The sequence below is a fragment of the Macrosteles quadrilineatus genome, unplaced genomic scaffold (genome assembly GCF_028750875.1).
Source record: "Macrosteles quadrilineatus isolate MER2022 unplaced genomic scaffold, UCM_ALF_1.0 Scaffold_3__2_contigs__length_128488019, whole genome shotgun sequence".
NCBI classification, from domain to species: Eukaryota; Metazoa; Arthropoda; class Insecta; order Hemiptera; family Cicadellidae; genus Macrosteles; species Macrosteles quadrilineatus.
In genome coordinates, this window is record NW_026542596.1 from 76,712,860 (window position 1) to 77,001,217 (window position 288,358).

General features: G+C 36.0%; 6 protein-coding genes and 1 non-coding gene across 13 annotated transcripts; 4 read left to right on the top strand and 3 right to left on the bottom strand.

Moving 5' to 3' along the window:
• The first annotated feature begins 235 nt into the window (after positions 1–235).
• LOC128988760 (epidermal retinol dehydrogenase 2) lies at positions 236–28,391 on the top strand. 4 transcript variants are annotated; one of them, XM_054410371.1, is made up of 8 exons: positions 236–349; positions 20,664–20,818; positions 23,479–23,633; positions 24,222–24,399; positions 25,493–25,622; positions 25,944–26,064; positions 26,867–26,992; positions 27,752–28,391. In XM_054410371.1, the coding sequence occupies exons 2-8, from the start codon at positions 20,675–20,677 to the stop codon at positions 27,819–27,821; spliced, it is 924 nt and encodes a 307-aa protein (XP_054266346.1). In that variant the 5' UTR covers positions 236–349; positions 20,664–20,674; the 3' UTR covers positions 27,822–28,391. The 4 variants fall into 4 exon arrangements, with proteins under 4 accessions (XP_054266346.1, XP_054266348.1, XP_054266345.1 ...); XM_054410373.1 differs by having other exon boundaries at positions 245–349; positions 20,667–20,818; XM_054410370.1 differs by lacking the exon at positions 236–349 and adding an exon at positions 14,363–14,582.
• LOC128991197 (U4 spliceosomal RNA) lies at positions 9,848–9,988 on the top strand. The gene has a single exon (XR_008490619.1). It is a non-coding gene; the product is annotated as a U4 spliceosomal RNA (small nuclear RNA).
• Positions 28,392–32,876: 4,485 nt separating the features above from the next.
• Positions 32,877–59,464, bottom strand: LOC128988417 (serine/threonine-protein kinase Warts). The gene is made up of 9 exons (XM_054409681.1): positions 59,156–59,464; positions 49,106–49,295; positions 48,152–48,324; positions 44,211–44,328; positions 42,475–44,087; positions 41,810–41,907; positions 40,122–40,300; positions 39,180–39,469; positions 32,877–38,686 (listed from the first exon to the last, which is right to left on the bottom strand). Exons 2-9 carry the CDS (start codon positions 49,230–49,232, stop codon positions 38,255–38,257), a joined length of 3,030 nt encoding a protein of 1,009 aa, XP_054265656.1. The 5' UTR covers positions 49,233–49,295; positions 59,156–59,464; the 3' UTR covers positions 32,877–38,254.
• Positions 59,465–64,149: 4,685 nt separating this feature from the next.
• Positions 64,150–85,203, top strand: LOC128990642 (KICSTOR subunit 2-like). The gene is made up of 9 exons (XM_054413126.1): positions 64,150–64,639; positions 70,989–71,126; positions 78,935–79,071; positions 79,958–80,092; positions 80,953–81,091; positions 82,070–82,263; positions 83,001–83,154; positions 83,872–83,970; positions 84,914–85,203. The coding sequence occupies exons 1-9, from the start codon at positions 64,553–64,555 to the stop codon at positions 85,082–85,084; spliced, it is 1,254 nt and encodes a 417-aa protein (XP_054269101.1). The 5' UTR covers positions 64,150–64,552; the 3' UTR covers positions 85,085–85,203.
• A 6,912-nt stretch (positions 85,204–92,115) lies between these two features.
• On the bottom strand, positions 92,116–101,263 carry LOC128990826 (platelet-activating factor acetylhydrolase-like). The gene is made up of 10 exons (XM_054413435.1): positions 101,147–101,263; positions 100,855–100,946; positions 99,456–99,570; positions 97,704–97,884; positions 96,928–97,054; positions 95,707–95,820; positions 95,235–95,326; positions 94,370–94,546; positions 93,280–93,419; positions 92,116–92,340 (listed from the first exon to the last, which is right to left on the bottom strand). Exons 1-10 carry the CDS (start codon positions 101,187–101,189, stop codon positions 92,222–92,224), a joined length of 1,200 nt encoding a protein of 399 aa, XP_054269410.1. The 5' UTR covers positions 101,190–101,263; the 3' UTR covers positions 92,116–92,221.
• A 1,481-nt stretch (positions 101,264–102,744) lies between these two features.
• On the top strand, positions 102,745–123,760 carry LOC128988856 (mitochondrial ornithine transporter 1). 2 transcript variants are annotated; one of them, XM_054410572.1, is made up of 7 exons: positions 102,745–102,981; positions 104,424–104,586; positions 115,429–115,673; positions 116,227–116,373; positions 118,444–118,624; positions 119,283–119,432; positions 121,022–123,760. In XM_054410572.1, exons 2-7 carry the CDS (start codon positions 104,460–104,462, stop codon positions 121,138–121,140), a joined length of 969 nt encoding a protein of 322 aa, XP_054266547.1. In that variant the 5' UTR covers positions 102,745–102,981; positions 104,424–104,459; the 3' UTR covers positions 121,141–123,760. The 2 variants fall into 2 exon arrangements, with proteins under 2 accessions (XP_054266547.1, XP_054266548.1); XM_054410573.1 differs by lacking the exon at positions 104,424–104,586.
• Positions 123,761–124,549: 789 nt separating this feature from the next.
• On the bottom strand, positions 124,550–192,231 carry LOC128988487 (transcriptional regulator ovo-like). Of its 3 annotated transcripts, XM_054409816.1 has the most exons (8): positions 191,879–192,229; positions 131,738–132,927; positions 130,999–131,274; positions 130,112–130,300; positions 129,185–129,491; positions 128,544–128,668; positions 127,719–127,847; positions 124,550–126,595 (listed from the first exon to the last, which is right to left on the bottom strand). In XM_054409816.1, the coding sequence occupies exons 1-8, from the start codon at positions 192,030–192,032 to the stop codon at positions 126,425–126,427; spliced, it is 2,541 nt and encodes an 846-aa protein (XP_054265791.1). In that variant the 5' UTR covers positions 192,033–192,229; the 3' UTR covers positions 124,550–126,424. The 3 variants fall into 3 exon arrangements, with proteins under 3 accessions (XP_054265791.1, XP_054265793.1, XP_054265792.1); XM_054409818.1 differs by lacking the exon at positions 130,112–130,300 and having other exon boundaries at positions 191,879–192,231; XM_054409817.1 differs by lacking the exon at positions 127,719–127,847.
• Positions 192,232–288,358: the final 96,127 nt, after the last annotated feature.

The window sequence follows — 288,358 nt, forward strand, 5'->3', positions numbered from 1 at the left end:
AAATCTCTCTTCAGCCGATCCGTAATAATGTAAATCCATAAGAGCGTACATTATTCCACCCAATACAACTGTTGACTAGCTGATTGTGAATGAGATAGATGAGTGTAGAATGGGGTGATTCAATGTTAAACTAAACGTAGTACCAAAACTCTTGATTGTTCGTACTGGGCCGACCAGATATCTAGAGAGAGCTCCCCCCACTATCAGCAGGGCAACCTCGCTTCACTGTTGTCTTGTGTGTTGGTGTGTTGGTTGTGTTGTCAATCTCTCACTCTCAGTCTCAGTCAGACCCAGACACAGCGAGAGTGAGAGTGAACCGGAGAGAGTAGATGATTACAGTCACTTCCAGGTTAGTAACTTCCATAAGAGGCGCGGGAGTAACAGGAAACGGAAACTTAGTACCAACATCACTTTTGTAAAACGATAATGTGGAAAGGTTTACATATTTAAATCCAACCTGTAAAATAATATGTTAGAATACATGTGAGAGACTTAGCGAGTTTCAGGTACAATTTCTCCCAAAATATGGTTTAAATTACGTTTAAAATAAGTATTAGATTTTATGACTTCAAAATTCAAAACATTATATGATTATTTTGAGAATCACGTGGGACATTTGGAAACTGAGGGTTTCAAGGTTAACTTAAAAATATAATTTCAATTATCAAACGTGCCATCAGGACATCTACGTGTTTATTGTTTTAAGCTAAAGATAAACATTGCAACAAGGTTTATGTATTGTTAAAGGAAGGAATAACTACCAAAATTTTGCTGGTGTTACAATTTCAAACACAGTATTATGAAAACAATTTTATATGTAGTAAGATTTTGTGGTGCGTGATTTTTTTAAGTTTATCCATTTAAAGGTGATTTATCAGCTCGAAAACTCTACACCATGCAACATGCTAACTATTGAAAACATTGCATTATTTTACTCATTCAATAACTAACTGCACTTGACCCTTAAAAGTTAATATAACTGATCAAAATTGCGTTTAAAATAAATATGCAGCATTAATCAAGTTTTAGTCAAACCCCCAACTTTGTTAACATGTGAACTGGAAAACAACTCATTAACTTGTTTAGTATGTAGAGAGTGTACATATTGGACCGTTAATCTTTAAAACACACAAGATAGCGTTATGTTTATTTATATAACATAGTCGCCGGAATACACTTTCCCTAACTTGTTTCAAGCAAAGCTTGTATCCATCACTGAACTAGTTTAATTCGTTGACTATTGTTATGTTAATTTAAAAAATCTTGACAACATTTAATATTTAATTCATCCTTTCATGTTTTGAATTTGGAATATTTTCAACAAGAACAAAAAAAAATTATGTTGACACTTATAATGCTTAGTTTTGTTTAGCGGTTAAATTAAAATACGATCGTAAAAAATGTCATAACTAAGTTTAAAAAGAAACATGAATTTTTGGTCAATTAATTACTATAGAAATTACTTTAGACCGGTCCCACCAATGAACTTTCCCCACAGAAGTCCCACCCAAAACTCCATGAATACTTGGATAGACGATATCTCTCAAAATTCGATATTAAATTGAAGAGACTTGATTGAAAATTAATATGATTTTTTTCATTTACATTACGTGATTATTTTAACGTTTAAATTTTGTATTTAGTTGTATATGCAGGCAAGTATAACACGTCTACTTCAGTATATGATTGTGTTTTAAATAATCCTTTACAATATAATTTGTAGAATTTTTCGATTTAGTTTAGGATAGTGACAGTCAGTAATTTTTAATTCTACGATCTATCAGAATTGTTGCTTCAAGTAATCACAAGCAGTATTTTTTGACATTAGTGTTATTGAATGTTTAACGTTGAACAGAAAAATACGTACACTCGATTAAAATATTTTAACTATGAAAACCAAAATTACAGTAGTATAGTATCTTTAATACTTTCTTATTAAATGGCAGCCATACAAAAAACAAAGAACACAACTTTCCAGATGTTGCAAACCACCGATTTTGTTGTCTACTGTATATACAAAGCACTGAACTTGAAATTTCAAATATCAGAGAAAAAATAGGCAATTTTAAGGACATAATTTTAAAGGCTTTCCTTGAATATTGCTTAATTTCTCAGCTTGTCTCAAGAGGTTCTTCCGTAGTTTTAGCGAATTTCCCATATAGGGAATAAGCTATTACCATAGTACTCATGGTAAGACCTGGACCCGGGACCGATTTATTTTTTTGTTTGTTTTGACGTCCCTAGAGGCTAAAAACACAATCAGTGCAAATTCATGTGTCCGTTAGCACGATAACTCGAGGAAAAATGGTCAGATTTTGATGAAATGTTGTATAAACATTGGTTTAAACCTACATCTATTCGAACGAGTTCGCGAACCAGCGTGATCGGACAACACGAACGGGGGGGTTTATGGGGGGCTTTAAGGGGTAAAAATAGGTTTTTCTAATTTTTGACCCTAACACTATAAATTTGAGCAATTCCTTTCCAAACCATTTTGTAGAGCCTAAAAAACTAATAATTTAGTATGTTGAAGTGTCACTATGCAAATGGCTACGGAGAAAATTAAAAAAAAAAATGAAATTCTTATGTTATTCTAATGGAGAATAAGTAAACTGTTGTAGTTTGCTTGTTTATGAACATATTTTTATCAAATTTAGGAAATTCATTTATTTCATACCAAACTACTATAACGTTTCACAAAAAGCACTTTTTACCCTCCCTGTTGCAGCAAACCGAAGTACTCGTTAAACTAACGCTATTTAAATAAGGTATAAGTTTTATATTTTTAAGGAGACATTTAAATGTTAATCATATCAGGCAAATGGAAATCCGCTTAGTCTGCAGGTTTGCAGCGGCGGGAGTATTTTATCCTTTATCCTTGGCGCTGTTTTGGCCTTCAGTCATGCACCATTGCGACTTGTTTCGTTCATAAAGAGGGATTTACCTACCTCAATAAGGTTAGAGGCTACAATCATAAGAAAGTTGCCTATTTAAAATCCATGTTCATAAATTGTTTCGTTTCATATTTACAATCTGATTATGGCTAAGCATTCAACTGATTGACCATCTGTTATATAAAATTCACATTTAAACCGTTATATAGAAAGTAATTTAGAATCACTGGATCATTGAAAGTGATCCCTAGCAATAAATGAAACGCGAGGGGGCAAAGCCCTAAAGGAAACCGTTTTCGTTACCATTCGTTCCTCCACTGGAGCAAGCTTTAAAATGACACCTCAATCGTAAAAATTGTTTTATACAGTACTGCTGAAAAGAGGGTAGTATATAAACAGATAGAAGATAGATGTTGTAGTAGTTTGCATTTCAGTTTCGAAACATCAACTTATTTAAAAACGGCCGTGAAATTGGAAATTAGTTTTCAAATGTTTGTTAGTTCTTTTTAATGAAAATATAAAATGTAGCCTACGTTAAATACAGAATTTGTTCCGCTTTACACTTCTAAACTATTTTTGTCGTTTTCGTGTACTATGTATATTTGAATACAAATCAATCATTTGTATTACAAATTATAAACAATCTTGTTCTTTGGTTAAAAAAACAGTCTCGCAAAAACTTTGAGGAAAACTCGCGGTGAACTTGTCTGGTAATTCAACCGGTCATCAAGGTCACGTATACAGGAAAGTAACGTGATCTGGACGGAACCGCCCAAATTTGCTGCGCAGAAATGTATATTAGCACGAACGTGGTAAACACTTGGTCTCGAGGGGAAATACTTTTTTTAATTTTGTATTCACTATTCACTGCACGATAAAAACAAGAATTTTGAAATGCTCGAAAATACCAGTTTTGACAATGAAAAACACCCTTATGATTTAGTTTTTGTTCATTGTGTTTGATTCTGCATAAAAATCGAACTAAAAATAATCAAAATAATTTTTCAGAGAAAACTACTCAACGTTTGGTCATTATAACTGCAGCGTAAAAACATCATATTTTCGAGTTTATTGTTAAAATATTAGTTTAACTTCACCATGGATTATTTAATACGCTTATAGGTTTAATTGTATATATATTTTATCACTTTTATGAAATTATGACCCTCTAAGAAGGCTTGTTCGAACTGAAATATGTATGAATATGAATAAATAATAAAATGCACGAATGAATGAATGAATGAAAATGATTTATTTAAACAGGCAACGTTAGGGCCACATGGCCCTCTCTTACACTTAATCTGTGGATAAAAATCTAAACATGTGGTAATTTTGGAATGGAATCGGAAAGAGGGGTGAAAAATATAATTTGAGTAGCTTTCTTACTAAGACGATTTTTTGTTAACCAAATATATAGCAATGTAATATATTTAATAACCTGTATAGCAATGTAATGCTGATCGGTTAATACATTGTTAAAAAAATATAAATTAACTACTAAAAAACTTCAATGCCATAGAGCACATAATATGAATATTAATACTCCATACTTAAATGTTTTTTTTCTGAAATGGTGACCATACGAAAGGAGGTATTTTAAGCCAAGTATGAATGGAGATGAGTGTAGGATGAGTGGCGCGATCTTGTACATTTCATTGAAAAGTATTAAAGTATTAAGTATAGTCTTGTTACTAAGGCCGACACGTTTCTTAGACAGGATTGTTAATTAGTAGCACATACAGCCAATGGTAATTAAGGGACCTACAGTTACAGTATATAGTGGAAACCGAACCACGTTTTTGCCTTGTAATTTACGAAATTATCTAATATCAGGATAATACTGCGGATAGTCGTAGTGGGGGCGTTAATCCACACCAGGGAGTATCGCATCCACAGTGCATGCCTATAAATATCCACAATTCGTGACCTCCGAGTACTTGGATTAGGACAACGCCACGGTGCCAGTTGTATGTGCTCTACGGGCTAGTCGTAGAAATGATATCAGATCTAGATCAAGGAGATCATGAAATAATTCGTCCAATTTCATCTTCGCCGTAGTCCTAGTCCCTTCCGTGGCTACGTTTTGCGCCCGGTACGATTTTTAGATTACACATTGTATCTTATCTTCTTACCTTTGCCTGAAGCACGGCTCAGTTCAGAGCAAGTGTATCAATGTTTGTGACCCTGACTGTTACCTGGGCCCTGCGGACCTTTGGTACCAAAATAAAGAGTCGAGGATGTTTCAAGGTCAACTTGATCATCGTTACGTGACTCTACACTTAGCGCAAACCACGTGTGACCTTTGTTTCAGTAATAGTCTAAGAATAATCAGTAGTGAAACGATCATCCAAATGGCGTTGTTTATTTTTATTTTAGGAAACGAACGTTACGTTATGTTTTCAAAAGGTTTGTCAGTATCAAGAATCTAGTCATAATCCTACGTGATCAGAATGGGTGACTTATCTTAACCTTCAACTGTTCTGAAGCTTGGCGATGCCAACAAATTGAGACAAAAGTCTAAAGACACTAAGGAATGTAACCACCGAAAATAATGTGTAGTGCGTCGTTGTTGTCTGCCTTAGTTGTTATGCAGACCAGCTAATTACCTAAGGAAAGTAGTAAAGTAGAGACCGATCACTCAACATTTTTGTGTTCTTTAGTTTAAACTCAGGCACTCACAGAAAAAAACTGATCGGCTTATATTGTGTCAGTTGCCATTTAAACTTCCAATGATAATCCAACCCAATGTGGAGTGAGTGTCCACTGCTAAAGAAGGTGTGATTCCATATTTTTCTGTTGTGTCGGATCATAGATTTAAGTATATACCTAGATATCTCACGCAATGCTAAGTTTGCCTACCGGGGCATTTTATAGCCCCGTTGCCTACGACCGTTTTGTAAACCAGCCGTTTCAGTTCAGTTCTTAGTATTGAGAAGATTCACATAACAGCATTGTTTACGTACTTAACATTGGTTTTTATTTTATTTTTTTTTTTTTACTTAACAATACGGGTAAGGGCCAATGAGGTTTAAACATTGAAAGAAAAGAAGTAACATCTATATATAAAGCCTCATGAACCCATGAACTTTTGAGAAAACTACAAGTCAGACCCCCATAAACCATATACTTAAAATGTTCGTCATGACGAGAAACCATAAAAAAATATATCCATTATTTCATAAATTGCCCTTTAAGGTCGTAATTCCTTTCTAAAGGGAACTTTTCATATACCTAATGTTAAAAATGCTTCAGCTGTACTTATTTGTTTGTTATTCTTTCAATTTATTACCTTATTAAAATCAGGCGTGATTATTTGTTTCTTTTACTGTATTTTGTTTATTTCAGGTTAACTTAACCAATCAATAGTTTTATTAATACTTATGATGTCAAACGGGGTGAAGCCCGTGGGTAACAGCCATCGATCTCTAATAGAGATCGATGGTAACAGCTAGTTTTTATAATTTGAACTTCAACTAATCAGCTGTTCATGCCAATTTAATTGTTTAGTGGTGCAATTAGTGTAGGTATAGTATAATGTTTCATTGCATCACTGTCAGTGGCAATAATGAGAGGTTATAAACGAAAATATTACCTATCTTAGAAGTTATGAGTAGTGAGTTTTAGTAATTAAAACACCGTCGTAGGTAAAGTAATGTGCGCAACTCTCGTAAATAGTCGTGAGGACACTCGTATAAGTTTTTAAGGCACTCGCCAATGCTCGTACCTTAATTTTTCTACTCGTATCGTTAACACTATCTTTACGCAATCGTTTCATAAACTACAATAACACTTAACACTGACTTTTTTCAATCTATGGTCGGACCAAGAAGCTATTCCGTGAGTTTAAGAGTTTAGACGTACATAATCACCTACAGTGCAGTTCAGTTCAGTAATCAGTACAGTTCACCTTTGTACTGTACCGGCTCACTCCTTGCTTTGCTGTAAACGATCCACGCACGGGCGCTTAGTCTATGTGGACGGGCAAATGCAAGGTTAAAAGAGACCGCCAACCTCTTTTTTTAGAAACAAATATATATATATAAACTGTGCACCTGTGTTCAACCTGTGTTTGACCAATGGACAATGGACAATGGGCAATACATGTTTCCTACTGTTAAAAGCTCTTCCCAGCACGGACTTGTAGTTCATTCGAGGTAATACTCTTACATAATGATTGTGTTCCTGTATATTTCATGTAACTACTATAATTCTCTTGCTTTGTCATCTTCATATCGTTGATTGTTTACAAATTGCCGTCAACTGCAATGCTTATTAGATATTAGCATTGACTAGGCCTATACACCTCTCTCTCTGGTAGAGGTGTATAGTCAATGTGATTAGTACCGGTATTTCTGTACAGGTAAATATTTCATTATGAGTTTTCGTTGAATACCATGAAAACATCATTTTTCTAAATAAGTCTTTTGTTTATTTAACGTGCGTGATTATTTGCTCCTAAATATAAATATTGTTGTCTAATACTTAGGTGTAATGTGTAGGCTATAGTATACTGTAAGCAAAATGAACAGGTCTTCAAAAAATTCCATATATGCGGATACAGGTAGAAAGGAATCTAGATGATAAGGGAAAATTTAATCGATTACTTATTCAAGCTAGTTTTTAAAAACTAAATTAAGTACTCACTTGAGGTGAAAACCCTATGTTTGAGGTGAATTGTAATTTGACTATTTGATTTAAATGAATGTGAACATTTTAAAATATAAAAACATATTACAAAAGTTATATTAACATTCACATTTGCATTGATTTCAGCGTTTAAACCGTAACCCACGTGCTATACGTAAAAAATTGATTATACTCAATCGGAAGTGATCGAAGACGAAGATTAGACCATCGACTTTTGGCCACAATTGTGCTTCCTAGTCGTCCTTGTTGATCTCGACAAGATCGAGCTATTTGCTACGTAGCAGCTTTTCAAACACATCATAAAATCCACAATTTTATTCAAGGAAACCGGTGTACGGATGACATGTAAACTTAGTTTACGTGTTTGGTTTTCATTCAAACTAATTCATAACTTTTTTTATGAAAGCTTGCACACTGCCGCCACTGCCGGACGTTTCGTCTGGTAGCTGTCACCCGTATTCTCAAAGTTCCTCGGTTCTAGAAGTTTCCCGAAAACGGGGTTCAATTTAAACTGTTTTTTTTTAAGTTTTTTTTAAGTAAGCCTATAGCAAAACAACAATATCAAAAAGAAACTATTAGCTATATTAAAAAAAAACTTTGTTCGCATTGAATCACGTAGTTCTATTCTTTTAAAACCCCACAAGATTCATACACTAATTCACAAACCAATACATCACTAATATACGGGCTACTGAAAAGATTACATAAGCTTTACCCAAGTAAGCATAGCACATTTCAAACACAACTTAAACTGTTAATTTAGTTGGATGGACCGAAAGCAAACATGTTTGTTTTATTATTCAAAATGGAACTGTCAATAAACGTCCAAACAAAATGTTAAGGTTATTAGTGTAAGATTCAAGCTAGTACCATCATTTTACTAATATTATAAATGTGAATGTTTGTGTGTTTGTTTGTTTGTTTGAAGTTCAATCACGCATTAACTACTGGACGGATTTGGCTGGAATTTGGCATGATGATAGAGCTCACATTCCCGATTAACATATAGGCATATTCTTATCTCAAAAATCCTTTCAGGCTCCGCCCCAGTGGCTCTGTAGTTCCCCATGTTAACCTTATGAGTATTCATTCATATTTAAAGAGAATTAAACAATTTAGTCAGCTGTTTCAACTAAAAAAGTTGGTTCTATGATATACAAAAGCATAAAAAGTTATAAGATTTACCAACAGGGTGCAGCACTATATTTCTTTGCATTTATGAAACCAGCTAATTTGAACCAAGCAGCAACAAAAAAATTTCATACATAATGAGAACTAACTGTCAAAGTAGGATTGTTTACAGTTATGTTTATGTTTTTAATTTCTTGAATAATTTGTGATATTTTGCGATTTTTTTTATAATTTAGCTTTTTCTATTGTTTAGGTGAAGTGGTCGAAATTATGGCTATGGCAGATGTGTAATACTAATAGAATACTGTAAATTTAAAGAAGTAAATTTTATCCTCCCTCATTGCAAACGCAAAGCTTGAGTATAACTACTGCAATGAGCATTTTATAGTTATAATATCCGTGAAATAATGCTATCAGCTAGCTATATGGATCAAAGCATCAGCAGTCAAAATTCAACAACTGTCTTATGCCTTTGTTTATGTGTCAAATACTGCTTCCATAAGAAATGCGTTAAAACTTTGAGACTCCGTGGGGCGGATTCCTGTGAATTTTTAACGCCATATAGATGTTGGCATTCACCAATATGGTCTTTATCACCATGCAAAATTTTAAAACGATTGCTTGAGCCGTCTATGAGGAGTTTGCGTTTTACGAAATACATAAGAGTCGACGTATAAGAGCTTCGCTCAATTATAGTAACTATTTCCCGATGATATAAAATTGCTTGGTCTGAAATAATAAATACAGTACAGAGTACAATCATAGACGAAGTAATATAATATATATTAAATATTTTATTCATCTATGGTACAGTATTGCATTATCTTATGTAGTACCAGTACGGAATCACATAAACAACTGGAACTGACGATCCTAGCGGTGGTAACTGAAACTAGCGGCAGGAACTGAAGTGGTACAGAATGTCTCCGCTAGAGCGCTACAAGGTTTTCTACTAGTTGTAGTTCAATTTTATGATAAATATTTAACATATTACAGATACTTTATGAGAAATAATATTCACGGGCAGTTTAACTAATATATTTCCAATACTACGGAGTAATTCTAGAAGTAATTGTATTTCGCATCTATCTCAAAAAAAGTGATATATCGTTTGGCTCTCGCGCTGGAAACAGGATCCAAGTTTGGTCGGGTCACTTTAATGGAGCTGGAATGTCAACTTTGCGCAGTGGCAATATCGTAACCAATGAAGTTCAGCTGAGGTGCGATTATTGCTAATTGAAAACTTTTACCAATACCCCGCCATGGGGGCGTGAAATACCGCCCACATCGGCAATTTTTGGCAGCCCTTACGGGGGCTCATAAACAAACCACATAATCAATAATTAACAATAAAAATTGCACAAAAAATATCAGCAGTTTCAGAAATAACACTGCCAAAATCCTCAATCTCAAAACCGAAACTTTTCCTAAGTTTTGACACATCACTACTCCATTCTACACTTCTTGACTTCACATTCAGTTTAAAATACGCAGTTTGGAGTTGTTGTCTCAAAATTAATAATAACAGAGAAGTTAAATATATTACATTATACATTTCATTCAATCAAATTCAGAAAATATGCAAAGCCCGTTAGGATTCCCACGTTTCGCTTATGTTGACATTCCAGATAAAACTTGAGCTCGTTAACATGTCATCAGCTATCAAGGGAAAGGAGAAACAAGGATTATCTGAGAAAGGATCCGCATGGCTTTGTTTTTAATTCATAGAAAAGACAAATGAAAGGACCATCTAGACATGTTTACCAACCTCGAGGCGATATGAATATGATAAAGTGTTTTACTGAAGCCTGGACAAATTCGATGAGGCCTAGATAACAATTATGTAGGCCACAAACAACTAACCTCGCATTGACAGTGAAATACAGTAGCTGTAAGTTGAATATTTTAACAGCTTTATCATCGACAAATATATGAATCAAATTTATTTTTTAATAATTATTTAGTTTATTACTAGCTATGAAAGTTCATAATCTGACAACACACCCCATATCTCCATGGATTTAATTTAATGTTTCCCCTAAATAATTTTTACTGGTCTTTGCTTTGAGACTAAACACTGTATTTCAGCATTGGACTATTAATTGAATAGTCAAAGATTTCATTTAACTTAGTTCTACTCCAAAGTAAGTATGTTTTTAGCATTTGCGTCTCAAGAAATCGATCTGTTGACAGATCATTCAGTTCTGTGGTTTAATTTGATACAGTAGTTTCCATTTCACGATCATATTTAATTACATTGGGTGTACTTCAAGCCACTTCGCAGAGGTTATCGTGTAATGTATAATTTTGAATCATTTTTTATTTGGAAAAATATAATATAGGCCAACTAGAGAGAGAGTGTTGATTATAGGTAAGGTGTATATTTATCACCTGTCAATCCAGTTTTGGTTTAAATAGAACAAACAAATCGATTTAGACTAGAATAAACAGATTTGAGTTCACATCATTAGATTAATTTAATGTAGGATTCCATTACCAAAGTAGTTATTGAAGTACATTTAGAAATGAGGAAATTAATGTGAAATCGTTTGATTTTAAGATAATGGATTTATGCTAATCACACTGTGAGAATACCTTGATGCCATTAAACGAAATCACAATCTCTCATCGTTGCTTTTTCATAAGAATTGCATTTGCGTCACACTGTTCTGTGTGTACGATAGCTATATGTGTAAGATGAAGATTCCAGGTTATTAATAATTAAAATGCATTACATTGCAGAACGTATTTTTCCTACGGTTACCTGACAAAGTGGGCTTCCTTGCACTGATTCAGTGGAGTGCCTCAGGGCCCAGGGGTCGGTTCTTGGCCCGGTACTATTCATCTACAGACCTCAGTTGGTCAAAAAGGGTGGAATATGTATTTTTGCTGACGACATCGCTGTCTCCAACCCAAACCCCAAACCGACTTTAACTATATAGACACGAGCCAGCTAGTTGCTTGATGCAGTGGTTCGGTGAAAATCTCCTCAAAATCAATCCAACAAAATTCAGCTTGTTGAATTCTTAATTAGGAAAACTGAAAAAAACTAAATTTTATTTTTGACGACACTGAAACAGCAAACTGAAACCACTGCTCAAGTAAAATTCCTAGGGTTTTTTGTTGAACGAGAACTTGTGTTTCAAACCTCACATTGATTCTGTCTGTAGAAAGATCAGTTCAGGTTTTTTTCTTCTGTGCCAACTTTCAAACATTTTCAAAGCATTTTCAAACAAAGTCGTACTTCTTACTGCTTACTACGTTGTACTTTATCCCACATGATATGTACGTATGTATGTATGTATGTTACACTATGGGGTGGTGAAAGCACAAGAACTCGTGTCCATTTCCGCGTTAAAGGAGAGAGCTGTCACAATTATTCATGGCCTTCCATACAAACATACTTAGATATGTATTTAAATCATCCGCAATTCTAACTGTTCCTTGTATTTACATTCTGGAAGTCAAATTATTCTCATTTTCACACCACAAACACCCACTCATTAATTTCTGCTTCGCAATAACTTCAATCTGAGAATTCCAGCCCATTCAGTTACATTCTTGGAAAGTTGAAAGACGTCTAACTTATAATGACATTAAACAGTTTAATGCTCTCCCTCTTCAAATCAATTCCACATATCATCAGACCCAGACCCAGGATGCTTCAAAAGGCACTTGAGGTAATTTCTCTAAGGTCAATGCTACTATACGGTGTCCGGTCGCTGACGGACACTCCTCATGAATTTTAATTTTGGTGTATTACAAGTTATAGTTAATAGATAGTTTTAATAAATTCGACTTGGCTAATGCATGTATATTGTTTATCTAGCTAAATAAATGGGTTATTGATTATAACAGGAAAAATAGATTTACTGTATTTAGACATACCTACTTTTGCTACACTCATTTTTTCCGCACTCATTATTGTTTTGCGACATTCCAGCATTCCAACCAAACAACCCAAACAGTGGACTTTTATTAGGCACGTAATACTTGTTACAACACCTATTAATAATTAAAGATACTACGACTACGAACAGCTGGTCAGATCACATCATTAACCGTGTAAACCGTAGATAAAAACATACTCCCTTGAAGTGCCACTTCGCACACTACAGAAATGATCACAATATGTAGGCTATGTTAATTATTATTATCATTATTTGAGATGGGGATGCCACTTATTATCATTATTATTTGAGATGGGGATGCCACTTATTATCATTATTTGAGATGGGGATGCCACTTCTGTGCGTATTTTAATCCATGAGTGAAGGGTGAGTGCGTATAGGTACGTACTACAGTATGGTAATAATAATTCGGTATGTAGCGTAGATACCTACAATCAAAAGCGGGCATAGTTTTATTTTAAGTATGATTGATCGCCAGCTATTTATTTTCTTTATCAGTGCCCCGTTAAGGCTACGAAGGGAAAGTAACCAACCTTTTGGTATAATTACTAAAACAAAAACAACCGAACAACTAAAACTAAATCTTTGTGGTGTGTCATTTTCACGCTCCTGTGACGTCAGCAAGAGATATAGGCCTATGTCACCATGTGTAAATCTGCAATTTATGTAGCATGAATTTGAACAACAAAAATTGTCCGGCCGTCAGTGTCAATGTTTTGTTTTTTTGGTAAATAATAATTTGATAGGTTTTTGAGGGATAGCGCTGGGTTCACAACGATATGGTAGGCATTCGGATAAGAATCGACCTTGTTTTCTACCGGATGACAGACATCGACTTTTTAGTATCGGATCCGGCTATCTCATGGTGGAAGATCGAAGTAAATTATTGCCAATGCCTTGGTGCCTTCTGCTGCTGCTTCTAACTCCTCTCCTATGCCTGTCGTCACAAACGTCATAATGTGGCCTTTACGGGAAGACCATAATTTAATTCACAATATTACAGTGAATGCAAATAAATAAATAAGTACAACATAATATCTGAACCTGGCATAACATTTGCTAATGAAAATGTTTAATCCTATTAACATTAAGTTACAGTATAAGTAGCCTACGGCTGATAACCAGCATGATGAATATAAGAACTTGAATATAAGAATATCACGGAGGAATTTAAAAAATATTCCAGTAAACTTGCGCAATTTTGGCGTAGATTAGCCTAACTTGTCTAATTCAATAACAAATTGAGCTGTCTTGGGAATACACATTTCTCAAAAAGCCCGTTTCTAGGGCTCAGATATTGCAAGGAAAGAAATTTTTGAATTCTCAAACTGAGCAGAGGGCATATTTCATGAGTTGAGTACCGTACTGGGTTGTTGTATTAATAGTCAAAGGTAGGCCCTACTGGCTATTAAAACAAGCTTAAGTTTAATCCTCATAAGTTATAAAACAGCCATTAGGCTGAACTGATCAAAAGGAACAAAGTTGAAATAAATTAAATAACTAAATACTAAATTAAAAATAATAAAAGAAATATTATCCTCTTCGAAGGCTAGTGCTAGTTCTTAGTTTTTGTTGTCTCTCTGTCTGTCTTCTCTTTCTCTCTCTTCTCTCTTTGTGTGTCGAATCTCGAATCGAATCGAGTCGGCTCGGCTGCTCGGCTCTAGCGCTCTAGGAGGCAATCGATTTACGATGTTCGATAGTAGTTCATTTCATACTACGACGATCGATACTTATCCGAATGCCTACCATATCGTTGTGAACCCAGCGCTATCCGTTTTTGAGGTTATCTTGACTTGAACCGCTGATGAACTTGTCGTATCTTGACCCGGTGATAAATTGAGAACGGAAGCAATCTAATTAAACGTTTGATCATCATTCATAATGTTAAAGACAAAGCTTTATGTTAAAGTCAGGTTATATCGTCAGTGGTGAATGACTTCCTGGGTTGATTGATAGGCCTACTCACACTAAACTTACAAGAAATATTTGACATTGACAGGTATTGTATAACACAGTATAATATGGTTAACAACTTTTAGAGTTAGGATAAGCCTATGATTAGCTCGATAAGACTGCAAAACAACGATTCCTGTAATTTGTACTCCCATGTAGCTTGGGCCTAGTTGACAAAATGATAAGCCAAATTAACTTAGGCATAGGATTTGTTAAGGGTAGGTACAGTTTCTTAACTGGGCTATGCTAATATCGATTGAAACTATCGAATTGAAAATATTGATTAACAGTCGATAGTTTTAAATGTATCTATTATAAAATTAAACCATCATAACGTAACCTAACCAACCAAACTTGCTGATGGTGAAAAAATCACATGAAGATCAACTGTATCTTACACCCAGTTTAGTTGGGTTTTATCTTGAATCAAGAAACTTAACCTAACACTAACACACCATAAACCTGCCTAAACTGTCTGTGACAAACTTGGCTTTCACGGAAAATAATAAAAACCATTGTAAACACGTTCAAACTAATAACATCAATAAAGTTTCCTAGTTGTCAAACCTATTAACTTAAAGGCTGTCTTTTAATTAACTAGCCTAAGTTAACTACTAACATTTATAATTTCAAATCCATCATCACCAATCAGCCAACATGAAAATAATCGACAAACTACTTAGAAATACCTCCGAAGTACTGTTAAATATGAAATAATTTAAAATTATAAACTCACTTGTCCACTTAGGTATCCATCCAGGTAGGCCTACTCAGCCTATACATTCACTCTGTTAGGGTAAGTAAAGCTTAAGCTAAGGAATAGGAGAAATGTGTTGCAGGTATGACTGTATGAGGAGCTTTACAAGCTTTGTGGTAGACCTTTGCAAAATGCTTAAACAATAAGAATGCACGGATAAGTGCAGGTCCTTAAAAGCCTGGTGCGTTCTTTCCAAGTAAAGTCAGTAGCCCTCGATGAAAGAAGTTGTCTCGATTTACTGCTACAGTGTACAGTAATAAAACACACGGTACTAGGATTAGCACGTGATATCACGATACTTCTTACACAGGGGGGATAATCAAGACTTCTGTATTCACTTGAATCATCGGTGAAAAACATTTTCCACTCTCTACAAAAGACGTGACTAAATGGAAAAACAACTACTTTTTCTACAAAACCATTGATCCATTTTTTTTTATTTGATGGCAATAGCATTCCTTGAAGATGTTTAGGCTTTGATAAAATATTTATTATTTTGTGAATCATCATTAAGTTAGGAACTTTCACTATCTTAAAAAAAATTTTTGAGAAATTATTTTAAATTGCAGAAAACAATAGACTGTTTCTACCCTTCTAAAATTATCTGAATGGTAGTCAGATTTTTAACTTGTTAGTACAGTACCTATCTAGCTAACTATTGAATCTATACAAATGAAATAATTAGTTTGTATCTACAAAACCACACGCTAATGTTCGTAATTATTAAAGCCACAGTTTTCTGTTCATATATAGCCTACTAACACCAAGCCTACTTGAAAAAAGTCATCAAGATGGCGCCTACTAAATGTGGCTTGGCTGATTGCAAAAGAACTATTGCGAAGAACAGTAAATGTATAAAGTGTTAAGGGTTTTGTCTGTCGTGGTTTCATATTTCGTGTGCCGGTCTATCAATTGAAGAATTAAATATTTTTAAGGAGTTAGGGAATAAGGCTTATTTCAAGTGTGAAAAGTGCCGGTCGTCATCGGAAACGTTGCCGCCGCCGTCGGCACTGTCGTCTGCTCCCAGCTCAGCGAGTTCTGTGACTAAAGATGACGATGAATGTGAGTTACAATATTCGAATGACACATTTCAATCTCTTTTAGATAAAGTGTTCAATTTAACAACCACTCAAAACAAGATGAGTGAGCAAATTATGTTTTTAATTAATGAAAATGACAAGTTGAAGGACGCATTAAAACACCAGTCTGAAATCATCGGTGATATAGTTTTGAACAAGTCTGCGAACAACACGTATGCTGGCAAACTAAAATCTCAGAATTTAAATAAAGGTGAAAGTAGAATTCAAAGTCAAACGTCCCTAAATTGTTGTACTAATATTGATAATGATGTCGATGTCGATACTGTTAAACCTAGCCCTAGTCTGCTTGGGAATAATGAAACTGTAAACGAGCAGACGACACCCAGCTCTGTTGGAAGTAGACATAGAGTTACAGAATCTATGGCGAGCTCGTTACATCGAAACCCAGAAAGCCGACAAGATTCATCAAAGTTTGAAACTGCCGCAGCGGAGTCAAATAGGAGTGAGATGGTAGCTGATTCCGATTCGTTCCAGACTGTCTCCTATCGGAAGCGAAAAAGACGTCGTGACATTCAACAGCAGGAGCAGAAGCAGAATAACGGAGGCCGTGGCGTTGGAAATGTCAGTTACAGACGACAAAATCAAAACAAACCTAAGTTTATTACTGGAAGTTTAAGTTTGGCGGATGGCGATAGAATCAAAACTGCTGAAAGGAAGTCGTTCCTGTTTGTGTCTAGGCTATCACCTGACACTGACTCTAAGGATTTGGAATCATTTCTATCAGGTAAATTTAGTGATGAAACGTTTAAGGTAGAATCGCTCAATTCTAAGTACCCTGAAGAATACTGCTCATTTAAAGTCACCATTCCTTCCAGGATTGATGAAGTAGTGTATAAACCCGACTTCTGGCCGAAGGGGGTGTTTGTGAACAGGTTTGTTGTCAAGAAGTCTTTAAACTTACAGGACAAACGAGTTTTACCTCCAATGTGATTGATTTAAACCAGATAAACAATGATATTGGTGATGTGAATGTGACAAGACCTAGGCCTAAGCACAGGTTTGACACAGACGGAGCCAATCTTTGTGCACAAATAAATGACATGGGGGAACTAAAGGACATTGTAGGCCCCCACGAAGCTAAGTTCACATTAAGCCTACTCTTGATTAATCTACAATCTCTTCGTAACAAACTCCATGAATTTGAGATTATTTTAGCTCAATCAAAGACAGATATAATTTGTGTCAATGAACACTGGCTTCTGGCTGAAGAGATACCCCTCTACGTGCCTGAAGGTTTTGTTCTTGCGAGCTACTACTGCAGGCAATCTCCTTTTGGCGGTTCATCCATCTATGTGAAGAGCGACACAACTTATGAGGTCTTGGACATGGGGGAATACGGCTGTGACGCTTTTTGCGAGGTTTCAGCTATTAGACTACATAAACTAAACATGTTAGTCTTGTGTATTTACCGTACTCCTACTTCTAATTTTAAATGTTTTATTACTAACCTTGAAAAAATCCTAATTTGTCTATTTAATGATTCTCTTAAACACATAGTCTTGGCTGGTGATCTAAATGTTGATATCCTCAAAACCCATGACCCCGAAACTGTTGAATTGATTAATCTCCTTAGATCATTTGATATTTATTGTGTTCATGAAACCCCAACCAGATTTAAAGCTTGCCTTGATGTTGTAGCCTCAAACATTACATCTGACCATGTTGAGGTTAGGTTACTTAACCAAGATATATTGTCGGACCATGCGGGTGTATGGACCACATTTACCCTGGATTCCTTTACTTTTGACGAAAGTAGAGATAGGCCTAGTCTAAAAAAAAGAGAAGTAGAAAAAAAGCGCATCTTATCTCATGAGAAAATTAATGACTATAAGCAAATGCTATTATCTGCAAACTGGATGGGTATCTACACTAATGATGTAAATATATCTGTTAATGTGTTTTTAAATATACTGTCTATGTACCTGAATTTAAGTTGTCCAAAAATGTCTGTAAATAGTAGTTTTAAGGGAAAAAAGGGTTCACTGGTAAAATGGTTTACGCCTGATCTAGAAAATATGCGTAAATTACTCCTTGCACTGTACGACAAATGGAAAAGCACATGTGACCCAGATGACAAATTAATGTTTAGCAAATTTAAGGCACAATATAGGCAAGAAATTATAAATGCAAAAATAGAAGCAAATGGTAGGTTTATAAGTAAATCGACAAATCAATGTAAAGCTGCTTGGCTGGTTGCTAAAAAGGAAGGTAACTTGGTATCAACAAAGAAACAGATTATACCAATTTCACCTGAACAAATGAATAACTTTTTCGTTAATGCTTCCAATGTTCTAGGTAATGACCAATCTGTAACTAATACTGATTATGAAGAGTTTTTAAATAATAACATAAATCTAGATTGTAGTAGGCCTAGTATTAACTTTAAGGTCAATTTGGTTGATGTAAATACTGTTATGTGTGTTGTAAATAAAATGAGTAACTCTAAATCTGAAGATGTTTACGGAATGTCAAACTTTTTAATTAAGAATATAATTCATGTAATTGTAATACCACTAACTTTTATTGTTAACTTAGTTCTTAGCACAGGCATATTCCCTGAATGCTTAAAAGTGACAAAAGTTACACCCATCTTTAAAAAAGGTGATGTAAACAAACCTGAAAACTACAGGCCAATTGCAATCGTTCCTATTATAAGCAAGGTTATAGAACACTGTATTGTAAACCAGCTCAATGATTATTTTGTAAGTAATAGTTTGTTTTATCCTTTTCAGTTTGGCTTTAGGCCTAAACACTCGACAATAGATGCTGTTGAAAAAGTAGTTGAATATGTTTTAAATGGCTTTGAACAAAAACTCACTGTGGGGTCATTGCTTATTGATTTAAGTAAAGCTTTTGACTCTGTATCACACAAAATCTTATGTGACAAGCTAAAGTCTTATGGAGTAGCTGATAAGGAATTGAGGTTAATTCAAACATATCTCCAAAGCAGAAAACAGATGGTTAGCTTTAATAATATGAATTCCGAATACCTAGATGTTACAGTAGGGGTACCACAAGGCTCTGTCCTTGGTCCTTTTTTGTTTTTAGTTTTTGTTAACGATTTTAGCTCTAATGTCTCTACTTTTTCTGTGTTGTATGCTGATGACACCACCCTGGTACAATCTGATATAGATTTGGTGGGTGTTCAGAACAAACTTGACATAGCCTTGATGGAGTCAAAATCATGGTTCTCTGCAAATATGTTGGCTGTGAATGAAGGTAAAACAGAGCGCTTAATTTTTACACTAAGGAACCATTGTGATTTAGATTTAGATAATGACTTGTTCAAGCCTGTAAAACTGCTGGGTATTACTCTGGACAGTAAACTCTGTTGGGACGAACATGTACACAACTTGTGCAAAAAACTTGCTCGTGTTACCTGTCTTTTAAGAAAACTTAAAACTTGTGTTAATTCTGATATTCTTTTTATGGTTTATTTTGGTTTGTTTCATACCCATCTTATTTATGGTATAAGACTATGGGGCAATTCACCATCAGCAAAAAAAGTGTTTGTTTGGCAAAAAAAAGCAATTAGGGTTATCTGTGGCCTAAATGAAAACGATTCATGCAGAACAGTCTTTCCTGAACTTAGCATATTTACTCAACCTAGTCTGTTTATTTACTATAATCTTATATTTGTTAAAAACAACACCCATATCTTTCAAAAAACCTCTACTATTCATTCTCACAACACCAGACAAAAAGAGGACATTGTTAGACCTAGTATTAGACTTGATAAGTATTATAAGAGCCATAGTTACCATCAAATTTTAATTTATAATAAACTGCCAACCAATGTTAAAATGTTACCACCTAAGAAATTTATCCATGTTATTAGCAAGTGGCTTAAAGTTAAGGCATTTTATACCACTGAAGAGTACCTGAGCTGTGACCCTCAAGACATTATCTATTGATTTTATATACTTTGACGACACCTATTGTATACTGCTTATTTAATGGTGAATAAATTCTTGATTCTTGATTCTTGATTCTTGAAGCTGTTAAATTAGTCAAGTCAACACATTGCAGCCTGCAATGCAGTAATAACAATGTTAGTGACCTTGAATTATTCAGTCACTAAGTTAATGATAAGCAGAACATCAAACATATGCGCAATTTTCACTTGTGACTGTTTACATAAAAAAGATAAATGCTTTTAATTGTAATAAGTTAAGCTATTGTTAAAGTTATTTTGTAATATTTTACAGACCATTTCAAACCCTTTAATGATTTAATTTTGACAGATTTTAATCACAATATTTTTTTTCAGAAGGCCAGACAATGATCTCTCAACTAACATCAGTCGCCACACTATTAGTTGACATCACAATTTTGCTGCTCAAAGTTATCATTGGAGTGTTTGAAGCACTCTACCAAACTTTAGTACCGGTTCACGAAAAGTCTGTTGCCAATGAAACTGTTTTGGTAAGTATTTTATGAGGTCTTGCGTTTGAATCACCGATAGGTTTATAGGTTAATGCAGATTTTATTTTGTACAATCCTAGATTTTTAGGAGATTTATTAGTTTTTAATTAAGTCTAGGGCAGCGGCTCTCGACCTAGGGGGTGTGGAAGGATTTCAGGGGGGGGGTGCATGAGCACTTTATTTATATAAAAATATAAATAAAATTAAAGCAAAAATATTAGGTATAAAATTTGTTTGGAATAGTAGCCATATACAAGCTTTAAATTTAATCCTCATCGAATAAACCCTAACCTTGTTAACCCTAACCTTATTGAAAATAGAGTAGAGTATGGATTTTTAATTGCACAGGGACATTAGAATGCCCCATTTACATATGGTATATGAGCTTTTAATATGGGGGAATGGGAGCATGAGAAACATTCTATCCGCAGTACTAGGCCTATCCTGAAAATTAGACCAATTTGTTAATGACTTACTTGACTTATTTCCTGTCACTCCTTGGCAAAGCATAGGGCCTCTACGAAACAGCGCCAACGGACACGATTAGCAGCCAATGCCTTAACTTCTCTCCAGCTCTTACCCGCCTCTCTGATTTCGGCTTCAATTGTTCTTCTCCATGTTTTTCTCGGTCTTCCTCTCCTCCTCTGTCCCTGGGGATTCCAGCTCAAGGCCTGTTTTTCTACGGCGTCTTGATCTTTGCGCAGAGTGTGTCCTATCCATTGCCATTTCCGTTTTTTAATTTGTATATCTATGGGATCCTCTTTGGCGGCTGTCCACAAATCTTTATTAGAGATTACTTCTGGCCAATAGATTCTTAAGATTCTTCTTAAGCACCGGTTCACGAATACCTGTAGCTTGTTTGTGATTGCTAGAGAGACTTTCCACGTTTCACATCCATAAAGTAAAACTGACTTTACGTTGGTGTTAAATATTCTTAACTTTGTTCTGGTTGATACTTCCCTAGCTCTCCAAACTGGGTATAGTTGAACAAATGCAGCATTTGCCTTCTTGATTCGGGCCACTACATCATCATCTGCCCCTCCATTTTTTGTCAACACACTCCCTAAATATGTAAAAGAATCCACTTCCTCTATCTCTTCTCCAGCCATTTTAAACATATTGTTATTTACTGGATTGATCCTCATTGATTTTGTCTTTTGGACATTGACTTTCAACCCTATAGCTTTCTCTTCTTTTTCAAGATCTGCAAGTTTTCCTTCCATATCTTTGAATTTGTGGGCTAAGAAACAGATGTCATCTGCAAATGCAAGTTCTTCAAGCTTCTGCTGTAGACCCCAGGAAATACCCTTTGCTTCTCTCCTACTTATGTTCCTCAACACCTGGTCCAACACAACCAGGAAGAGGGTTGGTGACAAGACACAACCTTGCCTCACCCCTAGCTTTACCTCTATCGGGTTGCTTAAATGTCCATTGTGTATAATTTTACAACTGTAGTTCTTGTACATTTCTTTGATTAGGTTAATTATTTTTCCAGGGATTCCTAATCTTGTCAATCCTCTCCAGATTTGGTCCCTTTTAATAGAGTCGAAGGCTTTCATAAAGTCTATAAAAACCAGATATATACCAACACTGTATTCATTCATTTGTTCGATTATTATTCTCATTGTGTTGATCTGGTTCTTTTTTTAATTTCCCATCTACTACATCCTTGATTCTATTCAATACTATTCTTGAAAACATTTTACCAACGATTGATAGCAAGGATATACCTCTCCAGTTCTCGCACCTTGTTAAGTCCCCTTTCTTAGGTAATTTACAAAGAAGTCCCACTTTCCAGTCTTGGGGCATAATCTCTTCAATCCAGATTCTTTCAAACAGTGGTTTTACAACTTTTGCTGCTATATCTGGTGCTGCCTTTATAACCTCTGGAGCAATGTTGTCACATCCCGGAGCTTTCCAGTTTTTTGTTTCTTTTATCGCTTGTTTGATCTCATCTTCCGTTGGGGGATTTATATTTGTTAATACCAAGTCAAAAATGTGGTTCGGATTCCACCAATCTGTAGGTCCCTTAGTTGCCATTAGCTGTATGGGCTATTAATTAACAGCTGTGTCTAAGGAATATGTCGATCTTAGTCACTAACAAGACTACAAGATCAGGCCACTCATCCTACACTCATCTCCATTCATACTTGGCTTAAAATACCTACTTTGTATGGTCGCCATTTCATTGAAAAGTATTAAAAGTATTCAGGTTTCTAAAGGTGTTCAAAAAAGTTTGAGAATCCCTGCTCTAGAGGACAAATATAAGCAGAGTTCCAAAATTTAGTTAGACACTAAAAAATAGTTCTATAAATTAATGTTAGTCAAATTGAATTCAAAACTTGTTGCATAAATTTACATAAACCTTACTACTTAAAAACTTAGGTCTGTACCTATTAACAAACGTCTAAATGTGTCTCACAAAATTACAGCTAACCACTGGCTGCAAGCAAGTAAAGTAAAACCAATAAAAACAATTGTGACTAGAATAATTTAACTCAAAAGACTATTGGATAGGGATAGAGCATTGTTAATAACATTCGAGGTCTGGAAGATGATAACTAATTTATTCCATCAGTATCAACATTATACAACAGTTTTAAGTTTGCCTATTAGCATGATAGTTAAACATAATAATTTATTTTGAAAACAAAAAACAGATCACTGGAACAGGACATGGCATCGGTAGAGAACTCGCCCTGCAGTTTGCTCAACTGGGAGCTAAAATCGTCTGTGTTGATATCAACAAAGAGGGCAACGAGGAGACAGTCAAGGAGCTGAAAGACAGAGGCTTCTCTAAAGTTCACAGATTTGAGTAAGTTTGATGTTTTTGGAAGAAGAGTGCTGTTTTTGTGTACAGTTTTGTAGTTCGCGTGTACGCCGCAACGAGGCTCCTAGCTGCTTGGCATCATTTGTGAACAGAATGACATTATTTTCAGCTCTGAAACTGACGTGTAAGCTTCACTGTGTTTTTTTTTTTATTTTAAAACTGTTGAATCTTTTGCCAAGTGCAAGATTAGGAGAGTATAATATAATAATACAATTACTTAGCCACAGCTCTGAAGTTTCTGTATATTACGGCCGTTTTGGCATCAAAATACCAACCTCAGATATGTTTATCTACCAGAATTGGCGTTGTCAAACCTTACACATACATGAAACACGATAAAAAAAAATATTTAAAACATATAAAACAAGAGACAGGCCCGTCGCGCACATGATGACCGATACGAGTACGGAAGCTGACTGGCCGTACTAAATAATAATCAATGATGTTATTATTTTCAGCTTACATCCTATAAAAACACCCACTACTACTTTTTACACTAAACTCTGCATGCTATGTGATATTCCTTGGCAAGCAAGTAGTTGTTGGAATATTTACACTTGTATTTTTCTGCAGATGTGATGTCTCGGACAGAGACCAAGTTGTACAGTTGGCCGCCAAGGTACAAAAGGAGGTGGGAGACGTGACTTATCTAGTCAACAATGCAGGCATCATGCCCTGCCACCCCTTCTCGTCTTCCTCCGCCGACGAGATCAAGAAGATCTTCGACATCAATGTGTTTGCACATTTCTGGGTAAATAATGAAATATCAGTTCAGTAAGAAGTACAGTGAAACTCCAACTATCCAAATCAATTGTGACCGTCCGTGCCATGTTCGGATAGTCAAAAATTCAGTTGATTTGATTTTTATAAAATTTTGGGGTATTTTTTATAAAACAGGCCAAGACAAGCCAAGCTTTTATTATTGCAATCCAAGAACCCATTTGTGAAGATTTACTGAACAATTTACACTTTTTCGGACGATGTTGATTTTCATTGACTAGGGCAGACAATATCATGTCTACAATACCCCAGAAGATATTCTATATTTTTTTCATGATAACATTGTCTGCAGATGTTCAGGATTTTGTTGCGATCACCCTTTTGTCGCAAAAGGGTAGTTGTGAGGATTTTGGGCTCCTGAGAGTTTTAAGGTTTTAAAATTCTTTCTGTATGCAATTTGGATACTGTAGTTGAAGTTCAACTGTCTAGGTTTAGCATATAAAAACTAAGCTAAAAAATGCAAATCGTAGTTTGAATTTAAATACTCAACATTGTTTAGGCTATGTATTTTTTTAGTGTTAAAAAAAAATCAATCGGTCTCCTTGTAGATGTTAAATTGTGCTTTGTCATAACATTGTCAGCAACTGGATTGGAGATTAGCTAGTTTTTTAACCTACTAATTAATTTGCGCGAACTAAATGTTGATAGAATATTGTTTGTATCACAAATAATAGGTTCAATTCCTTCTGCGGTTTTTGAAAGAAAACCCATAACACAGTAAACCTCCACTAATCTGATAGGCTACTTTGGTACTTTGACAGCGCCAGATTAAATGCAACGCCAAACTACTGAACACTGTCTAAAAGTAAATAGCCTATCGTTGAATGCAGAACCACTAAATTGAGGATAAAGGCTATTGACAGACTTTTTTTATAAGTAAGCCTGCCCTCGGCCGATAGTAATAAAATTCTCTCAAAAACCCCAAACAAGCCACAAATACTTACTTAGAGTAAAAAAATCTCCTTCAACCAATACTATATTGAAAGTACCGTGCCAGAACTTTTAGATTTTCTTTGGTTTCTTAAAACAAAAACCATTATGTGACAACTTTTTTAAATCTTCAGATGCTGCAGATGTTTCTGCCCAGCATGGTTCGCAACAACCATGGCCACGTGGTGGGCATCTCCTCTATGGCTGGAGTACTGGGTCTGAACAACCTTGTGCCATATTGTTCATCCAAGTTTGCTGTAAGAGGTAAACAGCAGTTGTCTTTATTTACTTGAAAATATTAGTTTCTCATGTTTCTGAATAAAGACAGAGATTGTAGGCTAACTAAAATTCAACAGCCCTTTCATAAATGTTTTAAATAAAGAGGTTAGTGTAAAAAAGTAAAGCTCTCTAGGGACAGTGGACTCTAATTAATCCAGTCCAATATCATAACAAGGTTGTGCTATGAGAGAAAGTGCCGGACTAGCATCGGGCTGTTTGGTAAACAAAAATCAAAATGTGTTTAGAACTTATCACAAAAACATTTAAATTGTATGTTCTTAATCAACTATAGCATGTTTGTCACAGGTCTAATGGAAGCTCTTGCAGAAGAGCTTAGAGAAGACAAGAGACAACTGAACAACATCAAGTTTACTACTATCTTCCCATATATCGTCAACACCGGGCTGTGCAAGAAACCTAGGATTAGGTAACCTACAGTCTCTTAAAAACGGGGCTATATTTGTACTGATTACTAACTGTTAACTGCACTCTTTTCTTTTACTTTACAATACTCGTTATATTCCTCCTCACTTATTTGTATTCTGCAGCACTCAGGATATTTACTTAAAAACACAAAGTACGTCTCGTTTTTGGCGTCATTATATCTCTCTCAAGTGTAGCTGACACAATCCTATACTTCGTACCTAGGGCCAAAAATGAGGTTTTGCAACTCTCGATCGATTTAAGTTCTCGACTTCGTCTCGAACTTAAAAACTATCTCGGGCCGGCAAGACCATTTTGGTCTGTGGTACGAATGCTATTTTTCACCACACTATACTCTATTACCACTATTCACCACTATAATAATGCACACTGATAGTCAACACAACTACAACTTTAAGGTTATGTGAAGAAATAATTTGAGGAATCAGCAAAAATAAAAATAAATAGTTGCTAGACAACGGTGACAATAACACAATTCTATTGAAATACTATGGATTTTGAATAGGCCTAGTATTTAAAATGCATTCATGTTTTAAGTAAGTAAGCGGACAGCTGATTTTGCGGCCCCGGGCTGTAAAAACCTGCTCGGTCCCCAAATTAAGATGACAGCTGGCATGGCCAGCAAAATGTAACTTTCAGCCACCTATTAACGTATGTAATACAGCCTAAAACATCATTGTGTGGTGAAAACAACTATTACCTATTATTTTAAACACGTAAGACATTGTTGGAATAGCTATATTATATTATATTTTAGCAGATTTCTTAGGTTACCTGTTGTGCAGGTTCCCAGGCCTTCTTGGCATTGTTTCGCCCCAAGACGCAGCCAAACACATCATCCAGGCAGTGAGGAGGGACTACAGAGAGATATCTATTCCTTCAGGACTGCTGGCAGTCAATTACATCTTGAGGTACGATCCCGTCTTTGTTTTTGTTTAACACACACTAACACTGTATCATCATGGGGTTTCTAGGTTTATTTTCGGAGGCTTAATCAGGTACAGTACGGTAAGAACTTGGTTACCTTCTTAAATATATCTTGTAGTCATAAAAAGCGGTTTATTTGCTTAGTCATCCGAGACTCATGTTCAATATTGGCCTGAATTGGCTTTAGGAGGTTTATAAAAGGTTTGTGGAAATTGTTTTGGGCTTCACTTATCTTTATTGTTGTCTAGTGATAAACGGAATTCATCATAAACACACTGATTGAGTTGTGGTTGTGTTTAGGTGACTCGTGACCCTCGTGGTTAGGCAACTCTGATCCTCGTGGTTGAGTCGTGGTTAGGATCAAGATAGTTTCCCTACCGTGAGAAAGCGGGACGTTTTATGGGTTCCACAAAACACTTGCACTTGATTTAATAGACCATTGTGTGTGATGTGTATCTATGTGTGTGTGTAATGACGAGTCCTGGATTTCACATGGCAATAATAGAGGTGAGAGAAGCCCACAAACAATTTTTACAAATGGTAACTCCACTAAAAGCATGTCATTTAAAATTTTAAAATGTCTAATTTCCAATAGAGGTCTCTAAAAAACTCACAATTGACCAACAATAAACAGATTTGATAATTTTCATTAATACTCTGAAGAGAATAACACTAATTCATGAGAGCCGTTGTAGCTGGCAAAACCAATTATTACTGTTTGTTATTTATATTTATCGTTTCAGAATGTTCCCGGTCAAAGTAACACTGATGGTGAAGGATTTTCTTGACAGCGGATTAGAATCCCACGACTGATGCTACCAAGTACCAACGTTAGTTTAGGCTTACTGAATTGTTATATAAGACTTCTTTTGTACATTGCAATTTGATTTCTGAAATTTAGTTACTGTCCAGTTTCCCCTTAAGTATTTAATGGAGAATTTTATTCAATGCAACTTAGTTGCGACATTGTGTTAACAGTATGAAGACTTTTATCCTCATTTCATTAAACCTTAAGGGAAACTAGTTTAAAGGTATACAACTGGATTGCTCTTTATTTCAAATAAATCTAAATCTGACAGGGATAAAACTTGAATCTATTACCTTGCAACTGGATTTTGAAATCAAAGCTGCAACGTACATTAGAGACCAGCATAATTATTTTGCATTTATTCTGAGTTAGATTACCTCTCAACATTTCATCACACGTGTTCCTATTTTCATCACAACATTTTCATGACATTTAAATGTGTTAAAGACATTATAACAAGTAAGACCATTAATTTTACTTGTATATTTACGTTTACGTGTAAGTAGGTCTAGGAAACATGATTCATGACATTTCAATTCTTGCCATTTCAAATAAACTGTATTTACTTTGAAGGACTTCACTTTTGCTTTATTAATATTGTAGAATATTGAATATTATGATAAGTGTGTTTGTGATACTGAAAAATGTATATAATAAAAATATGCACTCTATAAACCTGAATCAATTTACCCTTTTGCCTTATTTGTAGATTAGGTTGATTTTAATCACCTCGATAAGAAAATTATTTAACCCAGTTTACCAGCTTTCATTAGAAGGTACGATTATTCAGTATACAAATGTAATACTTTGGCACTTTAAATGAGTCAGCAGGGTATCTATCACCTTTGACTATTGATACAACTAGACAGATTTTAAATCAAAGTAGTCGTATTTTTAATTCTTTATATGGGCCTCTGAGAGATTGTGCTGATCTAAATTACTAATTTATTTCTGTCGTACTGTCGAATACACAACATTTTCTATCAAGTGAAACTAATGACTTATTGTGAGCCATAGCATCAAAATTGTTGTCCGGCTTTGATGAAATTTGGTTTAAATGTGTAAGGCGGGATAAACTTGAATGAGTTCGCAAATCATCGCATGATCGGACCATGGGAATGGGGTTTTACGGGGTAAAAAATGGTTTATCAAAGTGTTTTTGTACGGTTATTGGTAACGGAGAAAATTCAAAAAAATTTTAATTTAAAATTCCCATGTTATTCTTATGGAGAATATTGTAAAATGTTGTAGTTTGCTTGTTTATGGATATATTTTTATCAAACTTGGCAAATTTATTTATTTTATACTAAGCTATTAATATTTTACTAAAAAACACACTTTATTAGTTTCCTTGTAGCAGCAAACCTAGGTACTCAATAAACCAAAGGGTATTTTAATAGATTTGATTGAAAATCAAATCAGACAAATGGAAATTCGCTTGGTCGGCAGGTGTGCTGCGGCGGGGGTATTTTCTGAGTATTGATGAGTTAAAAATAAACCAAAACGTAGGTAAAGTCAAATACTTTCAGTGGAATAGTCGTAGGCAAGAGTCAATAAACATTCTTATTTTAATACCTTCAGTAATATATTGATTGATGCTTTCCAAATATATTGATTGCTATACAGTACAGAACTTGTTTTCGAAATTAAAGATACTAGCAACCATCATGTTACAAGACAGGGTGTTTATATTTATAGCCTCTCACTATACCTTAGCAAATTGTTCCCATCACTGAGTGTGGGAGCGGAAATGCCAAGATTTCAGATAGCAGCGGTTGAACAGAACTGCTCTCATAACAAGGTCGGTTAAAACAAACTGTAATATTCTACGAGTGAAGGTGAATAATCTGATTATCGGTTGATGTGAGGTTGGTTTAGAGGAGATCTACTGTAATTGGAAATTAATAATCATACGGTACTCTAAAAATCAGAATTTTATATTTTTAAATTTGTAGTTAACAAAGATTTATTTTCTTTTCCCTTTCTTCTTCTTCTTCTGCGCATCAGGCCACGGGAAGCCTCTACATTTCAGTACATCCTGTACATTGTGGCAAGTATAGTAAGCATTTTCCATGGCATGTTCGTTAAAAATGTCAACATTACACCGTGATTTTGATTTACCTTCGCTCTTCCTTGTTGCTTTGGCTGTTGGTTTATTTTTCTTCTTTGATTTATCATCACTTGATTTTGCGCCTTTCTTTTTTCCCTTGCTTGGTTTACCCATTTGTAATCTGAATCCTTAATGAATGAAAAAATATGTTAGATTTTCTATAATCCTACTAACTAAATTTACTGATCGTTGCCCATGGGTTTTCAAAGCATATTTAGTATTTTATTTATATAGAAGAGAACTGGGATATTTTTTATGCCTGCGACCATTATGTCAAGGTCTATCGTTGTATTCATTCAATGCTTCCCTTTATAAAACATCATAGCGCCTTATAATGCACATCCTAGTGTGTCAACTTTGTATTGATCCAATTAGTCTACACTATTTTCTAATAGTGATTTGATCACTATTTGAAAAGTAGTTAAAATTTTACTAACATTAAGCCTATATTTTTGTGATGTCGATTATACAAGAGTAAGAATTAAGTAAAAATTAATTCACAAGGTTTTTTATTCACTAGTAGGCCTATTTTTTACAAGAATTGTTAGAGTCCTTTAAAAATTCTTTCAAACTTTGCTTTTTCAAAAACTTCACAACAAATGCACTTTTGAATATATCTAATTTTATAATACTTCGATACTGGTAGTCAAGATTTAGAGGTTCTATTGGATGGAATCAATGACAAACTAATAGTGAATAACTTAGGTGATGTAAGTTTATTTTTTAGTACCAACACCAAGTAAATAATACGACCATTTTTACCTTACCTTAATTCAGTTTAAGTTCATTAAAACTAATAGAAACTATGTGAAAAAGTCATGCAGAGACTTCTTCCCTTATGGACAACAAACTTCTACTGTTTGATCAATAATAAACAGCATCACTCAAACACTGATCTCTGACAATGCATTTACTAACACAATGTTTTGTTTGAATAAAGTGTTTTTCTGATACAAACTTCACCAATGGTGGACTTAAATTTTGATCAGCTAAAATTAAAAGCAAAATAACAAAAAAAATAAAGTTTATCTTTTTAAAGTGTTGATTTGAATAAATCCAGGGAAAAATTAAACTCCATGTAATGATAAGAATGGTATTTATTGTTTAATTTACTTTGTTTATTCATTGTCATTAGATTGTTTGCATGGGATTATTTCAAATTTGATTTTCAAATGTGGGGTGAGGGCACCAGTGAATGACTGTTTAAGCTTGAGTTTCCAATTGTAAAAGACTTGGGGAAAACCCTTGAATACTAGAAAAGACCCAGTATGGATCATAATCATAAAAAATGACGTTTTTGGTCCGAAAATAAACATTATTTAACATTGTTTGAATGGAACGAACTGTCTAAACCATATGTTAATGCTATTAGTATAGGATTTGTGCCAAAAACGTCATTTGTTTATGTTTATGATCCATTCCAGGTTTTTTCTAGTATTCGTGGGAAAACTCTATGCTACAGTGCACAGAATGGTTTACTTTTAACGCACTGTCCGTATTCACCTGTACTTCATAATGATAAAACTAATGTTCTATGTTCAGTGTTGAAAAATCACACACAAACTATTGTACCAGTGAATGGCAGACCACTCGTAGGCGCCCTTTCCAAAATTCGGACGAATGAAAAGGTGCCCTTTTAAAAATACCCTCGAATGTACTACAACGCCATAGTTTACTAATTTTAAAAACACTGGATGTAAGAGCTTACAAGTGGATTAACTCAAATAGTAACGTAGGTTGTTTGATACTTCATTTAAAAGGTCTTTAATAAACAAACATTTTTCAACATTTAAAGTTTGGTTCTATCTCCAACGTTTCAAAACTGTAGTCTACCCCCCCCCCCCCTAACAACCCTTTCTTTTGTTTTAAAATTATTTCCCCAAATTCTATGGAGTAAAAATGGGGGTTTTAACTTGTTGCGAACAATCTAACACGATTGGTTTGCCCGCTATATATTGTGTACTAGTGGACCGCCTCACCCTGTATGGATTTTCATAATTGTATTAGCCCCCTCCTTTTCTCAAATAACCAGTTCAAGGTTCTCACATTAAAGCTAGACACCCTGTTCACAAAATTCTTGTTATAGTGTATTCACATATCTGATGAGATTTTGTGTTTTCTAGCAAACACTTCCTTCAAAAAACATAGCCAATGGAAGTTGTGATCCAACAACCGACCGTTTAAATAATGGTTCATTAGGATTTTGATCTTAAAATGAGTACATAATATTGTACATTAACACGTGGACTATGAATTACATGTAATATATTGCATGCAGATTCCATCAATTATCAAGGAACAGTGACAAATACAACCAACCTTCTTTGTACGAGACGCTGTAGTGCGAAACTTGGAAGATGAACTGTTTCCAACACTAACAAATTTTGTTTGAGTTACAAATGGATAGTTTACTTATTGAACATTCTGTATAGAGGGTGTCTTAAAATGATTATTCAGATTTTACCTTGAATGATTCAAGTTGTATCAATCATATTGTTGGATATTACAAGTCAAATGAAAGGACAAATCATGTATTTGTTTGTCAGTTATTACCTGCATACAGCTGCTTTTTGATGACGCACCACAGAGGACCACAGACAATAATTTTTTGAAGAACCCAGCATGGTTTTAATTAATTAAATTTCATCTTCTCTTGTTGATGTTTTATTTTAGGCAACTAATCTCCTCTGGTGAGGTGACGAGTTATACAATCTCGGTATAGATTTTAAATTAATAAAAAAGTTAGGTATTTTAAATGATAATTTTCATTAGGGTATTACACCACTAAATGGTAAATATCATCACAATAGTGAGGCAGATATAACTTTGTACCCAAATGTGATTTATCAATAAAACATGTTAAGCAATACAGCATTTCAAGAATCCTATTTTATTACACTAGTCAAAAACACATGTTACACTTTGAGATGTGGGTAAATCAAAAACCAGCTTTGTTTAAAACATATTTATGTATTGCCAAATTTAAATAATATACAGTATCACTAGCACGAGCATCATGGCAGGTCAACATATTATACACTACTTACACATGGACTGTACATAGCTTCATATAAAAACACAAAGGCACTAACTCGTTAAATTCGATGTTAATATTTTTGGTACATCACTCCATCGGACCGGTGTTAGTGCGTCGTCACACAAACCCGTTAATAAGCTTTTCACTCCACTAGCACGCGCCGTTTCCGACATCCATTAAATAACGTATTTACATCGGACCGTTATATTAATTTATTTATATATTAATGTTAATAAAAGCTAAAAAATGTTAATTATTTATATACGTGTATAAATATATTTATAGTAAAACGATAATTACAAAAGCTGGAAGATAGCAATATTTACAAGTTGAGAGAGCTTCAGTTGGGGGTGTGCTGGTCAGTCATGGTAACTCTCTACGACGTTTGACTAAGCGGCAATGAATGTGATGTCTGCCTCTCACTCTCACCACACAAGTAGACGCGGGAATCAAGACGGCAGAACTGTACATGTGCAACAAGTTTAGGTTCTAGTTATAATTTCATGTATAAGTTCACCTTTCAGAATGGTTGGTTATGTGAGTTTTTTGTGATTAATCCATAGAATCAGATCAGCTATTTATACTATTGTCATTGTCACCAAGGTTTGTTGATATATTAACTCGTTCACTACCAACCGAACAGTTTCTCCAAAAGCTGAAGAGTGTTGAATGTGAGTGTGTTAATAAATTATTTGTCATTCAACGGTTTTCGTGGACATTTTCCAACACGATGGTAAAAAAACAATACAAAACGTTTGGGGATCTGGAAATGTAGTGTTGTTTTTTTAGTATCGTGATGGAAAATATCCGCAATAAACCTTTGAACAATATTAACTCACCATCCCTAACAATGAACTTCAAACAAAGAAATTATTGGTGCAAGTTTCAAGAATATAATCAATGTTTAATTTTTTGGTTGCCCGAGTTCTTGAATCATTGAAAATCAATATTGTTAATATAGCTCACATAACCAATGTATCAAAAGATGAATGTAAATCAAAGCTTGTGTACATGATCAGTCCATTATGCCGTCTTCAAACCAATGCATCAGAGTGGTCTACTCGCGTTGTATACAATCAATGGTGCAATCTGATCCCACATACAGATCTCTGTTTATAGTAACTATTTCAATTCCTTCCACAAAACAACAGCTGAAAACTTACAATAAAATTTTCATACATTTTGACAATACAATCATTCAAAAACCACTAAACACGCTCATTCATAAATTTTGAGATTTATGTCAATATACAATGATTTTATGTGTAATGCAAATAAATAACAACTCCTTAAACTATGACATTTTCAACAACATTGTTATCAGATTATTTGTTCAGAGTTTACAATTTTAAATGTATTTCAACAATATCTCAAACCAACTTTAAAAAACTGAATGTTTATGTTGAACAATAACTTCTTCACTTAAAATCTGTAGATGAACACATAAAAGGCCTTACATTATTAAACAGTTAGCCTAAGTAAAATATTAATTTGAAAAAACATTGTAAATTACCATGATCCACTCCACTAAACACTATGAATAGTAAATTTATATAAGTAGACACACTAGAACCCCTCATTTGGCCTCCAGTTCTAAATAGGGTAGCGCAAAAAAATAAGATATTCAACTGATCAAAAAACCAAAATGTGGTCAGGTGGTATACTTACTCTGAATAAAAAAAATTAATGAAAAACAAATTTTCACTACACTACTGTGGAATTACCTGTTTTTGTTACCTGTTTATCACGCTTGAAAATTCCTCATTACATTATTTACTATCGAAAAAGAATGTATTGTATGCAAAAGTAATGTTTACTATCTTTTTTTTTATTCTGCCGACACAAACAAACAAAGAATTTGCAACAGCCAATGTAAACATTAACATTAAATTGAAGGCATAACCTGAAAAATGCTATGAGTTTCATAATGTTCCTAGAACTATAATAAAGAAATATCCAATGTCTGTTTTAGTTAAGAACAAAATTAGTCTTTGTAGTGTAGCGAAAAGTGACGTTCAAAACACGAGTGAAAGTGGGTCTGTACATATTCTCATATGGTCTCAAATATGTAATGAACACCTTTTGCTTGAATTTGGGCCAAAAGTAACAAATTAATCGCTGAATATCTACAACCATTTCAGCAAATAGACCGCTTTGCCTTTATACTTTATAAAATGCCACTGGTGTGGACTTAAAAAAATAAGTGTTACTAGCAAGGTGTGAACAAACTAACATGGTCTAAAGCCAAGTGGAATTTCTGCGTCAGTCCATGGCATATTCTAAATATTTTGGTTTCCGTAAGGTCGGCCAGAGAGGTTCTAGTGTATTATAAAACTTGGTTTACAAACGAAAATGCCTTGATCAGTTAGCAATTGAGATAGGGACCAGGTGGATATTTTAACCCAAATATGAGTGAAGGATGAGTGTAGAATGGTATGAAATGATCTGTGTAGCTTTGTTACTGACTAAGATCAGCTGTTTCATTAGCCAGGATCATTTATTTAAAGCCAAATCGATTAAACCACCTTCGCTATGTGTGGTCAGGCAATTACAATTTCTAATCATTCCTTAAAACACTTCACAGGGAATTTTAAATACAAGTAACTTACTAATATTTACTAATATAGTAAATAAGAAGGAGAAGTTATTTTACAGAAATATTTTCCTAAATATTGGGCAATTAACAAATAAAAAAATTTAACTGTCGCAGACATTTTATTTTTCAGCAAAATTCAACAGTTCCCCTTTTTTTGTTTAATGTACACAGATTTAGACTTCAAAAGGCACAAAGTTTTAAAAGGCCCCAATTGAAGAGGGTGAGAGTTTAACTTTACACAGTTTTTGAGTTATTTTTACTTGAATGTGTCGATTGTCAAATGATAATGAAATGATTTATTCAATCATCAATGATACATTTACATATCAGATAGTATAAGCATCAACATTTTAGTAGCAAAATTAAATTTTGGATTATTATTGCATTTTTATAAGATACATAGATATGGAATAACCACATTCCTTAGTCGGGCTTCTCTATTAAACCACTTACTAACTTTTTTAACTGATAAAAAGGCACACTAAGACAACCAATCTAATAATATTCTTTTTGTTAGAACCATTATTTCCCTAACAAAAGAGATATTATCCCCTGTATAATTTGTATAAACCCGATATATAAACCAAAGTTAAAGGCACTTATTGTAAAAGGATCATAAACTTTATAAAAGCAAACTAGCTTAAATCACCAAACAGTTACTCTAAAGTTTAAAATTTGTCAACAAATACTTATGTGTTCAATTAGTGCTGATAGATAAGATCAATTTACTGGACTATATTGTATTGCATAAAAAGAGGTAAGCAACATAGTCAAATTACTTAGCAATGAGCTTATTCGTCCGAAACTACAACAATGTCGACCTTTTGCATCCGTGTTGCCAACCTCTTTACTCATTGTAACAAATTAAGGATAACAGCGTTACATGCAAACCAAATTATACTATTTCACTTGAACCTGTGTCGTAATGTAACAGAATACCTCTTAGCTCAGTTATTAATAGAAAACAAGAAACTTACTGGCTAGTCTCCACTCGTATAACAACTGTGACAATAAATACCTATTATACTGACATTGGTCAGTTCTCTAAACTTACAACAAAACAGTACCATAAGTTACCAACAGTCCAACAATTTTCAACAAAACTACTTTTTTTTAACTGTCTGACTAAAATTAATTTCAACTCAAATAATGCCCCAGTTTGAAAAATCATTGTGAACAAGGAAAATGTGTTTATATATTGCTTTAAGACAAGTGTTGTGATAAAATAATAACATTGGCTATTTGGATACCTTCTGAAGTAGACATTTCATCTATATGGACCAGCTGTGGCATATTGTGTTTCAGGGAAAACATGGTTGAAGGGACCACAGTATAATTCTATTTTCCCCGTAGTTTTTTTTTTGCAAGATAGTTGATGAGACAAAAAATATAGTACAACTTACATAAGTTGTCATCAGTTTGACTTGGTAAAAAAGTTAGTGTATTTGACATATCACTTATTCATAAATGGGTACTATGTCGGTAGCTCTTTCAACTATGTTCATTTTCATTCCAAACTGTCAACAACTGGGGATAGACTTTTGTTTATCAATAAACAAATCTAGTACTTAACAAGATAGTGAATTTAACTAACGTAGGTATAAGTTTGATCAAAGGCAGCTGTAATGAACTTTTAAAGGCATTTGTGATAAATACTTGCATAAAAAGGCCTAAAATTGCTCACACTACTGCATTCATATTTAAAATTAAAACATCGATCTGGTTAAAGCGCAATACAGAATTAAAAATCCACGGTAAAATTTGTCAGTCAAAAAGCCACTGTGTACAAATGAGTAAAAATACAATAACACTATTATTGGCACATAGTTTTGTGACTGTTTACTATTAAGGCACTACATAGAAAGTATCGACGACATTACGCAAACTCACACACTCATGCTTACATAGACACACTAAACAATTAAATATACATAGTCCTAACACACACCCCAACACGTATTATATATTAAGAATAAAACTTGTTAACAAAACCTACGATGATAAAACTATTTATTGTGATTCACATAGATCACATAGAGTAGATAGAACTAGCTATCAGAACATGGATATCACATACCGACTGACTTAACAGGCCGAGCTTGAGGTGAGCCGATCATTTATAGGAATATGAACAGTATTTAAGTATCACGCGGTGAAATCAAACTTTAAAAATATGGTAGCCCAGTGGTAGGCCTAGGTACTGTTGATCAAATATTGAACTGAAGAAATCATTAAAGAATTTAATGTAATGTTTTAAGGCACCATTTTGTTATTGGATCATTAACATATAGGCTTACTGTAAAACAAATTTGGACAGTGAAATATATTTCCACCTAATCATTAACAAATTTTATGATTTTCATAATTATTAGTGAAAGAATAGCCCTGAATTTAACAAATTCATTCTGAACTGGAAAGAAACTATAACTATAAAGCAAACATGAAAATTAATGAATAGGACATTTCATTATAACGCACAATAGAGACTCGGTTTAAACTTTAAATATTGCTGAAAACTCTAAACATAAGGCATCACCTCAACCTTGTTAACAATTACACATTTGTAATGCAGGTCACAACGTTACACGCCCGACTACTTCTCACAGTGAAATAACATTATACATTCATTTGTAAATGTTAACACGAGCCCAGTAGCTCTGTAAGGATTAACACGACTATCGTAAGATATCTAAAATCATACGTAAACTGCACCTTGGGTATCGTTATCGTCCAAACTAATTTTGTTGGGATAAGGAGTTCCGCCTCCGTCATCGAAGAACCTTCTAAACGTGAATTCAAAAAATCCGTGAAACGGTTTACCACTGTCTGAGAACTCGTCGGATTTGGACGAGTCCGATGACGCAGAGTTTCTCAGTTTGTCCGGGTCGACGGGGTCGAAGTTGGAAGTATCCGTAGAGAATTGTATCCTCGGGATATGCGGGGGCGAACACCTCCTAACACCTTTCTCAAAGTCTATGCTCGCAAAAAACGGATGCGATTTGATTTCGTTTGCATTTTTCCCTAATCGTCTTTCAGCACTTGTACACAGTTTGAGTATTAAGTCCGTTCCTTCTGGTGAAACATTAGCAGCTTTTGGTATTTGAAGCGTAGTTTCCCAGTTGATTACCTGAAATTATATTTTACTGTTAAATCTCAACAATTAGCAGGCACATCTTAATCAAAATGATTAACTACACTGTGATAAAAATGCATTTGTAGAATGAAGGGATAGCAGCTGGTTTACCTCACAAGTTCAGGTAGGCCATCACAATATGATGTCTCCTGGGGTACTTTTTCAATGAAGGCAAAGATAGTTCTTAGGAAACACAAATACAAATCCTTCCCTGGAGCCTTTCCTTGGAAAAACTATGATGAATTGAATATTGAATAATCCATCTATATAAAACTATTTCTAATCGCATCACAGTAGGGTAAGTAAAATATGAAATCATCCCTGTGTAACGTTTAAACATGCAATTTAAGCATTTTCTGGCAACACATTTTTTTATTCAGGGTGAGTGATGAAACAGAACGTTCCAATTTGTCAAGAATCATCAGTAGGGTTACATAAAAGCAAGGGTCACTTTACAACGGGAAGATTTGTTCCTCACATTACTTACTTTATACTGCGTTTCTGCGGGCGTGTTGGCCAGGAAGGGAGGTGAACCTACAAGCATCTCGTACAATATGACGCCAACACTCCACCAATCACAGACGTGCGAGTAGCCCTTCCTGAGCAGCACCTCTGGAGCGATGTAGTTAGGCGTGCCGACCAGGGAGTGTGCCAGACACCGCTGATGCTCGCGTCGTCGTCGTCGCTCCAGTGGCTTCAGCTGGTGACACTGACACTCACTGTTAGCGCCTCGCCAGTCCTCACTCGGGTCCATAGAGTCCTGCCGATTGTGCTCTCCTGCCAACCAACACCACAAGTAGTAACTTCACGAAACTTCATTAGCCTTGAAGTTGATAAGTATAAAATGGATTCTTTACACTATTTTATCAAGAATTTTGTAAATCATTGTTTATTATTTATTACATATATTTTTTAAATTTATTGGTATCGTTTGGATGAAAATCATCTGAATTTCTTACATGACACAAACTCCATTTACACGGTCTCCCAAACCTAACAATCTAAGGATATATTAAGGTTTGAGGATTCTAGCTGTATCATTACCTCGAAATCTCAGGCCAAAACTGCTTAACAAACTTCCAGCCAATCTACAATCCTTAACGTCAGAAGCAAAATTCAAAATTAAGTTAAAAGAATGCCTTTTAGAACGTGCATGTTACTCTGTTGCTGAATTTTTCGAAAAGCCCAATTTATAAAAAAAAAGTCTGAAGCTAAGTCCACCTGCTCTGTAATTATTACTTACATATGTGTTATCAGTGTTATAGTACCAGTTTTGTTATTTTATTTGTATTATATTATTGTTTATATTTAGAAGTAATTTAAGTTGACGTATGTAATATAATGTATATTGTCTGACTACAATAAATGATTTGATTGATTGATGAAACATAAAAAAAATGGAACTAGCAAACATTGAATACTCGATTACCGTTTCGTTGGTAGTATTTCGAGTTGTGCGTCCAACGAAACCCAGTGCACAGTCCAAAGTCAGTCAACTTGATGTGGCCGTCGCGGTCAATCAGGATATTGTCGGGTTTGATGTCTCGATGGATAAACCCCATCTTGTGTACACTCTCCACCGCACACGTCAACTCGGCGATGTAAAACCTGCATCAGTCAAAACAACGACTCTTGAGAAGTTTATTTCAAATCTTTTGGGCCAAAAAAACATCTTCTTATATAGTGATTCAAAGCTTGCTGTTACTACAAGCTAGCTGGTTTAGAGCACCTTGCTTCGTCGAGTGATCCTTTTTTTGTAGAACACTACTAAACAAAAATAAAAATCACACTACACTACAATACACACTACTAAAAAAGGATTACTCGACGAAGCAAGGTAACAACCATTAAGCTTAAATTTAAGTGATCCAGAGGTGACTACACCATGTCACTATTCCTCCTTGAACACATGAAACAAGCAATCCTGGTTAAAAAATTTCTGATCTCAAGTAACAAATTAACAACAACCATTAAACCTTATTCTTGACTAGCCATTGCAAGAATAACATAGACATATAGAATTAAATATAGACCGACAGCAGTGCTGCGGTTAGCAAAAGTTTTGGCGTCCAGTTACATAGCGGCTACTACACGACGCTCCCAGCGGTGGACGGCAGAACTTATGCTAACCGCAGCACTGCTGTCGGTATATATTTAATTTTATTTGTCTATGATAATACCCACACTTACAAAGCACAATAGTTTACTATACAGTAATTGTAAATTCAAAACTGTTCTGCCAATGAGTTGAGTAATAGCTATTTACAAGTGTAGTAAGAGCGTTTTTACATCACGCAGGTGAATGTTGTGCAACGAGCGGAAGCGAGTTGCATAATACACCTAAGAGATGTAAACACGCTCTTGCGCAACGTGTAACGTACAAGATTTTACCTGACCCGACAATATACATGGATTTACGTACAATATTTTTCATTATCCATTTCACTCATCGTCTAACAGTAACGTTCTTTTACAAACAAAAGCTAGGTTAGGAAAATACTTTAAAGCATAACAATAACATTCAAGCGCACAGCTGATTTCTAGCGTTGAACGTCGATGCCTCCATAGAGGTATATTTTTTAAGTTAATCACTCAATGTTATTTAAATGGGTTTCATTACATCACCGAGTGAGTTTTTGTTCAAATTTACATCACTCGAGAAGTAAGGAAGTTGTATACATCACGCTTGGGATAGGGAAGTTTAACATGGCGGGTTAGGTAAAACACTATACTACACTGATTACTTCCTTTGGCCCTATACAAGATCAGGATGTCTACTAGTTACAAAGATCTGTGACCTTTCAGGAGTTTTTTTTTGTAAAAAAATTAAAATATGTATTATAAAATTTCATGAAATTCAGAACCACAAATAGATTACTTCAGTTAGAAAAGTGCAATGACGTCAGAGTAGGCCTATGCATTTTTTCTACATTGCTTTTTTTTTATTTTTATTGTTAGTTTTGATTTAAAAATTAAAAATCTAATTTGCTGATTTTAGCTATTTTATTTGTTTGATCCTGTTACTTAGATATCCTTTAAATTTAGTGGCTTTATAGTATAACGTTTGTGGCTTGAAGACACTATTTAAAAAAAATATAAACTGTTTTTAAACATTACCTTGCCAGAGGCTCCTCAAAGATGCCTAACTTGATGAGAAGAGACATGAGGTCGCCCCCAGGAATATAATCCATCACAAAATACAGGTTGTCCTTGTCCTGCAAAAACAGGAGACAAATTGTAGACTACTTGTTAATATCTGCCTATCTGAAGTATGATAACTAATTGATGACTATATATTAAAATCCATGTATGTACATAAATGCAGTTAAAATTTGTAATTTCAGAGCATGTGCCTGTACATGTATCCATTTGAACTTTTTCTATTGAAATAAATCGAATAAAAGGTTTTTGCGGGCATTGCATCCCAATGATGAGCTCATTTAGAGTGGCTAGTAAAAACACAATTTTCCAATAACATCACCAATACTTACCATCACACATGAACTTAGAATCAAGTCAGATTTTCTATTTCATTCCAATAGGCTGTCTGCTACAATTTTTTATGGTTTAACTTTAATAGAGAAAGTCAGTATGAATTTCAAATACACCGTGAAAGCCATTCCTTCCACCCATTTAAAAGTAGTACAAACCCCTTCCTTTTCACAAAAGGTTACAGTCAGAGGTTTTCTCAAAAAAACCTTTTTTTTAAGTACACAGTTTCGCTATATAAATTCTAGCTATAAAAACCATAAAAACAAGAGAATACACATCAAAACGCTTACCTGAAAAGAGTAGTACAGTTTGACGACCCATTCGTTGTCTGCTTCTGCCAGAATATCTCTCTCTGCTTTCACATGTGCAACTTGATTTCTTTTGAGAACGTCAGCTTTCCTAAGTGTCTTCATTGCGTACAGATGGTTTGTATCGATTTTTCTTACCAACGTTACTTCGCCAAACGCTCCTACACCTATCGGCTTTAATTTAATGAACATAGACTTATCCATTTTCGCTCTCTTTAACCTGATGTAGTTGGATTCTTTCTGCGAGAGCATTTTCCTCATCTGACATTGGGCTTCAGGGCTTAGACCAATCTTTGCCATTTCTGTTTCAAGCTGAAGCCTCCTAAAGACCCGCTGTTTGTGTGATTTTATGACGTTTTCAACATGTTGTTCCATAAAAAACTTGAAGGCTTGAGGCGAGTAGTTGCGAACTTTACAGTCCCTCCTTTCCTCTTCTTTTTCTTTACTCATGTGCTTCCTCTCTGGGATGGGTGACTGGTGGTTGATTTTAAATTGTTTCCTCTCACCATTCTGTTGTGACGTTGATGCGACAGGAGGGAGAGGAGGGGTCGTCTGGATTGGACTCTCTGCCCTCGACTCCGCAGGTGAGAATTTCCTCTGCAGTACAGGATGAGGATGAAGTCCAGGAGAAGTGCGGGGAGCGATTGTGCTCTCGACAGTCGCCACTGCTGCAGTACCACTGAAGTTTTCCTCACCGTACGGCGGAGGAGGAGGCATTCCTCGCTGAGCAGCCAAAGCTTGCATAGTGCTTGCGTAACTGGGAGGCTCTGTGGTCGGAACGGTAGTTACTACACTGACCGAGGCCTGCTGAGGTTGCACAATCGCTTTCTGTTGCTTCTGCTGGATAGACGAGGCATAAGAGGGAGGTGGGGGTTGTGTCACAGTGGGAGGGGGCGGAGCAGTGGCAGTCTGTAAGATAGGTTTCTGAACCTGTGTACTCTTGACAGACTGCATGATTATTGGAGGTTGAGTCTTGGCCTGTCTTGCGCTCCAACACTGTAGAGGGGCTGGTACTGTCGGGGTGGGACTAGGAGACCCAGCAGACGCTGGGCCCGAATAGACACCGGACGAGGGACTCTTCCGATCATAGCCTTGAGTCGGACTCTGTCTGTTGGCGATAGATGCAGAGTAGGAGGGTGGAGGTGGAGCCGAAGAGGGTGAGGGAGGTATGATAGGGTAGGGCGGGGGAGGTTCAGAGTTGGTAGAATACAAACTTAGAGCTTGCATTTGTTGTGAGAGTTGTTGTTGGACCTGAGGCCCATTCTGGACGATCATAGGTTGCCGCGATGTTACGGCTACTGGACTAGTGCCTCTAGCCACCGGAACCGGGGCTGGAGACATACGTTTGAGCATAGGCGGGTATGGTGCATGTGGCGGAGGTGGCGGGGGAGGGGTAGAGCCACTACGAGGAGGGGGAGGTGGTGGGGGCTCCGTGTACCCTCCTGGAGAGTACTGTCGACTCAGCTGAGGATGCTCCACGGACTGACGAGGACTATCAGACCTAGAACTGCCCGCACCACTATCCAGAGCTGGACTGCCACGATGAAGATTCAACTCCCGCTCTAGGCTGGGCTTGCGAATCAGCTTTGACAACCCTGGAATTGAGAACGGGTTATTAGGAACAGTTATGTCAAAATAAGGGATTCCTTTTGAACTTTGAATACCTTTAGTTTTTACTTTTTTTAATTGAGAAGATGTTTTCAAGAGTCAAAACTGACCTGAAGAGGCGACCTTGGTGAGGCCGTTGACACCGGAATCATTCTGTTGCTTGATGAGAAAGTCAAGGGCTGCCTCAAAGCCTCCATTGGACAGCTTCAAGGCCCTCAATGATGCTTCCTGCAACACAAAACACAATGTTAGCCCACAACATTACAGGCTCAATTGCTCAGAACCTCAGACAAATTCAACATAGATAATTTTCTCTGGTGCCTAACAAAACATGTTCTAGTAACAACAACAACAACAACAACAACAACAACAGGATAATTTGGAGGACAATATGAACATATGATTAATCAATCAATCAATTTTCAATTACAAAGAAATATTATTAAAATTGCTCAAACATAACTCAATACTGTTTTTAACTTGAGTTTATATAGGTATAAATTACAAAGTATATTTTGTTAAGTGTAATATAAATACCCCCGCCGCAGCAAACCTGCCGACTAAGCGAATTTCCATTTGTCCGAATTGATTTTCAGTTAAATATATTTTAATGACATTAGGTTTAACGAGTACCTAGGTTTGCTGCTACAAGGAAACTAATAAAGTGTGTTTTTGAGTAAAATATTGATAGCTTAGTACAAAATAAATAAATTTGCCAAGTTTGATCGAAATATATCCATAAACAAGCAAACTACAACATTTGACAATATTCTCCATAACAATAACATGGGAATTTTAAATTTAGAATTTTTTCAATTTTCTCTGTTACTAATAATCGAACAAAAATACTTTTATATACTAAATTATTTGTTTTTTTAAGCTCTTTAAAAAGGTCTAAAGAGAAATCGGGAAATTTTGTGTTTTGAGGGTCAAAAGTGAGAAAAACCAATTTTTACCCCATAAAACCCCCCGTAAAGCCCCGTTCCCATGGTCCGATCGTGCTGGTTCGCGAACTCATTCAAGTTTATCCCGCTTTACACCTTTAAACCAAATTTCATCAAAATCGGACAAAAATTACTCAAGTTATCGCGTTCACGGACGTATATATATATATATATATATATATATAAGTCTATATATATATATATATATATACATATATAAAAATTTGAACGAATGGTGTTTTTGGCCTCTGGGGACATCAAAATGAAAAAGTAAATCGGTCCCGGGTCTAGGTCTTACCGTGCCTCCTACGGTAATAGCTACTTCCCTATAGGGAAATTCGCTAAAAATAAAATGTTTGTTTGTGTACCTAACACTAAGGTGTAATAGTATTGCTAAGCCTATAGCCTACTAGAAAAAGACCAGCTGTCATGAACTTATTAGAACAACAATACAACAATTGAATGGTATGAGAAATAGGATTAAAATGTGCATTCAGGAATGAAGCATTGTGATAATTTTTTGTGTTGATAATAATCAGGGCTGTGCGAATAGTTCAAAAAACGAATCAAATCCAAATCTTTTTAGAGATTCGATTCGGATTCGAGAACGAATCTACTGTTTCTAACTGGATTCGGATTCGGAATGGATATTCGAATTTACTGGTAAGAGATCCGGATTCGGATTCGATATTCGAATTTCTTGGAAATAGATCCGAGTTGGGATTCGATATTCAAATTTACTAGTTTCTGATTGAATATAATTTTTTAGACACTAAAAAACTACTTGTGCACTCCGATTTGCTGTTGACTGGTTCATGTTAGGAACCTGACCAACTTGGTGTTAGGCTTTAGGCACATTAGTCTAGGTCGCATTTGAATCCTATCTTGGCTATCAGTAAACTTAACCTCACAGTGTGAGTTGTTACTTGTAATAGTAATGCAGACATAGGCTTGTTTGGAGGATTAACACCGAGGTGTATAATAGGCTGGGCCTATGTTTTAGACTACACAAATTGGTAGTCCATCACTTTTAGTGAGTAACTTAGGCCTAGGTGGTAGGCCTAACTATGCCCAATTTTTTAGTTTCAAAACTTCAAATAGGTAGGCCTAAATTTTATAACTTTTTTATTTGGCCCATTTCAAGAATTTTTTAAGCAATTCACTAAGTTATTTCAGCCCCAGAAAATGTGGTCTAAAAATGTGAAAATTGGTACTGCTGACTTTCCTCGGATTCGGATTCGACTCTGAACAGGTTTAAATATTCGGATTCGATAACAGCTTTAAATTTCAGATTCGGATTCGATCCGGGTTCGATAATGGCTGTAAATTTGAGATTCGGATTCGACCCAGATTCGACTCGGGAGTAATTAAAATATTCAGATTCGATCCGGATTCGATAAAATCTGTACAGCTATGATTCTGATTCGGATTCGAACCAAAATTTCTGGATTCGCACAGCCCTGATAATAATTGTGTTTCATTGTAAAATAAAGTATTTATTTTAATGGAAAAAGTAAGAAAACTCTTCATATTTAACTACAGAATAATTAGTTAATATTATACTTTTCTTCCCGACATAGAAAGGATTGATTTTTAATAAACATTTTTTAATGATAAAAAAAAATAATAGAAACATTTGTCAATCTACTAACTCGTCAAATTGGACTCTAAGTTGCCTGTTTAGCCGGATGTCTTGTTTTAGTCAAGTATAATAACATTTTACTGATTAATTTATTAATTATAATAAAAAGGTCATATAATGAGGTCAACTTATTATGTTTTACGATTTAGCAAATGTATTGCTTAGTAAAAGACAATTAGTAATATTTAAATCCAACCAAAAAAATTTTTTTTTAGTCGACCGTGTGCTTTGCCATAGGCCTAATTGGTAACAACCAATTACGTACCAAGTACGTTAAAGAGTTACGGCCGACAATCGCCTCGGCTACGAATCTCCAGCATTTTTCAGAATTTAAAATTGGCACAATTTTCAATCGCCTGTATGCGCGCTTCCATTCTGGTTCATGATGGACAGATTGGCCGATGAAATAATCGCCCCAAAATAATCGCTCGTGTGCGCCTAGCCTACTGGGACTACAAGGCAGTATAAATATGATGCTGACCCTTATGAACTCTATAAAAACTACATGTACCACAATGACATCAAGCAAAAGAGTGATAAAATCTGATGGTTACAAAAATTAACATTCGCCGTACAATAACTAATGATACCGAATTATGATTTTTCCACACGGTACAATGTGGAATAGATTTATGAGTATAAATGTTTTTATGATTAAAATAAATAATTTATTACCTGATACCAGTGCGAAGAATTGGCACAGAACCGACAGGCTTGTTCCTTATATATGATTTTGGGTTCTAACTATTCACGAACATAAACAGATTTATTTAGAATTACATTTATGCAGTTTGATATTAGTTTATTAAATCTTAAGTTACGTCTTGATTCTCCAGGTCTATTTCTTTGTAAATTATTTATCTCTTATATTTACAGGTTGGTAAATACAACCGGTTTTAGAGAAGTATTTAAAATGTGATATTTAAATTTGTTATGAACCCTAAAATAACACCAGTAAAGGTTTGTAGAGAGTTAAGAAACACCCTGTTTAACAAGAAAAGATTGTGGAAGAAAAGAGAGGAAAGGAAAGAAGAGATTAGAAGAAGGATAGTTGGAGCAGAGAAGTAATAGCAACATAAAAAATGGCTTGACCATGTGAGAAAAAGAGGATAAGGAAATTTAAGGATTTCACTGTTATGGAGGGAAAACATCTAGAAATACCTAGATTAGTTTACAGATACATTGGAACATTAACAGAAGAGGATATCTATGAATTAAATTATTTATGCTGACCCAAATTTCTTACTGTTGCTTGTTTTTTTAAATTTTATACACTAATTAAAATTAAAATGTTTTCTTTGTATTAGGCCTACCGGTACCTCATTTAACAATTACATTTGATAGGTCTAGCAAGTCTTTTTCACATAAAACTAAATTAACACTTTCAGTTTACAGTTAAGCCGATTACGACAACTCTCCTATACATGTAACAACGCTGCGCTTTTACAAACAGGTATGCTGTTACCTCTGAATAGCCCATGGCTACTAGCTGAGCATGAGCCTGGCGTACGAGAGCTCCGATCTCCTTGTCGACTCCGTTGGAGGCTGAGCTGAGGCCCGACGCAGAGCTGACACCGGAGGTGGTGGAGAGAGTGGATATAGTACTGGCCGCACTCGACCCTACGCCGTTGTCGCCACCTACCACATTAAACCTTACTTGTATCAAAAGGGAACACATGATAATAGGTAAAATATAGGAACACATTTAGAATAAAAACAAACCAATAAATACTCGTTTTCTAGTACTTACGTATGATCAAAACAAATTTGTCTACAAACTAGGCCTTCTAACAATTTCCTAAAATTTGAAAAATTATTTTTTAAGTACGGTAAATATAGTAGTCCCGATTGTCCAACTTTCCATGTGATTTGACCCTTTCTGCAAACAACCAGGTTCCATAATAGCAAAAGCTAGTTCAACGTGTTATGAATGTACACGGGAGAATATCCCATTCAGATGCCGATGTCTGTACTCAAAAGGCACAAGACATTAAGCATCTGCACTTGACTGTGCTTTTCAATTGTTTATTCACTCTGCATAGCCTATAATACAGTTAGTCAACTCATCATAACATATGATTTTATACGATGATTTACAGGTCTTGACATTTGTTTTCATTTTAAGGTCTCAAACATGTTTACTGTGGATTATTTTCTTATTTTCCACACTATTTTCGCAACCAACCTTTTCGCTTCTCCCTTTCGACACAGTCAGTTTTGGTAGGATAATCAAGGCTCTAGGATAGTGGACACTAACAAACGTAAAACTAACTTTTTTTCTAGTTATCGTGCTACAAAACAATCAATTCAAAGCATGCACAGTAAGTTAACAAAGAATCAACTCGAATATGTTTCTTTTGACTCAACGACAACTTTACAAAATATAAATTCAACTCTAGTCACATTTATGTAGGCCTACCTTGGTTGGCAAACGGCAGTAGTGAGTTACGTATCTCCGCAAGGGCTTTCTGGTGGTAGCCCGAGGAGCGGGTGGAGGACTTGCCCGAGACAGCGGGGTTCATAGTTGTGTCAGGCTGTTGGCCCATACTAGGCCAGCATCCGCCCTCACCGTCATTCACGACACTCCACAGTCACATTACACTCTCTGCCTGCAACCCAACAAATATTTGATCATAATTGTTGTTTATTCGGCCATTATTACAATATAGTACAATAGGCTATAGCATCAAAGTACAATGCCACATAAAAATATAGCAAATTCACTTAGGCCTAAAAGAAAGAATTGTACAGAAAATAAAACCATTAATTTATCTTTAAAAAGCTTAACATGGCCATAGATTTACTAATTTAGAATATGAGAGGCATTTAACCATTCCTAACCTTCAATCGTTGACTACGCCTATTGAATACTGAAGTAGACATCCCATCTAAATGGACCAGCTGCAGCTGTCGATGATTTTTTACTTAAAAAGAACATATGAGTGAATTTGCAGATTATTTTAGCAAATTCCAATATAGAAATAAGATACCATAGGTCTCAATGGTCAAGAGCTGGACCCGGGACTGATTTACTTTTTCGTCCGTTAGCACATTTGTGTTTGTCTGTTAGCACAATAACTCTTCAAGTAAAATATATACTTTGTCTAATTTGCTTATTTTTACTAAGCTATTAACATTTCAATAAAAACACAATTTGTTAAGTTACCTTCCCTGTAGCCCATCAAACCTAAGTACTGGTAGGTCTAGACCCATTAAAATTAATGTTGTTATTTAAAAATTGATAATAAAACTGAAAATTTTATGGGAATATTTTAGTGGAAATTCAACTTGGTAAATGGACATTACCTTAGTCTGCTGGCTTGTTGCAGTGAGGGTACCTATTTTTAAAGTGTGGCAGCAGACACTAACATTATAAGTTTGTTTTTGTCCAGTGCAATCCAATTTAAATATTTATGGTTTAACCAACAGCTGGTTCTGTTAAAAAAAAAAAAAAATAATAAAGAAATAAAAAAAAAACATTACAGTAGAGTGTCAATTATCCTGAACAATTGGGGCTTTAGATAATCGGACATCAACGTAAAATGGCTGTATTACTTTGTTAAGTGTAAGTAGAATCCCTCAATCTTGGCATTAAGTGTATAATTAGAGCTACGAACAACATTAACGATCATTGTAGAAGCTTCAATTTATACTGTATTGCTACCATCATCTTCAGCACAGGCAGTGATATCGCTGAGATCTTCGGCATATCAGACCATATCAACGTAATCGTCTTTAGTTACTGTACATTAAGCAATAAAGCATAGCACACTCAGAATTGTATATAGCCTAAGCTAAGCTTGAACCCCTTGGCACCGCTTTTCAGCTGATCTAATATTTTAAGTTTGTCAGATATATTAAATAGAACACGTATATCCTTTTTGCAGACATTGCTATAGCCTACTGTAAATCAAAAAGCAAACCAAAAACGTCATTTTAGAAAATATGCCTTCTTTAAACAATTCCTGATACAAAGTGAGGTTATGTGTAGGGCCTACATGAAAGCATGATCACTGTCGCTGAATTTTTCCAGGAGTGTTGCTGCCGTATGTGCTCCTACCGGCTGATGTTGGCATGGCAGTACATTTGAATTTATCTTCTTTAGCGGCGATCCAACGTTTTGGATGACCAGTATTTGTATAATCGGCGCACACCGTAATTGAATGAGCCACTAACAAGTGTGCCACAGGGTCGGCTACTGTAGAAATTCTCTCCTCCCTAAATTTTTGATAGTACCTAGTTAAATGGATCAGATGTTTAAATGATTAAACTGGTTGCGTTTTAGTGTTCGCCTAACAATCAAAAAGGTCACCGGTTTGATCCAGAGAAATGTCAGCAGCTGCTTTTTGATGGCTTGAAACTGGACCGTAGCTCATCTGTTCCTGATCAGTACTGCTTTTAATAAATGATACTGGTTAATGAAAGAAACAGCTGATATTTTTTAGTCAGTATCAAAACTACTACTAGATAATGATCTCACACCATTCTACACTCATCATTCATTAATGTTAGGGTTTTAGCTAACCTAGGTGGCGTCCCCATCTCAATGATTGGTAATTGATAATAATTTAGAGAAGTATTCTTTCAGCAAACTGTCGTTGAAATTATTACGTTATAACTTGGGTCTAAGTATCTTTAACTTGTTTACAAAAATATTAGGCCTAATGCTTTGAATTAAGTTAGGCTAGGCCTAGACCCATTTTTTACAATCATAGGGCAGAATTTAGTTGTTTCCTATAGTGGGCTAAAGGATAATTGCGTTTTAAAGAAATTTTTAATTTTCAACTAGGCTACATAGGCTAACTTAAGCCTATCTCAAACGCTTCCCTGTAATCGGGTTTTGTCATTTAATAATAATTATATAATCTACAGTGTGAATATAAGTTTAGCCTATATAAGTTAATAGGCCTAGATGCTAGGTCTAACTCATCTTAGAAAATATTCTATAAGTTAAGCAAACTATAGCTTAAGTAGGCCTAAGCCTATTTGTGTAAGTTGTAGAAAGTACAAGTGGTGTACATGTTGAAAGGCTACTGTAAACATAGTTCTTTTTCTTTAACTTAACTTAGCCTATGTAGCCTAACTTAAGCTAGTCCTATATTCAAATGTCTATTTTGTCTATCTAAGTTAGTTTGAATTAGGCTATATGCCTTGTTTTAGTTAGAAAATATAAATAAAATTAGAAGCTTTAACATTAAAAGCTCAGAAGTTTATTTACCATTCCACTCAAGACTGAAACATAAACATGACCGATGTTGTTTACCTCCAACTAACATATGATACATTTTACATATGATAATATGTGAATATAACATTATAACACATCTTTCCCCTTTAAAAAACAGCAAACAAATTTGAAAGAATTAACTAAAAACAATAACAACCAACCAAACTTCTCCTTTCTTTTGAGACCATTATATTGTATTCTGAAATCTTGATGGTAGTTTGATTTCTCTACGAGGTCTTAGTTGTACTGGCTCGTCTTGCCTTGGAACTGACTGGGAATTGTTTTGTTGAGTGAGTGATGGTTTCAGATGGCGGCGATTTCTTCTTAATGTAGCCCCGTTGTCACCTTTTACCCAGTAACTTCTTGGAGTTGGTCCTTGATTAACAATCTTTCCCTGCTCCCACCTTCCTTCATTTCTGAAGACAACTCTTTCGTTATTTCTTACAACCCTTAAGTCTTTGGCTGACCGATCATAATATTTTTTCTGCAGGTGTTGTCTTGTATTTAACCTGTCTTGTACTCCATCATTCAGCGTTGGTTTCAGCAGTTCCTCGGTAACAGGGATCGTTGTCTTACACCTGCGTTGTGGGATAGCACCCTCCTTAAGCTGAATATGATGAGTGCTTGGAAACTGTCCCAATCCTTCAAAAGCTGGCTTGTAGCCGGTTAAAACATCGTCCTTATACTTAAAATTCAAACATATCGATGACACTCTCTTAATGAGTCCTAAATTGACACAATCTTTCAGTCCTAAAATCGGCAGTTCATGTTCGACATTCACTACAGCAAAATTCACATCTGCAGTTACACCTGTAATTGTTTTACATTGTAATATCACAAGACCTAGAGGTTTGATTTTGAATTTTTCATCTCCCCAGGCTGAGAGTACATAAGAACTACGTTTTACGTGTGTAATGTTCATTTTCCGTACATAACTAGCAGGTAAAACACTGATCTCTGCACCTGTATCTAGTTTAAATTTAACTTGTGTACCACCAACAGTCAAGTTTTCCGTCCACGATTTTTCACTTTGACCTTTCACTCCACTAATGTTTAAGCTTACCGAGCCTAAACTAACATCGCTCACACAAGAGTCTTCATCGTGTTGTTCCTCGTTTGTAACACCATGAGATTTTATAGTTTTACTCCAACAAACCTTTGCAAAATTATTTTTACCATCACATTTCGAGCATGTTTTGCCATATGCAGGACATTTACCCCGTACATGTTTGTAGCCGCAAAAGCTACATAGATCATTCTGTTTTTCTTTTGCAGCACTCCGCGAAAGTTCTTGATATGGCACATTATTAACAACACATACACTGTATGGATCCGACTTAGTCCCCGTAAGCTTGGTTTCATTGTGCTCTACAATAGTCCTACATTGATCCTTGCTACTCTCTACAATCATACGGAAATCAATAGCTTTTTTCAAGTCAAGTTTTGTATCTCTTAATAGACGCTCTTGAGTACTTTTATCTCTTATACCTAAGACAATTCTATCTCTAATCATATTGTCAGGTTCAAGAAACTCGCATGATTTAGCTGCTATTTTTAACTGCATAACAAACTTACTGAAGTCTTGACCTTCTTCCTGCTTCATTCTATAGAATTTAAACCGCTCAAATATGACATTTTTCAGAGGACAACAGTAAGATTCAAACTTATCAAGTACGCAATCAAAACTATCTTTGTCATTATCTTCAAATTTAAAAGTATTATATACATCTAGGCCATCATCGCCTAACAGATTAAGCAGCTGCGCAATCTTAACTTCATCTTTAAGTTTCTTACCATGACCAGTTGCTATTAAGTACAGTTCAAACTTCTGACGAAATCTTTTCCAATTTTCACTCACATTTCCTTCAAAACTCATAGGTTCAGGCAACCTAAACAATCCAGATACTTCCATTATTTCTTCTAGGTTTCAAAATACACCTGACACCATGTTTTAGTTAGAAAATATAAATAAAATTAGAAGCTTTAACATTAAAAGCTCAGAAGTTTATTTACCATTCCACTCAAGACTGAAACATAAACATGACCGATGTTGTTTACCTCCAACTAACATATGATACATTTTACATATGATAATATGTGAATATAACATTATAACACATGCCTAACTTTATGTCGCCATTTCATTGAAAAGTATTAAAAGTAAAAAGAATTAATTAATGAGAACAAACTAACTTGGCCTATTACCGGTAGCCTATGCCAAAATAATCCTAGTTGAAGTATAAAAAGGATTTTAACTTTTCGAATATTGCCAAATACTGTAATTGCAAAACTTTGATAGCCAATTCCATTTTAACTTATTATCAATTAGGCTAGGTATCAAAAAATTAGGTCTCAAAAAACTCAAAAACTCAAAAAATTACTAATCATGCTCTAAGACTTGTGTTGTTAGCCTAAAGACAAAACTAGGCTGTCACATCAGTTTTTTTTTTTTTTTTTTTTTTTTTTTTGTATCTACGCCAGTGGCATTTTTCTAATGAAGTCAAACACTTTTAAGGGAAAGCGGTCCAAACCCATCAAAGTTTAGTGGATGTGCCGGGGATTGAACCCGTCCCTCCCGCACCGAAGTCTGAGACGCTAACCACTAGGCTAGCAACACAACCAAAGTTTAGTACAGTACAGTTTAGTAAGTTTAGTACAGTTTATATTTAACTGTATTTTGTGTTGTTATTATTATGTTTATAATTTGAATTACTATACTATAAGAATACTATTAACTTAGAAGTTATGCACAAAATATACAAACGGACAAAATAAAATCATGCACCTATAGACCTAAGTTACCAAGTCCAGTTACCACACCTTATGTGATTAGCTAAAAACTGATCAGTAAAACACACTTGAATAAGTTGTGGTATTACCACTTTTTAAAGGTTTTGGGGGAAGCCGGGGTGATAAGAGAAAAAATGGGTAATAAGAGAACTACTAATTTGTATCTCTAAATAAACTAGAGTAGAGGAGTAAAATTGTAAACAAAATCATGCAGTAAGTGGTCTGTATGGTGAATCTGAACAATTAATTTGAAAGCTCTCTACAATTTTAGTTAAATTAAAAGTTATTAAAAATTGAATATTACACTGTTGAAATTTGGGTGGAAATTTACCCAATATGAAGATTTCTTGAATGATAAATAGGCTAGAGCACCCAAATTTCATTTTGTTTCACCTTAGGCCATGAACAGAAAAGAAACAGTGTAACAAAAAAATGTAGGTAGCTGCTTAACTTGTGTTATTTCATTAATTTAGGGTGCACTTTAGTTTACGTCCTACACTCATTCCAATGCATATATCTATATAAGTTAGCCTATATAATTAAAAATATTGAAATATATAGATTATTTAAATTCCACTTTGTAGTCCCTGAACTGCGTAGTATAGACTAAACTTTACATGTACCTTGTCTTGCAGTTCAAATATAGTGTTTGAAGTCCACTACATATGTTTCGCCTACTACATATGGGTCACTACATATGGCATTCTCAAGTGGTTACAGAAACATTATATCCAATTTGGACTCGTCAACATGTTACTTCAAATACGAAAATATTTACATTATGACAACAAAAATAAATAAACGAATAAAAACATTTAAAAATGTAGACCAGTGCAGTTGGTCGGGTAATGTGTTGTAGGCCTACAGTTTAAATGTTTTTATTCGTTTATTTTTGTTGTCATAATGTAAATATTTTCGTATTTGAAGTAACATGTTGACGAGTCCAAATTGGATCGAATGTTTCTGTAACCACTTGAGAACGCCATATATGGCGAAACATATGTAGTGGACTTCAAACACTATATTTGAACTGCAAGACGAGGTATGTAAAGTTTAGTATATATAGATTATTCGATATAGGCTATCAATTTTGGTTGGTTAGGTTAAAACCTAACCTATCTAACCAAATGAAATAATTGATATATCGAATAATCTATAGGCTACATCGATATTTTTCATTCGAATGAGTGTAGGACATAAACTTATGTGCAGCCTTAATTTATATTGAAACAAAAACGGTACTTTGTATGGCACTCGAAGTTCAACTTAATGGAAACTTTTGCTCATCAATATAATAGTATATTGTAATGCTACTTGGCTACATATCCACCCAACTAACTACTTAACACTGTGCATAAATCTTAATTAGTTAAAAAATATTAATAATATTTTTTTTCTTTTGTGTTAACTTTTGATATAAAGCGTAAAGGATGAAAATTTAGAATATAGGTAACCAAAATTAAATTTTGTAGGTAGGCCTACTACTGAATGTCTTTCAATGCATACCGGTATGGTAAGTTACTTTTGTCACTTTTAATTACCGGTATGAAAAATCAACTAAGTAGAGCAAATACTTAGGCCTACCGGTACTTGTAAAATGAAATAAAAAAACATCGGTATAAAATGAGTTCATCGACCTATTCTCTTATCACCCCACCGTTACAAAAACTGTAGGTAGGCTTAATAGTTTAATTATTGTTAAGCAAATGCAAATGGCTAAATACTTCTTTCATAGGCCTAGGCCTATCTTATTTATAATACCTGAATCAGAAAAAACATGGGAATAAATTTTTGAAACAACTCTTTACAGATGAAAAATTATATATTTGAGAGGCTTGCCGAACTCAAACTACTAAATCAGAGCCTTTTTTTACCTCATATGTTGATGACTGATCATAAACATTGGAGAACAAATTACAAAAATCTGTATTTTATAGGCTAGTCTAACATTCAAACTACTGAAAACTATTTTTAAGCCTGTTTTTATTACACTTTTAGTTTTTTTTTGTATAACTTTTTTTTGCTTAGCCTACTACCCCATCCACTTAATACCCTGGCTTCCCCTAAAATGTATTTTCAATGATTCATCACCATAACGCAATTCTATTACCAAAACATCTGGTAAACAAACATTTTACTAGGACGTAACATAAATAGTCGAAACAACAACTCACAAACCTCACTGTGTAAAGCCATCTAACTTTCTATTGCGTTATGTCTTTGATTGGTTGACTACATTTCCCAGCTCGGCCAGCTCCATTGTAGGCCTACATTAAAAAAGCAAATAGTTGTTGCCAACCTCCTCCTGTCGCATTTGGTACGATTTGCAGCCAGCTTTATTGAAATGTGGTAACTTAAACTGTATGAAGTGATTTTTTGAGTGTCTTGTCCGAGAGACCAGGTTACCTATGCTTAGCCTAAGTTAACCCTTGATCCGTCACGACTCGCTATGAGACAAGCTACGACCGCGACGGCGCTCAAAGGATTAACTTTAAGGCTAAGCCAACGATCACATAAGACCAATAGATGGAGCATGTTGGCCGCGACGTGAAGCCAGTATTTTTCACTAATATGGGAGAGTGGGGCACATTTGAACATGGGGCACATTTGAACGGTTTAAATTTGCCGTCATTTTTATACTCGCAGGCCATTGGACCAGATGTCAAATGTAACCCTCCAGTAGGGCAACTGGTTGCATTCATCTCCCTCCATTTCTGATCAGTTCTTAGTTTGTTGTTGGGAAAATAAGTTTTAGAGCGCCATAAGAAAATTTTTTAAGCGGTAGGGATTTGTAAATTTTCCATAGAAAAACTACATTACAGATAAGTTTGATCCATTTACCTTATGGCTTATACATTATTTAGATACAATTAGGCCCTATGCTCTTCACATTGATAAATTACAATCCAAGAAAACATAATTTAACTTTTTGCAAAATGGTATCTAATTGTAGCAGACAGCTGACGTGCGTATTTGTAAACAGCTAGGTTACCCTCGGACCGATGACTGATGTGTTTTATTACGTTTATCATTGTTTTAGTGTTAAAAATCAAAAGTAGTGATATACATTATAAGAAGATTTAAGTGGTTTTGAAGTGCTGGTTGATGATCCTGAAGAAGTAGGTAGTGATATTGATGTAAATTATCAGCCAGATTCCTAGCTATGGTTAGGCTATGCATTCTTAGCTAAACGCTATGTACTGAAATCTGTTTTTTGCCCATAACTTACTTATTTATTTGCAAATCTAAGTTACTTCCTTATATTATTATATATTTGTAATCCTCATAAGATTTAGAACAAAGTGGCTATTTTCAAATATTTATAGGCCTAGGCTATAATTTATACAATTTCATTGAGCGCAAACTTATTTTTTTTTTTTAATTTTCCAAAATATTTTTTTGAAACAAATGTTCCTTATGTTTTATCCCTATAGGCCTAATATTGAAGCCCATGATTTTCCAAACAAAATGGTATCTTATCTTATCTTATCTGACAGGGGCAGGTCGAGACCTTAAAGCACTTCATCCGAACAAAATGGTATATAACTTAGAACAGTAGAATTAACATTTTTTTTAAGCTTCTCAGATCCGTTTTAATAAAACCTTGCAAATGCGCCAAAAATAGGCGGACATTAAGGCCTAAACTATGGACACTCGGAGGGTTAAAGAACAGTTTTCAGTTGTCAAATAGGCTAACTAGTTTAAACGAATGAAAATTCGGGACAGATAGTTTTACAATTGGATGAAAGCGTGGAACGGGTGGTTTACTACAGACAGATGAGATAGTTGACTCAGCTGATTCTGATTCACATGTGAATCATTTGATAGAATGGATAGTTCATCCGGATGAATATTAAAGTAGCCTAACCATCGGGTGAATCGCTTGGCACACAACAACCGGATGAATCGTTTGTTTCTATCGGATAGTTCCCATCACTAGCCTATATCAGCTGTCGGCTGTTGTTTTAAAGATAATTTAACTTAAATAATTAAGTTATGATGAGGTAGCGGGGATGGAATCAATTATAATCAAATGGCCTAAACTTAGGTTTTGTGAACGGAGTACCATATAGTAATAGACGTGTTTAATATGAACTAGGCCTACATCTTCCAACTAGCCTATAACTAGACTACTCCAAAGCCTAGGCTAGTGTCCAATAATCAGCAATTTAACAAAAGCCTGATAAAGTTATTTAGCCATCACAATTACTAAGTCTCTATACTTATTTAGTCACAAATGATACTCATCCTATATAATTAATTAAGTCAAGAGGCCATAGTGTGATATTAAGAATAAGTCCTATAAAAATGTAAGACATCTTGTAATGGGTGCAGATTGAAAGGTGAGCTGATATGGCTAGAATGTCAATGTACTAACTCTAGAAAATGTTATTTGTTACCGTACTATAAATTGAACCAAGAAGTTTGTTGAAGTAAAAGGTATTCACTTACAAATATTTTTGTCTCCAAGATGTCATGCAGTTAAACCAAATCCTAATCCAAAATAGCTATAATTATTTATCATTACTATCGAAGAAAATGCCTTGAAGAATGGTGTCTGCCGAAACTGAACTGAAAATAGCAACACCTTTAAGGCACAATTTCACAGCACTCACTTTGCTTAACAAATAAATTAAGACACTGGCATATAAAAAGATTGTTACTAAACGAATATTTTCGAGTGAAACACACAAATAACTATGAAAACAAAGAAAACCTAAACAGCTCTAGGTTGGCAAGCCAACGGCCGCCATGTTGAAGTGCCACATTCCGATGCAGTGATGATTGCACTACGTGAGTCACTTTCACAACTCCAATAAAGGTTAATTATTTTCATTTTTATTATAAAATCCCAGTGAAACACTATTAAAAATTGTAAAACTCATGAATATTACAAAATTGCCTAATGAAAAGCGTTAAACAATAAAAATATGGCAATTCCTTTCCAGTTCACTTTAATTTGACGCTCTCTTTACTACTAATACTTCGTTCATGACGAAGATCATACCTATACCTATCTTAATTATTTTTACAATCAAGATTATAGATAAACATTATAATGATTTAAAAATGCCAAAAGTGTCGCTTATAATTAATTATACAAAAAGTTAAAATGTCTTCATAATTAATAAGTGGTATGGCTTCTCTCATCTTCCTTATCCTTTGCCATTATTTTGCAAGTGCATAACTACAGTGTACATAATAATCAGTTATACTAGACTTTATGTATAAAGTAAAGATTGTTTAAAAATCTTAAATACTAAAGAAATACTCCAAAGAGAAACTAGGTTCTCAGTTTATCAGTTTTGGCATAGATAAAACGGTTTTGGTCAGGATTAAATGCCAAGACCCACACCTCCGCAACCATAACCATATCTCATATCATGAACAGCATCTTTGTGGTTTTAGGAGTACGCACGAATAGAAGTGAGTGAAAATTTTAAAACGTACGTTTTCATGTCACTGGCCTTTTACTTCGTAGATACTGGATTTGTAGTTTATTATTATGTGTTTTAATATTTTTTGGGACGGGGGCAACACGTTACACACATTTATTTGGTTTTAAATAGGTTCTAGGTATTTTTTTCGTATTTTTAAAGTCTCGAAATTCACGACCATGACGTGTCCCTAGGGTACATTTTCCAACTTTCACGCTATTTTTAGAATAATTATTCATGCCGAAATATATAAAGCCATATTTTTATGTCATCAATGGTTATTAAACTTACAAAAAAGGAGCATATTATAATTTTATTGTCATTGCAGACTGACTACCATGACAAAATAAGTCTGTCCCTCGATTTGGCGTCACGACCATTTGGGAAAAATTTTCAACTTTGGAGCACGACAGTGGCAAGCCTGGCGTCGATGGAGTCAGTTGGTTTTAGAGACTAGTTCGGGGTGTACGTCAGGATTGTAGTGCCGGTCGTTTTGAGTTGAAAGGAGCAATTACAAGATTAATAAAGGAAAGATTGTGTTTTTTGTAATTTTGGTGTGTCCATGACCGTACGTAGTCATTCGATGAAGTAGACATGGTGTTAATTTTTGTTTATAAGATATTTCAATTGCTAGATTAACCTAGAAGTCCACTTTGTATCCTCGAACATGAGGTGCAGAGCTACCGCCAGAACAGAGCCAAATAACACGTAATTTCACGACCAAAGTTTCACGACCATTGCGGTTTTTTTCACGACCAATCCAGCCTTATGGATTATAGTGTGTTTGGTCGTGACAATAACTTTAATATAATTTGTAAATTGAACAGTTTAGTTCAATTGAAACACATAGTTTTATTATAACTAACAGTATAATTGAAGGATTGTTTAGAAATATTTAGATAATTCCAGACAATTCACGACCGTACCGCTTGTCCCTGACCATCACGTTTATGATTTCTATCATAAAAATTTCAAAAATTAAAATATCGTCATATTTCAATGTTTTATACACAAAAGAAGCACACCTCTATACAAACATAATGGTTTTTCGGGTCTCAGGTAAGTTTTTTCGGAGTTATACAAACTTAAAAAGATTTTATTGGCTTTTTTCTATTTTTTGAGTTTTTTTTATTTTTTTCTAGAAAGACCAAATATACCAAAAGCTCAGTGACCTTTTTATTGTATAATGGTCATAAAAGTAAATTAGTTTATAGCAAAACATAGTTATAAAAATAATATTGACTATTTTTAATATTCATTTAAACGTCCGTTATGGTCGTGACAGGATTTTGTGTTTTTCTACTAAAGATGCTCTTAAAAAAGAAAACTACCAAAGATATTGCGTTACCATGGACATTTTATGAAACTTCAAATGTTAATGAAATAAAAAAAATAATAAAAGTTTTGAAAAAAGGGGAAAAATATTTGCAAAGTGCTTTTCCTGAAAACGTACGTTTTTAAATTTTCACTCAAGTACCATTTACCACGTATAATAGTCCTCGCCACAATCTTCGGATCGGGGAGTCGTAAGATTTCTTCCCTCTTGGAGGGGTCTTGAAGAAGTTGCTCAGTCTTATTATGGTGCTTACCATCGATGTATAATGCGTAGCATAGCCACCTCCGGTAGCCGTGACAGTAGAGTGTTAGTAGGAAAGGCCCTTTTCTAGAAAGAAGATTAAATCAATTCTTGGATAAAAGTAAGATTATCAACAAAAATCAGTTTGGATTCCGTTCAGGTTACTCCACCCTAAATAGCCTCCGTTCAACCTGATTACAGAGGTTTCCAACTCTTTCGACGCAAAGAATCACGTCTCCGGTTTGTTCCTTGACCTTACAAAAGCTTTTGATGTCGTTCTCCACAACCTACTTTTAAATAAGCTGGAGAGATTGGGGATCCGTGGAAGAGCTATGGATTGGGATGTCTTCCTATGTTAAAAGGGACGGAGGCAAGTTTTAAAAGTACTATAATAGTAGGATATCTGATGAGCGTATAAGTACAGGTGTGCCACAGTGGTCCGTTCATGGGCCCGTCCTGTTCATCAATGATCTGCCTCCTGTAGTGTCAAAGTCAAAGTTACATCTGTTTGCTGAATTCCCTCATTGTCTCCAGTACAAATCATGCACAGCTAGAAATCCAAACTTTTATTGAGAGTAATTTTGTTTTCCAATGGCTATCCGAGAACTCTCTACATGTTAATCCTCAGAAAACGTCACTTTTAGACTTTTCTTACACATCTGAATCTTTCTAACTAAACCAATCTTTCTCCATGTGTATCCGTCTGTTTAATTCTCTTCCTAATACAATCAAGGGCGAACATAATTTAAACAAGTTTAAGTATGGTCTGAGGAAATTTTTAGTTGATAGGGAATTTTAAAGTGTTATTTATTCGTTTTTCTTTTAATGTAAATATAGTTAATGGGTCTGATTTTTTTACTTGTTTAGTTTTAGCATAGACAAAGATTTGGTGACTTTTGCCCTGTTGTAAATTTATGTACTGTATTATGACAATAAAACATCCTGATTCCGATTCTGATTCTGAAGATAATATAGATGAAACACACTCCCTTGTGTTGGTTCAGGTGGCCGTGGTTGGTTAGTCTATGATAATAATGTGTTAATTGAAACATCATCGAATTTGTTTACCTTCAAAAATGTTTAAAAATTTTCTATTTATTGTTCCAATATTTTTAAAACCTTACAGCGCACAGTGAATTTCAATTGTAGTCTGTCTCAGGAAAAGGGGATAGCCCTGCCCTTGCGGCTGCAGGGATCCATCTATAAAATATATAGAATTATTGCATGCGCATCAGATTCGTTTATTGATCTTTGAATGCATACATTGCAATTGATATTGATATGCAATAAAATACAATGGAAAAGCAATCCGAATATGGAATACATCAAAAGCCGAGGTCAGAATAATACTCTGCAGATTGCTGTAAAAAAGTTAACTAGCCTATGCAAAGGAAGACATAAAAAATATAAAAAGTAACAACAATAAAAAGGTAACATAAACTAATTTGAATCCTCACTGTAGTACATTAAGCACAGAATTGTGTGTTAAGAGTTCATTTTTTAAAAGAGTGTCCTCTCGTAGATGATGAGGTCTTGCAAGCTGCAAGGGCAGTTAGCTCCTCAAGCCTTTAGATTGGATAGTGAGCAAGCAAATTCCATATTCCCTTCCTCAATGTTGTGGGTGACCCTTCTCCATCTTATCTTTGGCATTATGGGGGAGCTAATTAACGTGTGCTTCAGCATACGAAGGATTTTTAAAGAGAGTAAAGGTTTTTTGTGGGCGGACATGGAAATCGCCATTCATTGCGCCTCGCGTGAGTGGTTGTGTGTTTTGTTTTCTGTGGTTTCAAAACGATATTGTTGAGCTCATTGGTGGTGTCTATCCACAATATTTTGGGCTCATGGTCTGTTAGGAAACTACAGTAGGTATATTGAACTTGAGCCGTGTATGTAGGTGACGGTGATAGATCTAAAGGTCTATGCATACTGAACAGGGATTTTGCGAAGGCAGTATATGTGACAATGGGCGTGTTGTTTTTTTTTAAATTTATTATCGTAATTTAGCAGCCTTAAAACTATTTTGATTTGGCATGTCAACGCTTTTGTAAATTAATTATCACTTCCATCTGGAATAAAAACAAAACAGCAAAGCACAAATTGTAAAATATGCCAAAAAATGATAAATGTATTACTTGTTAGCCCTAATCAGCGCACTCAGACATAAATGATAACATGCTTATTTTACGATAGGATTAGTTAATAACAAACAATAAACAAACCTAATCAGTTATTATGTTTATTATATATTGTAAAGTTTTACAACTGATTAGTAACATAATCTATGATACATCAAATTATTGTCCATGGACTAAAAAGAATTGCACAATATTTCTAGTTTTTTTTAACACTAATTGACTAATTACTCGATTTCTTGTTCCTTTCTTCTCCTTCTTTTCTTATCTTATGTTTATTGTTTATTGCCATTGTTTATTTATCTTATCATAATTTCAATGGATATTTTTGGTTATTTAAACGCGACGCTGTTTGTATATGATTGATACCTATATTTGTATGAATTTTAGGAATTATAACGCAAAGACATATTCAGTTAAACAATAGGCCTAATATTTTCATTCTAGGCAAAGCTAAGCAACAAAACAAACTCTGTAAAAATGTGTACAATTTGCCAGCCTTGGACTTTGACTTTGTAGCTATGGTACCGAAATGTTTACACACTTCAAAATGGGTTTTGTGTACAGTTAGTAGTTAAAATCAATATGAAAAGTGCCCTTATGAATACGCCGACAATTTATTTAAAATTTATCATCTTCATTTGGCTGTAAAAATCATCTAAACTTAAGATCACTAAGTTAGGCTTTTACTAGGCCTACCATAATGGAGCTGGAGTATCGAGAGGATGCGTTACAACAGATTTTTACTCATATATCTCAACTCAGCCTTGACAAAGGCCTGGAGCAAGTTGTGAGTACAGATCTTCAGATCGTCTAAGGCCTGTTCTAACTAAGCTATGAACCCATAACTTAGGCCTAATTGGTGTGAACCTGTCAATAACTCGGCAATAAGTAGTGCATGCGCCACAAAAAATCTATTGCTGGCTGTTTTGCGGAAAAATACGGCCACGAAACATATTACCGATGATGTCAACAGATAGAGGACACTATAACGGACACAACATTATCAACATCATGTACCTGGGGGCTGCACTTTACTTGACGTCCTACACTCATTCGAATGAAAATATCGATCGATATATCGATTAATCGATTGCTTCATTCGATATATCGTTTGGTTAGTTAAGTAAGGTTAACCTAACCTAACTAACCAACCAAACGATATATCAAATGAAACAATCAAATGAAAATATCGAATCGAAAAAACAATCGAATGAGTGTAGGACGTCAAGTAAAGTGCAGCCTACCTGGGGAGTAAGTTAGGGTTAGGGGGGGTAAAATCAAAAACAAGTAGTGCGCGCGCCCGCTAAAATCTGTTGCTGGCCGTTTTGCGTAAAAATACGGCTTGCGGACGTTTTTTTCTGTAAAACAGCCAGCAATAGCCTATATTTTTAAAGGCGCGCGCATTACTTAAGTTATTGCTGATTTTACTCCCCCTTACTTACTCCCCATCTGTTGGCATCATCGGTAATATGGCTCGCGGACGTATTTTTTCGCAAAAGGGCCAGCAATAGATTTTAGCGGGCGCGCGCACGCTCACTACTTATTGCTGTTTTTACCCCCCCTTAACTTACTCCCCAGGTACCTACATGATATTGATACTGTCGTGTCCGTCAAAATGTCCTCTATCTGTTGGCATCATCGGTAATATGGCTCGCGGACATATTTTTCCGCAAAACAGCCAGCAATAGATTTTTAAATGTGCACACACTACTTATTGCTAGGTTTACCACCCTTACTTACTCCCCAGGTACATGATGTTGAAACTGTTGTGTCCGTTAAGGTGTCCTCTATCTGTTGGCATCATCAATAATATGTTTCGTGGCCGTATTTTTCTGCAAAATGGCCAGCAATAGATTTTTTATGGCGCGTGCACTACTTATTGCCGAGTTATTGCCAGGTTCACACAAGTCATAACTTAGTCTTCTATTTCAAATACTTAGTTAGGCCTAGGCTAATAAGTTTAGACTCACGTTTTATTTATATATTCAAACAGTAAATGTAAGATAGAGCTGTTTATAAAATTTCTGGCAATATGTTTTAACTATATAAATCTTATCTAACTGAACACGTTTGCTGCAGGCTACTAATTGTAGTACCTGAGCACCAGCGCTCGACACATCTTGAACTTACTATAAATGTAGCACTATACACTCCCCTCTCCAACATTGGCTCAGTGTGAACTGAGCATGTGACGGCGACGTGTCGACTTTGTACGCGCCATTTTTTTGTACGTGCAATTAGTAAAGAATCTTACAGTGTCAGTGCTTTGAGATGTGGGTGTTTGGCTTAGATTTAGTGACATGGAAAGGATAACGTTAATGAAAATGTTGAAAACGTTGTTTCGGTGGATTATGTTGAGCAGGTGTCCAGTTCAGAGAGCTTGGATGATGATGACACAGATGGTGTTTAGCCCTCTATGTAGTCACCTGTACCTGGTACAAATGGCGGGCCTATGATAACTTTTAAATTATCCCTTTCACAGCTGATCCTGGTTATAAAAGAACCTCACTGCTGGCGACAAGGGTGGTACCATGCGTTTATCAATAACGACGATAAACATGGACAACCTTATGCGGCTATAAGTCAGGAAATGTTTGTAAAAAACACTAAAAAACAATCGGTACCAGGTTATGAAGTATGATACAATATTTACAGGAAATGTTGATTACCGGTACTGTTATATACATCGTGAGTATCTCGATGAGTTACACTCCCGTAATCTTTGAGTTGAATCTACTCCAGGTGTTATTAGCACTCCTGTATCCCCCCCCCCCAACCCACGCCAAACAAGGCCCATTGATGGTGACATCAACCCAGAAATATCTCCATAGACTATCAAGAAATAAGAAAAGAAGGGCAAATCGCAAATGATAGTGGAGTCACCAATCTTTGCCGCATTTGTTCGAAAGATATCAAGCGAAAACAACCAGTTTACATATGCAGCGTATGCCTAGACGAACTTGGACTTGGTTAATTTTTAGTGCTCTGACAAACACAAGAAAGTCGGAAATTAGTTTATATGAAGAAAAAGTATAGTTTATTTTAAGTCTTTAGTTGCCTTTTATCTCAAAAAACTGAGCGGCAACAGTACATGGACCGACACCAGTCTCGCTACCTACTACAATTGTAATAGGTACAGGAAATGATGTCATCAAATCCTTCCTTTATGGATAGTTAGTCATCTCCCATCAACCTTTTGGACATAATTTTTTAGTCAAATAGGCCACAATTTTTTTTAGGGTTTAATGCTTATTAATAGCACAGCAAACGTGTTAAGGTACCTAGTTACGTTCTATTCATAAACTTTTTATACGATAGGCCTAAGTTAGTCTGCAGAAGCATAGTGTTGTGGATTGGTTTATTTGCATGTTGTAAGAAAGACTTAGTAAACCAAAAGTATGACTTTTATTAATTCAAAATTACAACCATGTTTTAGTTAAGAACAAATACAATATTTACAAACAAATCAAATAATAAATATTATCAGGTGATAATGTTCACATCACCACATTCTCCTCCACTATTTTTCAAGGTAGGTATAGCATATGTAATTCTTTAGATATGACGGAGGGTTCTGAAGATAGACAGCCGTCTATGAAGTTGGGGTCTGAGATACCGTTTGTTGAGTTTCATTTTGAACTTCATTGTGGTCAATGTCTGAATTTATATTTTCAACAATCTCTCTCTCAGTAGTATTGTCTTCAGGAGGTAGATCACCAGGAGTAGGCCAGCGGGTGCAAGATGTCTCAGGGATACTTTTGATTCTGACCCATCTCTTCTTCTGACGAGAGCGTACTGTGGATTTGATTCCAAAAGTTGAACTGGCTCCACAAGGTCATCATATTTATTAGATCTTACAAACTTTCTAAGCTGGACAGGACCAGGAGCAGATAGCCAAGATGGTAAGGAGTCTCCATTGATAGTTCTTCTGCTATGTATAAAGAATCTTTCGTGTGGTGTGCAGTTTGTCGCAGTGCATAAAAGAGATCTGACTGAGTGAAGAGCCTCCTGTAATTCTTCTTCCCATGCAGCAACTGGCAGGTTGTGGTTTTTCAAATCTAGTAGGATGGTTCGCCACACTGTTCCATTGAAGCGTTCAATCTGAGAGTTCCCTCTAGGGTTATAAGGTGTCGTATGACTCTCCTTTGTACATTCAGATAGAGGTTCATCTTTTATGTCGCGAGAGCTGACGGACTTTCTTCACAAGTATGGAGTAGCTACGAGTCATACGACACCTTATAACCCTAGAGGGAACTCTCAAATCGAACGCTTCAATGGAACAATATGGCGAACCATCCTACTAGCTTTGAAAAACCACAACCTGCCAGTTGCTGCATGGGAAGAAGTATTACAGGAGGCTCTTCACTCAGTCAGATCTCTTTTGATCCTTTCCACATACGGTCAAATCATCCAGATAGGCATACACTCCATTCAGTTTTTCTTTTCTAATGATTTGGTCCATGGTCTTTTGAAAACATGTTGGTTACACCAAATGGGATTCTTCTGAATTGAAAAAGACGACCAGCAGCCTCAAAAGCAGTGTACTTCTTCTCTTCGTCAGAAATTGGTACCTATTTGATAGTATGCTTGCTTTAGATCAATGGCACTAAAAACCTTGTTCGTCGCTACAGTGGATACTAGATCATCTATGTTTGGTAAGGGATAGGCGTCTAAAAGAGTAAATTTGTTTATCGTTTGCGAATAGTCCACACACAGTCGCTTCTTCCCTTTGTCGTTTGTAACAACCAACACTTGTGCACGCCAAGGTGACAAACTAGGTTTAATGATCTCCTCAGTCTGTAGTTTTTCCATTTCTTGTTTTATAAATTGCATATCTTCATCTGAGTAACGTCGTGATTTTGTGGCTATTGGCTTACAATCTGGAGTTAAATTGCAGAATAGTTTGGGTGGTTCAACTTTGGCACAGGAGCACACCAACAGAGGAGGTGAACATTATCACAGGACCAAATGTTGGATTGGGAAATGGTAAAATTAAGATTATAAAAAAGAAACCATGTTACCATGAATATTTATTATTAGATTTGTTTGTAAATATTGTATTTGTTCTTGACTAAAACATGGTTGTAATTTTGAATGAATAAAAGCCATACTTTTGGTTTACTAAGTCTTTCTTACAACAATTTTATTCATTCAAAATTACAACCATGTTTTAGTTAATAACAAATACAATATTTACAAACAAATCAAATAATAAATATTATCAGGTGATAATGTTCACATCACCACATCTGTATATATAAAAGGCAAAGCCCTCACTGACTGACTGACTGACTGACTGACTGACTCACTCACTCACCACTAATTCTCCCACTTCCCATTTACCTAGGAGGCTGAAATTTGGTACACTGATTCTTTAGGCATTAAATTGAAAAACTAAGTAGTTTTTATTCTGATCGGACTCTCGGGCTCCGCCTCAGTGGCTCTGGAGTTTCCCATGTTAACCTTATGAGTACTCATATTTAAATGGAATTAATGAATCTTAACAGCTGTTTCAATTAAACAAGTTGGTTCTGTTCTATGATGTGCAATAGCATTAAAGTTACAAGGATAACCAACAGGGTGCAGCACTATAATTCTTTTTAGCGAATTTCCAATATAGGGAATAAGCTATTACCGTAGTACTCATGGTAAGACCTGGACGCGGGACCGATTTTTTTTTTCGTTTTGAGGTTCCTAGAGGCCAAAAACACCATCCGTTCAAATTCATATATATATATATATATATATATATATATTTATATATTTATATATTTATATATTTATATATATATATATATGTGTCCGTCAGCACGATAACTCGAGCAAAAATGATCCGATTTTGATGAAATTTGGTACAAACGTGTAAACGTACGTTTATTCGAACGAGTTCGCGATCCAGCATGATCGGACCATGGGAACGGGGGTTTACGGGGGGTTTTATGGGGTAAAAATAAGTTTTTCCCATTTTTGACCCAAAAAACATCAAATTTAGCAATTTCTTTCCAAACCATTTTGTAGAGCTTAAAAAAACAAATAATTTAGTATATTGAAGCGTTATTATGCGCCTAATGGTTACGGAGAAAATACCAAAAAATTGTACATTTTAAATTCCCATGTTATTCTTAAGGAGAATAAGTAAACTGTTGTAGTTTGCTTGTTTGTGAACATATTTTGATCAAATTTGGAAAATGTTTCTATTTCTTACTAACTATACACCTTTTACAAAAAAAAAAAAACAGTTTTACCCTGCCTGATGCAGCAAACCTAAGTACTTGTTAAACTAATTCTATTTAAATCAAGAATAAATGTTATATTTTTAAGTAGACATTTCAGTGTAAATCCAATCAGTCAAATGGAAATTCGCTTAGTCTGCAGGTTTGCTGCGGCAGGGGTATTTATTTATGACAACAGGTTATTTCCAACCAAAAGGTGAGTGAGCGTAGCGAACGAACTTCAACCTGGAGGCGAGTTAGCGTAGCGAACGAGCTAACCTGAAGGCAAGTGAGCGCAGCGAACGAGCTCCAACCTAAAAGTGAGTGAGAGTAGCGAACGAACTTCAACCAGGACGTGATTGAACCATGCGAACGAGCTTATCTTGAAAATTAAGAAGTTAAACGGGGCAAAGCCCGCGGGTACAGCTAGTCTATATATAAAGCCAAAAGTACCCATGAACTTTTGAGAAAACTACAAGTCACACCCCTATAAACCATATACTTAAAATGTTCGTCATGACGAGAAACCTTGTGCAAAATTATCCATTATTTCATAAATAGCCCTTTAAGGTCGTATTTCCGTTCTAAAGGGAACTTTTCATATACCTAATGTTAAAAATTCACCAGCTGTACTTATTTGTTTGTTATTCTTTCAATTTATTACCTTATTAAAGTCAGGTGTGATTATTATTGTTTCTTTTACTGTTTTTTGTTTATTTCAGGTTAACTTAACCAATTAATAGTTTTATTAATACTTATGATGTCAAACGGGGTGAAGCCCGTGGGTAACAACTAGTTGCAATAAAATTTTATCAAGGCTTCTCACAAATACAAATAAGGTTACTTCGCCGCTATTTTAATTTACTTAAAACTACCATTCCATTGTTTCCACAGCTTGTTGATGATTCTAATTATCAATTTCAGGAGAAACTACGAGACTCTACACAACCTGGATCTTTTAAACTGCTTCTTAACCAAATACCAACCATGATTGCAGCAGAACGTTCTTACGTCAACCTAGGCTTTGTTACCACAAAAAATAAGATATTTTCAAGGAAAGATGTAAGTAGATAATTTGAAAGATTTATCTAAATTATTAGGCCTAGGACATCATAAATCATTAGGCCCATCTACCTATCATTAGTAAAATAGGAAGGTTAAGACCAAATGTGCAGGTACACACATGTTAAAGCGTATAATCTTAATCATCTATAAAAAATTAACTTGGATTTCAGTGTTGTCTTTAAACCGTATCCTATCTGTACATTTAATACACTGTGTTTGTTTGTTTTATAATCAGACATAATGTGTGTTATGTTGTACTGATACTAATATTTTCCACACTACTCCGTGCTAATAGACTTTCCATTCATGGGCTTAGTACGGAAAATCAAAATAGCTGTTTGCTGCCTGCTTAACCAAATGGTATTTCATTACCTAGTGTGTACTACTACTATGTGGTAATGAATCCTTCCGGACATCAGCTGATTATAATTAGGCCTTTTTAGGTATAGGCTTTAACACCTCAGGTATTTCTTAATCATTATATCAACCATTATATCAAGGTAACAAATCAAATAAATTTGTTTTTGCTCAGACATTTATATAATAATGTTGCAACTTAATTTGTAAGATAAAAAATACACCTTAATAATAATAATCCTTAAGTCAGTTGGAATATGTATTGGATTTTATTTTGGTAATTCTTACTAGGTTTAGTTTAGGGTTAATGGTAAAAAATATAGTACGACACTTCTCCAAAATGTGTTAACCACACTCATCCGGTGAACACCTATTTCCCGGAATAGTAACGTTTCAATGTACTATTTCAGTGAGATGTAATAATTAGTAGGCTGTGGCCATTTTCTCATATCAGGCTGATTTTGTGCTCCTGAATGAATGGAAATTAAACCATGGTTTAACGTAACGTAACGTCATCAGGTGGTTTTTGACGTAAGTTCTATGTTCACCCGCTTACTACGAATGGTCTTTACAGATATTTTGTTACTAAGCTCTTAAAACACAACACAAGTCAAATTAATTTTACAATTACAATTACAGTAAACCTGCGATAGTTCAATACTCCTTGTAGTTTAACACGGTCTGAGCTATTTTGTCAAGTGATATTTAATGGTTACTATTGTGATGTAAGCTGACGTGAACATTAATTTGTCATTTATTGTTGACTTGAGACGAATGAACAGTGAAATTGTTAAGCTTTTTAGTATTTAATAAATTTGGGTAATTTCTGTATAGGCCTAAAACTTGTTTATAACTTTCCTGTATATTAAACTCCATTTGCTCCCTATAGTTCAAAATTTTGATAGTTTGACATCCCTTAAGTCCATAAAGTGTCGAACTATCGTGGTTCTACCGTAATAATAAATTACTAATTAAATAGTAGTAACACACTTCAGCATGCTTTGGTGATATCTTCAGACCGGATAAAGGTACTGATGTGAGATAAAGATGAAGAGTTCCAAAATATATTTTTATATTATTACGTAATTTGTAATTTATTGTGAAAAAGTATGTTTTGTCACTATGGCCTAAAAATACTCCTTCCAACACAGATTGTTTATGATCAGCTTTTAATGACAAATAGATGCAATACGTATAGGTACTGCGCAATATTTATCACTGTGCCAACACAATAGTCAATTTATATTTCATTACATGAACTTTTTACATTTGAATTTGTCTAAATGTCGATTAAGAGGCGGCAGGAGTCAGGTTTAAAATCGTCAATCTGCGACTCCTGCATTTGTACGGTCCGCAACCCGCACGGCTAGTTTCTGACCTTGAGCCTATTGATCGTAACTTCCATGTATAGAGCAGTGTTGAAAAATGGACAGTTCGTACATTTCTAAATGGTGCAATACTGTGGCCGACGCGACGGGTCGAATGAATCTGTCTTTTTACACAAACAAACATTCGGCCTGCAATGCTACGCTAATTTTTAACGTACAAATTTAATTTATACGTTTTAAAATTTTATTTTTTTAGTTTTAAAATGTATGTAGTGCGTGCGAGAAGCCGGTAATTATTACTATATTATTTTGGTAAAACTGAATTAAATTTGAAATTTTACGTTTATGCAAATATGCAATTTATTTCATAGCTTTATTTATTTATTACTTTATTTATTTCATAAATGAGATACCATAATTAATTGTTGTTTTTCAATATATGTTTTATTACATTACGTTAAAAGTTCTTCTATGGAATTGAGTTTTCATTTACACTCAATTTATATAACTGAGTTTAAATAATTTGATGGAAATGGGTATGGTCAATTCAATACTCATGTTTTCCTTTAGAAAACTATTTATTTCGGCTTTACAATGTAGTTGATTTTAATGAGTCTTTTCCAAAAAAAATCAAAACAAACATGTATTAAAAATAATTATATGTACAAAAATGAATGATCATTTTACAAGCTATGATGACATTTAACCATCGCTTTTGTTTGTCTTCTTAGATGCTTTTTGCTTTTCCTGGGCATTAACAATATACGACGGATTTCGGATTTCCATTGATCTGCAATGGCGGGGATCAATTAATTCAGGTAGAATGCAATTGAGATAAAATCTCTCTAACTTAGGGACCATGTTATTTTGCCAGAACTCATCATCTCGTTCGATTTTTTCCATTTTTATTCCTTTAGTTGTCCACAGCACAAACTGGCAATAACGTCGTTTTGTAATGCTCAACTGGCCTTGCATTTGGTAGTAAAAGTCATGCCCCTTATTTATTTCACCAATCGTTCCATCCTTTTCCTTTTTCCAAAATGTACATTTTCTGGAGATGACTGCTTCATCCGGTGTCAGGTTTTTGCATGAAGATGGGCATTTGATCTCAATCAAGCCATCATCGTCGATTAACCCATCAGGAGATGCCCCTAAAAAAGGTTTTTCATCGTCGATAAACAAGCCGCATGGTTGTATCGTTTTCTGTAATAAAGAAGCAGCTTCTTCTCTGGCCACCGGTTCATTTTGGCGGCCGTAGGCCATTGACTCACAGTCAAAAGTAGAGTATAATAATTGCTTTACCAACGAACCACAACCGGTCGTTGGTTTCATTTTACATACACGCCCAAAATTAGAGGCGGTCAATAGGTTACGGCGTATTTCAAGCCACTCTCCACTGTCACTCTGTTCGACAGTGGCTCGCTCGATTCGAATTCTTTCCTCTTCTGATCGTTGAAGTTTTTTTAGAAATTCTTCGGTTTCCATTTTCATTGTTTCCTCGTCGATGTCCGGGTTTTGGGCTGCTACGCCATAATCCGCATCGTTGTTAGAGCTCACCTGAAACAATGTCTTTCTTGATTTTTTCTGTCCCTGTCCTTTCTCAACCTTTCTTTTTCTTTTCAAACCTGTACTTTTGGTATAATATCCAGGGCTAGCTTTGTACATGTGCTTGTGGAGTACGTAGTGGGTGTTTCCTGTATTATGTTGAAGAACTGCCGCTGAACACCGTCCTTGGTACGATCCTCTCATGGCGAAGTTCACCAGTTTTCCTCCAATGTACTTAGCCACGATCGAATTGTAGTGCTCAACTGCATTAGAGGTTACATCCGTGATTAAACTCCGTGAATGGCGGCTCAGGTCACGAATAACATCACAGATTAAATTATACAATCCAGCGGACACTAACTGTGGAACAAAATTTCCTTCACTATTTACATCTTGCGCTTCCTTTGTACAAAAGTATCCCCTTTCTCTACAATGCTCATGCTGTCCAAATACATGACTGGGTACATTCAAAATATCCAGCCTCAGCTGTTTAATCTTTTCTACGTTTGGCAAATCTTGTTTCTTCCTGTATTCCTGGGCTTTTTGGACAGCCATTCTACAACGGAAAACGTTTTCACCCAATTTTTTTCTCATAAGGATACTGTTTTTGTTTTTGTTCGATGTAACTGCAATTTGCCTTAGCTTGTTGGAGAAGTTTCGCAGCAAATGGTTCTTACATTCTATTTTTTCAACAGTAATACTTTTATATGGTCTGCTCTCTCTAATCCTTTTGTATACGCTACTGTCGCCGTCTGCGATAAGACGAGCGTATCTCACTCCATACATCTCTTCACTACGTTGAAAGCCGTCTGCGATGATGGCAGGTTCCATGCTAGAAGAGCTCTGGGTTGACTCCCAGTTTTTGTAGCAGGTATGCTCTGTTGGCTCCTTTCCTAAAGATGCAGCTCGGGAGCATGGAGTGCAATATTTATTCTTCACTCCCATGTACAGCACCTTTTTTGTATTGTGGCCGACAATAGCCGCCTGTAAATAAAAACCTTAGTAGTACACATTACATACACGCGTTAGTTGCCAATTTTTTATAATAGAGAATTATTTTCTTTTGAGAACAGATATATACCCTCGTAGCAATAAACCTGTCACACCCAATTTGATGTGATGGAGTGAATAAGGTGATTATTCGCTAGCCCATGTAGCACAGATGGTTGGGCCAACGTTGGTAAATTGTGGATGGTAGAAATGCCATCTCTTTGAACTGTTTTCCAACCAACCATTCTCCAACAATGGCCCAACCATCCAAAAATACTGATGGCCAGGGACGTAACTAGGCTATTCAGTACCCGGGGCAAACACCTATTTTGGCGCCCCCCCTTCAATTGGACTGAACCCAATTCCTTACAAATCTTCTTAAAAAATGTGTGGTGTGTCCATCGGTTCAATACATTAATACAACAGTATTTAGATCTTAAAATGCTTAACCCCAAGTTCAAGGTATTAAGGCCTAGATACTGTATAGGTGGAAAATAATTGAATGCAATATGGTTCGTATTTTCAATGACAAATATTTTATTTGAAAACGAAATGATTCACGAAAATAATATTGCTAGTAACTAATAATATTACTAGTATTGCTAGTGTTGTGTTTGTAGTATGTGTGTGTGTGTGTGCGTGGTGACTGGTGTGAGGGATGGTGTGCGGAGGGGTAGGTGGGTTTCGGGAGGGGTGTGGAAGTGTTTTGACGCCGCGCCGGCGCCGTCCTAGTGACTCATCGACGACAGACAGATAACGCAGTATGCTTATCCTCATTCTCGCACCGTACAAGTTCATACGTACCGTTATGATTCGTAAACAGTAAAATAACAGTTATATAGCATTTATCATTCACCCCCCCCCCCTAGTTACGTCCCTGCTGATGGCTAACTAACCATAACAAAACTGATATCCAACCAACCGTTAAATTTAACACAAAATAATAAAACATTTTGTATGAAAAGCTTACGGTAATTATTAGTTGAGTAAATTGATTAAATATTTCGTAAAAAAAATTATAAAAAAACTAGCACAACATTTGTTTGCCCAGACGGCCTCAAACCTACTTACCACTCCTGACAGTGACGAGTAATTAGATCTGTAGGACCTTTTGCACCAGCTGCCATCAGCAACGACAGTGAGAAGCGGCGTGCCATCTTCGTCAACCTCTCCATTTTCTACTGCGTGTCTTGCTTCTTCCTGTGCTGCTTCTTTCATTTCACACTCAGCTGTAGCTACCAACTCCGAGATTACCTAAAAGGTAGTTATATAATTAAATATTAACTATTGTACATATATAAAAAAAAAAAATAATAACTACAACTTAGTAACGGTCTCCAATATACGACGTTATTGTAGCAAATGGCAAATCTTGAATAATAATAATAATTTTACATCAAATAAAGTTAATAATAGTGATAAACAAACAGCCGTAAAATGAATTATATGATTAATGGATAAAGGATTGGTTAAACTTTTTAACTTACGTTATATCCAAAGCAAATAAGTGGACATACAGTAAATGTTTCCCTAAAATAATTTATATTTACCTTGTCCTCTATTTTCTTAAAGGTTTTGTTGCTCATCGGGGGAATGTCCATTGTGGAAAAAACTTCCTCTAATTGAGCATGGCCTCCACCTGTTGCCATAGTTCCACTAACAGCACTTGTATTTACATCCATCAAATCATTTTTCTTTGTTTCTGACCAAATAACCTTTGTTATGTTGCACATGGAACATTTAAATACAAAACCACTCTTCAGTCCAACTCTCTTTTCCCGCAAAAATGTCAAATCTTTGAAACTACAACCTGTGGGACTATGATTATCTAATTCTTTCACTTGATCGAAAATATCTTTAATTGTCACTATTCTACGACCACACAGCATTGAGACGTGAGAAGTTTCTGTTGCGTCTTTCTCCCCATCGTGACTTGGTTCTTTCCTGAAAATACAAGAGATATGATGGTACAATGCTAATGCGTCAAACGTCAAACTGACAAAAAATATATATTTTTTTAAGTTTGGACAGTAAATACCTACTACAAATTATTGTAGGCCTCATTTAAAAGTCCCTCTTAAGTCACAGTGAAGTTAATTGAATTGCACATAATTATTTTTTGAATTACAGTACTAATATCACAATAAGTCTCCTATATAGTATCCAGGCCTATTCTAAAGTCAAGACTAAATATTATGCATACTTACTTCTTATCATCAAAGTATTTTTTTAAATAGGAAGGCAGCTTCCGCTTTTTCGTCCTCGACGGGAACTTCTTCAGATGACCCATCACGGTTTGATAGAAACAACTCAATAATACTGACACTGCCAAAATTGTTGATCTTCCGATGTAGACTTTGCTAAGTGTGGGTTTATACTAAAATTTGTATTTTGCGCGCCTTTTCTTTCACATCGACGCTAGTGCTATCTGTGTGGAGAACGCTGAACTGTTACGCCGCCCCGCGCTGCGCGTGAGGGGGTTGCAGTTGTAGAGTTATTTTAAAACAACGAAAAACATTGAAACCAATTCACTTTTCAAGAAAACTAAAAAGTAGTTTTAAGACTGAATATATAAGGTTACTTGTAAGCCAAATTTCACAATTTTACGATAACGTTTACCTACTGTAACATTGAACTAGTTCTGTCAAATCCTTATGGAAAATAATATTTTTTATTTCAACAAAAACAAATTAAAAAATTTTTTTTTTAAATGTTTTTGCATGCTACACGTAGGTTAAGTTATGCTTTTTAATACTACTTTTTGATCCATGCCAAATACGCAATCGTTTAATTGCAGTTAAGTGAAAAGTAAATTAAACCCATGTTAAATAGCAGGCCCTGCCAGTAGTGTGGTGGTTGACTCCTGCCGCCTCTTAAGGGGTATTTTTGTAATAAAAAACTGTATAACAATATGATGAACACGAATGTTAATAAAAATAATAATAGACCTACAGTAGGTTTTTGAATCAGGCATATTTTCTTCGGCTAAACCAGTAGAAGACTTCTACAGGGTGTCCCGGAACTCTCTACCAATATTTTAGGGCATTGCTCCTGGGTAAGAAACATACCTAAATATCATATTTATATTGTCCGGAAGTCCTTAGTTACTCACACAACCGCCATTTTGTTTTTTCAGTTATTAATTTTTTTCTAAAGAATGGTTAAACAGACGAAATGGAAACTTTGCACAAAAATTTATGACAACTATAAAAAGCTACCAAAAAATTATGACGTTTTTTCAAATTTATAAAACAAAATGGCGGCCATTTAAAATTTTGTTTCTTAAATAACTCGAAAACCGTTGATTTTCCAAAACTTTACAAGGATAACTTTTTTAAGGTAATTTCAATACAAATCCATTGACACCTTATTGATTAAGATTGGACAAGTATTAACTCAGATATGGCAATTTTAGTGATACGTGACCACTTTCAGCATGAGCTGCAACTACCTTCCAGAGGTCACGTATCACAAAAATTACCAAAAACTACCTAAAATTGCCATACTCAAAATAGTAATATTTTGTACTGATTAGCCTAATTGTAAATTTGGATAAAGTATCTAAGACATTTAATTTTTTTTTAGAACTCGATTCGCTCTATGCTAGAAAGTTTGAGAGGAGAACTAGTAAAAATCGAGGAGTCAAGTTCAGAAGAGCGCACTAGTGTCGTCACCTCCCAGATCATCCTGTATATAACTGCTCGTATACAGCTGATAGATGTGTAAGTTGTATACAAGTGAAAAATTGCTTTAGGTGAACATAAATAATTATCACTGGGTTAGCTTAATAAAGCATTTTGTTTGTTTCATTATCGTTGATGGTGAGTTTAGTATGAGACTACTGCAGACATTTTCCATCACGGTGATTAATAAAATCAATATTTTTTCCTTTTATTCGTAATGGAAGATGTCCAATAATCTCTTAGATAACCTAATAATGGGCTTAATTGAAAACAACACTTTGATTTAACATCTTCATTGAAACACGTGTATTGAGAGGCTTCCGCTCAATAATTGAAATTTTACACTATTTCCTTATACACCTACTTTTTACAGAAAATTCAAAGATTTCTTGATTTGGTTCAAATTTTATAATGCAATTCTTGCCTGATTTTCGCAAGTGTTGCCAATTTCGTACAAAGAATTCGTAACTGGTAAAAATGGCAACATAATTTGCATACAATTTGTCAAAGGTTCTCTGTAATTTATCAACTGATCAACAGTTCTTGATTACATTTATTTGTTGATAAATCAGAGTTTCACTAAACTTATTACTATATTCCGATTACCTTCATTATTATTGTGATACACAAGTTAATTATAAATTTAAAGAGGTTTTTGATTAAAGCAATTTTGAAATAAGCACTTTCCACTGTGTAAATATGAATGTTTTTACCAGACAATATGCTACCAGCAGAAATCCAATCTTCTGGATTCAGATTGGTTAAATATTAATTGTACGAATTATTGGTTTACTTACCTTCTAATTCTGATTCAATTCTTCAAGACAGTAATTAACATGGGTAAATAACCCACAGGATAAAATATTGTTGGTTGTTGTTTTATAGTTGTTGTATTGTTTTGTTACTGTTATTCTCCCGTACACAGGTATGAGAAGATGTATGCTATGAGCGTGAGCAGTAGGCTGATGAAGTATGAAGACTTGTTGTTGTTGGTGGAGAAGGTTGTGGATACGTTTGCTCTCTCACACGACGCTCTTACACCTATGAAAACTGCAGTCAGGTGACAGTTTGGAATCAGTATTATTATATACATATTTACTTTTTGTATCAGTTTTAAACACAGCCTGACGATGGAAACATAGTTTCTGAAAGCGCTTGTGGATTAAAATAATTTATTATATATTGGCCTTTTTGAAGTTTAAAATTTAGTTATACATATCATTATTCTTTGCCAATATCTGCAATATAAGTTATGTCAATTACTGTTTAACGTTATTTAGTTTCGGTCATCGGTCATACTGATGATGACGGAGGGTGAGGACAATTGGACCTGTGTGTCACATTACATCCAGGGTATTCTCCGCGCCAAGAAGCTCGACCTTGACCGGGATGCGGTGTAGGTCATGAAGTATCCAAATGCCATAAACGGTGAGAGCCCTGAGGGCTTAGGTAACATGTTGGCCTGACTTGAAGTAATGTGACAAACAATTCCAGGACTGTGTCCAACAGAGTAGAGGGGGTTTTTTAGTGAGTAGTCTGTGATAGATTCAGGAGTCTCACACTACAGGCTGGCTACCTGTGTGCGTAAAAGCATTTTCCCTCCTCTCCCTTAAAAAAAAAAAAAACTTTATTTAGTTTAGTTGTTATTGGAGGTTTTTCTATAGGACTATAAGTTATAGTCAAGACTGATTTGAGTACCGCAATGTATTTGACCTGAATTATTAGTTTATTCTTAACAAACAGAATTGTAATTAACTTAGGTTTGTGAAGTACGAAGAGTGTTTACACACCCAATGAGGATTGTGATTATGGATTGTTTTAATTTCAAATTGACTAATTTATACAATAATAGAAGACTACAACAACTGTACCTATATTAAGTTTTGGTGTTAATCTCAAGTTTTTCTTCGCTTGTTTCAGTCTTGAATGTGAAATATTAATGTTATTACTGAAAGCCCAAATTGACATCCAGAATTGGAGGTTTCTGTCAACCCTCCTTAACCTGCATGGAGCAAACTCAAGGATTGTCGCTTGGGAGAAAATTCTACAAAGTAAAGAGGTAACATTATTAAATATATTTTTTATCTGTAATTAACTGCATTAACTCCTTAAAGCAACAGGAATTTCTATCAGTTTGTGTACAACTTTTTTTTTAAATCAGAAGGCCAGGCTTACAACGGGATTGCATCCCAGCTGGAACAGCTTATTGTGCACCCTCATTCACAGGCCCTCATTCTCCGTCTGTTGTGTACAAGTTCCCTTAAACAAAAATCCTTGACCTTCAGTTACCTTGCGATACAAAGAATCATCAGGTGTGTAGTTTATCTGATGTAGAGGAAATTCCTTGAATTCCAGAGACCATGATTAAATTGAGATATCGTATACATCAAGGGCGTCCCCATGGGGGTTTGAAGAAACAAGCTCTGCAAGGGCCTTTTAGTACTTAGATTGTTGATATTTTTTTAATAAATTAGGAGCACGATAATGCTCTATAGATCTATAACACAATTGTTACAACTAAAACTCTGTTTAAATTAATGGGCACCAGAATTTTATTCTATAACACCATCATTGCCTAACCCAAACCCTAGTGAAGTTTTTGCCTACCGTTTGTACTGCCTACCAAAGTTACAAACGTTGACATTTTTATGACATATTCACGCTTACGATTTTTTTGGTTAGACCTTCATTCCACTGTTTAAATTTGTGATTCATGGGGTGTTTGTGATAGTGATTTAAGAATTCTGATTGGGAGCAGGTTAAAGTATAAGTAAAAGTAAACAATTTTGTTCAAAACCAAGTCAAATGAAGAACTTAGTGACTTTTTAACAGCAGATTTTTAAAATCAAGGCTTGATGACTGAATATTGATGATTCAAGAAGTATAGTTTAGTTTTGCATGGCTCATGCACAGTCCAAAGACAAGTGCATTAATCTTACATGCAACATTTTTTGCCCATTCTAGTCTATTTAGTTTGTTGGTTGCGATTGTGTATTGCCCATCACGGTAGAGTCATCAGTGATGTGTTTGTTGACAGTCGTGGAAGCTCGGGTTTGGACCGTCGTTTCTCAAGGTCAACCCTCTCCCACCTCTTGTTCAGTGGCTGGTCAAGCTCAAAGTGGCGACGGTTAACAAGTTCTCCCTCTACTTCCACCACACCCTGATGCAGCAAACCTCACCAGCTGACTTCAAGACTGTCTGTCGGAACCACAACATCGACACTTACCAGAGGCATGTCACTGTCAACTATTTTATTTACGCTTGCCAAAACCAAAGCCTAGGAACAAACGAAGACCACTCACGGGAGTTGCACTTAGAATAGTTCAAGGTTTGAAGGGCAGGGTCAGGATAGCCGTGCTCTGATTGTCATCTGCAACGGTGGTAGCCCTGGCTGGCAGATGATTACAAGGCCATAGTTAACGGAAATCAGTTGGTGGCCAAAAGTAAAATGTACTTGGAAAATTTAGCTAACGTTTGTTTACGTGAGTAGCCTGTAGCTATTCCCTGGTATGTGGCAAATCCATACCACATAATTACTTTTCAAAATTAGTCCGAACAAAATCAAAGTTACTGTGTAAAGTGAAATTACCAGCTGTGCTAATCATCAACGGACATGTAAACGTTCAGACCTTCTTACTCTCCCCAGTTCCTGCCAGCTCTTCATTGTGTTATCTTAATTTTAGGGTACATTGTTCCTAAAATTCAATTCAATTCCAAAGTTTGGCCTAAGATTTACATTTCTTAGGAATAAAAGTGTAGGGAACTACTGCCCAAGAAAGTGCCAAATTTAAATATACTCCCATATTATTGCTTATCTCTTTTTATTTGTGGTACAAAGGGTGAAGAAGCTTTGTTCTGCAGATTGGCAACCAAAAACTTGGTGAGAGCTCCAGATAAAAACGCACAAGTTATTTCGAGAGCATGCTTAGGGTATTATGAAGATGTAGTTTATTTGTTACATTTTGCAGGCTACAGAACATCCAACGCCGGTATGATGCAATTACTGCGATGTTGCTGTTTGACACAACCGGTGCTACGGACTACGGCCCGGCGTATCAACTCCCCTCCACTATGGAGTCTGGCCCTGTCGACCCTTACGTCATTATGGTCTACTGTCCAAAGGTGGGTGAAACAACATAACTTGATTAGAATATAAGGTGTCAAGGCGTCAATTTTAGTTCAAAAAGGTCAAGACATATAGCTTTCATTCAATGTTTCAACTATTAATGTACATTTCTCAATATTATGATTATCTATTTGACAGTTCATCTATGTTTATCAATGTTTTCATGCCTTGCGCAGGAAAACAGTTGTTCCTTGTTACATAATTTTAACCTATTTGATTGCCTTGTTGCGGCTTAGTCAATTTTTTCATTTAATTAAAAAATTTCACTAGAATTTTATTTGTTTATTGTAAAAAAACATGTATGAATCAATCTTCAGTAACATTCTTTGCAAGATATCTTATTTGATTTTATAAGTCTTAAAAATCCAAATAGAGACAACAAAATAGTCTGGGCTATCAAGGTCAAGTGGTTGTACTACTGTACTCGCTTTAAATGTTAGAGATCACTGGTTCCAAACAAGTTCTGGACCCAGATGCCATTCGTCGTTGTGTTATCAATTAATAATGCTATCCAAAAAAGGGTCAACTTTGTATAGTAATAATACCACGGTTTGAACCATTTCATCAAGAAATTTTAAAACAAACCAGTGGCGTAGAGAAACACAAATATAAAAAAATATATTTTATTAAAAAGACCACTTAGCCTAATTTTATTTTTACTCAAGTGAAGAATTTTGTTAAATTATATGGTTTAAAGAATATACATTTTTCAGAAACTAGTAGAGCAGTTACCAACCATCAGTAAGGCTATCAGTGAGCGATCTTCGGAGCTGGCGTCTCTAGACCGTGTTGTCTGTTGCTACAGCACTAAGGTAAACAACTGAATTTTAATTTGTTTCAAAACTTTCAAGACTTATTTCTTGAATTCTCTATTTCAAATTTTTAGGGTGAGGCAATGAGAGCACCCCGATTTTCTTTCGTTGTCACATTATAAGTAAAGCAACAATGAATCAACTGTTGTAACAGTTATAAGCAACATGTTGAACAGCTGTGATAACATCAACCAAACTATGCAAATTTAGTAAACATTGTTCCTGAGGCTTGTAACACTGAGATTTTGATGTATGGACTTATTTGTAAAATAGTGATTCTTGTTTAAACACCCAGAGATTGTTTGGACTACATCCCATACTTGGTCAATATCGCGCTGTTCTAGATTGTAAAACAATAGAACTTAAGCCAACAGTATGTATCATGCTACACCCAGGTTAATATGACTGCCTTCATTGATGCTCCCACTAAGAGTTATTTACGAAACAATTTTTGTTTGAGAAAGCAAAAAGGAATAGTGCTTAAAAATAAAGAATGTTTCTAACGTACAGAGAAAAACCTCATACTTAACGCCTAGCAGTTCACTCTTGGTGGGAAGACCAATAATGGCAATCATTTTTACGTTTCTATAGCACAACACTAACTGACCCCTTGAGCAATGGTTTATATAGTGAGGGATGGCCAGTTACCTACCTACTGGGCTTGCCTGCTTTCTGCCACTTTCTTGCCTAGTGAACATTCACTGAACGATCAGAGGTTGGAAAAAAGCCCAACCTCTTGTCTTCAGATGTACCTAATTAAAATACAGCAAAAAAGCCATGTCAAAAGGGTTTCCAATCAGAAAATGAAAATGGGAATATTTATGAAGGAACACAAACATTACACATTACAGTATTTTTTTTTTTTACATTTTGGTTCAAACTCTTTTAGCATCTCCAACTTAAATAACTTAATAAAACAATTTGTGTACTTTCTGCATTTCAGGACCTTTGCTCATATTTCATGACCAGTCTGGACCCTCGAGTCACTATGGTGTTCGTGTTTGACTCCAAAAAAGATGAGAAGGAAACGTCACTTTGTAAATACATTATGGAGCTCACTGTCCAGCTTCGAACCAGCAACCAGATATTCTCCAAATTAAAACTGAACAATTAATAAGTGTATAACTAATTGTAAATGGTTAATAATTTTATTGTAATACAGAATAGACTATATTTTTGATCATCCATGTATATGTATAAAATGGTTTTTAAATAAAATATAAGTTTTGCTCATAAAAATAGTTTTATTTTGTACGTACATTTACAACTTATGTTGATAAAAGTTTAAGAAAAGTATAAAATCTCTTATAAAAAGTAACACACTTTAGCTCAGGCTAATTGACTGCTTGTATGCTAGAAGTTATGGTATTTTAAGGTCACTTATGTGTAACAACTAAGACTCTGAAGGTTATTTTTAACACAACTACTATTAGTAACAAAAATAAAATAAACCTACACCTTGAGCAAAACCATAACCAGAACCATAATTACCTAAATGATTAACAATTAACAAAAAATCCAAAATTTACAATTCGGATACACAACAAACATAAACAAAAAATAACATATAACAACATGCCACAATCAGGTTTTGAACCTTCAACAGTAAAATATGACTAACTCAACAATTATGTTTAAGTATTATAGTAAGGGTAACATTAACATTTATTTGTTAAATGAAATATTTTATAAACCATTAACAGTAAATAAAAATATAACAAACGAGACTAACTCAACAATCAGTTAAACCGTTACATTAAAGGTAACATTAACATTGGTCAATTGAAAGGATTTTCATTACAAAAATAGTAACAGTTGAATCACAGAATAAGTAACAGGAAGTGATTCTACGATTAATTACAAACAATTATACTAAACAGTAAGTAAGAAAAAGTGGAATGGTACATTGAGTTAAATGGAATTACGCTTTTGGTAAAAATAGCTTTAGGTCAGGGTTTTAAAAGATTTTTTAAATAAATGGTTAGGTTTAACAACATGTTTACGGTACCTTGCTGAACAAAATCTATTTACTTATTTAATACGCAAGCAGGTTTTTTGTGACAATTACTCCTCCGAAACTACTTAACCGATTGACATGTTTTTGGTGTCATTGGAAAGAGCGTAACATGAAGTTGTGCAGGAAACTTTCTTTTTAGGGAACTAATTAGAGAGTGAGGCCCTGGAGCCCTTTAAAGTTTCGTATTTCTCCATAAGATTAACATGGGAACTAAAATTGTTATGAAAGTCCAGCTGTTGTCAGAAATTAAAAGTGAGAAGAACATATATTAATTGTAAACAGTCAATAAGTTTGCTAATTTAACAGTTTGCTACAAACATTTACTGACTTGGTTGAAATGAAATATTTACTATTTGAATTTGGGTTGGCATAAATATTACATTGGGAAAAAGCGAGAGATCCTAGATAATTTGATATACTAAAAAGAAAACGGAATTAACACTGTGCTGCATTTCTTAGTAGGCCTAATCATTGAAAGAGCCGATTTGCAAACTATGGAAACAAATTAAAACTATGTAAACTACTATGTAAACTATGAAAACTATGTAGAAACCCCTAAAAAAACAAGATCAGCTTTTGAAAAATAATAAGATATTTACAAGAAATGTTGATTATATCGATCTGTTATGTACATCTTGAGTATTTCCATAATCTTTGAGTCGAATCTTTTAAAGTCATCAGAAAAAAAGACTGTTATTCGTTTTAAAATAACTCCTGTATTTCTTAGCAATTGCTCGAATTCGAGCAACAGGTACACTAGTAGATGAAAATACACAAGAATTGCACACAATAGGATTATTAATTATCCCCAATACCAAAGAGGGAGATAGTAGCTCCGAGAATTCTGGGTTTAAATGTTCGTTTGTGCAATTCTAATCCATGAGCTAAATTTGATGTGAAGTATTATTAAGAACAAAAAGTAATTACAAGTTTAAGCTGAGTAAAACCATAGACTAAACAACACGAAAATAAGAATTCTCATCCCATTTTCAAAACTATAGTTATTTGTGCAACTAGTGAGCAAAGTGAGCAATTGACTCACTCGAGAGAAATACTTACTCACGAGCCGTAGGCGAGTGAGGAATGGTTTCTCGAGTGAGGCAATTACACTTTGCACTTGAGTTGCACATTATATTTTTCCTACAGATACCATAAAACAAATAAATTGGTAAAGATACGTAACATATTTTTACACAAAAATGAACTTTTAATATGACATTTAATGATACAACAGTGCAACAGCTGACCAGCTGATTTACAGCCAGTGCTGCCGACCTATTTCGCGGGCATACGACCTTGTCTGCATGTTACGCGCTCACTATTTCGTGCCTTCACGTTGCAAATCTGGAGTGAGACAAAGTAATTAGTGTGTTAAAGTAACACTGGTGAGCGAATTGGCCACTTTGCTTTCTCAAATCAGTGAGAGAACATGTACATTGTTAAGTAACTGTAGGAAAAAACACATTTTTCATGTCTAGTTCATGTTGGTGACACTGAGCGCTAGTTTCAATGACATTTTGTTTCTATTTTAAGTTCAATTTTATGATTTGTTTTTGGTTATTTAACCAGGCGAAGAACTAATTTTTACGAGTAACTCTTTTGCTTTCACTAAACGAGGTTCTTAATAACGGCAACTACAATAACAAGAAACCAATTATAAAAACACACCTCTAAAGACATTGTCTTAAGCTGATTCATAAGGATGACAAATCTAATAAGGGAGTACTGTATTTTAAATCTATAATATTAAAACGAAACAGTGTTTTTTTAGTTCACGATTCTGAATCAACCACTCGACGGATTTTCATGATTTTTGTGTTGAAAGAAAGACAATTTTGAGAACTAGGTAATGTCGAAGCCATAATTTTAGTTTAGGGTCCCAGTTTTTTAGAAATTAAGTTTTAATTTTTTAAAAGTCTAGAAGCCGACGCTAAGATTCTAAACTAGCTTTTGGCATAAAATCATTTGCTTAACATAACAGCCGTAAACATTCATCTTTTGTGTCACAAATTCTGCAATTGGATAAAAATGTAAAGACATAGTTAGGGTTGACTAATTTATACTATGTGTAATGCTAATCATTGATACGTTCAATTCTTCTGTAAAAGGATGACAGATTAATTAAATATACATAGTAAAATACTAGGATGTTCAAATTATTTTTTAAAGCAATCTTTGTAATCTTCGATTTGTTTTAGAGCAATACTAGCTGTGTACCCGTTCTACGCACGGGGATCTTATAATATTCAGTTGAAACCTTCTTATATAAAGAACAGCAGTTGGTTTGCATATTTTAAGATATGCTGGCCAAACTATTATACATAGCTTCATTTTATGTTGTTTTTTGTTGTTCCGGATCGGTATGACAATCAATAAAAGGTTAAATTACCTCTGTGTCTGCCGGTCGATCCTATAACGGTAGGCTTACTTTTATTTTTACTATCTGATCTCGTTTGCATGGCTCAATCACGTCCTGGTTGAAGTTCGTTCGCTACGCTCACTCACCTGTATGTTGGAGCTCGTTCGCTGCGCTCACTTTCCTTCAGGTTAGCTCGTTCGCTACGCTCACTTGCCTTCAGGTTAGCTCGTTCGCTACGCTCACTCGCCTCCAGGTTGCAAATTAGCTGTTGTCATAAATGTAAAAGAAATAATAGTGCTAGTGCTGCACCCTGTTGGTAATCCTTGTAACTTTAATGCTATTGAACATCACAGAACAGAACCAACTTGTTTAATTGAAACAGCTGTTAAGATTCAATAATTTCATTTCTCATAAGGTTAACATGGGCTTCCAGAAATTCCACGTCAAAAATCGACAAAAACTTGATTTTCAAGGGTTTACTGTTAAATATCTAACTGTCTCATATTCGATGAAATACGTCTAAAACCATCTCATATATGTATAGTATTTGGAAAATAAGTTTCAGGCGGGACAGTGCTATAGTTATTGAGGAGTAGTTGTAATAAAGTGCGTATTTTAGCGTTACCAAGAGAATGACAGATAGACAGACAGACAGACAGACAGACAGACAGACAGAAATTGAGATAAGGTTTGATTCGGTTTCTCTGACCTATGAAATGTAAAAATAACCAAAAAGTTCATTATTCTAAGCAATGTACAGACAAAACTCTAATTTTATTTATATAGATAATTTGTTTTAACTAACAGCTGGTTAAATATAAACTATGGAACTATGAGGTTATTTTATTTTTGTCATTGATTATAGGAAATAAGTAAGATTAGTAGAGATAATTAGACCACAGTTTTAACAAAAAATAATTAAACCACAGTACAAATCGAGGCTCTGTACACGAGCCTTAATAAAAAACAATAAATGCAAATTATTTTACTACTCCACTTTTCAAGGAAAGATTAGAAAAATAACAAAGTTTACATGTTTTTATTCTTCATGGTAGCTTTTTGTTTACAATTAATGTTTGTCTGCTTTAACTTTGTTTGGATTAGGCCTGGAAATATTGATATCATAAAAAGAAGATCAAGAATAATCAGGAATCACGATTTTAAATTACCACCACAACCTCAGCCGGGTTTTATACAAAGATAAACAGATAAATGACATAGATTGAACACAACATCAACATTGACCTAGGATACTGCAATAATTAGACAAACCATCCTTTTATGAAATCGTGTTCAGTTGTGGTTACGTTTGGGGGCGCCTATATCAGCGCCCCCAAACGTGAAAATATCACTTTTATTTAAACTATGAATATATTGTAGTTTAAATTAACTTATATGGGAAATTACGATGTACATTTATTCAATGAGGGTGGGTAATTATCAATGATAGAACTGATAACGGTATGGATAATAAACATTGACAATTACGTCATTAGCTTTACTAGCGTAGCGTGTTTACTTTTTATATTCCTGCTACATGTGACCAGTTCTTTTTTTCAAATGAATGTTATTTGAACCAAACAGCTGTTTCAAAACAAACTGTTATTGTTTTTACTTTTCTTTGTTTACGCTTATTTATTTAGCAATTAATGTAGTGAAATTGATATAAAGGTTAGGTGTGACGATTATCTTTGATGTTAGGACACCAAAGTTAAATTATGTGTACTGTGAATTTTATTGGATACTATCGTTTTATTCAGACCTACTGGAAATTGTGTATAGTAGTTGTATTGTGGTGATAATAATTATGGAAGAGGGAGGTATGCTATGGAAGGTGGTATCGTTGACTAGGTCTATAGGGCCTACACTTTTCAATTGACTATTACCCTCTCTACTGTAGGCTACTTATAATCAGTGTGCGTCTGTGCGAATCGGCTGCAAATCTCACTTCAACGCTTTTCACATCGTAAAAATTGCAGAATTGCTGTTTTATTGTAAAATTATCGGATTTAAAATGCATATCGTATAGGCCTATGATGGAATAAAAACATATTTGGTCACACAACATTTGTTTACAAGATGATTTTTCCAATTAAAACTGCAAGAAACTTTGTCTTTATATGTGTAAACTAGCTGATCTGAATTGTACACGGTTTTAACTGACTACTGAATTCCCGTACGTAGGACGGGCTAACACCTCGTCTATGTTACAACAAATCTTAAAAAAACATCATAGGTAGTACTAGGAATCCTATAAAATGGTAAACCTACTTGGAATGTTATTTCCACTTTACAACTACATTCGCCATTTTGATATGTTGTTAACATGTTCGCTGCGGCCCCATCAATGGCAGGCACAGCCCAGGTGCGGCGCAGCGTCAAGGGAACCCGTTGTTTGGCTTTCAAATTTTCTGTCTGACAAATAGCAAATTACGTGTGGTGATGTTCTGCGCTACAACGAAAGTCAACGTAGTTTGATGAAACACTCACAGATAGCAGCACTGTCTGAAACTAGCCGGTCTCATTGTATTGCCAACTATAGGGAGAAACACAGGACAACAAGTTGATTTCCACTAAGCTGACCAGAAGGAGATTTTACGGGGAAATTTATTACCAACCTACACCAAAATAAAGCTAAATGAAATGCAGACTAAAAATACCCGTTCTTCCCAGTGTGCTGCTGCGCAGAATTTGAATGTAATGTAGGCGATGTCGCCACTCACGGGTGAGCGTTCAGGGTGGCAGAAAGGAACTGGAGCACTCATCGGTGAATGGCCCGCAGTGAACGTGTTAACTCGAGATAATTCTAAACTTGGTGTCATATTTACGTTTTGACATTAGCATTAAAAACAAAATTCTTCTGATTGTATAAACATTGTGACGCATAGCGGCACGCTATATTTCTTATAGTGTCAGCGCTTCGTGTGGCAGGGCTGCATGGCGAACTCGTCAGACCACCGCGAGCAAGCGAACGGCTTCTCCCACCGACCTTTCCCAACCGTCTTCCCACTTCGACCCTGGCCCTTTCTACAACTGTCTGGAAAGGAAACTGATCGCCCACTGTCCAGAAAACTCTAACTCACCTAAATGGATAAGTTGTTAGAATAATTACCATAGTAGTTACATAGATTAATATGTCAGGCTAGTTAGCAAACAAGGGGGAGACCTACAAGGGTCGTCCCGACATTGGAAATGTAGGTATTAGGAAATTTACTGGTCGAGCTCTTCAGGCTCGGACCATTTTCAACATTATTAGGGCAACACGTTTTCCCCAGAAGTTTCCTTAGTTCTTCTCAGTAAATTGTTAGTTATTTGTTATTTAAGTAGTTCAATCACCAGCCAACCTTTTCATTAACAGTCATTTACTGGGTCACAAGTTTTGGAAGGATAGTTTTAATAAATTAGTTGTATTAGCATAAATCAAAGCTGGCTATGCAAGCTTCCGGTCTGGGTAAAAGATCTCCGTCCTCTGGTCCCCAACACGTCTTTCATGAATTAATTTGGTAGCAGAATCGGCACGCATACTTTAGTTTTACAGTACCATAACGTTCATCACTAACATTACACCATCGTCACTCAGTAGTAGCACACCTCAAAAGGCTACAACATGAAATTTAACATGGTGTAAATCATCGTCCCATTTTAAATGTATTACAGTGAAACCTATAACTAATTGAGGTTCACTTACCTCACACAAAAATGTTCCATATTTTAAAAGGTAGAATTTTTACATGTAAAAATTATTTTAAAAATAAGATAGATAACAAAATTGTGAGTCAGTATTCATGGTAAATAATTAAGGCAATCTTCCTTATTATATAATTGCAATAGTAATTATGTTATTCCTGAGATTGAAGATTTCTTCGGCGCAAAACTCAAGACAGCAAAGACATCCCCTTCCTTGGCCTGACGGGGTCTGGAAGTCTTCCTTCTATGATCAACTCTTGATGCTTTTTCAACTCTTGATCAATTTGCTCAGCCCCACTTGGAATCCCTAATATTACAAATAAATTATATTAGTCATATAAAATTAATCAAATGTAACTAACTTAAATTATGGTCTTTTGTTATTTGACTTAAATAGTAAAATTCCAAAAATTCTACCAATTTTTAAATGAGGTTGCCTTTTAATTTACAACATAACTGGACATTATCCTTTGGATATCAAGTTTTCCTATGGAAGTTTAAATTGATATTTTTTTTATACAGTAAAGTATTACAAACTCGGCAAACTATGGACTGGAAGGGTACCTGCCTAGTTTGAGAAAGTTATCGGAAAAAGGGCTGAACATGTAAATTGGAAAATAATATGGTACATTTTCCTTCTGTTTATTTTATAGATATGATAAATTTACACTATAATAATATAATATAATATAATAATAAACAATATAACTTTGAAATACTGTATATAAATTTAACTTGTTAAAAAATATATTATTGAATCTTTATAAAGTCATAGTTTTGGTCAGTGCTCGATTTGTAAAAAATGAAGTGCCAGAACTGTAACCTATTTATATGATTAGTACCTATTAATGTACTTATTAATGCCAATATTATATCTTTCCAAAAGAGAGATATCGATACTCCGTTCCGCCGCGTTCCCCCTCATATCGAGCAATAGTTTTGGTGATAACAGACAGACTGACTGCCTAGTGCTCCAGTTGTCAAGTATGCAAGACTAAGTCCACAAGTAGCACTTCGTAAGAATGGCAAAGGCTGTCTGTTGGCCTACTTCGTTCTTTGTCCCCTACTCTACCAACTTCCGTAGTTCACATAACATACACATTCTTTACCATTTTCAAGAAGTTTCCATTACGTACACATTCTTTTGTTTGTTGAGAAATCTGAACTGTCGAGTTGTACTTTACTGAAGGGCTATTCCAAAAACCTAAAACTACCTACAATAAAGTAAACTAAGCACGTTTCTTACCAGTCATTGGTTGAAGGTATTTTATGATCAGATAGTTATTGATGGTAGTTCCAAGATATGGATCAATCTTGGGCTTAAACAGGTCCAACCAGTAGCCGAAAACAAACGGAGCGTCTGTCTGTGTCTCGTGGTTGGAGGTTCTGAAATTCAAAGAAAAAATAATTCTCTGGTGATAAAGCGAGTGATTATTGTCTTGAGTGTTCATTGACACCTCCCAGACTTGAGGAATTTATTTCACGGTTTAGGATAACTGAGAATGGGACTTCGACACATAAACAATTTTACATGTTGTAAGTATTGTAATAGACTTAATTAATCAAATAAAAAATCTGTGTTCAGTTACTAAATTAAGTGTATATTCTAACAAAGAGAATCTTAGTAAATTAAAGCCATTTTCTTATCAATTAATAGTAATACCAAAACTGTAGCTCAGTGGTAAACGTTTTAAGCTGAAAAGGCAGACAATGCGGGTGAAGTCTACAGACTTAGACAATAGTACAATATTGTTATAATCCTTCAATATTTTAAGTGTATATTTTTTCTGTGTCATTGGCAATCTTATTTTTTAAGGAAGACGAGTTTATTTATATTAATAAATTATTTTCTCTCACTTCAGCATTGTCTTGTCCTTGTGATTATAATGGCATTTCAATTTGAATTTATCAAGGTCACCATTGTGGCAGGCTCATGAGGTTATTGAAAAAATATTATATAATTGCACACATATTACATGATTAACAACAGTTAAGCCCCCTCTAGGTCCTAATTTACTATCAACCGGAACCACAATCCCCTTGTTGTCAGATTTTAATCAATATGTTGAACTGAAGTGCGCAGATGTAAATTTATGATTTCTGTTGAATTTGCCAACTTTTTAACGAGGAAAAACTGATATGACTCATTGTAAGCTTTGAGCTTTTTGATGTCACATTAACCTTCTCACCAACAAAAACTAAGGCAAAAACTAGGGTTCTAGACTTTATCGCACTCTGTGAGTGGCTCATTGAATTATGTTCATTTTAAACAAAAAATAAGCCACAGCTGAGAAAGGTCACTTCAGTATGTGTTAGTAAATAGTAGAGTGATCTACCTGATAATGTAGAGTTGACGCCGAGCCTCTGCAGGTCTGTTGATGATCTGATCCGTCATGACGGAGATGTTGCTGGCAATGTGGAATGTAGGAGTGTTGATCAACAGCAGCGGTTGAGGCACCACAACGTCTTCTTCCTTGAGAGGGAACATCCAGCCGTCCAGGATCACCCCTTGCCTGTCATAAATATGGACCACAAGAACCATTATAGGGAAACAAGATCATTTTCTAAGAAATTAAAGCGGAAACAAGCCAAGTTTTTTTCACAATCGCAGAAGGCATCTGCATAGATGTGCAATTTAAAAACTTAACCCAATCGTGGGCGACGTTCATGGTTTGTGGCAATCGTGAGAGATGATGATGGGATTCCTACGACTGTAGAAGATATTCTAGATTTGATCATGACTGCAAAAATGTTTATGACTTCCCCTGAATGCAAAATATGTTCTTGATTTTGCCATAACTCCGGAAGATGTTCATTATTTGACCGTGATTGTGGGAGAAACTGATTGTGATATTGAAATTAATATTATTTAAAACTCTTCCCAGATGAACCCAATTTTGGCTCGAGACTCGTAACCTAAGATTTGTTACCTGATCGACGTAAGTAAAAGTTTCTGGTCTGCAGACCCCTACGAGTTAATGCCATATGCAGACTCAAGGAACAATCAGGCCATGAAGCCAAATCATGTCTTCATGGGACGCAAAATTATTTTCAAAACAAAATCTTTAAAAAATCTAATAGATCATTTAGTGTTAATAGTTTATTTATGAGTTAAATAAGTCTAATATTTGGTTATTGACTTTCACCACAAGCTGATCCACATTCTGTTGCTTAGCTGTCAAAGCTTAAATCGAAACTTACTTAAACCGTGTATCTGAAGCAAGTGTCAGAAGTGCAGTGGAGCCCCCAAATGAGTGTCCCATGACTGTAACACTGTCAAGGTCTAACTGATCCTGGAAAACATTTGAATTTATTTCAACATTTGTGTTTAAAATCCTTGAGACATCCTCATCATAGAATGAGCGAAAACCTTTGGTTTTAACATAGTGTAAATAACAACTTGACGCGGCTTTCACCGGAAGACCGAGAATTCAGTGATGACACCGGCCGCTTAAGCCTACAAATGAAGATTACTACAAATCAACTAGACTTTTATATCCAATTTGAATACCTATGTTCAACCTATGTACCTATGTGTATGTTGTTGCTATGTTCAAACAATAATATTTTAATCTCAAACAACTATTTTCAATTTATCAAGCCATGAAGATAATTTCTTAAACCATTGTATGAGTCAATAAAGGACAGTATAATTCACCGATTCTCAATTTACCTTAAAACCTTGAAGATCCAGAGATGTTTTCAAAATATTTTTGTTTGTATTTCCACTGTTAATATCCTCCAAGAAGTCCAAAGACTTGACACATTCATCTCTTCTACACCTGACCTAGAAACATAACAGCGGGATATGTCATAAGTGTTCAGATAAAAAATACATATTAAAATTAATGTTGGTAAAATTAATTTGTTTGTGAAAATTTGTTAATGATAGGCTACTTGTAATACAAGTATTATAAATGGTACACAAAATGAGCACTAGGCTACTTAGCCTATCTGTCCACTGCATTATGGCAACTGACTAGGGTTGCCATGTTGATTTTTAAAAAGAGTAAATTTTAGCTGGAGGTCCCCACTATAGTGGATAAAATTTAACGGTCTAGCAATATATCTACATAGCACAAATATTATAACAGAAACGTGTATGGGTCTTAAACATAGATACAATTATGTCACTGGCCCGAAAGTAAACACGATTTTATTAATATTTCAATGCAACCGTAAAAAAAAACCAGATGTTACGGCTATTAGTATAGACATTCTGGCCAGTGACGCAATTAATTCTATTAATCCATAGCGTTTCTGTTCAATATTCGTGCTACATTGTCAAATATTGTTCAAATATGATAAGCGAAAGCAAAAAATGTTGCATCTTGCTCGTCACATGTCACTATAAAATAACGATTAACAAATAACGTAAACAAAACGCTCTTTGTCTACTAGACTCGGTTCAGCTTTCTAGTGAACACGGATACCTTCGGACTGGCCGGCAGACGCGAATTAAAGCACTGGGAGCAATGAAACAGACGACAAACTAAGGATGTTTGCTGGCCAAAGTGAAACCAAGGAATAAAAAAACCTTAGTTGAGAGTACAAGAGTTCTTGCATTTTTCAGTCATTGCATAACAATGTTTGCGAACGCAAACATTTATTTTATTCCAAAAGTGCCGTTAGATAATGCATTTTAATAGAGAGTAAAAAAGAGATTTCTCATTTTTTGCAGAAATTCCTCGGAGCTAAATTTTGAATGTCAAAATCCGGTCATCTCTGGGGAAATGGCAATTCTACAACTGACCATCAAATGAATAAACACTTCCTGTAGTAACCTATATTTGACAGCCATTCTCCCAGACTCTACGTGAATCAAACAAAAATTAACCAAGCTCCACCCACAATATTACATAACATTCTTACTTATACTCTATTCCAAACGTACTTGTTTGCGTCTCAACTCATAATGCTGCGGACCAATCTCCAGTTTTGCGTGGGGGATCCAAGTCCTCTCGTCTTTATCCCTGTGAGCAGCTGATTTGTAGAAATATGTGGCACAAGCGGATGTATCCCTGAGAACAAAACATCATGGTTAGAGTATTTTTTTCCTCCTAAATTATTTGGTACCAGTAGTTTTTTGATATTATTAATAATTTGAAAGCTTCTTTCAGTAAAACTATTACTTAAGGATTCTACTAGCCTACTATTATGATGATTGTGTAAACAAGTATTTTACCAGAATTTTCTAAAAACTGGATATAAAAAATAACTCACATATGTAAATAATACCAGTCATTTTGTAGATTTGGGGATACGTTGTAAAAACCACAAAATACATTAAATTACAAAAACTTTTATTTTTTACATGGGAAAGCATTTAGAAATTTTTGCAATGAGAAAGCCATGTAAACAACATACAACCCTCAAGTTCTTAAAACAGTAAAAATGACAGACCTGAAGAGTAAACGTGTTTACAATAGGTAGTTAAAAATCCAGAGCAAAAAAGACAGTAATTGATTTATGATTTGCTTTAATAAAAAAACAATCAATAATAAAATCCCTTAACCGAACAATAAAAATCAGTCTGAAAGTTGTTTTAACTTTAAAGTCAGCAAATAAATACCTTAGTCAAGTGTTCCACAGCTTTTCTTTTGCTGAAAAAGTATTTTTCTGTCTTACACAAAATGTCAATATTTATTTATATGCTTTGCACATACAAACCTGTGTTCAAGAGAGGCGACGACGTATCCCTGTGAGGCCAACTCCAACAGCATTGCTGAGCAGAAGTACCTAGCGGCTCCGAACCCATGAGAGAATATAATCACTGGCAACTTCTCCTTTCTCTCACTGTGTGAGGCAGGCAGCAACGGAGCCTCCCATTGAGCCGGGACATACATTTCACCTGGCAAAATACTCTGATTACTTTCCACGCCTACAAGTAATATGCTTCTATATAGTTGCTAAAACTTCTTCTAAAATGAAAATCAATTTAAAATTAGTACACTGTTGCAAAAGAGGAGTCTTGGATAGGCATTTGTAAGACACTCAACAATTACAACATAGAAACCAAACAAAATTTGTAGAACAAAGTTAGTCAGACAAGGTTACTTAAAGGCATTATACTAGAAGACAGAAAATGGCAATTGTGCATGGAAATTAGGCCAAAAATTTTAGTAATGCTGATAAATATATGACTCTCGATAATTATATTCCAGTCTAAAACAAATAAATCTTTCTAGTCTGTGTCCACTCTGATTCCACAGTCTTTGCAGTGATCCGTGTTGATTACTGAGTCTAAGTACATTTTTGTGCTTCGATTACTAGTCAATTGAATAATCTTTCTGGCTTGATTAGCATTGCTATGATGTAAATCAGGAATTTCTATTCAAATTTAAAGTGTAAGTTATACCATAGACAAAAAGAATGAAATATAGACTGTCAGCCGTGCTGCGGTTGCCATGGTTACCGTAGGTTCCGGCGCACACCGCTGTAGTTTACGTAGCGCGTACGCCGTAACTACCATGGTGCTCCAAGCGGTGTGCGCCAGAACCTATGGTAACCGCAGCACAGCTGACGGTCTATATTTAATTCTTTTTGCCTATGGTTATACTTAACCATATTCAGGCCTACAAGATCAAATGCTAGAGTTGATGTACTAAATAAATTATTAAATGGTTAAATTTACCCTATCTGCAAAGTTATCTTAATTCCTTGAATAGGTTTGTTCATTTTATCCTTGAGATTTTATGTAATTCGAGACTGGTAGCGTATTCAAGGAGTCACTTGGTAGATAAGGTATAGGATATTTTTAAACCAGTTAAAATTTGATCAATAAGAGGCTTAAACTGAAAAAAAAACCTAATTAACTAGCCTATAATTTGAGTTCAACAAGGACTTTTTATGCCAAAACTGATTAATTTGAAAGTCCAATAGTTAAAAAGTGCATATGACGACTTCACAAGTTATCTTTCCTTATAGAATTGGTTCCTTTTTTCCTTTATTGTTTTACACAATATCGTGGGCCTATTTTTGGTGATCTGACACCCTCCTGATAAATAAGAGGTTAATTTATCTTGATTTCTTCTCATTTTCCTTATACCTCCTATAAGGAAATTAGGAAGACTCAAAATAAAAAAATCTGGACGTGTTAACCGAGCAGTACGTACTTGTCGTCACAGTTGTAGTCGAATTATTTTTTTGTTTGGTCTGAATCTTCATGTGCACAGGTTAAATGTTTAGCTAACTTAGTATGAGGGAGTATTGATATTCTTGACGACAAGGATGTGAAGAAGGCAACATAGTTGCCGAAACAAATGTCATTCACCCTTAGAGGAGGTATAAGAATCATATTAATGTTAAGTGATTCAAGACGCAAAAATGAAACTCTCCTGGTACCCTACCCAAAGGTATTGGATTGTCAACAGTTAACTGTACACATATTGTAAAAAATAATATTATGTAAATAGTCCTTACCTCCGTACCACCACATGACCAGTCGTAGTATAAACACCCAGAGACTTACAACACAAGCCAGCCCTTGGGTGTACATGTCGTGAGGAACCCACCGAAACCATCCTTCTGTTCCTGTCTGGATTTGATCAATCCTCGTTAAAAGTTACATACACATTTTATCTGATAGAGATATTTGAATAGTTACTATAATGGTTTTTTGAATTAATTGCAGGACTAATTATATTAAATGTGATATTAAACAACTGGTTTTCTCTCAGCGAGTAATTCAAGTTAATGCAGTTAATTGTTATTTTATAATGTGTTTATGAAATTTTTTTTAACAGTACAAAGAATACTAATTTAATACAGTAATCATAATAGAATACAGTTACAGTTTTACTAATTTTGGTGCACATTGAAAGTAAGATACACAAGCAGTCCCACTCTTTTTTTAGTATTAATACCGCACCTCTTAAGAGTTGTAATATCTAGGACTACCTATTTCAATTTTATTTATAAGGTGAAAAGTAAAAAAATTTGATTCAAAATTTATTAATCCAGTCAAATTCGTTGAGTCTTAAAAGTTAAGGTTGTCTATTGAAGGAATTGGCTAAGCGTTTTCTAAACTATAGGTACAAATGATCAGTAGACCTAATTCTGTTTTTGCAAACTGACAGACAGAAAATGTTGTTGAATTGTTTTACCGTTTGAACCCATCCCTCTCTTACCGAATTTCGAGTCACAAACCACTGGGCTAGAAACACACCCAACAACTAATTGAATTTAATTAACTTACGTTTACTTGCAGCCATTACATACACGATTTGGTCAAAAAACTGTTACAGTTGTGGTCAACAAGCATAGGTACTAATAGGGCAAAGCCTATAAGAAGGGAGCTGACAGAAATGTTTACTGGATTCTTCTTGAGCGAGTAGCTTCTTAGTTTTTGTATTGAAAGAAATGTAATGGAGTCCCGTAAATGCAAACAACCTGTTGGGGTAACGTTTAGGCCTACTGTCTTTTGAATTGAAAACAAAGTTAGGTTTTTGGACAAAGCTGACCAAGGAACTGAGAATTGTAGTCTATGCACATTTTGATGACCAAGAAATTCCATAAATTTTGTATGGGACTGGGAAATTTGGAATATTTTAAAAGAGCCTAGGCCCATGGCCGAGGGTATTCTTTTATTAAAGGTATTAAGTTACTTAGTCCCCCTTGTCTTGCAAACATCAAAATGTACCACATAAGCTACCCATTCCCCTTCCTTTACCAAAAAATTAAGTTACCGTACACCCAATCCACCTTCATCCTATTTGTTACGGTACCAGAAATGGCTTGTTAAGTTGACAGCTAGCCTAGATGCCATTCATAAGCTAGTTAGTTATACAAAAACATAGGCTATGCCTATTGGATATCTTACAGAGGCTTTAGAAGTCGGATAGTAGAGTCGGATGAAAACTCCATACTGGGAATATTCTGTCATCAAATCTGCACATGATGTAGCATAAGGCCCTAAAAATAACAAGAATTGTATAAGAACGCTTTAAGGTCAGGATAAATGGAAACTTAAACATGTTTAAAAGCTTAAAGAAAATATTCAACTTGGATGTCTAAATATAGGCCTTAAGACACTGATTACCCTAGGCCCTACTTCTTAATTATGGCCAAGTGACATGACTTAGGATAATTAAATAATTACAAAATCTGCTCACCACTTGCTTCAGGAAGAAATTTCTTCTTTGTTAAAATACCCATTATCACATAGAATTAGAAAAATTACAAAATTAAGTTAATGATTAGTTAGTTGTCATCGCATATTTTTCTTAAAGAATTTAGGTTACAGCATAACCTAACCAAGTATGTAAATAATCAACTCAACATAATTAATTGAATATTGTCATATTGTAGAGATGGCATGACATTTTTAGTTGCGAGTTGCGATGACAGGTGACAGTCGTCAGTGTAAACACTGGAGACAGGTGGTATTTTCTTTCTGCTTTGCAACTTGCAACAGAGCAGAGACATTGAGTATACGCAGAGATACCAATTAAATCAATGTGTTCCAAATTTCCCTTCGTGAGCCACCACCCACCCACAGTTAGAACGTCAGAATCATGGCACAGAACCACTGAGCTAAAATTATAACTGGATGTAGCACTGCCATGGCAGAAGTCTGTCAAAAGCGAGTCGCTGATTTTGTTAGGTTGGTATAGCAGTAAGTTTTCTTACCATAGCAATAACATGGCTTCTTATAACTAGGTTGGTATAGCAGTGAGTATTTTTGTCATACTTGAATACTTTTAATACTTTAATAATTTTCTTTGAAATGGCGACCATACAAAGTAGGTATTTTAAGCCAAGTATAATAATAGTTATAGCAATAATATGGCTTCTTATGACACCAGACTCACGCAAACATGGCGGCTGGCGACACGCATCTTTGACATTCAGTGCTACCTCCAGTTAGAATTATAGCTCAGTGCACAGAACTCAACAATAAACAATGCTATAAACAATCAAAGAACACGACAACAGCTACAAATAATACATACATATCTGTATTTTTATAAATAATATTGATGTATGAAAACGCAAATGCGTCCGCAATCAAGTGCCAATTTTGGCATACAAAATAAAATAAAGTCAATTCAGCCATGGCCACCGTTACAAAATTATATTTTCAATTTAAATATTGTTTTGGTTTTCAATTATATATGTTTTATTTTCAATCTTTTAAAGCATTTATGCATAAATTTAAATGAATAATACGCGAATTAATGAGCTGGTGTCACCTGTCTGCCATCGTGCCATGTTATCTTATGGGACGTCTGGCGCTAAACAACGCACCACTTGCAACGTTGCCAATTCTAACAGGCCGCGGCCGTAACTAATCACGATTAACAGGGTATGTTTAATCATTGACCATTGGATACTGAAGGTTTAATCTATGGTAGTAATAAGTAAAAACACAGAATTTACTATTTAGACCATCATTGTCTGTGCTAAAAATGGAAAGTTGAATAAGGAATTTTGGATCCAAATAATTAATTTTGGTTAAACTACTTCTAGCTAGTTAAATATCCAAAAAAAGAAAGTAATGTTTTAGATATAAACGGCCTCAGCCTGAAGGCTATTCCATAAAACAATCATACTCCTGCTCAAAGCTAAAGAGAGAAAAAAAAAACAGTCTATTGCGCAAGCTCCACGTTAAAGCTCTTGGCCCGGCTCAAAGTGGTGTGGTCAGTTTTGGTTAGAATAGAGTTTTTAAAACAACGGGCTGTCTGCTAGGCGAGACATTATTGAATGAATGAATACTGAAGGAAGGGAAGACCGTGTTATTGTTTTAAACTTGGTCCATAGTCCGTGGGAATAGTGATGTTTATTTATTACGTCTTCTGTGGTGATATTATGTAGTAGTTGTTTGTAAGAAGCTACCATTATCAGTTTTTTGTAGAAATAAATTCGTGTTTTTTGTTCATCATGTAACTGAAAGCTTTAGAATCATCAATAAATAATTTCGCCTAGGCCTTGTGGACAGGACATTAAGGTACGCATGATGTAATTTAAGTCTGGATTTCCATTCTCACATTTTTATGCTCTTTTTCAGATATAGAATTGATAATGTAAAATATTCAAAATCACTCGGGGGTACAGTTTCTTAACTGTGCTACGCTAATATTGATTGAAACTATCGAATTGAAAATATTGAGTAATAATCGATATTATAAAATATATCTATTATAAAACTAAACTATCATAAGCTAACCTAACCAACCAAACTTGCTGATTGTGAGAAAATCGCTTGAAGGTTTACTAATCGAATTGATAGTTTCAATCAATATTAGCGTAGCCCAGTTAACAAACTCTACCCATAACTCGTTTCCTCATTCTGTAGGTCTAAGATACCAAATATGAAAATATTTAAGTTTTAAGTTACGGTATGCATTTTGACTTACAAGTGTAGTGTTCATTTGAAAATCAGCAAGATAGGCTAGTAATAAAATCCTCAACTTCGATATGTAGGTAGACCTAAGATTAGAGGTAAAATATAATTTTAAAACAAAGAAAAAATTGCTGTAAATTTAGGGTGACTTGCTTCATGTAGGCCTAAGTAAAATGTAATTGTTAACTTATAGGCTATGTTCTGTTGGGTACGGTAGTTATTTCGGCTGCACTTTACTTGACGTCCTACACTCGTTCGAATGAAAATATCGATCGATATATCGATTAATCGATTGCTTCATTCGATATATCGTTTGGTTAGTTAGGTAAGGTTAACCTACCCTAACTAACCAAACGATATATCGAATGAAACAATCGAATGAAAATATCATATCGAAAAAAACAATCGAATGAGTGTAGGACGTCAAGTAAAGTGCAGCCGTTATTTCTACAAATTCTAGATTTATTTTCTCATTGCCAATAAGTTGGTCTGGGAATTATTATCCATGAGTTTGTTATTGCTTGAATAGTACCTAGCCATCTTTAGTTTTGCCGTTGGAATTAAATAAATAAATAAATGAGAGTTAAACTTGGAATACAAACAATACAAACACAACTTTACTTAAAAGGATTACCCTAGGTCCTGGTTTTATGGGACAATCACAGGCTTTCCATATAAATATTATGGGTTTCTAACTTAAAAGAACTTCAAACTTTAACTAGTGGCGCTGTGTAGCGGTGACATGAGCAGTAGGACTCTTTTAAGTCAGCCGCCAAGCCTGCAGCGGCCATACGAGTAACGCTCGTAAGTCGGCGCCAATGGGTTAAGAGCAATCGTCCAACACTAGGCTATGAAAACTTGCAACAAAATTGAAGTTATGAAAATGTATCTAAATAAAAATAAAATAAGATAGGCTAGTACCTACATAAAATAGCTCAAGCTTTTAAAGAAATCCTTCTAAAGCATAGATATAGGCCAACATTGCCTAAGGCAAAAACATTTTTTCTATTTTATGTTTGTATACCTATTCATTCTACTCCTTTCAGAATATATCGAGAGTAAATTTCTTACCAAACATCACAATGTCATCAATTCATAAAGAAGAATCTACTGTCACAAGTAGTCCAAAAGGTTTAAAAGAACCCGCAGTCACCCATAGTGCAAAAACCATAATTGATGGAGCCATCGACTTTACTTCTGGAACGTTAGGTAAGCTCACGATTTTCCAGTAAAGCTGTGCATATGCTTCCTTGTGATTACATCTCATAGCTAAAATAAACAGCTCCTTTATAAGCTAAATCTCAACCACCATACCACATAGAAGTAAGATAAACAGAGAAAACATGCTTATGGGACAACCGAGCGCTTTTAGTTCTGGTAAGGTGGGGCGGAAATGTAGTAGTAGCTAGGAAGAGCCCGAACGGCCATGGCCACATAGCATATTTATACAACAGTTGTAGTGCATTGGGTCTTCCTACCGCGAGAGCGCTGTAGTACTGTAGGTGAGGGGAAAGGAGAGCAGAAGGGGACAATGAATAGAAATGTCTCTAGACACCAGAGCAACTGGTGCTAGACACCACTTATATGTACCATTGAATGTATCCTCTGTAACTTACTTCTCTGTGGCCATATTCAAGAAGGTCTTAAGTTTGTATAATATAGCCTCAAAATAGAAATATACTTATAAATCATAACTTACTTAGGCTAAATAAAACCTGTAGCAAATACTCATAAAGATCAAGATAATGATCTGAAAATAAACAGTGTTTATATGTATAGGCCTATTAAATTCTTAGAAACCTAGATATAGAATGCTATCAGAAATAATTTAACGCAAACTATTCCTTGCCTTTTGGTCCAGTAATGCTAAAGATGTTTTACATATTATATGCAGGTAGGCCTATATAGAAACAACAGTAAATTGTAGATTGCTTTATGAGACAATAGTTTCAGTATTTTGGACGAACAACATGAATATCTTTATGTCAAAAATATGTTGATTTTGATAAATATAGCTTTTTTGTTTTCCGTTTACTTTTTGTAAGAATTATAATTTTATGGATGACGTGCTGAACTAAAAATAATATCTGATTACTCGATGTATCTTAATAATCTATAAAGTGAGGTCAGTTTATAAGTTTTCATATAAATTGACACTTAACTGGCAGATGGGCATCCATCATATAGATAACACATCTTTAATTCATAAGCCATAAACTACAGCAATTCATGAATATTATCAGCAAAGATATCAGTATTAATGTTTACCATTTGTCTTAAATCACAAATTTTGATTTAATGAAATCAAAAACTAGATTCTAAGTTAGTGTGACTGACTCAGTGACTCCTGATACAAATTTGTAGTTATAAAAGTATTAGGTCCTCTGAATTGTTTAAAATGTTAATAAATTGATCTGTGTGTTATTTTTATCAAAAAATATTGTATAGGCCTATGTGGGGGAAAAGCATTTGATGTTTTCATGTAATTCCATATGATGTGTCTTTTCTAACATACTGTATGTTTAACAAAATACCATATGTTATGTTTAATAAGTTAACTTTGTTTTTGTTTACAATCATTGTTATTTAGGATTCAATTCAGAATACACCTATTTTATTTTACACATCTTTTATTTAATATGTAACAGTTTGGCGACGAGGAAAAACCGTTTTTAATTTTTTTTTACATTCTATTTATTACAATTTATTTTTTAATATGAGTGACCTAAGTTACACTGAAAGTTTGACTGATTTAAAGAAGATTAGAGTAGTAGTGAAGGGTCAGTTGTCTAAGGCTGAAAGATGGCTAGCAAACCTACAAAACATGTCAAAAGAAGTAATCAAAACCAGGATAACAACAATTGAAGATTATTGGGAAAGATTTAATTCTGTACAACAATTAATAGAAGAGAAAACTGAAGAAGCTGAAATTGAGAAAGAAATAGATTACAGAGTAGAAATGGAGGACAAATATTACAAGGTAATGGATGAGTTACAAAAACGTATGGGACAGCTTGCAGAACTACAAGTGAACACTCAAAATATTGTGCCTAGTACATCAAATTTGTCTACTCCACAACGTCGATCCACTACTTCCTCAATGATTTTCACACCATATCAGGAAAATGAATCATTCAAGAACTTCATTCGTCGATTTGAGATATTTCTATATCTACATAGCCAAGAATTGGAACCAAAGGATCAAGTGTACACAATGCTACATGCCTTAACCCCACATTTACATCAGAAGCTGTATGATTTGTGCGCTCCCGAAAGTCCTTTGGATAAAACATATGCTGAATTAGTAAGTCTTTTGGCTGATTATGTCGACCCTAAACCTAGTACTTGGGCCTTACAACACAAATTTATGACAAGAACACAAGAATCTGAAGAAACCGTAAAAATATATTCCGTTGAGCTTCAAAAGTTATCTTCAGACTGTGACTTCAACTGTAATAATTGTGGGAAATCAATTGCAAACACATTACTACGCATGCAGTTTATAAGAGGTATTAGCAATTCAGACATAAGAACAAAATTATTACAAGAAAGATCTGCTTCATCGTTTCAAGATGTAGTGAAACTTGCCTCCATCATGGAATTGGCAAAAAACGAAAGCTATATAGTAGAAGAAAACATTCATTCAAATGAGAAAATCAACAAGATAGCAGGTACAGGAACAAAACCACCCCATTTTTCTCCTACTTTGAACAAAAAGTTAAAGTCTCCATTTGAACGCCTCAAAGGTAAATGCTATCGTTGTGGATCACCTAGACACAGGGCACATCAGTGTAAATTTATCGGAGAAATATGTAAGAAATGCAACAAACAAGGGCATATTGCTAGCGTATGTTTAGGCACAAAACAAACAGAAATTCATTGTACCGAAACTGACAATACTATAGACTATTATAAGGAAGAGAAACAAGAGGTTTTTAAGATACACAACCAGAGTGCCGGTAATGACAAGTTTATGGTCGAGATACTTATTGAAGGTAAACCTGTGCGGATGGAGTTAGATACTGGAGCAGCAATAAGTATTCTACCATACTCTACCTTCAAAAGTCTCAACATGAATAAAAAGATTTTCCACACAAACATAGAACTAAGGACATACTCAAGCGAAATAATCAAACCCCGGGGTGTCGTCTTTGTAGAATGCACTTACAATGATCAAGTGTTTGTTGGGAAACTCTACATAGTGAACCAAAATTTCGATGCAATTTTCGGAAGAGAATGGATTAGAGAGGACAAACTGGATTGGGCAGAACTTAAAACAGTTAGTAACAATACTACATCTACTGCACTCGAAGATCTTTTGGATGAATTCAAGGAATTATTTGAACCAGGAGTAGGACTCATACCTCACAAAAAAGCACACTTACAGCTTGTTGAAGGGGCAAGACCTATTTTTGTGAAGGCTCGTCCAGTCCCATATGCACTAACTGAAAAAGTAGAACTCGAGTTGAATCGTCTGGAAGAAGCTGGAATCATTTCCAAAACAGACAAGTCCGATTGGGGTACTCCAATTGTACCTGTAGTAAAGCCTAATGGTAACATACGAATATGCGCTGATTACAAGGTTACAGTAAATAAAAAAATCAAAGAAGAACATCATCCAATACCTCGGATCGAAGACATTTTTGCTCAAATGAATGGAGGACAGTTGTTCTGTACTTTGGATTTAAGTAACGCTTATCTCCACTTGGAAATGGATGCTGAGAGTGCAGAAATTCAAACTTTGAGCACTCATAAAGGACAATACATAGTTAACAGACTGATGTTTGGTGTAAAAGTTGCTCCAGGAGTTTGGCAAAAGGTGATGGACGGAATCCTTCAAGACCTTCAAGGTGTTCAGTGCTTCTTCGACGATATAATAATTCAAGGAACGTCATCAAAAGAACTACTAGAAAGACTAAAGCAAGTGTTTGAGCGTTTAAGGAGTCAAAATTTGAAGTTGAACCGTGACAAGTGCAAATTTTTTCAAAAGAAAATTGAATACTTAGGACATGTTATTGACGCCACTGGAATCCACAAAAGTAAGGATAAAATCACAGCAATTACAAATGCACGAAGGCCTCAAAACATACAGGAACTCCGATCTTTCCTAGGGCTTGTTAATTACTACAACCGTTTTGTAAAGAATTTGTCCACTGTTTTAAATCCTTTACATAGGCTTCTAAAAAAAGGGCAGTCATTCATATGGGACAGTAAGTGTGAAGAAAGTTTCCAAAACATCAAGAAAAGAATAACAAGTGACACAGTTCTTTGTCACTTTAACCCAGACCTGCCATTGATCCTTGCAACTGACGCTTCACCAGTGGGACTTGGAGCAGTGATATCACATCGTTTCCCAGATGGAAGTGAAAAGCCTATAGCTTTTGCTTCAAGATCATTGACCAATGCTGAAAAACATTACAGCCAAATCGATAAAGAAGCCACAGGTATATACTGGGGGTTGAAGAAATTTTTTTCTTATTGCTACGGACGTCATTTCACACTCATCACGGACCATAAACCATTAGTGTCAATCTTCAATCCCAACAAGAGCCTACCGTCAATGTCAGCTACGCGACTATTCAGCTACTCCCATTTTTTTATCAGGATTTAACTACACAATTGAATTCAAGAGAACTGGTGACCATGGGAATGCAGATTTCCTCTCAAGATTTCCTGTGGAAGATTCAAAATTTACAAGTATTGACCAGTTTGGACATTTTCAAACAAACCAATTGAACACCATAACTATCAATCCCAAAGAACTAGCCGAAGAAACTAAGAAGGACGCATATCTAAAACAAATTCTTGAGGCTCTTGAGGAGGGTCAATCATTAGAGCCATTGGGATTTCACGATAATGAAGTTACATTACATGAAGGATGCCTCTTCAAAGGGTGGAAAGTAATCATCCCAAATTCCCTCAAGAAAAGAATTCTCAATGAACTACACTACGGGCACATTGGTATAGTAAAAACCAAAGCTTTGGCAAGAAGTTACTGCTTTTGGAGAGGAATGGATAAAGACATTGAAAACATGATTGCTGTTTGCAAGCCTTGTCGTGAGAAACAAAATTCTCCAACGAAAGAGATCAACCATCCTTGGGAACCAGCAACTCAGCCATGGGAGAGAATACATATAGATTTCATGGGCCCAACAAATGGACAACAATTTTTCATTGTTGTTGATGCCTTCTCCAAATGGGTAGAGGTAATACCCACAAAAACAGCAACTACCGATTGGACTATTAAGGAGTTGAAGAAACTTTTTAGTACTTTTGGTCTTCCAAGCCTCCTAATTTCAGACAATGGACGAAGTTTCACTTCTCTTACTTTTCAAGAGTTTCTTAAGTCATGTGGAACTCAACACAAAACGACTGCTCCATTCCACCCATCATCTAATGGACAAGCTGAACGCTTTGTACAAACAGTGAAGAAGATGTTGAAGTCGATATTAGATGAACCAAGAACACTTGACAGTAAAATTCACAAGGCGTTAATTCAACTCCGTCAAGTACCAAACTCAACAGGAAACTCGGCATACTGTCTCATGTTCAACAGACAAGTAAGAACATACCTCAGTGTTATGATACCTTCTAGAATCGAGGACTCAAAAGACAAACCTAAAGGTATAACACGCATATTTAAGGTGGGAGACCGTGTTCAAGTGAGAAACTACTACAAGGGTCAGACAAAATGGAGTTTCGGAAAAGTTACATCAAGAGATGGAAATCTACATTACAACGTTGAACTGGAGAATGGAGTAACATGCAGACGACATGTAGATCAAATGCTGCGATCAAGACTTTAAAGGGGGAAAATTGATGTGTCTTTTCTAACATACTGTATGTTTAACAAAATACCATATGTTATGTTTAATAAGTTAACTTTGTTTTTGTTTACAATCATTGTTATTTAGGATTCAATTCAGAATACACCTATTTTATTTTACACATCTTTTATTTAATATGTAACACCATAAAACTTAAAATTCTCAATCACATAAATACCGGGTGTTTCAAAAATCAGTTTACCACGTAAGTAAAGTGTATTTGTGTAAAGCAAGTAATAAATTAATTTTATTGAAACTGAATTTTATTTTTAATGATCCCCCAAATAGAAAAGTCTAACGGAGTAAGATCGCAGGACCTATTGAATTCGCAAGAGAATTTGAAGCCTTAAACAACAATTAATGAAAATCTGTGCAAAAAGATTATTACAAGTGTAAAAAAAAAAACACTGAAAAATGCATTGAATCTAGGGGAAAGTATTTTGAACAATTATTTTAAGTTTACAGCCTATGTGTAGTGTAAATTAAGTTTCAATAACATTATAATAATACAATTGATTTATTTGTTTCAAACAAATACACTTACTCGTTAAACTGATTTTTGAAACACCCGGTATTACTTTTCTGAAGAAATCAGTTTTGCTTGCAGATTCACACAATTTCTACATGTCAGCGCAGAAGAATACTGCCATTCAGTGTTAGTTAGCATCATAGTGTCAAAGTAGGATGGGCGTCTGTTGTGTTATGTCTGTGACATTAATTATCATATTCTCTCTTAGATGTTTTTATCTTTACTGGTTATAACTGACTTAAAAATTCTCAGGGGTGGAGCGCTTTTAACTTAGTTAAAGTGAAATGTTTGCAAAGTTTTGTATCTTAAGAGGTTTTTTTTTCTTAAAACTTTGACTGTTATTAAAATTTGAAAATCTTTTAGGCAGACCTAAAATTTGTTTGATATGAATTTAGATATGTGGACCATCTTTGTGCTTAATTTTGACTGTATCGGCTTAGTATTTCAGTCGTGACAGTTGCCCAGACAGACAGACGCCACCTCATTTTATAATAGGTCTATATAGATAGATTGGTTTTGTAAAAATAATATGTTTAGACCTTGATGATATATTAGTAGTGCGCAATTATTAGCAAAAAAAGGTCTAACCCCAAAATCCAGAGTGAAAGCTAACTTTTGAATCAAAACTGAACAAGTTATATTCCTCGTTTGGTATGGTAAAACGTTACACCATTTTGAGCTTCGGGTTTGAGGGGAGTGGAGTTTAAGTTGGTATAGTAAAAATTGGTGTGGTAGTTTTTTTTGTTTTTATTGAATTCCTGTATTGGGAATAAGCTATTTATGCAAAACCGTTCTTCCACATACTAATTATCTAAGATGAAAGAAAAAAATCGTCTAATATGAAGAACACCAATTTCAAACAAGTGACACATAATGTTACAGTTTATTTTTACAAGAAAAAGATACAACTGAAACCTTCCCATCCGAAAAGATTGTTAGGTGTAGTGATTGGAAGCAATTTGGGTAGCACAGGTTCATTCCACAATGCACTGTATAGTGTATAGCTTCCTCAAACAAGATTGGAGCCATCTCATGGGAAGGGGGACAGTCTTCTGACCGCTGGGACTAACGATTAGGCTTTTCATTTCGGCTTTTCCCTTCATTTGGGAACTTGTTAGGGTGGGATGGATATGAAAACATCCTCTCTGAGCTACACAATCTGGGAGAAGCAGGGGACTGGATTCTTGTTTTAGACCTCAAGCCAGACGATGATTCTCTCTTGCTGGTCAACATAGCTTTGCTGCAGCCTTTATCAGCCTGTCTCTTGAGATATTGGCACTTGAAAAGCTGTACCCTCAAATGTTGAATTTTAGCAGCATTCATTAGCATACAGCATCCTCCAAACTTTCAGAACCTTCAGCATACTTCTTCATTGGATAACTTAGTCGATGATCTCCGATCTGGTAGTGCATGTCTTCTGTAGTGGACTTGATGGTCAAAATGCCCTTGCCACGAGCTGAAACAATGACAAAAACATTAATTGTCTTTATACATCTATGGTTCATGGCTTTCGGAAGCGGTGGACAATGCCTTCATTGAAGCAATTGTCAATCAACGTACTGAAGACGACTGCTACCGCGTAATGTTGCCTGGTTACCTGTCTTCGCCCGAGACTGGCCCCAGCAACTGGTTGACGTCTCTGCTTCACACGGACAACACCTTCATTGAGGCAGTTGTCTATCGACTTACTGAAGAAGACTGCTGGCCACGTAATGTTGCCTGGTTACCTGTCTTCGCCCGAGACTGGCCCCAGCAACTGGTTGACGTCTCTGCTACACACGGACAACACCTTCATTGAGGCAGTTGTCAATTGACGTACTGAAGACTACTGCTGCTGCGTAATGTTGCCTGGTTACCTTACATCTTACATCTTACATCTTACATCCGGTGTCTTCTCCGCAATCAGCCGATCGGGGAATCGTCAATTTTCATCTTAAGCAGGGTCTTCTTTCTTCACGAGGCGAGCCGTGAGAAAGTTTGACCAGACACAGTCTGAGATTTTGTTGTAGGGCCTATCAGTAAGGTATTGTTTAAGTTTTATGTTGAAGGTATGAGTTGGTGGTAGATTTTTTTAGGTCTTGAGGCAAGAGATTGAAGAAAAAGGAGCCTGAATAGGTTGGGGCTTTGTTGAATTTTTAAAGTCCATGCTGTGGTAAGTCAATGTTGTGTTTGTTGCGAGTGTTGTAGGAGTGTTTCTCTTGTCGTAGGACTGGGGATTGTTGTCTGGCCAGGATTATGGTTTCATAGATATAGAGAATAGACAGTGAGGATTTTATGCTGGGTAAAAAATGGTTTACAGTGCTCTGAGCGTTGAAGGCGCAATATTGATCTCAGTGTCTTCTTTTGTCGAACCATAAAGCGGTCAAAGTTCTTCTCTTTGGTGGATCCCCAGGCGACAATTCCAAACCGCAGATGGGAAGTAAATAGTGAGTGGTAAGTCAGTATTGCAGTACTTTCATCTGTTATTGCTCTAATTCTCCCAATTACGTGGTAAGCCGTAGCTAATTTATTGCAGAGATGGTCGGTGTGATCTTGCCAATTCAAATTTTGGTCTATAATAACTCCCAAGAATTTGGTTGATGCAACAACGGGAATCTTCAATCCTTGCCAGTCCTCTTGTCCTCTATTACTGTTGTTAAGCTTAAAACTACCTGTCTTCGCCTGAGACTGGCCCCAGCAATGGTTGACGTCTCTGCTACACACGAACACCACCTTAATTGAGGCAGTTGTCAATCAACGTACTGAAGACGACTGCTACCGCGTAATGTTGCCTGGTTACCTGTCATCGCCCAAGACTGCGATGGCCCCAGCAACTGGTTGACGTCTCTGCTACACATGGACAACACCTTCATTGAGGCAGTTGTCAATCGACGATTAATACTGAAGACGACTGCTGCCGCGTAATGTTGCCTGGTTACCTGTCTTCGCCCGAGACTGGCCCCAGCAACTGGTTGACGTCTCTGCCACACACGGACAACACCTTCATTGAGGCAGTTGTCAATCGACGATTATTACTGATGACGACTGCTGCTGCTTCCTAATGTTGTCTGGTCAAACTAATTAATACAGTTGAACCTCTATAAGACAAATTTCAAGGGGTACGGCAAAAATTCGTACTATATAGAGGTATTCTTAATAAAGAGGGTCGTTTTATCGAGGTTTAATGCTACTGTTTTTCTTCTTATAGAGGTTTCTCCTCGCTCCAAGGTTTTTCCAAACAATGACTGAGGAAGGAGGAGGGATGGGTGGGGGTTTCATGTTGAGACAAGCTTCTGTTTGTTTTGAAAACTACGTACTATGGAGGTTAAAATTATGATAAATTCGTATTATAGAGGTCACGTTCGTCTTGTAGAGGTTTTGTGCTAAGAATATTCGTTGTATAGAGGTTAATCAGTCCTAGCCCATGTCACAAACAAATTCGTCTTATGGAGGTTTTTAACTTAATTACTACGTTGTATAGAGGTGTTTTTAGCATTGACCTATATGAAAGTGTCAAGGGGATTAAAAAAAATTTGTCTTATCGAGGAATTTGTTTTATCAAGGTTCGTACAAACGAGGTTTAACTGTATTATGTACCGTAAAATACAAACGAGTACTTATCTTTTGTTGTAAAGGTCCACCAGTTAACAATCCTCTAAAACAGCGACTAAGTTTTGGATGAAGTAGGAGCTACCGTGGTTGAAGGCCTTCTAAAGTAGAGATCCTACAAAAGCTCGGGTCTTCTAAAAGTCCGTCGTCTTACTCCAAGAGTAACCTACAAATTACAAATATGGGTTGCAATTTGCAATGATTCAAAAGGAAACTTGTCTTAGTTTTCCACTGAAAACTTATCATAAATATACATCAGCATCGACAGTAATTCTTTACTAGCAATAATATTTTTTGTGGAGAGATACATTATCCAATTTTAAAAATTTTACAAATAACAATTCTAGAACTTTAGAGCAATAATGCAATTTTCAACACATACAAATATTTACATGGACAATTAATACAATTATTACATTAACTCTATAACCGCATCAATAATACTGCTTTACAGTTACAAAATTTAACTTACCAATGAGCTAGGCTTGGTGTTTTTGGGCATCCACTTCAAATCCTTTTTCAGGACCATTGATTTCTACTTTCTTTGACCAGTGTAAGATTTTTGTGTAGACCCTCAGTTTTATCATATTCTGATGATTGTAGACATGCTTGTACTTTGAAGTTGATACTCTGTATACAACAAATTGTTCTTTTTTAGGTAGGCCTACTCTGCAAAAATATGCAATTCATAAATGTGATGAATCAGTTTCCATGGATACATAATTTAAATTTTCGTGGTCGTGGCATTATTTTTTTAGATAAAATCCATTCGTGATTTAGCGATATTTGAGCCCAGAACCTCTGGGTCCGAAGTCCCACTCTCTACCACCAGATCAGCTTGCTTCCCTAAGCTTTACCAGTTAGATATAACCATTATTTATAAGTTTTCAAAAACAGATAATTTACTTTTTTGTTGACTGATTGCTTGGGATAGTAATTTGTATATTATCATCCTAAGCACATTTTGCCAGATTTGTTTATAAGCCGTTACAATATAATTGATTGCCTTATTGAATCATTCCAATATTCTTCACTTCTATTGTGCTGTATGCAACCATGTGTCTGTTTATGTCATAACAGATATGTTACCTCCTGTTATACTTGTAGGAGCTGTGGCGCTAGTGTACGTAGGTCAGCCGTTAGACACAGTCAAGGTCAAGATGCAGACGTTCCCTCGTATGTACAACGGTATGTGGGACTGTATGAAGCAGACAGTCAAGTACGAGGGGTTGCTGCGAGGGTTGTACGCAGGAACTGTACCTGCCCTGGTGGCCAACTGTGCGGAAAACTCTGTACTGTTTGCCGCTTACGGCGCATGTCAGAAGGTCGTGGCGTATGCTACCAACACCCCGGTAAGTTATTGTTTGTCCAGGCAGAAAGGTTACGGAATACAATCCATGCATAAAATCTAGGTTTGACTGTTTGTCCTTTGTGCATTTTCACAATGTTTCATCCTATCACTATGAAACGTAGAGAACTCAATTTATATCTTCGGAAGTTTTCATCTTAGGCCCTTTTCATGCACAGTAGCGGGTTTGAGGTGCTGCTGAAAAGATGCTGTGAAATTCACTCGCAATTCACAATCTGTCGCCAGCTAGTTTTTTATATAAACTGTGGTGGGGGAAGTGCTGCAAAAATTAATCAGTTGTTCGCTACCACATTGATATAATCAATCCTTGTGTGATAGTTTACGCTTACCATGTATTTAAAAGGAATAAACGTAAAAGCTGACTTTGATTACCAGCTATTGAAAAGTAGTGATTCCACAATCGAGTGAGCCACAACACGGTGCATACAAAGATCCATTTCAAGCGATGTACTTATAGAACCACAGTGGCGAACAAAATCGCTTAGAGCTCTACACTTTAAATAAGACAACAACTACAACGCATGTTCATTTTTCAGAGAGTAGAGGACCTAGGTGCGCTAGGAAATGGAACAGCTGGATGTCTAGGAGCTTTCTTCTCCTCTTTCACCCTCTGTCCTACCGAGCTCATCAAAGTGCAACTACAAGCTGCAAGAGAGTTTGCCTTGGCTAATAATAATCAGGAGGTGATTGTTACCTTATGAAACCAGTCTTGCCTACACACAAATGAGGAAAGAAATCATAATTTTTAAAGTTAATTTTTTATTTAATATTATTTTATGTTGTTTTTTTTCAAAGTTAGATATTTTTGGGCAATTGCAGTAGCATAGAATGTTTAGTCATGCAATTCCAATTTAACTACTTAAATGTTTGTAAACCTCTTTGTTTACTTGTAAAATTGTCTCAATTTATCAGCAAACCTAATGAAATAGGTTCTGTGAAATTATTATTACACTGGTTAATTTAGCTACACTTGTAAATTTACCATTACAGTAATTACGTTTTTCTTCATTATTCATTAAAAAAGGCTTTCCAATCAATCATAGTTCACCTACACATTCGAAAATAGGTAGGGAAAGTGTTGTACATAATGTATGTAATGTTGTATTTCTGAAATAAGTATATTGGCTTGAAAGTATTTTAATGTTCCCTTTTCAGCATGTGTTGTAAAAAAAATTTATAATGATTAAAGTGTTGAAAAAATCATATACAGTCCAACCTCAGTATAACGAATCTGAAGGGACCGAACTAAATATTCGTTATATCAAGGATTTCGTTAAAACGATGTTCGTTATATAGAGGTTATGTTTGCAGGAATTTCGCTAAGTCGAGGTTCAGAACCAGTGTCGGTCAATATAGGTCGGGATTAGACATCATTAAAACACAATTAAAGTAGCATAGGCTACAATACTTTACAGTACAGTGTTTACATTGTACAGTAGAACCTAAATTATCCGGCATAAAAAAGGGGAGGGATCTTGAATATTGCGCAATCATGAAAATGGCATTGACCTTGGCACAGGTAAAAAAAAACTGTAAGTTTAAAATCACAACTTGTTCTAACCCTCCTAAAACCTAGCCAAACACTTTATTGCGTAGTAATAAACCATGTAAAGAACAAACAAAACAGTAGTAGAAAGTTTTGTAAGCTACTGCTCGTGATAGGCCGGTAGGCTACTTACAGTACAGTACTGATTTATCACAACAGAGGAATGTCAATAATAATCATTAACTATAGCATTGATGTTGCTAGTTGAAACAAATCGTATTGAAAACAATAAATTATTAGATAAGTCATTATAAAAGTGTATAATCAGAGCCAACTTAAAGATACCGGTAATAAAAACACTCGAAAAAGGAATGTTAAAATAACGATGTTGCTATTCTTTCTCTTTGGTTTTGTTTTTATATTCTTTCTTAGGTTTCTCTTTATCCAAAAATTGTACAATTCACCATAGTTACTTATCGCCCAATCACAGCTTACTAAACATTACGTCGTCATCAGTCCTCAGTGAATGAAATCAGTTCTCAGTTGCAACATAGCGCGCACAGCGACAGCAGACAGAGATGTGTAGAACGGAGCAGAAGAATTTAGCGCAAGCGATTACGTCACCTTTCTATTTCATTTGATAAAGAAACAGATTTTTCAAAAACAATAATGGGGTGGGGGATTTGATATATCGAGGGAAAGACGTAGACAATTCGTTATGCAGAGGTTAAATTCGCAATGTAGAGGTTCTGACAATGATAAATTCGCTATATTGAGGTGTCTTATTTTAGCCGAAATCATGAAAATTTCGTTAAATCAAGGTCGTTGTTATGGTTTGTTCGTTATGTAGAGGTAAAATATACATTGTGTCTTATGGAGAGTTCTAGGGGATTTAAAAAAATTTGTTATATCAAGGAATTCGTTGTATCGAGGTTCGTTATATTAAGGTTAGACTGTAGTTCTGTTGTTTGCTTCCATTGTTTTTGCTTTGATAGGCCTACTATATTTTATGTGTACACGATTGTGTATTCTGAGATAGGCTACTGTACAAATTATACCCATTTTATTCTTAATAGCCGTAAACAAACTTTGAGATCAGTTTACGCCTTTCAAAATTAATCCATCCAAAATATAAGACAATTTTGCTGACTACTTGAACATTAAAAAAATCAATCAATAAAAATGGAGAAAACGTTGTAACAAATGACAAAACCATATTTTACAGAGTACAACATTTTATTTTTTTAAGTCAATCATTTGTCGGCAGGTGAGAATCGGAGCGTTGAAGCTGACCAAAGAGATCATCAGGACGGAGGGGGTGGTGGGGATGTTCCGAGGCCTCGGCTCCACCATTGCCAGGGAGATGCCCGGCTACTTTGTCTTCTTTGGTGGTTACGAAGCCACCAGGACGCTACTGACTCCTCCCGGCAAGACTAAGGAGGACTGTGGTGAGTTGAAACTTGTCACTGTCGGAGACTGGTTCGAAACTAGGCTATGAATGAAAAAATAAGATTGGGATGGGACAAACAGTTTTACCAGGACATTTTGAACCTCCTCGAGAATCCTGTTTTGGTTTAGGAGAACATCTTGTAACCATCTGGTGGATAGTGGGTCTTGAGTAGACTTTATCATTCAATTCTGTTGAAGGAAATTGTCTGCATAAATGTTTCGCATCTAAGATACACATAGTGTTATTTTTCTGTAGTTATCTTATGATTTGGATGGTTATGATTTGGAAAGGCTCTAGGCCAAGAATTGGAATTATAGATTAATAAGGGTAGCAGCTAGCTTACCTTGAAGTGAGGTAGGCCCCAGAACATACAGAAGAGGCACTGTGCACACAATATTTCGTCCCCTGAGGGACTTTGTCAAGTGACTTGTGAATATACTTTTATCCCACCCGAAGATCAGGGATATACATTTTTTTAAGAATATTTCCTGAAACTTTGGGGCTCATACATCCCTAATTAGCAACTTCCATGCTTATATAGAGCTTGTAACAAGGGTAAAAAGGGCTACAATATTTGTAACACTATTTTAAACTCATGTTGTATCATATTGATTAGTGTATCAAAATGTTTCCACTATTGTCGGCTATGTTGGCAGGCCTGTTGCCTACAATGGCCGCCGGAGCAGTAGGAGGTGTGGCGCTGTGGAGTGTTATATTCCCTGCGGACCTGGTCAAGTCTAGGATACAAGTCAACTCTCTCAATGGTTCCTTCCTTACTGTCACACTCGACATTGTCAAGAAAGAAGGTAATTACTGAATACTCAAGGATTTTGTGAGGATAGCAGACTTATCTGAATGGATAAGAGTCCACTCTGCAACAAGAAACATTATACTTTACATTATAAACAACAGTTAAGAGATTTCACTGTCGGTGACAGAATTTTGAATTAAGGAAGGTTTGATTTGGGAAAACCTACTAGCCTAATTAGTGTCAGAATCTAACTTCTTGTATCTTGTATGGTGTAAAGGAGAACACACCCCAGCTGTCTATCTGTGTGCGCAGACGTTCAGATGCTGTCAGCACATACTGAATCGTCTTTCCAGTGGCCAGACGATTCTAGCGCTGGGATACCTTGTTGTCATGCAGCCCAATCTAAAATTATATTATAAGATGAGAGATATTATAAATTATAACAAAGTATTGTCATTAGATAGTGCTTATGCATAAAAATTTCCATTTAGCCTATGTCATTTCAAGAAACTAGTTTATTTTTCCAGCCACATGTTCAGTATGATCTACATACAATCAGATGTGGTTGGAAATACTGGACATTCACAATTGAAAACAAACAAATGGCATGGTACCTTTTTAAGTTATAGCTTATGACTATTAATACAACTAGTCATTCCATCCCCATGTTAAAGTTGTACCCAGTATTTTAATCAAAATCATCGTAGTTGATGTGAGCCAGTGACAGATTTTGCTGATCTAAATTACTAATTTCTCTTGAATACAAGCATTTTTTTTTTTTTACCAAGTCAAACTAACAAAATTACTTATTGTGGAGCTATAGCAACTGTTATGGCTCATCAACTAAGTCAGCAATAAAAAATAAGGTAGAAAATGGAATCATTGACTATATGGAATCTTAGAGTGCCTCACAGAACTATGTTCTTTTTTAACACGTTCACTGCTGACCGCTAGATGCCGGGACGGCGCCAGGAGCTGAACTAACGCTCGCCGCTGCGTAAACATTGCTGCCGATACACTGAATTACAATAAAAACAACAGTAGTTATACTGGATGGCAATGTTCTGAAATAAAACTGGCTTTGGACATAGTACTAAGTGGTTCTGATAGATAGCAACACTACCCAGGTTGCAGTCGATAAAGTAGTGTCAATATCTAGCAGGAAAGAGGTGGAACAAAGCCCTGTTCTAAACGACCCTAGTGGTGATTTTGGGAAACTATATTTTTTATTGTCAGACAAGTACGTCCCCACGAGCAGCAAAGAAATATAGGACGCTCGTGACGAGCTCGCTGATCCATGGAAACGTAAAATAACAATGAACGGTGACGTTCCGGAACATTCCTAGCTCCTGGCGCCGTGGCCCGGCTGACGTTCCGGAACATCCGTAGCAGCGAACGTGTTAACAAAAAATTGGCAACAGCTGGTTCATATAGATGGGATATCTGCTCCAGTATCCAATGGTAATATCAATGGTTATAGGTATTAGCTCTTACGACTCCTCCATTTCAGCAGCATTTCCGCTATTATCCCATATCAGTAAAATCTATTTTTAGATAGTACCCAGTAATCTAGCATTAGTGAGTGTCTAATCTAAATATCTGACTAAACAAATATTTACCATTAATACAAACCTCATGTTTCAGGTGTATTGGCGTTATACAGTGGTCTTAGGCCAACCTTAATCCGTACCGTTCCAGCCACCGCAGTCCTATTTGTCGTTTATGAGTATTCCAAGAAATTTTTCACTAGTTTATGCTACTGAAGAGCTATTTCCGACAGATCTTTACTCTCTGCATAGAACTACAAAGTGCATTTATTTTGTTTCTGGCTCCAAGTCAGTAAGTTAATATTTATTTGTTAATACCAGACATTGTGATACCTGATGCCTTTAAAATATGACTATCAACAAGTTATGGCACTGTTACCACAAAATATAATGTTTAAGTATTGTTAGAAAGTACTTATATATTATTTGAATTTATGATTTTTGGAAAATACATTTTATCCTAGACTTGCAACTAAAGGATCTATTAACTAGGTTTTTTTTTAATTTTTCCAATGACTTCATTTAGCTTTATATGCTGAAACTTTGGAATACCTTACTAGTTAAAAAACTTAGTTAGTTAGTTCCATAGTCATATTCAGTATACTGCCCTTTCTTTTTAGTCACATCAAAGCTACCAGTTGTTTGATCTATGTTATCCTTTTGACTACCATCACATCTGGTCCAATGGTATATTAGCTGTCCTTCCAGAATGAAGTTTTCATAAATTTCTCAGATGTTTGTTGTGAACTAAGATCCAAAGTTAACAGTATGTTAAAGGTGTACAACTGAGGAAAGAAGGTATTTGATAGAACTAAAAAATGAGATTTGAGCAGATTAGCTTAGTCACAGAGAAGTAAGATACCTAGATGAAACATGCTTATGGAACAACTGTGCGCTTTTAGCTCGGGAATGGTAGTGCGGAAATATACTAGTACCGAGCCAGGAAGAGCAGTTGCACCGCACTGGCTCTTCCTACAGCGTGAGGGCTATAGTACGTGAAGGTGAGGGGGAGAGAAGAGCGGAAGGGGACGACCAATAGAATTTTAACTAGAGACACAAGCGACTTTTGTTGGACACGACTTAAGTATTGAATGTTTCCTTTGTATCTTACTTCTCTTTGGCTTAGTTAAAATGGAGATTTAGTTATTACTGTACTCTAAAACCTATTTCGCTTCTTAAGCTTTTGAGTTTTTTAGGTCAATCAGTATTTAACACTCAATAGATGGAACCTATTAGAGGCTAGTTTAAATCGTTCTTTCAGTAGTTACTATTCTGATACATCTCTGAAAGCAAGGAAAAGATATTACACGTATGTGGAAAAGACTGTAAAAAAGACTCATTTGGACTATAAACCAGGAACAAATTGTGACTGGTAAAAGAGATTGGGGTATGACCATCAGGGAAGTGCCGAATTTACTACTTGCGGCCCTTGGCCAAATTGACTCGAGTGGCCCCCACCGCTTAGGTGGAACTTTCCCGCCATCACAGGCAAAATCATGAACTTCTCTTATGATCACAGGACATCATAACCAGTGACCGTGTCAAATACATACTTGGACTTGGTAAATCTGGCACTGATTATATATATAAGTCAAGAAGAAGATGTCTTTTTTAGTCTTGCTCCACCTTAATCGTTTCTGTAACTTTTTCTCATTAGTATGGGTGATCTTTTTATTAGGTCAATAAGATACAATAACGTTGACGGCCTTAGTAATTGTCTTCCATTTTATCTAGCAGGGTATAAATGGTCCAAATGTTAATGTTGCCTGCTCAAATTTTGAATTTCCATATCGGTACTTCAGAATTTTAGAATCAACCAACCGTACGATTGGTGTTCTATCATAGACTAACACAAGTAGACTTGTCATTCCATTGTACAGTATGAAGATTGTTTCTTATTGTATTTTATGTTTGAATTTATGATTTGTGCTTTACTTTATGGTTATTGGTTATAAAGTAACTGGCTGGGTAGCTGAGTGGTTACAGTGCGCTGAGTTGATTGTTTGTGCGTAAAAATCAAAAGGTTGCTGGTTCGATCCTGAGATATGTCAGTTGCTTTTTTAAGGTTTTCTGGACCCAGCTGTTCCTGAACATTGGGCTTAAAATAAATGATCCTGGCTAATGAAACAGCTGGTCTTAGTCAGTAACAAAGCTACACGGATCATCCCACTTCATTCTACGCACCCTTCACTCGTATTTGGGTTAAAATACACACCAAGGTGGTGTCCCCATCTCAATTCAAGTTATCTTCAGCTGATCCATGAGGATGACAAGTCTACTTTTAATCAATGGATCTAAGGACATAACCTAGTTGAATTATTGCAATTGGTGGCCATGTTTTTTAATTCTTCAATGTCTCATCCTCTAAGGGAAATCTGTTACTATGTTCTGTAATTGACAATGCTCCGAGTGAGATTACCATAATGTCACATATCCTTTAGTTAAATGTGAGGACAACTTGTTACACAAATCATACAATGGCACAATTAATTTTCTGCCAAAGATGTTTAGTTAGGTGTAAACTGCATTAATGTTAGGTTATATATTTTTAGTGTTATATTATAGAGGAAAATATCAAAATCAAATACTCAAGAGTAAAGTTAAAATATTTGTTTTGTATTCTATAGACTTCAAATTTAAACAATATTGTTGATTGTTGTGAATTTAACAAATATTCATGATAATTTGCATACGGTACAAGTGATGAAATTGTTAAATATAAGTGTTTAACACGTTATTAAAAGTCCTACAATACACATAAGGCAACATGTGTTGGTAAGTCTCTAAGGCATACTTTTGATTATTTTATTAAAGTTTATGTTTTCTTAATAAACACTTGGATTTTTCCTCCATTCCTTTTTTCACACCTTTGAGCTTTATCAGTTGAAAAAAACATTTAATCACATCTTGTTTTTGTAGATGTTTCAGTGCATTTCACGTGTGAACATTTAACACTGTTAGTAGAAGTGAAATTTGTATGAAGATAAAACATAGCATGTGTACTACCTAACAAGATGGTCCTTTGTGTGATCGCACCAAAACAGTTTTAAAAAGAAATATTTTCATCTTCAAAATCTAGTGTTTGAGAATTTCAAACCTTAACAGCTCAGTAATTTAATTTCACAAAATGCCACCACATTTATACTCTTAAGAGGGTTCCACCCGCCGGCTGTTTATGCGTAAACATGGTCTACAAAAAAGAACCTCCTGGCAATATTAAAGTGTTAATCGAGTTGAAATAAACTGTAACAAATTCACAAAGATCCATGCACTGGATAAACTAAAACTTTGTGTTCTTGAAGTGTTTACTAAATAATTTTGAAAATGCGTAAATTAGTATTTTTCACATGCAATTTTAACTTCTAAATAATAGTTACAAATTATTTTTGCTCCACCCACTGCAAGCTCTGATATGTTAAGAGCACAACAAGCACACAATCATTGGAAACAAATTAGTTTTAGAATTTTGAGAGCTTGTACCGTAGAGGCTTGTTCAGGAACATTAGCATGTTTAGCCGCCATCTTGAATTGACCAGGTAGAACGCCAAGGAGAAATTATTTCGAACAAAATCAAAATACTTTGCTTCTTAAACTAACGGGTATGGAAAAGAACAGACCATTTGCTTTATTACCTCTTTATTTTACTAAAATCATAAAATAATATTAATAAAACAATAATCATAAAATACATTTTTACTCGTACAGTCAATCAGTCAGTCACTCTTCTTTACACACTATAAATTATCATAACATATAACGAAAGCGTTGCAATACTGTATGGAAGCAGCTCCACCTCTACGAATGTAGCTAAACCTTCACTAATCTTTACTGCCTTGAACATTAACACCAAAAACATAACCTCTTTTACAATCTATCATAAGCCAATTGTTAGGTAAACATTTCTATTCCTTATCTTTGTGAATGCACCAAGTTTTAAAGTTTACATATTTAAAATTTTACTGAATGATTCTTCTCTCAGATCCTTAACAGAAGAGTATTAATTGTCATAAATAAATAACGCAAAGCACAAACAAACTAGTGCGCCTTTTCTGACACACAATATACAGTATGTGACCACCCCTTGAACGATTACTTGTAAATATAAAAATCTACAAAATATTATCCTATAATTAATACACTTTGGAGACTGAGGAATTAAGATTAAATAAGATTAGATATTATACATGTTTAGTCGATTCTGATTCCTGAAGGGAACTACAAATATTTACATACCCCTTGTTTTCATCACTAAACCCGAACAATCGAACTCGTAATGTTGAAGCCAGATTTTCTCTATGGATTTCAACTAATGTATAATACCATCACACAAGATCACAGCTACACATATTGACAGTAAAACTATACATTGCTTTGTAGGAAAAGTCCTAGCAGTTAAACTGACTACCAGTAATAAAGTTACAAAAATATTTTAAAAGTCTATAATATTTAATTCTTGTCTTATATCTTGGAAAACATTACATTTACAGGAAAACCTGCATTTTCTTTTAACAATTGTTAGGGTAATTTAAGTCTCATTGTATTTGATTTTGTACATGCAACGATAACGTAAAGTCCTATATAAAATAACTCATACGATTTAAAAAGTATCATAACTAATTAAAATAGGTACAATTTAATATTTTTGGCATTATTCTTCTACTTCATGTACCTTGGGATTGACAAGTGTTGATATGTATCTTGATTACTGGTGAATTGGCATTTACTATTCGACTACAGAAATCTACGAGGGAAATGGTAGACGGAGACAAGGCAGGATCGACGAAGGTTTAACACTAAACAACAGTTTATCACAAACGAAGAGCACAGAAGTAAAGTTCTAACAGCAACAGCGTGTAACACTAATAACAACAGACGTTATGTCCTACAACAAGTATTTACAAATCAATAATCTATCTGAGGATATATTTTCCTTCCAACTCACTGAGTATGAAGGGAAAAGACATTCTAACTGACATGAAATATATGAGTTTTTCTGAAACATTCCCCAAACCAACACTTATGTTTCCTATTAGTGTATTTGAAGATTTAAGCTTAATCAAACTATAGTTACTATGCGTTTGTTAAATATACTTATAATCAGTTTTATGTACATTTAATTATCGGACTTTTAAACTTTGAATACTAAATTACGCTATTGAAAAGTGCTCCCAAAGTGATGTGTCAGAAAAAGTACATATTTTACAGTCAGTTGCATTACAATATTGCAAAGTAGGGTTTCATACCTTTCTACTGCACCCAACGAAATAAATACTTTAAAAATCTAAATGAATTTTCTAATTTGCGAATTACAAATGAAAACTATACAATTTTTAATTAATTGGAAACCCTACGATGCAATAAAGCAAGTGTAGACCTCTTAGCAGTACCACCCTTTACTTTCAACCCAATATAAAATAACATTGCACATGAGTTCAGTGTAGAAACAGTCCTGATTATTTGTACATTTGGATAGAGCTTGCAAAACTGGCTACAGTTTTGTCTATGTTCTTACTTGTAATAACATATTTGCAAAATTAGAATTAGTGAATTTGAAATGCCTCTTGTCGTAGAACTTGAGGAGCGCTGGGCTGTACGGATGGTTGTCCTTGAGATGGAGATAGTGTACCTCCGGCTCATTGGTCGTGTGTCCACACTCCTCGCAAACGTACATCTGCAAACAGACGGGTTGGTTAGTTGTGAAATGCCTTGAAATAACTAACAAATCAGATCATTGCTGCAGAGTTTTTGGGAGAAGAAATCAAATCGAACAAGATGAGGAGAACGGGTTATCAGATGACGGAAGGATAACAATACCATTTGAGTAAATATGGCAGGACAACTTCTGCGTCTCAGTCATTGAAGAGCGAGAGGCCCACACCCATGCTATATGCAAATTTTTTAAATGGCTTGAAACTATAAGCGGTCTGGATCCTGAATACCTTGGTCTGGAATCTTTCTCATAAAATTACACTTGCGTAGACACCAGCAAAAGAGAAGTAAGACTAAACATTTGGGAAGGATGATGGAAGTAGAGACAAAGAAATTCAAAAGGCAATATTGTCTTGAGTGAGGATAGACTGCTCTTTGTATTTTAATAAAGAAACTTTGGCAGATCTCCGGTCATACTTATAAAACTTGGTTACTTTCATAGTTAAGAAAGGAGGAATTGAAAGCATTTATTATCAAACAGATAATACATTTCAGGATCACAGCCATAGAATCTATTCAGGGTCAGAACAAAATATTACCCATTATACAAGTTAGTAGTAGACAGAATTGCAATCTAACGTTTTTCTCATCAAGAATGGCTGTGTCCTTACTGTAACTTATCTTTTCACTAATATAGTCAATCATAAAGGGAATTCACAATTCAAACTGGAAATACATCAATCTCTAAGGATAACAGGAATGTTCACCTGTTATACACACATAGCTATTAATCATGGCTAAAAGAAAATCAATTGAAAGTATACAGATGGTTGTGGTAGTGAAACTAAAATAAGAAACAAATAGCATTCTCATAAAACTGCCCAGAAATAGGTTCTTAACATAGGTACTCAAGCATAACATAAATAAATAATAGATTTCTTCAGTACTTTTTAAGAACATTGAAATTGATTGAAATTTTTTTTAGCAAATCAAAGATTTAATTTGCTTGACTGTATAAGTCTCTTACAGCATTCCGTTTGGTAGAAACAAAAATGTAAATCCAGTTTAGAATTGGAAACGGTTATGATTGGTCTATTATTTATTTATATTAGTGAAGAGAATAAGTGTATCTGTTAATAATAAACCTTTTGCTGGAAGTGTCGTTTGTCGTAGAACTTTAGCAGCGCTGGACTGTATGGGTGATTCTGCTTCAGATGAATGTAGTGAACATCGGGCTCGTTGGTGGAGTGACCACACTCTTCGCACACGTACATCTATCATATCAAAACATGAATCTGTTGCCTCTATGCTTTAGGATTTGAGTACGTAAATTCTATGGTTAAGGTCTATCAAAATCAACCGTTCTTATATTGATGATAAGGCTACAATAACTATTTTAAGTTGAGAATGTAACATTAGGCACAAGAGCCTAGGTTTTAAGGATTTTTGTTAGGATAGCATGATTACTTGATTGGAGTATCACACCCTTACACAACAAACATGAAAACAAAACATTAAAATCACGTTTTTATTGCAGTATATTACATCAGGTCCTTAGTATTACAAATTCTCACAAAAATTTACTGGTACAATTTTTAATTCATTCCAGTTGTAGAATACCTTGAAATTCCCTGCATATTTCAGGAAAATTTAACTGTTACTCCTTGTAAATTTATGTTTACGATTGACCCAACTAAGTAGCTTAGTGGAAGCTGAACATTTTCACTGGTTTGCCTTTATGATTAATATTGTAACCATACAAATTGGTAGAACTATGGGGATGAGCAGTTTAGGTTTGAAAACATCAGGCATGTAAGATTATGCTTTATATGTGATACATAAACAATCTCTTGTGTTATCTTGTTTGAAACATATTTGAGTTTCTAAACATCTTTTTTTATCAAATACTAATTCTTTGCTACTATGTTTTCTGCTAAGTCCATGTCTGTAGAGTTATGGTAAATATCTACCTTTGTTCTCCGCTCCTTGTAGGCGTATTGGTGTTGGACTCCGTGTACTTTGAGACAGTGAGACTCCAGCGAGCATCTCTGAGTAAAGGACTTTTCACACAGATTGCATTTGTAAGGCCGCACTCCTGTGGAAAACATTTAGTTTGAAATTATCATGTTAATCAGGTGTCAACTTTCCCTGGGTATTTATAGATAGGTTAAAGAGAAAAGAGGGATCAGAAAATCCTCAAATCGTTGTACAAAAGCAACGTTTACCCTTTTTAGCTTCAAGATGGTATATAGCCTTTGGAATATGACTACCAATGTTGCTAATGCTATCCAAAGGATTATAAATAAGAAACAATAAATTTACTAAAATAGTACAAAACACCTTCACTACATTTTTAAGTAATCAAAATCCAAACGACAAACTGGCTGTATATGTTAGAGTTGTTTTCTGTTGCAACAAACTTTGATGCATTCTCTTTAAGTAATAAGGTTTGAAGTGGGTATCAACATACATTTTTTGATTGCTGAAGACTTATGATAGAAAACTATAGAGAAATGTACAAATAAACTTAAAACCCTTAGCCAAATCTTTAATTTTATCTACTCCCCGGAAATAACTGTCCAAAACATATATTGAAGCAAACAATACATACCTGTGTGGGTACGAGTGTGTCGCTTCAAGTCGAAGGTGTCGTTAAACCCCTTGCCACAGAAGGTGCAGAGGTAGCGTTTGACATCGCTGTGACATTTCATGTGACGGTTTAGTAGTCTTTGTAGACTGAAGGTTTTGGAGCACAGATGGCAGGCGAAGCGGGACCCGTCTCTCAGGGGTTTCGTGTCCTCAGACTTCTCCCCCTCGGGTCTGGACGTACTGTGGGACATCTCCTGATTGGCCAGTGGGTTCTTGATGCCATGACCTCCGTTGACAAACTCCAATGCAATGTCTCCTGGCAGACCAAGCTGAAAGAAGGTTTAAGGTTAAATTTTATGTTAAAAAACTTTATAAAGATTGTGATATTGATTTTTTTCCTGATCAACCTTCACACCCTAGGTCGCTAGGCTCTTGCCACAAATTGTTTAACATCACTTTCAGACAAGGCCTTGATGGTTGCGGCATTATCAAATAGGTAAACCCTTTGGCAATTGGCCGGATTTCAACCAAAGACCCAGGCTCTGTCTTATTTTCTCTTTGTTATTGATCTGCCACTGAGCACTTCAATCTTGAGTATTATCTATTTTAGGTACAAGCAGAACAATTAATCATGTTTGACTTTTCAATAAACTTTTCAGTGTCGCCTTTTGGATTCAGTAACTACTTAAAACAATCAAGCCCAAAACCAAAATAAGCTTCAATGAGTTTATAGGAAGGAGAAAAATTGAAATTGTCCTCAAGTCATATGATTATGGAGAAAGATAGACTTTTTAAAGTAAAGTGCTGGAGTTATTATTGTTGAGTAGATTAGGTTCTTTTCCACATTTATCACCATTTGACATGCATTGCACAAGCTTTTCCCACATCCACACTCTTTCCAAACCAAACCACCAGAAACCAAGAGCAAAAGTTTTGAGATGAGACTCACCCGTCGCTTGATGACGCCAACGCGCACCTGTAGCGAGGGTATAGAGGCGATGTCCCCTGAGGGAGGCGGGGAGAGCGAGCCCGTGCCATCCAGGGAGCAGCTCGTGGGGGAAGGGAGAGACATAGAGGTGCTGGAGTCAAGCTCCAAGGAGCTGAGTCCAGGAGACAACAACCCTGCCTGACCACCGCCCTGCGCAACAGATACAACATGAACGTTCGGCTCAACACGGCTATCGTTCTACTCATTGTCACTATTTTGGTTTTAAGGCTGATCAGGTTATTTCTAATTTAGCTCAAAATTTTAGTGTTGTACTAAGTGAGGTTGAGTATTACTGCTTGTTTTGCTACTACTTTTAGGTCATTTGATGCTTAAGTAGGCATCCATCAAAATTTCACAGATCAGTCGATGCTGAAGTACATTCATCAATATATCATCAGTTTTTGTCTGGATTTACTCAGGAAGAATGTAGTTGAATCAGCTGCTTGCGGAAACTGCTACCGTAAAAATTATTATTCCCTTTTCATTTTTGATATTTTAATTATTTATTTGACACAAGAGATGCTATCATTTTCAGTACGTTATCCTTTTAATTTGGATTTTTGAAAGTTTGCATGTACAATACATATCAGTACTTGACATCAGCACAATCAGTCAGTAGCTCAAGATTTCAAGTATGTCCAATTTCACTCTACAACTTGCCAAAATAATATATGAATGATATGTCCTCCACTTTTAAGTAAAAGGTAGAACCATAGAAAAATAGAATAGATATAGACTGTCAAAGGTAGATTCTGCAATGTGTTCTTTATGTCTATGGTACAACCATCCTAATTTTCCCATGAGTATGCCTATATTTCTTGTATTTTACGTTGCTACAATGCACCCACCTCGCTCTGTTGGCCCTGCTGAAGCTGGACTTGTATCTGCAGCTGTTGACTGCTGTCGTCTGTTAGTTGTTGGAGCGTCAGATCTCTCTCCTTCACCAGCTCGTGGTAGCCAGGAGGAAGCCCTCGCACCCCCACCACTCCCCCCGCTGCAGCAGCCCCGGAGCTGGTGGGGAAACTGCTCCTACTGCTGGACGGCACCTCGGGAAAGCTGGCTCGATGTCCGGGAAACGGATCAACCGATGGTTCCACTGGAGGTGGGATAGTCTCCGTGGGTTGCTGTAAACGTGATACGATTTAGCATTCGGTTTGTGGATATTGTAGAAAAATTTGTGATTTGAAGGTGGTAAATTTATTGTCGTGTGAAAGGTTCCTGTATACAGTTACTTCGCAAATATTTTCATATTTCCCTCTTTTGCTTTAAAAGATTGAATTTATTAGCTCAATGCTATTTACATGAAACTGAAAAAGAACTGTTTGCATATGTTTGTTATTATTGTAGGTTAGTATGACTTACTGTGATGTTTTAAAAGAATTTAAACAGAATTATATCCATCACTCACGTTTAAATTACTGATACTTGTGTTTACTTTTTAATAAACGATTATTTAAAATTGAAAAATGAATAATCGCATAGGCTTGTACAAGTGTGTAAAATGTTATTTACCATAAATATTTGCTTAGCTTTAGATAAAACCTTAGGAGATTTAGTTTTATATTTCATGCTGTACGTAAGCCTTACCTCTCTCAGGAAGAGCTCAGCTGCGTCAGACAGAGACTCTAGCAGAGCCGAGTGGTCAGGGCTGGAGAAGGTGAGGGTTGCGGTGAACTGCAGAGGGTCGACCACGGCCCCTGTCATGGCGTCCACCATCACATCATCGTAAGGTAGGAATGCCCCCGAGTCCTTCATCATGTTGGCCAACTCCTCATCATCTTTGACCGACAACCCGTACTGCGCACAGACGTTCTGTAGCAACGAATACTGCTTTGGAAGTAGCTCTGCTCCGGTAGGGAAACTCATTCCTGAGGTGTCTTGTCCAGTGTCCACATCCATCGGGAGTGGCGTCGACGTAAGCATGGACTGGTATTGGCTGCTGTACTGGTGAGGGTAGCCAGGAAGCCCTCCTCCTTTTAAACTCTCGTAGAAAGGAGGTAAGGAACCAGTTGGAGGACTGCTAGGTCCGTAGTTGGATTTTCCGTTCCCTCCAGGGTTTAATCCTCCACCCCCACCTGACCCACCTCCAACTGCTCCACCAGCACTGCTGGAGCTCAACCCGCCTCCTCCTGATGATCCGAAGGAATGACTCGAAGAACCTCCTTGTGACCCACCACCAGAAGCACCCCCTTGATTTCTAGAACCTCCTCCGCCACCACCATTTCTCGTGTGGCCAGCAGCAGCCATTAGGATCATCCCGCTTGGACTTAACTTTCTTCCTGCAGCGAGAAGAAGTTGACTTCGCTTGATAGCTAAAGCGATTTGTCTTCTTTTGGTTTCATCTAGAATTTTATGCTCTACTTCTTTCTTTGGAACGTGATAATCAATAGGTGCTTCTTGCTCGGGCTCTTCTACAATCATTTCCGTCTCCTCTTTGGGCTTGATGAGAGGTATGATGGGAGTCCTCTGGATGACAGAGACAGGGTGACATCTGGGCTGCTGTGGAGGGGGAGACGTGGAAGGTTCAGGGGGTTTCTCAATCGGCAAGTACTCTTTCCTTTCTGCGGAGGTAAGGATGTGGTGTCGATGATGACTGCTGCCGTAGGGGATGTCTCCTCCAAGGATGGAAGAGATGAACCTGCGAGGAGGGATGTTCGTGCGAGTTTCGCTACAGTCTGCAGACTCTTTGCTGCCATCTTTGGGTGATGATGATCTAGATACTGGCGATTTGGACTCTGGACGGATCCTTTCTTCTTCTTTCTTCAGAGGTGCCTTATCTGGAAAGAAAAAATATTTTTAGCAAAGGTAAGAGCAAGCGTGTTAAGAACTAGAGTAGGCTTCCGTAAACTAAAATTAAACCAATAGTAAATATAAGTAGATGTAAGTGATGTAAGATGTATAAGTGATCACAACATTTTGTCATATTTATCAAAAATAAATCTGTATGACAAGACAAAATGGGCAACATAAATTTAAATTTAGATTGTATATTGCCACTCATAAAATTAATCTATGCTCATTTAAATTCTACCGGTTGTGGACTGGACCGCCAAAAGCAAGGCCACTCAGGCAATGACCCTGTAAGCTGTTAGGATGATATACACCGGTGCCTATATACAGCCGGCGACGCTAGCGATACCAGCGGTGGCCGCTGGAACCAGCGAGGCAGCATCGCCGCCATTTTGTTCAGGTGTCATCGAATGCGGAAGTATCGGTTGGCCGCGCAAACGCAACGGAACCCGTTACTCTGGCAGTCTTTGTTTCGTTTTTGCCAAACCAAATTGCGGCGTTGTCATCGTTAGGCTATCTTGAAAAACTGAAAATTGGCCTATGACAGTTGGATGGTTAGATCCTGACTGTAACCTTGGCGGCGGCGTAGTTGGTTCACGGACCACAGTGACTTGAACGCTCGGTTTGACAAGCTCGCTCAACAGATGAATCATAATTATTCGCCTTTGATTTGTTCTCATTTATAATGAATCCTTACTTTAAACTGTTATATTGTGTTAGAATCACGTGAAACACCATGTGATAACATAGTATAGTTAAACAACTAGCAATCAAACTGGCAAGTAATTCGAAATGTGATTTACGATAGCTTAATTCAATTTTTAAAACATTGTTAACGCAGACAAAAGATAATATTTTATGAAAATATTCAGCTATAAGTGTGTCTCCACAATCCTTTTTAACATTACCTTGTAAGTCAAAAAGGCGCATGTTAAACGAAATGTTGACTTAGCATAGACTAACCAAGACTTGACCCTTAAAATTTCTTTGTTCAACCTAATCCCCAAACCGACGTCTACAAAAGTTATTGTGGAGTTCATAGTTAGTTAATCATGTATACAGAACCACATAAATCTAGGCTGCGTCTTCTAAATATAGACCTAGTGTTTCATATCAAGTTTCCATTGTAGAAAAAGGTCTTTAGGCGTTAAAATCCTGTTTAATCCTACACAATGCATTCTTATATCCTTTGAACAACTCTTCAGAAATCGGCTAAAATTACTCAACCTTACATGAATTTTACTAGTGTGTAGTCTAATTTATGAAAAATACATATGAAAATATTTGAGTAATATTTTTTTTCGAATCGTAACGTCATACATTTTTTATCCTGTGGTATTTAATCCGGCCAAAATTATCCCCACTCCCCCATCACCTGTTATCACTTCGATGTACAAGAGGTACAGAATACAGACCAACAGACAAGCGGAGCGGCGACCGCGGTCGACCGAGGACGTTTCAAAGTCAAACAGTTAATTTATGATACTTTCGTAACATCGACTTGCAAAGACATCTCGACCATCCGGTACTTGCGAAACAACTAGACTTGACGTATCGGAATAATGGAACTGACGGTAGCAGTTGTTACAGCATTCGTTACATTAAATCATTGACTAACACTAGGTTAAACGTTAAACGTAGTGTTATATAGTCAGTGATTAAATGCAATGTATAACAACGTATTTTTATTTAGTGTAATAAGTTGGAATTACAGAACAATTGTTTTCAAATTTTAAGTTGTAGGGTTGATTTGTAATATTTACGATTGTGTTGCTTACTACAATTACTACACTGTTAGAATTCTATTATAAATAGATTTTGGGAGAATTTAAATCCAGGGACGCAGAGAACTTTAAAGTATCATAAAAATCTAGCAAAATCAGTCTACTCTTAATATAATTCCGATAGCCGATGTGGAATACTCTACTTTACCGTTTGACTATCCCTCTCCATGCAGATTTAATCGATCCTAAATTCAAGATTTAAATTTAAAACCCCATTACAGTATTCTTATAGATGGATCAATTTTTGACCATGTTGAGATTCAAATTGTCTGGTACACAAACAATATTAGCTAAAAATCCAATGAAATCTTCAGGCGCGTCGTGGTCATAACAAAACCACACCGATAATGTAAGGATCGGAGTTTAAATTATTGTTCTAGCTATGTATGGTAAATAATTTTTCTCTAAATCCAACAGTAAGAAATTATTGACTCAGAAATATTTATAAATATTAGCGCCAATTACGATATAATTACGAGGCCATTTACGAAATTCCAACTTGGGTCAACGAACCTAGCATTGCCGGAATGGAAATATCCTACAATAAGGATTAGAAAGGCGACGAAAATAAATGTAGAATTGGGTTGAAGCTATTACAGGCAATACCGTCGTCCTGTAATAGACGAAGATGGAGATAAAGTAATACGTTGTTGGAAGTATAGAGACGACGAGAGTCAAGTGTCTAATCGACTTTAAGTGCATATGCGTCATGTTACGGCTTTGTCTAGGAAGAAGTCAATGACGCATTAGCAGGTGTACAAGTTAATACTTCCCTTCTCTGAGAATCTATCTATCTATATATTAATAGACAAGCATGTTTCTTTAAACCCTTTTTTCTCAGCTCGTGTGTATCGCAGGGAAAATCTACGCATACTGTTAGAAAGATATTTGCCTATAGACGTGCAGAATATCATTATAATTTAAAAAAGGCTCAAAAACAATGAATTTAAAATTTAAAAAAATAACATTGGCCTTATGGGTATGGGTTGCCATGCTGGTTACGAAATAACAACGAAAGATAAACATAAAATGAAAACAAATGGAAGAAACTCTAATCACATGTTTTATTTACAGCTTGGGGTGAAAATAGAGAAGTCTGAACATTTCATATTTTAGGTCGAGTTTTCGACCACTGGACAACCTCTAGTATATATTAATAAAAAAACACCACAAATTTTGTATTATTTTATTTTTCTTTGTTCTTTGATGTCACATTCTTTGATGTCACATTTTTGCGAGTGTAGGAGAACTGGCTAGTCGTCTTATCGAACTCGTAAATTCAGGGGTCATTAAAGTGTCAAGGCGAGTGGAGAAGACTACCTGGCATAAGCCTATTCTCCCCGCCAGTACCATACCGGGTATTTCGCTGGGACTGGGGGAAAGGGGTGGTCGAGTAAAGAGGGGGCGGGAGAGTGAGAGAGAGTGTGAGGAGAGTGAAGGCGTAGACTTCTCATCCCATTGTAAATTTTGAAGCTTGATTTTCGTGTCTAGTTCATACGTCCACACTGATCGCTGGGGTAGACGAAGTTTTGTTTCTATTATTTTAGCTTTATTTTTATGATTTGTGCTTTACTATTTGGTTATATAACTAGGAGACCAGTTATTGTTTATGATTATATCGTTTTATTTGGTTAAATGATGTTTTAAATGACTGAAATAACAGGAAACAAATTAAAAGACTTAATTAAAGAACCTAGGCAGCATTAGTCAATTGGCAATCGAAACATCATTATATACCGTACTAATATTATAAAGCTGTAAGTGTGTGTGTTTGTAATTTGTTTGGGGCTCAATCAAGAAATGACTCGAATTGGGTTAAAAATTTGCATGATGATAGATCATTTTACCCATTAATAAATAGGCCAATTACTATCCCAATAGTTATTTGTGTAACTAGTGGGCGAAGTGGCACTTTGCTGCACACGAGAGAAATGTTTACGCACGATCCGTGGGCGAGTGTTGAAAGTTTCTCGAGTGCGGCAAAGGTAGTTTGCACTCGTGTAACACATTATATTTTTCTACAAATCATATAAATAGTTTAGTCTTTCAAACATGTTTTTAGGTTAAGTTAAATCCAAACATCCAACGAAATGGGAAACTCTGCACCTTCTGATCGTAGTCGTAATAAAGTATCTGTAAGTATTGCCAACTTTATTTTTGAAGCGTACACAGATTACGTGCATACCTAATAAAACCATAGAATAGAAAAACCACGCTGTTTTGTAAGTTACTAGATGTTGCAAGCAAACACAGAAATAAGTTAAGTATTCCATCACTATTTTCATTTCCTTATCAACTTTTTTGAGGTAGCTATTTCAATACTATAAAAGGTTTTGGTTCATCACTAATTAATAGAAAAGTAGTTTTAGGAGTTAATAAATAAAACATAATAATTAGCGTTAATAATGAATTGTAATGGATTTTATATATATACAATATATACAATTATGTTAGACATTATTTATTTTGTGGTATGGCAAGAAGACTGATGAAATTTGATAAAAGAAAAAGAAGCACATAATAAAGGAATATTAAGTTATGAAAGAACGAATTAATATAAAATAGATGAAAGTACTCTACAAGTATTAACCATGGGAACGGGGCTTTACGAGGGGTTTTATGGGGTAAAAATTGGTTTTTCTCACTTTTGACCCTCAAAACACAAAATTTCCCGATCTCTCTTTAGACCTTTTTAAAGAGCTTAAAAAACAAATAATTTAGTATATAAAAGTATTTTTGTTCGATTATTAGTAACGGAGAAAATTTAAAAAATGTTAAATTTAAAATTCCCATGTTATTCTTATGGAGAATATTGTCAAATGTTGTAGTTTGCTTGTTTATGGATATATTTTGATCAAATCTTGGCAAATTTATTTATTTTGTACTAAGCTATCAATATTTTACTCAAAAACACACTTTATTAACTTGTAGCAGCAAACCTAGGTACTCGTTAAACCTAATGTTATTAAAATATATTTAACTGAAAATCAATTCAGACAAATGGAAATTCGCTTAGTCGGCAGGTTTGCTGCGGCGGGGGTATTCGATAGCATTAAAAAGTGATAAGGTTTACCAACACACAATTATATATTTTTCCATTGAGATACCAGCTAATTTGGAGTAAGCAGCATCAAAAAGCTTTGATACACTATGAGAACTGTCAAAGTAGGAATTTTTACAGTAATGTTTATGTTTTTAATTTAATATATAATTTGTAATATTGTGTGAATGTTTGATAATTTACTATTTTATATTGTTCAGGTGCAGGGGTGGAACAGAATGGCTATGGTAGATATGTAATAGGCTACTATAGGCCTACTGTATATACTGAACTATATCTGTAATACTATAGCATACCGTAAATATAAAGAACCGAATTCTCTCAAGTCTTATCCTCCCCCATTGCAAAAGCAAAGCTAGAGTATAACTGCAATAATCATTTTATACCTATAAGCCAACCGCGTACGAAGAACGGATACTCTGCTAGTTTTATATATTTATAAATGTACATTTCATAGATTTACATTTTATAAAATTTTTTAGATGTAGTAATTTATCTATTGGAATTATAATAGTGATATTTAATTAAGTAAAAATGCTATTACTGAAGGTTTCATCGTAAGACCTGGGCCCGGGAGCAATATATATATTTTTTTGCATTTTGGCACCCTAATGGACAAAACCACTATTAGTTAACATTATTTATAGGTATATAAGTAAATAAATTTAAATTGTACTCATCGCAATATTACCAGTTCTTCTTGGAGATCCAAACAGACGAATTAAAATTTCCTTAGTCTGCAGGTTTGCTGCGGCGAGGATTTTTAAATAACGAAGTTTGATTTCTCATCGGAATCAAATTTATTTTAATGAGTTAGTTGTAACTGTAAGGTACAAATTGATTTTTTTTGTATCTTTAATTTTCTTTATTGGTTAATTTTTGTACAGATTTAAATCCTTTGGAGTGTAAACGGTTTCATAATAAACTACCCCCGCCGTAGTTAACCTGCAGACTAAGCTAATTTCCGCTCACCTAGAGGATCGCCTAAGATTTACCTATGATTTACAAAAAAATATTCCTTTAAAACTGTCTAATTTATTTCCAAATTAAATAACAGTGATTTAATGATCACCTAAGTTTGCTGCTAAAGTGATAGTAAAGAGGTATGTTTGTTAGTTAAAATGTCGATAGCTTGGTATGAAATAAACAAAACTCTCCGATTGTATTAGGTACAATATCCGTCAATTAACGAGCAAACTGCAACAGTTTATTTATTCTTCATGAAAATAACATAGTAATTTTTACTTTACAATTTTTTTTGAATTTTATCCCCCCGTCAGGCGTACCAAACAACGCTTCGTGGTACTAAATAATTTTTTTGAAGCTCTACACAATTTTTTAAAAAGAAATAGAAAAACTGTTTGTTTTAGGTTCAAAACGGGAAATCCCTAATTTATTATTGAACGTAAGTTTACACGTTTATACCTAATTGAATCAAAATCAGACTATATTTGCTCGAGTTACCGTGCTGACGGACATAAAAATGTGGACGGATGGTGTTTTTGGCCTCTATGACCCTTCAAAACGAAAAAGTAAATTAGTCCCGGGAGTTTTACTAAGAGACATCCGGAAATAAGCCTACACCTTTGAATAGGAAATTTGCTTAACAAACTGATCGAATTAACAATTTATACTGAAACAATAGAAACAAATCAATAGGCATCATTAAACTATTCATACAAACCCGCGTGATCTTCCAGAGACCGCTCATATATAACTAATGTTTGTTTCAAGACAAAGCACAAGAAAATTCACAACCGAATGTTGTATACACAACACTAGTTACTACATTATTATTTCAAATTTAATCGTCATTATTTAAATACGGTCCAAATTAAAGTTACTTTTATTGTGAACTGAACTAGGTATATATATATATAACTATTAATTTTTTTATGCATTTGATTGACTAAATAGATAACAAAACTTAAAAAATCAAATTGACAATAATAAAAATACAATAATAATGATCCGATAGTAAAATTCACAAAAAAAACACAGCTAAGTTTTTGGTTTTTATTGTAAAACAAAACAGTGCACTAAGGGAACAGAAAATATACTATTAGAAACTATTTGGTAATTTCCTGAGCTGTTCATATATTACTCATGCTTAAGACGGAATCATATATTAAGTTTAAGACGGAAATAGCTAGCTCATTTCCTGAATCGTCTTTATCCTATTACTCTAGTGATTCAAAGAATTGGCTGCAATACATTTTGTTTAACTTAATATCTCAACAATAAGAATTCTATTCCAGGAAGGTCACTATCCCATCAGTTGCCCTCTCAGTAACGGAAGTGTTTCCTCCCCAAAGCCATAGCCCTTTGCACCCCTCCCCCACCGGAGCATCCTCCTCTCTTACCCACGCGTCAGGTATTTTTGGGGAGATCGGTATTCTTGGGGGGAAAGCTAGTTGGTGTGCGAACTGAAGCCTAATGAAGCGTAAAAGGGTTCGACCCCGGATTAGGGCCAGAGCTCGCCAGTGTTCCGTTTCCCCATTTTTGCTCTTTCCCAAGAAGCCCAAAACAAATCCGCATCTACAAAATCGTAAGCCAATCCAAAAATGTGGGAAACATTTAGAAGTTTGTTTTCCAATATTTCAAGGCATTGTCAAAAGCTGAGCTTTTTCTCAAAACAAGAGACTGATGGATTTACACCCCGCTGTCCCTACCTGCATATCTTCCGGGAACCTTGCTATTGTTTGATATTCCAAGCAGCAGGCAGCAGTGGATTGTGGTATTGTCCATGAGGAAACTATTTACTTTTGGGAAGATTGTATTTCGCATGATTAGTAGTCAGAGTTCCAAACATTCCAAATATTTAAAGTAGCCTATGTTCTTGGTTAACTGTGAACAGAAATTTTGTTGCAGTTTTTCTACGACGTACGTAAAATTGAACGTGGCAATATTAATTCGTTGGGCGTTATTTTGAAGGGACTAAATAAAATCACATGCTTGATTCTTTATGCCAGATAAAACTTTACTGTTTACAGTTAAATTTTACATTTGAGATAAGTCTGGACAGAAATTCCACATAAATTTTTTTCGGAGTTCATATGTGTTGCCTATAAAACAGGTAATTTCTAAATATTGACCTTATATTATATCAAGAAAATCTAGAATTGTTAAACATTTCCAAAACTCAAGTTACCCGTACAGCCGCCATTTTTTCACAAAACTGTATTTTTTAGATAATGGATTTTGTGGTGAACATTTGGAACGTTGTAGTGATTGGAATTCGGAACATGGATTGATAAAGCAAAGACATATATTTGGAATAGTATTCTATTTATAAATTAGAGTTTCAAAATGGCGCCCATTTATAATGTTTAAACTTAAATAACATAAAAACTTCATAGGTAGACAACAATACTGTTGCAATGTTTTATTTGGGCAATACTTTTACGACTAACGACACCAAATTTAAGTAAATCTGTCATAAATAAGGGAGATAACTCATTTTATAAGATACTGTGTGTCCAACAATATTTTCAATCATTGGATAACATTTATGTTAATTAATTAGCGAAAAATGGCGGCTGTACGAGTAACTTTTAGTTTTGGAATTTTTTAACGGGATATTTTAGTTTGTCAGTCCAGAAAATTATACTTTAAAGGTCGGCAGAGTTCGGTGACCCTCTGTATTTAACCTTTGGGATGGACTTTGCATTTTTATTTATTTTATTATTGCAATTTTTTTTATTTAACTGGAATTCCAATGGAAGAAAATTGATTAGAATAGAGTGTTTACGCAGAAAGAGTGCGAGTCATCTAGACGAGGGATGATGGAAAGGACTAAGGCGATTTCATCCCCAGATCATCTGCCCCAGTTCCCACAGCTAGTTTTTGGCCAAATCAGGACGCGGGTGTTTATTCTTTACCTGGATCCTAGATTCTCACGGTTCCTCCCCCACCCCCTTACCTAGCTACCCCTTCCTTAGACAGGTGATCGATGAACTCTTCCAGTGGGAAAATGCATGGAAACCATCTGGCAAAAGGCAGCCAAGGTGGTTCGGAAGTTGTAAATATAAGTTTTCTCACGGTACAGGAAAACAAGGGACTGTTTTGGCAGTTTCTAGTGTTTGTGATCACCTGTATACGCATGTCAATGTCAACGGGGTGAAGATAGATTTAACGTGATAAATAGGAATAATTGGTTAAAACTGATGTCTAAGAATAATGATCATGACCAATGAACCAATGATCATGACTATGCTGATCATGATCATGATCATGATGGTAGTCGAGATCGTAAACAAAATTGTATAGGAATGCGCCTGTCAAGAAATCATGGAATTTATGCAGATCATTTTCCTTGATTAAGGATCGTATTTTTCTAGCAAGTCGGTTAAAACCATTTATAAATTATGAGTTTAAAAGGAAAATTAATGCATTTAGACTAAACTACCCATGGATATCTACAATTATTTACAAGTAAATTGTTATTTATGATTGATTGATTGATTGATATTGTATTTTACTAATTAGTTATGTATATAAAATTTACGATTTCAAAAAAAAATATTTCGTGTATACTTTATTTTTTGCCATTTGATTGTGAACACAGATATTGATGTATTGGATGTATTGGTAAGTTGAATTCTTAAATAAAACACACAAGGTACGGTAACCAAATAAACAAGGAAGATTTACTCGAATTTTAGTATCAAATAATTGCAAACTATACTAAAACGTTGTAACGAGTCAAATGGGTAGGGGGGTAAAAATATAACGATCTAGACCACGAACATTAAACAGCTAAACATAAGCTGTTGAGTAAGCCTAGTCGCGACACTAAACTGACGTCGTACCTAACCTCCAATTCCAAGACCGCAGACGACGTTGGTGTCAGTTTGGTTGTTTGGCTGTTCGACTGCGTCTGAGGCCGGGCTACGGGAGAGAAGATGAGCAGCGAGGTCACCTTTGAGCGGTACGCGGCTGTAAGCCTGTTAAAGCTACCATGCGCCTGCCTTCGCTGCCAGTTTTTTTTTTGTTTCGGTAACTCGTTGACCAATCAGGAATCGTTTTAACTTTCGTCTCGATTCTGAGACGAAGGTGAAGTAAGAAGAAGTTTTTGTGAAGTTTTTGGTCATTCGTAATCCCGGCTTTTCGTAAGTTTGTGTCGTTTTTGGTTCGCTCTCGAAAATTCGTGCAAGTTTAAGTTCGTATCGCAAGCTCTGAAAGCTTAAGTTCGTACGTATTGTTTCGTAGTGAATATTTTGATATAATTTCGTCATCGGGTAAGTTTTGTAACTAACTTACAGATTATTGTATATTATTTGACCAGTTTTCGTGTACTTAACTTGGTTGAACTTGAAGGCTAGGCCTGATTCGCAGACCTAGTCATACGCCTTAACCAACAATTTGAGTAAAGTACTGCAGTTGGTGAAATATATTTCCAATTACGTTTCATAATCCGTCTTGGGACTTTCTTTTTTAATTCTGAAAACCCCTTTTTTTAAAGTTCCCCAGACGTACCAAAGTCTGTTCCAGCAGACAGGTTTCTGCTGGACAAGTTCTGTCGAAGTTGGTCTAAGTTGAACACGTGAGGAAGTTAAAGTTTTAGTTTTTCGTTTTTGGCTCAAGGAGCAGTTTCACCTTTTTAGTTTCGTTTTTTTTGTTCGTTCCTCACCTGGACCACTTAGGCTAACTTGTTTTCTTATCATTTTAGTAAATTCAGACTCTGTGGGAGTTAGGCTAGGTTAGGCCTATCTTGTACTAACCTTGTTTGTTTCAGGGTGACGACGTAACTCCGTAGGTAAGCGGAGTGCCTACTTAGCTTACTTGTTGATTTGTTAAGTTAGCTAGTAGTGTGTCATTTAGATATCTGCCCACAGAGTCAAGTGAAAATTATTTATTTCCCCACAAGCCCTAGGCTAGAGTGGTGATTTCGAGTAGGGTGTTTAGTAACCCGCAACGTTCGTCTCGAGCTCTGACAACCAGGGCTATCAAAGTTAGGCTATCCGAATCACTATCGACTCCTGGGAAACTCCCCGCGACCAGACTAGGGCGAATCCTGGGATCTCGTTTTCTTACCGGTGGCGTAATTTACCTCTTGTCGTCCGCCAGGAAAATTACGTCACATAAATGGCGCCCGAAGCAGTTGGACCAGTGATTGGATAGTCTGATAGTACTTGGTGAGCTCAAGCTAAGATCGCGGTAACAGCTGACGTCGAGTTGTAAGATTTTAGCCTACGTTAACCGCTCTAGCCTATCAAGTGTTTGCCTAGGCCTACTGTTATTTTTTATTCTACGTTACCGTTCTAGCCTAGCATTTCTAGTTTAGTAGGTAGCTTAGGCCTACATATTTTCTAGTTTCGTCGTTGTAGCCTATTGCTAGCCTAAGCCTATTGGTGTTTAGCGTTAAATATTTTAGCCTATTTGTGTGATAGCCTATTTATTTTAGGTAAAACGTTTACTTTATAGTAGCCTATTGCATTTTAGCCTTTTTATTATTGGATTTTGGAGCAGTTTGGACTTGGTCCTATTTTAACAAATTTTCTGGGTTTTGAGTACCTAGTTGGGACTTAGGCTATATAAAAAAAAAAAAATTTTTTTTTTTTTTTTTTAAAGTTGTCTTGTTTGGACTTATTTAGTGCTGTTTAACGTTAGGCCTGAATTTAAATAGGCCTATTGTGGATTTTCATAATTGTTAATCAATTTCAGCCTTTTAAACTATTTTTGCAATTTGTTTGTCTTGTTGTGCACTAATACTTTGCAGCTATGCCTAACTCACTCCCTGAAATTTTGACAACGACGCCAGGAGTTCTAACCATGGCTGGGGCCGTGGTGACTACGTCATCGGTTATCCCTACCTGCTCGTGTGCATCAACAGTTACTACTACGTCAACGGTGTACACACGACCAGTGACCTCGACCGGCTATACTGCTCCGCTCTACCCAACGGATGATCCACGTGTCGGCTGGATACATGAGCTGTCAAAGCAACAGTTGATGGTGGAGATGGCGCGACACCAATTGCCATCACATGGTACACTGGCAGAAATGCGCAAACGTCTCTGCACGTACTGGCGAAGCAACGCTGGTGCACCGTCTTCTCCAACCTCCCAGGAGGAGGTGTTTACGACTGGCCAGGTGTTAGATAACCAGGCCCGGAGTTCAATGCAGGAGCCTACTCCACGCCCATCGCCTTTCGACTACCGAACGGGGTCAATGCCTCAGCCTACTGCGTGGAGACCACCCGGTACCTATGGACTCGTAGGCCTACCCCCTGCTACGTTCCAGCGTCAGAGCCCACCTGCTGCGGTCACCTCGGCATCACATGAACCCTCACTCGCAGGACTGGAGAACTTGACTGACGCTCGACATGCCTTCGACTTCGCTCCGAGGTCTTCGCTCCCGGAAAATTCTGATGCCGATCCGGTACGTCACACTTTGGACCGCATGCGGCAGATGCTCGGCCTATCGCCCAATGCTGACATGCGCAGCCTAGAGCACACGTTAGCCGAGGTGTTGAACCTCGAACAGCGGGGCTCACGACGTGAGGAGGACTACGCCGAGCTTCCAGTCCTCGGGATCGACCCGCTAACCTCCCGATACACAGTCCCGTCTCGGCCAAGGGATGGATATGGAGGTGTCCGGTCTTCGTATGTCCTACGGAGTGATGACCGACCTGATGACGTTGCTAAAACGTCGTCCGCCCTCTGTGACAAGGTCCGGAAGTGGAACTTGCGCTTCGACGGCAGACGAGATGCGGTTTCGTTTCTGGAGCGTCTAGAGGAGCTGCGCGAGGCCTACTCTCTGTCGCCAGAGGACGTTTTGAAGGCTTTGCCTTCGCTTCTACATGGCCAAGCTCTCCTCTGGTACAGGAACAACAAAATGATGTGGCGTTCCTTCCTCGACTTTAGGCGGGCATTCGAGGTCCAGTTCTTCCCTGCTGGCTATCATCGCCACTTGGATGACGAGATACGGAAGCGCACTCAGGGTGAAACAGAGGCATTTAAAGATTTTGTGATTGCCCTGACAACCCTGATCCGACGGAGCGGCACTTTCTCTAACCAGGAAACTATCGACCTGGTGTACTTGAACATGAGGCCGGAATACAAGTTCATGATACGACGTCATGACTTTGTCACGCTACCCGACCTCATCGAGCGAGCCGACGAATACGAGGAGCTGCTACGGGAACGTAAGCTGTTCCGCCCTCCCCCTCCGGTCGCTCAAGCATTGGTGCCTGAGACGGCCTACACGCCCAGGCGTCGAATGGACCGTTTCGTCGATGTTGCGGTGATGGACTATTCTGAGCCCGACCGTAAACCGCAACCTACCTCGCCCAAGACCGGCCGCACTGGTGATTACCCTGCAAGGAGTGGGGGTAACCAGCCAAAGCATACGACAGCCACCGTTCCTAATAATAAAAACCGGGGCCTACCGTCTACGAATCCATCCCGACCATCGAGTAACCGCAACCCTCCAGTCTGCTGGAATTGTGATGCACGCGGTCATGTCTTCCGAGATTGCGATCAGCCGAAGGTGTTGCGGTGTTACTACTGCAAACAAGTCGGAGTGGCCACTACGAGCTGCGGTTGTCGCGCGGGAAACGCCAGACGGACTCAGGCCGCAGGAGGTCGCCTGAGCCCACGTCCCGTGGCCGCACTACCTCCGACGAATGGAGCTCATGGCTCCAGTACATAAGGGCCTTTACCGAATCGGGCTCAGGAATCGTGAGGTCACTTGAGCCCGCAGCGCAGCCACCTACGACCTCTACCGAGCTCAATTACGTGAGCACCTCGTATGTGTCGGCTGGAAAATCATCTGAGTCAACCGACATCCGACCTTTTATCGACACCTTGCTCCTTGGAAAGAGATTCCAAGCTCTGTTGGATACCGGAGCAGTTGTAAACCTCGTCGGGGATGAGGTGGTTCGTCACTTCGACGAGTGTGGGGTAAAACCTGAGATATCTTCGGCGGACCTGAGGATGGCTGATGGTACACGTTGTCGGATTGAGACGAAGTACCACATCCCGGCCCAGATCTTAGGTGAAAACCTCATACTCGGAGCCTACTTCGTGCCTGGGCTCACCACGGACGTCGTATTAGGTATGAGGTGTATTCGAGACCTTAACCTCATACGAATAAACGTCAACAACGATGGCACTTTCGACACGACCACGACTCTTCCTTGTGCGACGGGCACACTGGAACCGCTGACGTCAACGGAAGAACGACATCTCCAGAATTTTCTCGAGAAAGAACTTCCTCTCTTCGATGCTGTTGTGGGACCCACGGCGTTGACTGAGCATGTCATCCGGCTCAAACCAAACGCTGTCCCGATCAAACAGCGCCACTACCCTCGTAACCCTGCAATGCAAGCGGTCATCAACGATGAAGTAGCTGCCATGCTGAAGGATGATGTAATCGAACCATCCGAGAGTCCATGGAGCTCTCCGATCGTGTTGATCCGGAAGTCGACTGGGAAATACCGCTTTTGCATCGACATGCGCAGGGTGAACGACTCCTCGATCAAGGACGCCTATCCTCTGCCTAGGATTAACGCCATCCTTGAGAAGCTCCGGCAGGCCAAGTTTATTAGTACCTTGGACCTGAAGCAAGGCTACTGGCAAGTGCCATTGGCCGTCGACAGTCGCCCCGTGACCGCCTTCACTGTGCCAGGCCTAGGCCTTTTTCAGTTCAAGGTCATGCCGTTTGGCCTACACTCTGCCGGTGCCACCTTCCAGCGCCTTCTGGATAGAGTCATCGGGCCTGAGCTGGAGCCGAAGGTCTTCGCGTACCTTGATGACCTTGTGGTGGTGTCGACGTCTTTCGAGGAGCATCTAGAACTTCTGGGGGTTGTATTTCGCCGCCTACGCGAGGCGGGCCTTCGTTTAAACCCCGAGAAGTGTCACTTCGCCCGTAGGGAGCTGAAGTATCTGGGACACATCGTGAGCAAAGATGGAATCGCCACGGATCCTGAGAAGGTCCGCGCCATTCAGGATTTCCCCGCACCCACGAACGTCAAGGGACTTCGCAGTTTCCTAGGCCTTGCGTCGTGGTATCGGCGATTCGTCGAGAAGTTCGCTTCAGTAACCATTCCGCTTCGAGGTTTGCTGAAGAAGAACGCCAAGTGGCTCTGGGGACCGGAACAAACTAAGGCATTCGAAGCTCTGAAGCACGCCTTGGTGACGGCCCCGATTCTCGCCTGTCCCGACTTCAGCCAACCCTTCGTGCTCCAGGTCGACGCCTCGAATTATGGCCTGGGAGCAGCGTTAACTCAGAGTGTAAACGACCGAGAAGTGGTCGTTGCGTATGCCAGTAGGCTACTCTCTGAGGCCGAACAGAACTACACAACTACCGAGAAGGAGTGTCTCGCTCTTGTGTGGGCTGTTCGGAAATTCAAGGCTTATCTCGAAGGCTACCACTTCATTGCGATAACCGACCATGTCGCCCTAAAATGGCTGCTTAAGCTCAGTGAGCCTAGTGGGCGCCTGGCTCGGTGGGTTATGGAGTTGCAGCAATTCGACTTCGAGATAAGGTACCGCAAGGGGACAGCGAACAGAGTGGCCGACGCCCTGTCTCGTCAGCCGGTCCCTGAAGTGCCCAGCTCGTCTGGTGAACCCGATCAACCCACGTTTGAGGTCGGAGTTTTAACCAGACGCGGTGCTAGGAAACAGTTGCGGTTACGACGCCTAACCGATGCTGAAGGTGACGAACCTTCACTCGGCGATGATCCGGCGGGTGACGTTATCGACGACAAAACTCCTGGTCCGTCGCAGCAGGAGACTGACGTCCCATCTTCCGACGTGGACAACGATGGTAACCCGCCGGGCAGCCACGGTGCTTGGTATGACCGCCTTCGCAATCTGGTCAGCAAACACCCTGGGCGATACTCGAGATACCAGCTTCGCGACGGTAAGCTGTACCGTGCTGTCTCGAGGAAGGATCGACCTACGACATGGAGGGTGTGTGTGCCAAACGACCAAGTATCCGTGGTGCTGCACGAAAACCACGACACGGCTACGGCAGGACATCTTGGGGTGAAGAAGACGTTAGCCCGAGTTGGTGGGGAGTACTTTTGGCCTAACTGGCGTCGTGAGGTGAAGGCCTATGTACGGTCTTGCGCCCAATGCCAGGCCTATAAAGTACCCCAAACGAAACCAGCTGGGAAAATGTACTTCCGACAACCCCAAGGACCGTGGTACGCAGTGTCTGCTGACCTAGTAGGCCCATTGCCTAGATCACAGCGGGGTCAGCGATTTCTGCTCGTGGTGCAGGATACCTTCAGCAAATGGACGGAACTCGCCTCCATTGCGTCTGCAACCGCAAAGAATGTGGTGACGAAGCTGAAAGCCGTCCTACTTCGACATGGAGCTCCGGATGTGTTGATTACGGACAATGGCACGCAGTTCGTCGGTAAACTGGTTCGAGAGTTGGCTGCTGATTGGGGCATCACGCTACAGACAACAGCCCCCTACAGCCCGCAGTCGAACCCAGTCGAGAGGCAGAACCGGGTGGTGAAGACTATGATTGCGCAGTTCGTGAAAGGCAACCATAGGTCTTGGGACAACCACCTAGTGGAGTTTCAGTACGCCCTTAACACAGCTGTCCACGACTCTACTGGATTCACTCCCGCGATGCTGTGTTTCGGACGTGAACTGAAGCCTCCCTGTGCCGTCCGTGGCCTTTCGCTTGAGGTGTCTGAAACTCCCCAAGGTCCCTCGTTAAGTGAGACCCATCGCAAACGACTGGATGAGTTTCAGCGTCTGATCGTGCAGACACACAAGAACCTCAAGGCTGCCTACGAGAGGCAATCAACATATTATAACCTCCGTCGTAGGGAGGTGACTCACGAAGTTGGCGCGCAGGTGATGAGAAGACTTCACATCCTATCTTCCGCTGCGGACGCCATCGTAGGGAAATTAGCACCAAAATATTATGGCCCCTGCATTGTGGTCTGTCGTCGAGGTGCTAATCTCTACGAGGTACGAGACGAGGATTCTGCTGCGGTGCACGTCGTGCACGTGAAAGACTTAAAACCTTTCTGTGCACGTGACTAATATGCAAGGATCCCGCAACCGCAGCAACGTCTTGCGATCCGTTGTTCGTCAATCTTTCGGCCACGTCAAGCTGCCGACAAGCAGCCATAGATAACCCTCATCTGGGGGGTGACGTATCATCGTGAGTAGCTCTTCGCCCCGCTTCCAAGACTCCGAGCCTGCCGTACTACCCTACCTTCGTAAACCCCACGCCTACTCTTCACCTTCGGTTACTTTTCGCCCCGATTCGTTTTCGCTTAGACCTCTGAGGCAACTTGGCCTCAGACTGTCTACATCATTTGTAACTTCGTCCATTTTTCGTCGTCAACACCCTGGAGCAGCCGGACCAACGGGGTCCGACATCGGCTTCTGTCAACTTTTCCTGCCCACGATCCTACTGATGTGTCATCTGCGGGAAAGTTCAACAGCTTTTTTTCTTTTTCTCGTTTTTCTTTTTTTTCGTTCCGAAGTGTGGAGGGGGTGTAACGAGTCAAATGGGTAGGGGGGTAAAAATATAACGATCTAGACCACGAACATTAAACAGCTAAACATAAGCTGTTGAGTAAGCCTAGTCGCGACACTAAACTGACGTCGTACCTAACCTCCAATTCCAAGACCGCAGACGACGTTGGTGTCAGTTTGGTTGTTTGGCTGTTCGACTGCGTCTGAGGCCGGGCTACGGGAGAGAAGATGAGCAGCGAGGTCACCTTTGAGCGGTACGCGGCTGTAAGCCTGTTAAAGCTACCATGCGCCTGCCTTCGCTGCCAGTTTTTTTTTTGTTTCGGTAACTCGTTGACCAATCAGGAATCGTTTTAACTTTCGTCTCGATTCTGAGACGAAGGTGAAGTAAGAAGAAGTTTTTGTGAAGTTTTTGGTCATTCGTAATCCCGGCTTTTCGTAAGTTTGTGTCGTTTTTGGTTCGCTCTCGAAAATTCGTGCAAGTTTAAGTTCGTATCGCAAGCTCTGAAAGCTTAAGTTCGTACGTATTGTTTCGTAGTGAATATTTTGATATAATTTCGTCATCGGGTAAGTTTTGTAACTAACTTACAGATTATTGTATATTATTTGACCAGTTTTCGTGTACTTAACTTGGTTGAACTTGAAGGCTAGGCCTGATTCGCAGACCTAGTCATACGCCTTAACCAACAATTTGAGTAAAGTACTGCAGTTGGTGAAATATATTTCCAATTACGTTTCATAATCCGTCTTGGGACTTTCTTTTTTAATTCTGAAAACCCCTTTTTTTAAAGTTCCCCAGACGTACCAAAGTCTGTTCCAGCAGACAGGTTTCTGCTGGACAAGTTCTGTCGAAGTTGGTCTAAGTTGAACACGTGAGGAAGTTAAAGTTTTAGTTTTTCGTTTTTGGCTCAAGGAGCAGTTTCACCTTTTTAGTTTCGTTTTTTTTGTTCGTTCCTCACCTGGACCACTTAGGCTAACTTGTTTTCTTATCATTTTAGTAAATTCAGACTCTGTGGGAGTTAGGCTAGGTTAGGCCTATCTTGTACTAACCTTGTTTGTTTCAGGGTGACGACGTAACTCCGTAGGTAAGCGGAGTGCCTACTTAGCTTACTTGTTGATTTGTTAAGTTAGCTAGTAGTGTGTCATTTAGATATCTGCCCACAGAGTCAAGTGAAAATTATTTATTTCCCCACAAGCCCTAGGCTAGAGTGGTGATTTCGAGTAGGGTGTTTAGTAACCCGCAACGTTCGTCTCGAGCTCTGACAACCAGGGCTATCAAAGTTAGGCTATCCGAATCACTATCGACTCCTGGGAAACTCCCCGCGACCAGACTAGGGCGAATCCTGGGATCTCGTTTTCTTACCGGTGGCGTAATTTACCTCTTGTCGTCCGCCAGGAAAATTACGTCACAACGTTTAACTCACATCATACATAAATCATGAAACGCCAAACATCCATCTACAGATCAAAAATTTCGAAAGCGTCAGGTAGGTCGGGTTTGAGGTTAATTTATGATATCGCTCGTGGGTTAGAAATTACTGCCTGAAAACACTCGTTTCAGAGGGCTTAAACTGCCCTAGGGTACTTACCCGGCGCCCAAAACGCTCCCACCAAGGGTAACCTGATTCTAATTCCAAAATTACCCAAAGGAAAGCCCAAGGAGGTGTACTTAAGGAATTAATTCTTCTGGCATTAGTTTAATCGGTTATTATTCATTATGTTTTACATACCCCCCTCTACTTTCTAGGACCTTAGATTCGAGCTAGGAATGCTGCCAAACCGCTTCATTGTCCACATCGGCGGCTCCTTTGATCTTTTGTCCGAGGAACGGTCAGCTTACAGACCGTATTGTTCCGAGCTATCCTTTACCTGAAGACTGGGAAGGATTATTTTCTTTCTCTATAACAATATGCACGGTCTTTCCGTCTGTAATCTTAGACTTGTGAGTTGTAAAGTTTTGGTTGATTTATGGGGTGTATTTTGAAAATTGACAGGATGAAATGACCGTGGAATTGGTTTTTGGGCGGAGTTTTGGATGTTAAAACAACGTAAACCCAAACCAAATGTTCATTAGTTGGGTCGAAATCACTTTTGGTGAGACTGGAACCAAATGTAATTTCATTGTAATCTTCATCTTGGAAATCAAACGGTTGTTATTTACCGTGGAATTGGTTTTTTGGTTAACCTTTGAGTGATATTTAACGACTGATTAAAAAACCCGTGATGTGATAAATTTAAATTAATTCGTCGATCTTACTTCGTACTGTATAATGTCAATGAAATATGTGGATAAATAAAATTTATTTTCTAGACAAAGATTATCTGTCAGTATACTTGTGCGGTATCTTTCATTCATTGAGCCAATGAAAGAGGATATTTTGTAAATAACTGTTTTATACTCTGAAGATTTTCTTAATTTATTATAGATCACATCAAGTTAACGAAAGAACTCAAATGTCTTATTTAGATCAGACTCATTAGCTGTTCGTGAATTTCACCATAGATAAAAGGAGTGTCTACTCCTTTTATCTATGATTTCACCAAGAATCGTCTCTATATAACTATTTCGCGTTCAAAGAATGTTATCCTTTATGCATGTTTAAGTGTTTAGTTGTCACTAGTTTTAGGTGTCATTTAATTTGCAGTTACAAATTTAAGTAGCATACATTTCATGGTAAATCGGTAAATAAAATATATCTGTAAAATTAGTGAACAAATAGAAAAGTAACAATGCAACAATTAAGCAGCTGATTATTTGTAACACTTAATGTTTATGAAGGAAACAAATCTGGTATACAGCTTACTTCCATTCAAAAGAGATTTGCGTATGTTTAACCATAGACTAACCATCACAAGTAGTCTTCTCATCCCATTGTAACCAAAACACGACAATTTTCTGCAGGTGATCCATAAGAATGAGAAATCTACTAAGGGAGTGTGTTTAATCATTGTTTTACCTTACTGAAAGGCTAACGTTACATAACACCTCTATAAACAGCGCTAAGCTGAAGACTCTCACTTAAATTTAGATCAACAACAATAACAGCTAGATGTCAACAAGCACTTTATCGTGTCGAAGATAAAGATGCTGATACCAAGCAGAACATTTGAATGTTGAGTATCACTAGTATCAGCACTCGCGCTCGGCCTTGTGTAACTTCAGTTACTCTTATTACCTTGGCCTTCTACCTTCTGTTCTCGCTACAATTACACATTTCACGGTTGTTAGTTCACCAGTCGACCGCGGCGGAGGGACAGCGCTGGTGTCGCCGCTTCCGTTTACTGCAACGATGCAACTGTCACAGGTGTCAAAATGTGCAACAGATATAGCTATTTGTTTATCAAGAGCTCGTATATTTTCCCTACCACCATACTTTAATTATAATAACACGAGGATTAAATTTTTACATAAATAGGTATAAAATGACATCTAGGTTATGTTTGATCCTTTAAGGTTGTTATTTGCTTACCGGTTGTTAAGTACCGAATCCGCGGATGTGGTTGATCTAGAAACTACAACTGTCTGCTGATTAGCGAGCGGGAATTATCGTTCCCGCTCTAGAGCGTAAATGGGCTATTTTGCGTACTGTTTACAAGTATAGCAATGCGATAATTTCCACGCAGTGATATAAAAAATATATTGTAATACCAATACGGCACACAAAGAACTATTATATTTAAGATCAGTATAGTATTGATGTGTTGAAAGTTGTATTTATAAAGAAAAGGTCTACTTAAATTTGTTTAGTGGAGTATTTTGTCGTATAACCGATATAAAATGCAAAATAATTCGCCAAAATACCATTTTAAATCTTATTTAACTCTAGTCATTATAATATACAATAAAGAGGTGTGCTCACGAAAGATTTATGTCGATTGGTAGTTCAAGCATATTTTAGAATTCACGATATGAATAATTTTATATGTACTTTTACCATCTAAAGTAAAGTTGTTAAGATTGATTTTAACAATATTGATTTACTCGGATATTAACTTTAAATTTGTATAAGTCGACAAGAATTGAAACTATTGTGACACTTTTGTGGAATATAATGTTGGTTATAGTGTACAGAAGAACCTCGATAACAAGTCTCTTATTTGAATGTTCAAATCAGAATTGTTATCAAAATTGACTTCTTATCGAGGTTAGCAATTAATTGCAATAAAATGCAACTACCCCTAGTACCTCTGTATGAAAGCTTGTCTGTCACACTGAAGGCTCTCGTGGTAAGTTGGAGCTGACGCCAATGAACAATGAGTGAGTGAGAGAGCTGATAATCCGAAATCTCGGACTTGACAAAGAGAGGAATGTTAAAAGGTCTCTACTTCTGACGTGTTAGAGATAAGATCGGATTTAAACACATTCTTGTCACGAAAACAATAAACATTGTGATTGAGGTATGACGTACCTGAACGTTAAATCTTCAGACATAAATGTGAAAAAGGTGAAAAAGGTAACACGATCATATTACCATCCTGTTAAAAAGGTAAATCTGTACATATAGTCCAGTCAAGGAATGAGGTGTAGAGTGCGTGAGCAGGTAACTAAGCGATTCCTTCAGAAACTTGTTCAGGGGGCTTAGGGTGTTAACATACCAAAAGTCCTGACTCCTAGGTGGTGAGCCAGGGGGTGGAGGGGGGGAAAAGGTACGCATTTTGGGTTTTTTGATTATATCTCGAAAACTATCAACTTTTTGTATACTATAGTAAATTATAAAATTGAAGAAGATTAAATTTTCTACAAGAAAAGTATATAATGTGTTTATTTTGGTTCAACAGATTACGAGTTATAACTTATTTAATTGATATCTTATTAAAATCTCCTTCCATAAGAAATACATGTAAATTAGTATGCGAAATGGGGCGAATCCTATCCGCCCAAAGGAAATATAAATGATATTCTGGAAATCTTGACAAAATTTCCAGTAATTTGACACTTTAATCCTTAAAATTGATCCAAAATTAAGGCGAGAGCGAGGTAACAAAATGTCGAGTTTTGGTGTTTTTTTATTGGAAATATAAAAAAAAAACTTAAATCATCCCGTTTTTAAACGCTCACCCTCGCTTTAATTTTTGACAAAATTTCATGATTAAAGTGTCAAATTACTGGAAATGTTGTCAAGATTTCCAGAATATCAGTTATATTTCCTTTGGGCGGATAGGATTCGCCCCATTTCGCATACTAATTTACATGTATTTCTTATGGAAGGAGTATTTTAATAAGATATCAATTAAATAAGTTATAACTCGTAATCTGTTGAACCAAAATAAACACATTATATACTTTTCTTGTAGAAAATTTAATCTTCTTCAATTTTATAATTTACTATAGTGTACAAAAAGTTGATAGTTTTCGAGATATAATAAAAAAAAAACCAAAATGCGTACCTTTCCCCCCCCCTTTTCCCCCCTCCACCTCCTGGCTCACCACCTAGGAGTCAGGGCTGACAACGAACTGCACTCACGGTCAAAGGAATTTACAAGGGTTGGAAGGGTAGCCCGCCTAAACCGAATATGTGTTATTTGCCACCAGTGTCATTTGCCACCACTCTAGGATTTGTGTCATTTGCCACCACTTTATACCTGGCTGGGTGAGTCATCAGCCCCAACCCTAGTCCGTCGGTCATCACCCCTCTAGGCACCGGCCGATGGACCAAGGAATACCTATAATTCACACTATCTCTTGCAACATTTTTATGGTAAAAATTCCAACACTCTCTCTAGGAGTAGGGGAATACATAACGGAAACGCTCATTCCTATCTGTGGTTTTGTAGTGTTACGACATAGTTAGTGCTGTTCTCACAAAGTTTTACAAAGTGTTAGTCTAATTTATTTATTAATTCGCTAAAAACGTTCATAATTATTTGCAAATCTACATGAATTAAGCTTTCCAATGACCCACTAATTAATAAATCGGTCCATTAGAACTCTAGATTTAGTTGTACAAAGATTTTTAAAGTTGAATTATACATAAGTAGATGCATATTGCACAAGAATGACATCACGGTTAAATGAATCTCTAATACAAACTTAATCTAAAGCGGCTAAATAAAAATGTAAACTAATAACGTACTAAATAAAACCACATTCAATCAACAAATTAATTTATACGATAGACGCACTTGGTTAACATACATGTTTTAGTTGCTTATTTTTAAGAAGTTATCAGGCAGAATTTTACACAACATAATACCGACATATGAAGGATTCTTTCCAAAGAACTTCAAGATAACTTATGATAACAAAACACAGTTTTTAGGTCTGTTGTTTATCCGATAACTGTTACATGAACCTAACGTCTCAAAGGAATAATTTCAATATATTTTATGATATTTTTAGAATGTAGATGTAGTTTTAAAACATTTATAATTTATTCTTTGCACTTTTTCTCCAAACTTACTCGTTTAGGAGCTATATCTTGCTGAATGTAACCAAAAGCTACTTTAATCTAAATTTTATACGCTGTAACTCCTTTACGTAACTTTATAGAAAAAATAAACTGAAAACATTTTTGAAATTACAGTCTAAAATCGTCATAAAATACATGGTGTCCGATAAGAAATTTTTAAGTTAAATAATGAAAATATCACACTTTAAAGGAAGAGAATTCATATTTTTGAATGTCATAAGATAGTAGTTGAAATTCCCCATATAATGTTTTCTCTAAATCGAATAGTTTCTGAGATTGCAACTAGGTGGTACATTTAAGTTCTTCGCCCTGTATATTCGCAGAATACTAAACACTGAAACTGCGTCTTTTCAAGTATTTTAATAGGATTTAATCTCATTGATGCGTTGTATACTGTGCCAAATGTTATTTTTGTATTATTTATCTAATCTTAGGCCATATAAGGAATATTCAAATAGCTTAAAAAAATAGGCTTATACTGTTTAACTTGCGATTATGTGATTTTGGACTCAAAATGTGCGTTTTCTTTTGCCAAACAAGATGGTAAAATTAATTTTCACTTCCAAAGTTGTAACTGGAGTTATAAACATTTATTTAATATCCAAAAAAATTATAAGTACATCACATGGTTATGACTCATAGGAACGGCCACGGCGGGAATTCCAGGAACTGACGCTACTGGTGGCAAATGACACTGGTGGCAAACGACACTGGTGGCAAATAGTAGGACACCGCCTAAACCATATGGAACTGCACTCACGGTCAAAAATCGGTCTTTCACGGCTGAACGCTTCGCTAGCTCCTTAGTCATCTGTTTATTCCGTCCTCTGTCTTACTTTATCCAATACTTTATTTAATACACGTTTTAGTGTCTGTCCCAATAAATACAACAATAACTAACCTAACCTAACCTAACCTAACCTTTACAGAAGAAGCTTCGTTATAATAAGAATATAGCCTATCATGTTATCGTAAATACTATGCTAGAATTTTCTGTACACATGTGTATTTTTTACAATGTCAGTAGTAAGTTTATTTTTTGACGTTTAGATTAATTTAATCAAAACTTTTCAATATATTTCAACTAATTTAATAAGTTTTAATCAATTCAATCATGGTGTTAAAAATAGGCTAATTAAAAACTGACCGTGAGTGCAGTTCCGGTACCCCCAGAAAGGCTCAAAGTGACCGTGAGTGCAGTTCCGTAGTTGGATTAGGACCAGGGACTGACCGTGAGTGCAGTTCCAGCCCTCCCGGAGTCAGGACTTTTGGTATGTTAACACCCTAAGCCCCCTGAATAAGTTTCTGAAGGAATCGCTTAGTTACCTGCTCACGCACTCTACACCTACTTTTGGATCATTCTTTGACTGGACTAATATGTAAATAGAGTAACACATTTTGATCGACTCATCCAACAAACCAAAATTTTTAAGTTGCAAATACGGAATAAGTGGATATGTTTACATTATTCAACAAACACGTGTTTAACTACTCAGACAATTCTCTGAATTCCCTACACGATTCATAAAATGTTTTTCAACTTCAAAACAAGTAAAACATTGTGTTTGAGTGAGCTATAACGAATACTTATATCGTCCACGGCAATGTTGACAGCGTGTGTGTATGTTTACATATGCGTCTGCGTGTTGCATGTCATGGGGGGGTTATTGAAAGGGGTGGGGGGAGGCACCTGCGTGACCTTGGCCACAGGAATGTGACGTGATCCGCCCTTAGCTCCACGCTCTATTGGTGAGGGATGAGACAGTCGGTAAAGATCACACCACGCCAGGTTGTAGGCTCTGAGAACCTGCCGTATTTCAAGAGTTTGGTTGCAGACCCATTATTTGGGATTGCATATGATACACAAATAATAAAATTTTTTCTCATTAATATGACGGATTCTATGGATAATTTACTGGACTTCACAACCACCAGTAGTTCTTTCAAGATAAAATAAAAATAAACAAATCCAAATCCGGTTCGAAGGACCAAAATATATTTTAAACCTACATTTTTTGTTTAAAGTTCATTTTTAGCTATTGTAAATAATTAAAATTGTTCTCATTAATATGACGGATTCTATGGATAATTTACCGGGCTTCACAACCACCTGTACTGCTTTCAGGATTTTGAAAAAAATAAAAAAAAATCCGAATCCGGTTCGAAGGACCAAAATATTTTTTTAAACTTACATTCTTTGTTTGAAGTTCATTTTTAGCGATTGTATAATTTGTTTTACTTAAGGAATATTTGGGATATTTTTTTCGCAAATTGGTATAAAACAAGTACGATGTTCCAGGGATCTGAAATTATAGGATTATCACATTCCAGCTAATAACGTAGTGAACACTTTATACTCTTCATGATCTATCATTACCATTTGTCTCATAAAACAGTAGTATAGTTTTTAGCCACAACATTTTGTTAAGCAATTTAATTCACAATTTTCTACGCATTGACATTGACCTAATTTTACAACACACGCCCACAATTGCATAAAGATCTACCTAGAAGTTTACAAATCTCTTTGACGTACCGCGAAACCTTGGACGTCGCACATGTTACAACAAAAACTAAACTTCAGCTCTTCACTCAGCATCTTAGGCACGTAGAGATAAGGTAGGTTCACGGATAAAACCGTTGGGCAACTGACTAATGAAACTATCTTCAATGACATCAGCGGGCAAAGTTCAAGCCTTGACTTACTGGCCATGTGTGTGTGTGTGTGTCTTCCAACAATGATATATTGTCTTCTCAGCCGTATATTATGTCTTCGAGACTAATTCTATTATAAACGCAAATTACACATTCAATTCGTTATAAATCATTGGGAAGAATTGATGCATGGTTTTAACAGTTAGAAGGTCAGAGAAAGGGCATTTGACGGACGATCGTGAGTGTGAGAATGCACGGATGGGATTTTTGTTAGGATTCAATTAGTTTTTGATAATTTTTAAGTACTATAACGGTGAAATATATTTGTCTGCAACCAATTATTTGTTAACAGTTTACTTTTTGTGTTGTACAACTTATCAACAACATTTTCAAAGTTTTCTTTCTTTTATGGGGTACTGAATCTTGTATTGATGTTTTTAACGAACAGTTAAATAAATTCAAAGATAAACAAATTAGTCCACGTTTCCCATGTACATGTTATGCTAAAACCCCCGTTCTTCCTAAAAGTCAAAATCAAATTTATTCCAAACTTATTGCTTATTACTGCTCAAGGAAGTGGGCGAGCAAGGGACGGCCCCGACCCGGTCGCAGGTAGTCTAGGGTCCAGACGCCAAGTTAGTGTATACAGAGAATACATACCTTAAACATACCCCCTTAGTACGTAGTCTTAGGAACTATTCAAATGTTTAAAACTTGAAAACTATCGTTTTAAGTTCATATTATGCATTACAGATATTCGTTATACTCATAAAAATATCATACTGTTTCCAATGAGAAAATATTATAATTGTTTTACAGGTTATTCCAAAACCAAAACCAACAACACAAATCGATCCCTAATTGACCAACGTTACATTCCGCAATATTTTTGCACATTCCTCTATGCCCGTCCATCGACATTAATGCTAAATACTATGTAATCCTTTAGCAATTCAGCTATCAAAATAATACAACATAGTAGTAAATGCTCTTTAAAAGTAATTTTCAAACTCCGAGAGTATTTAGCAACTAACCACATGATCTTGACATCATGCGTATACATGCCAGGGAGGTAATCTTCGAGTTCCTGATCTCAATTGCAGCGGATAACCTTAAATGACCAAATTTGGACAGCAAGGTCTTCGTCCAGCTGGCACGAACCTGATAATGTGATAGTCGCGCGTGCGCAAGCCACAGCTGATAGAGATTGGCACGTGCTAACACCTGGTACAATGTAATCAGCTGATTAAGGCAACAATGAATCAGGAACAGCTGACTGGACTGTAGCAATACTGGATGTAAGAGTGTATAAACAAAGAAATAGATGTAAAACAAGTGTAACGTAAGTATTTCAAACACTACAAATGGCTGACTCAAGAGGATTTAATTCACAACAGAAATTTGAGTGTGCACGAATAGTGCAGCAATCTACAAATAATTAACTTTAAACAAATTTTACGAAAATTGTTTTGAATGAAAGGTGTGTATAGTATGAACATGTTTTATAAAAGCATGTATTTTATTATCAGTATTAACTCTCTCTGACGTTTTCTGTGTATAATAAGTTATGTTAATGATGAAAAAAAAATTATTTAAACCCATTTAGGGCACATACGAGTAAACATTTATAAAAAATAAGTATCCTAGTATAAGAGGATTAAAAGTATGGAACAAAATTGCAAAGCCATATTTTATTCAGGAACTAAAACATTTTCATAAAATGCATCGTTTAGTGCTAAATTAAAGTCACTCAGCCGTTCATATGAGACTTAAATGTAATTAACTCTGCTTCTTTTTTATTTTAATTCAAATTCGAATTAAGTGGTATAACGTTCATATCAACAAAAAGACAATAGTTCAAAGTAATGTATTTTCAAGTGACTCAAGAGTATTAGTATGGCGTTTACATGGTGTACAAGTGGTAAATAAACAAGTCAGCAGGAATGGTAGTGGTAGAACCGGCGTGGCGCGGACTACGCCATGTTGGCAAAGAGCGGTCAAGGTTATCTACGGTGGCCGCTAGCGGACAACCTGTCCGTAACTGCAACCTAACACAATTGCAATTGAAATGCAATCTTAATGAATACTGTAAAACTATGATAATTAATTGCGTCTGTAGGTAAACAGCTTGTCGAGTGTACACAAGAATAAGCTACTTCAGACATATCCCTCGTTGAAGTCTCCAGCCAGACTATATACAATATGCAGTACAGTACTGTCTTTTTTATAGAGGAGGTAGTTATGGTGTAGAAACGTGTTTCATGTATTGAACAGTATCACAGTCTACACTATACAACTGCATTATGTTGTAGAAACATGATCTAATTTGATGGTAAGTAAGTGGTTTAGAGTATAAAAACCACCATTGCGAGTGCTATAGACAACTCCAGTTCGTCAAATATGACCAAGAAAATGTTATATGTTATTCTATCGGTTCGTTTTTATTTACGGTATCAACTCTGCTAGTCATTTTAAGTCTATATTACAAGTAAATCATATTAAGATAGTTAAAAAGCGTTTTCTTCGGTAAACTCTAGACGCGAAGTAAGTTTGATAGGCAGTCTACTAAATAAACACGGTAGGCGAAAGATCGCGAAATATGCTCACGTTTACTTTAAGCATAAACGAGAACACGAAACTCAAGAAACTTCCGTAGTTACTTGACTTCGCTAGTGAGTAAATCTGTTGCAGAGAAGGACGAGAACGGTACAACTGTACGAACGGTTTTCTTCCAGCAAACAAGAACCAGAATCTGAAGACCCTCCCGAAGACCCTCCCGAAGACACTCAAGATGCTAGAACCGCACGTCGTCGCAATGGAAGGTTTGCCATCTGCAAGGCTCGCCGTTGTATCACGGGGAATGTGATTATAGTTATTTAACCGCGGAGCCGAGGAAAACGAAGCCAGGAACATCATTAGCGGGACCGGTTCCGTCATGCCCGGAGGTGGAGACGAGTTGTCTTTTTGTACTTGCCCCCCCCCCCCCACCACCAGCCACAGTCCGGTACCCGTGCCCCTGCAGGCTCTATGTTGTGCAACGCTCGTCCGCCGGACATCATCCTATTGCCTTACTTTACCTCCGCCCACACCGTCTAGAAACAGAACTCTAGGCGGTGTTTATCGCATTGCTTATTGTGAGGTATGCTAACTCGAGGGGCTTAAACGGCGTTATTGGAAATGGTGGGTTTGTCATGACTTTGAGTAGGGATGGTTGTGATTTTTTTTAAATTCCTACCTCCACCATCTGGAAGCAGGACGCTGGTCGGTATTTAGCACAGTGTTTATTGTGGAAGAGATGTATGCTATCTCGAGGGTCCAAACGGTGTCGCTGGAAATGTTGGTAGTTTGACTTTGTAGAGAGGTGGTTGTGATTTTCTTCAACACAACATGGTCAGGTATCATTCAAGATTTTACTTGCTTAAAAAGGTGACCCATCTGCGTTTTACTACTGATGACGAGGCTGTCTCCTAGTTGAAACAAACATAAGGGTTGTGTAGGCGTCCCTTTTGGAAATAACGTTTGGTTTGCCTTGACTTTGGGGAGATGGTCGTAAATTGTTGAAATTCCCTTCAACTCGATCTGAAAGTGAAATGTAAGTTGTGGCTTGAAATGAAATGAAAATGCTTCTTTTTTAGGTGAACTTAGGACCTCGTGTCGTGGTCCTTTCTTACAGTTAACCTCTAAACTTGCTTGCTGACAAAGAAAACACACCTACTTGCATTCCATGTTCTACTGAAGACTTTGCCATCTCTACTGATTAAGCAACAATCCCTTCTTAACATGATTATTTATAAAGAAACATAACAATAAATTCACATCTTGATATTCCATCAATCCACAAATGACGTACCACACTACGAACTGCATAATCTAGGAAGTATTTAAAGTTGGAAGTGGTTTGGAATGTTAATTGCCGGGAAAAGCGAATGGCCTTGGATGCGTTGCTAAACGTGGAATTGTTGGCTATAAAAGTCGCTGAGCTGTCTTTAGCAGGGCATTGTTGACTGTTGGGTATCCGTGAAATGCAAATCCGCCTTACAGAGCGATCAATGATGAAAATGAAGAAATTGAGAATGAAACCTGTCACGGTGAAATGTCTTCATAATCTGTCGAGGTTGAACACTCTATGATAATGATCTAGTTGTAACACCCACTCTGCTTGAGTCCCTGACAGTCTTTCATCCTCACAGGAGAATGTACGAACAATGGTCGATGAATGTGGGCTGAAGGGAGTTATCTGCGGCGGTTGTGTACAAAAGAGTTGTTGTAGCGGGCAATAAAAGTCTATGATAAAACTGGGCAAACAGAGTGCACAAACAGGGCAATCTGGGCATGTGCCGGGCATAAAAGTCCGTTGGTGCCCGTAGGCCAGGTTATGGATATGGTGTTTGGTGTAACCTCTTTACAGATGAATACACTTGAACCTTCTGTATCTGGGGTTTTGGTACTATTTCGGGTTTATGTAGAATACTCTTTACTAGGGGTTTGAATTAATCATATGAAAACTAGGAAGTTTAGTTAAGTTTAGTTTAGCTCATTAGTTAGACTTCCTGGCTATTCAGAATTTTGAAACTGAGCAACGAAACCTACTTACCTATTTACTGAACACAAATACTTATAGACAATTTATATTTGATGATATCCACGAGAAAATAATTCTGCAAATAACCTCAACGATATCTGTTCTTGGAATCCAAGTTTTAGATTTGAACGATTCTTTAGTTGACATATCGATTCTTTTACCACAATTTTATAACTGGACGTACTTCATACTAGAACATTTCTGCTTGACCTTTTCAAGAGTATTGAATTTCAAACGAAGAGGCACCTTTCAAAATTTGAGGACCTATTACTTCAACCTATTGTCAAGGTAGCCTTGAATCCACTAATATCGCATAATGTATTCAATCGTATAAAGCAGCTTTTATATTGAAATTGCAAAGCGAAGCACCTGAGAATTGCGGAGGAGTCAAAACACAATGTCCTTTCATAAACAAGTCGTCCACAGCGCGTGGGAGTGGAATCGAATTGAAATGAGATGACAACACGGGGTGTTCCGTGAGACAATGGAACGACGGAATGGCAATGTCATGGCGACTGTTACAATCACTATCCTTGAGGAGCGGGGCCGCCAAACTGTGCGGTAACTATACGGCTACATGGTTACATCCACGCCGGCCTCACTGCAACACAGGTTGAAGCTCTTGAACGATCATCTTGCATTTAGCCTAAAACTCAAGTAGTAAAAGCTAATTTGCTAAGCAATAAGCCCATAATTCTTTTAATGTGTGTTATGGGTGGTTTGAACTCATATTTTCGTTTCCCATTTCTTTCTGGTTTTCCTAGTTAGAATCTGATTACTCCTCATATATTCTGTAACGGGAGTGAGCTTGAGTGGTCTAGTGGTCGATCGCGGAGCTTCGGTCCCCGAGGTTCCGGGTTCAAATCCAGCTAATCGCCAATAGACTTTATATAAGTTATAATGCCGCAAATCTAGGCATAGCCTAAAGTAATGTAGAACCATTGACTGTAGAACACAATCCAGGGCTATATGTGTAAAATAGCTATTGTGTTTCCCGAAACCCGGTGCTATAATGGGTTGCGTGCTAATCTTACTACTTCTTAGGTCGCATCAATTAAGAAGTGGTCAGATCCTATGGTATTTAAAACGTAAAACATATGTTTTTATGATAACTAATAGAAAATGTTCTAAATTCCTTTTAAAAATACAGTCAACATTTGTAATCAAATTTAAACAAATATTTATAAATAAATGCCCACAAAAAGGTTGATGTAATTGTTCTCTATCTGTTATTTTACTTTAGTTAAAGATAAAATAGTTTATCAAGGATTAATCAAAAGAAAACCTTGACCTAAGATGTATTTAAATGTTATAAATTTCTTTAGAAAACTGTCTCGACAGTCCCGCTTTAAACAGGAAAATAATCAGTTAACAAATAGTCTTAACTTATCATCGACTGAGTAATCATAAGTATACAAACACACAAAGCAGAATGGTGGTGTTTTACGCTTTAATTTCAACTTGTTCGTTTGCTGTGTGAAGTTATTATTTCTTTTGCGTGACAAAACTATGATGACATATTGTGAACATTTATACAAATAAAAATTTGAAACTACTTTTAGGTTAGGTGAGTCTGATCGTACACTTACAAGGTCTTTCAAACGTCTTTCTGACTCTGGACCTCAAGTCATACAAATACGTCATTCTAATATAACATTTCGATTACTTCTCCATCTATAAAATAATTACACTTTTCCACTATCATAGTGATCCCCTCCTCCTTTGAGGAACCCTTTTGTTCAATGATCTAAATCATGTCAACGTAACTATTTTATTTCGGGTTTTAGCTTAATTTAAATCCCTTATAACAGTAAAATCGACTAGCAGCCTAAATTAAAAAGGAAAATATTAATTCCACAAAAATTCTTATCTTATGGTCTGTATGATGTAACCTGTCACCTGACAGTACAATACTAGCCAATCCTTAAATCATTGGCCAGTTCCCAGGTAGATGGCGGGCCAGAAGACAGGACAAATCTTACAGACTATAGCAGCCTGAATGAACTAGTAAAATGATAATTTGCAAACATCATCTCCAAGTGAATTTCAATAACTATTGCACCCTTCACAACACAATATTACTTGAACATTGAGTTAGGCAATATTCTACTAACTACTGTAGTACTCGTAACTGCTTATTCAATCCTATTTACGTCATGGAAACTGATGAGCAATTATCGGCACACTTTAACTGTTATCTCACGAAGCCTCACCATCTTGGAGATGTCAAGGATGGGATGACCGATGGTGACGTCACGGTCCTTCGCTCAACAAAGCTCGGCCTTCTGCGCTTCTGCATCCAGGAGGTATCACCACTTACCAACCAGCGATCACCGTTATCAAACAGGCCGTGTGTTTGATTGGCTTATCGACTGCCACGTGACCTTCCTCTCAATGTCACGTGATCGTGACCAAATGACGTCATTGAGTCACGTAAAAACGTCACGATACTCAGGTTTCTGGAGTGGTGAAGGTGGTTGGTCAGTCATGGGTTTTCTGCGAGTTGAGGTTGTGCATTCGTTGGATGTATCGACGGAAAATTACGACGTGAAATAGCTATGTTTATCGGATGGTCACTATATACCTACTACTAATAAGAAAACAATATTTAAATTGTGGACGTATATTTGGACCCTCCATAGTCGTTCCGTTTTCCGTTAAACGAATTTCGTGTAGCCTACAGAGTCTTAAAGGTTCTTTAATACACTGTGCCAGTTAATTTCCAATATACGTGTGTACACATTTTAACTTTTAGGGCAAGGTACATTGTCTTATGTTTTAGTTTCCTAATTTATGTTGAAAGTGTTTGAATTCTCTGCATAGTGTATGTGATTTTAATAGAAATTGCTTAAGAAAACACGCAATTGGTTTTGAAGTTAATTTTAATTTTGCAAACATTTCCATTGGTTTTGTGCAGAAGATTTACCAAACTGAACATGTTATACAATTAGTTGCACTCCCAGATTACCGGATCATAACAAATGACATGTACATTTTTTATGCAATGCTTGAAAATAACGTAGTTTGGGATACGGAAGAATGTTAAAATTACCATTGCATTAAGGACGTCAAAGGAAGGAAGACACCTAAGAAAAGCAGTTATTTCATCAATCCCAGTGTAACATAAGAAGAGTAGATTTAAAATAAAAAGTATGATTCGGACTAATATTCCAATGTCCATTACATTAAGGATGTCCAAGGACGAAGGACGCCCGGTGATGTCAGCAGGACCAGTCATCACCTTGGTAAGCATTACAGCTACAGATAGTAGATAGCGGCTCTGTAAAATAATAAAACCGAGGCGCTAAAAGCCTACGCGACTGTTGCGTCCGTGAGAAAAAAATCAAGGTCCCATAAATACTGGGCCAAGAGCTTTGAAAGTGAATTACCTTATCGTGTAGATAGTAAAACTAGGCCCAAGTTCAAGTTTTAACATAGGTTTTGCTGGAGATTGTACTATACAGTGTTACGTCTAGGATTAAAACCTAAAAAGGAAACGACGAAATACTTTTGTCTTAAGCATTTGTCTTTGTTTTAGATATAAAAGCCGTGAGATGGATGCAATGTATTCAATAGTCATTGGTGCGCCACTACACATTTGTACGGATACGGTTGAAGTTGTATCAATTTATCAACAAAACGTGTCTTACAAAATGAAATGTATTTAAAATAAAATGCAGACAGTATTCGACTATCCAGTAGGTATGCGAGTGCTTGCTACCAGTTGATCACTGATCTGAATACCCTATATTGCGGTATTAGTTGACAGACTGCACGATTTGTTCAGACCATTTTTTGTAGTACACGAACAACAACATAACAGGCGTGTATTGTTGTGTGAAGGACTTAACATGTAAAAACGTTAAGACGCAACACAAAACATTTTAAACTGTCGAGTAACATTCTTCCTAGAATCAAAGAGTTACGCGCAAACGTTGATATTATACTACCAAGAATCTGCCTTACTAATATCCTGATTTGCGAGACATCCGCATAGCCAACTACAGCTGTGGACTTCGTAGAAGATCGCCCAAACGGAATAATACGTCGGCGAGACGGACTCCAATTTGCCAAACAAGAATATGCTGACATGTTTATTGGGAATGTGTTCGGCTCAGGCCTTCCCGGCATTTGTTGCGAAAGCGAGTGGGGCAGAGTCCGCTACCTTCCGGGAACTGCTGTGGGTCACAGGAGACACCCTACGGTCTAGGTCGAGGACCTAGCGGGGGCACGGCAACGTTGCAGGTAAAATTGGCAACGCCGCAAGTATTAGCCACGCTTACGTGTGTGTTGAAAGACGTCAGTAACTCTGGACAAAGTGTGCATTTTTACGAATTTGTATTGTTTTCTTATACAAATCGTCTAAATAGAAATTGAACAGGGCAGACTTTAATGTTTGGTCTGAACAGGACAGACTTTAAACAATGTTTGGCGACAGACTCACAGAGGCGTGAGGCAACTGAACAGGTGTGAAGTGACCTTGAGTACCACAGCGGTGGCCATCTTGGAACCTCATCAATCTTGGCATGCCTCTTGACGAGTACACGGCACGCATGCGCTGGTAGGAGCATGGAATGGATCACGCTGACGCAAGATACACGAGGATACAGAGTTCAATCCATCACAGAATACAAGAATGCTGAATAAAAAGACAAGTAGGTGATCCATGTCTGAGATCCTATCACGACTGGGAGGCCCGTAAATATGCCACTTGTCAAGAGTTTACCGAATAAATTTGTTGAGTAAATTAATTTTTGTGCACATGAAAACTTAACTACAGCCTAAAATCAATCCCGAAAGGTTAAGGTTGCTTGCAAATCATGTTTGACAAAGTGCGAGGTCTTGCCTTATTATTATTAGCGGAGACTTTAAGACGGTGACACACTATCGATCTTTTCCCCGAACAAGACCCCGAACCGAGCAGGGAGAAGGGAGAAGAGAGGTCGAAGGGAGGATGTTCGATAGTGTGTCACGGGTCCGTACACCGATCAAGACACCGAACAAGACATCAGGCCGAGCAGGGAGACGAGCGCTCTGGAGGCGGTTTTTTGGCGAAAGATCAAAGAAAAGATCGGTCCGATGTACGGTCCGATGTACGATAGTGTGTCACGGTACATTTTTGCCCCGTACATCGTCGCGAGCGCCGCACCGAGCGGCCGCCTGCGCTAGCATTGATAGTTCTGATTTAATATGGCAATTAAACTCTTTAATTGGTAAAATAAATAAATATTGGGTAATATGTTGCCGTTATATATTATAATAATTTAAGATGTAATGTTTGTGGTTTGTTTGGTCAAGGTTGAAAGTGTAGAAACCGTTAAATCAATTATACCAATAATTTTAAGGTTGAATTAAGTAATTGATGTTGACTTAAATTCTTTCAAAAATAATATAAACATTAATATTATTAAAGGCAATTAAAATGATCATTCTGTAACGTTATTTCAATGAATAAAACCAATAGAAATCAATAGATATAACTAAGCATCCTTTCTAGAATATTTTATTTTTGCGACAAGTTTTCAAAATGCGACTTTTAACAATAATTTTTCCGCGCTCTCACTCGCACACACTCTCTATCTCTCTCCAAACTTCCTTTTGCCGCGCTCGGTAGAATTCGTCTGGTCTTGGTCATGTTCGGGGAAATGTTCGGAGTAAAATTTTGCTGATATTTATCTCCCTTCTCCCTTCTCCCTGCTCGGTTCGGGGTCTTGATCGGGGAAAAGATCGATAGTGTGTCACCGCCTTTAATGAGTGGTTTCAGCGATGCCATGTTTGTCTTGTCTCAATTTTCGTTCTCCCATCACACGGTGTTATGTAGGTTTTCAAAATAGATAGCTTTAGTACTGAGTAAGTGATTGGTAGACTTTAATTATGTGATTAACAACCTTTAAAATTAAGATATAAAATTATGTAAATCAAGATCAAATAATGTTTTAACAGACACAAGAGCATTTTCCGGCTGTCAGGTTGCATCACTGAGGGTGTGTTCGCACGAAGACTGCATTGTTGTGAGGGGGAGGGACTGTAGAATGTAGACAAGACTTGGACAAAGACCGAGCCCAGACTGAGACTACCTGCCAAGCCCACAGACCGTTCTGTCCGCATAAATGTTTGTGGAACGGAATATTACCTGCGTCTATAAGCGGGAACTTGGGGTCCCGCAAGGATCAGTGTTAGGTGTTTACCTTTTTTCAATGTCTAGAACAAAAGTTTGGTTCTTATTTTTTTACTATAAATTCATTTAAAATGGTAAAATTGTTTAATCCACAAAATACTCGATTGAGAATCTTAAATTTTTGTGGCTATCGTTCAAGGACCAATATACCTTTTCCATGCGTATTTTAAAGTGATAATTATGATGAAGACGGCCTGAGTTTTTAAAAGTATAACCAAATCAAAGGATTACGTGAACCCCTGCTGACGTGATGACCCATTCAGCAAGCAAATCATGTACAATGCGACGTTGCTGGATGCCGTACCCAGGAGATCTGGCAACGCCGCACCTGTGGAATGGAGGTAAAACAACCATAGAGAACAAACCGCACGAAGTATCCGGCTGAGACCGTGGAACTACGTCCATGGCCTTCCCGATCATCGCCATGAGCGAGACAGGCTGCCAGTGCCACTTGTATCAACAGCAGAACAGCGTTAAAACAACATTTCTCAGAGTTTCCATTTGAGGGGTTTGTTTGTTTGTGCATGGATTGGACGATTTTGGTCGTTTGTGGGATAATATATGAGGTTTTCAACTAAAATAGTTAAGAAAAATTTTACACCGACGATTATACTTCATGTAGGATAGTAGGAAAAGCTATACTTTAGGCCACCAATCAGAGAGCAGCATTTCATCCCCACCCCTCCCCCTAGGCCACGCCCCCTTTTGTCCCACGTGGTCGCCCTCTGGTGTCCCACGTGGTCTAACCTCACTTTCGCGCCAAACATCTAACCTCACTTTACGTATTGCATACGTAGGTTCCCGCCAAACGAAAAAAATCACCTTCCCGCCAAGTGACATAACCTCACTTTCGCGCCAAACGAAAAAAACCTTACTTCTTCTTCACCGATTCCCGCCAAACGAAAAAAATCACCTTCCCGCCAAGTAACATAACCTCACTTTTGCGCCAAACGAAAAAATCACCTTCCCGCCTCACTTTCGCGCCAAATGAAAAAAACCTTACCTTCCCGCCAAGTGACATAACATTATTTTTATTTCCGCGCCAAACAACGTAACCTTCCCGCCAAGCGTCACTTTACGTATTGCGTAGGTTCCCATCAGCTTACATAACCTCTGTAATGATTAACTCTTGTTAAATGAAATAATCTCCACAAAGCTGTGTCCTGAATAATTACACAGATTGTTTGGTCTAAAATATGTTTTAATGCTACTATATCTACGATTTATATTTACATTATTCTAAAAATATGTACAAACACTAAACTAAACTTCTTCTTCTTCTTCTTCTTCATCTTCATGGTTCTGTAACAAAACAAGGAAGTGTTAATGGTGTGTATCCTGGTTGCTGATTGGTTGTAATAAGCTTGTACCTGATTGGTCATAAATAGGTGATCTGTTGTGTGATTGGCCAATTTTTGCTATTTAAACTTTTTAGTACTTATTTTCTTTCACTTTGCTCTTGGCAATTGAACGTGTTGGACGTGTGCTCTTGTGTTTGATGTTTTGAGGTTATGTTTGAAAGTTATTTCTAGTGTTAAATGTTAGTTTGATTATTTACGGTACATCAGTGGTAAGTAAACTTTGATTCTTTATTGTAACGTATTGTGCAATCGGTGTGCTATACTCAGCTTTGTGTGCGCGCAGCTGTGTCCCCACCACATCTTGTGTCTCTGTGTTGTAGTGTGCAATCGGTGTGCTATATTTAGCTGTGTGCGCGCGCAGGTCGTGTCCCCTCTAGATCTTGTGTCTCCGCGTCTCTTTTACTTTGCTCTAGGCGTTTGACGACGATGGATGTTAGTATGGCTGATAACGTATCTGATGAAGTAGTTGAACCCGTAAAAGTAGTTGAGCCTGTTAATTTGATTAGTACTGATCAAACTTATGTAAATAAATTTAGATTGTATGGGAGTAAAACTGTATTTAAATTCACCAATCCGCCTCCAGAGACTAATGAGATTGATTGGTTGAGACAGGGGTTTGCACAAATTGTAAATAGTATGAAAGAACAAGCTTTTGAAAATGATCAACTTGGGTTTACTTTGGAGAGTCTAAACTTGAAATCAAAAGCACCTGGCTATGTAAATTTTCGCCCGGCTACTGAAATTGATGAAAATGTTTTGTGGCAAATCTTTGGTGGTATTGTACAATCAAACTCTGAAACTATAAAGTCTACTGACACATTTAAAGTGGAATGTACTAGGATTAACCTTCCTGTAGGTTCTGGGAGAGTAAGGCCGGGGTTTTATAATACGTTTGATGAGGAATGCAAGGCAAGGAAAGGGATTGTTGTCATTAATAATAAAGATAAATTGTGTTTGCCCCGTGCAATTGTAGTGGCTATAGCCAATGTAAGTAAAGATCCTGATTATAATGCAGTTAGAAAGGATAGGGCAAATAGGCAAACAATCAGGGCTCAGGAACTTGTGCGTCGAGCCAGGGTTGAAATGCCAGAGGGCGGAGCAGGGATCCCGGAACTTGAAAAATTTCAAGGGTTTTTAAGGGACTACAAAATTGTTGTGTACAACTATGACAGCAAAGGTCGTGATGTATACTTTGAGGGAAATGTAGAAAATGTAAAATTCACACTAAATTTACTGTTTCATGATGGACACTACAATGTAATTAATAGTTTAACTGCTGCTTTTGTTTGTGCATATTTTTGTGAAGCTTGCCATGTCCCGTATGATCACAAAGGTAAGCACAGATGTTCAAATATTTGCCCACAGTGCCAGACTATTTCACCTCCCTGTGTAGAGGAGTATGGAGGTATTCTGTGCCCAAAATGTAACATGACCTACCGAAACCAGGAATGTTTTATTGCGCATCAAGCTGACAAGTGTAAAAATGTAAAGAAATGTCTCGATTGTGGAAAATTGGTCTGGATTAAAGAACGGTCCAAGCCTCATAAATGTGGCGAAGTATACTGCAAACCGTGTGGTTCTTTTGAAGACCCTAACCACAAATGCTATATGAAACCTGACACGAGAAAGCCTAAGTCAAAAGATTTTTTGTTTATTTTCTTTGACTTGGAAACACGTCAAGATGAGTCCCTTCCCTCAAATACTGATGCTAAGGTCCATAAAGTAAACTTGTGTGTGTCACAACAGTTTTGCTATCAGTGTATTGAGGCTAAATTTTGTATGGCCTGTAAAAATCGAACAAGAGTCTTTAAATCTGAACCAGTCACTCAGTTCATGGACTATGTGATGCAAGTCCGTAAAAAATTCAAAGATGTCTGTGTCATTGCACACAATGGGCAGGGCTTTGACTTCCAATTTTTGCTCAAGTATGTGCTAGAGGATACAAAGTTCACCCCGAAACTTGTAATGCGGGGAACTAAGGTAATTTTAATGGAAATTGACAATGTGAGGTTTGTTGATTCACTTAGTTATTTCCCTATGCCTCTAGCTGCTCTGCCCAAGGCCTTTGATCTGCCCCCGGAAAAGAAGAAAGGCTATTTCCCTCACCTCTTTAACACCCTTGAGAATCAAAATTATGTGGGCCCTATGCCGGCAAAGGAGTTTTACTGTCCAGAATCTATGTTTGAAAAATCACATAAAGATTTTGAAAACTGGTATAATGATCAGGTTGCAAACCGCGTTACATTTGACTTTAAGAAAGAAATCCTCGAGTATTGTATCTCGGATGTTGATATCTTGGCTCAAGCTTGTTTAAAGTTCCGTTCAATTTTTCTGGAAGAGTGTAATGTGGACCCGTTTCTCGAGGCTGTAACCATTGCCAGCGCATGTAATTTAGCTTTTCGCAGGAACTTTTTAAAGAAAAATACTATTGGCATCGTTCCTAAAAATGGCTATAGGCTTACAGACGCCCAATCGGCAATTGCGTTACAGTGGCTATCGTGGGAAGAGGGCAAACGTGGAGTTAGAATTGAACACGCTGGCCGTGGGAAAGAAGTTAAGATCAATGGAATGAAAGTTGACGGGTATGATGGCCAAAATATTTATGAATTTCAAGGCTGCTACTTTCATGGCTGCCCCAAATGCTTTCCCTACGACCGTGAACTTGCTTTGAAAGAGGACCCCTCTGACTCACTCCATTTGCGATATGAACGGACCAAATCGAAAATAGCAAAGTTGGGTGATAACGTCGTACAAATGTGGGAATGTGAGTTTAGACAGTTAAAAAAGACAGAAAACCTAAAACATCTGGACAAGTTACCGATCCTCAACAATTTACCTCTGAATCCGAGGCAAGCATTTTTTGGGGGGAGAACCGGGAACGCCAAAACGTATCACAAATGCGCCGAAGGGGAAACCATTGAATACGTTGATGTATGCTCTCTCTATCCTTGGGTGTGTAAATACGGCAAGTACCCTGTAGGCCATCCGACAATCTACGTAGGTGATAGAGAGTGTAGACAGAGAGGTCTTAATGTCGAAGGCCTATTAAAGTGTAAAGTACTCCCACCACGCGACCTCTATCACCCCGTCCTCCCAGCCAAAATGAATGACAAGTTAATGTTTGTTTTGTGCGCGACTTGTGGAGATGGTCAGATTCAAAGTGATTGTGACCACGAAAGTGGTGACAGAGCACTTATTGGGACCTGGACCATGGACGAAGTTCGTAAAGCCGTAGAAAAGGGTTATGTTGTACTCGACATGTATGAACTTTGGGAGTATAAGGTAGCCACATATGAAAATGGAGGATTGTTTACTGATTTTATAAATAAATTTTTAAAAATGAAACAGGAAGCATCCGGGTTCCCGGGCTGGTGTGAAACAGAGGAGGACAAAAACAAGTACATTGACGACTATTTTAAAAAAGAGGGTGTCCAACTGGAAAAAGACAAAATTGTCAAAAATGGTGGTTTGAGGTCGTTGGCTTGGTTTGAAAAAGATACAAAGGTACATTTACCGTTTAGATCGTGGGAACTACACGAGTATCCATCAGTACCACAGACCACTTTACAATCGTGGACTGTAAAGACCTCTAGTCAACTTGAAAAACCCCGTTACGTAATCGTAGGATTTCAGACTAGTCGCAAGAATGACATTAAAAAGGACATGTCATGTTTTGATGCTTGCGATCTAAAAAATATTAAAGTTTATTTAAATTCGCAGTACTATCCATATGATAACATTCACGGTGATTGGTCTATCTTCTATGAAATGTTTTTCCGTTTCCATTCTTCGTACTACGGGAAACAAAGCTATCCAGCAGTGGACAAGGAAAAATACAAAGACAAAGCACCCCTGTACGTTATTGACTGTTCAAAGCAAAATGATTCCATAAAATCGGGCCCTATTGATGTGCGAGTAGAGTTTGAGTCGGGTACAGCCTTTACAGCAAATACGTCCGCGTACTGTTTACTTTTACATGATACTCACATGACATATTCATTACTGACAGGTACTGTTAATAAAGTAACCGTTTAAAGAAAATTTAGTATGAGCGATGACGTCGCAGGGAGCGGATGTAAGTATAGAGCCGATGCTCATTCCCAAGAGCAAAGAACCTATAAATTTACTAACCGGGGTTTTCTTGAAATCAGACTATCATTTGGATAATGACCTAACAAAATGTGTCGTGACGGGGATTTTTCTAAATAGAGGGCTCGGAATATTATTTAAAGGTAGAAAAGGTTGTGTTTATTGGTCGTACGATGCATTTTGTCAGCTTGCAGCTCACTTTAATGACGTCACCCTAGCACTCGAGGGTAAGAACCAATACTCGTTCAAAGTAGATACGGGGGAGGATATTAGGGTAAACATGGTCTTTGGTCATCAGTATGCTTACGTCTCTGACGGCGAGCACTCTATAACTCTTAACCAGAATGAATGGTGCATGTTTATTAATAACCTCCCTCTAATTTACATTTCCCTTAGGGAGCTGTTTTACCGGGACGATTTAATCAAAGAGTGTATCAATCAAGTCCTTTCCGGTGTGAACGAGTGTACAGATCAGTTACCTACTTTAATAGCCGAACGTTTGTTTAACGAGATATCACTGTACAAAAGGTGGCCAAATGGCGTTTGCAGTAGTTGAGTTTCAAGCCTTCACAGATAACGATAACAAATTTATAATTAAAGAGTTGGCCGTTGTCGGTGGCTCTTTGAACTGCCAAATTATTTTCAAACCACCTTATAGTATTACAAATTTAAATGATAAAATGCAAAGAACCGCTCGCTGGTTAACCCGACATCACGGTATCCGTTGGAATGAAGGGTCTGTACCATACAATGAAGGTTTAATTACAGCACTTTGCATTCCTTTTAAAATTATTTACACAAAAGGGAGGGAAAAGGCAGAGTTTTTGCGAGGGTTTCATCCCAACGTACGAGAAATCTCTGGCCCGTCCATTTACAATTTCTGCCTACCGGGAATAAGCTGTGTCACCGGTGACCATAAAAGGTGCGCTTTCAGCGCAGCCTACACTCTACAGTACTATTTAAACCTTTCACTCCATGAAACCGGTCAGTATGAGCTTGGAGATGGAGAACGCCTGGTCACTATTGTCTCAGGAGAGCAAAGAGCCCCACGGGGTTCTAACAGACAAATTTGTCATAAAATTTAGTAGATTTTTAGATTGGGAAATTCTATCGTCCCATTATGATTTTTCCATTGAAATGCTCAGAATATACTTTCACAGAGTGAACTGGGCTCCAATTTTAAAGCGCCAGAAATTCCCCGAATACTTTCTTCGGGAAATGGCTGTAAACTTTGACGGGTGCTGGAGTATTGTATGTAAATATCAAAAGTTGTCGGAATCTTTTATCCACGACTTTGCAAATAAAGTAGATTGGGACAATGTAGTTTTATATCAAGATGTAAGTAGTAATTTTGTAGATAACCATTTAATGTATATGGATAGAGATGTTCCTTATTAAAAAACGGATTATAGTTCGAGGTGTTTCCTTGTGTGTATGTGAGTATGTGAGTATGTGTACTCGCCCAACAGGCAGGCTTAAAATCCATAAGTCCAGGGGCTGGTACGGAGGTTGGCCTAAAAATCGTAAAACATTGCGTTATCCTCCCTATGTGTGAGTGTGTGTGTGTGAGTATGTGTACTCGCCCAACAGGCAGGCTTAAAACCCATAAGTCCAGGGGCTGGTACGGAGGTTGACCTAAAAATCGTAAAACATTGCGTTATCCTCCATGTCACCTAATTTCCCTCTCACCTCGGACTATAATCTGACAAAAAAATAACAAAAATTAAAAAATCTCTGTCATTCTTAGTAAATGAAATGTCGTAGGCTAAAATGAACGGTTCGCCTAGTAAATAGCCTGATGACTTTCAAAATGAACGGGTTGACAGAGACAAAAAAAACATATAAAAGTAAAATATCCTTTGTCAGTGGCAAAAAGGGTTAATTGAAAGGCTTCACCGAGTAAATAACCCTTTACATTTGTCAAAGGACCAAAAAGAATGGGAGGTGGCAAATCTGTTATGGAGTGGCCATCACCGTAGGCTGCGATGGTTGGGGCAGCCTACCCCAGAGGTTAGGACTCTTGGTGAAGCTCTGGGTTAACAAAAAGAACGCGCTGAGACCCAACGGCCTAGCCTAACAGCTTACCGTGGTGTGGAAACTGGGTCACTTGTCTAAACTCCAAAGAACAGGTAGAATCTCTCCACAAACAAAACATTTGAGTTTGTCAAAGTCCAAATCACAGATATTTGTAACAAACCAACCACATTCTTCATCAGCACCATCAATCAAAAATGAATTACACACTCTGCAGCAAATGAATCTATTGAATATCGGGTAGTACCAGAATTTCACTAAACACTGTCCGTACTCCATAGTCCACGCGGCGGAAGTACCTAGAGGGTTCTCTCCCTCCTGTCAAAAATACCTAAAGGGGGGATCTCCCCTTGTGATTTTATATTTAGAACAAGAGTGCCTATTTAAGCACAAAACACGTGCAAGCTTCTCAAAGCCATGGCTCCTGTCAACGTGTGTGTTTTCCTACTGATGCTAGTGTCCACTTATGACGCTGCTCCAGAAAAACGCCCAAGAGTAAGTACTAGTAACATAAAGTACTAAACAAAACACACATTAAAATGTAAACTGATTTGAGTTTCTTTTCAGGAAGAATCCCCTCCTAGGACAAGAGACAGAAATTATATTTTAACAAGTACAACCTTTTTAAGTGACGAGCGAGCTACATCCGTTATCCAAGCGGTGGGTTTATTTGTATGATTTTTGTTAAACTTTTATCCACCATTTAAGCTGCATTTACAACATGTCCATGTTTTTATTTAGATGGCTGAAGACCGTACATCTCCGATTGACAGAGCTCTTGTGGAAGCCGAGGATGCGGCTAATAATTCACGCGTGAGCTTGGACCAGCCTCCACCAGTCTACACTACATTGACTCCTGTACAAAGATCTCAAGAACCCCAACCATCAACATCTTTAGGGGTGCCAAGAGTCCTTCCGCAATGGATGCGAGCTCATCCTGAACCATCAACATCCACAGGAAGAACTAGGGTAAGGAGATCGGGACTGGGGAAAATACATATAAGTATACATTTAGGCATACAATAAACACTTACCTATATTTCCAGATGCGACGGTCTGCTGCTCGGTGTGTATCGTGCCAAGTTGAAGCCGACCGTCAACAAATTCGAGAGTTTAGGCTGGCCGACTTTTTACAAAGATGGAGTGGTAGCCGACCGGAAGGTTACGAACTAATTGATATCTTGACAGTAGTTCAGACTGTCAGAGTGGAATTGCAGGACACACTATGGCTAACTAACCACTTTATGGAGGATACAAATGTTCCAGAAATGATCCGTATAGCCCCCGCAATTTGGGAAGACATCCGAGACTCGTTGGAAGCAATACTAGTTTCTACTGGAGAGCGAATAAACAGAACCAGAGATATCGATAGCGATACCAGTTCTAATGAAGAATTGCCCTCTGCAGGAACAATCAGTTGTCGTATTTGTTTTGAAAATCTACCGACTATAGTATTAATGACTTGCTGGCACACTCTTTGTAAAAATTGTGCTAATCGTATTGTTAGGTGTCCATTCTGTAGAAAGGCCGTCCTCGGCAGGAAAGAATTATTTTTCTAAGCCCCGCCCTAGGGCGCTCCCCACTACCCCGGTATAAAACCAGAGGCATCTGCCGAGGGGTAGCCACTCTCCGCATCCCCTACAACAAGGTAAATATCGCTGCTGTAGTTTACTAATGTAGCTTGTAGTATAAAAATAACAGCATGGGTCCTCTTTGCTATCATAGTTCCCATAGTTTTTAGGGATCGACTAGGGATCAAACCAGCAACCTCCAGATTTGAAGGCAAACACTATAACCACTCGGCTATCCAGACAATATTATTACGACAATATTATATGGTTTTAGATGGATCTTTCTACAAAGCTGTCGTCTTGCGAGGTGCTCTCTTCCCCTTTGAAAGTCCCCATCAAAGATCTGACCGAGCCGGCGAAAATTCAATCTGCTAGACGAATCAACACGAGATTTGGAACCATGGTGATTGTACTACACATCACCACATCTGCCGGCGAGGAGAGGGTGACATTTTTACCCTCTAGGTTCACCAGCCTCCTCACAGACGAGGACCTAGAATTTTTCACAAACTCTAAATTATATAGTGTTAAATGTACGGGGATGGTGGGGAATTCCCCAAATGTGCTTATTTATAAACATTAGTTTTTAGCATATAGTTCAGCAGTAGTAGTGCTCAGTAGTTTTAACACTTCACTCAATTCTTTTATAAATTAGTAATGTGTAGAATAAATATTTGTAACATTATAACTGCATTTTCAATTCCAAGTGCACCCTCAAAATAAGGGAGGGGGGTATTATATGGTATAATACTAAGCCAGTTCCTCTGGATACAAGTACGATACGATATAATACCTGAACCTGGGGGTGTCCTTCAGACACTCGGACAGTCCCAAACCCTGTCCTAAAGGGTGCACAACAAGTTTTCTATATACTATTTGCTAGGGACATGGAGAGAAGTTTTTTCGTTTGGCGAGAAGGTGAGGGTTTTTTGTTTGGCGCGAAAGTGAGGTTATGTTACTTAACGGGAATTGACGCGAAAGTGAGGTTATGTCACTTGGCGGGAAGGTGATTTTTTTCGTTCGGTGCAAAAGTTAGGTTATGTTACTTGGCGGGAAGGTGATTTTTTTCGTTCGGTGCAAAAGTTAGGTTATGTTACTTGGCGGGAAGGTGATTTTTTTCGTTTGGCGCGAAAATAAATGTGAGGTTATGTTACTTGGCGGGAAGGTGAAGTTTTTTCGTTTGGCGCGAAAGTGAGGTTATATCACTTGGCGGGAAGGTGATTTTTTTCGTTTGGCGGGAACCTACGTATGCAATACGTAAAGTGAGGTTAGATGTTTGGCGCGAAAGTGAGGTTAGACCACGTGGGACACCAGAGGGCGACCACGTGGGACAAAAGGGGGCGTGGCCTAGGGGGAGGGGTGGGGATGAAATGCTGCTCTCTGATTGGTGGCCTAAAGTATAGCTTTTCCTACTTAGGATACCGTACTAGCAAAATAATCTCTTGAAGAATAAGGTGAAAAGAATAAATCAAAATCTAAGATTAACTTATACTTGAGCAGGAGTGTATAGCATTTGGAACAACCACGCTATGCGCCCTGTCTTGGAAATCTTTGATCTTTGGAAATCTCGCTACCAAAACCCATCCATCCAAATGTTGGCAGACTCGTATACTTCAAGCCACGGTACCACGGTTGTCTACTATGGTGTTCAGATATTTAACTCATCCATATCGGAAGGCAACACGAGTATCATAACTTACAACAGAGATTTGCAAGATATTATACAAACCAGTGTCGCCTACAGCTGATGTTATAAATGACAAGGTCGCGATCAGGTGGCGGCCCGTTACACTCTGGTGAGCTACTTCCGGTCAAACTCACAGCTACACTTCAACACTCCCACTCGCACATTAGACTTGTTAATGGACAAGATTAAACAGTCACTGGGCCAAATAGGGGGACAGCCAGGGCGGGACTGTTGGGGTACCGCAAGGTTCTGTGATAGGTCCATTCTTGTTACGTTGTGATAACCCATGTTTTGGTGGGAAAGGTTACAATTTTAAGATTACTCTTTTTAATATAATTTATTTAAGTCCGATTGAGAGTTAAGAGCCAGAAAAAGTAATACGATAAAGTGAGTAGTAAATTTACTTTTGAAAGTACAGTAAAATAAAAAGATCCTTAGTACTATATGAACATCTAATCGCCAATATTACTATGGTTATCATTAAGCTTTATGAACACATTATGTAGTAACACTGTATAATTAAGGCAATCTGTATTGAGATTGACCGATTGTTCAACCTATAACTGGAGTTAAGTATTATTGTTACCATAAGATGGGATGGTTTGTAAAGTGATTCCACTGCATTTGAATCTTGAAACTTAGCTCTCTTAACTTTATAGCAAGTTTTAAGGGCCGAAAATGTAGGTACACTTTATGACTCGGAAAAACAAAATTTGAAAAAAAATTCTGATTCATCACTTATTAAGTGGAAAAACTATTTAAAAGTTGTGCGAGTATCCCAACATCGTGACTAGTTAAAACACACTCACACTAACCACAACGTCACTCAAAACTAAAATGACGATCAAACATAGCGTGCACTCGTACAAACAATAGAAACAGGACGCAAACACTTGCGCAACCGGCGAGGCCGAACGACGAAACCCAGCCAATATTGACAAAGTTGGTAAACGGTCAGTGGCAAAGTGGATTCGAGGTCCCCGCAACAACCTGTAGCGGCGTAACTGGGCCTAGGTCACCAGGAAACAATAACACACACACGCGCATCAAACACACTTACGCGACCTCGCGTAATCCATACGTCCTGTCGTCTGGATACGCCCATCATATCATCCTTCCGCTGGATCAGCCGGTATCGCGCTCAATACAGTGTTGCCAATGGTGTAATACATGCCAAATTATGAATGTCCAACCACAAGTGATTTACGAATTATTGAATTGAACTCCACAAATTGATTCCAAGAAACTACGGGATGTTGTGTGATGCAAAACTTTGGCATGAAAAGTATCAAGTATAACAGAACAAAAATAAGGATCAGAGCCCTTTAAATGTTACAAATTCGTGATGAATCATCTGGTATCACACTTAATACATCTTCCATTTACGCAACACATTTCAAAGAATCGTTTATGGTTCAAGTCTATTAAGTGGTTTTATTTTTATTATTGAGTTAAATTTGTACGTAACCACATTCTTAGAAACGAACGTATTCAAAATTATGCATCACTTAACACTGTTACATAAGGTAATAAGTTGTACAAAATAAGAATTAATGGCCTTTAAAATGTTACAAAAATTTTCCGATGAATCGAAAGTTTTCATTCATGTTGAAGCTTATTATTAGTACTAAATTCCCACTAACTACAGCTACATTTCTATGATTGAATTACTTGCTGTCACACATCCTACAAATAAATATAAAAATAATAAAGGTTATTTTCGTGTAAATTGCAAACTTGTTCTCCATGCTATTTTTACACTATAAATTCACACACTCAACAAGTCAAAAAACCAAACAAATTATAATATTGAACTCGTACAACATTGTTGTACATAAATCCATTTTCATCCCTAGTTTTATTTTGAGTGATACATTGGATCTATTCAAACTAGTGGGACGAGTGAAGGTCTTACTGTAACATTGAGAGCAGCAGCCACAATTTATTATAACGGATTATCGATAGAGTTGGCGTTGACACAATTTATCATCGAAGGATTATAATGTAATTGGCACATGGATGCTAAGAGCAATTAAGTACGCCAATAATCTCGACATAGCTTACATTGTGTGGGTAGAATACCTGTCTACTAGATAGATAATTTATATAACGATAAATGAACATTTGAATTCCTCCATTCTGTGTATTTTATTTCCATAAAACTATGGATAAAATAGGCTAAATGATTAATAACGCCTCATTTTTTAAAACAATTAAACTTCCTCATTTTAACTTTACAAACGTCAAATTGTCTACGTAGCAGAATGGAGATCGCCTTCAAATCTGAAGATCGCTGATTCGATTCCAAGCGAGATCGGTTCAAGAACCATGTCATTATTATTAGACGTCAAATGGTGACCGTTTTGATATAGTATATGAAGTATAACAAAAGGTCGACGTTTACATAATAACAGAACCAGGGTTTGTGGACCGTTCCCTAATACTATGGCTGGAATTGGTTACCCGACCAAAAACAACTAATCGCCCCTCTTTGCATAGCACCAATCCAGAAAGACGAAAATGATTTTAACAACCTCGAAACAACCTTTTCTCTTTTATACTGGAATCAATTCCAAGTGCATCTTAGTTGATGAATCTATCCGTTCTATCGTTCCAAGCAGTTCACGTCCCGTTGATAAGAATTTAATCAATATGTACGTCAAAGCAGAAGAACATTGAATGATTGCCAAGCAGTTTGTATTCCACACGTCACGTGGCAAATGCTCAGGTGCGTGTGAATGAAGCTTTGATCAATTCATAAACTCATTGTTTTGACATTCACACTATCTTTGTTTCGGTAATAACGATATGTGTAATCGAAGTTTCGATTGCAATTCAACATCGTCATCTATCTTAAATTCTTGATGATTCTAGCTAATCGCGATGTAATTTGTGATGGATAAATCGATATTTAGTGTAAAGTCGTAAGAGTACATTGATTTCGATATCTCCAAGCAAGAACTTTATAAAGAACGACGAACCTTTTCCTTGTAGCCAATTATTAAATTTCTGAAACATCACACGCTTCACAATAACAATAAATTAAACCAAAGAACGTATGAAAAGCCATACAGCATTCAGCCATCGTCAGCTACCAAGTTTCATCCCGACCATCCTCGGTTTCAAGATCAACTCCTACAGGAATCTCTTGTGCAAGAAGACTGCCTTGCCTTTGAGGCTTGGCACGCAAACAGATAGAAAGGAAAACTAGTTTACAATCAGAGTAGTTCATTCTCATTACGTTGTTAGTAGTTTTTACTGTACAATTCATGACGACGAAATACGAATCATTATTTTTTCCTATGCCAATTGTTGCCAGATTGACAATTGTATTTCTTGAATTTGGGAACCACAATCTTCAAAAAGTTGTTTGGTTCAAAACTCGTAGAATATCTATCCTCGTACTGTTTTATCGAGTAAGCTATTTTCAAGTGTCTTACTTATTTCTCTGGAGCTACAAAGGGTCTTATGATTTCACAAACTGAGAAAGTAATACTTGATGAAAACGTAGTCATCACCTCGATATTATTTTCCTTACGGTCGTACCTAGTATTGTAAAGGGGTACGAGGCAAATTCGGGAAACTAATAAATACAGCAACAAAAACGTATTTCCCGTCATACTGTAGTTAAAAGAAAATCGATACTATCTTTAAGGCAGTAGTTTACAGATATGTAATTAAACACTTCCTCGTTTGTCCACACTTCCTCATAGAATGGGACCAAGGAAAACATAGCTAGCGGAATGTTACCCAATTGTAAATCGTCGAATACTAACAGACGAGACAGACGCTCAGTTTGGTGAAAGTGCGCTAAAGGCATTTTAAGATGAGAGGAGAGATATTAAAGCTGGAAAACATCTTGTTTACAAATCTGAAGATGATCGGAAGACAAACGACTGCTGCTGAGGCTTGGAATATGGCGAACTGTCAATAATAAGATATACTTCTTTGTTGATGTTCGATAACAGGATATTCAATGATAAGCAGACTTATGTATAGGATTGCTTCTCGTAGCCACTATTTGCATTTGATTATCTTGACTATTTACTGTCGATGTCCGTGATAGACCGTTACTTATATCTGGGTTTGTTTTGTAGACGTTTCGTGATGCTATTAAGCTTCTTGCGACCATTATTGCAACCACTTCTTTTAACTTTTTAGTTGTACAGTAGCATAAATAAAATGTCATTTCGGTTGTTTGTTTTTTAAGGTTATGGCATTTGCTTTGTAAACCGGTTGTTAACTGATCCTCGGCTATGATTGGTGTAGAAACTCCAACAATGAAATCAGCTGATTATCGAGCAGGAATGATCATTCCCGCTCTAGAGCATAAATGGTATTTTTGTGTACACCTTACAGCTGGGACAATGTGATCATTTCCATGCATAAGTAGGAAAAGATATTACACTGATTGTGTTGGTAATGAATATCCATGATGAACAGTTACATCATCAATGAAAATAAACCGACTTGAATCTCAGGTAATTTCTCCTAGGCGTGATGTGCAAAAGATATTACACTGTCGGGGTTCAAAAAAAGAGTTTTCATGAAAAGTCAGACTTACATCTGGGTTTGTTTATTACCGTCGTTTGTGCAATAGTAGTTTTGCTATTGAGAACCTATGTATCGGTATTCTATATTAAAAGAAACATAACATACCTTCTAATTTAAAAGGATAATAATTGTCCTTGAAACATTGTTTACTTAGAATCGTGAGGGTTCTAAAATGCATCAAAGCTTTAGAATGTAGCTGGTATGAGATTAGAATAGAAAAGAGTGTGTTTAAATTATGTAGAAATTAAGTCATAATTAATGAAATCTGTTCTAAAACCTTACCTTAAAAACAAAAATAAAGTCTCAATCTTTAAGAAAAATACTATTTAGGTAATATCTTTCCTTTGCTAGAACTAGAAGTTACCTTTTTAAAATCCATCAAACGGACTAACTTATAGGAGGAAATATTGGCCAAACTAGGTCGACCAATGAAGTTCGTTCAAATCTCCGACGAATGGCTCTATTAGTAATTTAATTTCCGTGATAGAAACAAATCTGATCGAAGCTGCAAAATAGGTTTAACGATCGACTAATTTAGATCAAGGTCCTTGGCAGGTAGTGCCGAAACCGAATGTTCGATTGGTGATATCGATATATCGAACTCGAGACCCGCTACCTCTGACTCATTGATAACAATGTTGACTTACACTTCGTCCTCTGATAACAGAACTGTCTACATTCCGTTGTCACCATGTGCTTCCGCCAAAACAAAACGTTTTCAAATGGATTTGTATTCTATTATAGGAATTTTAATTATGGGAAAAGCGTCACACTTTACAAAATGCAACTTTGTCGACAAATGATTGTGGGAAATAAACAAAAAAAATAAGTATAGATTGCACAATTTTACGAAGAAAAGTGGCAATTGAAATTATTGCCTTAAATAAATTTCATATAGGCCTACACACCTACTATATGATCTGCAATGTGGTTTCACTGCTTGAGAACTCCACGGTATCGTAAACAATTATATGTTGTCTCTTGTAGATAAATGGAGACATATATGAAAATACAAAACAATTTACACAAAACCTACTTAAAAACTTCCTTAGTTGTATCACCCCCCCCCTATGTAATAGATAAAGCATAGCTAAAAAGCATTAAATTTCCAGAAAATAAATAAACGAATAAAAAAGCTTATTATATCTTCTGCAAAATAAAAGTCAGGACGAAATCCTATACTCTAAAACTTTTTTGACGTCCGAGGATATTTTATTTTTCGTTTAAAATGGGCATTTGGCCACAAAAAATCGATTGGTGTAGCTGAAGTTAACAAAACAGCTGATAAAGGCTATTTTACTGTCGTAATTTGATTTGTGTAAAAAAAAATAACTGTATAGGTTAGCTTGGACAAACCGTTTTAAGAATAGTTATATTTAGTTTTGTGTGTTAGGCACATATAGGTGTTAATTTTTTTCAAGGCTAATTTTCAAGGAATGAAACGCGGAAAACATCCGAAGCGGAACTGTATACATAATCTGCAAGGGAGAGAAGCTACAATCGATCGTCAGGAAACAAATGTTTTCACTTCGTCTACAACCGACCAAGTTCCAACGTTCCAACTATAGCTCATACATCTCAGCCTCTCTGCCAAGTTGCGCAACGAAGAAGGAAAATAGAGAAATTATTTCAGTATGGCCGAATAATAGGATGAACCATCAGCATGATGATCATCAGGAACGTAGACGATTTGCTGGTTTGACGTTTGACATCGACCAAAGAGTATATATGCTCTCAGAGTATACTTACGACTTTCTACTAGCAAAGCTTGGAACCAGGTACTATATAATTATTTACCCTAAATTATAAGCAAAAATAAATATCTTTTACGTTTAAGGATCTCTTTAGTCAGTATCAGTTGAGGCAAACCAAATGATTCCTTTTTGAACACCGATAAAATCAAACAACCAAAAGACTAGTGAAAAGTCCTAACGTATTTAATCTCTAATCAGAATCGGTTATCAAGTAACCTTTACACGTAAGCACCTCCTTATCACCTTCAGTACCAATTAACCAATCACATACTCGGTTTTAAATTCCTTTTTGAACTCTGAGAAAACAAAACAAAGACACCAGTGATATATTACGCTACAAAAATCACTGTTCCTAAACGAGCAGTGTAACCGGTTACCAAACGTAACAGACACAGTGATTTACAGCTAGTAATTAGAAGCAGTTAGCAGGTAATAGCTTACATATCAGGCCTTGAACTGCGCGACTGGCAGCTTATTATAATCGCAGAACTGCTACAAGCGGACTAACTGTTTCCTGTCGTACAATACTGTACAGTGTACATGGTGTGTACAATACTGTACAGTGTACATGGTGTGTACAATACTGTACAGTGTACATGGTGTGTACAATACTGTACAGTGTACATGGAGTATACACTGTACAATAGCTCATTGTAGATGAGGCGTGGCGAAGGTTCCTCTTTGTTGGTCTATGTGTTACATTTACTAAAATCGTGATTCATCCGATACGGTACGCGTACGTATGAGCTATGTTATTATTTATTGATCAAGGAAAATACACAATATCGTACGTTAACTGAATTATGTAGTCGGAGATATATTTTAGGATGTTATTGGTGTTAGTTTCTAAAATCTAGCTCATTTTAATTAATGATTCGGAATTTTTATGTTTGAGCCTTTATTCGGCAAACAACCCACAAAATAGAGTGCTAGAGGTGAAGCGATGCAAAGAAAACGTTTTTTAAAAGAAAAACCCCTACAAAATTGATGGAATTGGAGATAACTCCAATTAATAAATTTCTATAAAGAAAGATGGAAAACACTGGGGTTCACATGGATTCACACAAATAATTGTACTAGCAGTGAAGAAAATCAGTCAATTGATAAAAATATACAGGGTGTCAAGATTCAACTAGGACAAACTCCAGGAAACTTATTTATATAGGTAGAATAAGAGTAAGCTTGCCAGGTTTGCCTCATTTTAACAACTAAATTTGTGACAATTCAGCTATTGTGTACATGATCTTTTCGAACTTGGTGTTGCTTGATATAAAATTTTAAGAGCTAAATAAAAGTGTTCTTAAAGATTATTCATAAAACCAGCCATTCTTTCGTACAGTACAGTACCGGTAATTTAAATTAAAAATAAATGGTCGCCATTTTGAAATTTTGAATTGGACTAAGTTAATATTTTTCCGACATAAGTATCTTCTAGTTAAACATAAATACCAAATCTCACAAAAATCGGTCCGAACCATCCATAGATAAAAATGTTAAAAAAATGGCGGATTATGGTTAGCCTAACGAAGCGATTTTTGGAAAAACTTTTATTCTTAAACTTCTCTTTATTTTAACCCATAAAACAATGTCTCGGAGTTTGTCCTAGTTGAATCTGGACACCCTGTATATAAAATGAAGTTTTAATATAACGCGAATAAAGATCTTGTGCATGTTAGCATCTCACTATCTCAGACTTTAGTTCAAAAGTTATGAGTCCAATACCCACATTAAAAAAATGTAGAGAACAGTTTCCTTTTAAAATCGCACGTGATTCTTTCTAACAAAATACCACCCGCGTGGGCACGAACAAAAAATGATGAACAGTCGATATTTAAAATGCAAGTTTAAAATCTGAGCCATTTATGGCAATGCGGGACTGAAAGTTTACAAGACAACACTAAAACCCAACACGACGAAGATATATTTATTGGGGTTTGAACATCAAAGTGCCGACAGCACGATTGGGGTGCCACTCCCAAAGGTACTTTTTGTGGGGTCCTCAAGGTCCGGTGGAATAAAGGGCAACGCCCTCTGATTCACATTTAACTGATTTTATAGGAATATTTGCTGAAGAACCAAAACTACTAAAGGAAGTTTGTTTACAAATGAGTTACTAGATGAAATAGGATTCTCCTATGAAGGTTTGTCTGTTTTAAGTTCAAATAAACGGAAATGAATTATTGATCGTATCCAAAAATATCAAAATAAAAATGTTTAAAAATATGAAAGAAAAAATTATTACATGGAAATTCTATGACAGAAACAAGTTTCAAAATAACAACCGAAACCTGAACAAGAAGCAAGTCAAAGTAATGTTTGTTCATATCAAATACGAAAAAATCTTTGATCCATTACGTCCATGAATGGGCCTATTTAATTTTAGTATCAATTTCTTCAAATTTCAGATCCGAAGCAAGCACCAGCATTTTCAATAAATTAAAGAAAAATAGCTGAACTGTTGTGATTTAGTAACATATTTGATTACACAATAGTGCGTAGCCTATACTATATTCTGAGTAATTTTATGTATATTTTCAACATACATTATTGGTATCATTCTTATTTAGGTAAAACGAAAGTTGTTCTGAACAGCAATATCATGTACCTACTGAGTAACGCCGGATTTATCAGCAATTTTATATACTTTTTATACAAATGTTAACTATTAGGCGAAACATGCAACCCGTAGCAGAGATTGAACAGACAAAGTAACACAAGTAGTAAAGCCTATCATTTTATCTTTCGTTCAAAAGGACCCACAACTAGGAAAGGACAACATGTTTACAGGAGAAACGAAAGTACAAACTTGTAAATTAATGGATCCTTCTAATAGAACCACTTTGACCATGAATCGCACACTGGTTGTTTTGTAAGGAAAAACAATAAAGCGAATCTTGATACTGTACAAGTTTTATAACGGTCATTTGCTTTATATTCATAACCAAAACATGAAGCTGAATTTAGCAGTGTTATATCGCTGGATAGTTTAGCATTACATTACATAAACAGTAGCTATTTCACTATACACTATTGGCTTTTTATACAGAAATATACCTTCCACATATGGTGACCCGATTTTATAATTTTAAAATTACATGATTAAATGAGCTTCAGAGCTACGTTTAGTATATCTCTGAGTATTGTGTTTCGGAGGCAAGATGTTACCATTTAAATCACGTTGCCCCTTTAATTTTGGAATGGTTAAAAAGTTACGAAACAAATTAGTAACAAACAAGAATATAACTACTCTTAGGTAGTCTGAAAAGTACCCATAAAATCCCCCTATCCCCTAGCCCACCCCAAAGTTGGAAATTTGATGGTTTTAAAGTTTGTCTATTTCAAGTATAGTTTTTAGGTTGAGTAAAACAATAGGCTGTCGAATACTTGATTAATCACCTACGATTACTGTATCTATAACTTTACGGGGAACCATCTTTTCCATAAAACTACTATCTTTTTTAGCCTTATTTGGAGCTACCGAAATCGTCTCGGTACAGCACACACAGCCTTGACTGTACCATTACCCTTTGGTACAAGGCCTGACTGAACATGTGTGTGTGAAGATCCATAAGAAGCGCAGTGTCCCCAAGGCCCACCTTGGTCCAGATGAATCTGGACTCCTACACATCTACCCACGAGATCCAGATAACGGCGTCCAAGTCCAAACAAGACACGACTCTGACGACATCTCTGGGCGCGACACAAAAGTGGACCTTCAAATGTCTGGATTTGTGAAATTAGGTAATCCCTGGACTGGAATAATGGGACCCAAACAGTGTATTGTAACCACTAAAAGGCTGAAGGAGAAGGGCAAATGTTTGGTTGTACTGATCTCTGTGTGGGTATTTTCGAAAATCGGTTTGATTACTCTGTGTTCACCGAAGGGATATTGTTGATATGATACGAATTTTAAGTCCATACTAGACCCTAATAAACCCAAACTTAGTAGCCCCAAAATGCATGTTATTCATGTTATTAGGCTACAATGAATGCTTCGAGTACTATAAGAAAATTCTTGGAGAGTCGACAAATTTACCAATAATTCACTTAACATCAAGTTTCGAGTAATTATAATGTTCCTTTGTTATCGGCGTTATTAACAAATAAGAAGTAATTACACCTTAAGAATAACTAAACTGGTTAAATGTCCTGATAACATCAGGATACTGTATCCAAATTAAATCTGACTCAAGTGAGAGAATTCGCTAACAATGGACCGAGTAGCTGTCAAAGATACAGATCTTTGTTATGGACTGGATTGCTCATTTTCACGATCTCTTTACAAAGACTTGTTCTTTTTTGATATTTTTAACACCGAACACCGGCAATCAGGTGAAAAAGAGTTGAACTACAACAAATGAGCAGTCCACTTGAAGAATTGGTCTACTGTTCTCCTTGTATGTCGTGTTAAAGAATCATTGTCGGTTGCTTAAGATTATTTTTACGTAGCAGACGCAGGACTAGGACTATTACTTTTTGACAATTAATTGCAATGTGTTTGTACGTACATCAATAGGCCTAAGAATTCTACCGATAGCCGAAAAAAAATAGAAATGTGTTTTCTTCTTCAATTTACTCTGAAGCAAACTGTAACGCTTGGGATTACGGACGGTATTTTAAACGTTGCAACAAGCCCAGAAGAAGGTCCTGACAAAAACTTGCAGACCATTTTCTTAAGGAAGGACGTCGGCGCCCCCTTGGAATATTTCTTGGTCGTACATCTACCCTATTCAATTACTTTTTACTTCGACAATTCTAGTACATACCTGAGGGACGTTTGTTGACAATCAACGACAGTGGTTGCGAATCGCACAGCGGGGATCCCGGAGGAGTCAATCCTTCGTTGTGGTTCTTCTGCTGATCCAACAACTTGAGTTGCTGCTGCAGCAGCCGGTCCTTGATCAAGAATATCTTCGGCATGGTGTAAAGTTCACTACACTATCGCACAACACTACCGTGAACAGTTTAGGCGTTGGAGTTAAACGTGTCCATCGTCTCCGGGCACAGCACAATCTTCAACTTGAACCACTGGTACGAGATATCCATCAATACATCCGAGACACGAACACTGAGGAAGCCAGCACTGGACTGCGGCGCGACCAGGTAACCGTTGTTCGACGCTGGCGACAGGTTGTGGGAGGGGGGAGTGATGTCCGACCACTGCCAAGATCATGGTTGCCCGACCACGTGACGGCGCATGCGCAGTGCCCGCGACTGCGCGCAGCGGCCCATCTTGGATAACAGTTCGCCCGGTTTTACTTTTATGTTGTCACTGATTTCGTTTCATAATCCGACTTATGGTGATTTTCGATTGATATGCCGCAGTGAGAGGTAGAGCGACTTTCGTAAGGAAATCTGCGGGAAATTAAACGTGAATAATAGTGGTGCAGTTTTGGTACTACAGTTCAATACTACCGTTCTGCCTTCACTGTATAAACTGCAACAATAAACCTGTATATTGTTAAAAACATTAATTAAAAATGCAGGCTTCATGGTGGCTTCGAATAATGCAATTTTATACATCAACGACTAATCGGTAGATATATATTATCTAACCCCAAAACTCCAGCATTTTAGTATTTAATGACCGCACAGTTGAAATCCTCAAATTCACTAATAAAAAAAAATCGTTAATTTAAATAAAATTTGAGTTTATATTAGTGACAGTCATATAGTATAACATATGTCATACATGTCATAGTATGACAGATTTATATTATATCGGTCTATTGCTTTGTTCGACGGAATTCCAAAAATTTCAAAACGCCTGCATAAAACGAATGCAATACACTGTGAGTTTGTGCGGGGGTGGGTCGTTCTATGATACCGGGCACCCTTATTAAAAGTTCAAAACTGTAATTCAATATAGAATATTATTGCTAACATCACTCGATTTATTACTTAATAAATTTAAAAGTAAGAATTTAAAAACCCCGTCAACTAAAAGAAAAAAAACTGATTTGAACAAATACATTTTCTTGGTTGAATAGTATGTCTCAAATAATATTTGTATACAATATATTTACAGATTTACAGGGGTTAAGCAACAAACCGGTCACACTACTTCATAATATGGTAATACCAACATGTTTTTATCAAACAAAACCTTTGCAAGCCAAAAATATAAACTTTTAAATCCTGTAGGTTTTTTCATGTCTCAAAATAATACATTTTTTTATAGGTTTAGAGGGTTTAAGATACAATTTAGCCATAAATACATAGCAAATTTAGCCATAAATACTTAGCAATGTTTAGAAGTATATCAAATAACTATAAATTGGTACTATGCCGATTTTTTCTATATAATAAAGCGATTAAGCATCAATTTACCCTACAACAACCACTAGTTGGTTTCTTGTTTAGGTTAAAAGTATTTTTGGATTATGACAAATTCTCATATAATAATATAAACTTTTATTGTTGTAGCGAAAAGTGCATTGGAAAGGTAAAATATAGTGCAACATACATTGGGCTGCTTCTTTTTTGGGGAGGTTAATAAACTATTAAAAAAAAAAATTGGCCTTCGAATAAAGGTCCGATGTTTCTAAAAATCTATTAAGGTTATTATTACTAGCGAGGAAATATCCGTTTGTGGCATGGTCACTACCCTTCAATTAGTTAAAACCATATACAGGGTGTCCCGGAACTCCCTAACAAAATTTTAGAGCATCGTTCCTGAGTTAAACCTTTGACTAATAAAAAACCTACTAACGGACCGCTGGAGGTTAGTTGCAGTGCATGCTGTAAGCGGTCACGAATCACTTAAGTTGCCATATCTCAGTTAATACTCGTCCAATCTTAAAAGAAGGTGTCAATCGATTTGTAAAGTTGCATTAAAAGAGGTATCCTTATAAAACTTTTTGTAAAATCAATGGTTTTTTAGTTATTTAAGAAACTAAATTTTAAATGGCTACCATTTTGTTTTATGAATTTGAAACATCTTCATAATTATTGTTTTGTGGCTTTGACTAGTTGTGATAAATGTTTGTGCAAAGTTTCCATTTCGTATGTTTAACCATTCTTTAGAAAAAAATAATAACCGAAAAAAAACGAAATGGCGGCTGTTTGAGTAACTAAGGACTTCCGGACAGTTTAAATATGATATTTAGATATGTTTCTTACCCAGGAGCAATGCCCTAAAATATTGGTAGAGAGTTCATGGGACATCCTGTATATATAACATAAAATGTTTTAAAACCCCTAAGCAACAAGTAAGAATGGAACTGTTGAAATCAAAAAGATTGTTAAAAAGTTAGGTGTTTTCTCGCGATCCACGGTTATTTTGTTTAAAAGATAGTGATTAACTACGGTAACCGGCCGACCATTGTTGTTTCATGGAAAACCACGCAATCCTGGTTATTGTTTAAAAGTGGTTATTAGACACTGAAATTATCTTACAGTCTTTAAATACAAGCTTAGCAAGCTTCACAGTTCCACGCTGCTTTTATTTTACATCCGGGTTTTGATAAAGAATTTTAAAATAATGCGTTTTAGAAAAGCGACTTGTAAAATTCGATCCTCTAATACTCCGAAACTACTAAATCATAATAAAGAAAACATACAATTAATTGAGTGATGTAGTTCTTCATATATTTGTTATAATGCAGTTTTATTTTTTTTATGGGATCAGGCAAGATCAGGTCCAGCAAAATATGAGACTCTTGAGAATTCAAGAAGATGCTGAGGACAGAGACAGATGAAGGCTCTGTGTTGACGACGCTAAATATCGACTGGGGTACAAATGGCCATGTCAGTAAGTAAAATATACCATTGATTGTAGAAACGCTGTTATGTTCTGTAAAAGGTGGTGATATTATAGCTGTTTTTCTAATATAGCTACATATGTTTGCAAGACTAGTAAAGATGTTATATATGATTTACCAAAAAGTATTGAAGAATTGATTCAAGTATCATGTAAACAAAAGATTACATAACGCCAAGGCCATGTTGCCATTTTCAGAAAATGAAGCAAAAGACGTAGGTTTACCGTCAATGAAGTCAAATAATATTTTGGACACGCATTGCACTCTAAAATAAAAACCAAAATTTAAGATCCAAAAACAGTTAAAGTTAATGAATCCCAGAAAAAGTCAGTTTTTCTACTACCATCCAACATTGTCCATTGACGACAATTTTCACCCAATCGGGTTTTCACAGCAATTTTCCATTTGGCACTGTAGCTAGCGGCGTGTTTGGTGGGATTAGCAGAAAATTAAGCAAAAGATTTTGGGTCTACCGTCAATGAAGTCAAAAACATATGTTGGATACACATTGAACTAAGAGTAAGTAAGGTCGATAAACAGCTAAAGTAAATGAACCCCAGAGAAAACTCGGTTTGTTTACTTCCATCCAACATTGACAACAATTTTCCACCCAATCGGTTTTCGAAATTTTTCATTCGACGCTCCACTGCTTCCCCAATCCACACTCCACACATTCGGAACGTGGAACGGAGGAACGGAGGAATAGAACTGGAGGAAGTGTAGCTAGCGGCGTGGCGAGGCAAATCGCAAATGAAGAACCGAGAGGTTTCGGTCCGCCGACTGCGCGAACCCGGGTACTCGGGTGAGTGACCGGGCATGTGGGAAAACGCCATTGTGGAGCTGGGAAAACGGAAAACGGAATGACCTCGGTGTTCGGTGCTCACCAGTGGTTTTTGTCCAATGAGGGAAGAGTTTGTGGTAATTGTGTGGGAGAATTTGCGAATTGAACTATTTGGAAAACGCAAGACTCGTAATAGAGAAGAGATTGTCATTGTTTTGTAGAGTTGAAGATTTATTGTAGGACCATTGGTTTGACAGATGATTGGATTGGAAAGTTTGGTCATTTTTAAATGAACTGGTTTAGTGCTCGCCTAACAATCAAAAGGTCACTGGTTCGATCATGAGAAAAGTCAGTTTTGAAATGGACCCAACTGTTCCTGAATATTGAGCTTTAAATAAGTGATCCTGGCTAATGAAACAGCTGATCGAAGCTACACAGATAATCTCATACCATCCTTCACTCATATTTGGGTTAAAATACTCATCCAGTTGGCGTCCACATCTCAATGATTGATAACTGTATAATGAATTGATTGAATAATTGGAATGCTCAAGGAGTCAAGTGTTGTTTATGGATTTTATGTGCATAACGTTTTAGGATAATTAATTGCAAAGTCAAACCACTTACCTATTGCATAAGATGATATGTTCAAAGATGGTTAAGCAAAGCATGTTCTCATATTCATTCTCTAAATTTTCTTCATAAACATCCTATGTATATTGTTGATGAACTAATTGTTCATGTTTCCATCTGATGTTTGATCAGTAAGATAATATGTTTAAATTCACTCCACTCTACACCAAATCCACTCCTTTGTAATAGGGTCATCCAAATATTCTGATAGACATGCATACAACATTCCAATAAGGTCCAATATTCCAATTAATATGGTCTTCTAGGCATACAAAATTCCATAACAACTGTTATAAAAAGAGAGCCGAAGCAGGATTTATTTTGGTAAGCAAAAGTGACTTTAAGATTACTTCAAAAGTCTAGTGTCAGAGAATAATTTCTAATATCATAAAAATGCATCAAATATTTTTTGCAGGTTTTCGTAGGTTATAGGACGTTTCAACATTTATTTGCACAAAGTAACGAAAGTTAGCAGAGATAGAATCTATAATTTAGACAAACACATCGTGTTATAGTTTTATTGCATAACCCTACAAAACGTAGGAATTACCATATGAACAAATAACACCAAATACCAAGTACTAAAGCATACCTTCGTTAAAAAAACTTCTTTTGTCGAACACTTAAAATTTTCGTAAACCCAACTAACTTGAGGCAACCCAAACAAACCACATTCCGAATAGCATTGAAGCTAGAACTATTTCCTGAACGATTATCATTTCCACGAACTTTACCACTAAGGAATCTAACTCATACATTCTTCGTACACCTGCAGGAATGAGTGTATATAGTTTAGTGTGACAGTACAGACTCGACCACGGAAGGCACGACTGAGCACGCAGGCTTGCTGCGTGAAGGTGGTGACTAATCAACAGGACGACGTTAGGAGTTGCAAAAGTACACCACGTGGCATCAGGAAGTGACCTTGGATAGAGGCCTCGGGGAAGTGGAAGAACCTAGGACGATACGGCGGAGTAGAGTAAAAGAGGCGTTACGAAAGAACGCGTAAGAAGAAGATGTACAACACTTTATGATAATAGATTGATGTTATGGTCACTTGCAAGTGGTTGTGAGCAGAGGCTTGAATGGCAAGAAAACTTAACTAAGTTTGGAGGAAAACATCAACTTTCACAACAATCTAAAAGAAAAATTTTGATTTTATTGAGGTCAATATTTGTAATTTAAGGAAAGCAAAGTTCTCTGAGACCTGTTAACAATCTGTATTCATCACATACAATGATGGTGGGTAAAGTGGTCTCTTGGCATACAACAAATTATCGTCCTAAAATTGTGTTGTCAAACATCTTGTTTCTCTAACATCACAACTAATATATAGAAGAGAGGTTCTTCAAAGGTTCATCTTTAGTCTGGAAGAGGAAGATTCTAGAACGTTGTGAAAGAGTACATTATAACTTGGATGTACCTATTATGATAATAAATTGGCGTTGGCGTTATGGTAGCTTGCAAAACGTATAGTAGCTTTGAAAACCCGAGCTCTAAGGAGGAAAATGTTGTTGACTTAATTTTTCATAGCACCCTCAAAATGACCATCGGTTAATTTGTTTTTGATCAAAATTACGAGTAACAAGGTCTCTGAGCCTAGATGAAAAATCTGTTGTTACATTATAGTAGTTTACACAACGATCGCGTAAAGACTATTTACGCGAGCTGCGTACAATACTTCACCTACGACAGTGTTTTAATTACTAAAAATTACTACTCACAAAGTCTAAGAGAGGTTATGTTTTCGTTTATAATCACTCATTTCCATTGACAGTCATGCAACGAATCATTGTACCAAACTTTAATATACCCCTCATTAACAATTAAATCGGTCTAAACAGCTGACTATATAGTTGATGTTCGAAGCATTACAATTTTACTTCTTCTCTCTCAGTCCTTGGCCGTCATTGGTCCATTACCCGTGTTAATTAGTAAAACAACAATGCTGTTAAGTAAGTAAACAATGCTGTTATGTGAATCTTTTCAATTCTAAGAACTGATCTGAAACGGCTACTTTAAAAAACGGTCGTAGGTAAAAATTATTAACAGAAACTCACAAAACGTTGTCGTTCGAAATCCTTGTTTCATCTACATTATATCACAGCTTGCACAACTGCTCCACTCATGCGAGGTGTTCACCCGACTCTGAGATGTGCTGCCAAGGTCAACATTTTGCCTTTCACCATCCTGTTGTGTTGAAGAACAAACTGCTCCTGCTAAATTACATTACATCTCTCGACAAAGATGTTAACTTAAAACTGAGATACCCCGATGTACAAGGTCCAACATCTTGCGGTGCGGCCTCAGTGATAGGATTGGGATTAGGCAAGTCCCTAATAAAATCCAGAACATCGTTTAGGAAGTTACATTACGTCCTACAAATTTTTCATTTGGTCGTTCATTCATTGCGCAAAGCCCTAAAATGGGTCCCAAAAAATGTTTCTTAGTTGCACCAAGCGCAAGCCAGCCAGGTAGGGGTGAGTTGCCGGCAGAAATAATGTCCTTGTTTACGTTTCATCCTATCCTTACCTATCCTAACCTATCCTAACATATCCTAACCTAACCTAACCTTACATAACCTAACCTACTCAATTACAGTCAAAGAGGGCCACTTGGCTTAGTTAAGGAACGTATCGGGTGGCCCCCTGGAGTAGTTGGCGCAATTCAGGAATACCCGACTACCTGACTCAGGTCAATTGGCGCAATTAATGCCCTCCCTTTCATTTGCACCTATGACTATTGAGATGTCGTGGAACAGTATATGCTATATAATATCCCGAATTACCTCATTAAGATTTTTACTTAATTATATTAGGTCCATCTTATAGTCTGTTTGATGGAACCTGTCTCCAGTCCTTCCTGTATACCAGGGTCTCGCCCAAACATTGGTGAATCTACATGTAGACGGAGTTTCAGGAGACAATTCACATCATACAGACTATAATTGGTCTGGTTACTCAGTAACTCCGAGTTGCGAGACACCCTGTATCTGTATCTATCTTACCTTGAGCCAGCACGACTCATCGCTCCTCCCACAGCGTTGTCATTCTTTTGTTTGATCATAACTTATATTTCATGAATATCACAGTGCGCTCGAGTAAGCAGGTCTTGTCTTCGGATTTTGTGATTGCTTTCCATATCGGCTATTTGTTCTACCAAGCTCGCTGATGTCATATTTGCGAAACCTTGGAAAGTAAGTGGTGCATTGTAAAAAATAATTGATTAGCATTAAATGTCTAGTCACAAATGTATGTTCGCAACCACCTGTTATGTACATTTGATTGGCTGACCGCATAGTTGCGCAAGAGTGAAGCAATTGCCGCTCCTACTGTACCTTCTGTAATCTTCCGTGAATATCGGTTTGGGAAGTTACATCCCACGAGTTGTCATTTTCATCTATGAATATGCAGTTCTGTGTGCAATCTTTACTTGTCAATGAGTAGAGATGCTGTATTTTAATGTAGACTAGAGGTCATCCAGTGGTCGAAAACTCGATAAAAAATAATGGACATAACATATTTTCACCCCAGCTGTAAATAAAACATGTGATTGGAATTTCTTCCATTTGTTTTGATTTTCTGTATACATTTCGTTGTTATTTCGTCACCAGCATGGCAACCCATAAGGCCCATGTAAATTTTTTTTATTAAAAATTTTTTTTTGCTCATTTTTTAGCCTAATTTAATGTGTAAAGGGATTCTGCACATCTACAGGAAGATATATTTTTTCAGTATGCGTAGATATTTCCCCCAGCGTTGGATGAAAACGCAACGCATTCCTAGACTTTTGAAGACGAAATTGAAAGTTTCTGCTCTTAATTTTCCTGTGTTGAAATAGCTATTGTTAATTCCTCTTACCATTTATATATGTTTACCTCCATCTAACAGTTTGGATTTCAAACACAGTCTGGGTCTCAACAATAAAATGAAATTTACATGTTTAAAGTAAACAATGAAAATGTCAACAATTATATAACATAGCAATTTTGTATGTTATGTAATGTTCTAGTTTAAATTTATTTTGTATGATTCTTCTATCTTACTCTTACTGTATATCCATCGTTATCAATTTATCATCGGTTTTCATGCTTAACCTCGCATCTGATTTCCCACCCTTAAAAAATAAAAATTAAACGTCTTGCAAAATCAAATGTTTGTAAAATTGAAGTTTACATAAAGTCTAGTAGTTTGCATTTTATTATCTGTTTTAGTTTTATATGCGTTTTCGTATTCCTGTCCTGTACATTTATTGTTAACAGTATAATGTACTTAATATCGTAGTTTTTATTGTTTACCCTTACATATAGTATCTCCTCTTCCTGAGTACTTACTGTTATAATTTCCTCACTATTAACGCATGTATTGAGTCACCGTCTCACAGGTTTCACCCTCTACCCACAATTCCCTCCCAAGTGTCCCCATGTCCGTGGTCCTATACAGTGTATGACGATGTCCAAGACGGCAGTGCGGTCCGGTGGCTCACACAGGACATCACAAGGACGACCCTTGTTCCCACCAGGACCAGGATCTGAACCTGTCCGGGGAAACGGTCCTCGGAGCCTCGACTAGCGTAATGTATGGGACACATAAATTACGTTCAAAGACCGGTAAACCCGTCACAGGATTAGGAATGGAGAAAATAAACCTAGAAGATATAAATAAAACTGTGAAGCGTTAAATTAAGAGAAAATAAGTTTTATTTTTGATCGGAAAGGTAATTTCAATGTGATAACCATTTCATTAATAAGTTTATAAACCAATGCTGTATAAAATCTTCCAATCCCAAAATAATTTAGTCATAACAGCAGTTTTCAATAACAGCATAATTTATAATTCATAAGAGTAGGATTAAATATATACTGTCAGCCGTGCAGTGGTTACCATAGGTTCTGGCGCACACCGCTGGGAGCGCCATGTAGTTACGTAGCGCGTAGGCCGTAATATATATTAATTATATTTAAATTATAATTATAATTATTTAATTATATTTTTCTGTGGTTAGACATTCGGACTACGATTATTCTTAATTTTTGGGGGGTTTCTTGAGCTCGTGCCAATATGTATGTAAAAAAAATATAATTTGTTATAATTAAACACTAAACAACACGTTTTTAGGTTGGATTAAATTCAATCATTGAACGAAATAGGAATCGTTGAAACTTTAACTTAACGATCGTAGTCGTGTTGCCAACCTATTTCCAAGCTTACACGGATTACGTGCATAGTAAAAGCTGTATTGTGTTGTTTGGTTGGAATAGTGGTGTGCTAAAAGTAAAAACTGTGCGGCAAAGTAAGTAAATGCGTCAGTTAACTACTTTGCGTGCTATAATCAGTGCAAGTAAGCCTGCTTTGTCAGGTAGTAGGAAAAACACAATTTTCATCATACAGCAGTTTGAGAAATTGAGTCATAACTTAACCCATCTAGACAAATAGTTGTTCTGGTTTAATGTTATTGCTACCACAACCTAACTACGCGTTACCTACACACTTGGCTCAGCGACAAGTCCAAGGTGCAGCTCGAGAGCTTCAGTTTGAGCCACAACTCATCAAAGGCATGCGGCAGGAGGGGCTCAGTCGACCTTCACTTCTCGAACAATCTTTTACGTTTTTCACAGATGATTTAACAGCTGTTCGCATTGTTGTGCCTATTGCGATATCGCATCTAATGCAAATCCGAGGATGTTTTTAATTCGTCCTTGCTGGAGAATAGTGGGTTTCGAACAAACGGGTCTTAAAGTATCGCGAACGACCAATATGTTATCGGTTTTATTGCAGCTACATCAAGTGTGTTTATGGCTGGAGTAAAGTTTTGTTTATGATTATAATGTTAGTTGTTTTTGTTTAAAGGAAAATTGATTATAGGAGCCAGGAAATAGTAGGATGTACGATGCACTTCAGCTGCATAAAAATACAGGGTGAGGTGATGAAGCTTGTTTTCTAAAGACCAGAGGTTCTTAGTTTAAAGTAGTTAATCTTGGCCAGTTGGTTAATAGAGTACAATTAACGTTTATTAACCATTAACGATTATTTCCAACGGGAACAGAGTGGCGTTAGGAAATTACAGACTCAACCAACTAAATGCCATTTAGAACATTTATACTGTAAACAGAACATACAACACATATGCCACTGGCGTCTAAAATTAAATAGGTGATCGAAATCGTCACTCAAACAGCTGTTTAACCCTCAACATTTCATAAAACAGTAACTTTCCGTTATCAGTTTTTCTAGGTGTAAGAATCTTTTCAGCTGTAAGATGCGTTTGCAGTCCAGTATAATCTCAAGGTTACTGTTTATCTATAGTTATTGCGATAACGTGTACTAAACGTACATTTCCGTTGTACATCGATCTCACATTTTCATACTGTCTTGCTCACTGCCGTTTTTACCAAGCCTAGCTTGTATTTTGTTCTGCTTTGGTTCATGATTTCTTTCAGGTTGCGGGATATTTACCGGTATATTGCGTGATCTGTTTGTGCATGATCAATTAGAGAATGGACCATGGTGGTCTATTGTCTGTGGTATGATCTAAAATACATATAGTTGCTTGTGATATAAAATAAATTGAGTTTAATATGAACTAAATGTTTTGTTGTAATGGAGATGTAAGTTCCTGTGAATTCATCGCATTTCGTAGGTTAGGTTAGTTATGTTATATTTTTAAGAAATGTTAAACAAAAAGGAGCCATCATTTTTGTAAACAACGCAAAGAATCTTCTGAATTTCCCAAAACTGACCAGGAAGCCTTTAACTCAGCTGTTTCAACGTTACCATACTTTTAGGTAATTTTCGTCAGATTCATTCCAGACACAAATATAGCCTGTTTGCATGGGGAAGAGGGGCACATACGTTTCTATTGGGTCGAAATTATATTTTAATGTCGTGAAAAAATCACGAGAGATTTGTTTGATAGGAAATGTATTTTAAAGAGCGTATATTATTCAAATTTACCCATATTCATGAAATTATCTTAATCATACCTTCTCCACACTAACGTTTATTCTCTTATGAACATGATTTTACACTTATTTTTTATCCTTACGATAAATTTTCAGCATTAAACTTTACTTTTGTTACAGGAAAATATTATCCGCTTGCAACGATTCAAGACGATACAGGGACTAGGGTGTGAAACTAATAAAATCCTACAAAAATCAAATCTCTTCCACATTTGTTTATATTGTGTTTGACAGAAACTCATTTACAAAATTATAATCCCTGTTTCCTCATCTGCATTCATGTTGAACGTTGAACTATATTTTCATTCTCAAGAACCATAAGGTCGAACCTAAAGGTGACTTTCCACCTAAGCCGATGACTTTCAATCACAAAATCTTCCAATCTCCAGCATTATCTTCATGCTGAGCTGATAACCTGATTACAGTTAAGTTTGTAATCTTTGTCATTGTTGCTCTCAAATGCCAAATAGGAGGATTCTGGCACGTAGGACTTGTGATTTTTATTTGTTACATGCGAGTTTCTTAAGTTAACATACGACTTTTATCCATACATATGGTTTTTCCAATGTTATGGGACTTTTTAAAAGATTATTTCCAGACACAATACATAATCTAACATATACATAATAGTTTATACACTATGTACAAACAGCATCTTTCACACAGAGGACGAACTGTTTATACTTACACTGTCCTTGACAATATAATTCCTCATATAATCCTTTATAGACAGTCAATTACATAATCGTACATATACATAATTAATTATACTCTATGTAACAGCATCCTTGGGAGCGCTAAGCTAACGCACCGAGTACGAACTGTTTATGCTTTCACTAGTCTAAACAATATAATTTCTCAATTATTCCTTGATAGACAGACGATTACATAATCATACATATACATAATTAATTGTACTCTATGTAAGAACTGCATCCTTGGAGCGCTAAGCTGACGCACCGAGTACGAACTGTTAATGCTTTCACTAGTCTCAACAATATAATTTCTCAATTATTCCTTGATAGACAGACGATTACATAATCATACATATACATAATTAATTGTACTCTATGTAAGAACAGCATCCTTGGAGCGCTAAGCTAACGCACCGAGTACGAACGGTTAATCTCTAGCCTCAACAATATGATTCCTCAATTAATCCTTTATAGACAGACGATTACATAATCATACATATACATAATAATTATTTATACTCTATGTTCAAACAGCATCCTTGGAGCGTTGTGCTAACGCACCCACTGAGCTATAATTCTAACTGGAGGTAGCACTGAATGTCAAAGATGCGTGTCGCCAGCCGCCATGTTTGCGTGAGGTGTGAGTTATAAGAAGCCATATTATTGCTATGGCTATTATTATACTTGGCTTAAAATACCTACTTTGTATGGTCGCCATTTCAAAGAAAATTGTTAAAGTATTAAAAGTATTCAAGTATGACAAAAATACTCACTGCTATACCAACCTAGTTATAAGAAGCCATGTTATTGCTATGGTAAGAAAACTTACTGCTATACCAACCTAACAAAATCAGCGACTCGCTTTTGACAGACTTCTGCCATGGCAGTGCTACCTCCAGTTATAATTTTAGCTCAGTGAACGCACCGAGTACGAACTGTTTATGCTTACACTGGCCTTGACGGTTGCATAAATACATCTTCCTTGGCCTTTAACCCCCAGCGGGGTTCTTCTGTCTACTCGGGCGAGAATTTTCGTTTTATTAATTTACTTTCAATTTATTGTGCTGTGAAGGGTTGTCTTTGAGGACCGTTGTAATGGCTAGTTAGTTTATTTCAGTGACAAATGTTGATTATTGAGCCCAAAAGATTATTTTCAATCTTAATCAAGCTCTAACATTTCGGTGAAAACAATACTTTCTCCAAATACTATGTATATAATGTATCGTATTATCAAAATAAAATAATGATATTAGGGAAAATGTTTTTTTTTATTTAACATTTTAATTATTTCAAATACTGCCCCATAATTTCAGTATGTTTCTAACAACAGTGTTAGTGCATTAAAACCTTAGTGGGCCCAAATCCTATTTTAGCTTTAATTTCAATGCCACAAACAATTTAAAATTAATCATTAAAACTGTTGCCGGAAACAGTCTTCAAGAGTCAAACGGACATAAATCTTCATTATCACCAATCACCAATCCCAGGAAATCTGAAACAGTAAATAACATTAACGTTGGATTCGCTATTTCTAAATTTAGTCCAGATTTGTATCGGCGTTGAAAATAAACTTCATCAATCAGCTGATCGGGAGAAAGTGTGTCACAAGTTGCCACGAACGCGTAAAGACCTGTAGTGTATATGTTTGGGGGGGGGATGAGGGGGGGGGGGGGTTAATTGTAGGGGACGGGGTGTCCCGCAGCCCGGTGCCCCCATGTCCTTATCTCTTATCAATATTATCGGTCACGGTGTGTGAGACACCTGCAACTAATGAACTACGAATGTGTTGACTATTCCGCATGTTTACCTAACTGTAAATATTGTTCGGCTTCTGGGTAATAACTTCAGTTGAACATCCTTTCTATCGGATTTATCGTGAATAATATAATTTAATGAAATGAATGAATCTAAAAATCAAAAGGTCACCGGTTTGATAAGTAAAGTCAGTAGCTTTTTGATGGTACGAAACCGGACCCAGCTGTTCCTGATTAGGCTTTAATTATCCGCGTGCGTACAGATTGGCCAATGGTTCGAGGGTCTTTTCTAACATACAGATTGACCAAAGGTCCTAATGAGCAGTGAAAAAAATGGGGGAGGAGCTTACAGCAGCGATGTCCCGTGTGGGGGAGGGGCTTGTCTATTTAAGTACAGTGTTTGTTAACGTGTTCTAATCTTACCATACACAGAGGTAGCCTCTTTAATGCTATTGAATATCATAGAACCAACAACTTGTGTAGTTGAAACAGCTGACAAAATTCTTTAATTCATTTTACATATGAATACTCATAAGGTTAACATGGGAAACTAAGGAGCTATTGGGGCAGAGCCCGAAATGATTTTTGGGATAAGAATATGTCTAGATATGTTAATCGGGAATGTGAGCTATCTTCTTACCAAATTTCAACCCGATCCGACCAGTAGTTAATGCGTGATTGGATATCAAACAAACAAACAAACTCACAAAATTTCACAATATTGGTATTATGATAAATTGTAGTTGATAAAGGTGAAAACATGATGTCTCATCATATCTATATTATATTCATTGCGTGCGCGATCTCTTCAAGGTAACTTAGAAAGATTAATAATACTAATGACACATACTATGATAACACAAAATCTAACGTAAACCATTTTCTTCTTTACATTTCATACAAAATAATACAACATTTTCTTGATTTAACTTAAACATCACCGACTTACAGATAACACCACTTTCGTATGGATGTAAACAAAATTGTACTATGGACATATGTTTTGATGTAAACAAAATCTATTCTATATATATAATACGTGAAGCCGTTTTTTGTTAACGCAACTCCTCCCTTATTTGTGGACCAATTTCAACGTTTAAGGTGTCAAAAGGTTCGTCTCAATATTTAGTTTTGCAATAAGGTTTTAGAATTTTGAAATTCCTACTCTTAAGGGCGTGAGGCCCTCTCAAAGGTCGGGTTTTCCCCGTAAGAAATACATAGAACAAATTTAAAAACAAAAAACAGCTGTTTATAAAAAGAAACTCATTGGCTTTTTGAGAGTAAATATTGATGTTTGTAATATTTAGTAGGTTAAGACCAAGTTAAACAGTTAATCAGTTTTTTTGGAAGAACAGAAAATGCATCAAGTTCAAAGAAGAAATATTGAACACGGGAGGAGGACACAGTTAAAAATAAGATATCTTGTGCGTATGAGGAGGGTAGAAAAAGAGAGGCCTGGTCTAACAGATACCCATCCAGATACACATTCACTTGGTAAGATGAATAAAAATTGACAGTTCTGCTATGCAACTTACTTTGAAGGTGAAAAAATATACAAAGCTCATAGTGTTGTCACGGTGGGAAAGTAAACTTGCCTAATGTCAGATCAAATGAATGCATGCAAGAAATGTTTACTTCAGACATTGACAGATTGGGATATTTCAAAACATTTAGTAGAAACTATAATAATGCCTTGGCTATAATAAGTTCAATTAGTAAGATTATACCAAATCTTGGCGGACCTTATCTTTTTATCGTAAACTTTTGTATTACTCGCTCTACTTCAATTGAGAGAAAAAAACGTAAATGGATTGTTTACTACTATGTTATGTTGCCAGTTCCTCGGACAAACTTACAAAACGTTTTTTGACTGAATTCATCAACACAATCCAGACATTTCAAGTAAAAAATAAGAAGTTTCAAAAACTCATTTGCTATTGAAAGTTTTAGTGGCAATATTAGACCAAACATAAGTCAAGGAATTAGTGTTTATGTATTGAACGATCGAGTAGTTACGGTCAAGTTTATTTTTATGAGTCAGGAGAGGAAAATAATATACGCTGTTCAAAAAGAGAAAACTAAAACTGCTATCCAAATATTATAGCTACAAGAGTTATCCAACCTATTTCGACAAATGTATACATACTTTCAAAACTTTGGGACAGGTATTAAGAGAAACTGCACTGAACAACGTGAGAACGTTCTGATGCAGGGCATATATCGTGACTGACAGACAACACGTTAAATTACGTTAACCAACTTTCAATGGTGTTGCTGCTTTAGCCTATTCAAAGCAGATTATGGCTGTCCAGTTGGTAACCCAGGGTTTGTGGGTAGAAAATGGAGCACATGAAATGTTTGACATCACCCCACTTTTCAGGGTACTCTACGGAGAAAATTCGTTTGATCAGGGGGATGTCTCAAATCAAAGAAATAAAATGACCTAACTTAAATTACTTAACACAGGTTAAGGCAACACTGTAAGGCAACAGTTTTCTTCACAATGCTGGAAAAAACTTTGTAGCATCATGTTAGCTCAAATTGAGGCAGATCGTTAAGCATTTATTAGAAGTTATCAGAACTAAGAGCAGAAATAATGTGGGTGAACCTTGACGACGCCAATAGAGATATTTAAGAGTAGTTTCGAACAAGTTTTCAAACAACTCTAAGAGGTAACTAAAGTTACTCGAATTTAAGCATAAGGTTTTCCTCGGTGTTATGTTTCATACTATGCGGCTCATTGAGCCGCACGGGTTCTCTAGTTTTATTGTAAACTTGTAAAAGTTCAGATGATTGACAACAGAATTCAGCACAAACTATGCAATTTTAAAAGCTAATATGACGAGCTTATATGCTTTCACGCGATATTATACAAACGCGCAAAAGGCACATCTAGAGGATAAGAGCTTTAAATTAGATCCAATATGCCTACGAAATTGTTATTTGTGTAACAAGTGAGCTTAGTGGCACTTTGCTGCACACGAGAGCAATGCTTACGCACGAGCTGCAGGTGAGTGTAAAATGATCTCAAAAAAAGTACTTTGTGTACTTGACAAGAAATTGATATTGAGTTTATAAGCAATTAGTTAGATTTTATAGCCTATTATTTGCATTTGAATACCGCACTGTTTAGTTTAAGCTACAGTTTAATGTAAAAACCTTATTTGTTTACTTAACAGCTTACATAAAACTTAGTGTTTTAAAAAGTAAAATTCGTCTCTTGAGTTTGGCCACCTCTGTGACTGGTAAGATTATAAAAAGTTAACCCATACTTGACTTGAATCACAGAAAACATACTTGTGCTTGAATGGACAAGCTCCTCCCCCACACGAGACATCGCTGCTGTAAGCTCCTCCCCCATTTTTTGTCCCTGTTCATTAGGCCCTTTGGTCAATCTGTATGTTAGAAACTACCCTTAAACCATGGGCCAATCTGTATGTGGCCAATTATCCTGACTGATGAACCAGCTGATTTTAGTCAGTAGCAAAGCTACACAGATCATCTCACAACATTCTAGATTCTACACTCTTCCTTCACTAATATCATTGGCTAATATTTGGGTTAAAATACGCACCTAGATGGCGTCCCCATTTCAAATAATTGATAATAATAATTAGGTAGATACAACTAAGATTGTTTCTGTTCGGTTTAATATGTAGCCTAAAGTGTGTTTTTCTACTTTCAGCTAATTTCCCTATAGACTTACACCCGAGACCGATTTACTTTTTTCATTTTGATGTACCTACGGGTAAAAACATAATTAGGGAGTATTTTAAAATATGTATACATCTACTATTTTGATTAAATTTGGCATAAACGTATAAGCCTGGATGAGTTCGTGAACTTTTAAGATCGGGCCATGGGAAGGGAGTGTTAGGGGTTTTGAATTTTTTTTCAAACATTGGGTTTTCAAATTGGTATCCTTAAAGCATGGAAATGCATTGTAGCACAGGAAAGACGTGTGGTTCAGTCTCAGTGCACTCTAGGCTAGGACATGAAATACCCATTAGGCCTTTAATTACAGTATGATAAGTCTACATAGTCAATGCTCTGTTACATGTCTAAGTAGGGAATGGTAAGAAAGAATACAATAAAATGCACGTAATTTTAGCAAACATTCCATACAGCGAATAAGTTATTACCGTAGGTCTCATAAGACCTGGACATCTATTCGAACGAGTTCGCGAACCACCATGATTGAACTATGGGAATGGGGATTTAATAAACCGATAGATTGAGTCATAATTTTTGCTTTGTATGCTGAAAAATGTAAAAAACTTGGATATATTTGTGTCCACGCCAGTGTTAGTTTCAAAGAAGGGATCGTAAACGATTTTATGGCAAAATAGTCCAAGCCTATCCAAGCCTATTTGTGGATTCGAAGGATTCGACCCGTGTCTCTCTAGCACAGAAGTCCGAGTCAACCACTTGGCTAGCAATACATAGTTTTTACGCATATACGTGATTTTTCGCAATCCAAATTGCAAGTACTGAGAGACACTGTTTATCCACTAAACAAGTTCATATGTTGGTATCCCTGTTTTCTTTACGTCATTAACTATCAGCTGATATCCGTTATTGTATAGTTATCTATGATTTATTAATAATGTTATTGGGAATTTATTGTAAATGCGAATGAACATGGTGTTTTTGCAAGCTCAATTAGAATATGTATTGTAGGTCTACGTTTATTAGGTCTTCTTACTTGGTAACCTTACATTTTTCACAAGTCTGTTAGTAGTTGATTTATTTGGTATCGGGATAACTCCTGGAAACCTAGGCCTAATTTGAAGCCTTTTTTGGTATAAAACTAATTACTTACTGTACTTTTAACGCATTCATCTACATTACATACTCCTTGAGCGAAAACATAATGTTGAGACTTATTTATGGAAATACTAGCAGAGTACCCGTCCTTCATACGGGGTTGGCGTATAAGTATAAAATGATCATTGCAGTTATACTCGTGCTTTGCGTTTTCAATGGGAGAGGACACGGTTTAAGAAAATTTCGTGCTTTTAATTTATGGTATGCTATAGTATAGCACATCTACCATAACTACTTATAACTTTTTAATGATATTTAATATCACAGAACCAACTTGTGTAGTTGAAACCATCGATGTATAATAACTCCCGATGTAGAGTTATTATACATCGATGGTTGAAACAGCTGACAAAATTCTTTTATTCCTTTTAAATATGAACTAGTGTACATGTTGCTCGAAATCGAGCAATTGCAAAGCAGTACAGGAGTTATTTATAAACGTTTAAAAACTAATAACATTCATCATTTTCGATGATTTTAAAAGAGTCGACTAAAAGATTATTAACTAATGGAAATACTCACAATTTACATAACAGTCCTATTCCAGTTTAAAGGATTAAATTTTAACTATCAAACTGTCCATGTACGGGGAAGGGCAAGCTTACAATTTAAGTCAACGTAAAAAAGCTGTCAGCTTTTATAATGTACCAATTTGTAGACAATAAGGTGTAGGCTACAAAAGCACTTCCATGAATACTACGATTTTAGTCTTAAAGTTACCTTCAGGAAGATTACCCTCAAAATTTCTCATAATGAATATGTGTAACCTATTAAAATATAGTTGCCCATGAACGAAATTGGTCTGGGTAAGAACAGTGCTAATCTTTAATTAAAGTGCTTAATTTACTTGGCTTGGTGCTTTCATAACTGCAAATTCAAAATACACCCACAAGTAAAAAAGAATCAAGTTATTGGTTGTGTAACAGTGTAACCTATGTTTGTGTAACAACATTACTCACATGAATAAGATGATTTGTTTGATTTGTCAATCAGCTGTTTTGTTTGTAATGAATTAATAATGTCAAAGATTTGTGATTTTAAATACATAAATTATTATAGTAAAGTTTTCTAAATCTTGGTAACTTATTCTTAACTAAATCTTACCATTCCCAGTATTAATATAAAGTAGTAAGATCCATTATGAGTAAACTTTTAAGGTATACAATGCTTGATTGAAATTTAGTATACATTAACAGTCATAATACACACCAATTATTATGTAGTAGACTTTGACTATATGTTCAAGTAAAAAACATATGTTTCTGTAAATAAAAATTATCTCCCATGATATCCTTATGGATAAATACGAAACTTTAAAGGGCTGCAGGGCCTCACCCTCTAATTATTTCCCTAAAAATAAAGTTTCCTGCACAACTTCACGTTACGCTCTTTCCAATGACACCAAAAACATGTCAATCGGTTCAGTAGTTTCGGAGGAGTAATTGTCACAAAAAACATGCTTGCGTATTAAATAAGTATAGATAGATACTCATAAGGTTAACATGGACAAATCCAGAGCGACTGAGGCGGAGCCCGAAAGGATTTTTGATATAAGAATGCGTCTATATGTTGGGAATGTGAGATATCATCGCACCAAATTTCAGCCCAATACGACCAGCATTTTTCGCGTTTACTTGTCACAAACATCCATCCATCCTTCCATCCATCCTTCCATCCATCCTTCCATCCATCCATCCCTCCATACATCCAAACTTTCTCACTTATAAATTTTCTCACTTAGTAGGATAAATTTCCTACAACACTAAACCTCATAGATAACTATCCAACCATCCAAATCAGCTGATCGACAATGAAGTAAACAAACAGGGTTACCAACATATGCGCTTGTTTTGTTAACGTTTCTCACGGTACTTGTAATTTGGGTTGCGTCAAAACACCTTGTACTTTAGTACAGGCTCTTGTGTATTTATATGCGATATTTTTACCTCTTCTCTATCGACATCAAAGTCGATTGGACCGCTCCGTCGATAGACACTAGCGCCGCCAACAACCAACATTGCCAACATCGGTGATCACGTTAATCGCGGCGAAACTGGGTATAATGCGGTCGTTTAAAGTCAAGGTCATGTGAACCTCAGCTGTTCTTGTAGTCCTGGACCAGACTAATTACATTCGGTGAGTGTGATTGGTCCACCTGCTCCAGCTGAAAGGCAGCTGGACGAACTGATTCGGGAAGGGTTACATGAAATACGAACCAATTAAAGCACATAAACTCGCAGCTGATTCTTTTATCCGACTTTTTCTTCGTCTGCAATATAATGTGGAAATGGATGGGGTTTTAATTAGGTTTTATTAAGTTCACTTTGACTTAATCGTTTTGATGTACGACGTTTGCAGATAGTGTAACTGAGGTTCTTATTGTAATGTGGGTTTTGAAAAATAAAGTACCTGTACATTTATGTTTTACATTACAATTAGCAAAGTATAAGGTCGAATTCAAAACCATTTGCAAATTTTTACTCTGAATTAGATCGAGACAATCTGAAACAATTGAGAATGTTAAAAGTTCAAACCAAGAAAAACATCAACCTTTGAGGTGTTAAATAAGTCTGAATCGTCGGTTTAAATATGTTTGGTATGAGTTGTACATAGTTACTAGCCATGAGCACAGAAAACATACTACTATCATGAGTTATATCTTAATTTCCGTTTTTTTTTCTATTTCAACGTGTGTTCACAACCAAAGTACTAGTTATGTTAAAAAAACTTCTAATTAATCATGAAAGAAGTGCAGAATCTCACTCACCACCACAACCAACAAAAAACTATCGACTTGAACAAATTATAATCAACACACAAACCACCATCAACCTCCATCAGCATCTACAAACTTTTAAAAAGAATCCACCAATAGCATAAAAAAGAACTTCAACCAACAACAACCTTCTTGTGCAAACTAATACGAATTACAAACCATCCCCACCAACAAACCCCCAAACACCACTACCAACTGCAAACTTTCAACCAACACGAACCAACCACCATCACCTCACCAACCATCTTTCAACCACTTACGTTTTAAATTGAGCTATTTTACAATAATCGAAAGGCGTTCACCGTCAAACACTATCATATTCTAACTGCAAGCAAAACTTCTGGACCTCATATCCTATGTTTTATCGGTGTCCTTCAAGGGATTAGTTATCTAAAATTCGTGGCTGAAGTCTCTAATTCTCGAATGCCACATTATAGTGTTTAAAAAACGGCCGTGGACATTGGAATGGACATTTTAACACTACCAGGAACGTTGTGAAATAGTTTCAAGGCCGAAGGTCATCTGAGATTTGGTTTTCAAGGATAGAGGTGAATAGCTGGGTAGATGAGTGGTTCAGTGTTCGCTTGACAATCAATAGGTCGCCGGTTCGATCCTTATGAAAGACAAAAGCTTTTTGATGGCTCGAAACTGGACCGAGCTGTTCGTGATCATTGGGCTTTTAATAAACGATCCTGGATAATGAAACAGCTGATCTTTAACAAATCTGCACGATCACCTCAAATCATTCTACACTCATCCTTTACATCTCAATTATTGATAATTGATGTTGATTTACAAATAGTGGTGATTATAGTTATATATTATAATTATAATTATATATTATAATTCTATACTACTCTTGGAGGCTATTTTGTCACAAAATTTAATAAGTTACATAGATTTTGATAGGGGGGCGAGGCTATACTTGTAAAATGTTAATTATGCTTAATATTTTACCACGGGGAAGTTTTTTTTATTAGAAAATACACATGTTAAACAGACATTTTTTAATGTACCTACAAATATATTGTATGGTAAAATTTGAATATAGTTCACAAGACCAAATTATAATTATAATTTTAACCTAATTGTTTTGACTCCAAAGCACACTGAAAACTAACAAAAGAATACCCCGATTTTACTAATTCTTTCAAACAAATATAATTAGTCAACATATTGATGAAGGAAGAAAGGATCATGTATTATATTCTTTTGTAAAACTATAAGAAGCTCACAAGCTTAAACTTACAAGTAATTGCAATCACCATTGATCGTAGAGTAAGTGAATCTACACTAGTGTAGTACAGGGCAGAAATAATTGTTTTGTGTTCACTAACAAATAAAAGTTTAATCGATCTTTATGAAAGCATTCAATGGATTACTTTTGAACAAAAGGAGGTATGAAATCTACCGATTTTGACCCCTTCATTAAGTACCCTAGTAATATTAAAGATACTACAGTATTGGACATTTGTGGACAATTATGTCGAGATTAAATTACAAACGTCAACTTTCGTAACCGTTTCTTTGTCGTCCGGCGACTGTCACGACTATGAGTTCCAAGTTCCAAGAGCCAGCCAACCAAGAAATTACTGCTTGCGGTCAAATATCTAGTATTTAACCTGATGGCCGGCCTTCGCTACAGCTATTATGTACTGGCAATAAACCGCTGCATTGTTAACTTCTACGTAAAACAACAACCGATAGAATCGATTACAAGTTTACCTTTTTTGTTGATTTTATGTTCACAAAGATTCTGGTTGAGTTTTTTTTCTTTGTCAGCCAGATCAGATTGCGTTGTGTAACTAATTCTATTCCATCATTGATTGATTGGTATATATAGTCAATAATTCCATACACACGAATATTGTTGATAGAAGGAGTTAATTAGTGTAAATTAACAAGGAATGACCTTGAGACAGACAAAAATATAACGATTGCAGCCTGTGCTGTAATAAACAAAGACCAGTATACTCAATTTTCAATCAGGCAATAAAAAACCTATTAAAAATAATAGAATCCGTCCGTATGATCGAGTTAAGCCACCTTAGCACCTCATGAAATAGATAACTAAAATTATATCCTCCTATATAATGGGCAGGCAAGTTTCTTGAAAATCTTTTTCTCAGCTCGTTTGCATCACAGGGAAAATATACGCATACTGTTAAAGAGATATATTTTTTTTTGTAGATGTACAAAATCGCTTTCTAAATTAAAATAGGCTAAAAAATAAGCACAAAAAATATTAAAAATACAAAAATTAACGGGCCTTATGGGTTGCTTAGCTGGTGACGATACAACGAAATATATATACAGATAATCAAAACAAATTGAATAAATTCCAATCACATGTTTTATTTACAACGTGGGGTGAAAATAGAGAAGTCTGTACATTACATATTTTTGGTCGAGTTTTCGATCACTGGACGACCTTATTAATACATTAATACATACAAAAACGTTTAGTCGAGCAAAAATTCATACAAATAAAAATATACAATTCTTTAAAAATCTTAGTGTGATTGTAGACTGTCATTTCCTGCGCATATCCCTCAGATGGTTTATATGTAACTACAAGAAATATGAAAATGTAAATGAGGCAAATAATACAAAATACCGTATAAGAAGAATTCAAAAAAGATTAAACAACCAAAATAAAAATGAAGAAAACTTTGTTCGTTCTTTCAACACATTCCTTCTGGAAAACACACCTCTCGCATTCTTGCAAGGTCGTTGACCTCACCTTGAACTTTTATTTTGGGAAATGAAAATTTAAAAAACCTGTGAAATGAAAATCAATATCGCAACATGGTCAAACAGCACATCTGTATATGGGTCAGTCTCGGTTTCGATGGTGAGGCCGTGTGTGGGGACTGTAGGGGTCCGCAGGGGACTGCAGGGGACTCCGGTTGTGTAAGAATAACGGGTCTGTGACCTGGAGTCCGCCTGAGTCAGTCTGAGCCACCGACAACCGCCAGGACTGGGGATTGCGCAATATACACAGCTGAGGCTTAGTGTGTTATGAAAAGAATTCTCAAATATTGAGAGTGATATAAAATCCTTAAATGACATTGCATGATAGTTCTCGTCTATCGGAAGCACAGCTTATAATGAAACAACAATGGTTATTTCATCACTATGGTCTATGACCTTTTCTACATGAGCTTAAGTTTATTTTAGTTTTAAGTATTACATGTTCTTACTAGTGAATAAAAAGAAAGGGCATGTTTCTTTAATATTATGACTCGTAGACGGTTTTAGGTGTTTGTCAGGGGGGGGGGGCTTCCGGGGGTGTCCCACGCCAGGAGGGGCGTCCGAAAAAATTTTTCCTCCCCCGGAAAATTTGGTGTCTTAAAAGCAATTTTAATGTCTAAAACTGTGCCCTACGTTATCTGAAGTTACCCGGTTGAAATTCCAAGTTTTTATTCTGTATTAATATGTTTTGAGGACTCAAATTCCATCGGGTTTCATGATCTGGCAGCCCCTAGTTCCAAGAACGTATTGCGGTTCAAAGATTCGAGGTTCCAATCAAAAGATCTTATGCTATAAAACAATTGGTGTTATGATTCAATTTGATGTCCCTAGAATAAAATCTCTTGTTCTATTATCATGTTGCAGTCCTATTCTCTGTCCCAATAGTTCTATTCTGTGATTCCAAGTTGCAAGTTCCAAGTCGTCCTAAAAATTAATTCCCTCGTCATCAGGGATGATCTGTATTTCCAAGTTCTATGATCCTGTACACATCAAGATCTTTGTTACCAATCCATATCCCACGACCCTGGTCCACGTTCACTGGTGTTATTGTCCTGTGATCCTGTTCACTGTTCCTGACCGAGGATGGAACGCCTCGCGGTTACGGTCGCGGTCACAGTTTCGCACCGTCGCCGCCAGGAAGCGCTTCTCCGGAAACATCAGGTGTCCTTGACCCTCCGCCACTTTACTATGCGGGACAACCTTTCGCTACATACCATTATCACTGATGAGCATTATCACTTGTCCTTGGACTGGCGTAATCAGTCAAACTACGCAACGCGTGTGGTTTTGTTTTGGCCGCGGGCAGCAGAGTTGAGAAGGTCGCCTAGACCGAGGCTAGATCTATCAAGTCTAGGATTTGATGTTCAATGTCACAGATTGACGAATTGCGGTTGTAAAATGTCGATAAGCTTTCGAATGGTTGAGTACTTTGAAAAAAAGTTCACATAACTGTCACTAGGTTTGCAGGTGATTTTTAAGTAAGTGCCGGGATGTGAAAAGTAGTTTCCAGTTTGAGGACCAAGTTATATTTTCCGAGATTTAGAACTTCTTTGTTTGAAGATTATTTATTGAAGTTACTGAACGGTTTATTATCCATCAGGATCTGTCAAACACGAAGATTTCGATCTGGTATCGGATCTGATTCTGATGTGAGAAATTGTCTGAAGCATATAGCAGGATCCAATCGCAAAAGAAAATATACACAGAAAACTGTGACTTTAGTAGTCAAAACACAAAACAAAAATCGCTTTCGATGACGTTTGGAATAATTCCCTCCATAAATTTTAAAATTATTGGTATAATTATTGGCTTGAAAAGGTTGTTTATTGTATCTGGTAATCGTCATTCTTTCTTCCAAGGATTGGTAGCGCTATAATAATAAACAAAAGTTAGATCTAGTTTGTCCACAAATTCGGAAATACAGTTTTGAATTTCTTTAACGATCTTTTGTAAATTAAGATATTTGATATCTCCTCGTATTCTGCAGTATGGTGTTTGTATCAATTGCAAAATAAGTCACTCAAAAGCTATCTAAGACTCCACATTGGTACCGCCATCTCCAAAAACGTAAGAAAGAATCCTGGTTTCACTTTCGATGCTCGAGTTTGTATCATCTTCGCAAAAATGCTCACAGGTGTTAAAAAACGAAGTCTCGCAAGATGGCCAAGGGCAGGTGCGCGGCAGCTGCCTCTCGTGATTGCCGAGATCTGAGCAATCAAGCGATAAATCACTTGGAAATCTTCAATCGTGATCGCATAAGTGGAGAGCCTGACGATGGCAAGTGCAATCTTTGAAAACACCGAGTGTTAAGATCAATCTGACCTTTAACAATAGACCGTGATTCCAGGTGAAAAACAAGTAGCTTCAACAATGAACAATTTGTTTTGAAGTGCTAAGCTTAACGATTAATTACTTCTGATAGTATTTTTCAACCGTGTTCCAATCATACTTTTTACAGTTTATCTGAGTTACCTGTAAGTTGCTTATTTAATAAGATATTGCAATGGAAATGACTACTTGCAGATTTACGTGACTAGCCGTGTGAATAGACCAAGGACAGTTTGTTTTGCAGGAACGGGTTCAAATTTTACAGATTTTCAACAAATTTGACAAAAAAAAAATTAAATTACCTCATGCCAAGTTATAATTTTACAGTAATTGAACCATCACGGCTACAAAGCTCTCGGTGGCTTCTTTCCCAAGTTCATCAACTTTAAACATTGCCAATCTTCCCCCAACACGCACCATGTATATATTCGTCATATCTTCGGCTTATAGATAAGAAAATTTAACCTTTATATTGTTTATACATAATTAAGGGCTATGCCATAGTGGAATAGTTCTTAGATAGTAATGATGGTTTGGGGCCCAAAATCAATCAGAACTATATAGAAAGCGAAAAAGAGGAAAGATCACCATTCTTGTAAAGTATAATATAACTTGCCTCAGTAACTATAAGGCTAAAACCTGTTCTAAGAGATAACTTGAGGAAAGATAAAGTTTTATGCAATTTTTAGGAGGCAGACTACCACCGCAGAAACAGTTTATAGGGAGTAGAGACGGCTACTGTAAAGGTGGATGGGGGCAAAAGCTTTGTTTGCATTTTATTTTCATTTTGTGTGGACGCTTTTTGTTCTCAGATAATTAGATATTTTTAAGTGGAGTTTTCTATACAGATTGGAAGCAGAACGCTTTGGAGTTGGCTGGGTACAAGTTTATATCTATCATTTAGAAACTTGATATTCATAAGTAAAGTTTTAGAATGAGTAGGAAGGAATGGAGAAAAAGGTTTGCATATAATTGTAAGACATGATGAGTTTTCCATACAGTTTATTTATATGAAGGGGTGACCACAGTGGAAGACTCAGGCTGGCGGTAAAGCTAATAAACCTGACCATTATGACCATAATAAACCTGGGATTTATTGGTAGATCTATATATTAATATAGGCAAGCACGTTTCTTTAAAACCTTTTTTCTCAGCTCATGTGCATCGCAGGAAAAATCTACGCATACTGTTAGAAAGAAATTTTCCCGTAGATGTGCAGAATCCCTTTATAAACTAAAATAGGCTCATAAATAAACACAAAAAATGAATTAAAAAATTAACATTGGTATTATGGGTCGCCATGCTGGTGACGAAATAACAACGAAACAAACAGAAAATCCAAAAAAATGGAAGAAATTCCAATCATATGTTTTATTTACAGTGTGGGGTAAAATAGAGAAGTTTGTTCATTACATATTTTTGGTCGAGTTTTCGACCACTGGACGACCTCTAGTTCATATTAACACTTCATAGGAAACAAATGATACCGAAGGGTATACAGGTTTATATCTAATAAGATACTCTGAGATCAAAAAGTGTAGTTTTCTATATAGTTTATAGGAAGCGATGGCCACACTGAAGACCGAGATGGCTGGAGGATATCTTGAACCTGTGGTTAGGACAAGTTTGGGAAGAACCTCGACCGGTTCCCAGAGTTGTCTGTCGGAATGTTAGACCAAACCCCTCTAGACTGAAGGTCGTCGTACCATCCGATACATTACAGGCTATATTTAAATAGCTTCAGTTAAAAATCCACTCAAGACTAATTTGTGAACATATTTTATGTTTATAATTTATCTAATTATCTATAGTTTGCTAAATCTAAAATACATTACACAGCAAAAACAGTTAGAATACAGCTAGTTAGGAATAAACAATAAATTAGATAATTTTAAATTCAAGCTCCATCTTCAAAATCCCTTGCTGACTGCTATTTCTTGCACAATATGTTCCTTGATCACTGCACAAATAGGTATTGCCATTTTCATCATTTACAACAGTTTTCACCAAACTGTTTGTCTCTTTAAATCTTTCTGATAATAGTCTAGCTATAATTCATAAGTTTGGGATCCATTTTCAAAAAAATCCATATACAGTGGCAACAAGTACAGTGGTACATAACATTTTGTCATAAATTTGTTGACCGTTGCAATGAATAAATGAACATGTGAAAAAGAAATTAAATTTCATAATTTTCTTGATTTTGAAATATTAAATTTCAGTTATACTTAACCTGCCAAACAAGTATTCAAAACAGTAGTCTATTTCATTACATAATTTCCTTTGCAAACAGAAACTTAATCATCTTTAAATTAAGAAGATTTAAATTTTATCGTTATTTACTCAATAGTTGGTACATTGACACAAAGACCTTTTTATCCTGTTTGGTTTTTAACGTATCTCAATATTTTCCTTAATCCTAAATATAGCCCATTCACTAAGCATATAAACTGTCTTTTCCAAATTGGTTCAGTTTAGTTAATCGATCATTTCGTCATTGAAATAATCCAGAATAATAGCTTTGTTTAGTGTGATAATCTGAATTATAACGTTTCATAATTTGAAGGACTTTTCCTCTTTGTGTTTTGTCTCTATCATAGGTGTTGGGATTAGGAGATAGACTTAATCATGCATATAAGAATCCCGGTGACGAAAGATTCGTCAGCTGATTATTATCTACTTTTTAATTGGTTAAAAAAGCTCCGGTGACGTGTGTTACAGCCAATCAGAACACTGCAATCACCTATGACGTCAGCAAAACATGATATATTGTTCAAGCTGTAAAAAATACATAATCGATGGTAAATCAGTCTAAATTACGGAAAACAAGAGCTGTTAGGTTATTTTTAGTGCAGGTTTGAACACGCTTTCGTGTAACAATATGATTCTCTTTTGAGATAATGTGATGATTATATTTTAACATGAAGTAACCACTATACAATTTGTAACAATGCACGTTCTAAGTTGTATAATTGCTTGGGATGCAGTTCTATATAGAACATACGATGTCTATCGGATTAAATTATTTCGATATGCATATCAATTAGGCCTACATTTTTCAATCAGTAAAGATATTAAATGTAAGTAGCCTACTCTTTGATCAGTGGTTTTAGTTAGGTTAGTTTAGTTTAGAAAACTCATATAAATATGATACGAGTACTAATGGACGTTAATAAATTATTTATCTCTTTGATAAATTACACAAAATATAAACTTTTAATAATGTTTTACCAAGTTTGTTATTATAATAAACTACTGAGCTAAGTTGAACTAAACTAACCTAACCACCGCAGCACAGTTAAACATGGGACTTGAAAAACACACAATTGATATTTGTATCGAGTGAAAACTCTCCGATTCGATATAAATATCGAACTAATATTTCTTAAGATAATATTTCGTAGGCTTTCTGCGGAACTGTATCCATTGCTTGTTTCTAGCCTGACCTAACCAAATTAAACCTAACTCTAATGATTTGTAAAGATTTATTTATAACAGTACTGGGGACCGAGCCATGCCTCGGTAGTTATTTCCATTGTACCACTATATCTAGTAATATTCAGTGTAATCTTTGCTCAACAGTAACAAATGATGTTTTTCCCTTTTTACTGTATTTTGTAATTCGCTAATACTGTGGATTGTTTGTCATAAACACATGTTACTAGTCTTTTGTTTACTTTTCCCTTGTTATTTTGTTCAACCAACATGGTTACTTGGCAACCCATAAGGCCAATTTTAAAAATCTTGATTTTCAATTTCATTTTTTTACGTAATTAGATTTTTGTTGGCATTTTTAACTGCATTGAACACGTTTTTAGGCCAGACATAAATTTTTTAAAAACATTTTAAGGAAATCGTGGAGGCTGTTTTTGAGATCTTTGTGCAAGCATACATACAAACATACATACATACATACTTACATATATACAAGCAAACCTTGCTCATATTGGAGTGAAGGTTAGTATTCGGGTAATACTTATATAACTTATGTTTTATATTGAATTTTTTGTCTTATCTACCAAAATTAGGATATTGTAATCACTTATATCCTTTGGCACTTTTGGGAGAGACGCATATTTCACCCTGAAAATCGCGTTTGAACATTGCGAAAAAAGCGTTATAAATCACTAAATATCAGCACATTTGACTGGTCACTAAATATCAGCACATTTGACTGGTCACTAAATATCAGCACATTTGACTGGTAAGTGTCAATAGCTTAAGTAACCTAACCCAACCTTGGTTTACCCAAAATCGGTCATTTTCGGCACTTTGCTATTTCTTACCTTTGCTATTTTAATACGACTTTTCAACCCTGGTTTCTAGGTAAAAACGGCATTTTCTGAAAAGGTGTCTGAAGCAAAAGGTGTTTGAAATGGCCGAAACAATAAGAAAAACACATAAAAAGTAAAAAAATAAAGTTTTAAGTGCCAAAAATTGTTGATTTCTAGCACTTTTTTGCGATGTTCAAACGCGATTTTCAGGGTTAAATAGTAGGTTCCTCCAAAAGTGGCAAAGGAGAAAAGTGCTTAAAATAGCCTCATTTTGGTCTAGATAAGGTAAAAAATGCGATACAACATAATTAGTATAAGTTCAGTATTACTAGTATTTCAACATGAAAAACTGGTGTACATTTCAGTGGTACAAATCGAAAAAGGTCTTGAGTTGTATCGCTGGAATATTGATTTTCTAGCCTGTGTGGTGTGTGGTGTGTACCCTGTGTGGTGTGTACCCTGTGTATGGTGTGTGGTGTGTACCGGGCACGAAGCGGTCCTTTGTTGGCCCAGTGAAGTGATCAGACGAGGTGAGTTGATGATCAAACCAGTCGTGTGACCTCGGTTCAAGGGCAAGCAGCAGCTTCAGCGGCGTTGGTAACGGGACGACCAGTGAAACCCGTCGAAAGTGCTTCTCTCCTTCACTTTCTGGCTTAACTAAACCCTTTGGTGAAGGAAGAAGTAAATAAACACCCAGAAATAGCCATTCTCTAAAACACCAATGTGAAAAGGTACTTTAACGGAGTTTTGTATAATATCATTAACTTTGCATATATTTGGAAATAAGCGAACATAAAATAGTGTGAGACATAAAATAATGTCAGCTTACAACAATAATGTCGTAATTTGAGTTTAGTATCGTCAATATATTGCTGGATGGGACAGAACACATTTTATACATGTTGAAAAGGCATTCACAAACTCTAATTGTATTTTTGAACTTGGTACAGTTTTTAAACATGCATACAAATTGCGTTGCTGAATTCATAGGCAAATTCTCAAATATATATCTACAAGGCATAACCTTACATTACTGAGTGTGAGTTGTACTATTTGAGTTATACCATGCAAACTGTCACATTCTAACAGATATTTAGAAAAATCTTTGGCCAACACAGTTTGGCAAACAATTACTAACATCTATTATATTATTAAAGTGATACAATCAAATTTTATGTAAACGATTAAGGTCATTTACCAAATAAAAATATAGGCATATGGCACATCAAAATGAAGCTTAGAGTGTGTAGATTTGCCGAAAAGTATTGATATGGACGAATTTCCTAAGGGCTCTGCCCCACAGGCTAATTTCCAAAGTTCAAATCATATAATTCAATTTAGTTCATGAAACAGCTGGTCAGTGCAATGAATTGGTGTTTGTTTATTTACTAGAAAAATGAAGATTGAGGAGGGTTATGTTTGGTTTTAAAGAAAGGTTGTATAAGTTTTGTTTAAGTATTGCTCAAAGTTTTTTATTTTGTAATTTATATAGTAAGCTACATGGAAAGAGGCTTGACTAAAATTGAAGAATTATGGTAAAACATGTCATTATGAAGCAGCAATATAAAGAAATTGATGCTAAGGTATGTGTCCGTATGGAGGTATGTTCTTTTGGATCTATTAACATCAAAAGTGGGGGTTTGAAAGTAGGATTACACTTTTAAATCAGTTTATATTTTCAAACTAAATCATAGAGTTGCTGTATTTTAAAACACACATCAGCACCATTTGAATAGCTCTCTAGGTAACATTTTCTTCCCGTTGCAAAGCACGGGTATAGCAGCTTGTTTTTTATAATAATAAAAGTCTGGCCTCATTCAATAAAATTTAAATGAGATAAAGTACTATTATTCATTAGTTCCGAGTCTCGAGATTCTGAGGTTGCTGATAACGTATACAGTATCAAGAATATAAGGTTAGCGTTGCACGTAATTGACGTCACGGTAGCATTGTATCATTGTTGTTATCTCCCATCTCAGCTGGTTACAGTAGTAATGGTGATTCCAGCTCTCACGAACTACAACGACCGAACGTAACACGCTGGGAAACACAAGCCAATTTGTGAATATAGAAATATTCTTAGGACCAAAATTACCAACTTGTTTTCATAAACGTTCAATAATGTAGTTGTAATTAAAAAATGAATATAATGTTTTCTTTTTTTAAGTCCTGTGGATTTTTTTAGATTTGTTCTTTCACGAAACTTTAATGATTTTTAATTCCATTTCCGTTGTACTTGCTACCAACACCGCAAAAGCATTAGACATGAAGCATGTGCTGAAAAAAGAATAGAGGAAAATTGCGAAACATCATTTTATAACCTTACAATACCCATAAACATATAACTGGTTCACAGTGAGGTAAACATACACTTAATTGTAAGGTATTGTCGTAAATAAATAATGTATATTAGTAGCAAACTCACAATGTTATTTTACTGTATTGGGAGTATTTAGAATTTATAGGTTATTCTCTTCTTTAAAATGGAATAAAATGTATCATAAATACATTTTTCACTGGAAAATAGTTTCGTTTCCGAGTAGGAGAATAAATTGATCCGTATTAGTGTGTAACAAGGACATTTTTCAAGCAACGTTTGATATTATATTTAAGTGAAATAGCATTTTAAAATTTGAGATCAATTTAAAACTTGAACTTCGGTGACTTGGTGGAAATGGAAAATCCCCCCTTAGAGAGAAATTTAATTTACAGCAAGAGATTAAAAAACCGGGGAAAAGAAAATATCCAAAATAATAAATCTAGGAAAACGTATTAATATTACATGTTGAAACATAAAATTAACTGGGATTCCCCAGAGGATATTTAATCATTGACTATATACCATAAATGAAGTAAGTACTTACTTAGTAAGTCCCGTAATAATAGGGTTTAGTAAGATACTAAGTTTTAGTAAGTCCCACTCTAGGACGGCAGTGAGCTATTTTGCGCACAGTTACAGGTATGGCAATGTTATAATTCCCATGCAGTAGGAGGGACATTTAATTTACAGTAGGAAATTAAAAAACTAGAACAAAAAATCTAAAATAATAAATCTAGAAAATTTTCTATAAATGTAAAACGTTGGAACATAAAATTAACATCCTAAAATGGGAAATGCTTCCATTAAGAAGGAATGAAAAATGTAGACGGCAATATGAAGGCGATCGCAGTTTTTTTTATTCCTTTCCAGTTCGTGTCCTTGAAGACAACATCTAATAAGGCTTCATGATATACTGATTAACGTCGACTCATTAATTGTAACGATGTATCTACATTATCTACACCGCAGTTATACAATTCTCAACATTAAAAGGAATTAAAATTCTCAACTCTGCTAGCTTAATAGTTAGTTATTGATGCCTAATTATGAAAAAATATAAATTAAAATTCCGTAGATATACTGTAGGCACTGGTAAGAGCGACTTATATGGTAACGATTAGCAATCTAGCAATGAACAACATTGTCAACTATTTGTGTTTAATAATTGTATTCTTGACTAACAGGACTTGAAATATATTCTACTACCGTGCCAACCTTTCCTTGACGTATCGTTACATATTATTACATTGTTTAATAGTTGTCATTGCCATTTTCCTACGTAGTCCCCACGAATACTAGAAAAATACGTAATCGTGGTAGTCCCTTATTACCTTTCGTTACTATTTTTTTTTTCAGTTTTATTATCCATCTTTTATTTTATTTACATTGCTATTGTTTACTTTACGTATATACTATACCATCTATTTGTCTAAATATTTATCTTAAAGTACAACAAATGCACCTAATAACACTTTTAATAGTATATTTACACTTATACTGTTGACTCACAATACGGTACATACATATAAAAATGGTAAAGATGGTGATCATGAACTTATTTAAATATTTCTTCAATGCATTTCAAATATATTTTTAAGATATTTGGAGGTTTTGTAATTGGTAATCTATTACTTTCGAGCATACTTTTAGTTTTGAAGATGTGTTAAAATTGATTTATTGTTTCTTATATTTTATTTTAATGGTCCAATAATTCTAAGTCTTAGCTAGCATATAGATTAGTCTATAGATAAGCATGAATTAATGTAATTAATTCATAAGTAAGTATTATATTGATATAAATAAACTCAAATTCCATATACTGTCTGATTACGCAATTTTTGTAATTATTTAATATTTTCTATATACTGTATTACAATTTTAATTTTTGTTTTTAGTATTTCTTAGAATTGTTAGTTATTTCGTCTACTTTACTAAGCTTTTTGGGAACTAGACGTTATTGGAATTAACAAGTTTACTAAAATTAAAAACATTCCCATCAAAATAAAAAGTATTTTCAAAAGGTTTTTAAATAGTGGGCCATAAAAATTAACCAATAAATAATTATCGCAACATTGTATTTTAAAATATATATTCTACTATGAAACAGTAATATAATGCAAACTATTGTATATTTTACAAAACTTTAATTTGTTCAGTTCTTTACAGGCTATAAGGTAGAAGCGCCCGACTTTTCAAGAATGCAATATGGGTACAAGGCTAGCTTAGCCGCCACCCCGCACTGTACGGGAATACTGTAAACTGAACAAAAGCATTCCTAGGACTTCATTGCAAATCAAATTTACATATTTTAAATCAGTATATATACAAAACCTCCATTGAGATTATTTCTAGCAATCATCCTTTATTGAAAAAAATATTTTCCCAAAGTATTATGAAATATTTCTCTGTGCTTATTTGTATTACAGCACTGTTCGTAGTATCCAATATTATTCTTTCAAGTACATCGTATATTCAATTTGATATCTGTCACCGTGGATATGTGTATGTAAAATGTGGATTTAAAACTCATATTATTAACATATTGTTATTCATGTGGGGGATATAACAATAAGTCTCTTACTATGAAAACTTTGGAAATTCTCATAGTTTAAAGTGTTTGCGTCAGGGGAGGGTAATTTTTATCAACTTTGCAAACCTGTAAAAAACATGTAAATATTTTAATATTATGAGGATATGTTGAAAATACAAATATTAATTAATTGATTTTGTTTAAGACAAAGCAGACTCATTAAGATGTACCTAACATTAAAAAATATCCCAACGGCATTTACAAAATAGCAATGTTTCTGATTTATGATTAACATTTTATTTCGACTATAAATTATCAACACAAGAAGTTAAAGAATACATGAGAGTATTAGGATACCGTACAATAAAAGGTGTTCTATCATCACTTTAAATTCCCTCGCCGCAGCTAACCTGCAGACGAATTTCCATTTACCTGGCTGTATTTCTACTCAAATATTGCCTAAAAATTGTCAGATTTGTTACCTGTTTAAATAACATTAATTTTAATGAGTACCTAGATTTGCTGCTACATGGAAGGTATGGAGGTGTGTTTTTTTATTGAAATAGTGAAAGCTTAGTATGAAATAAACAAATTTGCGAAATTTGATCAAAATATATCGATAAACAAGCAAACTACAACAGTTTATTTATCCATAAGAATAAACTGAGAATTTTAAATTTAAAGTTTTTTTTATTATCCCCTTAATTGTTGGACAGACAACAACGCACAACTTTTTTTCTTTTTTAAACTCTACAAAATGGTCTGGAAAGAAATTGTGAAATGTTATGTTTTTAGAGTAAAAAATGGGAAAAACAAATTTTCATCCCATAAAACCCCCCAAAACCCCCCGTTCCCATAGTCCGATCATGCTGGTTCGTGAACTCGTTGGAATAAACGTACAAGGTTTACACGTTTGTACCAAATTTCATCAAAATCGGATAATTTTTGCTCGAGTTATCGCGATAAATCGGTCTATGTCTTACAATGAGACCTACGGTAATAGCTTTTTTTCTTATCTGGGAAATTCGCTAAAATTACACTTACAATGTAATTATTTACAACTGGCAGGATAGATACTAAATTAGCTATAGATTTTGACTTCTACCATAATATTGATAGTCATAATATCATACGCAATATCATAAAACATAAATACAGTACAAATATTACTAAAAACATAAGGCAAACCATTACTCAGCCCTTTAATTCCACCATCGCTTCTTTGAAAACGTAATTTAAGCCAGTAAAAGCCATGAATGGACACAATTAGCAGGTAAGCTATATCAGGACGTTGGCAGGAAATACGGGTGCTATCTACATGTTTGTGTGAAAGCCTACAACACTTTTGCTATTTAGGGAAACAGCTGTCTTGTACTTCAGTTTCGGTCCAACTGACGTATTTCCTGCGCAACTTTTCAACCGAATCTGAGTTCAAATTGTGATTCGATGTTTCTAACGTATCTGATTCGGAATTAATTAGCACCATTGTAACGTTAGCAAGCTGAGATTGTGTGGGAAATTGCGATTTTAGCATTGATTTTTGTGGTGTTTGGAAAATTATGTATAGTGAATTAGGGTAATAAGATTAGTGAGTATGTGAGGTGTAAAGTTAACTTTGATCGAGTTTAAAAATTTGTTGTAATAATACGGTATAATAAATTATCTGATTGGGATCCGATCATCATCATAACACAATATATAATTCACGTAGGCAGCTAAAAACAGTAAATGTAATTTTTGGTATTAAGTAAAAAATAAAAAAAATAAAATTACTGCACATCAATTGTGAATGAAACTGCTTGATAGGCTGATAACAAATACACACAAAACGAATGTAAGAATGTAAGTGAAGTTAGAGGTTAGAGTGATCTTGTGAGTGAGGAGATCCGAGTTAGTGAGTGAGTGAGTAAGTTTAGTTTGGAAATATAGTTCGTAGAAATTAACTTCAACATCTAATAAGGTACCTTCGATCAATCAAGAAACATTGCAAGAGTTTAAGTGAAGTTAGAGTGATATTCCTAGTGAGTGAGGAGTGATTGATTGATTGAGTGAGTGAGTGAGTAGTAGTAAGTTAATTGGAAACCTCATTTGTAGAAACCAACTTAAACTGTTAGTAACTGATATTTTGATAAATCAAGTAACATTGCAAGGGGGTAATGTTAGAGTGATATTCCTAGTGAGCGTGGAGTGGCGAGTGAGTGAGTGAGTGAGTGAGTGAAAAGTAAGTAATTTGGATAACCTACTTAGCTTGTAAAAATCAAGTTAAACATTAATTAACTGATGTTTTTATCAATCAAGTAACATTGTAAGAGTGTAAGTGAAGTTAGAGTGATATTGTAGTGAGTGAGGAGCGGCGAGTGAGTGAGTGGCCAGTAACGGTACGCCCGGTCTATTATGACGAGAGTTCAACGTCTTCTCAACACACCAATCTCAGACAGTCACGGACCTTGTCATCACCACGTCACTTATCTGTCATTTACATCATTGCAGTAATCATATTTCGCACTGAGAAATATATAGTGAACATTTATATAGCTAAATTAATAATATTTAGCACCAATCTGTAATTTTAAATACTACAACAACAACGCATAGCGAGCATGTATTTGCATTACGAAATAAGCGTATTTATCGTGTATTTTATACAATCATAGTTTATCACTTAACTTATAAAATGTCATATCACAAAGATTATTTACATTATCGTTAGTTTAATTAACAAATACATTAATTGACCTCATGCTGATATTTTGTACCTATCTGTCAGTGACAGCAATGTGAATCAACCATTCATATTTTGTTTATGTTAATTTTACAAATATATTATTGACGCCTCCAAAATTATCGTTAGAAATTCATGACACTAAAATATTCATTTTTTTTTCAATTGTAATTCACAAAATGAGAACAACCATACAATATTTATTATGGCAAATTCTACATTGTCATTTATACCACAAAGAAAGCCATGTTTTCCCGTTAACTCCTTTTAAATTATTACGAAAATGTAATTTTGCACTCATACCTCATTATTTGTAATACCTCAATCATATCTATCATGTTTATGTATATGATTTATGTATCTTCAGCAATATGTTTTTGATATGTTATGTGTTTATTGCCTATTCATTATTCGTAACACATTATTTGAATGTGTCATAACAAAAATCATACTAAATCCCTTGAATGTATTTGTACCAATTTCCTCGTTCTTGGAGGAAAACAAATAATATTTATGCAAAAACCCGATGAGTCGAAAGGCGAATTCATTTGGGTATTTATATTCAATAGACTAAAAATAAAGTATAACAGCCTCAAAATATTAATATTATAGCAAGTTATAAATAAATAGCATCCATGTGTTTACATATAAGCACTATCCCCTCTACAGAGTTTAATGTAATGCAGAAAGTCATTGGTCTTGCCATTTGTCATACGACTGTTAAACAGAATACAGATTAGTTTATTTTCAAGGGAAATCTCATTAAAATATCATCCTCAAGCCCTTTAAACCCGGAGTAAAATCCTTAAATAGTTCTCTGAAGAGATACGAGAAAAGAGAGATGACAAAAGATTTAAGTTGCTTCTCAAATGATTTTTGGTTGCCAACGAATTTTACACTGGGTGAGATCCTTAATACCAATGAATATACTAAGATGCAAGATCAGCTGATTTGGGTTTCTGGATCCATTTAAGTACCAAACTACCATTGATTTTATGTCTGTATAGATTTTATGTAAGGTTGCTCTCATTAAATGTGCTTCATAGTTTTAAACTATGGATAACATTGTGTAGTAGAGCTGGGTAGCTCAGTGGTTGTAGTGCTCGCCTGGTAAACAAAAGGTCACCGGTTCGATCCTGAGAAAAGTGTATAGAATTTTGATGGTTCAAAACTGGACCGAGCTGTCCTTGATCATTTGGCTTTCAGTAATGGTCCTGACTAACGAAACAGCTGATCTTGGCGAGTAACAAAGCTACTCAAGGCATTACACTTTCTACACTCATCCTTCACTCATATTTCGGTTAAAATACTCACATTGCGTCCTCATCTCAAATGAATACGAATACACATTGTTTATACGTGAAGTTTATACAAATAGTAAGTATATGCTGTATTTGAATATCAAGCCACCACCATGCAGTTGGTAACACGGTAGCCCAAGGTGTAGACATGGACTCTCGGCGCCACCAAATTGGAGGTATCAGGCGTGGAGATGAAAATTCCATTCCTATTAGACAATTTGTTGCGCCACCGTCCATCTACGGAGGTCCGCCATTCCAGACAAGACCTCCGGAATTCGCCTTACTGTTATTTCTCGGTGCGATACTGACTATGGAAACATCAGTGTCCTCTAGTGATCCTTTCAACTGTGGGTTTTATTTTTACAAAATGGCGTGCTAACTTATTTAATATTTTTTTTAGAATGAAAATTAACATCTCATGTATATTAATTAGTTGTGTTTGATCATTTAAAGGGAACTTAGTTCAATGATTCTCTCATTGAAGTGGCATTGTTGAAGTCCAATTCCTCTTTTAATACATTAATTCCTACTACTGCATGGAAATTATCACATTACCATAACTGTAATCAGTACGCAAAATAACCCATTGCCGCTCTAGAGCGAGAATGGATCATTCCCGCACGCTAAATCAGCCGATTTTACAGTTGTTAATTTTAGACCACAGCCGCGGATCCGGTACGTTAGTTAACAACTGATAGGAAATAACATAACCTTTAAAAAGCAAACATAACCTAAATTACATTTTATATTCATCTGAAAAGTAAATATGTGTGTTATTATAAGTTAATTATGGTTGTAGGAAAAGTCGTGTGTGTGTTATGAGCACAAACAGTCATTGCCGCTCTCGAATGTATGACCGCACTTAGCTAAATCTTGGCCTCGGCTACCTACAGTACTCGAGCGGGTATGGCGTACTTTGCGCTATTTATACACAAATAGCTTTTCTATGATGGCTGAGGGATGCGTTAAAGGAGCTATACTTTAACCTGGGTCTTTTTAGTTTGGTTTATTGTCTAAAAAACATATTGTTTTAAAGCAGCAAACTCTGTCAATTAAAGTAAGTTTTTTTTCTATTCTAACTGATTTTAACTGTGTTTTTAAGTTAGTAATTGCGAAGGATAGCTATTTTAATTTCAGTTTATGGACTTTTCTTACGCGAATGTGTTTTATTACAACACGTTTCGGGAGGTAAGGAAACTTGTGATTACTAACAAAAGGCAATCAAACTTTTGTGATTTACAAAGTGGGATTAAGTTATCCAAATTGTTATAACGGAATCGGCAAATTTTGAACAACTGTTTATGACTTTGAACATTATTCTAAGGTCGGAAAAGCGAAATCTTTAAATATTTTAGTAAGCCGGCATAGGAAGCTAGCACGAGCGTTGAATCCCTTCCATCTGGACCTGTTAAACTGAATGCCGGGCAAATGCGGACACGGAATATTGGGGACACATCATTAAAGAGGGCAAAAGCGGACACTATAGATTACTGCTACCTGACAAGGGGTTGACAGGTCTCTGCAAATATTTCAAGGGCGGAACATTGCGGACACATGTATCTACGACGGGGAAAAAGGTGCGAGGGAGGGAGGCCACGGGTATTTGGCAGTTTAAATCTTTATCTTTCTATTTAAATCTAGACTATCCCTATACTATCATACGCGTTACGTTTGTGCTTACAATGTAAAAATGCGCCAAGGATTTCCAAAACTGGAACTAATAGCCTTCAACAAATGTTGTTATTTATTATGAATATTTCGTGGAGTTTACTGTCAATAATTAAATTTTCATTAGAGATCACTTGCCAGATTGACAATGTTTGTTAATTAAATAAAGAATAAAGACGGGGAATGGCTAAGAGAAATTGGTTTTTCTTACTTTATTAGTCCGGCCAAGCTGGTTCGCGATCTCCTTTGAAAAACGTAGATTTTTACACGTTTGTTTCAAATGTTGCCAACATCGTATTTTTCTTACTTGAGTGCTAATGGACGCATGTACAAATATCTCTATATTGCACATTCATATTTGAACGGATAGTTTTTGGCCTTTGGGGAGCTTAAAACAAAAAATAAAATCTGTTTTGGTTTCGGGCCTAGGTCTTGCTATGAGACCTATGTTTAGCGAATTTCCATTTGTGCTATTGGATGTATTATGCCTATCCTGTTGTGCCGCATCACGGCAATAGATTATTCCCTTTAAAACAATTTGCTTTAACAGATTATAGGAATAATAACCGATATGCGTATCCCTTATAAAGAGCACAAGGCCTACCCTTTTGCGTAGTTTTAGCTTCCATACCGAAGGATGCGTACACTGTGACGGTAAGAAGCAAACTGACATCTAATAGTTACCTCCCAACCCAGGCAAACTCGCCCTGTGTATTCTACGTTTGCAAAATTCCAAACAGAAAAATACCAGTAACAACCCAATTTGACAATCGCGCCCCAAGAATTGTTCGTTTGCAAAATTCCAAACAGAAAACTACCAGTGAACTTAATCAATTTACTTAAACCAAATTTTAATAATAACGTATTGATAATATTGTTCAGAAGTGCATTTGATATGTTTCGTTTTAGTTTTACATGTATAATAGGTTTACAAATGTAAACTAATTTCTCTACCATTTTTAATGTTTATTTACATCGACCCCCAATATGTTTGACATTATAAATATCTCTTAAGTTTAATGTATTCTTTAAATAAAAAGACCTATTGTTTGTATTTCAACTACTTATTGAAAGCTGGAATATAAGTTGAACATCATTCTGTTATCGAGTTCTATATGATATTAATAGTTAGAACAAGTGGATAGAGTGTGGTCCATTATCATTTTGTCAATTATTCATTACAAATTATTGTCAATTGATTGTCAAGGCGATAGACACGTCGTACAGTTTTGACAGGCCTACAGGAATGGTATATTACACTACTAGCCCGGTAAATGGTGTTTTACCGTGCAAGCACGACAGTTTGCGGATTTTCACAGGATTTTCGTGCGAGAACAGTGAAGCTTACCGGGGGAGTAACGTACGGTACCTGACATCATACAACACAGAAAAATTAGTATATTTTTAACTCACGAAACAATTTGTTTGGATATAACATAAATTATAACATTTTTATATTTCAGAAAATAAAATAGGCCGTTGAATTTTACTGTTTATTCATCAGCTGACTAAGTGCACGGTAAAAAACTTTTACGCCACACTATACTGGTTTTACGATCTTCCCACACAAGGGTTTAGTCCATATAACAGCTGTTTTCTAATAAAGTAAGAAAACAAATATCTCTTAGCGATTCCTCGTCTTTATTCTTTATTTAATTAACAAACATTGTCAATCTGGCAAGTGATCTCTAATGAAAATTTAATTATTGACAGTAAACTCCACGAAATATTCATAATAAATAACAACATTTGTTGAAGGCTATTAGTTCCAGTTTTGGAAATCCTTGGCGCATTTTTACATTGTAAGCACAAACGTAACGCGTATGATAGTATAGGGATAGTCTAGCTTTAAATAGAAAGATAAAGATTTAAACTGCCAAATACCCGTGGCCTCCCTCCCTCGCACCTTTTTCCCCGTCGTAGATACATGTGTCCGCAATGTTCCGCCCTTGAAATATTTTCAGAGACCTGTCAACCCCTTGTCAGGTAGCAGTAATCTCTAGTGTCCGCTTTTGCCCTCTTTAATGATGTGTCCCCAATATTCCGTGTCCGCATTTGCCCGGACACCGTTAAACTCCGGGAAAGGTACTGGAAAACCCAGATACGTCTGGTTTTTAAACTGTAAGATTTCAGCTACATTTTCTAATGGTTGCAGTATTAATAATAGTCAATGTCGTTAAGTTGACCGAATCAAAATCGATAATTGTCAGCCTAAATTAATATTTTAAGAAATATATTTTGTCAAGGTCAAAAGATTGTGGGACTATCTTAATCCTCCTTCCTTTTTCGCGAATTTCCCATATAAGCTATTGCCGTAGGTCTCATGCTAAGATCTGGACCCGGGACCGATTTATTTTTCTGATTTTGATTAAATTTGGTACTTAAGTGTAAACCTACCTTTATTCGAACGAGTTCGCAAACCAGCATGATCGGACTATAGTATATAGTATTTAGTAATGTATACTGTATACAGTTATACAGCATATGTGATAAGGGGCCCAGCCCGCCATGGTAGGTGGTGGGTAGTTGTGTTAGTGTAGGTGGGGGACTTGATGACGTAAGCGTCTCTCTAGGCCAATGTCTCTGTCACAGTCAAGGAGGCCTCCTATAGTCTGGAATGTTGTTTAGTTTCTCTTCTGACTGTTACTCCTACAATATTATGATTCTCACTCACTGTTTCATTTTACATACACGCATGTAGGAATGCATAATATTGGACAACGTCCCGCAGTGCCGAGTGAAAATCGGATAAATTTAACGATTCTGGAAAGATTTGAACATGTTTGTTGTTTCCCCATTAAGTGCTCAATGTTATTGCACAACTACTGCCAAGCAGCTGTTATACGTGTACCTCTTCATACAGTCCCTTAAGTCCTGATCTTATTGAAGAAAATAAATCTGTTAATGCAAAAATAATGATCAGTACCAGCTTACTCATAATTTCTCCCATTAGCTTGTCAAAACTTTTTTTATGGGTATGTGGTGGGAGTAACTATGATATTTAATTGTTAAAATAACAAAAATCACTATTACATTTAAATTGTAATTTTTACAGCATTTAGGGTTGAAGTTTTGTTTGGGGTTAAAAGGCTCATAACTTATTAAATTTTAATCTAAATCGTTTGAACTGTTTTTTAAGAATCCTCTTTTTTCGATATTTTATGGGCTTTTATAAAAAAATCACCATTGAAAATATAAATTTTAAAAATGAAAAAAAAAACTATTTATCACGTTTTGCACTCTGTGGCAATGTGTTGAATTCGAGCTCAACAGTTTTGGTAGTTGCAAAACTCATGCTCATTTTTCATCTTACGTTTTTGTTTATGGATAAGTAATATTTATTTGACATAGTACAAGTAGTTTTCAATTCAACTGAATATATTCATATTCGAAAACCGGCTAAATCTTTAATACAGGGATGGATTCTCTTGTTGTATCCACAGGCAAAGATTGGTCCCTCTACATATCCCTGTTCCTTTTAGTACCATCTTTGGCTATCAATTCAAGTAGACATTCCATCCCCATGTTAAATTTGTAGCCAGTTTTTTTTAAACCAAAATCGTCGTAGTTTATGTGAGACACCTACAGATTGCGCTGATCTAAATTACTAGATTCTGCCAAATACACAATCTTTCAAGTCAAACTTAGGGAATGACTTATGATGAGTTATAGCAACTGTTATGACCCATCAACCTGGTCAGCAACAAAAATATGGTACAAAATAATGTTTTAGACACTAGCGCATTCTGTGACTGGCTCAAATAACTACGTTCTTTTTTAATAAAAAAATTGGCTACAGCTGGTCCATATAGAAGGGAAGTCTACTTCAGTATCCAATAGTCAATGGTACCATCCAGTTTCGTCCCTACCGTAGCCTTATTCATTGTTATTTTATACAAAAATTTCTCATTTTTTGTTCCTTTTAAGACTAAGTCAACGAGAACTTACCCACTAAAGATATAACTGTTTCAACAATTTTAAAAATTTACACCAGCGAACTCAATTATACATTTTGACTCTGTGAAACCAGCCTTCATGGAAATGGAATGTATAGTTCTATTCACGGTATAAGATCATCCTACTAATATTATTAGTGAAAAAATTTGGATGTATGGATGGATGGATGTTTGTGACAAGTTTACGCGAAAATTACTGGTCGGATTGGGCTGAAATTTGAGGATTTCAGCCGATTTCCATGTAGACGCATTCTTATTTCAAAAATCCTTTCGGGCTTCGCCCCAGTGGCTCTGGAGTTTCTCATGTTAACCTTATGAGTATTCATATTTCAAAGTAATGTAAGAATTTTGTTAGCTGTTTCAACTACACAAGTAGGTTCTATTATATTAAATAGCATTAAAAATTTATAAGGTTTACCAACAGGGTGCAGCATTTATTTTTGCATTTATTACAACATCTACAGTCATTTGAACCAACTAGCAATAAGAAGCTGTGAAAATGAGAATTTCACTTTTTTATTGTTTAGGGGCAGTGGTAGAACATTATGGCTATGGTAGATGTGCTATACCGTAAATTAAAATAACCAAATTTTCAAACCGTGTCCTATCCTATTGCAAACGCAAAGCACGAGTAAAACTGCAATACGTATTTTACTACTCCAACCCCGTACGAAGGGTGGGTACTCTGCTAGTATATTACATAAACATATCGATGAAAAATACAATGGAGGATGTTTTCTGTCAGAAATCCAAACATTCCGCCATGTATCCATGTATTTGTATGGGGGACGGTCAGCGGCGCATGCGCACTACAGGCCAGGTCCAGTAACGGTACATGGAGTCAGTGAACTCACCTAACCCCCCCCCCCCCCCCCCTACCTTAACCCATTTCGCACACTAACACACTGACTGATTCACTAGCCAATGTCTATGCATATTTGGAAAATATTTGTCAACTTAAATCACAACAGAATTATCCGATATATAAAAATGATTTTCGATGTATTGTAACTAAATATATAATTGTTGCTGGAAAGGTCAAATGATGTTAGATTTTCATGGACATTGAACAATGTAAACCCATTCTTAAAAAGTATTTTTGAAGTTACATAAATACAAATGATGGATTATGTTTGGATTGCAAGTCAGGTATTGAAAAAATATTAGCAGTATTTTGTTATAATTAAAATATGAAATTTTGTTAAAAAATTATTTTAGCTGATGTAAAGTTATTACGGTGCATTTTGCTGAACCCCTTCACAAACGTAATAGAAAGATAAGACAACAAAAACAAAATCACAAAAAGCTTATCGGTAAGCTTCTCATATAATTAATAGATTGTAAACTTCTCCAACCCGTTACACAAACACATATTTAAACCTTTAATGGAAATTTTCCAATCCGCATATAGTAGCAACGCCTATTAAATTGACGTTTTTAAGGTTGTCCATGATGATAATACAATTCTAATCAAGCAATTTTAAAGAATATCAAATAATTCTAAATATTTTTATAATGCACTCTGCAAATCCTATTTGCAAACTATAAGAAAGAAATACTAAAATGTGATTTAATACAAATGAAAAAATACAGATCTTTGTAGCTCAAATCGTACATAGCCCCCCCCCCCCTTAAATGGAAAAGTATCAACCCACCCATATAAAGAAACAGCATTAATTATATACATTTATACTATTGTATAATATTGTATATTGTATACTATTGTATATTGTATTGTACTATTGTATTGTGTATTGAATACTATTGTAAATAAACCACGTAATGAACATTTCAAGTGGTCATAAGAATAAGGAATCATTAAAGTACTTCCAATCCACTCCATAGCTGAAACACTTAATAAACAATAAATAACAGGAAATTTTTATACCAAACCATCCAAACAAAGTATCAGCATCTAAAAAATGTTCATAGACGTTGTACATGAAAACCATGCAATCAACATAAAGTAATTCCCAGAAATATGAAATTACTATTGCGCTATGCACTACCTACAAGGGCGTAGAGATACATTTTATCATCCATAAGTAACATATCAAATGGTTAATACAATATAAAAAAATACCCCCACCGCAGCAAACCTGCAGGCAAATTTCCATTTGCCTGATTGGATTTACACTCAAATGCCTCCTTAAAATCATCACATTTATCCCCTATTTAAATATAATTAGTTTAACGAGTACTTAGGTTTGCTGCAACAGGGAGGATAAAAATAGTTGTTTTTTTTTTGTAAATGGTAATAAATAGCTTAGTAAGAAATGAATGTATTTTCCAAACTTTGATCAAAATATGTTCATAAACAAGTAAACTATAACAGTTGACTTATTCTCCATAAGAATAACATGGGAATTTTAAATAAAAAAAAAAACACAGATATGTAAACCAAAATCACGCAAATTACATAGAGTGTTATTCATGTACAGTATAGGAGATCATTATTCCAATGCTCTTCGAAAACCTCTTTGCAAACTCGAGGAAGCAAACACTGAAAAACACTAATTTACAAGTAAAATCCAGTCCTGTACCGACAACACGAGGTGAATTGAAGATCAGCCAATTAAATAATGAGCAGGATTGCGCAGTGGGGCTCCGTTAGGGTTGTTTGCGCGCTGCGCTGTTGTTACAGCTTGCAAGTGTTACGCTATCGCTCGTTACGCAGTCCCTAGCGTAACGCTAAGCTGTGTGGCCTTGCATGTGCGTTACACAAGAATAAGACGATGCAGGTTTAAATTGTTATGTATCTATGTATGTTTACATTATTACCAATCAGGTAGAATTTAAAATTAAGTATTAGTCGTAGAACTAAGTAATTCATTAAGGCAAGAGGAAAAAATGTGTGAATACATTTATAAAATTATTGCTACTTTATTAGGACACTCTTTTGGCTTTTTCATCATGAATTAGACATACAGTACTCTATATAGACCAGATTTACAGAATATTTATTTCAAAAGGACTAACGTGGAAAATTAACAATATTAAACCTCAGGTCAAAACTACTATTTCTAAAATATACACAAATATATCATGCCGGATTAAAAACAGAATTATCTTGTTAAAAATCAAATTCATTAACAAAATATTAGATTATCAGTACCACTGTTTTTACATTCTTTGAAGAACAAATACATGAATAAACCAACTTCACAGCATCAAAATACATGTTAAATATTAATCAAGCTTTCTGTAGCGATTAACTCGAATTAGTTTAGTTGGATTCTGCAGGATGTAATTACTTTTATTCCAATTTTAGCTATTCACCATAATATCTTTGCCAGTTAAAGTAACTAAATATCACCACTAACTGTTTGCCAAGCTGTGTCTTTGTAGTAATATTTTATTAGTTATAGCACATTGGGCATCAAAAACTAGAAACCAAGTTGAAATAGAACTAAACCCCTGAACCAAAAAACGGACACTATTTTTTTAGACAGCGCTAGGGTTAAACATGCACTGCGCCAAAAATCCAGACCTAATTTCAAGAGCTCCTCTATAGCATTCGCCTCTCTGTATTCCACCAGCACAATTCCAGGAACGTAAGGGTGGGTGGTTTGTTTACATTCCAAATTCCAATGCAGCGTAAGGGTGTTGAACTAGGGTAACCAGAAGGCCTTACCTAGAAGGAATGTATTTGGAATGTAAACAAACCACACACCCTTACGCTCTATTGGGATTGTTATTGTAAACAAACATCGCACGCTTTAGTTCTTTGTATTTTGGAATTCATGGGCGTTTTCTACGTACTTTGTTTCGCCCACTTGTAAATTACTGATCACATATGTTTACATGTATATTTGATAGCATCTCCTGAAGTTTTGTCAGCTGTCCGTTAGTTGTCAACGAGTGGAGTTTTTTGTTGTTGAGCTTAGATTTTTTAGCGTCTTATTTATTTAATAATTTCAATTGTTTTGTTTGTGGTTTTATTTGCAAATACAATTTTAAGTAAGAGGGGAAAACTTTTTTAAGTGTAGGATGGATACACCCACAGACATATAGTCACGTCAAAGATCACCCTAGAGGAACGATGGAGATTTTCAAATAAACGTAAGTATATTTATCTTGTAATAACAACTTGTTTGTACTTGTCTAACTTTTTTTATTTATTCAAGGTTTCTACGGACCTGTTTCAGGAAATGTGTTTAAAAAATGCACAGTCAGGGAAAATTTTTGAAAATCATGTAAAGTCAGGGTAAATAAACATTTACATCCTGTACCTAAAACGTCGGGGCAGTTTCACTACGCCCTACAGAGGTCCCACAAAAATATCTTTAGTGAATTTCCTTATTCTCCCTGTTGATTTCCCTGACTACGGCATATTTTAGGTACTGTGAGTTGTCTCAATATTTGGATATAGGTATTTTTTTCGGAAATAACTTTCATTATTTAGTATGCCCTCCGCCATCTCCATCACCCCAGGCTTTATGCCTCATATCTGTTAAAAACAATACCAAATAAGAAATCAAATTCTTATTACTTGTAGCTTTAATAAAACAAAACAAAACAAAAATAATACTGTAACAATCATATGCCACAGATTTTTCAGGACTTAATCAATCTCTGCAACAACTATCTATAACCACCGTAAAAAAGATTAACATGATCTATAAACGTTTTTAAAACATTTACATTAATACACATAAAATATCGGGACAGTTTCATCGTCCCCCCTCTGTAATAACATGTCTAAAATAACGTATTTGTATAAAGTTACCTATTTATTACTCAAGTCACTGGTAATAACATTTTTACTTTGTTACAAACTTACTTACGTTGGTTTAAATTTTCAGATGGTGTAATATGTATGTTCAATATTTGTATGTATTGGAGGATATTTGTTCAGTAATGATTATACAATCCAAAGATAAAATATTAAACGTCGTGTCTTTAGGATAACATTGAATGCTATCTTCTTCGTTTTATTATTTTACATTTTATGATGTACGGTTAATTGTTTACTTGGGACTAAGATATCTACTTTGCCTCTAAACTCTTTCATTCGTATAGAGTTACATTTCTACATTTCTCTGAGAAATATTATTACAAAGAAAAAGCCGCTCTGGCGCAGTACATGTTGGTTTTGGGGGGCTAGATTTAAGTGATGGCGCAGTACAGGTAGGCTACCTGGGCCCTATGGCGCAATACCTGCAATACGGGAGGCCCAAGCGTGAGAGACTTAAACGTTGGGTCTGGCCAAAGGCTTTGGCGAACTTCTCTACCAATCTGACAAGATTATTATGTTTAAAGTATTGTAAGATACATTGACTACAGAAATCATCTTAAAACTGTACAATATTTCTGTTCCATAGATCAACATTCGTTGTTAATTTAAATTCGATCATTTCTTTACTGCAACGAACTTAAACCATTACAATCCTCTTATTGAGTTCAATTTAATTTTTGCCACATGTCTGTTTTTTATACTTTATTGATGAATACCAGATGGTTAAATTGTTAAATATGTTGTTAAAAATAATAATAGTGTGATCTATGTCTTTATTTGTTTTAATTAAATCTGTTGAGTGCCAATAATTCAATTTGCCATTTATTTTTATGAGCCTAGGTTTATAATTTGGTGTTCAGCGAAACCACATATTTACACCTCTAAACAAACAGTTTACTTCTGGAAAAATAAATAGAGTACAGTATCTATTAACATTTTGGATAGAGAGACTCTATTTTGTCCAGAGGAAAGATAGATTAGATACAGTAATAAAATAGTTAAAAGAAAGTCAGTGTTTCATTTACATACTATAGCATTAAGCACGTATTATAAAATAAAATAGCAACATACAACACCATAAACATCAGTGCTTTAAGGAAATATATAGAAAATGTACAACACGATCAAAAACAAAGTTTTTATGACGTTTCGGGATCTGGAATCTGATCCCATCTTCAGGTGAGAAATTACCTAAGTCTTTGTACACACGTCTAGCCAAAGCTAGAAAATCAAAGAACACAAACTCCACAAATAACTGCTAAATAAAAAAAAATAAAGTATGGTCAAACTATTTCCAATGAACTAAAATTGTGCATCTCATTTTACACCAATTTAAAACTAAAATGTCTATCCATGCTTCAACGCAAAAGTAATGAATCCTGATTTTGAGTAAAACTCATACATTGCAGCTATTTTACATTATAATCTTCTTCCACGCCACCTTTATTACAGTAGAAACTCATAAGACTGCGAGATTGGTACATTAAATGTACAAGTGAGTTTCAGATTGACGCGGTGTGCGCAGCTGTAGATCTGCGCCTGCGCGACGGCGATGTGACCGAGGATGCGCGTCGCTGAGGACACTCCGGCACAGGCGCAGGTGAAATAACCTTGACCTTCTCGCTGGGAATTGCACGGTTTTGCCTTCCCTTCTCTCGAGCCTCTTTCAACTCGAGTCAAACCGACAAAATCACGCCTTCAAACGCGATGGAAAATCCTACAGCTGAAGACTTTCCAGTTGTTGGATGTTCAGGTTTTTGATTAGTAACAGTGAACAAATAGTTTTTTGGGTACAACTCCTGCCGTTTTGTGCGTTCAATATTGTATACAAAAAAAACTCCGTTGAATAAACGGAGGAAGCTTTTTAGTTGTGGTAAAAAAACTACCACTCTTTCATTCTTTTACATTCAAACTACTTCAGCAACCTTAATTTATAATTTAGAATCATTATTCCGGATATTTTTTTCGGTAAAATAAACATATCAAATTATGTAAAATCTCTTGTTTGCTTATGTTACTGTTACACCTCTGAACGATCTAATTTTGAGAAAAACACAAATGAACAGAGAAAGCTTTCTAGTATAGTGTTGAAACCTACCACCATCTTATATTTTAACTACTGTAGGCCTACTACTAATCTTCTATCCGGTGCACTGATTTCGAGCACTCACTGAAGCGGCAGTAATGGGATCGCTAATCCTGTGGTGATTTCGAGCATGGAACCTCCAGGTGTGGAAGGACAATGCGTCTATATGTTTATTGATGAAGCAGCTACCTTAAAAATCTATCATTGATTTTGGATCCCAGGTAGCCTAAATAGGTGTTCACAGTCTGAGTTAACAAAAACGTACTACTGTGTTATAAATTTAAGTAATACAGATAAATTTTGTTTCTTAATTAAATTGTGGGTGTGAAACCATTTTAAGATATTTTCAAAGAACCAACATTGTATCTTTTCCATACTGACCCTGTTGCAAGGCATGGGTATAGTGTCTAGTTTTTTATAAATGTCTAAACAACTATGATCTTAGATCCGACCATGGAGACGGAGAATTATGGTGGTTTTATAGGATAAATTTGGGTTTCCCTATTTTTGAGCCTCAAAACGTAGGATTCCCCGCTTTCTCCTTACACAATTTTCGAAAGTATGTTTGTACTGTTAAAAGTTCAAATTATTCAAATGGAAAATTGATTCAAATAATTTAGTTTATACGAAAAAAATCAAATTATCGCAAATCTAGAACTCACGAGTTATTCTCATACAGAATAAGTTAACTATACGAAAAAATCAAATTATCGTAAATCTAGAACTTTCAAGTTATTCTTATGCAGAATAAGTAAACTATACGAAAAAAATCCAATTTTCTTAAATCTAGAACTCTCAAGTTATTCTTATGCAGAATAAGTTAACGATACGAAAAAATCAAATTATCTTAAATCTAGAACTCTCAAGTTATTCTTATGCAGAATAAGTTAACTGTTGTAGTTTTCTTGTGTTTTGATATATTTTATCACATTTGAAAAATTGGTTTATTTCATCCTAAGCTTTTATTATTTTACAAAAAAACACTCTATATTACCTTTCCCGTGTCAGAAAAGTACTAAGTCCCAATGTGGATAAAATTTGCTCAGTACATACAGCTAAGCTGCGCAAGAGACAAAAAAACCTTGTAAAAAAAAAAATTGGAGTAGCCTACATTATATTAACACACGTATTGCAATTTTAGTAATGGTTCACGCAAAGAAGGGTTTCAAAGGTACAGCACGCACGTTGTAAGGGACGCACCCGGGACGAGAGTTGTAAGGGACGACAGCGTGCAGCGTATGACCATAGATAAAACATAGGACTATGTTTTATCTATGGTATAACTTTTTGACAAGAATGCTCAAGACGGGGCTTTCTGCGACTTCATTTCAATAGTGCCCAAACCAAAACGTACATACGGCCATTGAGTATACACGTACGACTGAACAGTGTGTTGCGCAGAGAAGAAACAAAGCAAAGGAAGGACACCCTAGTAAGGCAAAAGTTTATCGATGTGAAACTAAAACAACCGAGGGATTCGCACATTTATTAACTTTTGTCAAGTGTGTAGGCCACACAGACAGGAAATAGATGTGGTACTTTGGTTTGAATGTTTTTTTCTCATCTTCCCCTATTTAAAGTTCATCCTTAAAGTTCTAGGAAGGCTAAATGCTCGAAATCACCAAAGGATTAGGGAACCCATTATTGCCGCGTCAGTGCAATGCTCGATTTCACCGAGTTTTGGGTTTTCGTGCTCGAAATCAGTGCGCCCCTTCTATCTTAATTTCTAAAATAATGAATAGATTTCAGAGAGTAGGAATGGACACATGATATTACAAGTACTGAAATTATAAGTACAATCGACAAATTATAGAAAATACTTTTGAGAATCAATGCACTTTTGTCGATGCAAGGTGCAAGGTGTCTTAAAAGTATATCGTTTTACAAGATATGCATTAATAGAAGGTGGGCAATAATTTCGCCAACTGACCTAAGTCAGGTAGACGGGTAGTCCTGAATTTCGCCAACTACTGAACTACTCCAGAGTGCCATCCCATACGTTCCTTTCCAAGCCAAGTGGCGGCCCTCTTTGACTGTATAATTGAGTAGGTTAGGTTAGGCTAAGTAAGTTTAGTTTAGGTTGTTAAGTTAGGTTAGGTTAAGTTGGATTAGGATGACACGTAAACAAGGACATTCCTTCTGCCGGCAACTCACTCCTAGCCGGCTTGCACTTGGCGCAATTAAGGGACTCTTTGGCGCAATTAATGCACGACCACATTAGGTACATACTTAATAAGACGAGGTATACAAAGACAGTTTCATTACACATTGTTTGAATAGAGCTCTTTTCCACTCATAACCAGCAGACAGACTGAGTCATGCAGCCCCGCTGTGCTGATGGTGGAGATGACGGAGGACTTCTTTTGTTCTCTGATGACGACCAAGCACCAACTGGCCATGCACTAGTCAGGACTGTGTAAAAGAGTCTTTACATTACATCATCAAAGAGATATGTAGTAAGCTGACAAATCTATCAGCTGACAGATGTTTTAAATAGTTTTATTGAATTTTGGTTGCTAAGAAGAGAAAAATAAACAAAGAGGCATTCTTTTAGGCTTTTCCAACAAAAGTGGTTCATTTTTATTTGCTCTAAACAATTAATTGTTAATTACTTTTAAAAGTATGATAAATTAAACAATAATATATAGTGGAAACCTCTAGACTTTTATTTAAGGTGTTTCTCCTATTTAAATGAGGTTCTTTTCACTAAAGATGTAATTGTGTATGGTTTATTATAAAGATTCTAACAGACTATCAAGTGTGGAAGAAATATGTTATTGCATCATTGTGATTGTATATGCGTAGTTGTGTTTCAAACATGTATACATGCGCAAATAGTAATTGTTGACGGATTTGCGAAGAGATATGTGTATGTAGCTTAAATCACAGAAAACATAGTACGTTTTCTGTGCTTAAATAGAAGTACTTGTATGCGTGTACGCGTATTCATCGATCTAATCAATGTGGTTTTCAAAGTTAATATTTTTTTCTTTTTTTACTTCAGTTAAAAGTTATCAGAGATTGGTATTAAATTGATTAGTTTATGTATCACAAATAAGTCCATAGACTTACCAATAATTTACGTGATAAAGAACGGAAATTATGTCTGTTTACTTATACAAGGAAGTATTTTGGAAATCAAAATTAGTATTTAAGAGGTTTATTAGTACATCAGTGAATAATAAATCAAATACAACTCATGAACTTGACAAAGCATGCAAATTCCCTATATTAAATACAGTAATTCAATATGAAGTGTTTGAATAAATTTATAGGAATTGAATAAATATTAAATAATAATGCATACTCACAATAATTACAAATTGCTTATTTGATAAGGTATTATTTAGGGCCTAAGTTTTTTAATAAAATAACAAGTGAACATTTTTTTAGATGATTTATGCATAGTTATAATGACAACAAAACTATTTAATTCCGTAGGTTAAAAAAACCAACTTTGACATTTCCTTCTATGTTTTTTGTATTGACTAAATACTGTATAGTATATGGTACAGTCAATATACTGTATATTTACAGTTATATGGAAAATAGTCAATTTAATTTACGAGACAGGACAGAACGGAAACGAAGGCAGATTTTCCGCTTCGAAGCGATGACGATGGCAGTGGAGGTAAGGTCAACGCAAGGTGAAGATTATATAACAGCTGATCCATTGTTGGGCAACTGGGGACATTGTTGCGATATCGTGAGATAACATTGACACGGCTGTGCAGCTAGGGCAAGGTCTTGGTGATTGTAACAGCTGTTGTGTGTTCTATAAACTATAATCTACATATCGTTTGTAAGAAAAACCTGTTCGTTTATTTACTTCTAGCAAAATGGTGTTAGTATCAAAGATGCACGTCAAGGTTAAATTTGAGTACGGTTGGTCAATATTTACAATCACATCGTATTATGTTTTTGATTGAGATTCAACCTAGATGCTATTTTTGTCATTGTTATCGTAAGGATACATAACCGTCGTCGATGGGTTTAGACAGTTTTTCTTACAAAAAAGTAAACAATAATTTAACGATGCCGTGGAAAAGCTCAAATCATGCACTATTTAATACACGATATACTTAAATCGAGGGATTATATACTTTTGAAATATTCGCGAAAGCGCATGATATTTTTAATCATATTAGTCTTACTTGTAGATTACATTGCCACAAAACAGGTTCACTCTAAGTAGTTTGATTTAAGTGGAAAACAATATTTATGTGCGTGTATGAAATCCAAAACGTTGCTGTAGGGAAACTAGGGTCTCGAGTAATCCATGAAGCCATCTTTAGGCTCAGTTAAAGGTCTTATCTCTTTATTTCAGGTACTGTATGCCTACATGTGTAACTTTGTTGATATGCAATCTGAAGGATAAGCATATCAATGCAATCCTTAATGTAACTATTGAGTAACTAGTTTCGACGAACCCATGTGCATCAGGGTCAGTTCAAGGTCATATCGATTCATTTTGTGTACATACAGAGATTTTTTAGAATTTAATTTGAGTGCAATCCAAAAGCTAACATTCAAGCTCACATATTTATATTTATTCAATTTTTTCTCTCCATAATAAGAACCCTACCTAAATTCCAAACAGTCAAATCGGTCAAAAATTACAGCCGAGCAAATCGCAAAGCCATATGCTGGAGACTTTAACGACCGTGACAGATGGCGCCTACCCCAATGTCTCATAACTGTCACACATCTATATAAAGACGCCACTGTCCGGTCATTACCAAAGCGTTAAATCAAATCCCCCCACCGCCAAAATCTCCTACATCCAAATCACCCTGCGAGGCGTGCCCGGCGCTGCATGAGCATGGGACACCAAAATAGGCGCTATTGAAGGACGTCGCACGCACAAAAACCGCGACCAAGTACAGGATGATTTCGCTTCACTTTGAGGATAGTAATGCATTTCGCTCCGTTCCGTTTATCACGTCTTCTTCCTCTTCAGTTTCCGCCTGGGGTCAACGACTCGCGGCGTCCCGCGCTTTGCGCCGTCGCAGAACCTCCGAGACCGCGCATGCGCCGTTCCGTCTTGCGCATCGCACCGTTTCCTCACAGTCTGTTTTTCTTTGCATTGTGTCAATTGGTACACGAATAAGGCTCGTTTGTACAGCTTATATTTTGATTTTGTAGGAACATAAATTTTGTGTTCGTACAGTATCTATGGCTATTATTTATGCCCGGAGTGTACAATCCAAATAGAATTAAATTCCATTTATCATCAACAATAACAATCAGAAACAAAAAGATCCAAACGTTTCATTTTTCACAACCTACAATTTCCTAATTAACTTTTGGCACGTTCCTTAAACGAAGAGTTTACCACCTGCACAAAACATTTCTAATGGATTGTTCTTGAGTTTAGGTAAGTAAAGAATATAACTTCAGCCAAAGTTTTTTGTTTTGTGTGTTTTCTAAGTTAAAGACTTTTTTTACTTTTTGAAAAGGAACTGTCCAAATTGTAGTTTTCTTACTATCTAACGACGACCTTTTTGTTAGCATCATTAATTCATAGTCCAATGTTACAGTAAATGGAAGCTGGGTCTGGAAACGATCTCGCTTAGAATCGAACCGCCGACCTTCAGATCTGAAGGCAAGGACTAATACCCACACATTTAGTCATTACATTAAGTCAATACACTTCAATACAGCTTCATAATGATTTTTCCATAAACAAAATAGTGAAGGACAAAATATTGATCGAATTCGTATTTTCTCTACAAACAGACTTACACGTCCATTTGCGGATTTGCCAAAAGCACTGATATAATTATGGTTAAAAGGTTTTTAAATCCTTATTCATTAATGAGACTTTTGCTTTCGAGGTATTCGAAAAGTGGACCTCAGAAACAGGTGTTTTCAAGAGATATGTAATGCATTTAAAGTAATTCAAAATTCTAACGAAAAGAAGATGTTCTATGGTCAAGAGACTTATCATTGTGTACTATATGAAATGTTGTTATCTTACTTACATCTTGAGAGGGTGGAATATTAATGACTATGATTAATTCTGGAGCGTATTAATCTTAAGTGATTGCTATAGTGATATACTGAGGTTGAATGTTGTACTTTCTGGTGAATTCAGCTCGCTGAGACTCATGTTCACACGTGTGTGTTGAAGGAACCTCAAGTTCACCAGGTCTACGACCGCTTCGCCATTTCGCTAACAACCGCGATCATCAATTTGGCATCGCGGAGTCTCGAAAACGATTTCCCAAACTACGTCACTCAACTTCCGTAATCATATAGCATTTTTTACTTTCTTGTAGATTGTTGTATTACGGAAATTTGTAAAGTTGTACTTGGAACTAAAGACAAATTTACTCTTGTATTCAAACAAATAGAACAGATTGAGCAAATGGTATAAGTGTTAAGTGTTCTATGGTTTATTTTTGTTAAGTATCCTATGGTTTATCATTCTTCTAATCTGCCACCAACACATGTTTTTAAGGTTTTTCAATATTTACATGTGATTATTGTGGTTTAAAAAATTTTCAAAATGTTCAAGAAATTCATCTAAATTTTGTACTCAATCCGTTTTTACTTTGATTTTTTGTGACTTTCTCTACAGTATTTAAGTATCTTAACAAGTTATAAAAATTTTCTCTCTCTTAAATACTAATACACTTATTTAACCTCAAGACAAGTAATCAAGATTAGAAAGAATTAATTCAAGGTAAATCTCTTTTCCTATTCCATTGTCAAGCCTAAAGATAAATTCTCTCCTCTCTCAATTCCCTATCCATTTCAAAAAGATAAACTATTTTAAATTTATTAACTGGCGGGAACCTTTTAAAACGACATGGAGAAACAGCCATACAACTAATCTCGGCTGGGGAATTTATTTTGAAGATTTATTTTTTTACAAATTTAATATGAATGAAAACCACAAATTGTCGTAATAATAAAATCCCGTATTGTAATATAAACTCATTGGGTGTAAGACAATTTTAATATATTCCTGTTAAAACCTCCTAGGTCTACTGGCTATTTCGAAGAAAAACGTAAAAAACCGTATATTTATTTGAATCAAATTCGAAAATTAGAACCAATTTGCACCACATCAAGGTAAAAATTCCAAAAATACATTAAATTTTTAGACAAACCACATTATGTAGGGCTCAAAACAGTAAAAACGAGTGTTTTCGTGAGAACGGGAGAGGCGCTGGCAAGTGACTTATCGGTAAGGATACCCAAATCACGATCTCCTCGATTACGTAGATCGAACAAAAACCAATAAACAAGCAACCGGTGCCGCAAACAGTGAAAACACTTGCGTTTTCGTGAGAACGGAAGAGACTGGCGGGGGCGAGAGGCTGTCTACATCTACCTGACAAGGGTCGAGACATTAAAGGCCCGACAGATTGAAAAGGTATCGCAAAAGGGTTCGACCCACGCAACCAAAATGTTGCCCAACCCCGCTTACCCTTTCATTTGTCAGGAAGTGGGGACAGATGCTGGACAAAAACACGGGAAAGTGCTTCCTCCCCTTCGACCTTGGACCCGACCGTGAAAACTGCGAATTGATGAGTTTCATCAATGAACGCCATTTGGCTTGCGTATCGCCAACCTGCTTGCTCGCTTGCTCAGGCGAAGGACTGATTGCGTCTTGCGATGGGATTTAAATTGCCGAGACTAAATGTGCGTTTTTAGCTTCATGCCGAACATCTGATACTTAAATTGCTTCTTTATGGTTTTGGTTTTCAACATAGTTCTTGTTTCTTACATAGTTTTTGAATAATTTGATGTTTATTTATTTTAAAACATATATCATTTTGTACATGTTTTGTAATGCAAATTTTTACATATTGTACTTACAGAACATTAAAATATCCTTCACATAGGAGACTTATCCTTTTCTTTGTAGTTTTACATACGATTCTTAGTTTGAGAATTAATGGATATCGTAGCATTAAAAACTAAGATAATTCATAACTCAAACCTGAAAAAATGAAGCCAAAGCTGCCTGAAAAAATGAAGCCAAAGCTGAATACAGCAACTACGAAGAACACAGCTTCTAAGTTGGGCAATTACTTTAGAACAGAGAGCTCATCTGTAGATAATACGTTTCAAAAAGCATATCAAACGTATAAAGGTTTGTTGTATAAAAGAAGCATCTTTGGTGTTAAGACACTTATAAAATGGTTAAGAAATATAGTCATTGATTTATTAGTAAGTTAATAGAATATGGATATTCAGCGTTTAATGAGGACTTAGAAGGTGATACGCTTAAATGTGGCAATACGCTTTTATGTATAATGCTCGCATTTTTATTCATTCGTTAATAGATTGTGGAAAACATTAGTTGAAAATCGATTTTCCTGAACGGGCCAGCGCAACCATATCAAAAAGTCGATACCTATGATATATGGAAGTGATTTTGTATTTTGAATGCAGAACTTCAGTCCTGGAAGACCAATTTACCAAATGACAATATACAGTACTAGGTAATATTACCAGGACAACATACTACTAATACATAATAGTAGTCTCTCCTAGCTCTTTTAGTTCTCCACCAGGCTCGCCTCAGCAACCACTCCTCTGTACTCAGACCTGCAGCTTCCTTGCAAGGTTCACTTGCAGACTTGCCCAGTTAGATCAGAGGACACAGGACAAGTGAGTTTTTCTTCACTGCATCAGTAGGGAAGTACGATTGTCTAGCTGGCAGATGGTTGGATAGCGGTTAGATGAACTGTTAGTGACAATTTACCGTCCTCTGGAGCCAGTTTTTCAAGTTTATCTCTTCCATGAACTGACGGACTATTGCTCCATCATCGAGTCTGTGACCGCTAGAGCTGGTGGGAATGGCGCGCACGTACTTTATGTAATTGTCGGGGAATTCTGATATTGCCTTCTTGATATGTTGTGTAAACATGTTATGTTTCTGATGATGTGTGTGTAAACAATGCTTTGTATTTGTTGCTTTTCAATCAGGGAATCGTAATAGAAAAACAGTTTGTCTCAGCGTAAATTGAGTTGAATATCTTTGAAAACGATACAATCAAATGACTTTTTTGTTACAAATAGAAACTTATCGTCTTAACTGTGGAAAATCTTCATCGTAACGCATAGCTGTATAGAAGTTCAAGCCAAAGAAGAGTACAGTATGATGAGAATGCTGAGTCTCCGAATCATGTTGATCCAATATTTTCTATGAACCCGTTGATGGGAGTGATAAATTACATTTTCATGCGAATATTTGATAGTTTTTATAGTTTTAAGTTGGGTTAAAACTACCTTTTACCTCAAAAACTTTTTAGTTGATTCTCTGATCAGTACTTCCAAAACTATCACTCTAGACTTGTATCTACCAAAAAAGATTTCAATTACGTAAAGGTGAATGGCTTCGGAGTCATAAAATGTTGAGCTTTTTGCCCTAGGTAATTTAAAATAAAAAATATTTCTCAGTAAGAATTGACGGGACGATGCTTATATAAAAACAGGCCCAAGAATATCCTAATAGAGTGTGACACTCTCCGACAAAGAGTAAATCACTGTAGGTTCCCGGGGTGACGACCGAAGACACTGAAGGGTTGTAAACGTTTCATCCCTTCCGGGTGCATCTCTCGGTCAAAGCCCTTCTTGTTTGGACATCTTGTTTTTGCTCAGCCGATATTTACAATTCTTACTTACTAAACACATTTTCTTAGGGTTGCGTTTTTGCTTTCACTTCCTTGTTGAAGATTGGTAAAAAATTGAAAGTTCTCGGAGCCGTGACGGCAGAAGCAGCCGGAGGATAATGGACTTCTTTGAGGCTGATTTATTTACCAAGGTGTTCTGAGGGTAAAATATGTGGGTTGTACTGTACAGGGATTTTTAGAACTTCAAATGTTCTATTTAATGGGAAACCCCACACAACAACATACAAATACATGTCAATTCAACTATTGCAGTGTAGAACAAAGCCTGAAGATACTAATAGGTTTTTTTACTATACCCTCCATAGTTAAAACTTTTAAATCCTAAAATTCACTCATTATGAATCACCAAATCACTTAACTCATAACAGGGGTTTGAGTCCTTGCGTTCCTCAGATCCTTAGAGTCATGAATCATTTTTGAAATTAGTTGTGGCACTACACATGTCTTTCGCGCTGGAACTTACTATGATTCAACTACTTTTAAACGCTTTAGTGTAACTTTAGAAGTAGTGACTACTTAGGTCATGTTTACACCCACGTGTAGTTCTCTGAGTGTATTTCTGTTGTCCGTGGTAAGATCCAATAGGTCGATATGTGACATTGTCTGTGAGACATTGGATGACTAAGTAAGCTAATTCTAGGCATTACACAAAGGGCGTGGCAGAGAATGTAGCTTTGACCAATCGGTCTATAAACGTGGCTTTATCAATGGAATAAACCAGTGAATTGTCTCAAACTTCAAACAGATGGTTGTATTTCGATATGAGTAAACCATAGAACAGCTGATCATTATTAGAACCTTTTGTAAGTATTACAGAATAAATAGTAAGGGTCTTGCCAATAATCCAAGGTTTTTATTATTTACAATTAGTTGTATAACACCTCAAGGACACACTTTGTTAGGGATTGTCATGATTAATTTTGGATACATTAAAAATATGCTGTTATTAGTATTGAGTTTAGAAATTGTAATGAAATCTTACCGCCACAAAACATTGTTAGATTGTAAAATTAAAATGTGGCTACATTGAAATAATTACCTAGTAGGCTCGTGCGTAAACATTTATCCCGAGTGCAGCAAAGACAATTTGCACTCGTGTTGCAAATTATATTTTTCTACAGTTATTATAAAGCATAGAAATAATTAGTCTTTCAAACACTAAACAACACGTTTGTGTTAAGCTAAATCCAAGTGTTGAACGAAATGGGAAACACTACAACCGTGTCGTAACACTTCGGCCCAAGTAACACTTCGGCCCAGTAACATTTCGGCCCGAAACCCTCAGATGTGGCCTACGGTCCAACTCTCTACCTGCCCACTAGTAACACTTCGTCCCAACAAAATATTTGACAGGTTAGGTTAGGTTAGGTTAGGTTAGGATAGGTTAGGTTAGGTTAGGTTAGGTCAGGTTAGGTTAGGTAAGATTCCACCGATTCTCCGTCATGTGAGGTCAGAGGATGCAAGGGGTGACGGTTGGGCGACATTCCACCAGAGGGTGGTTGCAAAGTATACAGGTCATGCACCTCTTACTACCTGAACTGCGTTCCTCAACCCTTGTCAATTTTTCGTCGGGCCGAAATGTTACTCCATTAGCTTATTTAATCATCTGTAAAAGCGAGTGGGACGAAGTGATACTGTTTTTCTAAGAAATTTGAGTTTGGCCGAAATGTTACTGGGCCGAAGTGTTACTACATCACTACAACAGCTGAACGTAGTCGTAGTATCTTAGTCCAGTCAACGAACATTAACCAATCAGCTGTTCATATATTATTATTATTATACGATGTGCTGAACGTAGTCGTAGTATCTTAGTCCAGTCAACGAACATTAACCAATCAGCTGTTCATATATTATTATTATTATACAGTACAAGAGGGATCCCAAAAGACAGGTTGTAATAACATTTTCTGCAAGTTTATTTTAGTTTTAATATTACAGTATGTTATTATGGTTACCACTGTTTGGTCTCTCAGCTTCCAGTCCGGCCCGACTTCCTCTCCCCTCAATTTTTTCAACTGCTGTACTGCATAGACGAGTATTTAGCATATTTTTATCAGTTTATATAACTTGATGTAGTATAAAACAATCACTTTACCACAATAATACTAGTTACTATGTATGTTTTTTTTTCTTATGACCCATGTATCTCGTTAAGTGTTGATTTTAGGAACACGATGTAATGAACATTATTGTTGGAAATTTAATGCTCTTTATTTTTGTATCAGTACATTTTACCGCTAGAGGGCACCGTTTTCGAGATATTTACAGAAAACCAAAAAATTGTGCATTTACACCCCCCTCCCCCCATAGCTCACACCCCATCAGTCAGGACTTTTAGTATGTTGTTCAGGAGGGTATCCCCTACAACTGTGCAAAAATCCGGGACTACACCATTTTTTCCCGCTGAGGGACATATTTTGAGCTTTGTTGACTGGGCTATCTGTTGCCAACCAATTTTTAAGCGTACACTGATTACATGCATAATAAAAGCACGCTGTTGTTTGTGAGTTTGATATAGTTTCTACAATTTCATAAATTCTTTCTCTGCCTGGCTAGAAATTTGTCATGAATATTAGACTAATTTCTGATCCTGTTGAGATTTTGAATACTACTTCGAGATTTTGTCTACTTCGATCCAGCCAAAACTCTCCATGCGAATCTCCTGGTCAATAAATCCAGGAATCTTTTAGTTATTGAGGAACTCAATGCGATTGTTATGAAATATATGATACTTACGTATTATATCAACCGTGCCGATAAATCGACTTCCAAATACGATTTTAATTATTTTAAATAACAAAATCTTCCTAACTCACCTAGCCTAACCACCCTTAGGTTATGTTAGGTTAGGTTATAATTATTAGGTGCGGTCGGTATAATACCAAATTTAGTACATAGTGCATAGCTATATACTATTGAGTAGGTCTATATATAAAATTTTCGATAGCTTCACTCGATGTTTGCATATTAACAAGAGGTCCCAACGATACATCAAGTCTCTGAGTGAGCCAGTGTATGGTCTGAGTACTACATTGTATCACAGTCATTGTTCTGTTGTTGATGCACAGAGTGTATTGTGTGTAAGTATGCCGCCAGATCACTGGCACATCGCCATAACAAAACAACCAACATGGCGCGTCGCCAAGACCTGGGGCGGCTGTTGGTACATGAGGACCCACGGCTGATGGTAATGATGTTATAACTTCCCCAATAATTTAGATGTGGTTGAAAACTCTAGGAAGTCCTGGAGTCTTCCTCATTCTGTAGCTGTTTTGCTATCCCTACGTACACAGAAAATAGCTGGGTAGATGTTAAAATAGCTCACCTGGCAATAATAAAGATTTTTCCTACCAATCACATTCCCTTACTTCTAAACGTGGTGCAAAATAGCTCATTTACGCTCTAGAGCGGGAATGATGCATTCCTGCACGCTAAATTGGCTGAATTGGCTGGTATAAATGGGCTGCAGTACCTTTTTCCATGTTTTGACTTTTATGAAACGTCATTCCTTTCTGTCTCAATTTCTTGGTTCGATATATTTTGTTCTAGAATACTTTTATAGTAAGTCATAGCTATTTTCTTTCTGAACGCTTTTTTCTTTCAATGCAAACCTATAGTGGTGAACCTGTGAATCGATAACGTAATTTTAGAAGAATAAAGTTGTCAAAGTTCTGGGAATTCATACCTGACTAGTGTAGAAAGTGAGTTAGTCTACTCGTAAGTGAAAATCCCAAAATCAAAATAAACTTTAGGAAAGTTTCCTAGAGCAACGACCCTAACAGACTTTCTCACCTGGGGTTGTAAGGTTCATCGCACCCTTAGATGTTGCGGCTAAATGAGTCATTAACTGATAGCAACAATTAATAAGTAGTTGTAGAGATTACTGTCGGTAGTTAGCTTAGAATAAAACTTTAGAAAATTAAAGTTTGTGTGAAAAATGTTAGCTTGGATCACTAGACCAGTCAGTAGAGGTTCAAATAGGGTGATCAAATTGCAAACGGTGGGGTAGTAAATTTTATTTTTGCAACTTGTATATATGAGTATCAGGAAGTAAATACCAGAAATGGTAGCACGAAAAATGTCGGGGCAACTTTTGGCAGGCTAAAAACCTCAAATCAGGGGGGTTTTATGGGGTAAAAATTGGTTTTCTCATTTTTGACCCTCAAAGCACGAAATTTCCCAATTTATCTCTCGACCTTATTAAGGAGCTTAAAAAAACAAATAATTTAGTATATTAAAGCGTTATTGTGCGCCTGATGGTTTCAGAGAAAATTCCAAAAAAATTTAAATTTAAAACTCCCATGTTATTCTTATGGAGAATAAGTCAACTGTTGTAGTTTCCTTGTTTATGAACATATTTTGATCGAATTTGGAAAATACATTCATTTCTTACTAAACTACTAAACTATTAACATTTTACAACAAAAAACACCTTTTTACCCTCCCTGTTGCAGCAAACCTAAGTACTCATTAAACTAATTCTATTTAAATAATAAATAAATGTGATATTTTTAAGGAGGCATTTTAGTGTAAATCCAATCAGGCAAATGAAAATTCGTTTAGTCTGCAGGTTTACTTATAATAAAATGGGGAAAAAACAACAATATCCCCGACGCAGCAAACCTACAGACTAAGTGAATTTCCATTTCTCTAAATGATCTATCTATCTATCTATCTATAATATTAAAACGAAACAGTGTTTTTTTTATTTCACGATTCTGAATCAACCACTTGACGGATTTTCATGATTTTTGTGTTAAAAGAAAGATAATTTTGAGAACTAGGGAATGTCGAAGCCATAATTTTAGTTTAGTGTCCCAGTTTTTTAGAAATTAAGTTTTAATTTTTAAAAAGTCTAGCAGCCTTTAAGCTGTTTTAGTGGTGGTTTAACTAACAGCTGAATTCCAACTGTCATTGAAATGTTTATGAAGTTGTTTGTATACAAAAATATTGATCCAGAGTTTGCCTACACACTATTTCACTTTAAAATGCAGTTTATTACCTTCCGTAAAAGATCTATGTTATCAGGAGATTGTGTAGTTTTGAACTAAACATTTTAAACGTATAATCAAGTTTTGTCATAAATGCAATCCGTCTAAGTATAAGTGCTTAATCCTTTAAGATATAAGTGGTTTACGTGTTGATACATCTTTTTCTAAATGTTTGAATATAAGTATGACTGCATACACTACACATGAAAATGTCAACCGGTGTAGTAGGTCTCCAGAAAACTGACCAGTAAGCTGCAGGGTGTCAGTAGAAACCAAAATCGATTCATACCATATCATAACTATCCCTGTAGTACTGTATTATTCAGAAACTTGATAAAGGGGTATATTCCAAAAGGCTCAGATCTCGGATGGGCTGGGCAGGCTTTGCATGGCGGAGAGAAGATACTTCAAATTTTAAAGTGTATTCCAAGGAGTACTACAAGGTAGACGACCACTTGGAAGACCAAGTAATGAAAGACATCTTCAGACTGGTATCTTCCTTAGAAATGGCAGGGGATAGAAGAGAACAGGAGGCCAGGATCGTTTTAGAGGTTTCAGTGGCCAAGGTGGTAAAATAAGGTACGGTAAGTGATAGAAGGCCTATGCAGTGGAAGGTGGTACCGTATGTAGCTACTGTACTCAAAGCCAGTGTGTGTGAATCGGCCACCAAGTTGTAAACTAGCTGTTCTGAATCATATACAGTTTTAATGGACTACTCGATTCCCGTACGTAGGACGGGCCAAACTGCTCGTTTTAAATTAAATCTATTTAAATAACATTAGGTTTGACAAGTACCTAGGATTGCTGCTACAAGGAAACTGAAACTAATAAACTGTATTTTAGTTAAATATTAATAGCTTAGTATAAAATAAATAAACTGGCCAAGTTTTATCAAAATATATCCATAAACAAGCAAACTACAACATTTTCAATATTCTCCATAAGAATAACATGGGAATTTTAAATTTTATTTATTTTTTATTTTTATTCCATTACCAATAACCGTACAAAAACACTTTGATATAGGCTACTAAATTATTGATTTTTTAAGCTCCTTAATAAGGTCGATTGATAAATTGGGAAATTTCGCGTTTTGAGGGTCAAAAATGGAAAAAACCAATTTTTACCCCATAAAAAACTCCTATTTTGAGGTTTTTAGCCTGCCAAAAGTTGCCCCGACATATTTGGTGCTACCATTTTTGATATTTACTTCGTAGTACACATATATACAAGTTGCAAAAATAATATTTACTACCCCACCGTTTGCAAAAATCAACTCCTTTACTGACTGGTCTACACAGGAATGAATGTTATGATGTCTCTGGAACTTATAAGATGATCTAAAAATTATTTAGAGAGTCAACCCAACAGCCTTTCAAAATACCTTCTCAGTTTCAAAATTATATTCTCTCAAACTGTTGAAAATACTTGAACATTCTAAATAATCTTCAAGGGCTTTCTAAATGAATGAAGAATATCCAAGGCCAGTCCAATAAACAAAGATTGTTTTGAATATTAATAATAATCATGGTGTAAAACAATACAATGAAAATGTTAACAAAATTTAAATTAAAGTAGATAAAATTTTTCATGTTGCTGCTTATTTCGAGTTGGCCAGGACCAAAGAATATCTTGGATCTATAGAGAGTTTATATTATCTTTCTATCTTCACAGCTTTTTGTTGCTAGTTGGTTCAAATTAGATGTTGCCATAAATGCCACAAAAAATATTAGTGATGCATCCTGTTGGTAAACCTCATATTTTTTAATGCTATTACATATCATAGAACCAACTTGTGTAGTTGAAATAGCTGACAAAATGCGAAAACCCATTTTTTACCTTATAAAACCCCCTATACAACCCCCCCCCCCCCCCAAATCCAATAATTTTGGATCGTGAAATCGTACAAATAAACGTAGGTGTACACGTTTGTGCCAAATTTGATCAAACTCTGACCAGCTTTACTTGAGATATCGTGCTATAACCAACACACACAAATCTATAGATATGAAATTGAACTGATGGTGTTTTTGGCCTCTGGGTACTTCAAAACGAAAAAGTAAATAGATCCCGGGTCTAGGTATTACCATGAGATCTACGGTAATAGCTTATTCCCCATATGAGAAACTCCAAATACACTATCAGTTATAAGTAGGTACTAAGACTGTACTGTCGGGAAGTAGTTAGTATGGACGTCATGAGCCTGGAAGGTATGATATAGAGCGCTACTTCCTCTATACAGTTGCTTTGTTGCCTTTTAATTGGATCTCTTTAAATTGAATACAGCTGGAAATCATTAACTAGCATTCAATTAAATCAACCTGATTGGTTGTTTGGTATTAGTATTGTGAGTTGACAATTAACAACGCTAAAACAAACAAAAAAGTATGGTTTTGATTTTTATACTTTAAAGCCCTGAGGAACAAATATATTTGTCCTAAAAATACCTGATAAAGTGGGCTTCCTTGCACTGATTATAGTACGCCAATTTACTTACTTTTCCCGCACTCATGTTTTCCCTCATTCCAGTATTCCAAACAAACAACACAAAACAGTGTGCTTTACCCTTGAAAATAAGTAGGCAAGATACTACGACTACGATCAGCTGGTGCAACGTTTCTCATTTCGTTCAACGCTTAGATTTAACTATTGACTTTATATCTATACATTGTAGATATAAAGTCAATGATCTAACCTAACCTAAAAACATGGTGTAAAGTTTTTGAAAGACTTGTTTATATGCTTTATAGTAACTCTAGGGAAAATATAATGTGCAAAGTGACACTTCGCACACTAGTAATACAAATAACTATTTCTAGGCTCAAACTCAACAAACGCTATTATAGAAAAGAATTTCATCAATATCCACTTATCTAGACATTGTTTCCAAAAAAGTATATAACCTCCACACGCACTAGCCAAGGTCAAACTAAGGACGGGTTGCTAGCCATTACCCAAGTTTATTAACCATAATGGAGCTAGTTGAAAAACCAAACCTGTTAAACTTCACTGCAAGTTTTTGTTGCCTATTCTAACTACCTACCTATCGCAGCTGATTCGGAGATGCAAATGCAGTGTTGGAATCCTGTTGAACGAGTCGAAGACCATACTTTTCTTGCAACTTGCTGTAGAAGTAGCACTTTCTTGTAAGGTTATCACGCAGAAGTTCGGTCTGAACATCAGAAAATATACTGTTCATGAAGATTGGTATTTGCATAACTTAGATTTACTATGATAAAGAAACTTCAACATTGCCCTGAGAGATTCATGTGTCTTCTCTGAAGATAGTCCTTCAAAAGCATTGTATACTTAGATTGCACTACAGTACATGTATGTATAACATGTAATTATTAAAAGTAAATTTATGATGAAGAGGTTAAGATGTCGTGCCCTGTAAAATGTGCGTTGTCTATGATTATGCTGTTGCTTTATAAGTTTAGTTTAAAAAAAAAAAAAAACTCTCGCAGATGGGTATGAGGACTTTTCTGCAAAAGGTGTACCTAATACTCTTACAGATTTGCATGTGGTATTTACGTTTTTTTAAAATCTTGGATCATAGACCAACCAACACAAGTAGACTCCTCATCCCATTGTACATTTTGAAGCTCGTTTTCGTATCTAGTTCATATCCAGTGACACTGATCGCTAGCGTCGACGAAATTTTGTTTCTATTATTTTAGGGTTAGTTACATTATTTGTCTTAAATGTTTGGTTATATAAACTAGGGATAATTATTGTTTATGATTAGATACAAACGAGATGTTTAATGACTGAAATAACAAGAAACAAATTGTAAACAAAACACGACCCCTACAGAGCACCGGACGGAACTAACAATGAAATTGGCTTCAGCTGTTCCATAATGATGAGAAATCCACTAAGGGAGCATATTTTATCCATGGTTAAACTTAAGAAATTTAAAAAAATACCATTTTTGTGATGATGAATTCAAATCGCTTTAGACCGTCTGAATAGCTAGGACTTCTAGTTTTGCCCTGTGAATGAGCAAGAGCAAATGTCATTTATACTTGTGTCAGGGCCACAAGTGAAATTGATGGTGGTTTTTTTATGATTTTCCTGGATTGACATTTCACCAGTTCTTGTGAAGTTGTAATTATTACCCAGATATCATACCGATTCCACTAAACAACCCCTTTACCGTAATCTTGAGACATAAAAGAGTAATTGAGTACTCAACTAATGCAGTGTAAACTACTAAAACCAAAACTGTCCCCGCAGTTGCACAATTCAAGATGGCTGCCACCAGAGACAGAAGGACCGAGTGTAGGTGTTAGACCTAGACCGCAACCCAGGGGCGCTGAAGGGAAGCTTGAAGGTGTCAAATCAATTCCGTCTCATCCGTCATCTTATGACGTATGGCGAGAGGGGATGGAGGGCAATGACCTTGATACGTAATGAAGACGGACAAGAACAACTAACCAAATTCACAGACCTGGGAGGGGGGTACTGCGGTACCGTTGGTCGTGCTGCCGCATTCCGCCGGTAGGAGCAGCACCGACCGTGGAAGATGCTGCTACTGTGGAGGTACAAGTAGCATACTGGGTGAATACAGAATTCACTAGCACTAGTAAATACTGACTCATATTAGATAATATCAATAGAGACCCTAGTACTGAAATTTTTGTTGATGTGGAATCGTACGTGTGTTAAGGCCCCTTCAATAATTAATAGCCCCCCCCCCCCACACACACACACATTTATACATACAAATTCAAACACATTTACTTTGAGCATGAAAAAGAAGAAGTAAAACTATTTTACCATATGACAAGAGCCACAACACCATTTACTTGTTACAACAATGACATAACGAAGTAATGGAGTAAATGTTGTTTGCTCCAAGTGCAACTCTTAATCATTTAAGAAAACTAATATTTATTAAAACATATAAAAAACAAAGTGAGTAAAAACATGTTATAGGCCCCTACACATAATGGACCAATACTTGAGGAAATTACAGGTTTATTCCACAATTATTTAAATTAAAATATTACATTAATAAATTTAAATTCATAATATTACATTGGCTTGGCCTCGCCATGTTTACAAAACTTGTTGATGAGGTAAAGTTAAAAAAAATATATATATATACAAACATACTTTAGAGGTTTTGAAGTAAAAAAATATATATTTTACTATTTCTAAGGTGATTTATAGAAGGCACTTATCTTGAAACAATAGTATGCTTGATTTTATTGGTTGAAAAAACCAACTGGTCTCAACTGTAACGTTAGTTACACTGCATATAGTACTCATGGGGGAATAGAATTAAATTCATGCTAAAAAACTATTTATAATCCTATATTATAATACGAGCTATATCTGTTTGTCTGTCTGTAATATAAATCTGGAACATAAAACTTCCAAAACACGAGATACGTTGGATTGTTAAACGTTTAACATATGTAGTGCATTCCAGGTTTGATGGGCAAAGAACGGGACTCACAGAGACAGAGAGAGACGTCCACTAAAAGCGAGGACCAAATTGTCTATTGAACGAACGACGACAAACAAAACATCTTTTGTGAAGCCGCTTGGTCGCCTAAAAAGGCTCTTTCGTTGGGAACTACTTTGTTGACCATACTGTGCTTACTTAAACCTAGACGTCCAGACACTTCTTACACCACGAGTAATGTAAAGTGAAACGAGGCTTATTTTAAAAGTGGTTGTCGTAATTAAATTACAAAACCAACAGTGTTATATTGTATTTTTGAATTAAGTAGTCGCAGAATTTTACATAATATTTGTTTTTGAATGATTAAATTTATGGGTAATGCTAGTTAGTACGTGGAATTTCGTATCTGAAAAGCAATTTCGTGTTAGACTTTTAATCCTTTAAATATTACTTGAGAAATTGCCATACGTTTTAAAAATTTCTAAAATCGTCGTTTTGTAAAACGCAAAATTGAAAAATTAAATATTATACTAGTACCCTTAATGTTGAAGACAAAAGAAAACCAATCTGTAATCATGCCGCTCACTACAATCAACATTTTGGAGGCGACTATACCCTTAAGTCCTTTACAAAGCAAACCCACTTTAAAACCTTACATGCAACCAACTGGTCTTAAGAAATTCAGAATTGGATCACCAGTTGGTACTTAAAACAAAGCTGCCCTCTGGTTTAAATTAAAGTTGTAAAAAAGGGATTCAACTCACCTGAACTTGAATTCTCTTTTAGGCATTTTAATTTTTTCTTTGCTCTGTACTCAACCACATCAAAATTCAAAATGCAAAATAAACTGTAAAAATTCACATATTGTGGATACATTAAAATTTGTGTTACAACAATCCATATTATGTTAGAAATAAAAAATATTTTTATTATTCGCTTAAATGTAATTTTAAGTAAATTTGCCTTTTGTTTAGTGAAAACACAAAAGTAGCTTATAAGTTAAAATATTGCAAATTAGTTAATATACAATGAAATAGCATAGCAAAGTACTTGAATTGAATTACATACTGTACTTTTACATAATATTAAAACTCAATTTATTGGAAAAATTCTCAATTCTCAAAGTGAATGCCAGAAAGTTGTAGTGTAAACAATGCAATGTCAATTGCCATAATCATTTTATCTCCCCAAAGATTTGTGTGTTTATTTTAACATTAATTACCCAAACATTTAGTAAATAACCATCTAGGAAAATATGCATTATGTTCACATATTCTGTGATACACTTGACGTAAGTGAAGCAAAACACATTAAACCAGTTTCAAACTCGTTTTAAGTTAATTACAGGTAATCTAATGTTAGTTGGCCATTAAAGAATCCCTTACTTAACTCGGAACTGGTTATTTAACTTGTGCTGGTATCTAAATACTGGCAATCTAGTGGTAAACCGTGACTAAAAATTCCTTATTGCAGTATAAACCAGCTCATGAACTTGCATCAGAATGTGATGAAGAGCGGGACTTTTATTAATGGAGACAGCAAGTTCACATCCCGCTAATTGCCAATTTTAATTCTTTAAGATATATTTACGAGTATGTAATTCGATGGTTCGGTGCTTATATACATTAAGCTGTACATAATTTTATAGTTATTCCAATTACTTAAGAAACACATGTAATGAAAAGCGTACGTTAAAAAATCTGTTCTTTTAAACAGACTTTATATTTTCAAGTTGTTATTCGTTGGGTTTAAAGTTTCATTGAATCAAACGCATACATATTAGAACTGATTTTACTTTATGATCTAATGAGACTTTTGACATAGTAAAACTGAGAATATATTATTACTTAATGGGATTTTGATTTAATAAAACACTCCCTAATAACTATGCATTTTCATTAATTTTCCACTTTTATCATGGACTATCCGACCAATTATGACACCATACTTAATGTTTTAAAACTCAATTATAAATACATTCACTAAACATTATGATCCGTAACTAAATTTACGATCCTAAACGATAAAAACCTTATAAACGATAACAATCTTATATGTGTTTTTCTATAAATTGAATTTCATTAGGGACAAAACAATCCTATAAGTTGGCCTTATTCTTGTAATTTTAATTCTTGACCTACTTCTTATAATTTTAATGAATTATTGATCAGCTGACAATAATGATTGCGGACGATCTATTGTTAAATTGTTGCCTGTTTAGTGTTATTAGCAGTTAATTAAGACACAATCTTTTACTGTCGCAAACCCAAATGTTATGTATGTATTGTAGACAAATACACAAAAAGTAAATTCATTTTATGCCAAGTACGTTTTGTATTGGTACCAGTTCCCAAAAAATTGTCTACAGATTATAAGAATAATGTTAAGATGCAATACTTATTTGATCCTTAAATGTTCAATCTTAAACATCGGTTGCGTTTGAGGAAAACCCATGTCGAGTCTAATTCACAATAACTATGCAATAAAAATAAACCATGTAGACAAAATTCATAATGAACATCAGCTGATCAGCAATGAAGTAAAGGAAGCAGGGCTGCCAACTTATGTGATTATTTTTCTCTAAACAGCGACTCTTTGTACTTGTGATCTGGGTTGCGTTTTATAAAAGAACTCGTTGTACCATAACTTAATACTTCACTCTATTTTGGTCACTAACTGATAAAATATATGGGTTCATAGTGGTTTGTAGTTAAGGTTTGAACAAAATAAAAATTAGAACAACATTATTGAATTAAACTACAATATAAACTAGCCGACACAAGTAGTCTTCTCATCCCATTGTACATTTTGAAGCTCGTTTTTCGTGCCCTAGCTCATGTCCGGTCACACCGATCGCTAGTGTCGACGACATTTGGTTTCTATTATTTTAGGGTTTATTTCATGATTTGTGCTTTACTGTTTTGTTATATAACTAGGGGATGAGTTATTGTTTATGATTAGATCGTTTTATTTGGTTAAACGAGGTTTTGAATTACTGAAATAACAAGAAACAAATTGTAAACAAAACACGACCTCTACAGTGCACAGGACGTTAAAATTGGCTTTAGCTGTTCCATAAGGATGAGAAATGTACTGAGTATGTGTTATCTATGGCTATATACCCAGTGAGCTCTATGGTAAATATATGTGTAAACGACTTATTGACGTTTTAACATCATTCAACTAAATTTTAAACACATCAGTAAATCTACACTTTTTTAACCTGCTCCAATCTAAAACCTATTACATTTAACCCCTTATCTCTTTCCCATATCCCTTTTCTGCCCTTGTTAGTTTAATCAAATCATTGCTCGATGACAGCAACGACCCCATCGACAAGATACTAGATAGGTCCGTCGCCATCAGATAGTCAGGACTCATTTCACAACAATCAACTTCACCATCAACAACAGATAAAATCAACCCGAGTCAGGTGTTGGTGGATCGTGATAAGGCGGGTCTATGAGGATGCAGAACAGATTGGAGGGAACATCCAGGTAGTCGGAATTAAATGAGGCGAAATGATGTGTGAGTAGGTTCTATAGGTAGTAAAACGGTGGGAATAATCGCTTTACTTCACAAATGTTTAGTGACTTTTGGATACTAGGGTGGACATTGCGTTTAGATGGACCAGCTGTAGCCAATCTTTTATTTGTAGCCCATTTGAAGTAGTCGCCCACAGAGTGTTGTACCTTGTACTGTAAGAATTCAATTTTCTCCCTTAGTTTTCAATTCTTCGATAGTTGATTTGACATAGAAGATACATTATTTTACAGTTAGTTGTAAGTTTTGTTTATTTTAAAAGTCAAAAATCAAAAAAACAAAAATCAGTAATTGACAGCACAATCTGTTGGTTATTCAATTTAACTATGTTAATTTCCATTTAAGATACAGCCTTAACATCGGAATGAGATGTCAACTACTCTCCATGGACAAAGATTCAATTTTAATTCTTATTACAGAGAACGTTGAGTGCATGATCTACATTAGAATGTTATTTATTTCTGCTCTCTTGTGTTCATCAATAAATATGAAAATGATTTCTTTTCTAGAGACACAAACTAACACGGTGTTTAGTATGAGGTTGGACTAAGAAATATTTAACATGGAAATGAAAATAATTTTATTTCGAGTTTGTATTGTATTTACACGTTCATTGTGTATTTAAGATGACATGCAAGGCCTTAAAAAATTATTGATTAAACTTCTCCTCTTATAACCAATCAAAATAAAAAGTTGATTTTTTTGTAGATATATTATATTTAATCTGTACTTTATTAAAAAAATATGTATATAACAATACACAATGAAACGGGAGTACCTCGAAATACCTCAAGAATATTAAATTAATTTAGATTTTTACAAGAAAAATAAATTGTTGTAACCCTACTCAAAAGAAGCACCATCAAAATTTTTACAATGCATTACAAGGAAAGACCATGAACACTTAATAATACACTTCAACGAAAAAAAACTTCTTTGTAAGTCACAAAAAACTTCTAGTGGCTTTTTACTACATGTCAAACGATGTTTCGGTACCGTATAACTATCAATATACGGTTCAACAGCATGACTATAATCCTTACACTTGTTTTATACTACCTTTTAAAACGTAGAGATTTATTCAATAGGTACTGTAGCTAGGAAGGAGCTATAGTTACACCATAGAACAAAGGTGCGTACTGTACAAGTACTTTATTAGTTGTACTTTATTAGTTGGTAGCATTAAGCCCCGAGACGCTAGTTTTTATGTTTAGTTTTTTTGTTGGTACACCTGAGTCCCATAAACCACAATGCGGTCACATGACCACAGCCCAAATCACCATCTTGTCTTCGTCAACCTGACAACCCAAACAACATTGAGGCATTGTCCCGAGTCCTGTTCGAGGCTAGGATAGTGTTACAAGCCGGGTAGACTGGAGACTCGAGTGGGTGGAAGGACCGAAGGCGGCGTCAACGTTCCAAATACAATACGTTTCCTTCCGGTTGGTTAAAACAAATTTTACTGTATTTAAAAAAAGTCACAAAGACACCAAAATAAACATAACATAAGTGAATCAAAACAATATTCACTTTGAAAATTGCACAACAAATAAAAACTTAGATAGAAATTATGACAAGGGTAATTGGAGTAAAAATTTAAGGTTTTAAAGAAAGTATTTTTGTACAAAGAACAACTGGGTAATAATCAGGCAGTGGTTAAAAATGTGTGCATAGGCTCAGTTGATATCAGTAAATAAATTAATTTTAATACAACAAATTAACAGCATAAAAAATATGTTCAAGTGAAACCATAAAAAATATATTGATAATTTGTATATTGAAGGTTTTGGATTTCGTTGAACTAACTCGAGTATTTAGGAAAAATGACGTACATAAGAAAAATAACGGCTTTATTCTATATGGCTTTAATATAATGGATATTGGAAAATTATTATTTGTATTGATAGTTAAAATTAAATTAAGTTTTCATTAGATTTGATTTGATGTTAAAGTACATAAGAATTAGATAATTTTGATGCCTGTGGATATTTCCATCTCTCACCTGTAAATGCATAATTTATTTTTATACAACATTTATTACAATTTTAAACTATGAAAATGCCATTGTACAGTCGAGCTGATCTAATTTAAGAAATAAGAATAGCAGAGAACCTTGGCAAGTCGTTAAGTGGGAACTTCAAAAATAATTTTATTTTTCTTATTAGTGTGAATTTACATTAAATTCGTGTTTCTATGTGTGTTGTAGCATTGACTCTTTGTAGTCTGTGCTTTAATACGACATTTTAGAATTTCTCAATATTCTTGCTTAAGTACTTTTTGTTAGGCCTATGTGGTTATAAAAAACGAATTAATTGTTATCTTAACTCATTGCATTTTCTATAGAGGTGAATAACGCCATCGACTAACAAACCATAAGTAGACTTGTCGACAAAATTTAGTTTCTATTATTTTAGGATTAACTAGTGGCTTATAGGGGCAATAGCCCCTATATATATTCTAGTAATTATTTTGTACAAATTACTCCTCTCATGGGTTACCCTACCTTTAATTATCGTTTAACATTTTTGTTTATTATAATAAGTATAATAGTTATTACATAACTGCATAATGCAGATGTCTGCTCTGTTTAAAATACAAATTCAAAAGGACTGTTCATTACTGTTCTTGTTTATAATACAAACTTTCTGATCATAATACAACTAAGGGACATTTTCAATAACGATCTTCATTACTATTAATTAAATATAATACCGTATACATTTCTTTGAATATAGACAAATTCACTTAGATAAAACACATAGAGATAATGTCATCCTCCAAACTGTAAAATGCCAATTGTATAACAAAATCTCTCTGCAAACAACATTGATTGTATGGTATTTATTTTGGTCCATTCCTTGGTCTTTATTTGGTTATAGTACTATTTTAACATCATCTGGCCGCTTTCCCCGGCTAAAAGCAACATAAAGTAGACCATGGGTAAACACTGGTTTTTTTTTTTCAAATAAATGCCAACTTTTGTGAAGGTTTGTCCTTGCGCTTTAGCAAAAGCTAATCGCAATGAGAATTGAATCCTTGTTTGGTTTAAACGGCATATTAGGACCTGTAGATATTAGTTTTATTATTGGCATGAAAAATATGTTCCCATTGCCTACTCCAGTAATTACTTCTAACTTTACACTTTTACAGACATACCTAGCACAACCAATCATACTCAATTAACTAATCCAGATACATATTACAGTACACATTACCATATGCTTTAAATAAAGATAAACCACATGTTTTCAAGTAAACAAAGCAAACATGACCTAGATTCCCATGCTATTTAAACGTGAATTATTTTATTCAGTAACAACCTTTTGGTGCATAACTAAGAAAAATGAATAATTTTCCCCAAAATTTCATGCCTAGACCTTTAAAATGAGACCTCTCCCAGCTTACTACGGCCTCCCGTTAGCTCACAATTTCATTGTAAAATTTTTGGCTTACAGAATTAGATATATAGATTTAATTATTTTTGCTTTACTGTTTGGTTATACAACTAGGATAAGAGTTATTGTTTATGGTTCTATAGTTTAATTTGGTTAAACGAGGTTTTTAATGACTGAAATAACGAGAAACAAATTTTAAACAAAACACTTGTACATTGCACCGGACAGAACTAACAATAAAATTGGCTACAGCTGTTCCATTAAGATGAGAAATCTACAAAGGGAGTATGATTTTTTCTATGATAACACTCATTTATGGGATCGTTTTACGAATGTCTTTATTTTTGTTTTTTTCCTAATAAAACACTTCAATTTATCCTACACTAGAGACAAGAAAAATGTTTCGCAGGAATCAAGTACTGTGTTACTTAATACCCTGTATTTAGAGAAACAGTAAGTTGTGTTTAATTGTCGCTCCTTCTAGAAACAGTGATTTCGTTATTCATTTTGGCTAGTTTGTTAATACGTGGTTTAAAATGTCATATGAATTTCTTATTTTATGCGTATTTTATTTAGACATCTGAGGTATTGTCAACAGCTTCAGTGGACGGATAGTGGGCTGTAGAGAATGTGGAACCCAGAGGCGTAAATACATTAGACCCCTACTACCTCATTTAGGAACCAATGCGTGTGTTGACTAACATTTTTCTAAAAATACTTTGAAAATTCCAATTGGAAATTAGTTGTGTAGTATGAAGCGTATTTATAGGAATTTTTTTGTTTAGTTGGACTGTTTGTTGACCAGAGAACCGCTGAGCCTATAGACATTGCCCAGTTGAATCTGAAAAAATGCGTCCTACCAAATATAAGTATTTTTATATTTCTGTTAGGTCTGTTATTATCATCAGTGTGATCAACATCACACAGAACGCAACTCATTGTGACAAAGACTTGTGTCTCCACATTCTCCAATCAGTCGAATTTCATTCTTGTACTGTATGTTCCCCTCAAAAAAGTTATGATACGAAACACTGTAGTATTAAGTTTGTTTGAAGTACATTCATTTAAAACGAAGATATTTTGCAAGAAATATAATCAGTTTTGGCGACAAATACATTGAAAACCGATCTACTTGTGAATGGACGGTGGCGTCGTCCTGCAATCCAGCTACTAGGAGGTAACGAATTGTGGATATTTATAGCCATGCACTGTAAATGCGATACTCCCTGGTCTGGATTAACTTCCGCACTAGTGAGTACTACGACTATTCGCAGTACTATCCTGATAATTAGACCAATTCGTTAATACCAAGGCAAACATGTGGTTTGAATTCCATTATAAACTGTAGGTCCCTTAGTTGTCATTAGCTGTTTGGGCTATTAATTAACAGCTGTGTCAAAGATATATGTCGGCCTTAGTCACTAACGAGACTAAAAGATCGCGCCACTCATCCTACACGCATCCTTCACTCATAGTCGGTTTAAAATACCTACTTTGTATGATCACCATTTCAATTAAAAGTATAAACTATAAGTATAATGAAAACATTTGAAAATCTAATTAGTTGGGTTTACTTAGGGTACTTTCAACGTTAGTGTCATTTTTAAATCGAGAACACTACGGATGTTTGGAGAAAACAATCAAACTCTCTCTATTTTTGTGGATTTCCCGAACTTCTTTTCAAAATTAATTACTCTGTAGCATACTTTAGTTAGTAGTGAGGAACTTAAAACGGAGCATTTTCGACTGATGGAACTCTAGAGCTGATTTACACCAACTGCATGTTATCTAATTCCGAGTCGGCCTGTTTGTTACAAGAATCGCTGAACTTGACATTATCAGGATAAGAAAGTAGGAGAAATCGACCTTGACTTTGGTTGCATCAGACGACGGTCGGTTCACAGTTACGCTCGGCCAAGGTCACTTTCTCTGTTACGTCGCGGCGGCACGCTTGTGAATCTGCCTGGTCCACTTCACAATGCTGTAAACAGCTGTTACGTGGATCATAACAACAACTGGGAATGGGGATCATCCAGGGATGTTAAATTTGACCGCTCCTTTTTTCATGCCAGAATGACCTGTTCAGTTACAAAAGGTGATTGCTGTGTTTACAGTCCATGCCTAATGGCGGTAAACTGGAATGCCGACGAAATAACATGTCGACAAAGAAGTTTTCGGATTTGCTTAATTTTGGTGGTCAAATGACTAGACGATCAAAAGTCTTATCGGTCAAATGGTGGGCTCAATGTAAAATGCCAATTTTCCACCTCGCTCTCCCGACTCATTTGTAAGAATCAGTCAAGGTTTTTTTTGCAATACGACCACTGATCAATAAAGTTAAGGCAATGTTTTAGTAGGCTATATGGAATGAGCGACATTCCAGTTACAATAATTAATAGTGTGTTTACATGTTTCAATATGTAAAAAGTCATGTTCTCAAGGGTGTATGGGTGTAATGATCATCATTATTATCATATGAGATGGGACGCCACCTATGTGCGTATTTTAACCCAAACGAGTGAAGGATGATTGTAGAATGTTGTGTGATGCCTTGTGTAGCTGTTACTGACTAAGACCAGCTGTTTCATTAGTAAGAAAGAATGATCAAGGACAGCTGGGTCCAGTTTCAAACCATCAAAAAGCTACACACTGTTGTTGTATTATTGCTCTGCCACTTGAAACCTGATTATGAACTTGTTTAAACATGAGCTCAGCTGAATTTATTAATAACCAAAATTAACAACAAGCTAACTTACGACCTTAAGTTAATAATGAAGTGCCAATTTTCTGTTTATATATTCCAACCCCGAGTTTAATTTTGCAGCACACTTTAACTTCCAAATCCAGGTATCCTTTTAATTTTTAACAGAGCATATGTTAGAGTAGTCAAATCCTTGGCTTTTGTCATGTAAATACACAACTGCATTAGCATTTAAAGGGTTGGATTATACAGCAATACAACCAATACATCATTCTGTACGCATGACAAGGGGCAGATTGACGTTTATGGGATTTTGAGTTTCCATGCGGGCAGAGGTTGTTGAGGTCCACAGCGGGGGTCAGACCGTAGGATCGTCGGAGTAATAGGACTGTACAGCATGACAGACTGTCGTACTCCTGGGATTGTAAGATCTAGTTTTTTTAAAGTTGGGTCAGATAATGCCAGACTGTTGCCAGAACTGTAGGAAAATTTGGACCATTACAACTGTACGATCATTTGGACATCAGGACTGCAGAAACTATAAGACTATCAGGACAGCAGAAACTGCAAGACTATCAGGACTGCAGAAACTGCAAGACTATCAGGACTGCAGAAACTGCAAGACTATCAGGACTGCAGAAACTCTTTGCCTGTCGGGATGTGAGGACTGTATGACTTTTATCTGCGTAAATTATCAGTAGGCTCGTAGAGAGTGTATATATAAGAGACTTTGGATTGTGTAAACCGATAGGACTGTCGGGCGGTACCTACAGTAGATTTGTCGGATCTGGAAAGGTAAGAAAATCTTGATCAAACATCTATAAGAAATGCTGAATATTTTTAACAACACAACAATCTAACAATTATTGAACTGATTAAAAATATACATGTACACCAATGGCAGTTGTTCTGTATTGTTGAATCTGAGACAGGTCTCAATACCTCTCCACAGCCTTATTCATCATTGGCATTGCCAAACCTCTGCGTTAAAATAGAACCACGAACCAATTTCAAAAACTAATTAAACCAAATGAATTCATTGACGAAGATATATAAGGCCGTTATCAGTTGTGAAGGTCGGATGAAGGTCGTTGGATAGGAGCGGCCGACCACATGTGCCTTCGGTAACTTTCACACTCACGAATAATCATACGACGAATAAATCATCCTCATGTGTAGACCATTGTTAAATAATACAAAGACAACGTTGTTGTATGATAAGACAAAAGGTTCTTGCAGTAAAACCAATTAATTTAGTTTGAATTAAATTTAAACACTGCAATAAATGTTTTATTGGTCAGTATAGAATATTGGATGTCATAACAACATCTAAATATTAACAATGAAACAGCTGTTTTTAAGGAAGGTCAACAGTTTGATTTAAACTGTTGAATCCAGTATTACCATTGACTTTGACTGGTACATGTGACTTCTCCTTATTGTAAAATCTGAAGCTTGTACATAGAAAGCTACTGTAAGTTAATCAGTGTAAACATGTGTGGATTTAGCTTTTATGCGTGTTTCATGTTGGTGACGTCAAGCCCTAGTGTCAACGAATTGTTTCTATCTTATTTTATGGTCGTTGAGTTGAGGATTACTGTTGGAATATAAAACCAGGTGACAAGACATTTTTTATAATTAGATTGTGTGATTTTGTTGGACTATTTTTCACTACGTACATATTATCAATAGGCTTGTAGAGAGAGTAAATTAATGTACAAAAGTAAACATTAGTTAACAAAAATACGTTTTTACATGAACCAAATGAAAATAACATTAAAATCAACTAATTCAGCTCTAATTTTTAGTCTTCAGCTAATTTTACAAGAATAATAAATCTACAAAGGGGTATGTTAAATCCAACATTACTAACCTATTACTAACCTAAATCTTTTCATTAAAAACCACATGAACATATTATTTCATAAAACCATTTTTAAGGCTCTGTTTATTCATGTTATACAGCGTGTGTTATTCCAAAACAATTCAGTTATTTTTCACACATATCTACACATTCATTAGAAATTCATACAAAGTATATATAAGGATATCGGCCTACCTTGTATTTATAATAGTATATTTATGTATATATAGAAAAACAACTAATCCATCTATAGTTTCATGTACTACAGAAAAAAGGCAGGTGACTTATTTTTTTTATAGGTATAATTACTACAGCAGTCAATCATAACACTGCATTTTATTTCACGTATACAACATCGTTCTCTGAGTTTTCGATCGTGCATTAATTGCTTCAAAGAGTTCCTAAGTTGCGCCAAGCCCAAGCCAGGTAGGGGTGAGTTTCTGGAAGAAGTAATTCCTTGTTTAAGTGTCATCCAAACGTAATCTAACCTATTCTATCCTAACCTAGGACTATATCCTAAATTTAGTGACTAAAAATTCCTAAATTACTCTATCATACAGTCAAAGAGGGCCGCTACTTGGCTTGGTTAAGGAACGTACCGAGTGGCTCCCTGGAGTAGTTGGCGCAATTCAGTATACCCGAATACCTGACTCAGGTCAGTTGGCACAATTAATGCCCGCCCAACTTTTCACGCTCCTATGACGTCAGCAAAACATGCGCATGTCACATACCGTTCTATTCCCTATTTCTTTGCTTGTACATGGAGCCATGCCAGCTGTGTACAGTCTCTTCGTGTATAAATCGTGCCAACTACCCTGCATATAGCTATTGCCATTTTAATAAACTTAACGAGTCATTGCAGAGGAAATGGCGGGATTTACATGTTTATGATTATCCACGTGTAACTTGATAGTTGTAAATGCCTTGCAAATACTGTACAATAGCTATGAGGTAAATGTAAAATTGGAAAAGTGAAGTGGCTTTACATGACTTTATGTGATTTTTACGATAGTAAAGCCGATGTTTGATTAAAATAGTTGCACAACGGTCAGGAACCTCTTACAGAAACTTTTTTAAACAGATGTTCTTTAAAAAAAAAATGCTATCGACGTGTATTGTTATTTTTCTTGTCTTCAGTGTACTTAGCAGCTTGTCTCCGTGTTCAAACGTATCAGAGGAATGGTGAAAGATGAATGTTCTTGATCATTGTTAATAAATGGGCTTAGTCATGGCTAATGAACAGCTGATCTTGGCTAATAACAAATCCATACGATCACCTCACTCCATTATACACTCACACAACATTTTATTGAGCTTTTTACGTATAGCATTTCTGTCTTGAAAGTAATAATGGTGATAGTAACATACGTAATACTGTAATAAGTTATGGAGATGAGCATAGCTTCCGGTAGGAGTCTGTTCCGGCATCTCAAATTCTAGAAGACATGTACTGGAAAAGAACATCCTCATGGTTAAGGGACAAGAAAGAGTTATTTTATTTCGAATGATAAACTAAAAACTTATATGGTGAGACAATTGTTTATTTCGAAATCAAATTGTGTTCTTCGTTTCAGAATTCTTTACGGGAAAAACCTTTAATTTATAGTTATAGTCTAATTTAACAGGGTGGATGATAACAAAATTTGGCATTCAGACATCAAGCTGACAAGACGCCAATATTGCCAATATTGGGAATACACTCATGGAAATAGTTGTGCTTTTTGTATGATTTAATTTTCTTGTTTTATGTTAAGAGTATCTATACTTATGCTTGAAAACATAAGTTAAATGGTATTTAAACTGATTGGTAAAAGTTTATTTGACAAAAAATCACTAAAACTGAGTCTGCAATAATACTACTCTGCAATCTCCATTTTACTTGCTTACCAAAACATTTCTATGTTTATGCTTCAACCATGCACATTTACAGTAACACAGTTCATTTATTAAAATTAAATATAGTAATTGTAAAACGTATTCAATTTTATTTTTGAAAACTAAATTATTTTCTCACTAAAAATCAATTACCAATCAACCCTGGTAGAAGCAATAGAACCCCAATCGCCTGACAACGAACGACCAAAGGAAAAAAACATTAGTAAAACTGAAAACGGACAGAAATAATTAAAAAAGAACTCGGGAACAATGCTACGGTCAGGTACCACACAAAAACGCCAGGTATCCTCTTTCAATGGGAAAAGTAAAACCGGGGTGACCGACCGACAGAGGGTAACACGACGCGTTTTTTACCCTCTGGAGTCCCACAATCGATAACCGATAAAAAAACCTTCCAGACATCGAAAGTGAATCTGGGCGGAAGCGTTGTTTAAAGGACTTCCGGAAACTGTGATGCGGTCGGATTGCGTAAACCATTTAATTTTTTCGAATGTCTGAAACCAGATATTCTCAGCTGTTCGGTCTGTTTGCGAAGGAAATTGGTCCTGAAGTCCTGAACAACGCGATCGGTCATCGACTAATTACAGGACGAAGGAAGAGGATGCATCCCCAGCATCCTGCGGTCTTCCTGTGGAGATTACAGTGTCGAGTGACCATATGGAGGATACATCCAGGCCACATGGTGCAGAGAATAACGCTAATCAGCTGATAGGAAGTGGTTTATTTTTTCCATGACGTTCAAGTAGGTAATCAAAGATTTAATTATAGATGCTGAGTCAAAGTAAAGAGAGGTTGTTTTGTGACTAGAGGAATGGAATACTCATATGATTATAGATTTCCTAGGACGCAATGTATAAGTATGGGATGTTTTAACGTTACCTTTACCACAATTGCATAAAAGGTTCAATGTAAACCAGTGCTATTATGATAAAAGATTGTCTATTCCACTGGATGTTCAAGTAGGTAATCAAAGATTGAATTTTATATACTGTGTCAATTTAATTTTTAAGATAAAGAGGGTTGTTTTGCAAGGCATGGGTGTACAGTAGCGGTCATACATACACCACACTGGCTTCTTCGAATTGGATACTTTTATTCGGTGGTGCATTAATTGCGCCAAAGAGTTCCTTAATTGCGCCAAGACCTTAGGGTCCCAAAAGGGTTCCTTAGTTGCGCCAAGCTTAAGCAAGGTAGGGGTGAGGCAGAAGGAATGTTCTTGTTTACCTGTCCTCCTAGCCTATCCTAACCTAACCTAACCTAACCTAACGTAACCTAACCTATTCAATTCAAAGATGGCCGCCACTTGGCACAAAGAACGTATCCTTTAAACTCCCTGGAGTAGTTGGCGCACTTCAGGAATACCCGACTACCTGACTCATATCAGTTGGCGCAATTAATGCCCACCCTTTTATTCATTGACAAATCCAAAAATAGTTAAATTTACTGTAACTTTACGACCATTCCCATAATTGCGAACTCGCCTTAACTAGTTTCCAAGAACACTTGGAACTCGGTACAACAGGGTAATGCACCACCAGATGCGGTTACGGTCGCGACGCCTGACTCGCGGTTTGCAGTTTGCACTTGACAACAGGTGATTTATCAGCAATTGTCGAGTCTGTTATCAGCAACCTGTTGCCGAGATTTACAACTGAGAATGCCGCCGCACCGGACTGTACATAATGCTGTTCGTGACTGTACATGTACATCGTGTTCGTCTGTTCTGATGCTTATTTAACAGTTTGCATCCTAATTGCGGAGCTAATGACGGTTTTATTTGTTTTCTCGAAAGTCTGTTGAAACACAAAAGAGATTTCTAGGTAGAAATAGTGTTATGAGAAGTTGTTATAGGTTATAGGTTATCCGGCTCAAAGGACCATTTTCAGAATGTTAGGATTTTTTCTGACTCTGATTTGTGATTCGACTTTACTTTATTGCCTAAAACAGAATTATATTGCATTAAAATATTGGTTCAATACACCCATTGGAACCATTGGAACTATTGGAATTATTGGAAATGTTTTCGGAATACATCGATTGTGGTTGGTATTGTTGTTTATACGACAATGTTAATGCTTTTTGAAGAAATAGCGTTAAGAGTTACGTTGTGGTTATAGATTATCCTGCTCGAAGGACCATGTTCTAAATATTCTGGTGGTTTTTAAGACTCTATTTGTGTATTTTCTGTAAGCTTATGTATTGTAATTTAGTGTTGTCTTAAACATAATGATATATTATTATTTGGTTCCTAAAACCGTGCGATGGCAAGACAATATTAAAGACAGTTCCGTTCTGTCCATGTAGAGTGCAGTGTGCGATTTTACTTAGTTTCTTGTTAGCAAACCCATTTTAACCCAATGAAACCATCTAATTATATACAATAGCTTGCTCCTTAGTTTTACAACCAAACAGTAGAGCACAAATCGTAAGACCAACGGTAAAACAAGAAAATCAATTTGTTGGTCTGCACGCACTCTAAACGATAATCAACATGGAAAACGCATAAAAATAGGATTAAGATTTTACGATAGGATAAGGATTCCCTTCCACAATTGCAAGCCAGTGGTCTCCTCTGTCAATGCCAATGTTTCGGTACACCGGTATACCAGAGGGTAGTTTGCGGAACTTTAGGTACCTAGCAAGAAATCCCGTAGAGTTTCTAGAAATGGGCTTACCCCAACTCCGCGCGATGGTCAGAAATCTGTCAAAACCGGCTGTTCAACTTCGCGTGGTGCTCACTTCGAGTTCCTCGTGGCACATATCCAGCTCCGCGCGGTGTTTATATGATCCAAAGTCTTAGTTAATACGTAATCAACCTTACCAAACCTAACCTTACCTAAACTAACCTAACCTAACCTAACCAGTCACATGAATAAAGTAGCCATGAACAAAAAGTGTAACATTACCTTTGGGAGTTTGACTATACACTAAAAGTGACCACCGCGTGGAGTTGGGCTATCCCCGAACAGTTCTCCTTGTATGAAACTATCTACTTTGTTTCCTAAATAGCATCACCTACTGCTTAAGGTGGGCCGCAACTAGCGCGTAATTATATGGTTTAAAGGCAGGTAGTTTGCGCCTTCATGAAGAAAGCCCGAAGGAAGATGAACCTTTCAACATATGAAAATTGTGTAAAACTGTCTATAATAATGGAGGTTCAAGTATATGAAATTCAATTGTATAACTTCTGCTAGTTGTTTGGGGTATTCGCTGGTATAACACGGTGGTATAGGCTGTATTCTCTGGTGGTATACGTTGGTATAACACGGTTGTATACTCTGGTATACGCCGTTTTTTTCTGGTGGTATACGCTGGTATAACACGGTGGTATAGGCTGGTATTCTCTGATGGTATGTGCTGCTATTCACTGATGGCATTCGCTTGTGTTCTCTGGTGGTATACTCTGGTATTCAGAGGTATACCAGGAGGTCCTTGTCCTATAGTCATCACCGTGTAGCGTGTCCGCGCCGCCGGAGCTGCTCACCCGAGACCACGATACTCCTCGACTGCGAAATGTCCTAAGTGAAGAGGGTTTACCAACCTTTGGACGATTTGAATTGATAGAAAAACTACTAAGGGTGTTACGAAGATATGCAGTTCGAAGTATAATTTTACCTATGAATTGAAAAGGTTCACATAACAGCATTGCTTACTTTCATAACAGCATACTTAACAACACGGGTAACGGACCAACGAGGTTCAAGGATTGATGTTTTGCTTTTAGTTTTTAAGATGTTGACATGTCACCTGTTTTACCAGCTGTGCTGGGGAGGAAAATGTATTGTGACAAATAAAGAATCTGAATCTGATGAAGCCATTTTGGTGGATTACTTCACTGCTCAGCTGAAGATGACAATTTGAGTCGAAACATGTCCTGAAACCACCATCCAGAATTTTGAGCTGAACGACGTAAGTAATATGTCTTACAAAAATAATCTCCAGCCCAGGAGCTTAACAATGAATTTTAATAAGATTATTTTGTTTAAATTGTTTAAAGTTTTTAAGTATAACAAAACTAAGTGACTGACTTTTAAATTGTAGTTCGCATATGTAATATGAGCTAAATGTAAAGTCATACATAATATTGGTGCTCAGTAATTCACTCAAGCATTCATCAATTGTAAAAATAAAACATTCTCGGGAAAGGTTCAAACTCATGATAAGAAAAGGGGTTGGTGAGATTAAAAAAATAATATACAAAATCCATCTATAACTAACCCCCACATGGACATGACTAGGTTGGTTTGTAACATATTTTTGTCTTACGAGTTGGTACGCCAGAAAAAAATTGTCGGGAAGCGCAGTTTTTTTTATATTACTGATACTACAAGTTTTTCATAAATTAAAAGAAACTTTTACCTACGACCGTTTTTTAAAGTAGCCGTTTCAGTTCAGTTCTTAGAATTGAAAATTTTCACATAACAGCATTGTTTACTTTCATACCAGCATAGTTTTACCCATAACATTACGGGTAATGGACCAATTAAATGCGGTTCAAAGGATTGAGAGAGAAGAAGTAAAATTATAATGATTCGAACTTCAACTAATCAGCTGTTCAGACCAATTTAATTGTTGATGAGTGGTGCAATTTTCATCACTGTCAGTGGCAATGAGAGGCTATAAACGAAAACATAGCCTCTCTTAGAAGTTATGAGTAGAGTGATTTTTAGTATTTAAAACACTGTCGTAAGTAAACTTAAGTAGTGTACGCAACTTGCGTAAATAGTGTCTACTATACATCGATGCTCCTGTCGTTAACATTATCATTACGCAATCGTTGCGTAAACTACTGTTAAGTTTACAGTATTTTATGCTGTTTAATTTATTTTCCATAACTAATGGTGTTCCTGGTCAGCTCAGAAATCTTTCAATTCGATTTTAATTTGATTTTTACCAATAAGTTTTCAAAATTTAGCATAGTAAAATAACGAATGTGTTTTTGAGTATGCTAGAAAACTTAAACAATGTGGTAGCAAAAATAATAATATTTATTGAGAATTATAACGGGACAAATGTGGCTAAAACTTTATTTAAACGAATTTCAATTGTGGGTAGAAAAATACTAGACTAGAATTGTTTATTACACAAAGTAAATTAGTTGCCTCGACTTAAAATGGTAAAAATAATCAATAATACTTTTGGTCAATTATTATCAAAGCCAGAATGATCAGTAATTAGTAGGTAGATAACAAAAACTGAATTCGTATTAATTAAACTAATAGCTTAGTCTTCTTTTCACCAATATTCGATCATTGTTTTTCAACAATGCTACAACCTAATAACCAATATCGCTTTAAATGCCAGCTGTTTTCGGTCCAAACGCAAGAAAAAGCCACAAACAAAAACCAAACAATAAAGATTTGGAAACCCAATATTTCCTCGTCGAAAACACTCGATTATTTCATCTTTCGTATAATTTTCTTCACAATTAGACACATATGGCGCAACTTTGGACAGACCATGTGTTGTGTTGGGCTATTACCACAACAATGGTAGTCGTGGACCTTTGGTTGTGTGAGGGAGTGTTTTCGCAAAACATAACCACAATACCATATGAGCTCTTCCAAAACCACGCCCCCTATTATACTCGCACCGCGGGAAATGGCAAAAACTAATTGTGGTTTTGTAATTGATTTTGTGGTTAAGATTGACTACAGATTGAATGCGTTTTCATTTTACAGCCAAAGGTTTAGGATCATAAATTATATGTAGCCTAATGATAACTTTTAAATAATTTGAGTAAATGCGTGGTCACAATGTTTAATTACTGTTGAACAGATTTTCTTTTATTGAAATAGCAATGATGACATTAAAACTATATTGAGGCGAATGCCTTAAACATTAGGTTTTATTGATACAATTTAAAATCATTGTGAAAATAGCTTTTCCCTACAGTTACCTGACAAAGTGGGCTTCATTGCACTGATTATAGAACTAATTTGTGTATTTACTTTCTTTTGCCACACTCATGTTTTTGTCGCACTCATTTTTTACCGCACTCCAGTATTTCAACCAAACAATTCAAAACCTTGTGCTTTTACTAGGCACGTAATCCTTGTACGTTTGAAAATAAGTTGGCAACACTTAGAACAGCTGGTGCAGCGTTTTCCAATTTGTACAATGCTAATATCGTGTTGTATAGTGTTGAAAGAGTAATTATTTATGTAGGAAAAATATAATGTGTAACGCGAGTGCAAACTACCTTTGCTGCACTCTAGAAACTTTCGACACTCGCCTACGGCTCGGGCGTAAACATTTCTCTCGTGTGAAAATGACTATTTCTCCAGTTACCTGACAAAGCGGGCTTTCTTGTACTGATTATAGCACGGAAAGTAGCTAATTCCAAACAACACAAAACCGTACAATTAATACGTGTACGATTAAAAATAAATTGGCAAAACTTAAAGATACTACGACTACGATCAGCTGGTGCAGTGTTCCCCATTTCGCTCAACGCTTGGATTTAACTGAACCTAAATAGTAATTTACGCAACGATTGCGTAATGTTTTGTCGTTATAACACTATTTACGCGAGTTGCGTACACTACTTTACCTACGACAGTGTTTTAATTACTAAAAATTACTACCCATAACTTCTAAGATAGGTTATGTTTTCGTTTATAACCTCTCATTGCCAATGATAATGATGCATCGAAACATTGGACCAAACACTAATTGCACCACTCAACAATTAAATTGGCGTGAACAGCTGATTAGTTGAAGTTCGATTCATTACAATGTTACTTCTACACTCTGAATCCTTGAACCTCATTGGTCTGTTACCCATGTTGTTATGAGTAAAACTATGCTGTTATGGAAGTAAACAATGCTGTTATGAGAAACTTTTCAATTCTAAGAACTGAACTGAAACGGCTACTTTAAAAAACGGTCGTAGGTAAACGTGTTTTTTAGTGTTTAAAAGACTTATTATTTCTACGCTTTATAGGAACTGTTTGAGGACAAATATACTGTAATGTGTAACACGAGAGCAAAGTGTTACTTTGTCTGGTGACTGTAGAAAAAAGCGTTTCCAACATATTTTTACTTCCGTCCCATTGTCTACGAAATCTGCAGTACACATTTACTGGATCCATTTACCAAAATCCGTAATGTCTCAAACATCCGGAAACCCTTTCTTTGGTACCTAGGTAATGGAGTAGTTTCCTTCCCGATGTCTTCAAAAATCCGACACCGAGGTGAGAATGGTGAGGTTCGCACAAACACAATGAAACACTGAAAACCCTAAAAAACGTACAAAAACCCTCATAAAGATAGAGGTGTGATACAGAAAAGGATGAACGATAAAATCCGTGAAAACGGACGCACCTGATCCGCTTCCGAAATTCAACAAAAGGGAAACTTTACCCGTTCACCACCTGGGTTCACCCTTGCCTAACCTAACAGGTGGGGTGCGAATAACCTACCCCTATCACGCCCACGCAAAAACACCCTTCAATTTGTCCCACAGATGCTCGAGTTTTTCTGCGATCACCAGATTGCTTGGGACATTTAAAAAACTTTATGTCTTTTAATGACAGGGGTCCTGGAGAACAATAATTAAATTTCTGAGACAGAGGTTTTTTGGCCCACCTCCAGGACGCTAGATCTAGCCCAGAACGGTTTTACACATTACTTAAGGCTAGTTTTAAAGGATTGTTGTATTGTCACATGGATTAAACCATTGGTGATTGGCGGGATATGAACCCGGGACATCATTTTCCGAAGCCCCGAGCTCTAACACTAGACCAGCTAGCTCCCCAAAGAGTAAGAACAAGAGTAAAAAGTAAGAAAAAGTATACAAGTAAAGGGAGTGGTTTAAATATCTACAGCGACGACATAAGGGATAAGGATACTTAATTTAAGTTAGTTTGATTGACATACAAATAAATTATGATATAAATAATTATTTTCGAAATTTTTTGACGATTAAAAAAATGTACGTAGGCCTAACTGCCAATGAGCATTACATGAAGAACCATGATTGTAGCGCGCCGAACTTATGCTCAACGCAACTTGCTGTACTTTGATGTGAAGCGGACAGTTTGCTTTAACAGAAGGATCATCGAGGTGAACTACGTTTGGCTAAGAAATTCCAGAATGAAACTGAAGATTGTTTTGTGTTTGTGTTTGTGTTTGTATCAAATTGACGGGAATCCTAAATACCACAGCTGCAGAAAACCTGCAGGACTAAGCGAATACATGTACTTCCATTTCTGTGATTGGATCGCCACCCAAATATTCCATTTAAATTGTCTATTTGATTTCCTATTTAAATAATATTTTTTATCTTTCTCGATGTTGACACCAGTGGCATTTTTATAGAAGAGGCAAATGGCAATACAGCAATTACTTAAGTTGACTCTAATAACGCTTTTTGTGGAAAATTGTCAAACCCATGTGTTGTGAATGTGCCATATTTTTTTATTGTTTTATTAAATTACGAATTTTAATTGATGGTGCCTCTGGGGACATCAAATAATAAAAATGGTCCCGGTTCTAGGTCTTACTGAGACAGTTATGGTAATTACTTACTCCATATTAATTTGAGAAATCCGCTAAAAGGAACTTCTCAAACCCTCTCTTTTAATAGTTTACTAGTGGAACCCCGTCGAAATCGACGGTTAATCTTGAGGTTTTATGTAAATTCAGCTAACTGCGATGGATAGAGTGAAGTCATTAAAATCTTAGTTAAATGAAGCAATAATAAGTATGACGATGGGGTTCCCTAAACACGTGATTGATGAATTCGTTGAACACAATATTTCATACCTTTTTATCGGCTTTAGGTTGCCCAAAAGGTTTTTTAGGAGTCTTATAATTGTTTGTTCATGACTTTGTTTCATGCCAAAGCCACTTTCACTATATGTCATGTTACGGAAAGAGTCAATATTTATTACTAACCACTAATTACATCTGCTTTAGGAAAATCATTCAGATTGTATCCGGATTTATAAGTAAATCTTCATCTTTGGTCATGAAAATACAGAATTCTATCAGCATATTAAATCAGTTGTTTTTTTGTATTTGATAAAAATATATGATTCTCCAGAAAGCAGTAACATTCTTACTTCGATCTCAGCAATTTTAATTCGTTCTCTTGCCACATCGACCCATGTATTTAATCATCTTATTCTTACTTGATAATTCATTAACTTATGGGGTAGTTTTGCCTTGGCCATATCGATCACATAAAGCAGTGCATGTATTTCGTGGATGGAATGAACCATAATTGTAGGAAATTTGATCACAAATCTTGAACATTTGCGGAACCAAATCCATAACCTAGTCCAGCCTTGGTAACAAATTATGCACATGCGATAAGATGTGATGACACTGTTGTGTTTCCGAATGTTTTGTATGTAGTGAGGTTTAGATGCGTTGTTCAACCTAGCTACATGAGTACATCAAATTAAAAACCGTGTACACATTTTTTTTTAATACCTCAATTGACATTAGTTTACCTACTTCACCAAAACCATAGATGAAACATACTCCGTAGTTAGTCTATTCCAAAACTTAAACACAGCTCTCATCCTCAACGTACTCATCTATGACACAATTTTCAACCCGATTATCAAAAACTTGTATACCAATAAATGAATATCTAGTGTTCTTTCTTGAATTTAAAAATAAATGGTGTTTGAAAGTAGGAAAAAAAGGCAAGTGGCAACCTTACAATATATATATAAGCTAACCCGATAAGGAATAATTATATGTTCCTTTGAAATTGATATATCACACTTATTTCATAATTTAAAAATTTCTAAGAGCAATAAAGCATAGATTTTTGAACAAAACATTTAAAACGTCATAAATTCATCATTTTGTAGAAACTATAAAAAACTTGCCATGCAGTGGAGAATCCATTTAAAATCATAAAAAAATAAACGTTTAATTTTGACAGTTTCAGTAGACCTTTAAATACAATTTTAATATTAACAGCTGGTTCATTAAAGTAGTGTAAAATTATCCATATGGTCGTAATGTAAACAAAATTGCAGAGTGAACTTTAAAGGCCACTGGGGCAGAGCCCCAAGGAAATTTACCGCGTTTCTCTTTTGAGGGCTCACCTACAGACCAATACCGTTCTTTAGACACCCCTACCAAGTTTCTACGCCTAGCCTTTCTCTCAAATTAGCTGTGACAAAAACCACGTTTTCCTCCATAAGAATAACATGGGATGGGAATTTAAAGGCCACTGGGGCAGAGCCCCGAGGGAATACTCCATGTTTCTCTTTTGATGGCTCATCTACAGACCAGGACCTTTCTTTAGACACCTCTACCGAGTTTCTACGCCCAGCCGTTCTCTCAAAATTGCTGTCACAAAGAAAAACAGTTTCAAATTAATATATAGATTATTATTGTATACATTTAAAAATTGGACATGATCACAAAAATAAAATTTCTTCTCATAGACTCTTTACAAACCAATAAACTGCTTTAAAATTAGTCAACCATGTAAAAATAGCACATTATATAAATAAATAGAAAATACTACATTAGTGTCTACGAAGATGTAATAATTTCCATACAATACACATTACACACCTGTTAGAGAATGCTGATTGCTGAAGCCAGATCAAGATCCAGACAAGAGTGTTCAGTGGTCATCAATGTAGTGGAACTGCTATCTTGATAATCATTTTTAGCGAAGTTCCCCTATAGGGAATATTAGCGAATTTCCCCTATAGGGAATAAGCTATTACCGTAGTACTCATGGTAAGACCCTGACCCAGGACCGATTTACTTTTACGTTTTTTGAGGTCCCTAGAGACCAAAAACACCATCCGTTCAAACTTGTATATATGTATATTTATATATGTGTCCGTTAGTGCGATAACTCAAGCAAAATTCTTCCGATTTTGATTAAATTTGGTACAAACATGTAAACCTACGTTTATTCGAACAAGTTCGCAAACC

Excerpts from the sequence above, each read along its gene's own strand:
- LOC128988760 (XM_054410371.1), top strand. The coding sequence starts at position 20,675 with ATGATCTCTCAACTAACATCAGTCGCCACACTATTAGTTGACATCACA. Across the intron at positions 23,634-24,221 it reads TCTAAAGTTCACAGATTTGA|ATGTGATGTCTCGGACAGAG; the intron begins GTAAGTTTGATG and ends ATTTTTCTGCAG. Across the intron at positions 25,623-25,943 it reads ATCCAAGTTTGCTGTAAGAG|GTCTAATGGAAGCTCTTGCA; the intron begins GTAAACAGCAGT and ends TGTTTGTCACAG.
- LOC128988417 (XM_054409681.1), bottom strand. The coding sequence starts at position 49,232 with ATGGGCCAACAGCCTGACACAACTATGAACCCCGCTGTCTCGGGCAAG. Across the intron at positions 44,329-48,151 it reads TAGCCATGGGCTATTCAGAG|GAAGCATCATTGAGGGCCTT; the intron begins GTAACAGCATAC and ends TTTGTGTTGCAG. Across the intron at positions 38,687-39,179 it reads CCGCAGAAACGCAGTATAAA|GTAATCAACTGGGAAACTAC; the intron begins GTAAGTAATGTG and ends ATATAATTTCAG.
- LOC128990642 (XM_054413126.1), top strand. The coding sequence starts at position 64,553 with ATGGAGCTGGAGTATCGAGAGGATGCGTTACAACAGATTTTTACTCAT. Across the intron at positions 80,093-80,952 it reads CCTATGAAAACTGCAGTCAG|TCTTGAATGTGAAATATTAA; the intron begins GTGACAGTTTGG and ends CGCTTGTTTCAG. Across the intron at positions 83,971-84,913 it reads TCTGTTGCTACAGCACTAAG|GACCTTTGCTCATATTTCAT; the intron begins GTAAACAACTGA and ends TCTGCATTTCAG.
- LOC128990826 (XM_054413435.1), bottom strand. The coding sequence starts at position 101,189 with ATGGGTATTTTAACAAAGAAGAAATTTCTTCCTGAAGCAAGTG. Across the intron at positions 97,885-99,455 it reads GGTCATGTGGTGGTACGGAG|GTGAAATGTATGTCCCGGCT; the intron begins GTAAGGACTATT and ends GTATTTTGCCAG. Across the intron at positions 93,420-94,369 it reads CGTCAACTCTACATTATCAG|AACCTCCAACCACGAGACAC; the intron begins GTAGATCACTCT and ends TTTGAATTTCAG.
- LOC128988856 (XM_054410572.1), top strand. The coding sequence starts at position 104,460 with ATGTCATCAATTCATAAAGAAGAATCTACTGTCACAAGTAGTCCAAAA. Across the intron at positions 104,587-115,428 it reads CTTTACTTCTGGAACGTTAG|GAGCTGTGGCGCTAGTGTAC; the intron begins GTAAGCTCACGA and ends TTATACTTGTAG. Across the intron at positions 119,433-121,021 it reads CGACATTGTCAAGAAAGAAG|GTGTATTGGCGTTATACAGT; the intron begins GTAATTACTGAA and ends CTCATGTTTCAG.
- LOC128988487 (XM_054409816.1), bottom strand. The coding sequence starts at position 192,032 with ATGCCGAAGATATTCTTGATCAAGGACCGGCTGCTGCAGCAGCAACTC. Across the intron at positions 131,275-131,737 it reads CTGAGCTCTTCCTGAGAGAG|CAACCCACGGAGACTATCCC; the intron begins GTAAGGCTTACG and ends TCACGTTTACAG. Across the intron at positions 127,848-128,543 it reads ACAAGGAGCGGAGAACAAAG|ATGTACGTGTGCGAAGAGTG; the intron begins GTAGATATTTAC and ends TTGATATGATAG.